A 288,358-nucleotide genomic window follows, 5' to 3' on the forward strand; every position below is an offset into this window, starting at 1 on the left:
CATTCTATGGAGAGAACTGGTGAAGCTGAGATTTGCTTGCATTTTGCTAAAGACCACGCATCAGTGGCAGAGACTTATCTTGATAATGACCCCATATCAGGGGTAGAGAGTCATTTTGTTAAGAACCCAGAGCCAGGGGCAGTGACAATGGCCAGAGCAGGCCATGTCCCATGGGAGGGACCCAATCACTTCATTACAGACCCTGAGCCAGGGTCAGTGATTATCTTTATTAAAACTATGACTGGAGCAGGCTGTGTCCTGAGGGAGGGACCCTGTATCACTATGGCTGAAGCAGGCCGTGTCCTGTGGAAGAGACACAGTATTCACAGAAGCTGTAACTGTGGAGAGGAACCCACAACAAAGCAGTTCATTAAAATTATGCCCAGAAGACGCCATGTCCCGAGGGAGGGACCCTGTAACTGCAGAAACTGCAACCATGGCCGAGAATCCATGCCAGAGATGTTCATTAAGGACTATGTCCTGAGGGATCCCGTATTGGAGTAGAGGAAGAATGCCAGGAGTCGTCCTCATCTGAGAGAAGTGGCAGAGCCCATCTGTGAGAGACTGACCACATCCCCCATTACCTGTCCCGCTGAGCCATTGTGGGGGGAGGAGGTAGAGATATTGGGAACAGTGAGCTGGACCCAGGAAGAAAGGAAGGATGAGGGAGGGAGAACTTAAAGTGCTGGTTGTAATTTTCTCATCATCCTACTCCCTTTTTGCTTTTACTCCATTCTGCTTCTTGTAGAATAAACTTTCCTATTTTCCTTGCTAAGTCAAGTACTGGAGTCTGTTTTGCCCAGAACCGTAATTGGGAGTGAGCCCTCCCTGCCCCTGTCTCAATCCATAACGACCTTACTTATCCCATCTACTCCCATTTCGCTGGGGCCTCTGCCATCCTAACGAGGGTAGGGGTGAATGGGGGCACCATATGAGAGACTGTTGTGGGTCTTTGTTGCTAGAAGGATCAAACCATGACAGTAGCAGCATTTTTTCTCAAGGATATCTTTAAATGCTGCATGTATCCCCTTATTAAAGAGGACTGAATTTAAAAGAATGGAAAAATTCCAACGTATTTAGACCAGTTGTTTAAGCTATGCTTCTCCAAAAACAGTGAAAAAAAGATCTCCCTGAAGCCTTCTCTTCTCCAGGCTGAATAAAGCCAACTCTCTGCCTGTCTTCACAGGAGAGGTGTTCTACCCTTCTAATCAGTTTTTGTGCCTCCCTTCTTGACCTGATCTAACACATACATGTCTTTCCTGTGCTGATCAACCCAGTGCTGGATGCAATACTCCAGGTGGAGGCTCAACAAATCAGAATAGAGGAACAGAACCACATCTCAGCTTGCTGGTCAAGGTTTTTTTAGATGCATCCTAGTATATTGTTGGCTTTCAGGGCTACAAAAGCACATTGCTGGTTCATGTCCAGCTTTTCGTTTGCCAATACCTCAAGTCCTTCTCCACAGGGATATCCTCAATTCACTCAATTCCTGCCATGTGCTGATATAAGGGATTGCCCCTACCCAGTTGCATCACCCTGCACTTGGCCTTTTTGAATCTCATGAAGTTCACATGGACCCGCTTCTTGATGTTTTCCAAATCCCTCTGGATCACATCCCATCCCTCAAGTGTGTCAACCACATCACTCAGCTTGGTGTTGCCTGCAAACTTGCTGAGGGTGCACTCAATTGCAATGTCTATGTCATTAATGAAGACATTAAACAGTACCTGTCCCAGTAGGGATCCCTGAGGGACATCATTAGCACAAAATAAACATTGAAGGAAATATTTGTTTGGGTTTTTTTCACAATTAGAGATCATTTTAATAGGGTACTTATTCAGGTAACTTTTTTTTTTTAACTTGTTCTCTCAGCTAATTTTTAGAAGCTAATTTTGAGATGTTATTTAAAAGCTGATACAGAATTTTGAAATTTAGTTTTAAAAATACAATGTGAAAATTAGCAATTCAAGCATAAATTAAAAGAGATAGTGTTTAAAGACTTAATTTCAAAAAATATCTATAAACAAGGTGTCCAAAGGTAAAACTAAATCCAAGTCAGAATATTTTAAACATACACTCAAGGGGTAGTTAAAATATAATTAAGTTAGGTAAATTACAGTAAAATGAACTTTTCTGTATTAGGCCTAAGTACTTTGATAAGTATAATACAATATTATATGCAATCCCTTTCAAGAAAGTAAGATAATTTGATAGATCTGATATTGAATTCCAGCAAAATGTATGTTTCTATGTTCTTCATAGGATAAATAGAGTAAGAAGAAAAACAGAAAATAGCCTCTCTACAAAAAAAACTCCAACTTTGAAGAACAGAGTGATGATACTTTTAAGTTATTCAAAAAATGATCTTACAGGAAACCGTTTCTCAATTTTATTTCAAAAAAAAGAAAAGTTATTATATAATAACCTTTCATTGTATTATTTCTTTTCAATTCTTTGAACTTCAGTCTCCAGAGTTAAATAGTATGCATTAAATGGAGATATGCTATTCTACCCAAGTAATAGTACCAAAATTATAAGGAATGTATTTCCTTTTGATATACAGCTCTAATATACACTCCTTTCTGAAAAGGATAAGGTCACCTGTCATGAAATTGTATTTGCTGTCCAAAAATTGATACATAAGTGTTGAAAATTGTGAAAAAGTTTAAAACTTAAGATACCTGGTAGAGCTGTTGACCTTTTCTTCAGCAGAGGTAATACAGATATCATCATCAATGTGTTTGTTATTTTGTCAAAAGGTGTGTAACATCTCTATTTGTGAAAAGGTGTGTATCATCTCTATCAATGATAGATTTTTGTCAAGGTAGGTATACTTTTGATTCTTTTTTTGTTTTGTTTTAATTTGGGCTTTCCTTTATCTTCATATATAGTGTAAATATTAAATATGCACAGCCCATTGTGATACTACTATTTTTCACAGTTAAACTGGAAATTGGAACACAACGACTCTGCAAGTTGGAAAACGTAAAGAAAATTTACATATTTTCATAGAAAGAAGAGACAGCTGAAAGTACTAAAATACAAGTTTAATTTTATAAAAAGACAAGTTTAATTTTTGAGCTTTCTACTTCAAGTTGTCATTGAATTTATTGAAATTAAAAGAAAAAACAGAAAACTCAGATACAGAAAATCAGATAATCCATAATCTACATTAGAATTAAAAATTCTAGAATGAATAGAAACTCCTACTCTAGGGCTTGATGTAGAATTTGAGTGCTAGTAAATAATTCATGTAAATATAATTTTCCCTGTATTTTTTACTTGTGAGGTTTCTTTTACTTTTACTATTAACATACACTAGGAAATTAATTGCAGATTAAAAGAACCTCTTTTGCAATCCTCTGTATGATGACGGATCATAATGCCTGATTTCTTTTTTTGTACAGCTGAAAAAAGGAAATTTTATCATTGGCTTTATTTGAAGTAGGACAGAATTTCAAGTAAACATACAGAAGAGCTTTGATCTACATCTAAGGACTGTATCTTCTCACCAGATCCCCCCACATATAGGTCAAATTGCAAGAATCAAAATGTTACTCTGCAATAGAAACTGAAAAGTCTTCAGAATGTCTTCAACAGACTTATATTGTATGATGTCTTATTGCTTGGAGCTTTGTTTTAGCTTGCTTACTTTAACAGCAATTACTTTAGAGGGTTTAGTTTTGGTTAGCTTTGCCTAGCTCTAAACTAGAACATCTACTGTGGAAAATTTGAACATAGACATGAATAACAAGTAATCATGCAGCACAGAGTAAACTGTCTATGGCCCCAAAATAATGATGCTGCATGAAGGAAGAGTAAGAGACTAGGATATTACTTTGAAGGATAGTTCTGGACTAGAGTATCACCTTAAAGGAGGATACTGAAATCCTCAGTAACAATTAATGAATGATTCAAAAGTTTACAGCTTCTCTTGGCAATGGGGACTTTGGAGCTACGCAAAAGTGATTTTCGTAGTAATGGAAAAGACAAAGAAGCATCATCCTACTTAAGCACAAAAAAAGTGTAGCAGAGTAAATTCAGATGTAACACAGAGTTCCAGATCAATATAGAAAAAACAAGGGGAAAAGTATGCTATAGAATATGCTTTTGATAAATATCTCCCTAAACGTACCCAAAACTGCAGAGAAATAAATTGTTGACATCACTATCAGGGGCCTCCCAGCAAAGAGAAGGAAGAAGAACATAATTTAAACATCCTTCTGATGAAGGATTTAGGATACTGCGCTCCTTCTCCAGCCTTGACTGAAACTTTTGAGTTTGAAATCCAGAGGAGCAGCAGAACAAGAGGTGTAGCAGAGAAGTAGATACCAAGACACTTTTTTTTTTTCTGTATAGCAGTTTCTAATTTAAATATTGTTAATGAGATTTTTTTCATATTAATTAGATGTTGTAGACTGCAATTCTGCTAGTATCATTTTAACTGGACTAATAATCAAGATTTAATTACACTAATGGTAAAATTTTGGCTTCATATATAAGATGTATTTGCCTTTTTGCCCATACGAAGATTATGAATATACCAACAGGGATCAAAAAGTGGCAGGTCTGAAGGAGCATTGCTACTACATTTAACATTAGGACAGTATTTGGATAAAGAACAAAAACAATACTAGGAAGAGGGACCACAGACCTACATCACAGACCACATGAATGCATATGGAATTAATTGCCATCCTGGAGTGTCAACTTTTTTTTAAAATTTCCCTGAGATCTGGTGGTTTGGATAACACAGGACTCTGAGATGGTAAATACATGAATATCCATCAGAAGACAACAATATTTATCTGTCTAAATTTAAACACATGCTCACAATTATGTTGCTAGAAAAGCTTTGATGATATCTAGAGGACTGAAAGATACTTGATTCATACTTATTTTTCTGGCTTTGTTACATGGATATGCTGTTATGAAAATGTCGATGTTATCAAAGAATCCTTGTAGAGCATACAACCCTGTGCAAGAAAGAGTCACAGACACTGTCAGCAGTTGTGATAGGAGAAACTTGAAGAGCTTAGAAACACAGACCTGAAGGGTGTCTGGCATCTCAAATACTTAAAAAGATACAACTTTGAAGAGATATCCTTTAAGCCTGATAGATTTCTTCAGAAATATTCATGACTTCATGCTTTCAAATGCCTTTATTTGGGCATATTTCAGTTGCTCTGTTGTTCTCATGTTCTTCTGCTTTCTATCACCTTCTCAATAGTTTTTCACACTGTGGAAATAAAAATTCAAACAACCAAGTAAAGAAACAATGCAAATAATTTCAAGCTTTATCTGTATAAATTCTAGATATTCCTGTACAACATAGTTGCCTGTGCCTGAGGATGTACATATTGTTTTCCTATGTAACTTGTGTGATTAAACCTATTTACGTCTGATGAGCAATCCTCAGATCTGATTCCTTCTAGCTCTGCCTTTGATATCTTCAATCGTAGCTCTGAGAATACAGGTATACCTCAGATATCTTTACTATACTTCATGCTTTAGAAGGGTTACAAAAAGGAGCAGCAGGTGTGAGATAGAGGGGGGGATGGTATTTAACTTGTTGAACTTTGTGATGCTACAAATATTTTTTCAGTCTCCACTGCTTCACATCTATAATTAGGCTACAGATATGAAACAAAAAGGTGGAGCTAAACAGCAACAGTAATGTAAAAAGTAATTGAAAACAGCTGATTAATGTCACAAAGAATGCCAGGTAACAACTGAAGGAAAATAATTCAAATAAAGGCCAGTAAAAGTTCCAGTAGTTCTAGGCATTTGTAGATATCCAATATATTTTTACATAAAAGTTTATAGTTGTATTAAACTCCAGCAGTGAATGAATTTAGCTCCTTTATGGCACAGTAGCAACATTTATCTGAAAACCAATGAATGTACTGTAGAATGGAATCTTGCCTGACTGAGGTTTTTCTTTTATTTTTATTGGTTACATTGCAAACTTGTGTTTGACTTCAATTTATGTCCATGAGGTTTCCATTATGTGTCCCTTTTTTTTTTTCTTTTTCCCCCAAAACCATGTTTATCTAAAAAAAGAAAATTGGAAACTGCTACACTTGAAGTATCATTGATTTGTATTTTTAATGGATTATTGGATACTAGCAACAGTTCATTCTTTATTAAAATTATTGATAAGTTATATTAAATATTCTCTTGTATTTTAGAACACAACAGGAGTAACAAAAGGATGCTTTTGATTGACAGGGCTTTGAAGATAAAAATGTTTATGAAACATTCCATCAGCAAAGGCTAGAGATCTAAATGAAATATAAACTGCAAAGAGATCAACCCTAATGAACATTACCATATCCAGATATCTTTATCTTTTTATGGAAACAGACTCATTGTTGCCAGCTACCCCAGCACGTCAGCCAAAACTGTTCCAGTGATGATTATTACTTCTCCTGCAGCATTCACTAGGTTTAAAAAAATAATTGCAATGAAAAGTTTTGTTTCATAATTCCATCTGGTTTAAATGTGTGGTTTTAGTTACACACAGAATCAAAAAGCTGCCAAAACTCCAGCTATGACCCCTATTACAATATCTACAAAATTAATGACTTTGGCTTATTGTTTGAGCAAACACTTTACTTGAGCTTTTTCCTTTATTAATTCCAAAGCTGCCAGAATGTGAACCATGATGACAGATTTTTAATTCTAGCCTCCAATAAGATTATGATGGCAACAGGTCTCAGCCTTACTGGCTAAGCACACTGTTTTATAAATTATGAACTATACAGATGCTAAGAAAGAAGAGAGTTACAAATGTGTCAGAATGATTCCTTAAATGAGCCACTGTGTTGACACAATATTAAGCATGTAACACTTTAAGATTCTTTAAAAAGTAGAGATCGGGATTAATTTTTCATTACATTTAAACCACATTAGGACAGGACTCAAGAATCTTTAATAAAAAATAGGGATAAATGAATGATATTGTTAGATAAAGATGTTATGAGAAAATCTCCTACCCTGTTACAGCCCTCAGATTATTGATTTTTCCAGTAGGCAGCAGTGAAGTTGCAATAGGAAGTCTGAGGGAAATCAAACGAGACTTGAGGGCCTCCAAACAACTGGCTAAAGGATTAGGAGCACAAGTAATGTTCTCCTTTATACTCCCCATTGCAGGGAATGACGAAAGAGGAAATAGGAAGAGCCCTCAAATCAGCACCTGAATCTAATCCTGGTGTAACCAACAGAATTTTGTATATTTCTGATCATGAGTTGGTTTATATGACATAAAGCCTGTTGCCAACAGATAGAGTAAACTTTGTCAAAGGCAAAAGAGGATCTTTGCATAGGAAGTTAAGAAGGCTCATTGAAAGAATTCTGAACTAGATTTGAAGGGAGAAAGGAATAAAATCAGGCTCACCAGAGACAAGCCTGGGAGTGAATTGCTCAAGAATGACATGCTAGCCAAGTCTACAGGTCTTCTGTATCAGTGGAGATAGGAAATGGAGAGCCATGCAGCAGCAAAGGTGCAAGGGTTAATGTGTCAGAAACTGCAGAAATGCCTGCAAATTAGGAATTCAAGCTTGTGTCTCCAAGAAGGTGATAGAATGAATAATCATCTGAAAGGCATCTACACCAATGCACACACCATGAATAACAAACTGGAAGAGCTGGAAGCCATTGTGCAGCAGGAATACTATGATATAGTTGCCATCACAGAAATATGATGGGATGACTTGCACAACTGGAGTGTTGCAATGGATGGCTATAAGCTCTTCAGACAGGACAGGCAACAAAGGAGAGGCAGTGGATAGACCTGTATGTTAGGAAGTGTTTTGACATCTAGAACTTGAGGAGGAGGATGGTAGGATTGAGAATTTGTGAGTAAGAAAGAAGGGAAAGGTCAACAAGGCAGATATCTTGGTGGGAAACTGTTACAGATGACCCAACCAGGATAAAGAGGGAGGCAAAATATTCTATGAGCAGTTGGGAGAAGTCTCACATCTTTAAATCCTTGTTTTGGAGGGGTCATATATCTGTTGGAAATACAATACAGTGGAGAGGAAAGAGTCTAGGAGGTTTTTGGTTCCTTGAGCTGGAATGCAGGAATGGGGAGCAGAATGGAAGCCCAGAATTTAAGGAGAAGTGGTATGCAACATACTGCTCCACTTAGCCACACAGAGTTCTCTATACATTTTCAGCAACAACAAGTTGCCAGGTTGTGTTGATCTGCTTAAGGCTAGAAAGGTTCTAAAGAGATATCTGGATATGCTGAATCAACGGGCTAAGCTAAATCGGGTGAAGTTTAATGAGACCAAGTGCTGAGTTTAATGAGACCAAGTGCTGAGTCCTGTACTTGACTCACAATAACCCCATAAAATCATACAGGCTTAGGACAGAGTGACTGGAAAGCTGTCAGACAGAAAAAGATTTGGAGATCTTAATCAAGAGCTATCTGAACATGAGCCAGCAGTGTGCCCAGGTGGCCAAGAAGGCCAATGGCATCCTGCCTTGTATTAGAAATAGTGTGGCCAACAGGACCAATAAAGTGATTGTCACCCTGTACTCGGCACTAGTGAGGCTGCACCTTGAATACTGTGTTTAGTTTTGGGCCACTCACTACAAGAAGGACATTGAGGTGCTGGAGCATGTCCAGAGACAGGCAACGAAGCTGGTGAAGCATCTGGAGAATGAGTCTGATGAGGAACGGTTGAGGGAGCTGAGATTGTTTAAGCTGGAGAAGAGGAGGCTGAGACAAGATGTGATCACTCTCTACATCTACTTGAATGGGAGTTGCAGTGAGGTGGGGGTGCATCTCTTCTCCCAAGTAACAGGTGATAGAGCAAGAGGAAATGGTCTCAAGCTGTGCCAGGGAAGGTTTTGATTGTATATCAGGAAAAAAATTCTTCACTGAAAGGGTTTTCAAGCATTGGAACAGACTGTCCAGCAAAGTGGTTGAGTCACCATCCCTGGAGGTATTTAAAGATGTGTAGCTGAAGTGCTTAGAGACACGTTTTATTGGTAGAGTTGGTGGGTTTAGGTTAACAATTGGACTTCAAGGTTCTTTTCAATCTAACAGATTGTATAATTGTACTATTCTATGATTCTATGAAGTGATGAACTTGTAGTTTGCTTCAATAGTAACAGAAAGATACAAAATCATGAGGTCAGTTATAGCATGGAAATTATTCTGAAATATTCACAGTTAACTCTAATGATTATAAATTATATCTCTAAATGTTGTTTTGTGTTGAAGCTAAAATGTGTATTTCATAATGAGGAGACTGACGTCTGACAGAGATTGAAGCTGCTGGTTCTAAGGATTACAGTGGAAAGTATAATCAAAATTCAGATCACTTCTGCTGACAAAGCTAAAACCCCTTTTTCTCTTGGATCAAGGTCTGAGATATTTTATAGCTGCTAACATTAACCTTGAAGTTTCTAATATTATATCACACACATGTAAATCCATCTTGTGTCTGGTTAACTTATCATAGCTGAATTTGCAAGATTTTGTTCTGACTGCCTAAAAGCAATTTAAATGTATACAGTTAAAATGCTGCATCTGAACAGAAAATAACTTTGTATAAATGTCTCCAGTTTGGTAGTCTTTAGTTATTTTTAATTAGTACACTGCTACATTGCTTTTCCAAGACTTTTTGTTTTTTTTTTCCTTCTGTGTGCCTCCTAGCAGTAGCATATCTAATTAAATTATCCTTCCTTTATGTGCGTTTCAAAGCATTCCTTAGTATATCAATAGGAGGGGGTGGATTTCCTGTTCACCACAAGAAAAATTCTGAATCTGTTTTAATATTTTCTGGAAACTCCACATCTTTCCATATGCCATATTTTTAACACAAATAACTTAATTATCTCTGCTATGTTATCTAAGCACATATCAACAAAACTATTTTTAATTTTTGACTGCTGCTATAATAGACGCTACAGTGTGGCAGTACTTCAGACCACAAAAGATGCGATTTTCATTGCTAGAATTATGTTCCTACCATCTTTCTGCCTATCATAAAGACTCAGCTCAGAGCTTTGTGTGATATCTAGGATCCATACAAAAACCTATTAATAAGGTTCAATGTCCCCTGGCTGACCCACTCCTTCCCTTGAACTCAGTGTTCTTCCCCAGACATTGTGCAGTGACATTTTTTTAACCAACAGAAAAGCAATTGGAAGATGGGAAGAACAGTGGGTTTTAAAAGATGAAAATGAAGAGATGCTCTCTACCATGTGTACTTTGCTAAGAATAGCTGGTCTTTCAAATACACAAACAATAGGACTGTCTGAGAAGTTCAAAAATACTTCCTTTTCAGTGGAAAATTAGAATTTTTCACAATAAGACTCTTAAATTAAAAATAATCAATTAAAACAGAATTTGTAAAAATTACTTTAAAACCCCTGAAACTCAAAGCCACAAAGTATTGCTGTCTCTAAATTTAGATTTTAATTTAAAACAATGAGGATTTTGTTAATAAAATAATTCAAAGAAATGCAAAAAGAAATCTTATTCACTGTAACAGATAAATGTGTGTATCTATACACATACATAAAAGTCCTATATTAACATTTGAAAACCATAAAATTCTTTCACAAATCTTTCATTAAGTGAAATTTAAGATAAGGAAAGATTATACATGCATAATGCTAATAACTGATTCTCTACTTTCCAGTCATAGAACCACAGAATCATAGAATGATAGGGGTTGGAAGGGATCTTGAAATCATCCACATGAAGTCCAAGTGTGACAGAATGTTCATAAACAGCTAATGTTGATAAACATTGGATACCAGGAAAACTTTCAGTTTCAAGACCTGATATTTTCAGATCACAGGCTTGATAATATTTTATATTTTTTTATATAACTGTTGTTACATGTGGCCTGTTGAACAGAGGACAAAGTTAAAAATAACTTGATATCAGAAGTTTTCTGATTAAATGCTACTTTTTAAAAAAAAAGACCTAGACACTAAATATTATTGAATAACCCAAACCTAGAGATAAACCTATTTGAGTTTTTTGTTCATTTGTCTTTCTCTTTACTCTTTCTATTTTTTCTTTTTATCTTGAGAACAGGGCAAAGTCCGACAAGCTGTATGAAGAATAGTGTTACATTACAAATAGTCATCATTATGATTTTCTTCATTCAGAGCTAAAAAAAAAGATTATTTTTAGTTCCTTTTTAAAAAAAAAAATCATTTATAGATGAACTATCAATGTTGCAGTAGAAATCTACAACATTTCCTTGAAGCACTGACATTTGTTTTTAATATGAACATATCATTAGAATGTCAATCTGACTACAGAACTTGTTTCCTGTAGGGAGTATATGTGGCAGCACTTGGACTGGAAAATATTTTTCAACAGTTTCTTTGTGTGTCTGATTTTTAATTACAGAATTAGCTAGAGTATGGGATGACTGTTGTGCAGTAGAATAAAATGATTTGCTAGTCAGGGTATATTGTGTAGCAAAATTGTTTCCCAGTTTTTGTATTAATTTACTTCAGAGTAGAAATTAGAATCTAGGAAGAAATTTTACATTTCCATTAGCACTATTTGACTCCCACACTTATCCTGGAGAAGTATATAAACTATGTAAATGTGTCAGTTCAAATACTTTCATAGCTTTCACTGAATTGTCCTGACCTACTGTTTTCATTATATTTGCCAAAGGCTTAGTATATAGAGATTGCTGAATTCAAATGGTCCTCTTCTTTATTGAAATGTTTACACTATTTTCTTTATAAAGAGAATAGAAATTTATCTGAGTTCATACTTTTATAAAGCATTGTAGAGAAGGAGATTTGAAAAGTCGAATTCTAAGAGTCTTCCTCTGGTAAAGAGCATCTTAAATTGAATTACTTTGTAATGGAAATGGGTTATTATACCAAATAATGTCAGAAGTGCAACATTTCTGTGTAAAGTAAAAAGTGCTGCAGTAGTTTGCAAGTCTTATGTTTGCTTCTCTATGAAATATGCCTATAATAGATTGGGTGATAGATAAAATCCATTAAAGATGTCACATAAAGAGGAATTTAGGATACAGTGAGGTTCGATTAACTTTCTGAAGATCAATTTGGCATATTCCAGGAAATTTTTAAGGGATTGTTTGAAATGGCATTTAAATGCCACTGAAGTTAGGTAGTAACTGAATTGATTCATTCTTTAAGTCATGTTTTGTAGTTTATATATATATTCATATATACACAAATGAAGGAACAGGATAGATCATAGAATCATAGAATGGTAGGGGTTGGAAGGGACCTTTAGAGATATCTAATCCAACCCCCCTGCAGAAGCAGGGTCACCTAGATCAGGTCATACAGGAACAAGTCCAGGAAGGTCTTGAAGACCTCCAAGGAAGGAGACTCCACAACCCCTCTGGGCAGCCTGTTTCACTACTCCATCATCCTCACAGGAAAATAGTTTTCTGTGTAGCTATCAACAGGGCAAGGGGTAATGGGATGAAGCTGAAACATTTTATGTGCTCTTATCTGGTATACTCTATATAGCTCTGATTGCTCATGTTATTGGAGAGAAATCTTATTGACAAGAAATGTAAAGTAATTAGAGATTCTTTTCTTCTTTTGAGTGATGACACAAGGCAGTTTGTATTCAAAAAAAAAAAAAAAAAAAACCAAAAACCAAAAACCCAAAGAACAAATATAATTGAAAATGGAGGAGAAACATTAAGTTTGAGGTTTACTGTGAAACAGGGTAAGATTTAAGAGATATATGATTTGGAAATTAGAAAGATAGCTTCACATACTGTACACAGGCCTTAGTTCAGGAACAACCTCCAGTGGTAGTAATGAGCAAAACTAATGAACAGAAGTAACTTGATCTTCTACAGCTATAGCTTCATCTTTTCATGGGAGGTATATTTTCATGCAATTTAAACTTCCTCATTAACCTGAAGGCAAACTGACACACAGATGGATGTGAGGACAGAGAAGTCCTCTTCCAGCCCTATGAAACTATAAAGTGTATATACGAGACAATATAAGTAGTACAAGGCAAAGAGGGGTGTATAAAATGTTAGGATTCTTGCATTATTCATGTGGTTTAGATTTTTTTTTTATAATTACAAAGCATTTATCTATGCTTGCACTCAAAAATGATCATTCACATTAATTCCTTTAATATCATTTTTCTTTTAAAACAAAAATTCTTTGTAAAATCATGGCTAATTAAATACCTTTGGATCTGTTATTTTAAAGGAATTTCTTATGTTAGAGTGGCTAAATTTTATCTAATATGATCTAGACATTTAATCTGATTTTGAACATAATTTTCAAATGTAGAGAATTATGTTTTATATAACTTCTCAAGAATCCAATTGGAAGACTGCAGTAAAATTCTTGACTGGTATAAGAAGTCTAGATTAATTAAATTATCCTCTAATAATGTCATAACCATTATCAGATAATTAAAAAAAAAAAAAAACCCTTCTCTTTTTGTTACAGATTTAAATTCTTAAATGTATAAAGCTCAAAATAAATGTTGATGAGGAACTGGAAAGAACACAATACATAGTACACTATCCCAGAAAACTAACTTGTTAATAAAACATCTGATCTTAGAAAAGCTTCAGAAAAATTAAAGCACTACCTCAAAACCATCCAAGTGCAAGGATGATCTTGTATTCTATAGACATCATACATCAATCAAATAATGACTGAAAGTTCAAGAATGCTTCCCAGGTTGGTAAACTCCTACATCTTTAGTATGTTCTCTGATACAATTTTTACTCCTATCTGTTTTGAAGGCAGGACTAAATATTTTCTGAATATACTTTGGAAATCATTCCCAAAAGCCAGGTTGTTGACAGTCATGTCGTTTAGCTCTTGCAGACTTTATCAAATTATTCCTGTGACTGAAAGATGTTGCTGTTGTTCTAGACCCATATCATTAAACAATAGGAAAAAAATAAAGAAAAAATAGATATTAATCACCTATAGAACTATATATAAGATACAGTCCTGAGGCAATAATAGTAATTTACATGCTGAATCATGACATACTACTTACTGAATAGTTAATATATCATATGTACATATCTACAAAATCAGTATATAAGTGAGACAAAAAACCCAGATATGCAAAGTACAAAAAAAAAAATTCAGTAGATAAAATGTATGAAAGTATACATGTAACTTATTTATGTCACTTTTATGTGATGAATCATGTAGAAGACATTCATAGATTTCAATCTTTTGTCATTTTAGTTTTTAAGTAACTTGCACTTTGAAGGTTACACGTTTGTTTTGTTTTAGTTTTAAAGCTGTGAAAGGAACTCACATAATATGACTGGGTATCAGGAGATTGATTTCAGTAGAGATTAATTATGAGATCTTTTCATGAACATTTCTGTGCTGTTTCAGCTTCAAACATTGAATCGCCTCTTAAGGACACTAATTTAATCATCATGAATTCATGTCAATGTATTTCCTTTGTACAGATGAAATAATTAGAACATAATCAGTTCAAGTAGGTGATTTTGTAAATATAACAGTTCAAGCATCTGTTGAAGAATGAAGATAGGAAATTAATTTTTTTTGTTGGTTTTTTTGTCAATGTATTTTGAAACGAGATGTATAGAATGGAACTTATCTGACCAAATGGTGACATCAGCAGGATTGGAGATGCATACATGGTAGTCGCTGCTGTAATAGAATGGCAAAAAATTATAAACATTTTTAGAAGACAATTTATTTCAAATAGGTGCCTAATGTATGTCAGATGAATTGTGTTATAAATTGTATTTGTTATGTGGGGATTCTAAGGTGTCAGATTTAGACAATCAGATTTAGTTTCATGAGTCTGCTGAACTGCTTTTCAAACGATACAGTAATTTGACCATGAAATTTGGTCACTCTCTCCAGTACTTAAGAAATAAGAATTTAGAAGCAAATGAAAAATAAACAAATATTTAAACAGATACTCTGAACAAAAAACCCCACAGCAGAGAATTAGCTCTAACCTATGTTTTCATCTGTCTTGCAGAAACAAGCAAGTGAAATGCAGAAACATTGCCAAAGATTACTAATTATGAATTCTAGAAAACCTAGCTTAATGGAGCAAAATTAATGAAGTGGTGACTAACTAGAAAGCCATAATGAGTTTTACTACATTTCCTTACCACAGCATATTTACCCTCAGCATGGACTTTCAAATATTATGGCCCAAAGTAGTAAATGAATCCAGAATTCATGATAACAACATATCCACAAATAATAGAAGTCTTCATTATCTTTGCACTGAAGTTATCCCAGTCTAAAAGACTGACAAATAACAAAATATCAGTCATCATAAATTCAAATAAAGCTTTACACTTTAAAGTAAGCACAGTCCTTGGGAAATTCCATCCTACACAGCAATAATGTACAGATTGAGTGAATAGCCCAAGTTTTTTTAGAGAGAAATAAATCTTGGAAACTAGGAGTTGATAGTTAAAAAAATTACTTAAGTCTAAAACTATGCAACTGCCCATCAAAGGAATAAGGCATCTGATGCCAAAACTGGAAACACTCTGAACTTTACATTCTTTCAAACAGACTCCTGAAGTAAAATTAGCTGTTTAGTCTCATTTTCAAATTTGATTTATTAATATCACTGAAGTCAAGCGAAAATGACAGATACGGTCAAACCCAGGCATATTATAAATTGCCTTTCAGTAAAATCAGCAGTTTTAGCAGTTAAGTTTTCATCATTTTAGAAGAGAGCAGTATAGATGACCCCAGAATATAGCATATTGGGTAAAATGCACAAGAGATAGTAATTTAGATCAGTGAAGTGGGTAGAAGGACACCTGGATTCATTCTGTACTCTGTCATTATCTTTGCATGTGGCCTTGGGAAACCAGTGCCGCTCTCCCTTCTCCAACTTCTACGTGCAAATAGGAACAGTAATACTTTCCTGATACCACATTCTGTCATCTCCCAAGTTCTTGTTTCCACAAAAATAAAATAACTTTAGCTATGCTGACAGAGTTAAAACAGCAAAATCGCTCTCATATGGATGGAGTTTATTGTCAAATGAGTTTTTTATGCAGTTATAATCTACTATGTTCAAGAGGGGTAGCACATTATGCAGTTCTAAAATACCTTCTTGTAAATATAACTGCATATATCCCACAGGTGTTTATCAGTGTTTTTCTATATCCTTTTGTTAAGTGTGGCCCCAAGGGTGCTTCAAAGCCCTGAAAGATGCCTGTGTTGCAAGCGGGTGAGTCATCCTGGTGAGTGGCTCTGACTAGTGATATTCCCAGCGAGGAACAGTGGGACAATAATCCAACAGTGCTCATCACTCTGCTGTACTGGCATATTTTAAAATTACTTCAACTGTGTGATCATGTCATTTCTAGCTATTATCACCTTTTTGTGTCATATGACTTCAAGAGGAAGTATTATCTGTAGTTTTCCCTCGCAGGATTTCTGGGATTTTTCTGTCTGAGCTTTGACATCAAACTATGTAAAAGGCAGATGGGATTTGTATACAGCTCAAATGTAGTATGACACTCACAGATTTCAGGCCTCTGGAGACTGCAGTTCTGCACACACACCTCAGCCCCCTACAAATCCAGTCTACTGATGGACAATGTGACCTTTTGTTGTTCAAATATGCCCCACATCTTCCAAATGAAAACAATACATATATTACACACATATTTAAATAGCCTGGCTTTGACTTGTCAGGATTTCAGAGTTTGAGAGCTGTAGAGATGTATGACTCCCAGCAATCTGAATTTCCTCATTAGCTCTCCTTTTCACTTTTTTTTAACTTTTTATTTTTTTTCTGGAGCCATTGTTGTCATTTAAATAAATCACAGACTCACTCTTCTTGCTTATAGGAATTAGTCTGTGTAGTATAAAGAAAGGTGATATAGTATAATCAAAATAGATGGAGTAATGATAATATACAAGGCTTTGTGTAGCTGATGTTGACAGCAATTAAGCATAATTCCCTTGTCAAAACTTTAAGCTAAATGTAAATGTTAGAAGGGGCAATACCTTTGTATCCATAGCAATATATACCTTTGCTGTTAAGATAATAAAAACAGAGAAAAGAGAACAATTAGATGGGTAAATTATACTAAGACTGTATTATTAGAGTTTTCTACAATATTGGCTCAGTCAGCCAGACATAGCTTCATTTGTGTTATCTTTTTTTTCTATTGTCTGCAAGCATGTGTATATGTGTTTAAAAGCAAGAATGAAAGAAAGGAAACACTGACACACCCATTCTACAGAGGAATATAATTGTTAACTAATGACTAAATTTATAGTTTTTGAGGGAATCTACTGAGCTTTTTTTCCTGGTAGCTTTTTTTTGTTGTTATTGTTTTTTGGGGTTTTTTTTCCCCCTTTTTTAATACATATCCTTCAATAATTGTTAATTTGTTTCTTAATATTTTTTGGACTATTTGAAATACATTTAAAAATTATTTTTGCCTAGAGTTCAGGCTGAATTCTCATCCTCAGTGTTTCTTGCCAGCATCCTTTTGATAAGTCCTATCTGGTTTGACATAACACACAGCATTTGACATAACACACAGCATATAAGTGCACCCAGAGAAAGCATTTCTGTGGCTTTCTCTGGGTGCACTTATAACATTTTAACTCGAAACAGGAATGAGTCTTTGACATACAGCCAAAATAGAACTACTCTGAAACAAATCCCATTGAAAAGTTTGTGAGTTTAGCTATGAGATCTTCAGCAGTAAGATTTGCTCTACAAAGCCATTCCTGTTTTGCCATGTTACTCACCAAAGGGAAGGGTCTCTGTAATGCAAATACAGCATAAACATAATCCCTCTTCCATGTATAAGAATGATTCTTTTTCTTTTCTCTTTTTTTTTTTTTTTTTTTAATGCTGACTGCAGTCAGGTTTTGGCTAGGTCCTTAATGTCTTCCCTGTAAGAGGCCCTTGCTGTTTTACCTTGCTTTGCTAGCTCAAAGGCCAGGGTCACCTCTACAAAAACATTTGTCTTCTCTTCAGGCTTTATACATCGTCAGTCCCGTTTTCTTTCTTTTTGTTTCCTTTTCCTACAAATGCCTAAAAGCATTTTTTCCTTGTATTCCATCAGTCTGGATCTCATGACCATGCACCTGCTTCTCAGAGCTCAGTTCCTGCTTTCCATTCAGCTTTTACCCAAGGTCCCTTCAGAAATGTCAACCTAGTGCTCTGCAGTGAGGACTTTTCCTGCACTTACAGGGAGTTACAAAAGAAAAGCAAATTACAGTCAAAATCAGAAAGTAAATTGAATGCAGAAAAAGGTTATTTGAAAAAGGGAGAAAGAGTCAACATGTAACTGAAGTAATTGAATTTTATACATCTCCTTTTGTTATAATTCCTATGTCTCAGATATTAGTGTACTATGGGAAAAAACCCAATTGAGTGATTACATCATTAAATTAAACTTTTTTTACCTTATGTTAATTTTCCTAAACTGAATGCTACCCACATTAATAACATGACTGTTGTATATGTGTTTGTTTTAAGAAATGTAGTATTTTTTTACTTGTTTATATAAACATGCAGGCATTTCACCAAGCTATTTCCTTTACATAAATGTCATATATTCAATAAATGGAAGTGCAGTGGAAAGTTATGGTATAGACAATCCTGAGTGCCATTCTGAGGCACATGCAGGATAACCAGGGGTTCAGGTCTGGCTTTATGAATGGCAGATCCTGTTTGACCAATCTGATCTTTTTATGACAAGATGATCTGCTTAGTGGATGAGAGAAAGGCTGTGGATGTGATCTTCCTGGACTTTAGTAAGGCCTTTGAAACATCATCCTCCTGGAGAAACTGGCTGCCCATGGCTTGGATGGACCTGCTCTGAGATGCTTGAAAAACTGGCTGGATGGCCAGACTCAGACAGTCATAGTGAATGGAGTTAAAACCAATTGGGGCCATTCACAAAGGGTGTTCCCCAGGTGTCAGTGCTGGGGCCTGTTTTGTTTAACATCTTCATCAATGACCTCATTGAGAGGACTGAGTGCACCCTTAGTAAATTTGCTGATGACACCAAGCTGAATGGGTGCGTAGACCTGCTTGAAGGCAGGAAAGGTTCTCGGGGCGACCTGGACGATGGGCAAAGGCCAGTCGTATGAGGTACAGCAAGGCCAAGTGCCAGGTTCTGCACTCAGGCCACAGCAACTCCATGCAATGCTATGGGCTTGGGACAGAGTGGCTTGAGACCTGTCTTGCAGAAAAGATCTTGGGAATGTTAATTGACAGCCAATTGAACATGAGCTAGCAATGTGCCCAGGTGGCCAAGAAAGCCAATGGCATCCTGATACATTTCCTTGTATCAGAAATAGTGTGACCAACAGGACCAAGGAAGTGATTGTTCCCTTGTACTTAGTGTTAGTGAAGCTGTATCTCAAATACTCTGTCCAGTTCTGGGCCCCTCACTATAAGAAGGACATTGAGGTGCAGGAGTGTGTCTAGAGATGGGCAACAAAGCTGGTGAAGAATGGTGAAGCTGGTCTGGAGAATAAGTGTCACGAGGAGCAGATGAGGGAGCTGGGGACTTTTAGCATAGAGAAGAGGAGGTTGAAGGGAGATATGGTCACTCTCTATAACTCCCTGAAGGGTAGTTGTAGAGAGGTGGGGATCGATCTCTTTAAAGTGATGAATGATAGAACACAAGCAAATGGATTCAAGTTGCACCAGTGAAGGTTTAGATCAGCCATTAGGAAGAACTTTTTCATCAAGAGGGTTGTTAAGTATTGGAATGAGCTGCCCAGGGAGATGGTGGAGTCAGCATCCCTAGAGATATTCCAAAGATGCATAGATGATGTACTGAGGGATATGGTTTAGTTTAGTGATGGGCTTGGTAGTGTGAGGTTAGTGATTGGACTCAATGATCTTAAAGGCCTTTTCCAACCGTGATGATTCTATGATTCTACAATCAAATAATATAACTGTATTATAATGTAATGTAATATAAAGAAATTTAGAAATAACTCTCTGTTAATTACAAAAGTGCATAATTTTAGGACACCAACATGGGTTTTTTTAAGTTGAAAGTTTAATCAAATAATGACAATTAAAGATTTAATAACAACAACAACAAAAAAATCCGAAAGCCTTAACTTCAATGTGAATAACATATAGGCATTTTCACTTTCTCTTACTGATACAATAAACTTATTGCCACACAAGTCCTATAGAAATATACTGTATTTTTCTACACTTTGCGAGAAGGTAATGGTAAATTTATCACTTTTCTAGACTCATTAATAAATAATTGAAATTTGGAATAAACAACTGTCAAAGTCCAATAGTCCTATGTTTCTGTCTTTACTGCCAGGTCATTTTACTATTTACTTCAGTTAAAGTGAAAATCCACAGCCTGTGCAAATGATATGTGTAAGTCTGGACTCTTGATACATATTCTCTGATTACTCTCAAAAGAACAAAACAAAACAGGACTTGTGCATACCTCCATGGAATGGACTTGAAAATACATGACTCCCAGCTTGAATAAATAAATTTTAATCTTATCTTCAGTGAAACCACAGTTAAAGTCCTTTCTTAGGCAAAACTGTCATGAAGTCAGTGAAATTAATTTTATTTCAGAAGTGAACAGATCTGTGTGTTTTGCCAGAGAAAGTTGGTATTGTAATACTTGTTTATTTTAAGTTAATATTCTATTTTGTATCAAAGCAAATTATATTGTTGCATTTATATTACACAGAATTATGAGACAATGTTTCAAAAATCTTTCATAGGAAACAACTTATTATTAAAGAATTTATATTGCAAACTATGTGCAAGGATACCTAGGCTAAAATTTTGAATTAATATAAGACTCTGTTCAACTGATATATTTCAATTGTTAATTTGAAAGTATTAGCTATTTGGATGTTTACCAAATAAGAACAATCCAAAGACTCATTTTAAAGGGTACTGTAATTTGGTTAATTTAATGGACAATACTTTTTCTTCCCTAATACAGAGTATGTTCCTCTGTATTGATTTTTAAAATGGTTAAAAATTAATCTTATGTTTGAAAATGTATCTTATGAAGAGTACTTTTATATTTTATTCTAATTTTCAGAAATAAAAATTAAAATTATTTTATTACTGATATCCTGTTTTGTTAATTCAGCACCAAATATAGACAAAGTTGGAATGCTACAAATGTCACCTGCTCAACTCAAGCCGTGAGGAAAATGTATAACAAACATGCATTGCTTTTCTCTAATTATTATGGTGTTAGATTATGTCTAATCTGAAGTTGGTGAGATATTTTTGTCAAATGTACCACTTACAGATTGGAGATGTTCCATTAAAAACATTTTGGGTTCAGTTTGATTTTGTTAAAAACAGTACAGAAGTTGATCAGGATCCTTCATGGGTTCCTCTTAGGGTTGCCCTGTTTCAAAATCTCTGGAAGCAGATGTGGCCCAGAAGGCTCAGTGAGACCACAGAACCCTCAGAACATCTTCCAGTCTCACTGTTGACACCTCAGTCCCAAGATCACCTCTCAGTCATCATATTTATATTCATCTCCGGATTCATCTAAGTGCCCCAATGACTACTTAGTTACACAGCCACCTCATCCCTGTTTTACAATGACTTTTCCATCACAGGAATTAAGAGTAAGCACTGAGTAACGCCTGTGGCATACCAGAAAGCTTTGTGACCTGAATATTTGGTCTCTTGACTCAGTCACCCTTGTGACTTGAGACAGATAAAAAGTTTTAAAAATGTTTTTAGGAAGATCTGTTAGGATTGACAGGCACTTGGAACAAGTAAATATCATATTTATATGTAGAACAAATCTTTAAAGTGCCAGTATATCCAGGTGATACAGGAAAATAGCACATTGTCATGGCACGGGGATGCTGCTTCATTATTTTTCTAGTGGAGTGGGAGAGAGAATCTGAAGGGTAAAAGTGAGAAAACTCATGAGCTGAGATAAAAACCATTTAATATGTAAAGCAAAAACTGTGCATGCAAGTAAAGCAAAACAAGGAATTTGACTCCCCCTTTCCGGGCAGACAGGTGTTCAGCTATCCCCAGGAAAACAGGGCTCCATTACACATAACAGTTACTTAGGAAGACACTCTAAATGTCCCCTCTTCTTTCTTCTTGTTCCCCCAGTTTTGTATTACTGAGCATGAGATCAAATGTTATGGGATATGCTTTTGGTCAGTTGGGGTCAGCTGTTCTGGCTGTATCCTCTTCCCAGCTTCTTGTGCACCACCAGGGTACTTGCTGGTGGGATGGAGTGAGAAGCAGAAAAGGTCCTGACTCTATGTAAGCACTGCTCAACAGTAACCAGAACATTCCTCTATTATCAACACTGTTTTCATTAAAAATCCAAAACATATCCCCATACTAACTACTATGAAGAAAATTAAGTCTATCCTAGCTAAACCCACACATACAAGCTTGAATCTTTGCCCTGATCATTACTCATGATGTAGTAAAGGAAGATGATTACATAAATCTAGTTATAGTTAGTGTAATAACTGCAGTAAAAGTTTACAGGTGTAAAAATAAGAATAATGAAAAGCCTACCAGCCACATTACTGCAACCAGAATTAAGGAAAGGTAAGCAAATATTTTAAAACAAGTCCGAACCACAACCAGAATGTGTTAGTATCCAAATACCTCATATATTCAATTATCAGTTATTCATATTCATTGTCTCTTGCTAGTAATACTACAGATCTGGAAAGGCCAAATCTTTGAAACTATTGCATCATACATAATTTTCATGTCTAGAGATACTTTTTTAGAAGTATTTTGGACTGATGTACAAGTATTTGTATTTACGTAACTAATAAAAGAGCTTCTGGGTTATGAGACATCATTTAAAACTGATACCACAATCTAAAGTAAGTTTATGTGCTTAAATATTTTAATTTCTATGGAAAAGACCCAAATTAAAAGAAAGGTTAGAAAGATTACCAAGCTCATATAGTTTTACAACTGCACTGCTTGAACAAGTTCCAGTAAGCCTAATGAAAATTGTCTGTCTTGTAATCCTGACTACATTGCTATAAAAACCCCCCAAAACATGCTAAATTTTGACCAATGTAGATCTCACCAAAGAGAGCTTTTAACACAATATAGCTTACATGAATACATGAATAAGATAATCTTGCTCAGTACACAGGACTGTTTTCCTTACCTTATTCAAATCACATGCACATAGGGAAATAGATTCATAACTTTGCATAATATTGTGGCAAAAAATGTCCTGTAAATGCAGCTGTAAGTACAACTCTGATTATGATTAAAGTTTATCTTATTATACTGTAGCTAAGAGGATCATTATATTATATACTATGCCATGATTAAACTGCTTTTTCTTAAAGTACTTTGAATTTATGTTCACACAGCTTTTATATGCATAATCTCACCACACTACTCCACATATCCCCAGAGAGCAGCCCAGGAAAGACTAATCAAAATACTGGCACTTATTTTACCATAACGTGCATTACTCTTGGTACTGTAGTAACTCTAAGTCAAATCCACATAAGCCTCTCTGTATAATATGTTCAGTTTCATCTGTGATCTGGATTAACCTTTAAAGTAGAAAGAAAAGTTCTACTGCACAAATGTATTAGGGCTGTGGCCAGTTGTGCCATATATTGGTCGCAGTCATGTTATCTGAAGGCAATAGAGATTTCAATTGAGCCATGAGTAAGACTGTCCGTAAAATGGTGACCAGAGGGGGAAAAAAGTATCATCTCAGTCTCGGCTTTTCTTTTCTTTTTTTTTTTTTTTTTTTTTAATGCTAAGACTAAAATGAATTCTATAGTCAATCTCCTGGCTTCAGACATAATACTACTGTTTGATGTTACAAATAGCAAGGATAGCCCTGTACTATGTGTGGATTTGTATATATTCAAACATTCAATATTTGTTCCTAGCTGAAACTAATAGAACAGGTTTCCAAGGCAAGCCTTCCATCTTAGCAATTTGAATAAATTGCTAACAGCAAAGCTTTTGGTGACATGGGTAAAATCTTGAAAGGTTCAATAGCCATTTGAGATGTGTTTAGATCCTGTAATGGAGCACAGATAAAGAGCTGACCTGAGATCATACTTCCACTTGATGCACAACAAATTGGTGTGAAGAGTGCAGTTTCTTAAGAATGGCTCTGTATCTACACTAATAAACTTTGCCTCACAGATGTTTTCTGAGCAGTGCTTTTAAGGATGTGAATATTATACCATATACATCTCACAATGGCAGAGACAAAGCACTTTTTCTAGGCTTAAAATGAATACAGTAACCTTTGCACATTGAGGTGAAGTCTAAAACACTCTAACAAAAGCAATCATGTTATTTTCAGTCTTGATTATTTCCTTATACTTCTTCAGCCACTAGCTGTATTTCTCATGAGACTTAATCTTTATGGCAGAAATTCCAATGCTCAGCACATTATATAGGTGTAAAGTGGAACATCCTGTGTTCCAGCTTGTGCCCATTATCCCTTGTCCTGTCACTGGGTGCCTCAGAAAATAGACTCACATCATCCTCTTGACATCTACCCTTTAAGTATAAGTAAGTGTTGATAAGGTCCCCTTTTAATTTTCTACAGGCTAAACAGCCCCAGATCTCACAGTCTTTATGTGTAAGACAGATATTCTAGTCTCCTGATCATCTTGGTAGCCCTGCATTGGACTCTTACCAGAAGTTCTCTAGCACTTTCAACTGACGAGCCCAGACCTGGACACAGTACTGTCGATGAGGCCTCAACAGGGCAGAGTAGAGGGGGAAAAGAACGTCTCTCGACATGCTGATGACACTCCTCTTGTTGCATCCCAAATGCCATTGGCATCCCAGATCTGTCTCTGCAGAGCTGCTCTCCAGCAGGTTAAGTCTCAGCCTGTACTGGTGCATGGAGTTATTCCTTCTCAGATGCAGGACTCTGCACTTGTCCTTGTTGAATCTCATGAGGTTCCTCTTTGCCCAACTCTCAAGCCTGTCCAGATTGCAATGAATGGCAGCACAGTATTCTGAGGTGCCATGATCCCCTGTAGGGTCACACTAAATTTGGCAGGAGTCAAACCCCTTGCTTTCCAACCAACCTCAGACAATTCCAGGTGGCTGGAGGCGACTGGGCGGAACTCCTGTGTCCAATCAAACAGGTTATCATGATTAGGTTTTGTGTATTCTCAGGAACAGAATTAAGACTCAAATGGAGTCAAGTGCTAAACTACTTTATTTGACAAGGCAACAGTCAACAATGTGAGGAGTAGAAGGGGAAAGGAGAGAAAAGAGTGAGAGAGAGAGATAAAAGAGAGAGATGGAGAGATTACAATAGTCACCACCAATGTGAGCCCACCACATCCCAGCAGTCCATTGATCTTCTATGACAATGTTTCCTCTGATATTTCCTTGAGTCTGGTGGTGTCAATGGTGTTCTGTTGTTGCCACTGTCACCGCCACCACCGCCATGGGGACCTCCCAATTTTTACTGGTCTTATTCTTTATAACATTGTTTCATTGCATAGTCAATGAATTCCTAGAACTGTTTGGCATATCCATGCCTCCTGCCTCTCTGATGTGATGCATGCTGAGTCCCATCGATGGAAAATTCTGGAGGATTCGAGCCCCCTCTCTCCTCCAAGTCTTAGCAGACTCAGGACCCTGGGCACATGTGCAGAGACAATGTTTTTCAAGACAGCAAAACCTCATTCTGAGTCCCGAGGATGTACAGGCACCTCTAACAGAAGGCATGTGGGAAAGGCGTATGGGCATTGTTGTTTTAGCTGTCAGCAATGTTGAGACATATTTTGTGGAACCTCACATGGGAAATCAGTCAGTCCTCCCAGTTTGGTGTCATAAGCAAACTTGTTGGGGCTACATTTCATCCCTTCATCCAGATTGTTGATGAAGACATTGAATAAGACTGATCCCAGAATTGACTCCTGTGGAACTCCACTGGCCACAGGCCTCCAGCTGGACTTGGTGTAGCTGATCACCACCCTCTGGGCTTTGTCATTCAACTAGTCAAAAGTCTTGCTTAAGTTAAGGTAGATGACATCCACTGCTCTCTCCTCATCTAACCAGCCAGTTATACCATTAGAGAAGGCTATCAAGTTGGTCAAACAGGATTTTCCCTTGTTGAATCCTTGTTGACTCACCCTTATAATCATCTTTTCTTCAGTGTGTTTAGAAATAATATCCAGCATTAGTAACTCCATCACTTTTCCAGGGATGGAGATGTTGAATGGCATACAGTTTCCCAGGTCTTCCTTCTTACCCTCTTTGAAGATTGGAGTGATATTGCCCTTTCTCCAGCCCTCAGGAATCTCATCTGTGCCTTACAATCATTTAGAGATGAAGGAGAGAGTCTTAGCAACATCATTAGTCATCTCCCTCAGCACTCTTGGATACATCGAATGAGGATCTGTGGATTAGTGAGTGTCCAGCTTGCCTCTTTAACCAAAGAACATTCCTCCTTTCTCCAAACTTCCTCTCTAGCCCTCAGGGGCTGGATTTCCTGAGAGCCAGTATTAGGAGTAAAGACTGAAGCAAAGAAGGCATTCATTAGTTCCACCTTCTCTATATCCTTTATCACCAGGGCATCTACCTCATTCAGCAGTGGGCTCACATTCTCCCTGGTCTTCCTTTCAGTGGAAGGGACACGAAGAGCAAAGTACATTAAGAGCAAAAAGTGACCACGGAAAACATGGACCAGCTGCTGAGCGGTACAGGGAATCTGGTGAAAAAAGACACAGAAAAGTCTGAAGTACTCAGATTTCTTTGCCTCACTCTTTACTGGTAATACCAACTTCCAAGAATCCCAAGCCCCTAGGATCAGAGAAAAAGTCTGTAACAAAGAAGACATTCTCTTAGTGGAGAAGGACTAGACTAGGGACCACTTTAACAAAATGGAACAAAAGGCCAGTCATCCTTACATCAGAATCTGGGAAAGTGATGGAGAAAATGCTCTTGTAAACCATTTCAAAACACATGAAGGACAAGAAGATGACTGTAAACAATCATTATGGATTTGGAAAGGAGAAATAATGCTCAATCAACCTGATAGTTTTCTATGATGAGGTGACTAGCTTGGTAGAGGAGGGAAGAGCAGTTAATAGTGTTTATCTCAACTTTAGTAAGGATTTTGATACTGTTTCCTGTAACATCATCGTGGACAAGCTGTCAAATTATGGGTTAGATAGTGGAGAGCAAGGTGGATTGAAACTTGATTGAATGATTGGACTCAAAGGTTTATGATCAGCAGCACAAAGGTCAGTTGGAGGCCAGTCACTAGAGATGTACCCCAGAGGCTGATACTGCAGTCAATACTGTTTAACATCTTCATTAACTACTTGGATAGTGGGACAGAGAACATCTTCAGCAAATTTGCAAATGATACAAAACTGTGAGTAGTGACTGGTATACCAGATGGTTGTTCCACCATTCAGAAAGCCTTTCAAATGATGAAGAAATGATCTGATAAAACTTCCTGAATTTCAGCTAAAGTAAATGCAAATTATTGCACCTAGCGAAATAGTACTGGCTGGGGCCAGACCACCTGGAAACCAACTCTGCAGAGAAGGAAAAGGACATTCTATTGGACAACAAGCTGACCATAAGCCAGAAATGTATCCTCAAGTCAAAGAAAGTCAACGGCATCCTGGGCTGCATTAGGTAGAGTGTTGCCAGTAAGCTGAGAGAGGTGATATTTTTTGCTCTAACCAGCAGTGATGACATGCACCCGTAGTGCTGGGTCTAGATCTGGGTTCCCTAGTGCAAGATAGATATGAATATACTAGATAAAGTCCGGCAAAGGGCTGCAAAGGTAACGAAGGCACTGAAGAGGAGGAGAAGCTGAGAGGGCTGAAGCTGTTTATTATGGGGAATCCTGCCAGTGTATCAGTACCAGAATCTGATGGCAAAAAACATAGAGCCAGGCCCTTCTCTGGTGCCTACCGAAAGTAAAGGAGACAATGGACACAAAATAAAATACAAGAAATTACATTTAAAGAAACTGGAAAATAAGAATTCTTTTTTCAACCGTCAAGGTGGTTGAACACTATAATATGTTACCTAGAGAGTCTGTGAGGTTTCCATCTTTGGAGATAGTCAAAGCATGACTGAACATGGTTCTGCTCTTCGTGACACTGCTTGAGCAATGGAGTTGGACTACATGTCCTTCAGAGGTCATTTGTAATCTAAACAGTTCTATGATTGTGTGACTACTCTTACTCATCTTCCCCATAGCACATGTGCTCAAGCATACACACAGATATCTTTACATATACACATATCATACATCATACATCATCTATATTTGTTTCATATGTATATTTGTTTCTAATAATTTTTACTAATGTAAATGTGATTATCTCACTACTGGTTAACATTAGTCAAATAAGCAAACAGTGACAGTGCTATAAACAAGTTGACATGAAAAATGGTTTATTAAATAACAATGTTTACTTTTATGATTTAAAAGAAAGTATCAGATAGTTTTAGCCAAACTAGTGACTATTTTTTACAGTAGATTTTATTCCCATTCTTTGTTTCTGTGTTTACATATATAAATATTCAATGTTTTCATTTACTTGGCAAGGTAATGGTCATAGAACCAAGGTTTTGGAAAGCAAATTAAGAGGTCATCCACTTGTTCTTGAACAAAATATTTAAGTAGCTAAGAATTCTTATACAAGATGAGTATGTTTTTGATAGTTCATCTCTGAAATAACTTTTTCACTGTTTCAGAAAACACACACATAATGGAAATTTTAGTGACATAAAAAATGGAAGCATTCAGGAACAAAGCAAATGTTGAAAAATGCTATCTATTTGATTACACAGTCCTCATGAAGAGCACGCTGTCTACAAACACAGTTGCAACTGACATCAGATTTGACTGTGGTATGCAGTTTTACTAATATGTGGCTCTTTTACTCAGACTACTGCTGAACTGGTTTGACTGTAAAGTTAATGTAGTTTAATACAGTAATTAAATTGCACAGTCCATGATTTATTACTTTGCAGAACAAACAATTCAGTGCAACTCTAAATATTACAGACTAAAAATACATTGATATTTCAAATTGTCTTGCTTGCCCGAGCTTTTTATAATATACATCATTTTTCTCTACTGCTTCTTCTTTTAAAATGAGGACGTGAGCAGCTGTCATAACCTGTCACTCTATTACATTCCATTTTTTTTATTTGTTTTTCATAAGTCCTTGGTTATTCCAAGTGATGAAAACTATTGTTTTGTCACTTGTGATTTAATAAGAGGTGTATTTTTCACCTTGGAAAAGTTTATTTTTGTCATGAATGTTAAAGTTCATTAATAGGAACAGACAGTTAAAATTAATCAAATTCAGATCTCTAGTAGTTATAGCACTTCAACATCAAAGTTATACCGTATAATTTTTAAAGCTGAGTACCAAAGACCCTTTCATGATGAACCTTCCATTGAGCTGGGCATGGACAGTCCATGATGCTCTCCTCAGAAGATGTTGCTTGTGACCAATCTGATGAGAAAGAAATTTCTTTCCCTATTACATCAGATAGACCATTATTCTGTTGTTGAAGATAAAATATCAGACCAGTTGTGTTTCAGGCTTTGAATGTTCTGAAGAGGTGAAGAAAATTTGGATAGACCTAGTGCCAAAATATTTGAAAGTGCCTCTTCAAGATCTAAGTGAGTTAGTTGATTTTCACTGCAATGGATGATTCAATATTGCTGAAGTTTCTATTTCCCATATTAACCAAATTCCCAAATGAACTCTGGTAGAAAAGTTTCATATTGCACTCCAATCTGAAGTTGACTAATCTCTCTATTGTTGGATTTCTATTATATTGTCATGAAAATCTTTCTGTTGGAACAGGTTAAATGCACCTATACTAGATCACTAATTTCACTAGAGGTTAGCATTATTTAGATGTTCTTTTTGTGACATTTGCCTTTTACATATTTTTTTTTGTTCTAAATAATAATGATCTATTATATCATCCTATTATTACCCTAAAATGTCCTTTGCATCTGCACCATCAATGTTTCAGTTTTGTATTTTCAATGTGCACTATTCATGTATTAAAAATCAACTGAAGGCAGATGTTGACTCTAAACTTGTAACCTGGGGATGTAGAGAGGAGAAGGAAAATTTCCTAAGTAATAATTTACAATATATGACTTCTGCAGAAGAATGAGAATAAATTATGATTCTGTGCACATCTTTCACTTATAATCACAAAGTACATACAATACTAAGTAAATTAGAAATAAACTCAGCACAAATTAGTAACTATGTGACAACTGTATGTATCTTCCTAGATTTAAAAATTTGTTTTTTCACAGGTCTGTTGTCTAGAGTATTGAGTTTAGGTTATTATTAGACTGCGTTTGAACTATTATTCATGTGTCAACACCATTGCATATATAGCTACAACATCTGACTCATCTGGAAGATGAATTATAAGCACCAATACTAAGTTCTTAGTCTTTTGAAATTTAAAAATGAAATGACTGCCATTTATAATAGTGCCTGTTCTTTTAATGACAACATTCATATACCAGATTAAAAATATTGCAGTAGCACAAGTACATCAGATTTGCCATGAGCTTGCCCATACATATGACAGGGAAAGAAAAATAGCACACATTAAAAAAAAAAATGATACTAGAAAGTTTAGTATTTAGAATTTCTTAAAAGTTCTTTCTCTTGTCAGAGAAACAGAAAATGTCCCTCCAATTATTAGTCCGGTTCTAGGATTCCAATGTCAGAACCATCTTCCTCAAAATAACATGTTGCAATTGCTATATATACTTCAACATAGCTACTATATATCCATATAGTCAATATGAATAAAAATATTTCATAAGAAGGAATATTGCAAATATATGCATTTTGTAGTGTTTATTTATTGATCTATTAACAAAGACAGGTAAAATAAAATTAAAATTTCTGCAGGCCTGAACTAGACACTGCATTTATCCATTTCATGAATACATAGATGGAAATAAAAAATCCTATTAATAGGATAGTATCAGTTTTCAAAATAAAGCATGGAGGTCTAACTATGTGAATTCTAGTAATGTCAAAACGAGTAACAAATCTGTAAATATGGAAATGTATTGTTTTGTGTCAGAGGAAAAGTTCCATGACAAACACAAAATGATCTAAAAGTCATTAAGGTAAACATATTTGAAAGAAAAATTTTAACAGAATAATTCCACTGAGATACATAACTTTATGAAAGTGATGTGAATCAATTTCTTGGAGCATATGGTATCAAAATGAAAGTTTGAGACAGTATTGCAATGTATTATGTAATGGAGCATCTTCCTTATGAGGAAAAGCTGCACGAAATGCGACTGTTTAGTCTACAGAAGAGCATATTTTAGGGGGATCTCATTAATATTTACAAATATTTACAAATCTAAATGGTATATGTCAGGAGGTTGGGACATCCCTTTTTTCCATTGTATCCAGTGATGGGACAAGGAGTAATGGAAAGAAACTGGAACATAAAAAGTTCCATTTAAACATAAGGAAAAACTATGTTAATGTGAAGGTAACAGAGCCCCGACAGAGGCTGCCCAGGGAGGGTATGGAGTCTCCTTCTCTGGCGATCTTCAAAACCCCCTGGATATGTTCCTGTGCTACCTGATCTAGGTCGACTTGCTTCTGCAGGGGGCTTGGACTAGATGATCTCTAAAGGTCCCTTCCAATCCCTGCCATTCTATGATTCTGTGATTATGAATTCTATTCTTAGTTTCCTGAGTATATTTTCTTTATACTTTTTTTCTAAGTTGGAATCACCATCCATAGAGATTTTCAAAAGACATATAGATGAAGTACTGAGAGATGTGATTTAATGATGGACTTGGCAGTGTTAGGCAACTGGTTGGACTGGATGATCTTAAAGATCTTTTCTATCTGTAACAATTCTATGATTCTTTTCTATGACAATAAAGAATAATTATACTTTGTACAGTTTTTGTTTTAGCCATCCTTACTATATATATTAAATATTTCAATTTAATTGTGTCTGCCGATTAGAGATCAACATATGCACTGTTGGAATCAATGAAAATTAAAATTTCAAATTCAGTTAAACATATATCAATTAACTGTCCTTTTAACAATCACCATGGTTGGGTCCTGTTATCAAAGAAGTAACAAGACAGTCTCTCGCTTGGTGCCCTCATTCACCCCCACCCTCATCAGGATGGCAGAGGCCCCAGAGAAATGGGAGTAAAAAGATAAGCAAGGTTGTTGTGGATTAAGACAAGGGCAGGGAGGGCTTGCTGGCAATTACGGTTTCATGCAAAACAGACTCCAGTACTCGACTTAGAGAGGAAAGTAGGAAAGTTTATTCTACAAGAAACAGAATGTAAAAAAAAGCAAAAAGGGAGTAGGATGATGAGAAAACGACAACGACACTTTAAGATCTCCATCCCCCATAACTCCTTTCTTCCTGGGCCCAGCTCACTGCTCCCAATATTTCTACTTTCTCCCCCCTCAACAACTCAAGGGGGCAGGGAATGGGGGATGTGGTCCATCTCTCACAGATGAGCTCTGCCGCTTCTCTCTTCTCAGATGACTCCTTGCATTCTTCCGCTGCTCCAATGAGGTCTCCCTCCCGGGACACAGTCCTTAATGAACTCCTCTGATGTGGGTTCTTCCCAGTAGCTATGACTTCTGCCAATACAGGATCCTTACACAGGACACAGTCCCTAGTGAATATCTCTGGCATGGGTTCCTCTCCACAGTTACAACTTCTGTGAATACTGGGTCCCTTCCACGGGACATGGCTTACTCCAGCCATAGTGATACAGGGTCCCTCGCTTGAGACACAGACTGCTCTGGCCATAGTTATTGCCCCTGCCTTGGGATTCTTAGCAAAATGAGTCTCTGCTCCTGACACGGAGTCATTATCAAAATAAGTGTCTACTGCTGATGCGTGGTCTTTAAAGAAATGATAAAAGTTACTGCTTCACCAGTTCTCTCCATAGAATGAAGGGGAGTCTCTGCTCCAGTACAGCTCCTCGTCTCTTTCCTCACTGACCTTGGAGTCCGCATAGTTGTTTATCTCACTCTTCCTGCTCCTTGCACCACCACCAGCTGGAGAAGAAGAAGGGACAGAAAAAGGATGAAATGGGAAGAAAGAGGAAGAAACTTCCTCTTCTGACTTCTTCTTAAAAAGTGATCATGGAAGCTTCTAATTGACTCAACCCCAGAAGTGAGTCTGCCTCAGAGCTGGGGAGAGTTTAAAGCAACTTCTTACAGGAGCTATCTTTACAGCCCCTTCCACCTTACCAGAAAAGGCTGTCATGTCAAACCAAGACGACAATAAATTACTTTCTTAATCAGAGATAGGCTAAGAGGCCATTAGTTATAGCTAGATATACACATAAGAAATATCAACCATTTATAAAGCATAAAAATTGTTTAAATTATCTTCATCTTTTCTATCTTTTGTATTATGGGTTCATTTAGAATGAAGTCCAAAAGTTTAGATGGTATGAGGTAAAAACATCTATCTCATGCTCTTGATTGTAGATAGGATTTAAATAATGTATTAGTTAGACTAGATTTAGGTTTTTGGAAACTATATTGGATAACACGCAAAACACTTGTCTTGGGAATGGAAGAAGTAATGAAGTGGATAAGTAACATTAATTCTATGTTAAAGTGATTTATGCACTGCTAGGAGACAGGAAGGTGAAAATAATTTCAGAAGAGGAAAAGAGCCATATTGATTTTATTTCTCTAGATAATAAAATTTCATAGCTATATGGTGTCCCCCAAAAGAGTTTTCAGGGGAAGATTTGCAGATTAAAGATGCTTATGTATGTACCCATGTACAGATTAAATTATTCTCTAATGACACAAAACTAAATTCCAAATAACTTCATATTTGCATTCAAAAGGGAAGATATCAATGCAATGGCTATCTCAATTTAGTGATTATCAATCTTTCTTCTGAGTCTTAGGATGGGAATAGGAAATACGCATGGGAAAACAGCTAACCTTCTAGAGTCATGTGAATGACATTTCTGGAGCAGAATTTGGCTTGAACATCACTGAAGTAATTCTGCTTTCTCATGGCAGACTTCCATGAGTGTGACTAGATGTCATGAAAACTCATCTGAAGCTGTAATTGGCCCAATACTGAAAGTGAGTATAAGACACATGGCAATTGTATCTCTGATGTCTCTTTGGCAAGCCTGTACATGTTCACATGCAGATCAATTAAAAATTGCTCAATACAGACCACTTCTGATGGGATTTTTGCATCTGTTAATATCGAGGCATTTATAGATGTCTCTACTTTTTTTACTACCTCCAAAAAAGTTTTTAACTCGAAAAATGAAATTTATGGGTGCACTGAATCTTTACACTGAATTTTCAGTTCCTAGAAATATTAATAGAAGCCACATATGCACAGATTGAAGCATTATTTGAGCTTCAGAAATTAAATGCATGAACAAATTGACTATGAAGAAAAAAATAACAATTTCTGTAGTTGCTCTGGAAAGTCTCATTTCTATTAATTTTTACAGTTAAAACTTGAGAAGCCATTCTACTTATATTCATGTGTGAGCTCATCCCCATTCCTTTTGCTGAAAAGTATGCCAGATATTTTCTGTACAGGAAACCCATAAATCTCTGTCCTGATGTGTTTAACCACGTCATGTGCAGTGAGTCAATGCCTAAGAAGATACTGTTTGTTTCAAATGTACAGTACATTAGGGGAAGTAGGAGAAGATATTCTATGCTCTCATTCTTCTTCTCAATCTGGAGTAAAACAGCATTTTGCCCTTGTGGCAAAGAGTGCTAGTGATATCCAGGGCCACGTTACCAGAAGGATTGCCAGCAGATTAAGGGAGGTGACAAGTGAGGCCACACTAGGAGTGCCTGGGGGAGTTCTAGCCTCCCAGTAAAAGGGAGACAGATACTGGGGAAACTCCAGCAAATGGACAGTAAGATGTGGAAGGGACTGGGACATCTCTTCCATGGGGAGCAGCTGAGAGAGAAGGGACTTTTCTGCCTGGAGAAGAGAAGGCTAGGGGAATTTCTTAGCAATGTATATAAATATCTGAATGGAAGATGTAAGAAGGACAAAGTAAGGTTCTGCTCAGTGGTGTCTGGTGAAAGGACCAGAGGCAATGGGCACAAACTTAAATACAAGAGGTTCTGTCTGAACATTAGCAAACAGTATTTTTACTGAAAGGGTGACTGAGCACTGTCACAGGTTGCCAATGGAGGTTGTGGAGTCTGTATGTTTGGAAATATTTAAAAGCTGCCTGGACATGTCCCTGGGCAACATACTTTAGGTGGCACCGTGCAGGGGATTTGGATCATATAAACTCCAGAGGTCTCTTTCAACCTCAACCATTCCATGATTCCTTGATTTTGTGAAATGCCACCAGATGATGATTGTATCTAAAACTCCAATAGTGAATATGCTAGTTATGGTTTTTCTAGGAGATGTGAGTAGGTCTCTTAATAGTGTTTCAGATATTTTTTGTCAATACAAATACATTTTTCATGTAAGCAATTTCTTTTGGAATCAGGAACACTTAGTTGGCTGGTTCATCATAAAAGCTGATGTTTTACTCTGACAGGAGGAAGTCCAGAGAGGTATCAGGACTCTATTTTTACTCCCTTTAATGGAAGCTGTGCCTTCTTAATGTTCCCTAAAAAGCAATCAATATCATATAAAAATTGAGCCTATATATAATTTGGGTGCAGTTTAATTTATTGGATGAGAGAATTAGACAATAGACATCTTGAATTCAATTTCTTTATCAATATTAAATAACTTCATCCCTCCATAATCCAGGTGAGTTTTTTTTTACACACTTCCAACTAATGATCTGATTTATCAATAAAGTTAAATTTTGGCACCTTTTTACTTAGTGGAAATTTTGTCACCATTTCAGTGGAAGTGGGATTTTTTATTGCTCCTGGTCAAATGCTGTTTTATGTAATAACTGCTTCCTTTGGTGCTGCTATTTTATATTGTGTTCTTTTAATTCTTCGTGGAAAATAACTTTCTATTTCCAGTATTGTTATTTGTTCATGGAATCATTATCGTTAGAAAAGACCTTTAGAGTTCAAATCCTAACCTAACATTGCCAAGCTAAAACATATTCCTCAGCACCTTATCTATTCATCTTTCAAATATCTCTAGGGATGGTGACTCCACCACCTCCCTGGGCAGCCCGTTCCAATGCTTAATAACTATCTTGTTGACAAAATTCTTCCTAATGCTCAATCTAAACCTCCCCTGGTGAAACTTGAAACCACTTCTTCGTGTCCTATCATTAATTACTGGAGATATGAGATTGACCTCACCTCACTACAACTCCCCTTCAGGTAGTTGTAGAGAGTGACCATATCTCCCTTCAGCCTCCTCCTCTCTAGGCTAAATATCTCCCGCTCCCTCAGCTTCTTCTCATAAGACTTGTTCTCCAGCTTTGTTGCCCATCTCAGGACATATTCCAGCACCTCAATGTCCTTCTTGTGGTGGGGAGCACAAAACTGAACACAGTATTCAAGGTATGGCCTCATCAGCACCAAATACAGGGAGACAATCACTTCCTTGAGCCTGCAGACCACACTATTTCTGATACAAGGCAGGATGCCATTGGCCTTCTTGGCAACCTGGGCACACAGCTGGCTCATATTCAGCTGGCTGTCAATTGTCTAGACTTTTTTGAAATTTGAATCTTGAATAAACTTTTGAATTTTTTTTTTCATGGTCAAACACTGTTGTAACACTGTTCTTACACCCCTTAAAATTCATCGTGCTTTTTTCTCCAGAAACTTGGGATTTTCTCATAGAAAACAAGCCATAAACTTTTATCTGAAATCCTGAAAGAACAGAAGGACTTGTGTACAGTTCCTTAAACTTAATTTCTTATATATCTTTCTTCTTGTTTCAAAGCATTCTTAAAATATATTAAAACATTTTTTTCTTGTTTTGAAGAAGAAATTAGGGCAAACTGCATTGAACCATTTATGAAATCTAAATCATTTATAACAGAAAATGCCTGCAATCTATCCAAATGTAGAGAAAGACTTTCTCAAGAGTATAGCCAGCTCATAAGATTTTTTTCTGTTTACATTCAGGCAAGAGAAGCTGTTATTGTGTAGGGTGTTTCATCTGCTCAGTGTAGCATTAAATAAATATCTCTGCAGGTTATCACTATGCCAGCAGGGAGGTGAGATACATATGTGCGCAAGTTCTCAGCATATAAAAAAATGAAGAAAACTATGTTTGGATATAGAGTTAAACAGATAATGCAAAGAAATAGGGGAGAAATCTATTACTGCTGTATGTAATATACTTTTGTGTGTCATATATTGTACATCTTAAATTTATGTGATAGACTGAGGTTTATATTCACACAAAAAAGAGTTAAAGACATACAGAAAGCACTCATGCTGGGAAGTCTTAACATGTCAAGTTTCCATCAAAACTAGCCAATATGTGCACCTGGTGTGATTGGAGAATCCATTTTAATTCTAAATTACACTTTTTTTGATTGTCAGTACTAACTTCTTACTTTTAATTAAAGAATGTTTCTATCATTTTCATAAGAATAATCGTGTGTTTTTCTATTACTACATGACTACATGGTGAGAAACTTTATATGGACCATTATTTTATAACTGTTTACTGTGTAAAATAGAAACTTCTAGCTCTTATACTTCTCACTGATCTACTCCAGTGTCCATATTTTAGAGGAGGAAGCAAGACAACATTTCAGTGATTGGAGATATGAAGAATAGAGATTTAAGTGGAGGATAGACCTAGATATCACTCACTCATAACTTCTATAACATAAATTCCTAAAAAGCAGGTTTGGGATAAATTTATTAACAGTGTAATCTGAGGTCCTGCCTCTAAACCTGCATTAAATCTACAGATTGTTCAATTCAGCCTTCTCTCAATGAAAACAAAGGTTTAATATGCCTAAAGGGAGACTCCAGAGAAGAAGACTCCACATCCTCAGTGCTCAACCTGTGCCAGGGCTCCCTCACCTTCACAGTAAAGAAGTCTTTCCTTCAGTTTAAGTGGAACCTTTTGTGTTCCAGTTTATGTCCATTACCTCTAATCTTATCACTGGACACTACAGGAAAAAAAGTATTGCTCCATCAACTTGACATTCACCTTTCAAAAAATTTAAAATATGAATGAAGTACCCCCTCAGACTCCTACTCTCCAAGCTGAACAGTCTGAGATTCTGCAGCCTTTCCTCATAAAAAAGATGCTCCAGTCCCCTTGGTGCTCCTGTACCTCTGATCATCTTGGTGGCCTTGAGCTCAGAAGCCCAGAACTGGACACAGTACTCCAGATGAGGCCTCACCAGGGCAGAGCAGAGGGGGGAGTAGAACCTCCCTTGATCTACTGGCCACACTCTTCTTGATGCATCCCAGGATGCCATTGTCTGTCTTGGCCACGAGGGCACATTGCTAGCTCATGTTTATCAACCAGGAATCATAGGTCTCTCTCCACAGAGCTGCTCTCCAGCAGGTCAATCCCAAGCCTATACTAGTGCATGGGGTTGTTCCTTCCCAGATGCAGGACTCTGCACTTGTTGAACCTCATGAGGTTCCTCTCTGCCCAAGTCTCAAGCCAGTTGAGATCCCGCTGAATGGCAGCACAGCCTTCTGGTGAATAAAACAGTCCTCCTAGTTTGGTGTCATCAGCAGACTTGCTGAGGGTATGCTCTGTCCCTCATCCAGGTTACTGAAGATGTTGAATAAGATAGGTCCCAGAACAAACTCCTGTGGAACTCCATTCGCCATAGGCCTTCAACTTGATTTGGTTCCATTCATCAACACCCTCTGTGCTCTGTCATTCAGATAGTTCTCGATCCACCTCATCATCCACTCATCCAACTTACACTGCTTGAGCTTTCTGATGAGAATGTAATGGGAGATGGCATCAAAAACCTTGCTGAAGTCGAGATAAATGATGTCCACTGCTCTCACCTCATCTAGTCAGCCAGTTACATCATCAGTTACATCATTGCCTCCAACCTCCACATCCCCAAGCAAACCTTTATATGTTAGTATAAGGTTCAGCAACACACCTGTCCTTGTTGGTTCCTTGATCACCTGTGACAAGAAGTTGTCATCAATATTCTGTAGGAACCTCCTAGAGTGTGTGCTTGTATGAGTGGCTTTGCTAGCAAAATCAGGGTGGTTGAAGTGTCCTATGAGGACCAGGGATTGTGATTGTGAGGCAGCTCTCAGCTGTTTGTGGAAGGCCTCATGCACTTATTCTTCCTGATCAGGTAGCCTGTAGCAAACTCCCACAATATTATCACTCACACTACCTTGCCCTTTATTTGTCACTCATAAACACTCAACTCCCCACCATCCCCATCCAGGGACAGCTCAATGCCCTCTAATTTCTCTCTCACATAGAGAGCAACTCTATGCCATCACCTCATTTGCCCATCTTTTCTAAATAACACATAGCCATTCCTGGCTGTCCTCCAGTCATGGATGCTGTCCCATCATGTGTCCATGACTGCAATGAGGTCATGGCCCTGCATCCTCACCCACATCTCCAGTTCCTCCTGCTTATTGCCCAGGCTCCGCGCATTGATGTACAGTCAGCACAAGGGATTACTCAAGCAGATACGTTTCCCCAATCAGGTGCAAGAGGAAAAACTGCAACTTATCATTTACTAGTAGCATTATGTTCAAAGTGCTTACTCAAGTCACTCACATTTTCAGCATTTTCAGCTATATGATGATGCTTTCCAACCAAACTTTTAGGGACACTTTGTTGGGTAAAGTTGTCAGTCAAGAAGACTAAAACTAGTACTGAATTCATGTTTCTTTCTTCTTTACTTCACATTGCTCTGTTAATCAGATTCTAAAAAAGGGACTTTTGCATACTGTTTTTTTAAAGAAAATTTTGAGTTACTATGCAGTGCTAGTTTATATTTCTATCCTCCAAAAGGAATTTCAGGCTCAGATATACCATAACGGTATTTCTGAACCAGCTATGTCTCTTTTTCCAGCTTTCAAGAAGGTAAGAAAATTTAGGCCTTTAGTAATATGCTGAAGAAAATTTAGGCCTTTAGTAATATGCTGCATAAATTCCTTATTTGTAGCCACATCTACAACATATATTACTCTTTTTAGATCATTACTTTCCATAACATAAAAGCTTAATATACCACAATTTCTAATATCTACATCTACCAAAGATATGATCTAGAATTGGTTTCAGAGGATAAATATTTGTTAAACAACTTCACATGCCTACAGATACAAATAAATCATTCTAATTAAAAAAGGGCAGAAGGAATAGATCTAAATTTGGAAGAATATACCAATACACTGCAGATATATATATTAAAAAAGCTATATGAAACAAAATTAAAATAAGAACATCTAAAATGAGGAGAAAAAAACTCCACTAGATTTTGAAACAAGAGGATAAGATAAAAGTTAAAGTATCTGAATAGCTATGTGATTCTTTTTGTTTGTTTCAAGAAAATTTAATTAAAATAATGGACTTAATGATGACAGAAGTAAAACCATTGCTATACTCCTTTATAGCATTTTATAAAGCATCTTTTACCTACCTAAAACAAAAACTATTAAAACCAAATAACTAGTTAGACAGGTACCTAACATATTGTATTTTCACTCTTGCATCACGTTCGTGTCAAGAATTTTGAGTTTGATTCAGTAGATTTTGAGACTTTAAGAACAGCTTTTTCAAGTTCGAAGGGACCATTGGGAGTTAGTATATTATTGGCCTTGTAGACATTCAGTAGTTTGCATTCAGTTACAACATGTATTTGAAATTATTCAATCTGGAACTAACGATTTCAGGAAACGAAGAATCCATCACTAGTGCTGAAATTTTATTGCACAACTTGTAAATTTGATTATTCTTAAGTTTCTATTATCTAATATTTTCTGCTGGTATATGTTCTCAGGCACTAATTAAATCACCTATCTGTCTTTGTTTTGTTAAGTTAAATGTATTAAGCTTATTAAATATTTGACTGAAAAACATTTTTTTCCTCTCTGGAATAATTTTCTTAATCTTTATTTTTTTTTTCCACTCTTGTAAGCTTTTCAGTATCCTTTTAAGAATACTTATAACACTAACTTCCATAGCCTGATATCTATTTCAGCAGTACTTAATTCTTCTCTTACTTACACAGAAAACACATACCAAACCTATTTGTCACAACTTTATCTTGGGAGCTCAGCTTGATTTTCTGTGTACTGGATCTCCCTCAGAATTATTTTTCTTCATAAATCATTCTAAAAAGCTAAACTTAAGCATTTTGGTCTGTTAAAGCTATTTGTTCAAATAGGTCAATGTTATGAAGTACTTTCAATAACTCTATATAACTGCTTTGTCTTGCTCATCAATTTACAATACTGCCAATATTTGTGCCATCGCAAAATTTTATCAAGAGTGATTTTTTAAATTTGTTTCCAGAGAACTGAAGGGAATTGGCTACTACTCATCCTTGTGAAATCCTACATAAAATAACCATGTTCAGTTTTGGGATGTTATATTTTTCTTTCATAATAGAGTGGAAAGTGCCTCATCATTCTTAGAGAAAAGTACATCAACCTGCTTCTTTCTAAACACAGGGTAGAAACTGTTCTTGAACACTGCATGCATTTTTCTGTAGATACAAAGTAAGCATAATACCTAGACATGCTCCCCTAAATATTGCCATTTTCCTGTTGCAGTATTATCAGTAGTTTCTTTATGTTTTCCTGACCTTACATATTAGATGTAGGGTACTGGAGACACAACACTGTGAAACAGGTAGAAAGATTATGCGTCTTTCTTACAGACTGTTTTCCTAAGAAAACACACCCTTACTGAGGATATTTGTTTCATCACGATGTTCATTATCTTTTCTTCACGTATCTGAATTTACACATATATTTGTGTTTATACAGGATTAGACTGGATATCAACTCTTTAAAAATTATGCTTTTGCAAGATAGGTTAATTTTTAATTTCTTTTAAGTTAACTACTCATAGTGTCATTATATATCAGAGGAGTGTTTGCAGAAGAGATGACAGAGAACACAATTCCTAAGAACATAGAAAACAAAATATAGATATCCTTTGCTGAATACCCAAGGCTAAGCACTTCTGATTTTATGACCTGTATGTTGGAAAGAGCAAGGTTGAACTGTTGACAATTTTATCATCAGCTTTGATTCACCAAGCTCATACCCATAGTGAATATTTTCTAGTCGATTGATTGTATTTAGGAGTTACACTATAATTCCATGACTTATTTATGTTTAGCACATGGAAGCTGCACACTGACAATATTTTACCAATAGATCTTCTGTGGTTACCAGCAATAACTAATACATGTGACTACTGTGCAGATAATGGGAATAACATTTTCTGCTATAATGAGTGCAACCACTGACATGCTTTTTAAGAGTGAATTCTAATAATCTACATCTCTTAGTATCCAAAATAAAATAGATATTGTAGGTCAGGTCTTCAGGTAATATAAATCAGCATAGGTATATAAACCTTGAAAGAGATATGTGCATTCAAATTAACTAGTGACTCACCACAAATAAAATGTGAGCACATCAGTGTGTATATTCATGGTTCTGTAACTGTTGGTCTAGTCATCAAAACATATTTATGAATGTGATATTTAACTACATTCAGAAATCAGACATGGGTCGGATTTATCCTCAAGACTAAGACTTTACTTTGTGTTCATTATAAGTGGAGTTTTCCAAAGTGTGATCACTCAACATTGTGAAGTTTCCCTCTGTTTTTTTAATTGTACTATGACTCAAACCTTGCTTTTTCCTCACAAAACAAAAGTAAAATGAAGGATTCAATTTCTTCTAGATATGTTTCATATCTCAGTCAATTGTATTCTGTTTTTTTTTTTTTTTTTTGTAAATATACTTTGCATATATCTCTGTTACTGTCTGCTAGTATAATTTTTACATTATTCCATATCCATGTGGTGATTATGTGATAAAAAGAAAAGAGACTGATTCTTCCCAAGGATTTTTTCAAGAGATTGCTCCCAGAGTTATCCTTTGAACTCAGTATCAATGAAGCAGGTGCAAATATCAGTATTTAACCAATAGCCAAATATAAAATGCTAAAGCTAATTGGAACAATTTTATTTTAACACAAAAGATGTTAGGGTAAAGAATTAAACATAGAAAAAAATAAAGAAAACCTCCACTGATATTTCTAGAAGAAGGACTGGATGAAGGCAGAGAAAATATGAGTATAATGGGAAAATAAAACTTCAGACAAACAATTGTGACTGTATTTTTTACTTCTGGTAATATTCCTTGACATATGAAGTCCCCTTTACGAGCTAAAGACAGTTCCTCTAAATTTTTCTTTAATTTTTCTTCATCCTCATTGCTTTTAACAAGTCAAAATGCTTTGGGATAGACTTTTCTGTGCTAATAAGGGCAATAAATTAGTGCTGAAACTTTGCAAAAACATGAACACTTGGAAGAGTGAAAAAATGAATATAGTATCAAGAAAAAATGAAAGCGCAGTAAAATGAAAGAAAAAAATCAAGCTAGCTATGCTGAGTTTTAAGAGGAAAGTGTTTTGCACTAGCATAAATCTGATTGTTTCCATATAGAGTATTGTAGCCATAAGTCTCTTAAGGGTAAAGTAGATGTGTCAGCATAAACTATTTTTTTCATAACTAGAAGAAAATGGAGGTGAGAAATGTTTTTACAGATAGACTACATTGTGATAATAATAATAAAAAAATTGTTTGATGCACTAATTATCATTCACAAGAGTAAATTCTTCATTTTCTTTCAGATAGCAAAGGTCAATTTTATTTGAAGCAGTATTGAAAAGCCTAAGACAAAAAAACCCCAACATCACTGCACAGAGATAATTTTAAAAAAAAAAAACAGCTGCATAGGTATATATAACATTATACCACGTCTGTGCTAAGTTTGCTTCATCATTCTTTTGGAAGTAAAACAGAGAGAGAGAATACAAATCAGATACCTACAATCTGAGAAACAGAGGCTTGAAGTTAGCAGAAGGATGGCACAAAGAAGCATGCCAGAAGCATCAAAGAAAGACAATCTACCTTCCAAGACTGATGATGTTAAATTGAACTATGACATAGCTAAGGAATATAGTAAGAAACTTTGTTTTTCATAAGAAAGGAAAAATATAATACCTGGAAGAGTGAATGGATATGAGCTACCATATATTAGAAGAGACTATTTCTTTATATTACTAGTTTAACAGTTTCAGAAAAGAAAAAAGTAAATATATGAAACATTGAAATCTATGAAAATCAGGTAAGAAGTGCTCTGTCATTTTTCTCTTACAATTAAATGTAAAATTTTTTTTGCCTGTTTCCTTATGAATAAATTTGCTAGAAAAAAAATGCTGAAGGAATTACTAAAAATGTCTGCAAGGGAAAACAAATAAAAAAACTGAGAAAATAGTCTCTGGTAGTGGTTGCATCTTAGCCAACAGAGTAGACACTGAAGCACACTTTACACAGTGATACTCTAGTCAACATCCTTGAATGTCTAGTATCACCCACAGCATATTAGGATTGCATTCTCTGTCCTGCATCAGACTATATTCTGATCTTAAAGTAGACAGTCAAACTTCCCAAGAAAAATAGTTTTTTCCTCTGTTGATTGTTGATACCTTCTGTCTCTGTTTAAATGATTAAGCATTTCACTGAGTGCTAGAACACAAATGTCACATCAAGACTCATTAAGTACAAGGTTAGGAAGTCACCTGTTTCCTCTACTTTAGTTTATGTCTTTGAGAATATATTTTTAAAATGCTACAAACTAGCTCCAAGAGGAAAAAAGTCAGAACACATTGGAATTTGGTAGCCAAGGTAACTTCTAGGAAAATGTAAAATGTGAATCAGAAGAGGTCATTTAGTCACAGGGAAAAAAAATCCAATACTCTAGTGTTGTAGAACCTAAAGCAAATCTATAATCTTTCTAAATTTAGGCTTTCATACACTTTGGTATAGATTATCTTTTTCAATGAGGGAAAATAATGTGTTTTAGTTTTGGCTAAACAAAATATTGATCATTTTCTTTAATGAAGGAAGCAAATAATTTAATAGAGTTCAAGTAGAAGTATTTGAAATATTTTTTGCTTATCTGATAAACCAATGAGTCTCTCAAATATAGTTTCAATATGAAGTAACAAGAAAGAAGTAGCTCAATGAATATGGATTTGCTTGAATCACTATAAAGCCAAACTGAGAAACTGTCAATCAGTCATGTCAGAAAATTCCAAGACCTCTAAGAAATCTCAAAAAATCACAAGACCATGGTTAAACTTTATCAGCTCAATCAGATTGATATAGCTATGAGTCTTCAAAACAGCTTCAGGACTTTACTATAGAAGCAAAATCTTTGTTCTCACTCATATGTAACATAGGCCTGATTGGCTCAACTGTCTTCATTTTTGTTGCTCTGAAGTAGGAAAATCAACTGTCTTATATCTTCAGAGGGAGCTCCGTTGCCCAAGATCTGCTGTGGTAACAAGTACAATGAGAAAAAGACATGGGAGGTTGTGTTTTTTCTAGCTGTTTTTGAAGTAAGTGAAAGTTCAAGTCCTTCTTCCAGTTATTTGATTTTCCCCACAATTCATTCCAACTGAAAGAAGCTTTTTAGTTTTTCTCCTGTTGTAGGAGTTGTATTTGACCCAGAGAAGGCAGCACTATGTCTGAGGTTCTGTTTCTTTGATGCATAACTCTTATTTAAATGAAAGTTTATGTTTGACATTCTCCAGTGCAAACTCAAGGCCTTAAAGTTAGGATTCTTTTACCTACCTTTTTGTTGTTTTTAGTTCTTTGATTTTTTTTCCTTAATCCACTTGTATGATGGTGTATTCCTGTTGGAAAATAATGAACTAAATACATGCCTGTATATTTGAGATGATTTGAAATTTTATAACATTATAAAAGCAACAAAAAATCATCTTCATGTATTTACTATTATTTGTGTTTTTGAAGTGACCTAAAGATTCCAGAGCAAAATAGAAAATTGAACTCACTATTTTCAGAATATTTTCAGACCCCAGTTAATGTGAAAGCACTTTTACAATGGAATCTAATTCATCTATATTTTAATATATCTTTCCCTTTATTTTATTCCTATTCCTGTGCCTGTTTCAAATCACATTACCTTAACAACTGATACTGTCTGAATCCTGTAGAGACTCCAATGCCTATGAAATTAAATGTAATTATTTAAAGTGATGCTTTGAAGAAGAAACAAGCCTGAAGTGATTCTAAAATGAATCTCATAGTAAGAAGAATCTGAAAGAAAGATACTGGCTGCTTTAGATCTAAGAATTTCTTAGAATGATACTTTTGGCCATGAACAAAAATCTGAGATTTTTATCCGCAACAGTTTAGAGAATTTCCAGAAAAGGAATTAATGAAATAGAAACTAAGAAGTACCTATTTCTAACTGAAACTTTCAACACCAATAGTTATCACAGAATCATAGTATATTTGAGTTGGAAGTAGTCTTCAAAAATCATCTAGCCCAACTACCCTGCCATTGACAGGGACATCTTTCACTACATCAAGGTGCTTGAAGACCTTGAACACTGCCAATAATGGGCCATCCACAACTTCTCTGGGCAACCTGTACCAATGCCTCACCACTGTAATCTGAAAAAATGTCTTCCTCATGTCAAATTTAAATTTAACGTCTTTCAGTTTAAAATGCTTGCCCCTTGTCACTATAGGATTGGAAAAACGTCTCTCTCTGCCTTTGTTGTAACTCCCATTGCAGTCTGAAGGCCCCTCTAAAGCCTTTTTTCCTCCAGACTGAACAAACTGCCTTGGTATTTCTTTGTAGGAGAAATGTTCTAGTCCTCTGATCATTTTCATGGTACTCACTTAGACCTGTTCTTACAGGTCTTGTGCTGTGGACCCCAGAGGTGGACACAGGACCACTGATGGGGACTCAGAAGAGCAGAGTAGAGGGGAAGAATCACCTTCCCTGACCTGTTGGCCATACTTCCTATTATGCAGCTCAGGATACTACTGGTTTTGTGGGCTGTAAGTACACGTTGTTGGTTCATGTCCAATTTTCATTTACAAGTGTTCCCAAGTCTTTCTCCACAGGACACCTGTCAAAAATTTTGTATGTATACAGTCTGTACTGATATTGGATACTGCTCAAACCCAGTTGTAGGCTCTTGCACTTGGCTTTGTTCAATTTCATGAGGTTATCATGGGCCTACTGCTGAAGCCTGTCAAGATCTGTCTTGATGGACCTGCTTCCCTCTAGCAAATTGACTGCTTCATGCAGCTTGTTGTCATCTGCAAACTTGCAGATGTTGCACTCAATCCCATTGTCCATGCTATTGATGTAGATGTTAAGTAGTATTAGTCCCAGTATAGACCCCTGAGAGACACAACTCATCACTAGTTTACATTTTGATCTTGAGACATGAACTGTAACACCTTGGACATGACCGTTCAACTATTTCCTCATTCATCTAACAGTCCATAAATCAAACTCTCATCTCTCTAATTTAAAGTTAAGAAAGTTGTGTGGGACTATATCAAAGGACTTACAGAATTCCAGGTAGATGACATCCATAGGTCTTCTTTTGCCCACTTATGCAGCTATTCCTTCAGAGAAGGCCATTTGATTAGTCATGCATGATTTGCATTTGCTGAAGCCATGCTGACTGTCTCTAAACATATCCCTGTCTTCCACATATTTTGACATACCTTCCAGAATGGTCTGTTCCATGATCTTCTCAGGAACTGGGGTGATACTGACTGGTTCCTAGGGTCTCTGCTTTTATCCTTTTTAAAAATGGATATGGTGTTTGTCTTTTCTGCAGTCACTGTGATCTTTGTCTGACTTCCATAACTTCAAATACATGAAAGGGGCTTGGCAACTACATCTGCCAATTTCCTCAGGACCCTGGGATTAATCTTATCAGGAGTCATGCCACAGAAGTCTACAGGATTTATGAAATTGGGATTTTTCTTCTTTTCTCCCCTTCTTTTTCTTGTTTTTCTTGTTTGCTTTTTTTCCTTATTTGTTTGTTTTTTTTTTTTTTTTTAATAAGTGCACTGACAAGTGTGGGATCATAGATTTACAATTTTTACAGTCCTTGTTAAAATATCTGCCTTCCACTTTCTGTTGCTATTTCAAGTTCTTTCTCTTACTATGTGTATGTTCTCCTGTTAAGACTACTTTGATTGTTTCTTTTCCATTTCAGATAATTGATATATTTCGTGACTTGGAGAGATGTCTCTGTGACCATCTCAAGTTAAATGGGTATTGCTTCCCTTTGAATGGGTCTAGTACTGTCTTTCTATTTTGCTGTCTTTTTTTTAATCTGACTGAATTGTCTCTACGGATTGAGGCAACTCATTCTTTGTGAAAAGAAGGTGAATGTCAAGGCCATGACTTGCCTCATGAAAACCAGAATTTGCAGTGTAAATATCTATGCCTTAGCAAGTCACCTACAGTCTTAGTAGTTATATGTAGAAAAACATGGTACTCATAGGATAAGACTCTACTCATTCTAAAGTACATATCTAAAGTGACTGATACATCCTGCATCAGTCCTTGTCTCTCCACTTACTAGAGACAACCATGAAAAGCTCAGATGTAGACAGCTGCATTTCAGAAATCTGAAGTGAGCTGAACATGCAAACATCTCCAAGTTGATGTTTGATTTTATCCAGCTAAGTGGAAAGGAAAAAATGAAGAGCAAGTGTATAGTATGAGCACTGATTTAACTAGTTATTGTTATATCACTATTGCTGGTCAATTACTTGGTCTTTTTGATAGCAAAACCTTTTTTGTCCTGCTTTGTGTTTTATGCAAATCCACAAAATCATCTTGCTTTCTTTTATATTTTAATACTACTACTTACAGTATGTTTAAAAATCCCACCAGAAAAGGCCCTTCACATTCTATCATCTTCAACATCTGTGAGAAATAAAAATAAAACACAACAATTAGGCCCTGCTAAAGAACCTGGCTCTGCAGGGAGGATTTTACTAGCATATGAATAAATAAAACCATTTGTCCTTATGGACTCATGCTGACTATGCACAGAGGAGACTAGGGTTTCTTCCCACCCCCATTCAAGATGTTGCTGTTAGAATACAGTTATATGTTCACTAGCTTGCATTTGTTTCTTTCAGATAATGACATAACAACATTATAAAAATAAGTCAATAGAAGCAAATGAGAAAGCAATTCAAAAAGGACACATATTTATAAATTTGTCTTAAATAAAACATCAGATGTTCTTACCATATATTTTCTCTAGAAATATTTTAATTTTCATAGAAAAGCCATCACTGCCTCTTTTTTCAGATTTCTAACAGATTTTTCATCCTACATGTGATTTATTATATGATTTACTATTAAATTTGTCAGACACTTTCTTTTTAAAACAATATTATTAGTTACATGTAACTTCGTGTGACTTTAACTGTGTATGCCCAGTTTCCATGCTGACAACCTGCTTCATAAAGTTTCAGTTTTTTAATGGAGGGTTCTTTTGAGTCTATTTTTATTTAAACAAATGGTTTGACTTGCTCTTCACTTTTAACTTGCCTCACTCCATTCAGGTCAGTCTCTTCTCACTTTCTTAGTGACGTGGTTTCAGAGGAAAGCCTTGTCTAAATATCCTATGAGGAATTTTCAGTCTATCTTTGATCTAACGTTTTTAGTTTGTGTAGAAAAAACAGGAACAGTGAAATGAAACCAAGTTGGCATGGGAAACTTTCCTTAATCATTTAAAAATACTGCTTGAAATATTTTTCCTATGTTTTGTATTTTTTGAATATTAAAAGGCATAGACTTGTGGAAATCCATCCAATCTAGATCGGACGATTGGAAAGCTACTCTTTGTACATACACTGAGCATGGAATTTGATTTTTAGCAATTAAATATTCTCCGAGTTTTTCTCCACTGAGCATGTCTCTCTTTCTTGTAGATTTTATTGCCGGTTTAATAATGTAAGCAAAATCTCTGCAAACTTGCACAACTTGGTGAAAGGATTATTAGATGAAATTGCCTAATGAGTAGTATTTCTAAGAGGAATTCTGTTCCAAAGGAATAGAATAAAGTTCATTAACAAAAAACACAGAATTCCTTAGTCTTTTGATTTTAAAAATTCCTTTTTTTTCTAATTTTCTGCTGTTGAAAAGAAAGTATAAAATAAAGGAGAAAACACACACAAAACCCCAAAGCAATTCCATTGACATTAAGCTATGACAGTATCTGCTTTGCCATCTATCAAGTTTGATTTGAACCTCAGAGATTTCAGTGAATATTTTTTGTTTTTACTTGAGTTTCTCCTTTTCAGACTCTTCTACCATTCTCATAACTTTGTTAAGTGCTTAATTTTAGTGATTATACAGAATTTGTCTGAACTTACAAAATGGGTTGTGTTCTGTCATAAGCTTCATATAAGCTTCAGCATGCATTCTATAGAGTTGTACCTTTTAGTGTTTTTTCCTCTTTTTCCTTTTGGAAAAAGTACTATTTTTTTTTTTTCTTTTGTGGTAGTCACATTCCTCTGTACAGGTTATAGGTACATGTATGGCTTTCACAGATGCAAGGGTAGATGTTATTGGTTGGTTTTCCTGAAGTATTTTCAGGAAACTAAGACGTTTCAAAACACAGTTCTTTTTATATGAAAGGTTGTTGTTCTTTTTCATCAGTAGAGAGAAAACATAACAATTTACATATTTTAAAAAGAAAAAGCCTACTAAATAAAGATGGTTCTTTCATATGTTAAGAAGATCAGTCCATTTTTACAATATTTTTGGTTCCAGAAAATCACAGCATTTCTTTGAGGAATTCTTTGCAAGTGAGGACACATGAATAACAAGAGCCCCCTCCACAGCTGCTGCTTGTCAATAACATTGCTGTATCAGCAACATGCTTAAGCAATCTGGGATGACAGGAATGTTATTTCCTTTTTCTTTCCAGGTGGGAGCCACTCCCCACTCTTTCTGTGATTAAAGAGAGTGACCCCAATGTCAAGTGGGTTAGGTTTGTTTGCTTACTTTTTTTTTTTTGGAGGGGAGGTGGAGATAGAGGCAGGGTGAGCTGGTTTGTATGACTGGTATGTTCATTGGGATAACTCTTACCTTGTTTTTAACTGAGAAAGAATACATAGGGATGTCCTAGCTCAGTTATAAACTATATTCACAAAGGACTTCTCAAGTGCTTTTCACCAGTGGTACCTTCGCTCACATCACACAGGCCACACATGTGGCTGCTCAGTAGTACTCTTTCAAATAAAGTATTCTATCTCCTAATTCAGAAGACATATATTAGGTAAAGAGCAATCTTACAAAACAATCAAAAAATTCCAAACAAACTTATATGGCATAATCAAGGAAATCATACCAACTTCATTCTTTTGACTTACTGATGAGAAGGAAGCCCCATGGGGATGACACAAAGCTGTAGGCTGATCTGCGTTTTGCCACAAGCATACTGTCTCTGCTCACCAAAAATTCTCAACTCTTGATACGCAATGACTTAGAAACACTAAGTTTCATCTCCATATGTTGCATCATTTGTATTACTTGTTTCCAAAGAAAATTTTATGTGTACTAAATATGACATTTACTTCTTAGATACTCTTAAATCAGTGGGAGAGATGGCTGCATTATATTTATGCTAACAAATAATGCAAGTTGCTAAGAGCAGACACACAGTGCAGAAGAATGATCTCGTTTGGTTGTGTAGCCTCAATGTTCATTAGCTGTTAGGGACAAAAGAGAGACATCAATCATCTGACTAAGGTGTCTGATAATGTATGAGTTCAAGACTTCCCTCCAAAAACCTTCAAAACATCTATCTCTCACAGGCTCTGCAGTTTAGATGCAAGACTTTCTGACTATACAAATCAAAAAGCTTTCTTTAGAAGGATTGTTTTACTAAGCTCTTCAAGATGAAATTCATATGCAAAGATTGTTTGAGCTGGATTTTATGTTGAAAGCAATGTGAAAAGATCTTGCAGATGTAGTAAGAAATGTTGCCTAAAAGTCTTAGTGTTTTTTGGTTTATGAATTTCATGTTCTCATTTGGAAAAAGCTAAGGGTGTAAAAGGTAGAGAGAATGTTAAGTATATATGAAAAATAAACTATAGATAACTTCAGAAAAGATATGTAAAATATTTGCAAAAGCCACATAGAATTTAGCAAGTCGATAGAAAGGTACTCACTGATCAGCAAAATAAAATATTTCGTATTCCTGAAGAAAAAGAAATGTTCTGCTTGAGGAATAGATACAAATACTTAATTTTATCTCTTCTCAATGACAAACAAATTACCTCTATACTATGCATGTAGAAATAGGGAAAAAAACCCCATTGTTTAGATTACTAGTCTTATAAACACTTAGTAATATCTCAGATATTTCTCTTCTGTATGGAAACAAATTTTTTGAAGATTAGAAATAAGAATAATAATAATGTGAGACATTGGATTTGATAAATGTAACTAATCTGCTATATAGTACTTGCTGAACATTATTCTGTCACTGAGTGCTTTCCCAGAACAGTAATGTTAGAAAACTGAAAGTGTTTTTACAGACCAATTTAAACGGACCAAAGCAAGAATCAACAATTTTTCTGAAGCTGATCTTCACAAACAAATTCCACATGGAATACCTCGAAGAGCAAATGAAAAAAATCATCTCAGTTCCTAAACTATTGTAATTTCATTACAATATCGTTGGTCTAGGTTCAGACTATACCAAGTGATACATGCCTGTTACAGAAGTTTGACTAGTAGCCTCATTCTTGCAGCAGCAGGAGGAAGAGTTGCCATGAAACTAGTAACAGCTATCAACAGTGGTTCTGTTTTAAATGGTCTATGAATTAGTTTCCTAGAAGTATACATAAGTGAATTTACCATTAACAATAAACAGCTCTGTGAAAAGAAGGCAGTATAAATTTATTTAGTCCATCCTGGGACTAGGCAGACAGCTCTAGTTTTATTTGGCCTCTGAAGTAAATTTCAGAGGAAAACTTAAGAGACTTTTCCCCAGTGAAGTGAATTTTGCCAAATACTTGATGCCTTATTACAATACAGACCATATTCCAATTCCAATTACACTAATGCAAGCTGTGAGTAACTTCATTGTGCTTGCTGAAATTACTTTAGATTTACAACAGTGTTATCTGAGATTTACACCTCTATAAATTAATCTGAAATATGGCCACAAAGTCTAGCTGGTTGTTAGCTTAATAGGAAAAATATAGTTGCAGAAATAGCTGGTGTCTTTCAGACTAATTTGGGACCTCCTCTCAGCTGCTTACTTACCCATTAATATTCATTTACTACATCGGTAACATGTCCAATTAGTAGGAGAGGCAATTCGCTCACTGCTCATGATTATAATAACTTTTTTTGCTTTATGTTACACCCATCCCTACATAATATTTATCTCGCTCCAATGTTTAGTACTATTTTTAACACCTTAAAGATGGTGAAGATTTGTTGTATTATGGCATCTTGTTTCTAATGGTGCTAAAGTAAAGAGTTTTTTTCATACCGGTAAGCAAACAAGTAACAGCTATGGGTTGTAACTTACCAGTGAAACAAAAAATTACATGTATTAACAAAACATGCATAATTGAAAAAGGAATCTAATATTAATTAAAATTGTCACACTGGATATAGGTTTCTCACACACTTTAGATTCCTATAAAAATCTCTTTACTGTTTGGAAACTGGAATTTTTGCAGCTGTAGTTACAACTAAGACAAATCACATTTTCTTTTATATAACATGTAATGCTTCTAAAACTCAAAGGAAATTAGATATGCCCTTTATCTCCCTTCTTGCACCCCCCATTGATTTTTTACAAGCTTTTTTCATAAGAGAATTTCATGTAACAGAAGTAACAGAAGAAAAAGAATGCAAATTATGATTACACTAAATTAAGCTGTTCTCAGCTCCATTAGTGAGCTGAGGCCAGGTTGAGTTGCCTCCCAGAGGCCTCATTGTTCACTCTTCTAGGCAATAAAATAGTTACTCCAAAGTCATTACTGTATATGAGACAAGTTATTGCAGCTCCTCAAATTGAGGAACCTGACCCAAGGACTTTATAACAACACATCATCCAGTTTCTACACAGATACTTTAACTCCTGCTCCTGAGTCCAACAGAGCAAAACAATTGTGATGCTACTGTAGGCAAGGGCTTTGCTGGCCTACATGTGGGAAAAATGTCCTTTCTTAGAGATGACCATCATGTCACCATATGAGAGTAATAGCATGTCAAACAATCCACTCTTTTTTGCAATCATTTTAGCCACATACTCCAAATTAAAGAAGCAATGTGCATCAAACACCAAATCTGCCTTGGGAAAGAAAAATATAAAAATTCCAGATTCCAAAAGAAATGTGTAACAGGAAACACACGTGACTTGTCATCACCTTGAGAAGTGTATAATTGCTTATACAGGTACAAAGCTGAGGTCTTATGTTAACACTTTGTAGGAATACAGTACTTTGTGTTCTCATAGAATAAATGTAGTGTAAAGCAAGAGGAGAAAATATTCAGAAGCTATACATTCCTGAAATTTTGAATTTTTAAATTCTTTATTATTTCTTTCAGAGTGAATGAAATTGGAGAAATAGAGTGGAGTAAGAAAAGTTCTTTGCTACTTCAAATGATATTATGATACATATTTCATTTTCTGTTCCCTAGAGATCAGTAAATATGTTTGGATACTACACATCTCTTTTGTCTTACTGACAGTGGGTCAATGAAACAAAAAAATATTGTTTTTTCTTTTTCTTACATATACATGTGTAAAAGCACAAATATACCCTAGTTTGGCAACTTAAATTCTTAATCTTTTGTACTGCCACTGAGGTAAGAAGTCATGAAGACAGAATGGAAGAAATTTTTTTCATATTTTCCTTTTATACTTACTGAGGAAAAATACATAGGGAGAGTTTAAGGATGGAAAAGCATCTTTGAGTTATGCAGTATTGCTACATAGTGTTTTGATCTCTCTCAGTACAACTATTTTCATCATTATTGTTGTTGTTAATATTATTACAGTTATTTGCATTATTAATATTGTTATTGTTTTTATTTAGTTTCCAAGGTCAGCTTTACATATATGTCTCTCTCTCTAAAGTACTGGGGTGGGGGGTGGTATCTGTTTTTTACATTGTTTCCAAAACTCCTAAGATGGTTAAATTCAAATTTCTCCGGAAATCAAGAGTTAGCAAGCAGCTAACCAATGTACTGTATCCAAATGCTTCATTTGTTTACATAATGTAAAGCTTCTGCCCAATTTCCAGAACACAGATGAAGTAAAGCATTAGTACTGGCTATCCATTGGAAAAGTGACAACTCCTGAAGGAAAAATTGTAATTAAACAAATGAGGCAAACAAAAGCAACTGCAAAAATCACCAAGGGCCACATAGACAATCAGAAGATAGCTCTGGGATGTTGCAATTATGAATAAATCAGTACTAAATCACCTCATGAAAATAAATAAAACACTTTGGCTCTTGTACCTCAATCAGGTCCTTTGTACTAGAGAAGTGAAAAAAAAACATTGGCCCATTAAATTATAATGGTATATTCTTCTAGTTTAGATGTCATTCCTCAGGTAGCAACAGCTTCATTTGCCTGCATAGCTTACGTTGGTCTAGTAGAATAAACAGTGCTAGGGAAAAAAACTCAAAAATGTTTTGTCTTTATTTAGTTGGTATAAAAATTTTTTACAAGAAAAAAAAACATAAGAAAGAGTTTGTGGTATAGGTGTAGTCAAAATTCTTGTAAAGAGCTTGAAAACAACTAACAAAATAAATTTCAAACATAATAATTCTTATTTTGTTATTTAAACTGCAATATTCAATACCCTTTATGACCCCAGCCTTCTATTAGAGATATTCATTGTATTGAGATATTAATCTCTATTATATTATTGTACTTGTAAAATTGCTTTCTCCCCACATCTATGACTGTGTTAACTGAATATACCATAAATGAGAAAGTGTAGTTAATACATGTAGCTTTTGTGTAACGAGCAGAGACTCAGAGAATATGATGGGTGGGTTTTTCCTGTATCTTAGGGATATGCCAAGGTCTTGGTAACAGGCCTCAGACAATATCTGTCCTCTAGCCAGACCCTGCCAAAATTGCACTTGCTGATGGTAACATCTTTTTAGCTGCTGTCAGTGGATAGGGACTGGATGAGAAGCCACAGAGACCAAAAACCCTTGGGTTCCTCTCTAAGTCCTGCCCAGACTTAGGTGGAATCCAGTTTGGAGGATGATACATCACATGTTTCCACATCAAGAAAATGTAAGTCATCCTGACTTTCTGGGTTTTAACTCTAAAGCTGGACCCCTAAGCAACAAATCTATGGGTGGATACAACACATAAGACTCCCCAGTTGTCAGGAAAAGCTCTCCAAACCCTCACTTCACCCAGCACTCCCCAGCAACTGCAAGGCTGGATGGTGGTAACATATCACTAGGGCAATTGATGATCTATCTTAATCACTATAGCTATTCTCTTGTAGTAATTATTAGGTGCATTACCTTGCTTATGCTCTTTGCTGCTTAGAAATAAAAGTGTCATAACTTATTTTTTCAAATGAATTCTTTATTTTCTGTAACGTTTTTAAAGTAGACAGCAAAGTAAGATTAATGTTTTTATTGGGGTCTGTGGGCAATACACACAGATATCTGATCATGAAACAGTACAAACTTGAAATGATCAGAATACAAGCATGGTTGCTACATACTTAAGGAACTTAAGACTTCAATATTAAAATTTTCCAGTCATCCAAAAAATGCATTTCTTGACATCCTCAGAAGTCTTGATAATGCTTAAAAACTTGATATATTACTTTATGCTAAGGGTTTCTACAAAACTAGATATCTATCTCCCTGTCTCATCAATGGAATTACTGTAGTATATATTCCCAGAACAAGCTTTCTAAGCTACATCATGTGCAAAAAACAGCTGCCAGCTGTGATGCCACCACAATTGTCTAGTAAGGTAGTAAGAGCAAAAATGTCATTCATATTTAAGAAATTCTGTTTAATTTCTTCTTCTCACTGACATATGCAATAGCATAAAATTTTTGGTAAGTTAAGATGGGATATTTTGTCCTTTTGTATCTAATTTAATTTATAAAGAATAGAAAGAATAAAAGTAGCAAGTTAAGACATGAATACAGGAGTGAGTGCAAACAAGCTTCATCACAGATTGGTTTGATAGCATGGGTATGCTGCAGTACTTTATCCCAGTAAACAACAGATTCAAGCTCATATCTGTCAGCTATCAGCTACAGCTCTATAAACTGCTGATTATTATACTTGCTAGAGGAGCTATCCTGCTTTGTAGTGTTTCCTTAATGGAGCATATATATTTTGAGAATTAAAGAATAAATTTGAATCTGTTGATTACAGACTACTAAATGACTGGGTATGACTGTCTGAATGAAGTTTATTCTTTGTTTTTCTGTTTGTATATGGGGCAGAAAGACAGATACTATGAATTCTGACTAGATGAATTCTATTTTCTTTAGAGTAACAAAAATGTCAAAGCCGATATGTTTGGATACCAACTAAACAAGTATGGGTGTCAAAAAGGGGAAAAAAAAATCACAAGAGCAGGAGTTACTGTAAAAATCAGTGTTTAGCCATGAGTGGGTCAACTACTTACTATAACAATTATTAAAAAAAATCTATATTTATCTACTTAAAAACAACAAAAAACTCCACCAAAAAACAAACCAGGCAGGGGAGTTGGAACTAGATGATCTCTAACGTCCCTTTTAACCCAAATAATTCTATAATATATATTTACATGTGAAGCCTCTGTTCAAAACTTCCAGCTTGGTAAGAGGCCAAGAGTGGGATTTTTTTTTTTTCCCAATGCATTTTCTTTTACAGTTTACAGGGATGATTGCTGAAATTAAGATGTCAGGCATGCTGCAGAAAAAGAATTCGTTGCAAATTGTGATCTTTCTGACATCTTTCAGGTCTCAGCTTGTGCCAAGTGCTTTCCTGGTACACACTAAGACTCAGGTTCTAGCGTACTTTCATCAGAGAGAGAAAAAAAAAAAAAAGACGGCATATCAATGACCCACTTTTTGGAACTCAGGAAAACGGTCACTAAGAACTTGAGTAAACTGATCCAGCTGACCATCTCTACATATAATTGTCCTTCAGAACTGATAGCTAAAGCTCTAATTCCAGTGGGGAAAGAACTCACTTGAAAACCTAGACATGGGCTTTTAAAACGTCAAAATGTAAAGCTGAAAACAAAAAAGCCAAAGAAAAAGAAGTGAACTTGTGAATGCTATTTTTGCTGACAGCTTTAAAGAAGAATAACACTCCTTTTGACCTTGACAATTATCAGTTCCCTATCTGACTTCTCCTTTTTTTATGTGTTTTGCTAGATTTTACAAAGTTTCAACACTAAAGAAGACAAATGACAATACACAGTATCAGGTGTCCTTCAGTATTTTATGCAGTGCCCAAGGGTTCCACTTGTTTTTAGTACACTCAGCACAGAGATGGGCTGTACTAAGCACTTTATCGAATTTGTAGTCAAGGTGTCAGTGCAATAACAATCTTCTGTGTAACTTCCCTTCTGGAATGAAATTTGTCAGCCAAATATCCTCTCTTCTTGATACTTTCTTCGTAAAGTTGAGCAGCTCTGAGTAAAACTGAAAACTTGAGCAAAATGATTACTGAATTTCTATTGTCTTTATTTAAATGTAAAAATATCTTAGAGCAGTTCTTAGGAAGAAGAACCAAAGAGAATCTTTCTCTTTTAGTAATCTTGTCTGAGGAAAAAATACCCCACAGAAATATTAAACCTAGAAAAATAATAAACTGGAAAAGGTATTAACTTAATGAGAGATGACTGTACATGTCAGTCAATAATTCACTCGAGACATTTTGCTGATGTCATAAACTGTGAAAAAAAAATTGAAAATATAAAAAAACCCAAAGAAATAAATATAAAACAATCTTCTATTGGGAATGTGAAAGATCTTTAATGTCACAGGCACAAATCATCCCATGCAGGGTATATCACCATATTGCAGAGCATATGTGCATTTTTAGATCACTTCCATCCCTGTGTTTTCTCAAATGTCTTTCGGTCCTACCAGAGAAAGCTTTGACCTCCATTTTAATCCAGAGATTCTCTCCTGACATTCTTCACTGCACGCAATATGTAAGCAGTGTTTCATGGTGTACAGTTATCACTCTGGTCAGCTGTATTACAGCCTTAAATTATTTCAGACATTTTGAATTGAAAAAATTGAATATACAAAATCTCTACTTATTATTATAATATTGTTTGCATGCCACATATATGATTCAGAGAAGAAGTAAATCCAATGGCTGTATAGCATGGACATAGCTAATGCTTCCTGCAGGGAGTTAGGAGAATGGGTGTAAACCTGTATAAATAATTTTCCAGGATCACTCCTTCAAATAGATTAATTTAGCAGTGTACATGTAAATGTTTATCTCTTAAAGTCCTTTCTCTTGTGTGTATATATATATATATATATATATGTCATTTGGTGTTTACCTCAACTTATCTGAGATGAAAAACTCAGAATCCTCAGAAAATCCTCAGAAAGCATTACATTCATTCTTTCAAAAAAAAGGTTGAGGATTTTCTGTTAAAAAATAAATTGTGCTTATGTTTTATATCAGTATATTTGATTCAGAAGTGGACAATAAGGATTAACTGCTTCCCTGAAACCATTGGAAATCTCCAACAGAGCTACTTTATCAAACCAAATGTCTGATAGGTCTGAAGGTCGAATTACTTCCATTCCTCTTATACTATGGATGAAAAAATTATAGATTTAGTTGGTCAGAAAACCAGTACAACAACTGGCTGGAGGAACAGAGAATGTGAAGAAATTTTTTTCTTCCAACTGAAGTGCTAAAATCAGTACTCAGAAATGTAATGAGGGGAGTGGGAAATATGATGCTCCTCCACCCACATTCCCTCCCCACTTTGAAAAAAGTTACCATCCACACATTTTATTGGTTGGCAAAGCCTGTCAGTATGAATCCCAGGTCAGAATGGGCTTTGCAATAGTGCTAAGGCTATTCTCTGTGTAGGCCAGAGATAATCACTGAGTTTCTCAAATGAGGGAAGCTTTTACAGACACAAAAACTGAAAGTTGTTGGGAAATTCTGAAGGTAACATGGGAGATGATAGCTGCAGTTGCGAGTGCCTTAGTTCTGTATTAGTTTCATTAAATCTTTTAGTGTTTTCTGGAACATCAGAGGTTTATGTGTCAGTATGCGTTATTTATTTGATTACAAGAAGTTAAAGCCACAGTCAGTTTCATCTTTCACAGCATAAAATTCACATTCCTTCTTTCATAGACATGAGCTAAGTTCACCTCTCACTGAGATCACAATTATATGAGCTCTGAGACACATTATGCAACAAAATTATTATTCAAGTCAGTAGACCTGGGATTCATCTCACCTAACTTCTGAAATAAGATAAATCTGTCCTGGTTTGGATATTGACTTTAGGATGACATGAATTATCTTGTAGAAGTATCTATTTTTCTTCACTGACTGCAAAAAATTTTAAATATGCCTTAGATGCAGATTTCTACTGTGTGAATGTGTAAATTTAGGTGAGATTAAAACCCATTTGAGTGTTTTGTTTGTTTCAGTAAAAGCTACAGTCAAACAAAGTACGTCCAGCAGAGGTCATGAAGCCTGTCATTTTGCTTACTCGGTACTCAGTGAGGTCCAGGTTTCATCAATACATCTTCTAGCTAGATTTTTTTAAAGAAGCATTGCAAATCTCCTTTCTAGAAAAAGCACTGTGTGGTTTTTTTTCCAGAAAGTTATCTGCCTGAAGTAACTGTCAGCAAGAGCTTAGAGTTCCAAAGGAGGATCAAAGAGAGTTGATATAATGCATAAAATGTGTATATTTCTAACATATCACAAACATTCATGTTGTACTGACTACAACACATTTAGTGCCTTACCATGATATGTAATAGGCATTAAGTTAGACCATTTGGTTTTGTTTTGGGGTTTTGATTTAGAACATTCCAATTTGGGTATTGCCATGCTGAACATTGGTTTCTAATCTAGTTGAATCATGTTTTTCATCACACAATAATTCTGGTTTTCCTACTGTATTTTGACCTACAGTGAGACTTTACTGAAAGAATAAAACTTGAAAGGATTGAAGAATTCTCAATCAATTGACAGATTGCCATTAGCTTCACAGTAATTTTCAATTCTTATGCATGAACATCATGGCAGTCTATAAATATAGTTATCATAAAAAATGTAATACATATTTATTGATAGCAGAATACATATATAATGTTTTTGGAATTTTGAAATCTATAAAACCTGTTACTTAGAGGAAAATACTTTGCATATAGTGCATGTAGATATGCATATTGACACCTATAAACACAAAGACATACATGCATAAATATGTTTATATGGCTGAATGATAGGGGGAATACAGATATTTCTTCAGAATTACAAATGAAAGTTTAATCTTGGTAAGACTTTATTTATTCAAGACTCAAATCCCTTCTCTTGTTCCTTAAAAAGCCAATTATCAAAAAGATTCTCTTTCACTACTGTCATTAACAGATAGACATTGATGACAGTTTAACTTGGTTTCAACATAGCTCTTGGGCCACAGCTGCTTACCAGGCAATCTAAGTACCACTCCAACGCTCAGTTGCAGATTGACCTTGTGGTAATTGAGGTTATGAAAAGGCTTTTGTTCTCTAAAATCTCAAATGAACACCGCTCCCTCTGGGAGACAGCAGGATATTCAGCAATCGCAGCCCTGCTGAACCTGTAAGATTCTTTCTGCCGCTCTGGTCTGTGCCGAGGTCAGGATAAGAAACAAATGTCTATGATGGGATATGAGAAATGTAATAGAGTAGCAAGTTAAGATGAAATTATCTGGACTGCAATTATTTTCCCTTAATCGTGCCCTATTCTGTCATCCCCAAAAAGACCTGCTAAGGATTTGAAAACATGTTTTTTGCACTTTTCTTACTTGTATCAAAAAGAGTACTTTGTATTCTTATTCTTGATTTTGTTGTTATTGTTTTCTTAAAAAAACCCAGAAACAAGAAGAAAGGAAATATTCTCAGGTTAAGATCTCATTTCTTTGAAGTGCAGAACCATCTGCCGAAGTTATCAATGACTATGCTTAGCAGCAAAAGCCAGCATTTGAATATCTCGGCCCCTGCCAATAATTAACATTACAGTCAATGGGAATTAACGTTGAGGCTTTCAGAGGAAATGGGGGTAATTAAACTAATCACAAGGAGTACACAACAATTATTGTTATAATTTCAAATCTCAAGTTAATTAGCTATGCTAGCCATTCTCTTTGGAAAAAGCTCACTACCTATGGCAGCTAAATATAAGATTAAAATTGGTGATGGTAGAACTCAACTTAGGCCAGGACTTACAGTATTATTTTGCTTCAAATGTCATATAGAAAACTAAGACAAGATTGTTCAGAAGAAGAACCATTTTTTAACAGTCTATTAGTAGTTATTTGGCCTGAATGCCCTTATAGAGATATAAAAAGGGGTTCACTCCAAAGAAGTTGAGAAATGGCACAGATGCTCAACATGAAAATGATTATATTTATGAGCACCATGAATTTTTCAGGCTGGTGTATCTGAACATTTTGATCCACATAATAAATATATAAATATACATTAATTGTACTTATTCAGTTAAAGATAATTACTATCTTGTACAACTAAAGGTTTATTTGAAGTAAGCTATTTTTTAAAATTGTGTGTCAAAATTTTGTTGTGATTCGTTGATTTCATTATTTGGTATGTCCTCTAGCTTATGTTTGCAGCTAGTCTTATTCCAGAGCTTTAACAAATATTTGTTTGGAAATATGGGTTATTATTGAGCTTAAAACAAAACAGTATAAATTAATTAAGACAACAAGAATGTAAAGATCATGGAGGCTGGATATTGTGGTGTCTAGGATACAAAGAAAATAGTTGTCTTTCCATCTACTACAGCTAACTGCTATTTAGCTAAGGTATTTTATCCACGAAACATTGCATCACTAACTTTGAATCTATATAACAAGAAGTGACATCCTGAACTACATCAGACTTTGGAGGATGTAACTTCCATGGCCTTCCAAGCTCAATAGAAAGTTGATGGCAGAAACACCTTTTTCTCTCATTCCTCTGACTGTCTCCCTTCATATTGTTAAGTTTTCATGAGAGTTGCTCTGGACAGGTGTTTCTCTAAAAGTACTTCCCTTGCATGTCTGTATGTCTGTGTGTACATATGGACTTCTAAAAAGTTTCAAGATAACAGTCTCTTTTTTCAGTTTTCTTGCAGGAACAAAATATTTTTGACTGCTGTATTATACTCTATGCTGACAAAAAATTGTCTATAAAGTCAATACCGCTATTAAAATTAATTCCAGGTCCACTGAATAGAACAAATGTCATTCGTTTTTCTGGAGATGTGGTGAGATAAGAGGTTTTAATTCTTTACACTAACAGAAGCATAAGTAGGTTGATAGCACCTTGATGTCAGATATAAAGGTAAAATGTTGGTTTTGTCAGTAAAAATATTTTCTTTTTTTTTTTTTTTTTAGTGAAAGGGATTCTTATTGAAAAGGATTTTTTTTGTGAAAATGCACATTTGAAATAATTTTTTTAAAATATTTCTTTTGAAAAGTTATCCATTTCTTTTTTTTATTGAATAGTTTTCAAAATACTTTTATTCATTTCCTGCTTAAAAACTGACATATTATGACATATTTCATGTGTTAGATTTTATCCTCCTGCACTAGAGCTTCCCATGATCTTAGAAAAGTTCTAAAACTACGTTTCTAAGAAACTGATTGTTAATTTTTCCAAAATAGATTTTATTTTTTCTTTGAGAATTTTATTCATTTTGTGTGAGATTTCACATTTTGGTGAAATACAGCAAGAAGAATACATGTTTTAGTTCTTTTCTAAATTACAGTCAGACAGCTATTTTCTATGTAGTGCAAAATCTACAGTTTATTGTACTGATCAGACTTCAGCCTTCATTTCTTACATATGAAATCCGTCTTCCTCCAAAATGTACCTTTCGAGATAAGCATTCTCTTGTTCTTTTTTGCTTGTTCTACATCAGGCTATGAAAGGGTCAATAACATTTAGCTCAGAAGCGAAGAAGAAAAATAGTTTTGTTCATTTTTATAAAAAATAGTAAAAGATTCCCCTACCACATGGTCTTGTTATCAGTTTACACACTGAAGCATGTTGCAGGAAATTATGAATGAAAAGATAATAAAATGGCTTTTGACTGTCTTAGTAAAACATGCATGCTGCCAACATTTTTGTCATCAATAATTCTCTCATAAGCATGAGTATCTTCTTTCATTATACAGTCTGTCGTGCTTTATTGAACCAAATAATTTAACCTAATTAAAATAAGCAGCGTGTAGTTTCTTCCCTCTTCTGGTTTGTTTTTTTTTTTAGCTGGACAAATGCCAGTAATGTTGTTTAGAGTATCCTAAGTGGACATTCTATTAAATATTCATCCTTATGCTCCCCTTTGCAGTCAAAAGTACAGCGATTCCCACTGATTAGAGTGAATGCCAAGATTCACTCTGTTTATCTGATGATTTATTATGTAGCAAAGAGTCTAGGAGTTGCAGTTAAGGACGACAGAAGAGGTTTATGTTTGTTAAAATGGATAAAGAGATAAGAGACTGTGTAAAATAGTTGACTGATATCAAGCCAGCAACATAAACAGTTAAGTCTCTCATATGTAATTATGCTACATAATCGCTCATCTGCTACTGCAGCAGGTTTTTATTTGGGCAACTTGTCTCAGAAAAAAAATTATGTTTTTTCTTTGAATAAAAGATGGATTCATAATTTCATATATATAAAGAATCAAAACTAGAATCATATTCTGTCTTTTAGCATTTGGAGCAGAAATAATTCTGATGCAATGATGGTGGCAGTCACCAATCTACACTTGGCAATGTAGAAATTGGAGACTGCTTGTGACAGCACATACTTTTTATTTTAGGAGGTGACATTTTCATTTTATCTTATTGAAGTAAAGTGTATTTAAACATAAATATAGGATGGAGATGGTTTCACAAAAAGAAAATCAGAACCAGAGAAATCATTAGTGAAAACACTGTTAAGCTAGTGAATAAAAGGAAAGGATAGTGTAGTGTACATTTTCCAAAAGGACTTGATGTCATGATTAACATTTTCAGCACAAAACTGCTTTGTTTTACACATACTGACATGAAAAAAGGTAGCGATAATGTATGCTAATACTTAATAAGATTCTACTATGAGTCACCTTTCTGAAGCTGACTGGATAAATAATGGCAAAAAACATGCCACATGACATTGATTAGAATCATAAGTTTTCTTCATGTTTAAGTAAAATACTATTGTTCAGGAATGAAAGGAAGCTTAGATTTACCATATTTTCACTTTTTTCCCCCATTTGTTCACATCCATTAACAGCTTTTATCTTGTAACTGAATTTCATTTTGAGAAAGATTAAGACACAGATGGGTAATCAAAAAGAGAAAGTTCAGGAATATCAGAAGAACCACTCTTTAGAATGTCAGCTCTGACATGACTATCAGGAGTCCCAGATTACATGAATTTAGGGAATGCTGAAACAAAAAGATTGAATAGTTTTCATTCAGGTTGGTAAAAAATGTATCTGTTTATATTTTCTATTTATACCAGGAACATCTGTTGAGGTTTAGTCCCATTGGAATTAAAGTACTGGAAATAGTAACTTACGTTACATAGCAGTGATGGGTTTATGCAGATACTTAGAATTAGAAGGTCTAGAAGAATATGTTTGAAATGGGATAGCGATGCCTTTTTTGCATAACCCGTGTTATCATACTGAATATCTTATGATGATTAAAACTTTTCTTCTCATAAAAATTCTATAAATGATACCAGTACTTTCACTACCATTTTAGTGAAAAAATGAAGGACAAAACTAAATTATGCCAAGTGACCTAAGAAATCAGCAAAATTATAGACGTAGTCCTCAGTCTACCATACTATAGGTTACAGGTTTACAAAAGCTTTTCAATTAACTCTGTTTGATTTCTCTAGCTATGTAAGACAAAGTGAAAGAGGAACAGTTATTTATTATGTGTTCTGATACTACCTATAAATTTATACAACACATAAATAATTATAACAAAAATAATTGTAATGTATTTTTTAATGACTGGTTGAACAAGTATCTTTGTTTTTATTCTTTCTACATTTAAAAAATGCACGATCAAAAATCATCATAACTTGCAGTTTAGAAAATCTTTGTGAAAACCGATGGTTCCTACTGAAACATAGATATCGCTTTTTATACATGCAAATTATCTCTCTTTATGCAATAGTACCACATTGATACTTCCAGAACCAAAGAAAGAATAAAGTACAGAATACATTTTAATCATCTCCCAACATTAGCTACTGATAGATGTTTCCTGTTTCAAATGGATAACCTCTCACTAGTTAAAGATTACACAATAGACATATATATCTCCATATATGTATACTTATATATAATTGCTAGACAATTCAATAACAGTGCATTATATTGTTATAATTTCATTAATACTCATTCCATGTTTTTATAACTCAGAAAAACATTATACAATTGAAAGCTTATTTTAAAAAATTATTTAGTTAATATTTAGTAACTGCAGTTTAGTAACTAAAGTTTAATAACTAAAGTTTAGACTTAAGATATGCAAAAAAACCCTGTGCACGGCTGTATTTAAAACGCTCTTATGCTGCCATTTTCCAGCATTACTGATTTTATTTAGTGAACAGAAAATTTAAGTTTCATCTGTCCATAGTACAATGTAGAGCAACTCATTTAAATATTAAAATAATTTAAACAACCCACGTAGGCTTGAAAGTATTATAAGGATACAATCAAACATATGAATCAAAGTCCTATAACAAAAAGAGCCTTGCATTAAGAAAGCTCCATTCCCAAATCTGAAAGACTGAGAGAGTTTAGGTTTTGAGGGTTTATTTGTTTATTCATTTATTTAAACTTGAGGTTTTTTGTTTTGCTTTGTTTTTTATCATAAAGAACTCATTTAAGTAACAAAATAATGAAAAAAAAATGCAAACTTGTTTTTCTGTTTGTACATATAATTCTTCATTGTATCCTGAAAATAAACATAAATTATCTAATTAACTTCATATTATTTACCCTAAATTATAAAGATTCAGAAACATAAAAGACATTTTAACACTCAATAGAGCTTGATCTAATAAAAGAAATACCTTGAAATAAATAAGGAAATCCATAGCAGTAATAATAATACTGAAAATTCAATATTAGTCTTACTTTTCACCAAAAGTGATAACATCACAAAAGCTGTAAGAGAAAATGGAGAGAGAAAAATTGAGCCTTTAACCAACTTTTCTCTGCTTTTCAACTCAACAAATTAATCCTGGTCAGGTAATACCCATGATTCAATTACTATTTTCTTGATCCTCTGCACCCTACTGAAAGGTGGGGTTTTTTTCTTATATTGGTCAGCTTCTTCTTAAGCCTCCTCCATTTTCTATCAGCACTTGATTTAAAAATCATTCTTCAATGGTATTTTTTGTAAGACTCACTCAAAGGATTTTAAACGTGCCTTTTGTGCAAAATATTGCAATAAGAGTAATGATGTCTTATTAAAGTAAGCCTTAAAAAGAACAACTCATCCTTGTCCCGTGGTGCCCTTCAGAAACACAATGTTAATGTAAGAGAGAGACTGTTCCTAGTGTGTGATGTTAACTTCAGTATTCTCAGTGTCAGACAGTTGGACTAGATGATCCCTGTAGGTCTCTTACAACTGAAATACTATCCTATTCTTCTATTCCAATTAAATAATTAATTAAGTGTACTAAGATTACAAAAAATGTGTCATAGAATCATAGATTCATAAAATGGTAGGGGGTGGAAGGGACCTTTAGAGATCATGTGGTCCACTCCCCTGCTAAAGCAGGTACACCTGCATGTCGCACAGGAACACATCCTTGCGGGTTTTAAATACCTTCAGAGAAGACACCACAACCTCCCTGAGCAGTGTATGCCAGGGGTCCCTCACTCTTACAATAAAATAGTTTTTCCATATGTTTAAAAGGAACTTTTTGTGTTGCAGCTTTTTTCCATTACCCCTTATCCTGTTGCTAGATACCATGGAAAAAAAAGTGATGCCCCAACCTCCTGACATCCACCATTTATAAATATTAATGAGATCCTCCTTCACTCTCCTCTTATCTAGGTTTTGTTTTGCTACAAAATTTCTTTAAATATTATTAAAGAAAAAAGGTAAACGATTTCATGTCTTTTCCTTTAGGAGTTGCTGAGTCAGTATTTTGAAGGGAGTTCTGAATACTGAATGAAAAAAAATTCTATTCAACTCCATAACTGCTGCCTTGAGATGGAGAGGAACAGAATTTCCTATGTAGCTCTGTGGTAAACACCTTGCAAAGGTTAAAAAAATGCACTGAAACTGTGGCTGATGTTGTAGATTTTCTGTTTGAAATACCTGACAATCTAATTGTCTCTAGGCTTTATATAAGGAATACAGATACCTAAAGGAACTTTTGATGCCACTAAAAGAGGTTTAGATTCCACTATGACTTTAGGTAACAAAAATCTCAGCCTGGATTATAGGAGGTATTTCATTACTGAAAGGGTTGTCAGGCATTTGAACAGCCTGACCAGGGATGTGGTGGAATCTCTGTCCCTGGAAGTGTTAAAGAGACAGGTGGATGTTGCAGTTAGGAAAATAGCCTAGTGATTAATAGAGCTAGGACAAAAGTTCGAATTCATCTTAAAGGTCTCTTCCAGCTGAAACAATTCTATGAGTCTTTGACATTTTATATTACATGGCTACTTGGACCTGAATCCTCTAAATTCTTGAAAAGAGTGCAAATTCTGAAGATGCAGAATCACATAATGGTAGGGTTTAGAACAGACCTCCAGAGATCTAGTCCAGCTCCCTGATAAAACAGGTTCATCTAGAGAAGGTCATACAGGAACATTTACAGGTGGGTTTTGAAAACCTCCAGAGGAGACTCCACAAGCTCCCTGGGCAGCCTGTGTCAGGGCTTCCTCATCCTCACAGGAAGGTTCTCCTCATGTTCAACTGGAACTTCCTGTGTTCCAGTTTGCATTCTATTACCCCTTAGCCTTTCACTGGGCACTACAGAAGAAGAGTTGCCCCATCCTCTTGACATCTGTCCTCTAGGTATTTATAAGCATTGATAAGGTCCTCCCTCAGTCTTTTCCTCTCCTCTTGAGGCTAAACATCCTCAGGTATCTCAACCTTTCTTCTTAAGAGACATTCCAGTCCTCTAATCATCCTAGTAGTGCTCCATTGGATTCTCTCTAGAATTTCCCCATCTCTCTTGAGCTGTGGAGCTGAGAACTGAGCACAGTACTCCAGCTCTGGCTTTACCAGGGCAGAGTAGAACAGGAGAAGAATCTCCCTCAACCTGCTGACCATATTCTTCTTAATGCATCCCAGGGTGTCATTGGCATTCTTGGCAAAAAGGGCAGTTCTCAGCCCACTTCATGGTCCACTCATCCAATCCACACTTCCTGAGCTTTTCTATGAGCATGTTGTGAGATGTGGTGTCAATTAGATTTTGCATAAGACTAACTTTGGAACCAATCCCTATGGTACTGCATTGGCCATAGGCCTCCAACTTGACTCAGCTCTGTTGATCACCACCCACTGGGCTTTGTTATTCAGTCATTTCTCAATCCAATTGATGGTCTGTATTCATCAGCTTTATAATGCCAAGCAATTATTTTCAAATGTTAGTAAACTGAAGAAAAATTTTTATATCTGTTGAAAATGTTAGTACCTTTAAGAAATTTCACTTCAGAGCTTCAACTCTAGATCTGAAGAACAAATCACTGTTAGAAGAAAATGGAGAACACTGGTCCTTACTGAACAAGGATCATAATAGTCCAGATGCTTCACATATTTCCAGTCTGCAACTGCTCCCTTCATGTCATGACTTGCAATGACTTCTTACATTGAAATCTCTCCCAATATTCCTCAATTATGATGGGAAAATTTTATCCTTAAGTTCATTTAATGTATATTTTGAAACTGTGTATTAAGTGTGATATTACTGTGCAATTGAAATTAATATATCTGGAACTAATTTTTTCTACTTTTTTTTCTGAATTATTAAATAAAAAAATATTTTTTTTTTTAAATAAAACCCTCCTTTTTTAAATTCTTCATAAAGAGAAATATTACCATGAGTCACATGAACATTTTCATTAAATTCAGGTGTTTTCTATGTCTGATGCAAGATATGTCCTTACAGTACTTTGTTGAGTTGTTTTTTTGCATGTGTATGCATTATAAATGAGTCTATGTTACTGTTATGGATTTAAAAATTTCACAAGCAATCCTGAGTGATCTTCATCATCCTGTCCAAAGCCCACTGGCTAGGTCATATTTCCTGATCCATTTACCCTTACTAAGTGTTTTATCACAAGTGACTGCCTAGACATTTGTTGAAAAGAAATCAATAGAAATAAAGCCAGTGTTGGTGTTAGAAGCAGCTTTTACATTAATATTTTCTCCACTTGGAAAGAAAAGTTAAAATAAAAGAACTTCATTACAGGGAGAGAGTGATATTTGTAGAAGAGTTCTAGCTTTCAAAAAACAGAGCCGTTTCAATAGCTATTTAAGCTTGTTCACTTCCAGAAATTCAACATCATGCCAGTATGACACTATCAGGCTAAATAGTAACAAATAGACCTTCTAATAGACTTGAACTCCAAGCTTACAGTTCAATGGAGAATGGAAGGGTCCTAGGGGTTAGAAATTCATTATATGACTAGGAAACATCAAAGCAAAAAAAGTTAGTACTACATTAGTGGCTAGAGCCTTAATCCAACAAAATCCCTAAGTGCTGCTATAACATTATGGCTGTGAAGTGAGCCATTTAGTGTTAAAAAATAAGTATGCACTTTGGTGATTTCCCTAACCACAGAGAAAAGTTAAAAACAAAGTCCATGTTCTCATGGTTAAAACATAATAGCAAATTAAGCTTGGAACAGAGTTGATTAGGAGAATTTCTGTCTTTCATTCCTTTGATACAGGTGCTAAGTGAAATTTTCTCTTATGGCAGAATCAAGACAAAAGTAGCCTTTTTGAAATTGTCACAGATGGAATGTGTCCGTTCTCTGTTTTTTTTCACATTAATTCTATTTGCATTTGTTTCATAACATTATAGTTCACCAGCTCTCACCAGTAAGCTTAGACAGCTGCAGCCTTCTTGTGCTGTCAATGGAGAACAGAGCTTTTTATTTTAATTCTGTGAAACACCACTATTATATACTAGGTAACCAAAATCCAGTATAATTATCCCCATTCTTTCTGTGGAAGAGATATTTCACTTCACATTCTTGCCTTTTCTTCCATAATACATATAAAAACATTAAATTAAAACAACAAAAAAATCATGTTAAAAATAACAGGTACAAATTAAAAAAATGAGGTATGTTTTTATATTGTGTAGTTAATTTATCAGGCTACTTATCACAGAATGCTTTGGATAGGGAAAGTCTTAATATTTCAAGTACAAAGACAGTGGTTTTGATTTAAGAAGTGATAATAGAAAAATTGCTCAAAACTACAGGAATATTCTGGGAAAACATTAGTCTCACACTCTTCCTTCTATATTCATAAATGATAGTGGTCAGATAAATAGGCCTAGGATAGAAGGTGCTTTGGTCAAAATCACTGTAGTCAGTTTACATTATATTCTTTACCTAAGTTAGTCACTATATGCAGCTAAATTTACAGAATATATATAACTGATTAACCATTTTACGGTAAATCTAATTGTAGAATTCCATAATTTTGAATAATTTACTTTGCAATCCTAATAATCTGTATTTCATATTTTATTTTGTTTTCAGTGGAGTGTTTTTAATATGTCTGAGCATAAAATGCAGAAGTAGAAAGAAAAAAATGAAAAAGGGATTGTAGCAGTCCCGTCATATTTCCCACGGTAGCAATTTGTATAAGAGTGTTCCTCTGAAATGCAAAGCCAAGGTAAAATAAGATTTTCAGATTGTCCTATAGATGTGGGAAGAACAAGGACAGTTTCTATTTTTGGGAGTGTACTCTAAATTAATGTTCTGAAATGTGTAATGACATTGATTAGAAAAAGTATTTAGTTACTTTTGTGTTTATTGAGCTATTGCATCAATTTAGGTTATGTAGAAATATATTTACAACATTCAAACCTCATCTCTGTCAATTTTCCTTCTATTTTTTGACAGAAGTACAGTTAAAATGTACTTCAAAATGTACTTTATCCCTGTTAAAATATGCTTTGTGTAAGCTATGTGTGTCAAACACTGTTATGGTGAATCTAACGAACTTTAAATCCATCATATAGTTTAAAATGTAACATCTCATTTTACTTGTTTCAGCTCTCTGTAACCAGGAAGCTACCTGAGAGTCTTCAGTATTCTAAGAATTGAGATATAAATGGTTTTGCAACATGGTAATGTTATAATCAATAGAGATTTCTCAGACCTCAATTTCAGCTGATATTTGCTGGCATTGAGACAACAGAGTTGCTCCTAATAAAGTAGCAAGCAACATTTAGGTTTTAAAAAGTGTTGAGAGAGTGAAATTACAAGCTAATAAAGGTTCATTCATTCTCCTCCTGTGTTTTATTGCTAGTAACATCAATGCCATCATGCTGTCCCTTAAGACATGACATTCTATTTGTAACCAAAGCATGTAAACTACAAGCTACATATGCAGTATATCTTATTAATGTGTATACTATGTCTGTTTCTGAGAAAGAACATTTGCAAATTGTATAGCTGGGCATATGTGACTAAGCCTCCACAGTTGTAATTGTCTGATAATAAAAAAAGGATGAACTTTTAAAAACTTTTTTATTATCTTCTTTTATAGGCGTACGACATTTTATGATGCTTCTTCCCTCTTCATACATTTTCAAGAAGGATATTTGGTAGAAACCCTTCTTATAAGTGCATAAAGAGCTCTCTTAATAAAGCTGTGTATTTGTTATTGTCTAGAGAGGAATTAACACAGCCTCTGATCGTATGTGGAATTAAAAAATCTTCAAAAGTATACGAAATATATTATCAACTGTCCAAGACTATCAACCAGAACATTTGGGAAATTCCTATTGTGCAAAAGCCTACTCCTTCAACAGTTTCATGACAGTGGTGGTCACATCTTCATGCAATAAATCCTTCTGGACACCTGCCCCACTGAGTGTGCAAATAAAGATACAGGAGGTTTTACTGTTAGAGAAGTTCTGACAAAGTCCTAGGCTTTTCAAGAATTTAAGATAAATTTAGGTTTAGGTTTTTTTATTTCATTGACTGTATGTAAGATTGAAATAATTATCTCTGTTCAAAACAACATGCAGAATGCACTAGTTTGCATTGTCCCATATAAACCCAAAAGAAAATTTCTGTCACTGACTGTAATTTCCTTTCCAAAATCCTTCACATCTTTCCTCCATTTTAGATACTTTTCCCCATTCAGAAGCCTTGAAGTCCACAAAATGTAAATCAAACCAAATAAGTGGAAGAATATAACTAGGACTGTTCAGATAAATATAGCTTTGTTTCCTTTTCTTAAAAAAAAAAAAAAAAAAAAAAAAAAGCGCTTATTTACATTTTAAAGAGAGTCTCTCTTATATACTTAACTTTAATCCTGTATGGACTGAAAGTTTCCAATGATTGGGCAAAAGGCAAAAAGTACATAACACATTTTATTTGATTTGAGTATAAAAATATGCTAACCAAACACCAAAATACACTTAACAAACCTAAGATAACCAAAGCCTACATTTAGAGAAAAAATAAGAAATCTAAACATTCATAAATGAAAACAATAGTGTTGGAATTTAGTATTCTTTGTGTAATGGTCATTATTTCTGTTAGCTAAGAATAACATTTATTTCAGTAGCAACACTTAGCTTGTACTATAAGATCACAATACCTGATCCTGTAATATGATCCTCATGGGAAAGGAGGAAAGCAACAAAAACCAGAAATGTGATTTTTCTTCTCCACTGAATCTGACTGAAGACAATAATTTGACATGAATGCAAAGGTAGCTCTAAAGAGATAAGAAATATACAACTGTATGTCAAAAATCCAACTGAAATAAAGAAACTGAATATAAGAAATGATAGTGTCCTGCAGGAAATCATCAATTGTTTCAGTCGTAAGCCAAAACATTTAAGTTCCTTCTAATTTTTCTATTTTCAAAGAACAGCAGAGAACTAGTTGGGTTTCTTTTCTCTTAAATTATGGCATTTTGTACTACTGGTTACACAGAATATATTTCATATAAGATATACTAATATATTAATGTACTAAAACATGAATGATTTTTTGTTGTGTTTCATATTTAAACATTTTTAAGTGCACAAGTAATTTCTTAAAATGTTCTTTATTCTCTCTCCTTATGTATTCCTGTACTTTCCTCTTTCTCATGTATTTGTTTTTGGTTATGCAAAAGATCATATTTCTTAGTGATTATTATTAATAAATTATTCTCTAATGACTATGAAAATATTTTTAGGTTTCAAGAACCTTATGTATGTATAATGTAGAGTGTAAAACCAGTTTTAAGATAGTAATGTGAGTGGAAGTGTTATATGCTTAGTATTTTTGTGGATTCACACTTAATATCCCACTATTTTATTCTTCGTCATCCTGTCTGTTTGTATCACATCTCAATTTAACATAATTTGTTAGCTTCATTAATGTGATATTTGAACTCCTTTCTAAATTATTAATGAAGATATCAGATAAAGAAGGAGGCTTCTACACTACTATGCCCCTAGACTTCGCTCCGTATGTGATAATTTATCGTTCATTATTAAGCACTGCTTATGGCTATTGAGCTATTTTTCATGCTTTATCATACGGTTCGTATCCAAGGAAATTTGATTTTTCAGAGTAGTATTTCACTAGACTTTGTACCAAATGCTTTACTAAGGTGCAGATTTGTTGTTTGCAGAACTGCATTCTATTCAGTCACCCATTATGTTACTTCACAAAAAAACCCACCATTCATATTTTGCCTGTGAAATAAAAATATTAATGATTATTAGAAAGCATTGACTTTTTTTTGTTCTTTCATTACTCTAATTTACTCCTGTATGGAAATGTTTGTAATAGTAATAATCCTAAAAGATCTCATGCCTATAATTCACTTTTTACTTGTTTAATAGTTCTTTAAAATATATTTTTTCTCTGGGTCTAACTGAAGATATTCATCTACTTAAAACTAAATTGGTTTGATTTATTTATAGGACATCAGCTATCCTTTCTAGTACTCAATGTCAGAAGATACTTGCATTTATAAAGCTATTTATTTCTATATAAGCTATACAGGTAACTTTAGACCACTGTCACATTTCTTTATATGTAATTAAACTGCAGTTAAATAGATGATCATGTGGATTACCATCTGACCTTCTGTATTTCAATTTATGTCCATCTTGAATGATCTTTCAAGATAATAATTAGTTTTGTTTATATTATACAAAAATCAGTACTAATTTGTTTTCTAGAAAGTAAAACCAGTTTCAAGCCCATAACACTCTTAAAGCTGAATGCAGAGTAAGCTTTGGCATACAGTGGTAACATCTACATATGCTTGTGGGTTTTTTTTTTAATAACAGTGAACATTGTTTCATTTTATTCTATTACATTTTTTTTTGTTTTGTGACATCCACAAAAAGAAATAGTATATATCATAAAAATAAATGTATATTAAAAAATAATAAAGATAATACAATTTTATTAATTTATTGCAACAGTAGTAGTGCTACTTGCCTTTTCAAACATGATATAATAGAAACATGAGTATCAAATTATTCCTACTCATCTGTAGACTTAATGTCTAAATTAGGACCCTAGTCAGCTTAAATTCTTACTAGATTAGCCTGTGGAAATAGGTAGAGAGGACCTTGCAGTATAGTCCTTTTATTTCATATGTAATCTGAACTGCTTCTTCACTATGCTTATCTCTCCCCACTGATGTGAAAGGGAACATAAGATGACTAGGCTGCATGGTTAGCTTTTGCAATCTGTCAGGAGTATTTTGTGATCTGTAATTTCTTTAATGCATCATCAGGTTTTTAAAAGAGATGTCTGGAGTCTATGCACAGTAGCAGCACCCAAAAACTGTAGCACAGTGATTCTGAGTGCTGACCTTCTCTTTTGCTTCTGGCTCTGGTCTGCTCGGGACTTCAAAACATCTTTGATTTGGGCTGATAGCTAACTATTCTCTAGCAACTGCTCTACTTTGCCTCTCAAGCTGTTTCTATCTTTTCTCTAATTCTAGTTCTTCCACATGTCTAGTAGTCAGATGACAATATTTTTCTGGTCCCTGTGCCATCTGAGGATCTCTTCAGCTCATTATCAGTTCCTCACGAAGAGATGTCAAGGCTTATGATAAGAAACTGTAATTTATTAACAGGAACATGTGTAATGCTCAATTATCCATAGTCGTGAGGACTTTTGCAACTATACTTCATTGTTTCCTTTGCCCTATGGTTTCCCCATCTCTGTGAAATAACCTCTTTTCTTTGGCATGTTATGTGGTGGCAGGAAAGTTATAGCTGAGAAGAAAAGTAAAGCATGGGCACCGCTGCATTCAAAAGTGCTTTTTAAATGAGTGCATAGCAGCTGAACCTCACAGCTTGTTGGTTTTGGATAACTCGTTTAGGGGGCTACTGTGGATAAAAAAAGCAACATATAGAGTGTGGAAATGGCAATAACAGTAGTTTCTCTTCTCGTTTCCAGTAGTGGGGATGCACTTATGACAATTATCAGCAAAGTGGAAAACCCAGCTGGAATTCTGACTAACTTCTTTTTTCTGTACTTTATTAAATTGTTATATTTACACCAGGTTTTTGCTGGCATTAGGTATAACAAGAAAGAGTAAAAAGGACAGAAGTGAAAATTGTCGCAGTGAGATGCATGAAATGGCATTCCTTTATCTTCATCTAGGTACCCAAGTAAAAGCAGAGCAATTTTGAAAAGTGTTAAGCTCTGTTGTCTGCTATAAATTTAATAGATCAGAAGCACCTCTGAAAGTCAGAATGTTAGGTTTATGGCATTGTTGCTTCCAATACATAGATTTATACAATTGTGGTCAGTTTCATTTGATTCCTTCTATTTAGCCTGAATTTTACTTAATTTTCTTAACATCGATTTTTTACTACAATAATAAAAACTCAAGCAGAATATAAATGGTAGGTAGTGAATTTGCTTGTTGTAATTACTACTGAGGCAAAGGTAAGAATATATTAACTAATGCAAATGCTTAGACTGTTATCAGAACAAAGGTCAACAACACAACATTGTGCATAATGATTGTTTTTAAAGGGTTTTATCTAGATTGTCAAAAAGTGTACTTTTCACTATTAGAACTAGTGTTTTTAAACATGATTGGTATCCACTTAAAAAGTGACAACCTGTTTTTTGGTGTTGATACTGTTAAGTTGCCTAAACACTACTGTAATGAGGCTGCACTAGTCATAATTACTTAATGAAGCTAGGCACATGTTTTTTCTTCTGTCCCATAACTTTTCTTTAGGGTTAATTGCATGGTTACAAACACCTTTTCAAAGATCTTGATATACCCTTGACACCAAAACTGGAAAAATAATGCTTCTTAAAATATCTGGAGAATCTTACCCTTAATGAATTCTACATTATGGATTCATAGAAAGCAGACATTTAGCTGTACCTCTAAAACTATTCATAACTGCGTTATTGAAATAAAAGCATTTTCAGTGACTTGTAGTCCTTCATGGTTGTATTTTTATTCAGTCCCAGAAGTACAAAAGCAGTGTACAAAACAGAAGAATATTTCATGAAGGCCAGTTAACAGGCTGCTTAGATTAAATTTTATTTGCAGCAACTGCTAAAAAAGAGAGCCTAGAATCCATTCACCAGATTGTCTGGTAGCTTGATGTTCCAACAGAAAGTGATGTTCAGAGACATTTTTCTCCATTCATTTTCTCTGTCAAGTGAAGAATCCTACAAGTGTCTCCTATGACATGGTTTAGAATGAGCTCTGAAACCTCCAGACTGTGCTGCAATTCAGGCAAGATAAACTGAGTAGGAGAGAAGAATCTTTCTTTGCTGCTAATTTATTAGGATTATAAGACATGACTTATTTTTCCACAATCTAAATTAATAGAAAAACTCATCACAGAAAAAAAGTACCACCACACTCTCTTATTTTGTGTTAAGTCATTTTTCTGCTGGATGTCATGTTACTGCTACACACTTTCTGTGTTTAACAGATAGATTTGTCAAAGAACCTGAAAAATAGGGTAACTTTTTTTTGTGTGTGATTTTAGGGAAAGAGGAATAAACTGTTTCCCTTCCAATGGACTAGAATAAAAAGGTAAAATATTGCTTTTCCCTTGTATTCTCAATTTAAAAATAGCGATTGAAGGTCCTCTTAAGGTAGTAGGAAAAATACATCCACATTTACTAAGAGTGTATCTAATATCCAGTATTTCTCTTTAAAACAGATTCTCTTTATATAATAGATGATACATCTTGAAAAAAGTTATCTTAAGAATGGATAATTATTATTTGATAACAAGGTGAGAAGGGGGAGTTGCTCTCTATGTGAGGGAGCAGTTAATGTGCATTGAACTCTGCCTGCTTTGGCAGAAGGGTTGGACTAGGTGATCTGTGAAGGTCCCTTCCAACCCCTACTATTCTATGATTCTATGATTTACTTTTTTAATATAGTAAGTCAGGAATTATTTCTTACTAAAAGTTCAACAAATAACTTTGAATTCAAAATACGCAAATTAAAATATCTGTAGACACCTTTCTAAACCTCTTATTCATTTGTCTTTCAGATAGAGAAATGTAATAGCAGTTTTCCCATCAAGTAACCATTTCTATTTAATATTCACGTAGAAAAGCAAACTTTATGACATGTTATGTTATGACATAACAGTTGTGAATCAAAATAATGATTAATAGTACAACCCAAGACTTCTCAGGTGTTATGAAATTCTTTATTTACAAAAAGAGTTCAATTTTCTTTTTCACAGTCCATTTCTATAGAAAAATATGAGAGAGATATAAGAAGAAATAAGGATTTTCAAACATTTTGAAGGCTACTTAAACTGGAGTATAACTTCCACAACTAGTGCTCAGACTTTTAATGATATGTCAAGTACATCATTACTCCATTATTGAGTCATGTCAGAATGACCGAGTTAATCAGCAGCTATTTTTCACAGCTCAGAACTCCCGAGGTGAGATTTGCTATTTTGGGCAAATCTATATATGTTTTAAGAATTTTATTATTTTAATAAAAATTCAATTTAAACAAAATTGAATCAAAAAAGCTGTATCACATAACCACAATGAATAAATTATTGGGGTAATATGTCACTCCTCTCCAGATTACGTTTTAATGATGTTCATTATAAAATTCAAAACATGACATCAGAAAAACCTAGATGCTGTTAGTGAGAGAGGATTCATCCATTGAAACAAAAAAAATACCAACTGGCTGAAAATAGTTCTCCAGTAAGATAAGTATTAATCTTTCAAAGAGACAAAAATAAAGACATCATGTTTGAATGTGAGCCCAGAAACAAGAGGACATATTATCTGGAAATATTTATCTACAGATGATACATGAAATAAAGCTGTTTAACTGGTATTGAAACATGAGTAACTTAGGTGCTTAATTTTGCCATGAGATCTGAGAAGAAAGGAAAACTTCTGAAAGGATAACAACATTGTTTGATTAACGTTACTCACTTCGAGTGATTTAGTCCATCCTGCCAGAAATCTTGTGATCATCAGCTGGATCTATGTGTCTGCTCAGTTGGCTCCAACAGGAGCTATATGTTACATGTAGACCTAGATTTGGATGTCTTCCATCTCAGCCACTCTAATCCTTAAGAAGTAATATAGAAGATCCTTGGAAAACTCCGTGGCCCCAGATTAAGTGGACTGGCTTTCGTTCCTTATTTGTGAGCATCTTAAGTTTTGATGCTATGTGTTACTGTTGCTTTTCTATTGGGCTTTGGGGTGTTTTGTTTGCTTGTTTGAATGATCAGACTAAAAAAAATACATATGGATTTTGATCGGCTCAAAAATACTACTTGCTTCAGAATACAGAGACAATCTGCTACAATCACTTTCTATATAGTTGAATGAATATGTGCATTGTCTACATTGACCCTATTTTCCTTGCAGACCACCTTTCCTGTCTTCAAGCCTCAAGTCTCTGAGTCCATAATTCAGAAGTGTCAAGCTACACATGAAGGATGATGGTTTATTAAATTTTCAAAATTCATTCCATATGTAACAGATCTGCTAGAAATAGTGAGAGCAGTTATTTGAGGTAAGGATCTTGCTTGTCCTGTTCAATCATAACTGCAATAGCTGCAGGCAATTGCTTTGCCTTTTGGTCAGTCTGAATTATTGACTGGATTAGTAGATCATGTGCAAGTTAAGGAACTCTTTTCTTTCAATGTTTCTGTAAAATGGCAAGTGCAATTCTCCACTGTGGCTGTGGTCAATCCAACAAAATAAAATTAGGATTGTTCAGACCCTGAACAGAAAAGACCAATGAAATTCACAGCTGGTCTAGCTGCTTCATTTAGTCCATGCTACAAATGGAGAAAAATGAACTAATGGTAGAGTTACAACCTTATGTCAGATTTAAGTCTCTTACACTTTGTCAATTTAGAATTAGAAGACTTTTATATTGCTTTAGTGTATATTTTTTATTTGTCAGTAAACTGAATGTCGTTGTTTCAGGATTTCTTTTTTCTCTGTCCTGGAAGGCATGAAAGCAGGAACATTCATATTATTTGGCTGTTTCCTAAACTTACACTCTAACATCATTCTTGACACTGGAATCAACTCATGCTATTTAAAGTTTTTGGGTTGATTTGGTTTCCAGTTAAAAGATATTTAAAACAGAAATTAAGTCACTGCAGTTTCTTAGTTCAATATTAAAAATATATTAAAAAACCCAAGCAACTTAAAACTAGTTCAGAATTTACTTGATAGGTAAAACTTGACAAGAATATATTCAGTTACAAAGCTCATTGCATTTGCCACATAAAAGAAAAAGCAGAAGTAAAAGAATTATTCATGATGTTATAGCAGCTCTATTTATGCTCACCATTAAAACTTATCATATTCACCACAGTTTGTACCATGGTAGCTGAGTTACTGCAGTTATCTACTCATTACTTAAAAGAAAGTAGACACGTGCAATCTTATATTTCATTATAGCTGCTGATTCATATTGATTGCTTAATGGTGACTGCCATGCCAAAATTAGTTGCTCAGGATTTTTTGCAGCTAAAATGAAGATTGTGAGCATTCTGCAAATCAGTTATAAAAATAGTTGAAAGAGGTACTAAAACTGAGTTTATGTTTGCTTGTGTCTATAGAGCCACACAAAACAGGCAGGGTACAGTAGTAAATATGAACTTTGATTTTCATAATCTATTTTAGATGTTCATATTTTTTCCTATCCTGAATGTATGACCACCTTCTGTATCATGTGGATGGTAACATCCTATCCCATACCCTTTGCATACAAGACACTTAAGACTCATTTTTATTTCCATATTTTTCTCCTTTGCCTTTGCCTTCGGAAGGTTGTACTATCATACATTATTGTAAGGCTTGTTTAGAAAATACAAAGAAAATACATTCTAGATGTTTGTGATGTATGATCGGAAGAACATTTTATTAGATTAAATGGGCTAATAATGAAAGACATAAAACTTAAAAACAACAGAAAGATAATAAAAAAGAAAATAAAGATATTTTTATAGAATAAAGATGTTCTTTATAATACATATTGTACTTAGAAAACATCATGAATAAGTGTTTGGTAGTTTGATTATGAATGGATGTCAGGTGCCCCTTACACCACTTTATCATCCTCCTACTCAGTAAGCCAAAGAGGGGAGAAAATAAGATAGGAGTCTTGTGGATTGAGATAAAAGCAGGTCAATAAGGAAATAGCAAAGTCATGTGCTTGAGAATCATAGAATGGCAGGGATTAGAAGGGATCTTGATCATCCTCCTCTGGACACACATGAACAGTCTGATGTCCTTCTTTTATTGAGACACCCAAAAGTTCACACAGTACTGCAGGTGGGGCTCCACCAGCACAGTGCAGGGGGGGACAATCACTTCCCTTGACCAGCTAGAAATGCTGTGTTTGATGCACCCCAGGATGCAGTTGGCCCTTTTGGCTGCCAGAGCACATTATTGACTCATATTCATCTTGTTATCAACTGCTCTTTCAGATTTCTTTCTACAGGAGCTATTTAAATTGTACCATGTCAATCACAGAAACACAGAATGGTAGGGGTTGGAAGGGATCTTTAGAGATCATCTAGTCCAAACCCCCTGCAGAAGCAGGTCCACCTAGATCAGGTTGCAAAGGAACATGTCCAGGCGGGTCTTGAAGACCTCCAAGGAAGGAGACTCCACAACCCCTCTGGGCAGCCTGTGCCAGGGCTCCCTCACCTGAACAGTGAAATAGTTTTTTCTTATGTTTAAGTGGAACTTTTTGTGTTCCAGTTTCATCTCATTACCCCTTGTCCTGTTGCTAGCTACAATAGAAACAAGAGATGCCCCAACCTCCTGACATCTACAATTTAGATATTTGTAAATGTTAATAAGATCTCCCCTCAATCTCCTCTTCTCCAGACTAAACAGCCCCAGTTCCCGCAGCCTTTCCTCATAAGAAAGATGTTCCATTCCCCTGGTCATCTTGGTGACCCTGCACTGGACTCTCTCCAGAAGTTCTCTGTCCCTCTTGAGCTGAGGAGCCCAGAACTGGACACAGTACTCCAGATGAGGCCTCATCAGGACAGAGTAGAGTGGGAGAAGAATCTCCCTTGACCTGCTGGCCACACTCTTCTTGATGCATCCCAGGATACCATTGGCTGTCTTGTCCAGGAGGACACATTGCTGGCTCATATTTAGTTTATTATCAACCAGGACTCCCAGATCTCTCTCTGCAGAGCTACTCTTCAGCAGTTCGATTCCCAGCTTGTACTGGTGCATAGGGTTGTTCCTTCCCAGATGAACGACTCTGCACTTCTCCTTCTTGAACCTCATGAGGTTCCTCTCTGCCCAACTCACAAGCTGGTCGAGATCCTGCTGAATGGCAGCACAGTCTTCTGGGGAATCAGCCAGTTTGGTGTCATCAGTCAACTTGCTGAGAGTACACTCTGTCCCCTCATCCAGATTGTTGATGAAGATGTTAAACAACACTGGCCCCAAAACCAATCTCTGTGGAATTCCACTGGCCACAGGACTCCAACTCAATTCTGTGCCATTGATCACCACCCTCTGGGCTCTGTCATTCAGCCAGTTCTCGATCCACCTCACTGTATCAATATCCTCACCTCACAATATAATATAATCTAGTTACTGTTATGAAAACTTTATTAATTTTAAACAACAAAGAGAACTCAACTCATTCTTGCTACGTGTGATTATTTACTTGATTTGCTAGTTCAGCAGTGCTTAGGAGAGCACTCATCAGTCCCTAAATATATCCAGGTTGGGGTCCAGTAAGTAGATGTGAGCTGAAGCTGCTGCTGAAAAAAAAGTGTCAAGAGGAGAAATAAACAGACGAATAATTAACTGGAGATCATGAAGGGGATTGCTTTTGAGCTGGCACATACTTGTAAGCCTGTAAAAGGTCATCACTTTAAACTCTTATACACATGAAGAGTTGTACTGACAGACAAATAGTTGCTTTTTTAATAGATTTGGAGACTTAAAATGAAGTTAAATGGCCAAATCATGCTTTTCTAATTCTAATTCTATGAACTCTTTCACAGAAGGGACCTAAGAGTTTTGTTTGTTTTTTTCTGCTTCTCCCTTTCTGATAGTATATATGTTCCTATGGTTAAGCATACTCCTACCATGCCTTGTAAGATTGAAAAAGCATACTTATTTTAGAACTCTTGTGGACAGATTCTGAAGGCCTCCAGTTGCCAATTTTACCACTAAATACTAGTTACAGCTTGCCAGGCAAAATCATATAAACTTAAAGTGGTCACATTTTATTATACATTGCAATATTGAATAATTTTCTTTGCCTCATGGAAAAGTAGGTAATATAATACTTTAAGTACTGGAACATAAAAGACATCAAAGAATGAGATCTGGTTCAAAATAATGTAAAATATTATATTCACTATAAATTTCCATTTCCAGGATCAACGTTCAATGGAATAGTCTTCAAAGAGATTCTCTAGTTTCCTTTCTTTCCTAATCTCTTCTTTTTATTTTCCTCTCTATTAAAATAGTTCCTTGGCTGAATCAGATCTTTTCAGTTAGTTGCCTGCTATTTATTCACTTGGGAAGATTTAGTTGGGTGAGCACATTGTTATGTCCTACTTCTGAGTTACAAGATTGGGTATAGCAGGTCTGTTCTCTATCTCCAAGTTCCCAGCTTCCAGGTTTCTTGAAGTTGGAACTAACTTAAATGTTTTCTGCCTTGACATATACACATTTATCACAACTAACAGCTAAAGAAGAATGGGGCAAAAGGTGATTGGATATAATCAATGGGCAGAATAGCTTGAGCTGAAGGTGAGTTGCCATCAGTTTTAGGGCTCAAAGTCAGTGCATTCTTGCTGCTCCTAACTGCTTTCTGGGAGGAAACAATTAAAGGTAGAGCTCCCATCTCATTTCCTGACAGGCAACACATACTATTCTGCCTCACCATCACAATTCATTAGGTCAGCCTGCATTTTCCATTTTTAAGCCTTGGTGTTATTTCTCCTTTTTTATTTAACATCAGTGAAGAACAAGAGCAAAAACAACAACAAAACCTCCCAGAAAACAGCCCTGGAAACAAATAGAGCAAAACATGATTCAAGTACTTGTAGACATAAAGAAATCATTGGTTTCCTTAGTAACTGAATGCAGCTCTATATTAAGAACAAGAAAGTAATTAACCCTCTAATGTGAGATAATGCTGGAAACACACGTTTAAGTCTGTATGATTTTTTGCTTATTGCTCTAGCTTATTAAAATTTTAAATGAAAAGGCTAATCTCTGGTTAGCTATCCTATTAAAACAACTAGGAAATTCCCTGGAACATTGGTATATGCCATAAATGGAAATTATCCAGACTTCAGGTTTTAATTTCTGGTCCTGATAGAAGCAGCTGTGTGGTCCTCTGATTTGATTACACTGTAAGATGGCTTTCCTCTTCTACATGCAGCTATGATTTAATAGCTGTTTGGAGTGACATATTTTTATAGATATTCTGTTTCAGACTCTGCTAATAGTTTTTCTTCATTCTTCACTACGAAGTTAGGAGAATCATGCATTCAGATATGTATTTGAGTGTGAATATACTTTTGTGAAATTAAAGTCTTTACAACATGGATTGAGAAATACATGCTTTGATATGTATAGGGTAGTTCAGTGGAATATTTAAATATCCAACAAACTTCAAAAAACTGCAGAATCAATTTCTGTTTTACTGCCTATGAAGTTGCAAGGATTGTCTAACCATCAAAGTACAGAATTCTGAAGACTTAGAGGCTGTTGTGCTATAATCATCTAATTTCAGAATAAGTCCTATTTACAAAGGTCTTTGAATGTGATGCAAAATTTGAACATTAGATACCATATTGAAAATTGTTAACTGTTATTTATATATGACTGTAGTATGTACAAAACTCTTTGGAGGATCTCATTCTATTCCACTGCAAGCATATAAATTAAGGCTTGGTGTCTGCTAATCACAGAATCACAGAATCTTAATGTTTGGAAGGGACCTTGGAAGATCACCTAGTCCAACCTCCCTGCCAGAGCAGGACCACCTAGAGTAGGTCACACAGGAACTCATCCAAATGGGTTTTGAATGTCTCCACAGAAGGAGACTCCAAAACCCACCTGGGCAGTCCATTCCAGTGTACCAGCATCCTCACAGTGAAGAAGTTTTTCCTTATGTTTCTTTGGAACATCTTATGTTCCAACTTGTACCTGTTGCCCCTTGTCCTATCATTGAACATCATTATTAAAAAAACTGAAATAAGACAGGATCATTTCAGTTAATTTTTACTGAAATAATGGTTACTTCTGATATCTAAAAACCAAAACTGAATTTTATTTGGCAGTTTTTTCTTGCACCATGTTAATGAACTTCTTGCTTTCTTGTTCTTTATTTTTCTAATATTTTTGGGTAAAATATGAAACAGGGAAAACCAAGTCTACTTCAGTAGTATCTGACTTCTATAGGATTTTCTCAGCATTAACAGAGGATTGGATTTCACTTTCTAGCTAAATGTCTTCATGGTATATCCTTCCTGTCTTCACAACGATTTTATATAAAAAATACAGATGGCCCCTGCTCCTTTCTTAGTGATGTGCCAAGTCTTATTAGAAGAGAAGTCAGATTGTTTCTAAAGCAATGATAGGAGATATAGCATTTCAATGTACTTTTCACTGTGAGGGTCTTTCAAAAAAATTTTTATCAGGTTGATTCAAAGTAACTATGTACTTCTGTTTCCAAACTCTATTTATCTGTCAAGATAGCTGAGATTACATATTAGATATGGTCATGCTTCTGCTGCGACTGGCTGATCATATCTTATTAAAGTGAGGCTATGCAATTTCTCTATTTTTTTTCTTTCTTTTTATTGCAAGAGAGAAAGTGTTCAGGTTATACTTTGTAACGATTTGTAAATAAAAAAATAGAATTCTGTATTTTTCTACATAGTCATAGATAGGATTAACCCCAGAAAGAGGCTATAAAACACTTTGATGTGGATTTTGTCGTGATACCTATCATTTACAGTTTTCACATGTTGTGAGACATGTATGAATATGTAAGTGAGAATAAGTATATGCATATAGGGGTTTTTTGTTTGTTTTCTTCTGGAAAGCAATCATTTATCACTAATAAAAAGCAATCCATTTTGGATTTCTAATTCTTCAATCTTTTCTGTCAGACTGAAACAAGTGTAAAAATCTCTTCATTTAAATTTTGAAAAGTTTTTAGTCATCTCTCTTTTATCACTTATTTTCTTTTGTGTAGATATGACTTAAAGATGAAAATCTTCACTGTGTACTCTAGTATAGAAGACTGTGACTGTTATCAACCATCTGAATAACAGACAAGACAACTGTTCTCTACAGTAAGCATTGCACACTGGAGTGACTTTAAGATCACCAAAATTCCATGGAATGTGATGTTCTTCTATGCTGTCATTGGATGTCTCAGTGTTGTGGCTTTGTGTGCAGATGTTTCTGGTAAAAAAACTGGAGTTGTTAAAATGGCTCCTGTAAGAAGTTGCTCAAATCTTTTCCTGGCTCTGAGTCAGACCCATTTCTGGGGCTTATCCAGTTGGGAACCTCAAAGATCATTGTTTAAGAAGAAGTCAGAACTGGAGCGTTCTTCCTGTTCTTCCTTCTTTTCTGGCTGGTGATGGTGGAAGGAGTTGAAGGCGAGAGAAGCGACCATGCAGACCCCAAGGTCAGCAAGGAAAGGGAGGAGGTGTGCTGCAGCTGTATCCCATGGGGAAATGACAGCTGTCCCCCTGATACCTGTGGAGAGGAGTGGTGAAGCAGAGATTTGTTGAGGACTCCACACCAGGGCTAGTGACTGTGTCAGGACGAAGACATAGAGACAGACAATCTGTGAGGGATTGACCACATCCCACTTTCCCTACTCCCCTGCACCTTTGAGGAAGTAGAGATATTGGGAGCAGGGAGCTGAGTCTGGGAAGAAGGGAGAGGTGAGATAAGGAGATCTCAAAGTGCTGGTTGTATTTTTCTCATCATTCTGCCCTGGTTTTGCTCTTCTGTTTTGTTTCTTGTAGGTAGTAGTATAAACTTTTACTTCCCTAAGTCAAGTATTGGAATCTCTTCTTCCCAGAACTTTTATTGGCAGTGAGCCCTCCCTGCCCTCGTCTCAATCTACAAGATCCTTGCTTAATTTTTTTCCTCCCTTTTTCTATGGAGGCCTCTAACATCCTAAGAAGGCTGTGGGTGGATGGTGAGGGCAATGAGTAAGAGACTGTCATGGTGCTTTGTTTCTGGTTGGGCTTAAGCTGAGACAGTTATAGAATCATAAAATCACAGAATGGCAGGATTTGGAAGCGACTTCTAAAGATCATCAAGTCCAACCCCTCTGCCAAAGTAGATGACCTAGGTCAGGTCATTCAGGAACGTGTCCATGTGGTTTTTGAAAAGCTGCAGAGAATGAGATTCCACAATCTCACATTAAAAAAGCTTTTCCTTATGTTTAAGTGGAACTTCTTGTGTTCCAGCTTTTGTCCTTTTTATAACTTATCCTGTCACTAGATACTACAGAATAAAGTATTTCCTCATCCTCTTGACATACATCTTTTAAATACTTCTTAGTATTAATGTGATCCCCCCTCAGTCTTCTCTTCTCCAGGCTGAACAGTCTCAGATCCCACAACCTTTCCTTATAAGAATGATGCTCCAGTCCCCTGACCATCTTGGTAGACCTGCGCTGGACTATCTCCAAAAGTTTCCTGTTTGTTTTGAGCTGGGGAGCCCAGAACTGGACACAGGACCCCAGATAAGGCCTCACTAGGGCAGAGTAGAGAGGGAGAACAACCTCTCTTGACCTGCTGGCCACACTCTTCTTGATGTATCCCAGAATGCCATTGGCATCTGCTCTCATAAGACTCCATCTGAAGTCTTGTGTTTAACTCTGGGGTCTCTGATAAAGAAGGACATGGAATTGTTGGAGGAGGACCACAGGAAAGCTACAAAAATTATCACAGAGGTGGAGCATATCTTCTATGAGGAAAATCTGGGAGTATTGTGTTTGTTCAGTCAGAAGAAAAGAAGGCTTGGGGAAGACCTTGTTGCCATCTTTCAATATTTAAATAGGTGTTATAAGAAAGATGGAGACAGACTATTTCCTAAGGCCAATAATGACAGGACAAGGGGCAACAGATTTAAACTCAAAGATGGTATGTTTAGGTTAAACATAAGGAGGATTTTTTTTATGATGAGTGTAGTGACACAAAGGAACAGGTTGTTCAAAGAAATTGTGGTTGTCACATCATTGGAAGTGTTCAAAGTCAGATAGGACATGGTTTTGAGTACCCTTAACTAATTTAAGATAATCTTGTCTGTGCTAGGTTGCTTGGACTAGATGATCTTGAAAGTTTTTTTCCAGTTCAAAGCATTCTCCCTGCATGGACTGCTGCGACGTACGTTCATCCCAAAGGCTGCAACTCCTCTCTGCCTCTTGTGTGGGTCTGCTCTGTGGCCTGCAGGCTTTCCAGCACGGCCTGCGCCATGGCTGACTGCTCACACAGGCTATTGCTGCTGGTGGCTCTCAGTCCAGGCACTGCCCTCCATGGGTTGCAGGGGTACAGCCTGCATCCTCACCATAGGCTGTAGAGAGGTCTCTGGTCTGGTGCTCCTCCTTCCTTCCTCCTTCTCCTACTGCGGGGTCCATGTGGTCACCTCCATCTTGTACCACTCTTACACCTACTCCCAAGCACTTAAAATTCCCGTCCTTAAATAGTGATCACAGAGGCATCAGATTGGCCCAGTCGGGCTGGAGGTGGGTCTGAACCCAAGAGTTGGGGGAAAGTCCAAGAACTCTTTACCGGGTCTTCACTGCAACCCGCTCCCCCTGTTACCAAGCAAAAGCTGCTCTTTGCTAAACCATGACAGGCTTTAATTCCAAAAAAAATGACAGTATATAACTCTCAACTAAAATGTTACTATCCAAGTCTTTCATATCCTTTTCATGTTGAAAATAAATGTAGCTTGATGTAGAGTTAGCTTTTCATGTTCAGCACACAGTCAGTCAGTGGAACGTTATATCAACACATGGCATCTTAAAGCCCACTTTCACTAGTACAGTGCCAAGATTACTTTACATCTATAATGTCTTATTCCAGATGTGAGACATGACAGAAATTTCATAAACGGTAAAAACAGTACATGTGTACCAAATACACCTGTGTTATAAGTCAAAATAGAGCTTTTTCACCTGTCCCAACTAAGAAACACAAACAGAACATTCAAAAGCTATTAAAGATATTAAAATCACGTGGCACTTGCTGTTTAACATTTTAACGTTATTAGAAGCTTAATATCAGTTCTTATCAGTGTATCCATATGTCGTGGTTTTGTCCAGCTGGGGAAAAAGAGTCACAAGTGTGCTCGCTCACTCCTCCCCATCCTGGTTGAACAAGGAGGGGAAACAGAGAAAAGGGGAAAACCCAGTGGGTTGAAATAAGAACAGTTTAACAGAACAACAATAAGAAGAAACAAGTTCAGGAAAAACAGTTATATGAGTAAATGAGGGGATATACAAAAGGAACGGTGCGTGCCACAGTTGCTCACCACCTGGGACCCGACACGACTGCTACCAACTGGCAGTTGAACCTTGGTTCCTCAGTGCCCCTCCTGACCAACTCACTGCCTATGTGTACTGGGCATGACGTCAGTATGGTATCAAATACCTATTGGCCAGCCTGCGTCAGCTGCCTGTGCTGTACTCCTTCCTACTTCCTCATTAAATTTAACCCTATCCTAGCCCAAACCAGGACACCATAGGTCATTATTTCAGTGCAGTTTCTTTCCACATACGTGCTAAAATTATAAATCTGTAATGTTTCTAATGAAATAATTTTCAGTGATAATATTAAATATATTCAATAAATAATTAAATATTTGAATAAAATGTCAAACTGTTGTTTAGATGACCAAATTTTTATGCACTGTACTTCTTCAAATAAATTATTTTTTTAGGGTTTTTTTAATTAAATTGATTTTCTGAGATGATTTGAGATTATCTAGTGTTGTAGAAAATAAGAACATCAAAAGTAGATAAAACAAGACAGACTTATCATGAGACACTGAAAATCATATTACAGTGAGGAACATGTTATTTCAGTCAATCACCGTTGTCTATATTAAACATTCTTAATTGTACTTCATCAAATTTTAAACCAGCCATCAAGAAAAGGGAAAGCCAAAAAAACCCCAAACCCTAAAACTCTCGAGAGGAAAGAATATATTAACTTCAACTGAAACTGACAGTCTACATGTAAATTGAACATTGAAAAAAATAAAATTGATATTTGACTGCTAGTGGATGACCACTGAATATCATGAAAAGTTTCTCTTTGAGCAGCCTATAATAAGCTAAAAAATGTTTGAAGCGTTATGTATGACACATAACAAAAAAAACCCTTTTCTGTTTTTTTCTTTTTATTTCCTCAGACATAAATATCATCTCCCACCTCTTGAAAACATTTGACAGTGTTATTTAAAACAGCAAAAAAGAAATGAGTTCTGTCTTTCTCCAGAGAATAATACATTCTTTGCAACTTTGGCAGTTCAAACTCAACATGCTATCTTCTTGCCAGCTGTTTATGGGAAATTAAGTGCCATCATGTTTTGGACTGTCTCATAAAAGTTGTCATAAAGACACTGGTGATAATAAGCTATCAATGCCATTATCGTCTTCTCAACAGTATATTAAATATACAGATTAAGTCATCCTTTCTTTAGAATTTTTCATAAGCATCTTGATTACGAAAAAGATCATTCATAAAAAGTATTGTAAGAGAAGTAGGCAAAAAATATGCAGTTAACATAAATGATGAAAATGCTGAAAAACACCTACCGAGAGACCTGAAAACAGCAGGAACATTTGAGGGAATATGTGAAAGTTTTGGGGAATACTGATAAGAGAGTATGAGAAAAAAGAAATTAACATAATAAAGACTTGTCTTAGTTCTCTTGTCAGTCCTCAAATTGTTGCTTTGTTTCCAGTGACTTAACTTGTGCATAACAACTCAAAGAGAGAGGAATATAATCACAAAACAACAGAAAGTGGGTAGCACTGCTACCCAGACTCAGACCTTGACTGGCTTCCCCAGGCTGAGGTGAAATTGTATTCCTGAGCTGTGGACAGAGGTCCCAGATTAGGCGTGCTGAGGCCACCATGGCTCATTGGTGTACTCAAGGCCCTCCAACCAATACTCACAGTAGGTATGAATCTCATTCCTAGTAAATGTATGATGTAGTCATATGATCTTAGAGACACAATAAAACACCGCAAATCAAACCACAGTCCTCCTCTCTTTGTGCCACTCAAGTCACTGAAGATATATCCATATTCTGTAGTAGGAATCATTGCAGGGACTGATGATTTATTTTCTAAATGCCATACAAAGACCTAAAAAGTCTAAGAAAGAGTTAGAGTTAATTATGAACATACAATAAATTTGAATTAATACTTTTGTTAAATACTCACATTCAAATACTATTCCGTTAAGTCAGTCAATATTTTATGTAGTCTTATAAGGATTCTTAGAGTATTATATTAGATTAAGAGCAAAGTAAACCAGAGTTTTAAAAGGACACATTTACAAAAAAAATCCATTTTTATTAGCTCTATCATATCTATGAAATTGTATAAAATTATAACTATAAAACAAATATATAATGGAAAAAAGTTTACTTTTGTGAACTTAGTTTTGTTTTGCTTTGCTTTGTACAGTCAAATAGTGAGACACTAGAGAAAAGATTGATGGTTACTGACACTCTAAATTGAATGCCACTACATGATTAATAGCATAGGTCTTTTATAAATTCAAAGATTGCATTATCTATCTGTAGCTCTGAGAGAATAATTTAGTCATAGAGAGTTAGCCCTAATTCAGGCACAGTTTCAGCTAATGTAACAAGCCTTGCTTTCAATGTCCAGAATTTTCTTGAACAATTTCCTTTGACATTAAATATCATTCCTCTTTCTTCACCATAGATAAATTTCATTACAAAAAAAAAGGAGAAATTAAATCTTTTTTGAATCTCTCTCTTTTCATCTGATATAAATTTATTTGATATTTCCAACTGCTTTACATAGTCTTTTGTGAGTGAGAAGTAGCTTGTTTAAAGACACTGCGATAAAGGACTCTGGGAAACCTAAGCTTGCCAAGAGAAGGTAGAACTTGTTGTCATAAGAACATTCAGACAAAGTGGCAGCTTGTGACTGATTTTTTTAATGGGAATTCCACAATTTTAAGAGAAAACTGAAAGTTTTCCAGAGATGATAGATACATGGACTCAGCAGCACTGGAAGTTTTTGGATTTTTTTTACACATTAGGTAAATAGCATTACCATGATGGCCATGACGATTTCAGTTAGATTAGACATCATATCTTCTTGTTTGTCGTCTGTCACCTGAACTATAGTCAGTAGAATGCATAATAGTACTATCTAGAAGTCAAACGCATAATAGAGAAGTCATCAAAGTACTCTGTGTTTTACATTGTTCATAAACTGCAGGAGCCTGTCCACTATGAAAGTTTGCAGAAGTAATATTCGTTTCAGAGGATTCTTAATTTCAGAGGACATTCAAAGAGGTTGATTGGGGTTCCAGAGGATGTATCTGACATAAATGAAAAAACTTCTTCAATAACAGCCTACATCACTCCCCTTCATGAACTATTGTTGTCAGGTATAGAACCTCCTCTTGATCATCACATGCAGACAAAAGATTTTGTCTCATCTTGAAATGAAGGTCAAATCCTTCATACATGTCACATCCTTCTTACATGTGTACAATTTGCATAGTGAAATCATGGTACTTGAGAAACAACAGGGCTTTATCAACAGTATTAGATGAGTTTAAGTATAGTCATGTTTCATAGCACTGTGAGAGAAGCTGCTTTTAGTTCTGGAGCCATCTGGAACATCTCCAAACCCATTCAGATTAAAAGAATATCAGAAGCCTTCTTCAGGCTGTAGTTTTGGGGCAGATTCCTCAAAGACAGGCAACATAGCTATGAGTGATACTGTGGTTTTGAATTTAAAAGCTGAGAAATCAAAAGTACTTCAACAGGTATGCCTAGACCAACAAGAAATAAAACAAGGTCACTGTGACCTCTCCCAGTTTGAAAGCTACTGTAGAAATTAAATGGAAGGTGGTATTGCATATCTACAAGATTTGTACTTCTCCACAGGATGAGAATAGTCTCACAGTGCTTAAATTTATACAGATTTGTGGAATAAATATCTGTGAGCATAACTGACCTCATAACTCTCAAATTGCTGAATATTTACCAAAAAAGAGTCCAACCAAAACTTAACAAGTGACTTAAATCTGTTTACCAGCTTTCAAGTACTCCAGAGATGGATTCATCTGATAGTGCATTTGCTGAAGGATTTGGGAGAAGGAAGGACACAAAGACAATTTGACTTTGTCTCTTGCTTGCTGGTTAGCTGATAGAATTTCAGACAGTGTTTGAATAATAATTCTGGACAATTAAAGTCCTAAGGACTGCATAGAAAGTGCTTAAGAGACAAGAACACCGAAATACTCTTGCCACATTGTCAAAGGACAGAGCAGTAGAGTGTTCCTCCTGATTTTCTGAAATCATTTCTGAGTACATTGCATCTCAAAATTTTGTAAGATATAGGTCATCTATCAAGAGTCTGTACGTTCCTATGTGACCTGATCTAGGTGAACCTGCTTCTGCAGGGAAGTTGGACTAGATGATCTCTAAAGGTCTCCTCCAACTCCTACCATTCTATGATTTGTATCAACTATATAATTGCTTTTTACGTATAAATTAAGTCTTGCCGTATTTATACAGTCTGATTTCCTAGCATAATTCTCCTAAAGCTAATAGAGTTAAATCAACAAGAAACATGACATATCCTTTGTGTTATGTATTTACTGATGAAATCACAGGTCTTTATTCACTTGGAGTAGTCGGTCTGCACTTCAACACACTTGTTCAAAAATATATGTCAAAAGAGGCAAAGATATTAAATACTTTAAAAAGTAATTTGTAATAGTGGAGCACTACAGATATGAACACTTTTTAGCATAATTTGTCAATATTTTCAGAACATGTATTTTGCCATTACAGTTATGGAATACCTGAAGAACAGGACTATGACAGTTTAATGCAAAAGCAATTATGCTCTGTGCTAGAAGTACTAATATTGTTTTCCAGTGGACAAGGAAATAGTAAAAATCTGACAAATTTAATAAATATATTACATTTTTTCCTTCAATTTTCAATATCACCTATCAATAAACATGCAAGAATTGACCATATCATTCAATTGCTTGTAAAACATAATACTATTATGTATAATTTCAGCTTATAAATCCCTTATTTCTCTTACTACAACAATGTAGATTCTAAAAGTAACTTGAAGTCTGTAACAATAGATTTGGTTCTAGCTACTTGTCTCTCATAGACCTTTTACAAAGTACCTTGCAGACTCTGAACACAGTTTGTAGAGTAGCATATTTTCTGCACTCGTAATTCAGTTTTCATTCATTTTTTTCACTCATTCTACAAAGTTTATTCTATTTGATACCAGTTCATTTATTATCTGATCTCCCAATCTCAAATATAACCATGTTAATTTCCTGTAGTCCAACACTTAAACACCAAAAATATGTTTAAGTAACCTTAAAGACCAAGCTTTATTTCACTTTTATATAGACAAAATTGGTTAAACTTTTACTAACCAAAATAGACAAAGGAAATTCAAAGTGCCATTAAGCACGTAAACATAAGCATAATAAACATAATTTTACCTGAATGCAAAATGCATTTTTTTTCCCACATTCTTTAGCTCACCCACACAAAGTAATTAGATACAGCCTTTTCACTTCTGAAGTTTCAGTGGCATTGTGCTTTAGCACACGTATTAAAAAACATAAGTTTTTTTCATTCATTGATTGTTTTTTTACTCTTTCTCTGACAGTTTAATCTCTGTTCTCTCATTGTTAAGGGAGTATCTGCAAGCTAAGAGTCATGAGCAAGAACAGATGCAACAACCTCAGTTACACTAACAGACTTCTGAGGATGAAATTTCTTTATCAGAATATGATAAGAGTATATCTGCTTTACTTTAACATATTTATCTGCTTTCACCCTGGCTTTCTGTAAAATAAAGCTTCATGATAAGTGAATTACACTAATTGTTACCATTTAAATATTGGAATGCTATTTTCAACCATAACCTCAGTCTCCTGTAAAATTACCACCATTAAGGAAAGACAGAAATAATATTTAGATTGTATAATAGAGGTAACTCTCTCTTTTTACCTCATGATTATCAAATATATTGACATATATAGAAAACTCTGAATTATATGTTTGTTCTGTCCTAACAAAGTCTGACAAGATTTCTGATGTTATTGCTCATCTTGTGATGGACAAGATATCACAAGCTATTACCTTAATACCTACACAGTCTCTATGTCTAGATGGTTTTCAAATATAAGTGACTTTTAAGCTGTAATAAGATAAATTGAATTCAAGTACTTCAATTAAGTTCCTTCATAGATATTTCAACACAGGAAAAAAGAGCAGCAAACATTTCATTGTATTCAATTGCACTATTTTTTTCATTAATATTTAAATTCTTTTTTTTCATAACATTCTTATTTTATTTTGCAATTTTGTATGAGCTCACAGGAATTTGAACATAAGAACATAAACTTTGTACATAAACTGCTCTCCTAAGAACCAACTATCTAGAAAACAAAACCAAAAAGTTAGGTAATATTTTGCACTTCATGTTCATTAGCTTGAACAGGAGAAGACAAAAACAGCTTTATTTGTCAAGGACCAAACACATTGGTACAGAGGAAGACTTAAAACAGTCAAAGTAACTCTTCACTGCCCAGGGAAAAAAACAATTCCTTGAAGAGAAATTATAGAGATTTTATTTTTACAAACAAAAATGTCAAGACTTTTAAGTATTGTAAGTTTTCCTCAATGTCTTTGGATACAAAGCAATGAGTGGACTTTAAACCAGCAATTGTACTAAATACTTGTCAAGTACTGAGGAATGAAACCTTTCTTTGCTCTTTATGATCCATTCAGTTTAACTCTTTACATTCCAAGAAGTTGACTTTACTATGGGCTCTACTACCTTGTCAGCATTTCTGAAAGAAGCTATTCTGGGACAGGTAGTATCATAAAGAGCTTTCATTCTTCTCATGTGACAAAGAATTGTGAATTCCTTGGGTTTTCAAAAGACACTTTTAAGTGATTTCCACTGCCTCAAAAAGCAAATGGCTTTAAAATGTCTGAAGCTGCACATAACATAACAAGTACAAAAATCACTAGCCATTGAAAAATGCAGATAAAGGTTATAATGGGCAGTTTGGACTCTCAAGAATATCTTAGAGTTATAACATTTATTTATTTACTAAACATAACATCTCCCTTAACCTTTTTCTACATCCCAGAATGAAAACAAAACAAATAAAGTACAGTGAGATACTGTGGTTATAATAAACATAACTCACATTCTTTAGCAAGAGCCTGTCATTCTTTCCCTAAGTAGCTTTTTACTACAGTTCTAGTGAGTCATTTGCCCCTGTGGGCTTGTGATATTTAGGTCCCAGGCTAACTGCTGTTCTCCTATTAGGCTTTCAATAGAGACAGAACCTGAAAAAAAAAACCTGCTAAAAGGCATCACTGAGCTACAAGGAAATTCAAACTTCTCTGCATGCTGGAGCTAACAGAGCAGCTAAAATCAAGAAATAAAGTTCAAAATGAGATCATTTCAGTGTAGTCTCCTTCAGAATGTGCTTTATTCTGTTTTGCTTTATGATGATTTGTTGTCTGATATTTTTCCTAAAATGAATTGCTATCAATGTGAAAAAAATTTGCGAAAATCTCACACTTTTGTGATAAAGTAACAACTTCAGTAAAAAAAAAAAAAATTGGAAAGAATACTTTCCAGATATGTTACTTTACATCATGAGATCTCAAAGTGCATTACTAGGATTTATGTATAGATGATTCTTACAGTAATCTTGATAAGCAGGCACCATCTTATTTTATATACAAGGGCATAAAACCCAAATTCATATATAAACCACTCTTAAATTGTGTCTTCTGCAGTCACATTCTTCTATCATCTTTACCTAGCAACACTATTCCCTTATGTCTCCACCAGAAGCATATCAGATATTAAACGAGCTGGTTCAGAGAGATACATAGACAAAACCAATCATATATTTGTAGACTCACTTTACAGACAAATTGTTTCATCCAGGTCAGACATTGCAGGTTTCAACTCATTGTCAAACCATGGTTAATATAAAAAAGGAGACTAGGACAGGGGGTTTAGAGAAGTGCATTGACCTTGTCTTGTCTCACTTTAAGCTGTCTTAGGAGTCTGCCCCCAGGCACCAAGGACTATATCCCAGAATAATTAACAGACCTGTTCCATCTATAGCTGGGCGGAGAGATTGCATGAATTGCCCAAATTCAAGCTAAAAAACTGTGGTAAGCCTTGGAAATGTGGTAAGCCATGTCTGTACACTTTCAGTACTTGAGAGAATATTGGTCTCCAAAACAGTAGTTTCAGCCTCGTGGGTTTTTTGTTGGTTTTTTTTTTTTTTCCCACTGTCATTTTTAAAGACTCTTGGAAGACAGGATTCAAGTCAACTGAAAACTGATTGTAAAGAAAGGCATATGAGATCTTGATCAGTAAGCAAGGGGAAGGCTCATCCATTTTTCTTCATGGTTGTTTTTGAGGGGAAAAAGTTTTAGTTGTTGTTGACATCCACATTTAAAGTGACATAAACCAGCTCAAGTGCCAGGACAAGGACTTTCAGTTTTACTTCTGAATTGAGACTGAGGGTACAATGGACAATTAAATATAGTTTTTAGTCTTTAAGCTTTAAATAATGACATTTATCTGTCATGAAGGATATTCATCTCATTTATGGTGTTAGAATTTTCCAGTACTTTCATGCCTAAGTATAGAACATCAGTTTGGATTGCGGCTGATTAGTAGTCAAATTTCCTCCACATGACTACAGACTATTACCACGTGCCAGGGACGCTCTATCAGCCCTTACACTCTTCCATCCTAACAGTCCAGTATCCTCCAATTCAGCAAAAGTTGAATAAAGGAAATGCTTGTCTTGGGATCAGTATGAAACACTCATTAGAAATTAATCTAGTAATAATTTTTCTCCCTTTATTTTCAGTAATGAGGATGAATCCCCATACTACTGAAGTTTAGAAGGATGATGATTTTAATATGGATGTCTTTTCTGGAGCATAAATGAATCTAGGGAAAAAAGAGAGGATAAATATGAAGGCAAGTATTGCTTAGTAACACTAATGTTTAGATGATCCTAAGAAGCACTAACATGCATCTAAACAGTTATAATACTAATGGGACAACTTATGAAAAAGTATTGATTTGAGGTAAGTGTAAATCATCACTATAATTTGAAACATTTAAACCTACTGAAAATCCTCTTTTTTGTTTTCTCCAGTATTTTCAATTTTACATACAAATTCTCTCATTCTACCATTCTATCTTTTTACTTTTCTAACCACTTCTCTCCAGTTCCTCCTTTTATTTCTATACACAAGTGTGTTGATGGTTTTGAATGTGACAGAAGTTCTGTCAAGCTGATGCTGTTTGTAATAAATGTTAACAAATACTATGAAGGTTCAATTTTCAGTCCAATAAAGGGAAAACATAATAACAGAAGAAGTGTTTGTGTTGCTCAGGCTGAAGGTTTGGTCTTAAAATCATTTCAGTTACTATATTTAGTCTAAAAGAAAGAAGGATAAATGCATGATTGTTACATTTTCAACCATTTTCATACATTTTTCTTATTTTTTCCTAAAGAAAGAAAAGTCTTGGAAAGACAGAAAAGAAACAAAAATAAAAATATTTTCCTTTTAAAGCTCTGATCTCTGAGGTGTCTCACTGGCAACACTGTTGCAAGATCCTTCTACACTGCTTTCAGCCTCTGGTAACTGTCACTGTTGCTCTGGTCTAGGCTGACAGGCAAGTAAGGAACAGTGTTGCCTGCAGCATTTCTTGCTTCCCATTATTGTCTACATTGCCACTGAGAACTGAAAATCACAATTCCAGCAAAATAAAGATGTGAGTTTGCTCCTCAACTATATGAAATACTTGGTTCAGAAGCTAATAATTTTTGCTGAATCCAATTAATATTAGTATCCAATGCATGTGTGATTCATGGAAGAGATTATTATTAAAAAATGACATCACATGGTTTTAGAAACTTGGAATACCACATTAGTCAAGAAGATTCTAAATTGAAATCAAATAAATTAAAGATCATTAGATAATTCCACTTGCTAAAGAACATTTTATCAAGAATAGATTCAGAATTAAAACAAAACAAACAAGCAAACCAAAAAACAAAACATTTTATTTCTACACACAAAAATGCTATTATAGTTAAAGATTCATTGAAAGGGAAAAAAGAGATTATGGTTATCAAATTGGTATTCTTCAAAAACAATCATTTTTCCTTTCACATCTTTGTTGGAAATCTAGTTTCCTATAAGGCTTTTATGTGACAATGATGTTATTATGTTCTTTTGCATTGTAACGATGATATGTTGTAATGAATTTTGATGTCATTACAGCAAGAGAACAGATGCTGCAATTAAGACCACTAAATGGAATTCAGTTCTTAAAGATTCATAGATGTTATGAAAAAAATTTAATACCATGTGTATGACTTATGATATCATTGGTCAGAAGAGGATTCAATAATAAAATTTGGACTACTGTTTTTGTCCAAGGTACAAATTGTTAGAGAAATTGATGCAGTCTTTTCTCAGATTGTAAAGAAAATAGATCTGATTTCCCTTTGCCCTCAAATCTGTGCAATGAAAAGTGGAACCGCAGCTAAATCAGACCCTTAGAATTTTTCACTCTCACTTTTCAGGTGCCAGTCACAAGGTAGGGAGAGTAGAAAACCAGATATGTTAATTAAAATTATATTCATGACACTTGTATATATACTAAAGAAGAGTTTTTTCCTTTCTAAAACAAAGGAATAGTGCTCACATAACTATTTGAATGCTATCAATGTAAACCACTTTTTTTTGTTTGTTTTTAAACAGTAATATATTACTGTATACTCTATTTGCTGGAATAACTCAATTTATCACTTTTCGTTTTTAATACGTGAATTAGCTAACTTTCTGACTAAACAAAATCAAAGTACACTGAAATTCTTTCCCTAGTGTTTGACCTTAACAGAGTTCTTTATACTTCTGCTTGTGATGATCTAACTTTGTCTTTGATCTCATAAAAGTTGTATTCATTAACAAATAGTGACATTGTAGGAGTAAAGCTCAAGGTAGACTCATTTACTGTTGTGATCATATCTAAGTTTTACATTTAGTTTCAAAGATAAAATAGAATTATTTAAGAATGAATCATTGAATATTTCAGCATATTTTGTAGATTATTATTGTAGAAAATGTGTAGAGTGTGGCAATATTTGCAAGATTTTAAAGTTGTATGACACTTGGAAGTTTTTATTAAATAGCAATGCAAGGCACAAAGATTATTTTGATTTCTTTTTATTAACTCCCACCACTACCAGTAAGCTTTCTGTTTAGACAATTACTGCTGTGAGACAAAATTGTCAATTTATCTTGAGTGAATTAAGGCTTAATTAACCTTACTTTCCCTCAAGGCCATTGATCTGGAAACAGTAAGTCAGTAATTGAATGTTGTAGCTACCACAATTCCCAGTTTCTTAAAATATGTGATTCATTTTCCCTGACTACCATGAAATCAAGTGCTCTGGCTCTTAAGAAGTCTTTTACTGTAGCTTTCAATCCATCAATAAAATTCAAATTTGTGATGATTCTATTTTTCATGCTTGGAAGATCTTCTTCCTCTTTTAATTCCTATCTCAGTTTAGGAATCCCTATTTTGTTAACAGTGATTCCCTGAAACTAGAAGCTCCTAGGAAACTCCTGAAGCTAGACATAAAGAGAGACCGTGGCTATGTCTGTATCATTATCAGGACTGAACTCTGCCCTCAAGGCCAGATATGGACTGTTCCATACTCTGCTGGATTGCTCAATCTTCCTCCAAAACAGAGCTCCTTGATATAAACTGGATCTTAACAGTAGGATTTATCCTACAATGACTCTTGAGCTAAGCTCCGGTATTGTTTGGGATCACGTTTATTTTGAAGGACAAAAATTGCCCTTGGGTTGTGTTAATTGTGTAACATTAGAAACAATAAACACCGGTACTTGGGAAGCTTCCTGACACTGTCTAATTTACTGCTGTAGATGTCACCTGTACTTAACCTCAGCTGAATGACTGGATGACGCATCTTTTGCCTCTGTCAACCTTCTACTCCTATGATCTGGATGGCCTGATCAGACTTGCTAGGCTGTGGTATACCAGGATTTGTGTTAGGGAAATAAGCATTTTTAGACTGACGTTTTTATAGGTTTGCCATTGAACTAAAACAACAGAAAAACACTTTCATATCTCTTGTGTTGAAACAACAGCAAAAATATTCTTTGTAGCCTTGTAGAGGAATAACGACATGACAACTTTTGATTTGGCAAACTTTGATTCCCAACTTTTCAATTTGGCAGATTGGTAAGTGAAGAGATTCTAAAGGTGAGATTGAGATTTTGTCAGTCTGTAAAATGCTTATCAGTCTATTTAATGTATTCCTGTTTTCATTTGTTTGTGGTTTTTTTTTTTTTTTTCCCAAGGTAGGAATTATTAAGCACTATTATAAGCCATAGAGACTGACTACATATAGAAAATGATTTTTTAAGCTGTATTCTAATATTTCCTTCTTTGTGAACAGTGTCAAAAAAGCATATTCGAAAAAGTAAGAATTTTCAAACCACTGTATGGATCTGAGAAATGATAGCACTTTTTGTATGTAAGATATACTAGCTAAAAATATAGATATCATAAATCCATTGAAAATTTAATGAGAAATCCAAGAAACTATTTTATACAGACCAGATCACAGACTGAGAAGTTATAAATAAATAGTTTCAACAGTACTGAAGCTCCAGGCAAAAGCTATAGTATTATGTGAACACAAAACTTTAGTGGAATAGAACATCAAGATGAAGAAATCCAAAGTGCAGCAGTAGGACAGTGAGATGTCACACTGACTTCTTAAATAGTACGATTGAATAAAGACAACTCTATTCTCTGAACATAGAGATTTTCTCTTATCATCTTTCTTTCATGACAGTTTTAACATGCACACTGATGTTACAATTCTGTAGTTGACATCAGATTGAATTTAATCTTCAAAGCTGACAGTGCTTTCTATTTTGATTTGAGACCTAAATAGATAAACACAGTGCAAAATTCAACAGCTAGATCTTCTACCAATATTGTGACTTGTTTTGTTAGGGTCAGATGTTTTTTATCTTAAAATGTCTCACCACTGTGGTTCAAAATGAACCCGAATTAATCTGCACAACCGTATTTGTATTCTTATTTAAAGACAGATCTGTTTCCAGATCAGTCTTACATTTCTCTCCATTACTTTTACTACCCACAGTATGAATGTGACATTTCAAGATTCATGGATTTCAGCGGCATATGGAATCAATCCACTCTCTTCCAGCCTTTATAGGTGGCATAGCAAAGTGTGATGTAGCAACCTCTCTCTCTTTCAAACATATACAAACCTATAAAACTGAAATATTTTCAGTAGTTTGGATTTATAGGTTCTTGTCATCCACTCTTACTGAATGGCTGCTAGGAAATCATTCCAAAATGTAAGCTGTTTTACAAAGCTTATGTAACTGAGCTAAAATTATTTTGCCCTGGTCTTCATTTTCTGATAGCAAACTCTGTTGCCCTTATTGGACATATTGCAGCTCACCAGCAATGAATGATTAGCATTTAGTCCACAAAAAGTTATAGATGATGGTCCTCCCTGTAAGGAAAGTAGATGAAAATGCTTACTAATCAATTTTGCGTTTTATCTGAGAAAGTAATTACTTTAGCCATTGGCCTTTTATTTCTGCCAGAGCCAGCTGATGATTTGGCAGAACATTGTGATGCATGGCACTGAAGAGTCCTCACAAATCCAATGACATTGGCCTGAAAGTCTGCCTTCTATATACAGGCAAAAGAAGAAAATGAATAGTAGTAAATGTTCATCAAGGAACATTTGTGTAAAAAATTACTTCAAATGGTGTGCATGTCAAAATAAAAACTTCTCTACATGGCAAACTCCCATCTCCTTCAAAGCCAGTTTCTAGTCTCAAACTTTGCATGCATATTCTCAGATTCTTTATCTAGCAGGTGGCTGACTGATGAAAAGACATTTACAGCAGATGCAGACCAGCACTTACAGATGCAGACTGTAGTACTGGAAAAATCTTCATAAACAGATTCAACTTTCTACTTTGCATCTCTCCACATTACATGTAGTTGTTTTCTGGCTGTCATAGGCATAAGGTATGAATGGCCTTAGACTTTTTGCATATGAATGTGTGGACATTGGAAAGCTGTTTCAGCAGATCATTATAGAGACACCTGTCAACTAGGTTGAAGTTTAATTTTTTCATTTCTCTCTTATTTCTGAAGTTGCTTGGGGTTTAATAATTAAACATCAAAGAAAGGTTGCTCTTCTAGCTTTCCGAGAAAACATAAGAAAATGAACACACTAGCAACTTGGTTGAAAATTCTCTTTCTTCTGCCATATTGCTCTGCATGGGAACTGAGCTCTAAATTATGTCTTCTCATAACCATTTAATTAAGACTGTTAATCAAAAGCAAAAAGAATAGTGTTTAGTGCTACTTTACCTCCCAAAAATGAAAACAAAACAAAGCAAACCTAAATGGATTAAAAAAACACATTTAAGGAATTTAAACACACTAAGTTTGTAACACTTGCTGCTAATACATATAGGTCCAGTGAGATATGTCTGGAAAATTTTTGTATTATTTTAAAAGCTTTGGCTAAAGTTGTACTACTTTGGGGTTCATATTAAGTTACAGCTGTTTGTTGAAGACTTTTCAAGGGCACTGTCAAATACACTTCTGTTGTGTACAGTATGAAAAATAAGACAAAGTTTAAATTGTATAATGAAAAGGGAAGGGAAGGGAAGGGAAGGGAAGGGAAGGGAAGGGAAGGGAAGGGAAGGGAAGGGAAGGGAAGGGAAGGGAAGGGAAATGAGGTGTTTTCCCCTTGTTTTTATTGCAATAACTATAAAGATGCATAAGAAATTAGCATGTATTTTTTTCTAATTATATAAGACTTACTGAGCTTACAATACTTGTAGACACATATTCATTTGAACAGAGACCTTCTAGTTCATTTCTCAGTTCCAAATACTAAATGTTACCAGGGGACTGACAAGTTATTCAAAGGAAGATCAATTACTCAGCATTGCACAGATAGATCCTGGATTAAGTACAGTGCTAGAATAACAAGTGGATAGAGACCACAAAATGAAACAGAGATTAGCCTAGAAAAGAAGAATGATGTCTGGGAAAAGATAAATGTAAACATAAGGAGAGAAATCCAGACATGAAAAGCAAATCAAAGCCCTTCCTGAGAGTTCTTAGATAAGAATAACATTTGTATATGTACTTTTTTTTCTATTTGTTCATAAATTATAAATATTCTAGTTGAAGAGAAATGTCTCTGCAAAGATTAGATGTGTATGCTGGTTGCCTCTGTTAAGCTTTGATCAGAAAAAAGTGAACATTTCAAGGTTCTTTGGGTCACTGAGAATTTCACAGTGAAATGTTCTCTAATGTTAGTTGTCTATGCTTACATTAACTCCAATGACACTTACAGTTGTGATCAGTAGAACCATGTGTAGATTTGATTCAATGCCAATCTTGGCAATTTCTTCTTTTCTCTGCACAGATTTTGAATCATGCACAGACTGTTTTCTGGTTTTCTTTTATTTTCTATTTATCTTCTTTTGTTCTAATAGATTTGTGGCATGATTCATCTTCCCTGTTTTCACATGTATCACTTTTACATCTTTTATTTTACTTTAAATAGTTTTTTAATTGTTATCACAGTCTAAGCAACTGTGTGGAGAGGAAATGCAGACTCAGATACCAAAACACTTGAAGCACAGATACATATAATTTTAGCAATCACACAAATTTGCTGTTCTGTGAGAGATATGTTCCAGTCCAAAAGAAGAGTCAAGCAAGAAAGCTTAGTCATATTCAATCTAAACTGTACAATGCAATGCTTTGGTGTGATAGCCCTGAGACATCTCTAAATGGATTACTCAATCTTCATGGCAGAAAGCAGTGTAAAATGAGGCTGACACAGGTCCCAGTGAAGGACATGAGATCCTTATGGTTTCCTCTTCCATATTGGTACTGCCTTTGGCTAAACAGTGGCAAAGGCCATCACAGTTTGAGAGTTTGATATTTCTGCTGGGAAATTGAAATGTAAAGTTGCCAGAGAAGACATTCGTAGTAACTGTTCATGGAAAGGTAATTCATGAGGTATATAACCAGAATAATTGATGTCTCATCAGGGAATTAAAGGTAGAAATCACACAGTCATCTAAAAACATCTAAAAAATCTATGATTATGTAGCAGATAATGAGATAAATCCATCAATTTGGTCAGATTTTCTTTACATCAGCCTATCTGTTGATATTAGTTTTGTTTTTTCACTTGTTTGCAATAAATTTGAAGTCAAGTTGGAATGTCTTAGTTGCTACATAATATTTCTTCTCAAGGAATTGTTCAGAAATTCCATCAACACTTAAGGAAGCATATTCAAAGGAGATTCAACAAACCTATCTAGTTTCTAGACAACTTCATTTAAATCTCAACTGCACTTTGTGGCATAGGCAGATTCTGATTTTTTTTTTTCTTGGAAACTGAACTGGAAATTGCTGAAGTTGCTGGACTGAGGTATTGATTGTGTGTTGTTTGGGAACTATTGGTCCACTTCACCGGTACACTTATATAAGTAAAGCAGTATACACTTTGAATATTTCATTATATTTGATTTCCTTCCATTAGGCAGTTCTATGAGACCCTATCAGAAGACTGCAGTTATGTATGTCATTTAAGTTTTGTTTTAGTTTTTTTTGGGGGGGGCATGGGGTAAGAGAGGGGCTGTTACAATGTAGTGTATCACTGTAAACAACTAACTGGATGGTATTTCAACAGACAAGAGTTAGTGAAGGGACAGCGCTGAGTAAAACTAGGACAAGAGCTTAATAGCTATATTTCTGACAAAAACACTTTTGCAAACAGAAAAGAATTTATAATAAAGATGTGTAACTATATACACAAAATTGGAGTGTTTAAGTCCAACAAATATTGGAAAGAGGGCAAAATATGAGCCAGATATTTTACACCTTAGTTTTACATCTTCTTGAACTCTTAAAAGAATGAATCTGGGCAATTTACATATTTTTTCAGAGAAATATAACAATTTACAAGATAACTGACCTATTTTTAACCTGGAAAAGTGTGTTTTCTTTCTTCAGTTACATGCACACATGCTTCTCATGTCAATGAAGGCAATGGAAATGGTCATATAAAGCTAAATCGTATTTTTCCACTCAAAAATCTGATTACAAAATCAAGTGGTAAGTAATAGTAAGTGATATTCTGTTCAGGGGAGTGGAATCATCCTGTTCTTAACACAAGTACATCTTAACAGAACGTCTTTGCCACAGCAGATACCTTACTTATGTCACAGTGTCCTCTTGATGTGATGCAACTGTTATAGCCGTGGAACTCCACTAATTTGTCAGACACAAAAACTCACTGTACACCTAGTTGAAAACAAAACTTCAAATTGGCACACATCCATGTCTTGAATCTCACTTAGCATCATTCATTTGACAGAGTTAGCTTGTTAGTTAAACTACACAGAACTTTACACCAAAGTTGAATATACGAAGCTTTTAGTGTACCCTATGATTTAAGTCAGAATTTACTGGCAAGGCACAGTAACACATACTTATTTAACACTGAGACAATACATCTGCCATTGAAAAGCTTTCTTTTTCATCACTTCTCCTTACCTGCTAAAACAAGTACTTGTTTACTCTTATCAAAGGGTGTAAGGACAAGAAAAAAAACAAAACAAAACAATATTGAATGCTAGGGTATCATTCAAGGCACCAGAAGTTCTGAGGTATTAAAATCCAAACTGCATATACATATAACTTCAGAAGAAATTGCCATCCAGGGACTGGTGAAAAGGAAGAGAAAGTTCGTATCTTGCCTGCAAAGAAGTGAAATAACCCAGACAACCGTGACTAATGTTGAGATAAAACAGTCATTCAATTAAAAGATTTAAGGAAGGAAAACTCCTTCATATCCTGTACCTGGTCCAAATATTTTCTCTGTCTCTCATGCTCCCCTTGAGATTTCCCTTGTCTAGGAGACCCTCCAAAGCAGTCTAACCCTTGTTAAAATACAAAAACATGGTATTCCCAAAGCAACAGAGAGAATCTTTCTGCATTCCTAGCATGGTTAATAAGCAACGTAACCCAGCAACCAGAGTCAAATTGTACTGGAGATCATGCAAGTCTAATAGAAAGCAAATAAATAAAAATGTGAGTAGTATAGCAGAAGTCAGTAATTTGAGCATAAAAGTAACTTAGATAGTGCTCTATTACGTATGCTCTGTACAGTTTCAAGCAATCAGACCACCATCACAAAGCTGTTCTTTCAAATAACAGGTACATTTGTTTTTCTACAACCACAGGGAAAGATTTATCAGTTAATATTTCTACTTGTGACTACTACTGGAAAAAAAAATGCAAGGAAAATATGAAAGAGTGTGTTATTAAATTCCTTTTTATTTTTATTAACCATGTTAAATGTTTTAAATCTTTAAATGATTTCATTGTACATATGCAAAAACAATGTAAAAAATACAGTAATGAAATAACAGTTCAAAGGGGTCAGACATCACACTGTACATCACATTGTAGATATCACTTTCTTCAAGTGATATCAGCAGCTAGTTGTACAAACTTGGATGTGTCTGGGGAGATTATATAAACAGATGCCAAGCCCCAAAGTCTCTGACTGACATTTTGTCAGTTACCAGTAGATGGCTGCAATTTCTAGTTGCTGAAATGGCTCACTCAAAACTATTCTGTTCCAAACAGCTGCTGGAAATTAACCAATCATTAACTGTATCTTGAAGACTATTGCTGCTGGGCTTACCTTGCATATGGAACAGAAAAATAAGTACCTGAAAAAAATAGTTTATAGACTGCATTCATGTTGTTCAGTACTTGTAGGATTCAGTAGATATTTATAGCCTCTTACTCTCAAAGACCAATCTTATTATCCTCTTATTTTAATAATAAAGTCCATTAGGCACATACAAAGTTAAAACATCTATGGGACACCCTCAACCCATGTCCTCCCTCTGCACTCAAACAATCCAATATGCATCTTTCTTCTCTCTGAAAAAAATATGTGCAAAAATTGATATTGCAGGAAAAATAATATTTTACATTATTTAATTTTATCAGAAGTAGTATTTTTTTAAAAATAATTACTCTCACCTCCTGATGTGCTTTATATTTAGTTTTTGAAACACCTTTTGGTCAAGAGACTTTTCTTCATTTTTGTCTGGTTCTGAAATTTATGAGGGTTGCTTTATTTTAACAACACAAATATTTAACAGCATGAATATATATAGCTTTATTTTGGCACAACACATTTTTACTATATTTTATTTATATCAATGCCTTAGTATCACTTAATCTGCTGAAAATATGTGAATAATGTTTGTGCGACACATCAAAGAGCAAAATGTGTAACTGAAGAGAACTAATAAAAAGATGGAGGAAAGTTACATATCACAAAAAATACAATAAACACTGTTCCAGTAGGCAATGAGACGGATACCTGTTATTTGCTGAATTTTTAAATGGAGAGCTAAAAAACCCACAGTGACATAGTGCCTCAAGGCCAAAGAGATATCACATGACATCCAAAGCAGATCTTGGCTAACTCCTATGGGATGTAGATGCAATGACAAGGTAGGCACCATGGGCATGTGTTAGGCAACACAGCTGTACCACATTGGAGCTAGTAGTGAGCAGTCGAACTCCTAGGAACAGAGTGAGCCAAAGACATTGCAGGGCTTGTGAGTGTATAAAAGATTCTGAAAACTTATTTAATGAACTAAAAGTTCCTTTCCCTCTTCTCTAACAAACTAATAATCATTTCCGTCTGATTTTCAAAAGACATTTTAGAAACACAGTCTTGATTACAATGATCTCACATCTATATGTGCTAAAGCAAAGGATGTGTTGTACTATCTTCCTGCTTTTCCTGGCAGCAACATGTCAAAACAGCATCGTATTTTGATGATTTATGTAATTTAGTGAGAATCTTGGGAGACAGTCAACAAGTATATGGCTGTCTCCATATTTTGTGGAACATCAAGAGAAGAGCTTGCTTTCTTTGAATACTTGACATTTCACAGCTCCTGTTCAGTGTTGTTCTGGTAATCAACACTAGTAGGAGGACTCAACAGGTTACAAATTCTTCAGTTTTCTGCAAGGACCACTAAAGATCAATAATAGTAAATAGAATCAGTCCAACACATTTCAGTTCTTCACCAACATACTCTTGAAATAGGTTTCAAAAAGAAATAAAAAACAAAACCATACATTTTCTCTGCAAAACATGGAACATTTTTCAAATTACTCTTGCTCTGTGTGATCACTACCTTTTTTGTCATATAATTGCTGTCAGAATGCCATATATGCATTGAGACATTTCTTTTTCTGATTATTACATGTGTTCTGTGCTACTTTCTCCCTACCAGTGAAGTCAGCTCGTGTATACTCAGATGACTGGTATGGACACACATATCTCTGTATCAGAACTGCAGTATCATACAAAGTGTTGCTTCCATGCTGTAAGGATAGCTGTACTCACTAGGTATTCTCTGTCAAAGCTATAAAAATAGAACAGAATAAGTAATGTAATAGAAGCGGATTAAAATAACAATCATGTGTGTGTATATGTCTCAAAAGGGGGTAGATTTTCTCCTGCCTCACTAGTTCAGTTGAAATGCTTTGAAGAAACAGTTATGACGCTACTGAAATGCTTTTCTTAGCTTAGATTGAATGTAGATTGAGAGTAACATTGCCAAATGCAGTTCTTAACAGTTTAATATAATTCAGAGTATTGATTTTTATTATTCAACTGTATTGAATATTGTCATAGGTAGAAACAAGTATCTGCAGTATGCACTGCATTACAAAGATTTCAAAATAACATAGTGCCACTAACCATCATAAATTTAAGGTGGGAGTTATTATTAAATGTGAAATAAAAAAAATACAGGCAAAACTCCTCCCTGTAATAAATCTTACTGTTCATTGATAATTTTTAATGTTGAAAGATAACAAGATATAAGGATAAATAATCCTTACAGATGAAAAATAGGATGATTCTCTTCAAAGCCCCTAGCAGGAAAAAGCTCTTGAAAATAAAAACCTAGTAGGACCAAGGAAGTAATTTACTTATAACATTGAATCTCAGCATATTTGCAGCCTCATTTTCTATAGGTTTAAAGGTTAAACTTCTAAACCTGCAGTTTCTTGTTACTTACAATATCATCTTCAAATGAAAGTCAGATTAGAAAAAAACTCTTGTAGAAAAGTTTATTCTCCCAATTTTGAAATTATGCAGGAAAGTCTACAAGAGGAATGGAGTAAGTTTTTGTATTCTTTTGTGTATCACGTAGTACAATGGTGTCAGTCCTTTGACTATAAGCTGCAGATGATGCCATAATACAAATAAATGCCACTGCAGTTTTTGATCAAATTAAAAAATCAAGTAACTAAATCTGACTTTAGAAGTTCTCTTTGGTAGGGAACTATTCTCTGTCTGGTCTGTAATTCTGCTACTGAAATCAGACAAACAGGTCAGATTGGGACTTCTGTGATTTAAAGAGACAGTATTATCCATAGAAAGTTCTTAGTGAAAGTTCTCATATGAAAGACTCAGTGCTTGGAATATGCTGAACCTTCAGTTTTGACCTTGGAAGTTCATTTATGAGGAATCTTGAAAAAAAAGAGGGGGATTAACTGTCACATTCAAAACACAACAGAGGATTCAGTTTTACTGACTATAATATATGGGGAAGAGGATGAATATGGTGAGGCAGGAGTTAAAATGTGATTTAGCTTTCTCTTACTCCTAAAACCTGTGCCAAAGACACCTGTAGATTTTCAAAGTCTTTTTTTTACCCGCTCTCTTTTCTTTTCCTCTCTCCATTCCCCCCCTTCAGTATTTACATGAGTAAAATAATTAAGAATACAGAAGTAATTATAGAATCAGTAGATAGTAGCTGGTACATGGATAGCAAATTAAAATACAAGGATACCTTGTGAAAGAAAAGAAAAAAACAAACCACAACCCAAACACTCATGCTCGGTTTTATGTAGAATACCACTGGCAGACATAAACTAATGACAATATTTTCACATTTCCAAAAAGAGTGCAGAGTAAGAACCCTTTAGTGCTTTTTAATTCTAATCAGATGGTAATAAATAATCTGTGAAATTACATGAAGTTTTCATTAATTCTGTTCAAGTTTGTTTTTCTTCTAATGGAATTACTGAGCAAGAAAGGTGATGCTTGTTTTTACCCATTCCCCACAATCCCCTGATCAGTTTTCAAAACATGCATGTCAATTATTGTACTAAGTGTGGAAAAAGTAGTCTGAAATATTGTGAAATGAACTATAAGAAGCCTTGAGGAGACACAGTAGGTGGCTGAAGTGAGAATTAAAAATGCCATGTTCCTGAAGCTCACACATTTTTAATATTATCCTTCAAAGCTAACAATGATGGCAAGATCATTCCAGCCTCATGATATAATTAATTGCTGTAATTTCAGATATTTCAAAAGTGAACAAGACCTTCATACTATGTTAATGAGAAGGCGTCTAATGGGACTAAATATTTATTTTCATACAGGTTTGAAAAATATTGTTAGTGATGAGGGTTCAGGTTGACTTTATTTTAGATTTTTAACATAGAGAACAACTTTTGACTGCTGCTTACAATTAAGCAATCACATTGACTTCAACACTATTGATTATTTCAAATGGTTCTCACATTGTTCATCCTATCCAGCTGAACTACTCTAATTTAGAAGTTTCATGGATCTGTTTCTCTTCAATCTGCCTACAGAAAAAAGTTCTACCAAAGACAATTTGTTTTGTCTGTTCACTCTCACACACTAAGTAAATTCAGTCTCTCCTCTGCTCACTGAAAGACTTCAAGCATGCCATAACTGTTCTGAATTTCTTCACTCTACAACTTTCTCAAGTTTTCTTGGGAAAATATTGATCACAAAGGACTTAATACTCTTAGTTTGAATGAAAACATCATTTTGGTAAGTGTTATAGGATCATTTGGTAAATGTTGTGATGTACTTCCCATTCTTTGGTTGGAAGAGCAAGTTTATAATTAAGAACCTTCAAAGAAGTTACAGATGCTTCAAAACACCAAAAGGGAAAAAGAGTAGTTTAAGACTTGTGGAAGATTAGTGACTTTTGGAACATTTTAAGAATTTTTCTTTCTGAGCAAGTCATGTCTTGGGTGAGGTGTTATTGCTAGAGAACACAGGCTACTTGCAAGATTTACTGGCTGGGTGAACAGTTAAAACTTTATTTTCTCTTGTCACAATCATACAAGGTAATTGTAGAGGTAATAGTGGCTTTGAAAAGGTGAGGTCAGATTCTCATCTGGCCCATGTATTTGCCTCTGTGCCAGAAGTTTGGGGAATGTCATGTCAAGTAGTATCCCATTCCAAGTAAAATATACCAAGAGCACTGCATTTACTACTCTGTAACTTTCTGTCATCACTGCAGTCATTAACACAAAGTAACACTTGTTTATACATGGCCCTGTTCTGAAGGCCTTAGTCATGTACTTTGATATATTTGCTTGCATCTGTGCCAAGGTTTGCAGGAGATGTGGTATTAGGAATTTGCTCCTTGCACACACTTTATTATCACTAAAATGATAGTTGACTCCAACTGCCTGTGGGCCTGGTGGATGGACCTGGTGATTGCCATAATAATGAAAAGTCAAGCTGAAAGGACAAAAGAGTTAGCTGTTTCTCAAGCCAATATTAGCATCCTGGTATCAACATTTTAAATATAAAGCATTATTCCTTTCTATGGCCCTAATGATATCTTTAATGATGTTCAGGTTCTTGACAAATAATCTTATATTAAATATGAGTCTGCACATGTCCTTGTGCATGTATAACTTGAAAGAGATTGAAGAGAGCAAACTGATGGAAAACAGGAATAGTAGGCCTATCTCTGATTTGAAAGATGGCCAGCAAAATCCTCTCTGAGAATCACTATGCAGGCACTGTGTTGCCCTGTTCCCCTCTGCTGTGGTACAGGGCATGGTGTTCACATGGTCTGCCTTCCTTCAGCAGCTTTCATTTGTTGATACCGCTGTGCATTATGCCAATTTCACAGTGTAAGTAAACATAATAAACCCCTAGTTATTCTGCAGCCTTTCTCAACATTAATACAGAGTATTTGGCTAAACAAGGCTGTGATGATGATGTCTAGCCTGCTTGTCATTAAGTCTAAGTGGGGGATGTCTCCCCTGAGGTTAATCTACACTTATCTAAAACACAAGTTTCTCTTGCAAACGTATCAGGCAGGTCTTTATACTGTGCTGATAGCTCGGCATGTATAGATTCCATTTCAAAGAACCCCCTTATCTCTAATTTATGATTTTGAGTTCTAATAAACTTATCTTTGGAGGTAACATGTCTTTGGTTTCTTTTGGCATGTCAGTTAGCCCAAACTCACAGCTTAGGTCAATAAGAAGGAACCTAGCAGATTTGAAAAAAAAAAAAGAAAAAATTAAAAACATGAACAATCTGCTTCACAGAAACAATAATTTGATTTAAATTTGATGTAGTAATTTTAAATTGTTTAAGTCCAAATAGTCCTGGATGTTTTAGGTATCTTGGTCAGGAAAGGAAATGTTTCTTCTAAGATGTCAGAAAGCTTCAACATTTATTCTTAATGGATTCTGTCTCTTGTGTTTGTATCTGAAATTAACTCCATCTGTAGTTGAAGAAAGTTACAAAACCATCAGTTTACATCTAGTAAATACTAGCTCATTACAGAAACATTTTGGACTTCTCTTTTGTTCCCAGATGTAATTCAGAGTGCACAGGTTGACTTCTGACTCCAAAAGCCTCAATATTTCTGATAGATATCCTTTCAGAAATAGAACATCTTGTAACATTTTCTGTAGGACACTGGATGAATTTTCATCAAAATCAGATTCAGAATATATCAAGATGATATTGGGATAAGATTTTTAAATTTCAGATCAGCTTTAGATTCTACTGGTGGATTTCTTCATTTGCAATGTCATATTATGCATAATGCTTGAGTTTATACTAAAGTTAGAGAACATCCTTATTATTTCTCAAAAACACAAGAATGTGCTGTAAAATATAAATAAATGTTTCTAAATACAGTAAAAATTAAAATGAAGGAAGGGAACAATTTATTTTCAAACCACAAAATTTAAAAAAATAAAAGAAAAAAAGACTTACAATTATCCAGTAGGCTGGATATTAGAGTTTTATTTAAAATAAACCAAACAAACAAACTTCCTAAAACAGGAAAAAAAAAATCAAACCCCCTAAAATCAGTTTCTACATCAAACAGTGCTATCAGAATTGATGACTGAAACCTCTATGAGAAAGTATGAATATAATTTTTGTCCATCTTTGATAGTTTAAAAGTTATTTAGTAAGTCAAATAAATAACTATCAGGTTGGTTTTGGGTTTTTTTTCCTAATATTAAACAAACGAAAGAACATACCCAACACTTTCAGGGTGAAGGTGAATGAAAATGTGGGAAGTAGTCAATATGAAATGTTCAGCATATGGCTTGATCATATTAGATGTGATTCTATATTTTTATGCAATACAGAAATCTTAAGGACAGTAGTTCCTCAGCTGTGATCTATAAATTAGTAACTCTTTTGGCAAGTCTGCATGGTCACAGACTTCTAACACATCATAAAATCCTGCATACCTGCACTAGAGATGAGATTTATCTAAGTTTTGACAGCAACTAGCTCTCTAACTTCTCTGACTAATAAGTGAAAAAAATACTGGGAAATCCAGATGCATCTCTCTAGTTTTCATGTACCTTTTACTATGTGAAAAAGACTCTGTAAGAAGAAGATATAAAAGAGTAGCCAGGAACAATGTATTGGCTAATACACATGGTAGACATATTAGACGGTTATGCTACTTAGATAATCAGGCTAGGAGTATCAGTAGAGACTCCCTGTGAGTTTTTACTTTGCAGACAGTTATCAGTCAAGTAGATAATATTTTCCTCCAGCACTTTTTGAAAAGATCTGGTCTGATTCTTGTTGATACTGAATTACTGCCTTCTGACTACTTCTTTTTCCTAGACTTTTACAGTCTTTCATATTAAAATTTTCTTTTAAGTCCTTAAATGCTAGTAGTCTCAACAGTTTCACTTCTGCCTACGCTTTTACCTACTTTATCTTGAAAGGTCTCCACTTGAATAGTTTTTTACATGTCAACATTTTTTCTCACTAATGCCAGGCCAAGGCCAAACAACTGAGCTGCTTACTTTAAGATGCCATGAGGCATTTTGGCCTGTTCAGGAACTAGGACATTCATAGAAAATGCATGTAAAGTAAAAGAAAATAGTCTTTAAAACCCTGCATTTGATATTAACTTTATTGGTCTCATGAATATAGAATACAAAAAATCCAGTTTTGTAAAAAATTTACATTATGATTTCTAAAGGTATTATAATTTTTTTGGAAGTAATCTGCTATATCATTTGGGAAAACAGCTAAGACTTTCCAAATCCTTGTTCAAAGCTCCTTGAATAGACAGCAGGGTAGAGCTTAATTGAAAGGTCAGGTAGGATACTAGCAGATACATACCTAACAGAATCTATCAAAAGATTTTAGTTTGCTTTCTTTCTGACAATTAGCAGAAGCAGAACATTTATTGTGGGGGGTTTTTTTAATGTTATATCTTTAAGATAATAATATTATATTATTTTGGTAATGAATTGGTAAAAGAAATGTTTTAGACAAAAAGACTCTTCTCATCAAATTTTATTTTTAAAAACATTATAGCTTTAATATGTCCTTGTTGTGTAAGCTGTGCTTGTGTTCTTTCAGTTTTCCATAAAACTTTGAAAACTGAGATAATCCTTTAGATATTCTGAAATACTCATACTTTATACACTGTCTCAATGACACTATGCACCTAAAATTTAGATGCCTGCATTATATGGTCTGGACCATACTTTGTGTTATCTTTAGGATCCAAAAATCTGCTGATTGACCCAGACTTAGCCCTTCTCAGTTACATGTCTTACCAGAAGTTGTTAACAGTCGTGTTACTAGTGTGGTAGTCCCTTGCTTTTTATTCAGATATAGTGGATAAAATGACTGGAGGTTATAATAGCTGGGAGATTTTTAATTTCTTTTAATTAAAAATGGCATACAGTGAAAAACTTGGGTGGCAGGGTGCAAAATGGCAATGCTGGTGTCATTGCATCCAACTGGGAAATATGTCAGAGCAATAAAAGCAGCAATGAATGCTGCTCAGCTGCATGCCAAGATGAGGGTCGGAAGACTGACAGCCTCAAAGGAGTACATAACTGTGGAGGATCTTGCACCCATCCAGGGAAATCTGCAGACTCGAGTAAGCACCTACATTCCCTGTATACCTACTCACACAGTCTGGGTAATAGTAGGAGGAACTGAAATTGTGGATAAGGATGCAGGGCCATGATCTCATTGCAATTACAGAGACATAGTGGGACAGCTCACATGACTGGAGTACAACCATAAGTGGCTATGTGCTTTTTAGAAAAGACAGGCCAACAAGGTTGAGTGGTAGAGATGCTCTTTATGAGAGAGAGAGATAATATGTAGTTATATAAAACATAGACAACTACATTCTAGATAGTTCTATCTGTATCTCTTCATCATCAATGGAAAGTTACAAACATCTCAACATCAAGGGGGTCAGCAGTTAGCTTTAGCTTTAGCTTTAGATAACTCAGTTGAGTGGATCAGCTGGTGATTTAAATGTGTCTCTCTGACTTTTTTCAAAGAATGTGAATGTCTCCCTGAGTTAGACAGGTCAGTATAGGCAGAGTGAGTACATGGTCAATCCAACACAGAGGGTGACAATTAAGCAACTACCAAAAATAATTTAAAGACAGCAATGGATTTGAACTGGCTTGAACACACATATTACTTCCTGGAAATTTTGGATTTCCAGCATCATGATGATAAACATATCATAGAGACCAGTAATGGGAATCAGGTTGCAACTGAACTATGTTGCTATATTTTGTTAAATGTTTGTACTGTATTTTCAGTATACTTTGTATCACTCTGCTAAATGAGAAATCCTGTGAAACATCAAATATTTTCAAGTAAGGAAATATGATATTAAATGTTACACATTCTTCATGTGGAATATTTAAAAGATAGTCAGATAGTTTGGGGCTCTGATACAGTCCCAAAGAAATATTGAAGGCAAATATTTCTGATGGTTGAGGTTTAATAAGTGCAATGTTCATGAAGGTCTGTAACGTTATTAACTTTCAGGTAATGTCTTAACTTAATTAATTAAATTAACTTAATGTCTTTGTAATAAACATTATTCTTAGTGCTAGTAAATAGAACCATACCTAATTAATCAACTTTATATATATAGAAAGGGAAAGAAATTAGATTTATATCTACACATTTGAACACTCTCTCAGTACCTCTTTGTATTTAACTACTGAATTCCTTAATTTGTTAGTTCTTTCCTGCCATTCCTACTCAAAAGGGTATACATAAACATGTATATAGGACAAAAAAAAACTGATAAAACCCCTAAGATATCCTTTGCCACTTACCGTTTCAGCTAAGCTTCTAGGTGATGTTCTTTTGTTCTTGTGGGATCAGTTCTATGAATTACTGTCTTCCTTCATAATGCCATCTTTTAACACTGAACTGCAGTTATACTCAGTGGTTTTTCTTGTTGGAACAATCTTTCTTGCTTTGTTATATACTTCACTTTGTGGAAATCTTCATGGAAGATGTATTGTTCAGTTTTACACTGCAAAGAAGATAGGTAGCAACAAACATTACTTGGTTCAGGCATCAATTTGTTTAACATTTAGACAAAACTATATTTGCTCAGTCTTGTAATTTGAATTGGGAGCCATTAAAAAGAAAATTATTTCTGATCCCCACTTATGGTAGCATAAGTTAATCTATCTCGATGAATAATAAGGCAAAGAATTCATACAGCAGTGTACTCCATCTTGTTTCTTTCTTAAAGATAGGAGTCTGAATTATCAGTCTTCTTACACAGTTGAGAGTACTGCAAATTTGTGACAGAACTAAGAATAAAAAGAAATGAAAGTGTTTCAAATCATAGCATGGTTATGATGCAGCACAGTATATGTTTATCTCTGCAGTTACTAAATTCAAACTTGAAACATTAACATAAATCGTTTTAATGTTTATGAATAAAACTTTTGAAGTGCTATGACTTCCTAGCATTTCACTGGTTGTATTACTATTAAACATGACATTAAAAATGTGATAGAATAACAGACTTCTCAGATTTTTACAATCTTTTTCAGAGCTCTCAAGGAAGAAAGAAAAATCCCATACATTTAAAAGACCTGTGAAATCTCCCACAGAAATATAAGCATACATATATAGGCTTTAAGTATAAGGTTTTATATCTGTAAAACTTATTAACTGTTTAGTTGGTAATCTTAGACAAATTTAATAACAAAGTGTTTTGAAGAAATTGTGGACATTTGACAGATGTTTCTAAAAAAGTGAGGGAAAGGAAAGGAAAGGGAAAGCGGGATAAGAGGATTTTTCCCTAGAGTTAGAGTACATGATGTTATCATCATCAGGCTTGTGGTTTCTAACAATAAACTTTTAAGTCTATCAATGGTTTCATGCAGATATTCTCTTCTCAACCACTCATGCAACACTTATGCAAACAAATAAGATGTTCTACATAGCCAAATAGGCCCAAAACCTCGAAGAATCTGGATCCTTATGTTCACAGTAGTCCTAAGTCTTGTTCAACAATGTCAGACTATTTAATCAATTAATTAAACATATATTATTTTAGGTACTTAATAAACTCTAAATAAGCACTATGTCATCTTATGATTGTTAGAATCACTATTTTTCCAATATGATAAGCAAAGTATGAGCATATAGGTATATATGAACATCTTTTTTTTTAAAATTTAAGTTCTCTTAGTTTTCCAAGACTATTCATATGAAGGAAGTTTATTTTGCCTCTTTACAGTTAAGTGTTCTAGAATTAAAACTTATTTTCCCTTTAAGATACGGGAGTATAAAAATCATACAGGAAAGTTCAAAAAAATTGTGCCAGTGAATGCATGTCATGCTGTCTTTTTTTTTTTCAGGAGATGCTATCATTCCTCTGTGGGCTTGGCTTTACTTCAAAATCAGTGCCCTGAGTAGTGAGTGACAAGGGTATTATAATCATTCAAAAGGTGCTACTGAAAATTTTAATAAGTCAGGCCAGCAAAAGACAGAGACCAACCTTAAATGGCTTATTGTATATCTTATCACATAACATGAAAGCATGTTCTGTGCCTGATCATAGTCACATTTTATTCTGCAGGATATGCCAATGGATCAGGCAGAAAATACTGTTAAAACTGTCTCTATCCCCTATAAAACTCTGTCTTCCTCCAAACACAGTCATAGGGGCAATGGCATATTCCTCTGAGTACAAAGCAGAAGATGGTACAAGGGTCAGCTGAAGGAATGCCCAAATGTAGATTTTGGGGAAGATGACAATGATGAGATGCTACAAGACTATAGCATTTCCGTAGTTGCCATTTGGAATCCCTGTTTCACCAGTCCTCTTCACAAGATTCAGGGGAGTCTCTGCTGCAGTACACCTGGAGCATGGTTACTTCTCTCTCTTCCAACTCCTTGCATCATCACCAGCTGGAAAAGAAGGAAGGTTGGAACAAGAAAGAACAGGAAGAATCCTCCTCTTCTGGTTTCTTCTTAAAAAGTGATCGTGGAGGCGTCTAATTGGCTCAGCCCTGGAAATGGGTCTGGCTCAGAGCTGGAGAGAGTTTCGAGAAACTTCTTACAAGATCCATGTTTACAGCCCCTTCCCCATTACCAGAAATGGCTCTCAGCTTACTAAGTGTGGCACTGTATTGTGGATTTAAACCACACAGATGAGTTTTTTCACAGATCAGGTACATTACAGTAGAGTATCAATTGTGATACTCACATATACCGCATACAACTAAATGTTGGTACTCAATAAAAATGGAGATTTTTGTCTTTTTTTTTTTTTTCTGATTGGATATGTTTATGGGATATTTTATTTCACTGTCAGAGTTAGGGAGATGCTGTTTGGTTGCTTGCTTACAATATTAAAGATTTCCTCCAGCTGAAATGATTCTATGATTCTATGTCTATAGGAATCTTTCACTATTAGTCTGGTGGCCACAACAATTGAAAGTGGATTTTTTGTAGTTTGTAGGAAAGTTTTCCTAAACAACTGATCTAGGCTGGGCTGCAGGGGAAGAAAATAAGTTATTGGCTGGCTTGCAGGCTGCTGTGAAATATAGTTTTAAGTGCTTGATTTTCTATATACATTTTATGCTTTCAGTACCTCAAGTAACTAAGCTTACTTAGCACAGCATTCCTGTGTGTTTTACAGATGGCTTAGCACCTGAACATTATATACTTCAGTGCTCAAGTCCTTTTGCAAATGATCCTAATTGATTACTTCCTATTAAACTATCAAGCTATCTAAATAGTCACCTTTTAACTTAATGTGCTTGAATGTATTTATAAAGTTATTTTGCAAAATGTTATAAAATTCAATGAAATAAAATTTGTCAGAAGGTTTCTTGTAACATGTATAAATAAGCAAGAACCAGATTTTTCTGCAGCCTTCTTCTACTGTAAAATGACTACTAATGTGATTGTTTTAATAACAAATCTATAAAATTTACCAATACTTTCATATGTAACTGCATGATATATGCATCCTACTTTTTTCAGTACTTTTTTTCTCATTCCTAGGAAATATTTATATTGACTAACTTTGAGATTAAAATGTGAGGAGCTGCAGTAATCTGCACCTTAATTTGTCAATAAAATATCCATAGGGTTACATTAAATCACAAATAATTTATTTTAACATGAACACAAGTACTTCCTTTTCTTAAGCAAGTATATTTTGTTCTGCCAGAAAAAGAATTTCTCTGACACTTTTATTATGCTACTTATTTTAATAGGGAAATAACAATTTCCCTTCTACTTAGGGTCATTATTAGTACTTCACTTTACAAGCCTTTTTTTGGATAAATATAAGTTCAGTCATAACTGAAGAGATTAGGATGCAGGGAAAGAAATATATATATTGATTTGCCTTATTTACATTTTTATTCTCTGTAAACATTATGCTTACATTTTGAAGTTTATACTTAAAAAAAAATATTCCTAAAATATTAGATTTATCTATGTTTTTCTGAGATTATACAGCTCTGTCTTTTTTTTGTTTCTATCATATATGGTGCTTTGCTTCTATAAAATAAAAGCCACCAACTTCTCATTTGTAAATCCATTAACAAACCACAACAAATACGAGGGAGGAAAATACAGGAAAAACTATTTCTGTTTCAGTTTTCTGGGAAGGATATTTTCAATGTAATTTATTTATGCATTAAATACAGTCTCTCTGGAATGAGAATGGTGTTTTTGGGTTGATCTTGGATGGGTGCCAGGTACCCATCAAGCTACTCTATCACTCACCTTCTTCAATGGAACAAGAGAAGAAAATATGATGAAAAGCTCATGGGTTGAGATAAAGACAGGGATATCACTTACCAACCACCATCATGGGCAAAACAGACTCAGCTTGGGGAAATTAATTTAATTTATTGCCAGTTAATAGCAGATGGAGATAGTGAAAAATAAGAACAGATTTTAAAACACCTTCCTCCAACCCCTCACTTCTTCTTGGGCTCAACTGCATTCTCTTTTACATCCTCCTCTGAGTGACACAAGGGTATAGGGAATGGAGGTTATGGTCAGTTCATAATGTTTCGTGTCTGCTGCTCCTTCTTCCTCCCACTCTTCCCTTTTTCCAGCAAGGGATTCCTCCTACAGGATACATCTTTTATGAATTTCTCCAACATGGGCCCTTCCCCGAGGATACAGTCCTTTACAATCCACCCCAATATGTATCTTTTCAACAGAGCAGTCCTTCAGGAACAGATTACTCTAGTATGGGTTCTCCATGGGGTCACAAGTCCTGCTAACAAACCTGATCCAGGATCAGCTTCTGTCCACAGGGGTTACAGGTCCTGCCAAGAGCCTGATGGTTCATGGGTTTTCCATGGGACCAAAGACTCCTTTGGGTTCATCCACCTGCCCTAATATAGGGTCCTCCATGGGCTGCAGGGGAATCTCTGCCCTGGCTTTTGGAGCAACTCCTCTCCCTCCTTCTTCACTGACCTTGGTATCCAAAGAGCTATTTCTCTCTCATTGTCTCTTCTCTCCCAGATACTGTGCAGCAGTTTTTACCGTTTCTGAAATATCACAGTGGTACTACCAACTGGTCCATCTTTGGCCAACAGTGAGTTCATCTTGGACTTGGTTAAAACTGACCCCTTTCGACATGGGGATAGCTTTTTCTCACAGAAACCATCCCGGCTGCCCTTCTGCTACCAAAACCTTGCCACATAAACCTGATACAAATAGTCAGGATGTAGTTATGACTGAAAGAGTTTGTCTTGTTCTACCTCTGAAGCAAAAAGAAAACAGTTTGATTCTGTCATTACCCAAGATATTCCCGTTTCTGTTTTCCTGCTGAGGTGCCTTGGAGAAGGAAAGATAGGTGTAGCCTACAAAGATTCTTCAAATTTCCCACTTAAACAATCAGATTAGAAAATAAATGGTGGGGACAGGGATGTTGTTTGTGTGGGGGTTTTTTGTAGAGGATATCAATGTGATTTTTGTTAGACTGTGGAGTTTTTTTCCCCCACTCTTCATAGTGTATGTAAAACACTCATTTTTCAATAATGCAATCTCAGCCAACATTCACTCTGTGGTAGGTCTACACTAAGTATGTGATCATGCTGTGAGCTTGTGTCTCCTGGCTGAGGACTGTTGCAGGATGTGTCTTGGTGTGGACAAAACGGCAGCAGTTCTATGAGTTCACCAGGTTAAAGCTCAGAGTTCAAATTCTGGACAAACACTCAGTAAAAAGGTTTCTTCTTTTATTCTTTTGTCAAACAAGCAAGGGAACTGTGGGAATTAAAAAATACAGAAAGAGTAATCTGATAAAGCCAAAATGAGAACTGTAATAAGGATTTGGGTGTAGCAACCAGATGCTGAAGAGCAACATTGCCAAGAGTCAACAAATAAATAAAATACAATTGCAATACTTCTAGCAAAACTGTTCTGTCTACTTTATCACTTCTTTAAAACAGTGTCCTATTAAACTCTTCTTCAGATACAAAACATTCCTTATATTCTGACTGCAATAAATCATTGCAGATATAATTAAGAATTGTCTTTTCAAAATGTAATAAAGAAAAAATATGCAAATTTTAAAAACAAGAAAGAAAATAAAATACTACAGTGAAATAATTATTAGAATGAGTATCAGAATAACTGAAATTGAACATACACACAAGTGTCATGCTGTAAAAGTATAACTTTCTAATGAAAATGAAAAAAAATATTGCAAGAACAAATAAAACTAGGTTTCTGAGTTCTATGTGACCTTTAATGTAAAATGATGATCTGCTGAATTTATTTGATTCATTTACCTGTGCTTTAATAGCTATTGCAGGTGAGAAGTTATGGTTTCACTAACTCATACTATTCAAGTTCAACTTGCTATAATTAGTGTTTATTTTCAGAAGCAATAATTCATATAGATTTTGCAAAAATCAGAAAGTAAAAGACATTAATGACGAAGAAGGAAAAAAAAAAAAGAAAGAAGAAGGAAAAAGTAATTAAAAGCCCAGAGAAACAGCAGTGGCTTTATTCATAGCTTTCTCAATGAGCAGGACTGAGCTAATTTCCAAGTTTAGGACACAGGTAGTCATTCATTTGTTCTGTTCACTTTTTGTCCTCAGAGAGAAAGGCAAGGCAGATAACAAGATATCCACAACAGAAAGTGAGGAGATGGAATTCAAGGCTGACTTAATTCCTTCATTTGTAATCTAAGTTTTGCTGTACATAATGAAATGTGATTCTTCTGACTGAGTAGGTCCAGCTGTGTCCTACTAGTCAAATTTGGGGGAATGCACACTGACCTAGAGAGCAGGACTGTGAGACCTCAGCTCTTCATTGCAGAATCCATGCAATTCATGGGACTGGGTACCCCAGATTTCTCAGAGTCACAGTATGTGAGAAAACTCCCTGTAGCTGCCTTTGGTATATGGAACCATAACCATTGAAAGGATATCCGTGAATTTAAAATCAATACTTTAATAGAGATATACAACATTAACTCTACTAATGCAAGTATTACATAGTGCTTTTAATACTGTTAGATCTTTGTTAGACAGTAGATGCTTTTCTTTAAGGAGTTTAAGGATTTGAGGAGTATTTGGAAGAACTAATTACTATTTCTTAAGAGAAAACATGGCGTATTAGAAGAAAAAGATATGTCTGTAAATTCTGCTTTAAGGAATATCTGAATAAATATTAAATGAAATTTTAAAACAAAAAAGATAAAGGAAAAGAATTATTTCTGATATCTTGAATCATCTTAGCAACCAGTTCCCAAATTAGCATGTGGTTCTTATTTATCTAGTCTATCAAATGAAATGGTTGTGAATGAACATATTCCTGTCATAGTTTAAGCTCAGTCAGCAATGAAGAACCACACAGCTGCTTGGTCATCTCTCCACACACCCCTAGCTCCCATAGAATGGTGGAGGCCTCAGTGAGATGGGAGGAGAAAAGATAACCAAGGGCCCTGTGGATCCAGACAAGGGCAGGGAGGGCTCATCATCAGTTATGGTTCCAGGTAAAAGAGACTCCCTAGTCCTTACACCTCTCCATCCCTCAAAAGTGCAGGGGGGCAGGGAATGGAAGTTGTGGTCAGTCCTTCAGATTGTCCCTGCTACTCCTTCCTTCTCCTCCTCAGACTACTCACATTCTCCCCCAGCTCCAATGTGAGGTCCCTCCTTTGAGATACAGCCCTAATGAACCTCCAGTGCGAGGCTCCTTTGCAGCAGAACTCCAGGCACATTCCAATGTTATTTCCAAGTCACAGTCACTCCAGGCACAGCCACTCCCTCTGCCATGGACTCCTCATCAAGCTGCCAGCAGATCTCAATTCCACTTTTGCCCTCCATGGGTGTCAGGAGAACAGCTGCTGTCTCACCATAGGATGCATCGAGGTCTCTGCTTTGACACACCTCCTCCTCTCTTCACTCACTGACATTTGAGGGTCACTTCCCTCTCACCCCACTCCTTCCACTGCCTTTGAACCCTTCTCTTCTGGGTTTTTCTCCTCAAAAAGAGATTAGAGTCACACAATTGGCTCAGCCCCAGATGTGGGTCTGACTTAGAGCCAGATAAAGTTTTGAGCAACTTCTTACACTACTACAGCCCCTCTCTTGTTACCAGAAATGGTTCTGCACAAATCCAACACAATTCCACTGTAAATCAGACTGTAGGATAGCTATATATATTCTGAAAACCTGGTGTTGATGTTTTTTTCAATCTACTCTTTACAGAGGAACTTGAATTTATTTTTCTATTCAGCTTTCAAAACCTAATTTTGGTTGCCAGTGGTATAGAAAACCAACTCATTGTTACTATTGAAGTGAACTAAATATCAAAAAATATGAAGTTAGATAGAGTGAACTCATGTTACAAATTCAGTAAAGTTATACACTTTGACATAAGAACAAGTATTCCAACCTTTTGACGTTTTTGTTAAGAAAGTTAATTCAATGTTTCTCAATAAATTTTTAGAAAAGTAAATTAGAAATCTATTTTTTTTTTCCAAAAGGCTTTGATCCAGAAAATTTTTGACCAAGCAGTAATTTTTATATTTTTTAAATTCTGAATAGATGTGATAATTTTAAAATTTTGGGAAAAAAAAATGTTTTTCTAATAGTTCCAGATAGTGAGTTCTTAGAATAACTAAGATGAGTAGAAAATTTGGTAAGAAGAAACATACGTGTGTCCAGATTTATCTTTTACTACAAGTCTCTCCTAATCAGTTCCAGAATTTGTATCAATTTTTTGTACCTGACCAGTTGCTACTCCATAGGAAAGGCACGAAAGACATTTCATGGTAATTGCTGACTGATACAACCTGCACACCTTTCAGTAACCCAATATTCTTTAAAGCTTTGAAGTTCACGTTTTTTAACTTTTAAACTGTTTTACTATTTGCTATTTAATATTTTAAACTCAAAAGACTCATAGCTCTCAGATGTTGTGTACTATTTTGAGAAGGAAATGAACATTCTCACATAATTCTTTTCTTCTGCAAAAGACCACACTGTGTAATTTGTTTCTGTAGCAAGGTTTTGGTAGCTGAGAGGCTACAGAGGTAGCTTCTGTGAGAAGCTCCTAGAACTTATATCTGAGTCAATGCCAGCCAGTTCCAAGATGGATACACTCCTGACTGAGGCTGAACCAGTTAGCATTGGTGGTGATTAACACATTTGAGAAAGGGAAAAAATGTTACTGTGCAGGAGTAAACTGCAGTGGGAGTAGGGAGGAGCAAAAATGCGAGAGCAATAACTCTACAGACAAGATCAGGGAAGAAGGAGAGGGATGAGGTGCTCCAGGCACCAGAGCAGAGATCCTCCTGTAGCCTGTAATTCAGTCCATGGTGAGGCAGGCCCTATCTCTTCAGCCAGAGAGGCCACAGTAGAGCAGAGATCCACCTGCATCTCAGGAAGGACTCCACACCAGAGCAGAGGGATGCCCAAAGAAGATTGTGACCCTGTGGGAGGCTTGCACTGGAGCAGTCTCATGGCAGGATCTGTGGACCTGTGAGTAGAAAGGAAGCTCACTTTGGAGCATGCTTACTGTCAGGACTTGTGACCCCATGGGGGACTCTTGCTGGAATAGTTCATGAAGAACTGTAGACAGTGGGAAGGAGTCACATTGAAGACATACACTGTAGAAGAGGAAGTGTTAAGAGTCCTCCCTGAGAGGAAATAATGGCAAAAACATCTATGATGAGCTGATTATAACCTCCATTCCTTAGGCCCCTGTGTCACTGGGGGAGAAGAGGTAGGCACCTATGAAGAAGGATAGGATATGGGGAAGTTTTTTTTAGATTTAGCTTTTACTTCTCATTGCCATTTTCTGTTCTGATTAGTAATAAACTAATTCTCCCCAAGCTGAGTCTGTTTTCCTTTGATGGCAAACGCTGAATGATCTCCCCGTACTTATCTTAAACAGTGAGCCTTTTTTAACATTTTCTCTGTCCTGTCCAGCTTACTAGGGAAGTGATAGAGCAGCTGTGGTGGTCACCTGGCATCCAACCATGGTCAGCCAACCATGCACTGATATATATATGTGATTTCCAGGAAGGAAAATCATAATATTATAAAATCAACCTCTAAATCAACTTTTTGTCTTTAACAGCCAATGTGCTGGATTCTTTCTAAGTTTTGTTAATCTTTTTCTGACATGAGTCAGCTGAAATTCACAGCCAATGTGTATAAATTCTTCTTTTACATAGTTTAAATTATAGAGTTTTCTCTAAGAAATACTTGCAGATGTTAAAGTTTCCAAGAATGCCCATAAATCTTTCAGCTATAAAGCAAGGAACTTTCCTTCACAATGAGTACAACCTACTATTCTAATATTATCACTTCATATCTGACCTAATTAAATTCCAACATAGAATACTTAAGTTATAGCTGCATAACCCCTAATGTAGAGTGCTAACAAAATCTATTGTATGAAGTTATGATATTCACTATTACAGTTGGCTAGAAAGTTAAACAGAATATACTTCAAACAATAATGCTTCAACACCATGGGAACAATTTTAGTGTTGATTCTGTTGACTATTGCAATGCAGTGGTTTCTTAGTCCTGAGGAATGACAGAATAGGTGTCCAACATATCTGATCATGGACATGAGAAGAGGAGAATGAGAAAAAAGATAGGGAAAATAAGACTGAAATAAATCGTTTTCTCTTACAAGTGGAAAAAAATGACCTTTCAGTACTATTTCGCTTTACAAAAGTCTGTAAAAGATTTTGTCTTAATTTGAAAAAAGAACAAAAATGTCAAAACCATGAAAGCTCTTGACTTTCTGTCATCTCAATTCACAGGTCCTGTGCAACAAATATGATTAGTAAGGTCTGGACTTAACATTTTTCTATTATACACGATAACTGATTAAAACTGGAGGATATTTGAGAGCCATGTCAGATACTGAAGTTCATTAAATCTTCCATCATAAACTTTGTAAATCTTCAGATTTTCCTGCCAGCCTGACTGAAAATGGTGAGATCTCCAGAATACAACTGAACTGAAGCATTCTTGTTTACCAGAGACATTGGTGCTTTGAAATTTTTGGACAGCTCTACTCTTCTGAGGACTGTAAAAATACTGCTCCACCAGAAATCAGCCAATCCTAGAAGTCCTAGGCTGAGTGTGAAGGTGTTCAAGCTTCTCAATTGTTTTCCACGAATTTTAGTATCATAAAAGAAGAATTCTTGCATCTAATCAACCTTAACCTCGATGGTCGAACAGTAGTTTTTGAGCAAATTGAAGGTAAGTAATGTACCATATAAAGTCTTGTATGCTACATGGCATCTTTTCTAACTGTCTATGACTTTGTATACTTAGTACCAATAGGACAGAATTTGTACAGTGAAACAATTATTGCCGAGGATCCTATACCATATTATATTAGAATCAGAGGCAACCATACTTCTAGTATGGCCTTGTGGGCTGAATATTTTAAAAGGACTGATGTACATAGATACGTTCCTGGAATGAATCTTCTGGCTTTGTTCTCTTCATAAGCAATTTAGTTTATGCACTCTGAGACATTTCCATCATACGAATCAAAGATTGCTATGAATCACATATGACCTGGCAATTCAGTTTAAAAATGTATTTCGAGCCTAAATAAAAACCTATTAGAGATGTACACTGGTTACCACAGCTCTTAAAGAAGTCAACTCCATTTGAAAGTTTGAGGAAATCATATTTATCACTTTATTAAAAGCAGATTTATATCTAAAATAAAACCAAAATAGTAGCATTTAATGATACACATATATCTGCACTGACGAAGACCTGGAGACATTACATAGCACTAAATTACTGAATTATTTTACAAGAATTACCCAGTTTAAGTAATTTACTTTCAAACTCAGATCCTGATTTACAAAGCATTTTTCTGTGATACATAGGGTAAACCAGTAAAATATACATTGTGAGGCTACTCCAACTTTTCATTCAATAGAATGCTTGACTATTTCCCCAAATAGTCAGATCTGTTACAGGTAATGTAGGGAAAACAGGTAAGCAAGTCTGTTAATGTGCCACTTCATAGAGCACCATCTCACTACTACGTCTTTCTGGATGTTTTGAGATGAAACTATCAGTAATCTCACCAATAGAAATGTTGAGAATTAACATAATTATCATGAGATAATCCTTCTCTGGTGTTATAACTTCCCTTTCTTGCATTGCTGTTTTCAGAAATTAAGAGAAAACTTGATAGAATTCTATTTCGATTGGAATGACAAGATTTTTTGCAATATCTTTTGTTAACATATCATATGTAAACCAAGTTCTTAAAAAACTTTATCTCAAAAACAGTTATTGAATAAGATTCCCTATAAATCAGATTAATTTTTAGTCTAATTTGTTTCTATCTATTTTGTTTGCTACTTTGAGTATGTATTTTAAGATATTGAGCTTCAATGTTTCTGAGAATATATATTTGCTGACTTTTTTTTTTCCCTCTTTATTAATTACTAGTTCATGATTTCTTACTTTAATATCTGGGAAAGTAAGGGAATTAGTCCTCTTATAAACCATTTCTAGCCAAACGAAGAAGGTGACTGGGAAAAGCCAGCATGAGTTTACCAAAGGCAAATCATGTCAGACTACTCTAATCACCTTCTACAACAAAATAAGATCTTCTATTGACATGAAGAAAGTTATTTACATGCATTTCGGCAAAACATTTGACAATTTCCTGCAGTCTTCTGCTGGACTGGCAAGATGTAGATTGAATGGATGGTCTGTGAGATGAGTGGATGTTGGCTAACAGGTCACGCTCAGATGGTGATGGTCAATGGTTTTTACTCAGGCTGGAAGCTTGTCTCAAGCAGTATCCCCCCTGGGGTCAATAGCAGGCCTCACATTGTTCAGCATCTTCATAAATGATCTGGATGATGGGATTGAAAGTACCCTCATCAAGTTTGCTGATAACATCAAACTGGGTGCTTGAAGTGAGACTTGAAAGGATGGAAGAGTGGGCTAGCAAGAGCAGCACAAAGTTTAACAAAAAGACAAGGGCAAAGTGCCACACTTTCTTCAAAATAACTAAAAAGTGCAGGGTAGGCTAGGATCTGTGGGGCTGGGGAGAAGTCTTGCTGAAAGGAACCTGGGAATCTCAATGGACAATAAAATGAAAAAGAGTTAACTAGCACTACTGCAGCAACAAAGGCAAATCTGGAGACATTACCAGCAGAGATAGAGCTATAATCATCTCATTCTACTCAGTGCTTGTCAGACTGTACTTGGAGTATGGTGCACAGTTCTGGGCCGCACAATTGAACTTGCCTTGTTGCTAACGAATATCTTTTCCCCTTCTGTATGAACTGACAAAATGTGACATCTTGTCTTCAATACACACCAATGATACCAAAGAATCTCATTATTTACTCCCTCGATTGTATCATTTCCTACTCTCTGATTTAAAGACTTTTATTTATTCTTTTCTGCAATAATGATCATGGAAAACCGAAACTATGAAACCAGGGAAGAATAAAATCCTGGCATGATTAGCCCACTCAAACTTCAGTCTAAGAGAAGTTTGGTCAATCTCTATAAGTGCATTAGGAAATTAAAAGATAGATTTTCTAGGTGAAGAATGATCTATGAACAGGAATAGCTGGAAAAGTAAAAAAGTTTCTAACCATCACACTTTTTGAAAGGATCTTCCAACCAGAGCAGATGTAAATAACAGAAAAACACTCCAGGCTAAAACTTCACCTTTTAAAATAAAAGTTAATAGATTGCAAAGGGGATAGTATGATGTGGTGCTAAAGTAAGAAAGTCAAAATGTTCTAGCTCTACATTGTAGTCATTGAAATAACTCTATTTGGGGACTATTTAGCTGTGTTAAATTGATATGATCTGCATTAATAATATTGTTATTACTGTTGCTACAAATAATCTGCTGTAGTTTGCTTCACTAAAAATTCATGATCCCTAAAACTACTGGAAGATGGAGACATTTGTAGAGATATTCAAATCGCCATTGTCTAGAAAAGAATTCCTCTGCAAACAAATGGAAGATATCACCTTTCAGGTATATCAATTTGGTTTCTCTTATAAAGGTTAGATGGAAATAAAGAGAAAGAAAAATACTCCATTAAATAAAATAAAGTGGTATAATGTGTTCTTGAGTTTTATGTAATAAATAAAAAGGATAAAAAAGTACTTAAATTCTGTATTTTGTTTTCTTCAATATCCTCAGATTTAGTTCAAACATACTCTTTAATGGTTTTTAGGGGAGGAAAAATCAATTCAGCTTTATAGCCTTCATTGCCAACTTTGAGCCTGAAGGAAATTTTTACAGCTGAGTTATAAACTCCTAAATATCGGCATTTATAATGGCAAGGTTGACAGGCCTTTAATTTCAACATTAACCAGTGTCAGTATAATGATTTGAAAAAGATAATAATTTCAATGAGGTCAAGTCCAAGTTAAAAAAGTGTACCTGGATCTTACTAATCCACAAGTACACATATATCCTTAATTGCACCCTCACCTAATTTAAGACTGTCTAAAGAAGTATAATGTTTTGATTTTTTTAACTGTATCATTATTTCCAAATATTTCCATGTCCTGACATTTTCTGGCTTGACTATAGTCAAAATCTTGAATGTGTTTTTTATGTAATCTTGACTGCTTGGTTTTGGATCTCCAACTATTTTTTTCTTCTGCTTCCTCTCTGAATAAATAGAGCATATGGTAATTTATTGAGTAATTAAGAGTTATAAAACCTGTAAGTCACACACACATTTAGTCATAAAAACACCCTCTTCTTTACTACATCATGCGGCATATTCTTATTGATGTTATTGCCATTTTTCTTCCCACAGTTCCCACACAACTTTCTTGTATCCCCCTCATTTCATCACCTTCAGGGTAACTAGCCTCAAACTATTTTGGGTGAGGCCCTGTCTAGATTTTGGAGAACTGTAATGCCCCTCTGAATACTGGCAGAAATACAAAAAATAATTCTTACTAAAAACCTCTAGACCTTTGAGATCCAGACATGTCTCCCTTCTCACAAGATCCAGATAAACTTTGTTAGTTGTTCCTAACCATAGGAAACCTTCTTCTCTGCCTACAAAATCAACTCTCAGACTTATTTTTCTGTCTTTGAGTGTCTCTGTGCATTGATCCAGAGAACAGATTACTTTTTATGGAATCCTAGTTTACCCCTAAGGAGTGACGCATCTTTGATTATGGACTGCATTGATGCTATGACTCAGCTATGACTAGGTAAAATGCAGAGAAATGTTTTTATCATAAATATCCCAAACACACAAAAAAACGGAATATATTTATGAAAGACATGCATAAGTAAATAAAATGTAACCTCATATAATCTGCTTATACAAAGATCTTATCTAAATGCTACTTTCCCCTACATGCAGTCTTTCCACAGAATCACAGACTCACAGAATGTTAGGAATTGGAAGAGACCTCTAGACATCATTTTAACCAACTGACTGCTCATTCAGGTCACAAAAGAAAGCATCTAAGTGGATTTTAAAAACATGCAGAGAAAGAGACTTTACAATGTCTCTGTGGAGCCTGTGCCAGGGCTCTCTCATCCTAAAAGGAAAGAATTTATCTGACTGAACACAACTTCCTGGTCACTATAGTTAAGGACTCTTCCTCTGTCTCGTTCCATATGTCAAGTTGTATTCATCAAAGCATATTCACAACATTAACATCAAAGTAGGCTTAAGAATGAATTTTATCACCTGACGTAAATAATCTGTATTGTTTGCCTTGTAGTTTAAATACTTCATCCATTTGCTTTGCAGTGTGGACCTGCCAGCATCATATGGTCTCACTTTCCTAAGGATCCCTCTCTCCCCTCCTTTTTTATATACATAGACATAGGTGAAGATAATCATATCAGCCATGGCCAATCTCTGTTTTAAGCTCCTTTGTGAGTTTCCATTTACTTACTGTGTTGTTCCTTCAAACCCAACCCAACTTTCACCACTTCAAGTGAGACCATTAATTATATTTCAACTAAGTTATGGCATAGGTCCTCACTGAAGATGTGCATATTGCTTTCTAAGTACAGGTGTGACATCCTATGCACAGTAGATCTGTTAAAGGTTCCTTGACTCAATGAGTTAAAATGCACAATTTTGTGTCAAATGTCCTTAATTACTGGATATTACGGTTTTTATATATAAATAAATGAGAAATTAATGTGTACACAATAGCTCCTGATTTAAATCAGACACAAACATAAAAATTTCTTTTTATATCTAACATCATTATGTGACTGATATCCAAACCTTTTCTTAATACAAACTGAAAAAAGCAATTGTAAACTGCAAATAGGAATACAGACCAAACCATACTAACTTGAAAATCAATGACAAAATTTATTTTGATTGTGCTAAAAAATTAACTAAACTTGAGGAAAAACTTCTTTCCTGTAAGAGTGGGGGAGTCCTGGCACAAGTTTCCCAGGGAATGGGTGGAGTCTCCTCTGGAGGTTTTCAAAACCCGTCTGGACGTGTTCCTGTGTGACTTGATCTGCTTTAGCAAGACCTGCTTTAGCATGGGGTTGGACCAGATGACCTCTAAAATTCCTTTCCAAACCCTACCATTCTTTGATTCCGTGGTTCTGTGTAACCATTGTACTTTTTCAATATAAAAATATTATCTTTATTGTGTTTTATAGGCAAAGTCATTATGAAAGTTAAAACTTTCATTGCTCATGTTCACTTTGACCCATGAAATCACTTGCATTCAATCAGCCAACAGAAACAGCATTGTAGACCATTAAAATAGATCTTGAAAAAGATATTTGAAGCACATAAAAAAGCAGAAGCTGAAATTTAAAGATGGATACTGTTTAGCTCAAAAACCAGTGACCCTCTGATACATGGACATGGTAAAATCTCTGTGCTCAAACATCTAAGAACCTTTAGTCACAGGCAAACTTGAAAAATGAATAGTTCATAATCTGAAGAACTAAACCCAATGCAAACATCTGTAATTACAGTCCATATTTTAATCTCCTTTTCATTTCTTTTTTTGTTTAGATTTTCTTGTGCTATATGCTAAACAGGGTTTTTTACTGTGGGAGGGAGGGGTGTATTGATTTTCTTTTTTCCTTTCCTTTTCTTTTCCTAGAAGGTTTTTCCTAATTCAAAGAATAAGGAAGAAAATATCAAATATAATCATAGAATCATAGAATCATAGAATGGTAGGGGTTGGAAGGGACATTTAGAGATCATCCAGTCCAACCCCCCTGCAGAAGCAGGTTCACCACCCTCTGGGCTCTGTCGTTCAGCCAGCTCTTGATCCACAACCCCCCTACAGAAGCAGGTTCACTACTGTTCCGGTTTAGCAAGGAGCAGCTTTTGGCTTAGTAACAGGGGGAGCGGGTTGCAGTGAAGACCCGGTAAAGAGTTTACGGACTCTCCCCAGGCTCCTGGGTTCAGACCCACCTCCGGCCCGGCTGGGCCAATCTGGCGCCTCTGCGATCACTATTTAGGGGACGGGAATTTGAAATGAGAGGCAGGAGGTGTAAGAGTGATACAAGATGGAGGCGACCACGCGGAGCCTTCAGCCAGAGAAGGAGGAAGGAAGGAGAAGCAATAGACCAGAGACTCCTCTGCAAGCCATGGAGAGAATGCAAGCTGTGCCCCTGCAACCTATGGAGATCCGTGGCAGGACTGAGAGTTACCAGCAGCTCCATGTGAGTGAGCCCAGATGGGCGAGGGACTGTGTGGGGAGATGGCCATGGCCCAGGCCTTGTTGGAGAGCCTGCGCGCCGCAGAGCAGCCCCACACGAGAGGCAGAGAGGAGCTGCAGCCTTTGGAATAAATGCGCATTGGAGCAGCCCGTGCAGGGCTGCCATGCGTGTGAGTTACCCCACGGACTTGCAGGGAGGACTGGTGTGGAGTTCACCCGTCCTGAGGAGGGACAAACGGCAGAGGCTATCGGGAACAGACTAACTGAAACCCCCACTGCCTGCCCCCGTGTTCAGAGGGGGACAGGGTAAAAACACCGGGATCAGGGCTCTGAGCCCGGGAAGAGGGGAGGGGTGGCAAGAAGGTGTTCTTAAAAAGCCTGGTTGGACTCTTCATTGATGTATTACTCTGTGTTGTTTCAATTTGGTTATGTTTTGGGTTTTTTTGGGGTATGTTTTAGTTGATGTTGCATTAATTTTTTTTTTTTTCCTGTTTTCTTCCCCAAACCGAGTGGCCTGGTCTGTTTTGTCCTGATCCTTAAGTGGCAATTAAGCTCTCCCTGTCCTTGAGCAATTCTCAGCCTCTTCCGTACTCGAGGCTAATTGTGGTCTTTGTTCCCTGATGGGCCTAAACCACGACAACTACCCTCTGGGCTCTGTCATTCAGCCAGCTCTCGATCCACCTCACTGTCCACTCATCCAAGCCACACTGCCTGAGCTTTCTGATGAGGATGCTGTGGGAGACAGTGTCAAAAGCCTTGCTGAAATCAAGGTAGATGACATTCACTGCTCTCCCCTCATCTAGCCAGAGATTTATGCACTCATAGAAGGATATCAGGTCAGTCAAACAGGATTTCCCCTTGATGAAGCCATGTTGACTCCCCCTGATAACCATCTTATCCTTCATATGTTCAGTGATAACATTCAGGATGAGTTGTTCCATCACTTTTCCAGGGATGGAGGTGAGTCTGATTGGCCTGTAGTTTCCTGGGTCGTCCTTCCTGCCCTTTTTGAAGACTGACATGACATTGGCCTTTCTCCAGTCCCCAGGCACTTCGTCTGTCCTCCATGATTGTTCAAAAATGATAGAGGCTTAGCAATCACATCAGCCAGTTCTCTCAGCACTCTAGGATACATCCCATCAGGACCCATTGACTTATGAGCCTTAACCTTGGCCAACAAGCCTTTAACCTTTTCCTTTTCCATCCAGGGCAAGTCCTCTGCTGTCCTGGCCATTGGGTTATCCTTGCTGGACTGGGCTTCCCAAGGGTCAGCCTTGGCCGTAAAGACTGAAGCAAAGAAGGCATTCAGTACTTCAGCCTTCTCTACATCCTCAGACACCAGAGCACCCTCAGCATTTAGCAGTGGGCCCACATTACCCCTCACCATCCTTCTGCTGCTGATGTACTTGAAAAATGCCTTATTGCTGTCCTTAACATCCCTGGCTAAATTTAATTCTTGAAATAGTAACACTGGGGTAAGTGGAAGTTAATTATTTCTCTTTTTAAAACCTTTTCAGTATTCAAAGAATAGATCAGAAGACTCTAAAGTTGCCAGGACTACTGTTGTGGTTTGGCCCAGCTAGCAATACAGCACCATGGACAGTCTCTTGCTCGGTGTCCCCCATCCCAACCTTGTTAGGATAGCAGAGACCCCAGCAAAATGGGAGTAAAAAGATAAGTAACGTTGTTGCGGATTGAGACAAAGGCAGGGAGGGCTCACTGCCAATTACAGTTCTGGGCAAAATATACTCCTGTACTTGACTTTGAAAGTAGGAAAGTTTATTCTACAAGAAACAGAACGGAATAAAAGCAAAAAGAGATTAGAATGATTAGAAAATTACAACCACCACTTTAAGATCTCCCTTCCCCATCCCTCCTTTCTTCCCGGGCCCAGCTCACTGCTCCCAATATCTCTACCTCCTCCCTCCTCATCAAATCAGGGGGGCAAGAAATGGGGGATAAGGTCAATCTCTCATAGATGGACTCTGCTGCTTTTCTCTTCTCCGATGAAGATGACTCCTTGCATTCTTCCCCTGCTCCAACATGAGGTCCCTTCCATGGGACACAGTCCTTAACGAATTTCTCTGCTGTGAGTTATTCCCAGCAGCTGCGGCTTCTGCCAATACAGGGTCCTTCACACAGGACACAGTCCTTAGTGAACTTCTCTGATGTGGGTTCTTCTCCACGGTTGCAGTTTCTGCAGATAGAGGGTCCCTCCCTCGGGACAAGGCCTCTTCTGGGCATAAATTTAATGAGCTGCTTTGTCATGGGTTCCTTCCCACAGTTACAGCTGTGAATATTGGGTCCCTTCCTCAGGACACAGACTGCTCCGGCCATAGTTTCAATGAAGAGAATAACTGCCCCTGGATCGAGGCCTTTGATAAAGTGATTGAATCCCTCCCACAGGACACAGCCTCCTCTGGCCATAGTTACTGTCACTGGCTTGGGGCCTTTTAATAAAGTGAATCGCTGCCCCTGGTCTGGGGTCAGCTTTAGCAAAATGAGTCTCTGCCCCTGATACGGGGTCATTATCAAAATGAGTCTCTACTGCTGATGCGGGGTCTTTAAAGAAATGAAAATAAATCTCAGCTTTACTAGTTCTCTCCATAGGATGCAGAAGACTCTGTTCCAGCACACCTTCTCCTCTCTTTCATCACTGACCTTGGAGTCCACATGGTTGTTTCTATTACTCTTTCTGCTCCTTTCACCACCACCAGCCAGAAGAAGGAGGGACAGAAGAAGGAAGAAACAGGAAGAAGAAGGAGGAAGACACCTCTTCTTCCAGCTTCTTCTTAAAAAATTGTCATGGAGATGTCTAATTGGCTCAGCCCCAGAAGTGGATCTGGCTCAGAGCTGGGGAGAATTGTGAGCAACTACTTACAGGATCCATCTTTACAGCCTCTTCCCTCTTTCCAGAAAAGGCTGTTGTGTCAAACCATGACAACTACCTGCTTTTATAACATTTCTTAATCATTCTGGTTTGATGCTTGAGTGAAAGTATCTGGTTTGAAAAGGCTGGGTGTACTTATTGATAATAGTTAAAGTGGTGAGCAGATTGTTAATATTTTAGTGATTTTTTTAAGTTGAAATATATATGACAAGGAAATTAAAGTTCTTCACTAAGACAGTTTAGACAGTTTAGAACAGACCAAATCAGATGGAAACTAGAGATAATATATTAGTATTTGCTTATTTGGGGTTGAACTAGTAGTAAGACAATCAGACAGCAAAATAAGAACTTAGACTAAAGCAAAACTTGAGAATTAGTCTGTGTACGTCCCAGAATATTTTCACCTACGTGGCTGGCAAATGAAAGGTTAGATTTGTTTGTTTGAGACAACCACCTTGAACATCCGAATAAATTAGATGGTTTAAGAATTGGAACAAATTCTTCATTGGTACAAACCAGAACAGCTGAAATTCGTGGATATACATAAGCTTAAGATGTTATAGAATTTGATTCATAAAGGCATTCTTTTTAGTATTAATTGTAGTTCTACTCATTCAATCATTTATTATTAAGAATTTTTTAAAAATCTATAATATTAAAATAAAATAATTGAATCTCCCAAACTTCAAGCTTAATTTTTTTCCCTCTTATTCTTTTGGATAATTTAAAAATATTATAGTCTATAAATATAAATTAAACATCAAATTAAATTATGAAATAGCAATGATAAAGTTATTGACTAAAGAATTGTTTTCTCAAACATAACACTCTTCTTAATAAGCAGGTTAGGGAAATTGGATATGGATGCCTTTGCCTTAGATTCAGGGACACTTAAAAATACAGTCATTTAAGTTTCAGCACTTTTATTTTTGTAACAGGGATATCTTTAGCATGAGAAAAAAAGAAGAGAAAATATCCTCTGAAAGGTTTTAGGAAGCTTTTGTGCCACTATGAACTTATATGTAGTGTATGCTCTATTTACAGAACAGATATGCCCACTCAAACAATGCATACTTTTAAGATAAAACAAATGTCAGTAGATACAAGAATGCAGTTAATGAACAAATTATTCTTTGAAATAAACAGCAAGCCAATTTTATTTTACCTTTCTAGGTAATATGTTCTTGTTTAGAGAAGATATATGATTCATTTTTTTCTTGCCTTTGCTTCTATCCCTTGCCCACATCGCACCGCATTTGAACAACATGAACAAAAAAAAACTAATCCAAAATCAAAAAACTCCCCAAAATACTTAAAAGAAACAGATCATAAATATCTGTGCTTTCTCATTTGGACTGATTTGTCTATTAGTTTAATACAATTTCTAGCTAAGAGCTTATTTATCTAGAAGAATGGAACATGTGAGCTACATTCTTCCTTATCAAGGTCAATGTTTTCATTACAACTTTATTGGAAGTAAAAAAAGAGTAAAATAAACTTAATATATATCTTGCAATCACTTGTGTTTATTTTTAACTTTAGCTGATTCCAGTAAGATTGTTCCATCTCTCAAATATCTCGCAGGGAATGTACTGAAGATGCCATTGGCAAGAATAAGCATGAGGAGACAGTAGTCACTGCTGCTGTCAAAGAAGAGCATTCTTACATTCTTAGTTAATACTGAACAATTTCTATTGCTGTCAATCAGCTTTCAAACATACGTTTCATAGAATTATAGAATGGTAGTGCATTTAGTAATGAAAAAAATATTTAGAAAATTCCTGCCAAAAAATGTCAACTGCATTAAGCGAAAACTTCCATGACCTTTGTCAATGTTTTCCACAGTACAAGTTTTTCTTCACACTAAGAGAAACACATAATTTAATCCAAAATACTTCAAAAGCCTTGTTGATTTTTATTGTCTCCATACTAGCTGTTCATAACTAACTAACTTCTTAAATAAAGTGTAACGTTTCAGCTTTTATATGGTCCTCAATTTTAATCTGAAAATTTTATATTTTCATGATATTTTAATACAGTCCTTTTGTGATACAGAATATTGCATTGGATTAAAGTAACTTAAAATTAAAAGGAATATTTATGATTTTTTTGTCCTTTTTTTATAAACAGAATATGACATATAGATTTGGAAGTACAAAGATGTCTCAGATCCAATTTCAGAAAAACTTTATGTACTTAAAGCATAGTAGTTTCTGTAGTCAATGGCATATCAAAGAATAACATTGAGAGCTTTGGGCTCCATCCGCCTTGATTATCCAGAGTAAATGATGAAATAACATTTGACAGCTTACTTGGTCAGAATGATCATTTGTATTTCTGGTCCTGACTGATAGCAAGACTGTTTATGTTCTGTGGCAGTGCTGACAGCCCTACGTCCATGCATTTTGAATAGAAAGGTGAGATCTAGAACTGAAGGTACAAAATGAACAGCCAGAGTGAGAAGTTAGTATGAGACTAGCATTATTTACTATTCAGTGTTTTTAAATTTTGTGTTTATAGTTGTAAGCTGTGATAAAGGCTTCAGATGCATGCCCTAGGGAAAAATATCTTTCACATGTCTAAACATTTTCTGATCATCTTCTACCAAAAAAAATAAAAAAGGACCTTGATGTTTCCAGAAAACACTTCTGTTATATTCCTTTCATATACAAAGTCCATAACAGTTTTAGATTTATTGTTATTACATTTTAAATTGAGTGCAGCTTTCATGTATGAGGTAGTAGGAAAAACACCTAATCTCAACTAAAACTAGAGTCTAATGGGAACTTCTTTTTCTCTTTTTATTCTTGGAAAACAGACTCAGAGAAGAACTGTGTAGAAGCAATTAATCATGAAGAGTGTGCTGGGAAGTCTTCCAGAAAACTTTCTGGCTGTGACCTGTCTCTTATTCAAACTACATAAGAATTGACAGGGAATGACCTGAGTTATCCTGGACTGTTAAGGATCCTCAAGAACTCTGAGGATATATAAGAGGACACTTAATCTTGAGGGACTTCAAATCTCACCACCCAAAAAGCAGTACGTGGGTCTCCATCGCATTTCTGCAGCCCAAAGTATATTCCACCTTTTCTAAGCTGCATTCTATGAAAAGCAAATTGAAAATTTCTTATGTTTCCTTTTGTTCCCAGTAAAAAGGTGAAAACAAAAACAGAGATCCTTCTTTTTTATTATTCTGAGGCAAAATAAATTACATTGTAATTAGAAGAAAAATCAAAGGATTTTATTTCATTAAATTTCTTGCCAATACTTTTATTATATTTCAACATATTTTAAAACAAATAAATAACAAGAAAAAATTCACTATTGAGCTGTACCATTATAGATCCACCTCTAAATGTTACTATTATCCTTTTACAAGTACTAAGGTTAGAAATTTAGAAATTTTCAGTTAAGTCAGTTTTGAATAATTGCAACTGTCAGCTACAAGCATATCTTCAGAGTACTTTCTCAATACTGCTAGAGATTTAGTAACTGGCAATTGTGGAACATCTTAGTGCCAAAAAAATTGAGAGACTTATCTTCGACAAAATAAATCAGAAAGAATCATGCCTTCCATTTTTATAAATCGTAGCTCTGTTAAATTCAATGGATCTTAAGTATATTACACAAGTGCGGGATTTCATCCAGTTTGCTCATTTCTTTGACAAAGAAATCCAAAAGGAAATTCAAAGTAAAGCCAAGGAAACTTGTAATGAATTGATGAAAAAAACCACCAAACATCAAACAGCAAAAATCAAACTTACATAATATATTGCTGAGGCCAAAGTACCTTTAAAGATTACTGTATGTTTGATAGCAAATTGAACAAAAAAAATATGCATGAACTTTGCTTTAAAGCAGGCATATGACTTCTCCATTTAATTATAACTAAAGGAATCCTTGTCTCTAAATTTTACAGGTATGGATTTGACAGATGGACAGAGGATAAAGAATTGACTTGATGGACATAAGGAACTGCAGTCAATGGCTTGATGTCCAAGTGGAGACTGATGACAAGTGATATTCCTCAGTGTTTGGTATTGGGACTGGCACTATTTAACATCTTTGTTGGTGATGTGGACAGTGAGATTGAGCGGACCCTCAGTAAGTTTCCTGATGACACCAAATTGTGTGATGCAGTCAATACATGGAAGGGAAAGGATCCCATCTAGAGGGACCTGGATAGGCTTAAGAGTTGACCCATGCAAACCTCATGAAGTTCAACAAGGTCAAATGCAAAGTCTTGCACATAGGTCACAGTGATCCCAAGCACAAATGCAGACTAGGCAATGAGTAACTTGAAAGCAACTCTGATGATAAGGACTTAAGAGTGTTGGTTGATGAGAAAGTCAGCATGACCCAACAGTGTGTTTTCAGCCCAAAAATCCAACCATATCTTGGGCTGCATCAAAAGAAACATGGCGAGTAGTTCAAGGGAGGTGATTCTGACTCATCAATTGGGTGTCCTGATATTATCACACCTGGAGTGCTGCATCCAGCTCTAGGGCACTCAACATAAGAAGGACTTGGACATGATAAAGTGAGTCTAGAGGAGGGCCATGAAGACGATCAGGGGGCTCACGCATTTCTCCTTCAAAGACAAGCTGAGAGAATTACAGAATCACAGAATCTTAAGGGTTGGAAGCAAACTCAAAAGATCTAGTCCAGGTCCCCTGCTAGAGTAGGACCACCTGGAGTAGGTCACACAGGATCTCATCCAGGTGGATTTTGAATGTTGCCACAGAAGGACACTCCATAAGCCATCTGGGCAGCCTATTCCAATGCTCCATCACCCCCACAATGAAGAAGTTTTTCCTTGTATTTCTTTGGAACCTCTTCTATTCCCGCTTGTACCCACTGCTCCTTGTCCTATCATCGGACATCACGGAGAACAGCCTAGCTCCATCCTCCTTACACATGCCCATTACACACTTGTAAACATTGATGAGATCATCCCTCATTCTCCTCCAAGCTAGAGCGTCAACTTTTGCTCGTAAGGGAGATGCTCCACTCCATCATCTTTGTGGCCTTGTGCTGAACTCGCTTCAGCAGCTCCCTGTTCTTCTTGAACAGGCACTTCTCCTGTTCTCCACGACTTACTAAAGATGATGGAGAGTGGTTTAGCAATGATTTCCATTAGCTCTTGTCAGGGCCCATGGATTTATGCACATCCAGATTGCTCAACTGATCCTTAACCCAGTCCTCATCAACCAAGCAAAGATCCTCCTTTAACCTGACTTCTTCTGGAGTGTGGGGCTCTCAAGGACAGCCTCCAGTAGTACAGACAGAGGGAAAGAAGGTATTCAGTAACTCTGCCTTCTCTGTATCTTGTCAACAGGGCATCTGCCTTATTCAACAGCTGGCCTACATTATCTCTAGTCTTTTGTCTGCAATGTATGTGAAGAAGCCCTTCTTGTTGTCCTTGACCTCCCTTGCAAGGTGTAACTTCAAAAAGGCTTTAGCTTTCCTTGTTGCCTCCTTACAGCCTCTGACAACAGTTTTATATTCACCTCAAATGACCATCCCTTCCTTCCATGATTTATAGACTCTATTCTTGAACTTCATTTTGTCCAACAGTTTCTTAATTAACCATGTGAGTCTCCTAGCTCCCTGTTTTGATTTCCCACTGGGGTGTTTTGGAGTTGTTAGCCTGGAGAAGGCTCTGGAGAGTTCTTATAGCAGCCTTTCAGTGCCTAAAGGAGCCTACAGGAAAGCTGGAGAAAGATGTTTTACAAGGATATGTAGTGATAGGACAGGGAGTAATGGCTTTAAAGTGAAAAAGGGTAGATTTAGATCAGATATAAGGAAGAAATTCTTCACTATGACGACAGTGAGGCATTGAAACAGGTATCCCGGAGAAGCTGTGGATGACCTATCCCTGGAAGTGTTCAGTGCCAGGTTGGATGGGGCTTTGAGCACTGCCGTCTAGTGGAAGGTCCTTCTGCCTATGGCAGGGGGCTTGGAATTAGATGATCTTTGAGGTCTCTTTCAATCCAAACCATTCTATGATTCTATGAATGAAGTTCCTATTCCAAGCAAGGATATGAATATTGTTGTCTAACATATATAATAAATTTTATAGATTATACTTTTCAGACCCAGTAGGATTTCTGTTTTAAATAACAGGATTTATCTTTTTCTTGCTTTTCCATGAAAGTGAAGTAGATATCGTGGTCAAAGGAATGTTTCCGATTTAGGCATTCAGAATCAGTTCTTAGTTGATGAATCCAATTTGAGCACATAGTCTGGTACTAAAATCCTCATTACACTTAGTTATAATTACTTACATGTTACTGCCTGGTCACTTATATTTGTGGTTGATCGAACATTTGATTCATTAGTCTGAGAATGTATTTGCACACCAAATGTCAGCCAAACAAATGGAAGACTTGGGCCAATAGGTAATTAACTGATAATGAATGTAAAAGAAAACAGACTTTTTTATCTATGACTGGGACTGCATCAGATGGATTCCTTCTTGAGATTATTCCTATTTATTAGAGTTTGTAAAACCTCATGAGATTTGAGAAGCCCAATGTATTCACTTCCCCCCATCCCCATCTTGCACACTATTGTTTATTTAAAATAATTAATATAATAGATTACAATAAATGTAGCAACATATATTTATATAAAATCAGGTTTAATGATAATTTTATCAAGATTATGGTAAAGCAGTAAAAAAGATATTAAAAAATATTAACTTGTCTAATATATGGTGGAAATTTATGCAGCCACAAGCTGTCTGTAATAAATTTTAATTGATTACAATTTATATTTTTGGTCTTCTTCCCAGAGACACCAAGCTATTAATCTGACTTGAACACAGCCAGAATACTGTAACAATTCTTAGTCACTAAAAGCCTTAAGGGAAATTCAAATCTCTTAAAATGAATGTGATAGTTTTATTCACCTTAAAGCAGGGAGTAAGGCAGAGAGGGAAAAGAAATAAAACAATGCAAAACATTTCCAAAAATGTATTGTTTATACTTACTGAATTTTAATAAAAATCTGTTTTGCTTAAATTTTATGCATATATATCTTCATCTTTTTTAAGCGATTGGAATTTATGTTGTTTACTATGCTGCTAAAGCAGAGTTTGATGCAACACTTTATAAATTGCTTCCAATTTTTATTATTGTAATTTATATTATACAAAGTATATATATACAACATTACAGATATTTTTAAACTTTACTGAGCCAGTGTCAAAAGCCAAAACATCCTCCTTGGTTGGCAGCTCTTTGTACCTCAAGTAGGCTGGAGAGATTTGAAATAATGAACTACCTAGTTCTGATCTCACACACTGTAGAAGACAATCAATGACAATGGAATCACCTATATAAGAATCTCATAGACTTCTTGCTTTTCAGTAATAATTTACTCTTTCCCCTTTAATGACTTTCAACTTATGCTATGGATTTTACAGTATTTTTGTCTAATGCCTCAAGGCTCTCTTTCTACTCTAAAAAGGCAACTCAATTATTAACACAATATTTTTCAGTTTATATAAAGATTTGGGATTTGGTTTTGGGTTTCTTTCTTTTTTAAATAAGATTTCAATTAAGGTTTCCATTCTAAAACAACATGATTTTGGACCCTGTTGGAATTCACTCACGGTTGCTGAAGGAGCTAGCAGAAGTCACTGCTAAACCACTCCTCATCATATTCAGTACATCATGGAGAACAAGAGAGGTGCCTGAGGACTGGAGGAAAGCAAATGTCACTCCAGTCTTCAAAAAGGGCAAGGACGAGGAGTTGGCTAACTACAGATCAGTCAGTCTCACCTACATTCTGGGAAAGAATAACTCCATGTACCAGTACAGGTTGGGGAATGAACTGTTAGAGAGTGTAGAGGAACGAGATTTAGAGGTCTTGATATACAGCAGGATAAGTATGAGCCAGCAATGTATCCTCATGGCCAAGAAGGCCAATGGCATCCTGGGGTGTGTTAGAAGGTCTGTCGTTAGTAGGTTGAGAGAAGTTCTCCTCCCCTTCTACTCTGCCATCGTGAGACTGCATCTGGAATACTGTGTCCAGTTCTGGGCCCCTCAGCTCAAGAAGGCCAGGGAGCTGCTTGAGAGAGCTCAGTGAGGGACCACCAAGATGATGACGGGAGTGGAGCATCCCCCTTATGATGAAAGACTGAGGGAGCTGGGGATCTTTAGCTTGGAGGAGACTGAGGAGTGACCTCATTAATGTTTAGAAGTACATAAAGGGCAGGTGTCAGGAGGATGGAGCCAGGCTGTTCTCAGTGATGTTCAATGATACGACAAAGAGCAACGGGTACAAACTGGAACATAAAAGGTTCCAAAGAAATACAAGGAAGAATTTCTTAACTGTGAGGGTGACAGAGCACTGGAACAGGCTGCCCAGATGGATTGTAGAGTCTGCTTCTGTGGAGACATTCAAAACCCACCTGGATGAGTTCCTGTGTGACCTACTCTATGAGGTCCTGCTCTGCCAGGACGGTTGGACTGAATGTTCTTTTGAGGTCACTTTCAACCCTTAAGATTCTGTGATTCTGTGCTAATCAATTTTATCTACTGTACCGTGAAACTAAAAGTTAACTTTATCTTTTGTCATTTTATAACTATAGATTTATTGAAAGCAGCTAGCATTTAATCTATATCACAATTTTCTATTATGTTTATATTTTTTAAAAAACATAACTGAAAATTGCAATACCTCCTTGCACATATAGCAGCCTGGTCTCTACTTCTTTTTTTTTTTTTTTAACAGACATTTAAAAGGTGAGTTCAGACCTGTACTTGATAACAACACTCAGCAGAAGTCTACTTTTCATTAACTATACAAAGAAGAATGAGGGGAAGACAGTTTCTTCATTAAAACCTGATTGAACAATACAGATGAAAGAGCACAGGTCTTACAAAGTGTTGAAGATTCCCAGAGGAAATAATGACATGCAAGAGACATCCCTGTGTGTTCTCTTTGGGGTACTGAGAGACGTGTGCTCCCATCATACCAGCCAGGTAACTAACTTCTTCCCGCCATGTGCAAAGTGGCCACAACACCTCCAGAGAGAGATCTGAAGGAAATGGATGGTTTTATCATAGGAAACAGCTGAAAAACAGAGGCCTACATGAAATACATGATATGATGCTATAAGCATTAACTTCACTCATTTTTTTGGGGGGGAAATCTTACTATTTATGTGGTTTAAGTTTACCCCATGCAGCAATGAGAAAGCCCTCTTGAGATCTCATGCCTATCTGTGGTGTTCCCGTTCCCCCCACTTGTGGCAGGACTACCTATATAAGGGCTTTTGTGCCAGGTTAGGATGGCTGACTACAATGCCTCTACCTGAGACTACACATTTTCCCTTGATAGTCACCGTAAGAAAACTTCATCACCTTATCATAAGAGAATATCCTCTCAGAATGGACAGGTTTGAGTGTTGTGCTCATGCTCAGTGCTTAAGCTCTCATCTGTTGTTGCTCAAGTCATGTTACTAAAAAGAAGCCATGTAAATTCCTTAATATTTAAAAACTAATGTAAATTTCATTTATTCCTTCACAATTAAGCAAAGAAACAAGAAGATTGTCTTCTGTTCCCAACAGTCAGACCACTTTGGTAGGAAAGTGATCCTAGGTCATTTCCTTTCTTACTCTGACAATTTCCACATCCATCTCTTTTACCTCAGGAAAGAATGAGTTAATCTGCTCCAAATGTGATCTTTGGGGTGTATAGGGCAGGTTGAAAGCCAAATTCATGGTACTGTCCATCACAACTGGCCCCTGGATAGCAGAAGTGACCAACAACAGCATATATAATCAATAGCTACTTGAGCTCTCCTGGAAGCTTCGGGAGATGTTCTGGGAAAGGTGGGATGCCTTCTAGGTCTTCTGCGGTGTACTATAGGTGTGTAATGAGTAATTTATCTATAGAAAGTCTAAATTATGAAATTTATCAATTATAAAATATTGAAATTTCAACTTAATGCAGTCTTCAAGAAGTACATCACTCAAGCTAAAGAGAAATGTTGAAAGCAGAGATGTTGATAGAGAGATTTTGAAAAGTGTAAATTTGAAACAAATTCCAGCGTATGAACATATGAACTTTACCTGAGTAGAATAACTTCAGGTTTTTATAAACAGGAATTCTTTTATCTGTTTGAATTGCAAGCTGAATTCTAGGTTTTGTCTCACACACTGCAGATCTGCTGTTTCTGATGTGTGAATGAACTAACTTTGCTTCTATCATGCAGTGTCCTACTATTGGAGATTATATACATCTATGTTTTTCTAAAGAAAAAAGGTAAATTGTGACACTTTTTTGCCAACTTTCTTGAGATCCAGTCTAGTAATTAATTATAAAAGCTCATGTTCAACATAGCTATGCATATTAAAGACAATGACAATTGTTTTAAAGAATCTCGAAAAATATATGACGGGGACGATGCCTGCAGAATCACAGAATCACAGAGAATCATTAAACATGAATCATCCTTGGGTGCCTTCTCAAATATAATTAGTGGAATATAATTAACATCTAATTATTATGTCCCATATGAAAAATCTTGGCTGTATTTTGGCATATTCTAGCCAAAATGTAGCAGGAAGTACCCTAAATCTTACACCAAACTTGTTTTGGCCAAAGAAAGCACATCCCAGACTTCAAAAATAAGCTTACTTGCTTGTATTTAAAACTTACTGATTTCTTATTATTTTCAGAGGAATCAATTGGTGAGAGCAAGAATCTGAAATGGTTAAAGAATTACAAGAACAGGGCAGTAAGCATAACCTTGGCAATGAGTGACATGAAATCAACCGGTGGAGTGGAGACCCCCCTGCAGGTGTGGCTGTGGAGTCAGATCAGTGTTAGATGCCTGCCAGGCTAAGGGAAGTCCTTTCTGTGAGGTAACTTACTACTTAAAATATGCAAAGAATATGGGTGATTTAGTGAGTGCCGAACTGTTTAAAATATACATATGATTCTTCTCTGGATTTAGGTAATTTTATCTAATAAACCAGCCATACTGTTGATTTCTCACCTTGCTGAGGCAGGTTTAAGAATTATTTGAACAATTGGAAGGTAGATTAGAAGAAATTAAAAAGGCAAGCAAATAAACAAAGACATGGTGGATAACAATGGGAAAAGGGAAAATACATAAAAAAATAAACTTGATTATTTCCATTAAAGTGAAGTCTTAAAGAACACAGTTTAACAAATGCTTTCTACATTATATATAGGAAAACAAAGCACACTCTGCTAAACTGAAAACATTATATTCTCAGGTAATGAGGAACAGCAATTCTGTTACAATGAAAATGAAAATACATTCCCACAAACTTGTATTTAATTGCATGAATATCTAGCTCCACATTCCTAACACATGGCTTAGGGTTTTGGTGATGAGTTCTCTCTGCTGCTCAGCTGAGGACTTTGTTCCTTTGCTTGTTTTTTGGGGGAGAGTGAGCAGATAGTAGATTTCATTTGATACAAATAACAGCACTGGAAAAATGTGGGATTACAATAACAATATTTATGTTTAAATTATACAATTACCATGAAGGCTATATCATAAATACCCTGTATTTTATACATTAATACATTAAACTGTGTAATTTGGAAAAAAGATATTTTTATTAAAAGCTTATGAACCAGCATGAAACTAGAGTTTTACACTAACAGCTTAAGTTTCCTTTTTTTTAATTAATGAAACTTCTTGTCTTACAGAACAGTTAGCAGAATTAGTATCAAATCTCATTTAGTGTTTGTTAGACTAAAATCATTATATCAATATATATCATGATATCATGATATATATTTTTATACCATCTTCCTTCTTTTGATTTGCTTATAAATTTTAGAATGTTACTAAGCAATTTTGTGTAGCATTATAAAAATGGATATTTTTTATAATGTCTATTTTCAAAAGATAAAGACAATTATTACAAATATACCGCAATGGTGATTTTTTTGTTATATTTAAAATCAATTGTATTTAACTACATTTGATTTGAATAGCTAATTTTTTTTGCTTATTACAATAGTGAATAACAGGAGACTGTTTAACATACGTCGATTATATCATGTACAGGTAATTAAATCAACTCTGAGCATTTAAATTCAGATGGAAGCTATTTGTTTTCAAAAGTAATAGTTAATCTATCTGTTTTATAGTAAACTTTGCAACCCTATGTGTTTTTGAAAATGTTATTTTCTGAATTGTTTTTGAAATACCTTGTTTTCAGATTACTGTTTTTTTTTCTGTAGCTAGTCTCTCCTTAAATTAGCAAGAAGACACAAATAAATATGCATGTATGCATCTTTAAGAATATTAGGCATGAGCAACTGTTCTATATTCTCAATGCACACTCAAATGCAAACTTAAGAACTATCACAAACAGCATTAGAAAAAGTATTATGCTGTTATAGATACAGTATGGATACCATTCATTCAATATAAACTATTATTATGTATGTGGATAGTTTTAAATGTTTTATTTCAGAAAACTGTTATGTAATACACAGAGAATGAAGGAAAATACTTTAATTCACTGTCATTTTTGAGTATGAAAGATTTATTTCTTTTGCTTTGTTCATTGAAGCTTTTATTCAAATATAGTAACAGTCATGGTCTTTGTGGACTAAAAAGCTCTACTACCAAAATAGTGAAAGCAGAATTTTAATGTCATTTTAAGCAGAATTTTTTATAGGAAATCTCATGTTATTTATTTTACTGACAAGCCAGTGAGAAAAATTGCTCTTTCCTTAGTCCTCCGTCCAGTGCTTGAATTTCATATCTGAGTTTGCCAGACTGCAAAGTCTTTTTGGACATGCTTTAATGACTTTATGAAAATTGTGTTATAACTTCTTCATGCATGGTCAAATTAAGTTTGTGGTGGTTCTTCTGTAAAGGTGCATACAGGGTCAAGTCTGATGGTTACTGATGCTGAGAGAAGATCGCTGTGGTCTGAGTCCTGAACAACTACATAGTCATCCAGCTACTGCCAAGTGTCCTCCGCTGAGGCCCATCTATTTCTCTATATGTGTAGTGGAAGGGGATGATAGTGGTACTAAGGAAAACAAAGCATACTTCTCCTACTGCCAACTACCCCTGGAAGACTCAGAGAGAAGAAAAATTAAAAGAGTCCATGGCTAAACAGAGAGCTTATATCCTAGCAGCTAAGACAGCACATCACAGACCTGGTTGTTTTCTATTATGAAGATTTTAAGCATTTTTTGGAAATGATAATATAAAGACTTCTTCTGAACAGATATAATATTTTCCATTACTAGTTTTTGTAACTTCTTCATATGTGAGTTCAAATAGCTCAGAAAATTTCTTCCTTTGATTTGGTAAAGACTGCATATGTATAGTTTGTTTCTTCTGTGGTGAACCTGAATTAATATTGTAGATTTTTTAAAAATTTTTGTTCTTAGGGTTTGATGCAAATGATAAACAAATAGCAGATTTCCAACTGCACACATTAGATATGCTCTCACATAATAGAATTAGCCTGGAAAATAACGTTATTAGTATTACATAATGTCACTACATTCAAGGAGTGTGGCTCCAAGCTTCTGTGATTTTTCATTATTAATGTTCTGCTAAAATAATTGTGTCTAGCAGCAAATACTTCTCCATTCAGCAAATGTTTCTCTACATTGGCTGAAATGAACAGCTCATAAATAGAACGGCACATTACTGTGAACCAGCTATAACACAAGTTGCTGTGAGCTGTTTGTTAATGCTACAGTGCCTGCAGGAGAATTAAGAGCCTCTGACAAGATTCTGCTTTGAAGACTTAAATACCAATTTTTCTCACAGAATGCCACTGGAACCTGGTAGAGACTGTCATTCAATTCCTTGACCCCTTTGGAGAGTTAAGTCGGGAGATAAATTTCAATGATGCCGCCACCTCTACCTTCTTGCAAACACTGAAAATCACCTCAGCTCTGAAATCCAAACTACTGTCAAAAGAGAGGAAGATACTCAACTTTGCCCTTGAGCAAGTGTAAATTCTTGCAGCTACGGTACCAACCATGCTGCATTTTCTGAGAATGGTGCTACAGATTTGCTGTACTTGTTATTCAATTTTATCTGTATCTCGAGTCCTGTGGCACACCATACACTCAAATCACTTGCACACTCATCAACTTGCCACAGAACTTTGAACAAAAGAAACCAACAAAACAAAAAGGTCTCTGAGTATTAAAGTAATCTTTCAAGATGAGTTTATGACCTAGTTCTCCCTTGAAAATCTTGCTTCAGGAGTGACAGAGTGAAAACATGACTCTGCTCAGTTCTGGAGAGATGAAAAAAATAGACTAGACTTACTCACAACTGAGGTTCCTGAAAGCCAATGCATTCTTCACTGAACTTTTCTGAGAATTACAAGAAGACAATGATAACTTAGCATTTAATTTTCTATTAGAAACTACTGCTCTGGACTAAATATCTATAATTTTATTTTCATATTATTAACATCAATCTTCAAAAGATTCAGATTTTTTTCCCCAAATTGTTAGTTACACTGTCTTCATACACCATACTGAATGTCTGAAAGAGAGAAGTTTCATGAAAATCAGCAGTGAGAACAGATTTATATTGAAAAGATTTTCATACAAAAAGAAAACAAGGAAGCATAATATTAATAATTCAAAGGTTTAAAACAAAGAATAAAACCAGAATGAGTACCGAACAGAAAAAATTTCAAAATGTGATTTTGATTTCTGGTAAGTCCTTATTTCTTATTTCCCATTTAATCTCTTTATTTTAATTAGCTTGCTTTTAAGATCCAAGGTTTTGTCACAGATTTTTTGAAGATGTATCACAACCTTTGAAATTTATATGGATACTAAAAAAAGACCGATACACAGATAATATTTTTTGTCAGAAAAAGAAATTTCAATGAGTGTTTCAGAAACAGAATAATAAAATGATAGCCACCGAGTGGTAGCCATCGAGTGAATTTCCTAACCACTATGATTATAAACCACATGATATAAGACTACTCCATTTAAGCAAGTTATAAAAAACTCTATGACTTTCTGTTGTTAAACTAAAATGAAATGCGGGGAAAAAAAAGATCATGTAAAACATGACATGAACTTATCTCTCTCTTACTCCAGATTATATATTGTTGTACCAGATGAAATGAATAGATCCATTAATCACATTTCATCCATCTCCTGCATCTTAAGCATGATTACTTACTGTTGCTTTGATTGTTTGAAAGGAGAATATTTGTTTACTATCCCTAAAGTAGGCTGCTTGCTCCCAATTCAGTTGATGCAATGTCTTGCTAGAAGTATTCTTTCCATTTAATGACAATCATTGACATATATAGCTTATCAGAGTTTTGGAACAACAGCCATTATTTTTCATTTTTATATAAGGCGCTCCTAATCATCCATATGATATCTGAAGATGCACACCACTCACCAAAGATCAGTACGCTGCACTTAAAATCCAAAAGGTTTTTTGATACCACAAAACTTGATCTCTTGCAAATAGTGTTTGCTTCTATTTCTTGCACAATCCTAAAATTTCAGTCCTAAGTATATGTAGGCAGAAGAATTATGTAACTCAGCTTCAAACTTCCCAAATGAAGAAAGTTTGTTTTGATAGATATTCCACTATATCTGCTAAAAACAATAGGCATTTCTAGAAAAAATAAGTTGTCTCATAATATCTAAACATATTCAATGCAGGTTGGAATGACAGTCAGTTAAAACAATGAAGACAGACTCACTAACAGTTGGGTTTGTAAGACAAAATGGTGACAAATACATCAATCTATATGAAATCTGGATCTATATTTAAATAAAGATATGTTTGATTGTTAAAGGCTTGTAATCAGAAAATAGATAACTATTGTCTTTATCTCACTCTAATGTTTTTTTTTCTTATCTCAAATCAGACTTTGTAATATATTTTAAAGAAGATTTTCAGTCCTTTCAGAACAGAAAACCACCTTTCAGCCAAAAAAGACAGTACCTGACTATACTGGAGTTTAACGAGAACATGGGTTTTTAGAAAAAAATAGTCTAAAAAGAAGCCATTAAATGTAGTCAAGCATTTTTTTTAAAAGTAATATTTGTGTTTAGGGTAGAGGTAGATAGAAACATGTTGTTATCTGTAATTAAAATGGCTATCTGTATTGAAAAACTGTAACTATGTTATCATACTAAAAGGGCTTGAAATGGCAGAACATATTCTGTACTATCAGGAAAAAAAACAGCAAACAACAATTAAAAAAACATCTTTCCAGTAGTCCAGTCTAAAAACTGACATAGATTTTATAAATCAGAATATAGAAGGCTGAAATTCAAACTAGGAAAATAACTTTCATCAAAGAAAATAGTTTAGAAAGAATAATTTGAAAAGGGAATATTTGAGATTGTTTTCCTAATTATCCATTTAGTAATGCCTGCAAACAATTTCTGGTATAATTTTTTTTTCTTCATTAAAATTAGCTGATAGTCAGAATCCAAAATATGCTAGTTAATTTTGATTTATAAGTAGGAATGTTGGTGCTTACAGGACTTGACAATGTCCTTGTTTATCTATATCTCTGTTGAAAGGGATAGAACATGGCACTGTTCTAATTTTCCACTAGAAAAATATAATGAAAGTTCTTATGAAAGTCAGAATAAGGTCATAATAAGCTGCCTATAATGATGAAAAAATAAAAAATATTTTAGATCTTTCTTTAAAGAGAGTTAAAATTAACTCAATAAGTTACTCTGATTCATTTCAGCAAAATGTTTTGAGACTATGAAGGAATTGTTATGTTAATTCCTTCACCTTTCATCTAGCTAGAGTCTTATGAATGTGTTTGGAATGGAGCTTGGAAGGCTGAATCTGAGTACATTTCAGGTATACTCAAAAATCTGAGATATACACCCTTCAGGAAATGTGTAGCAGTGACTTCTGAGTGATTGTAAGACACGTTACCTATGAAGAGTGGGAGAGCTTCAAGGAAGAATGGAAATCTTTCCCACCTTCTGTCTCACTCCTTACATATCTTCAGATGGCTAGGGAAATCACCAAGATATTTTGATTTTTGAATTTAAATTAACCATGAGTCTTTCAAATGGTTGAGTACTTCCACAAGTACTTAAGTAGTGGAGTCTTTAAAAGGAGATAGCTACTCCTTTGCTTTGGAACCCATTGACTGCGATTCTTCCTTAACTAGTTCCTGACTAACCTCTAGGCACTGCTGAGAAAACCTTATTGTGTCACCCTTGCAGCTTTGGATCTGCAGATATGTCTGTGAGTTCTGCATTACAGTTTGTAAACACTAGTGATGTAGTTTAGACCAGGTGTATGCTTAGGTAGCAAACCGCCTGATCACCTCTACTTGATGTGTTTTCTTTACATCACGGAGAGGTCTTGGAGCTCATGAACTAGATTTTTTTAAGAATTCAACTGAAAAATGCATTCCAAGAGTGCATTTAATCTACTCTAGGCAGAAATGGATGTGCATTCTGTGGGACTTCTGGACTAGAGTTGCTCTGGAGAAAAAAAAACCTGAAATAGTGAGTGCGATGGGGATTTTGGGTCCTCAGTATCAAGTATTTTGCTCTGTAGATCCTCTATGGTTGTTTAGAATTCCTTTCTATAATAGCAATCATTTGTAGCATCTGCATGGATCTAGATGGCTTCTTTTTTTTTTTTTCCATTTTCTATTTTTAAATGTAATGTGACCAGAGGCGGACCTTTTGGCCTGCTTTAACTCACTCTTAGTCCAAAGTCACAACTATTTACAGAAGAAGTAGTGAATCTTTGCTGTATGTTTCCCTGTATCTGCATCAGAACTTCAGAATTCGCTTCTCTCATTAGACAAGGGGGGTTATTTGTCTTTTAGTTCATGAAACTCAAAGAAAAATTACCAAAGTGAATCTGTTTGGAGCTTAGTAGAGTGCATCTTGGGCTTTCTGAACCTCACTGGAATTGGTCTCTATCTTCTCATAAACCAAAGTCAAGTAATAATGAATTGAATAATTCTAATGTTGACATTTCATAAGCAGTGTTGTCTTTTTTTTTACAGTGTGTTATTAAAGAAAAAAGTGACTTTTTCCCAGCATCAATATACCTTTGAACAAAGCTCAAAAGAAACAAGTATTTTAGTCAAATTCAATAGAGAAACAAAAATAGGAGAGTGACATGTCAGCATACTTGTACTCAGAAGAAGAGATGAAGTGTTGCATAGATCTAATAGCAATTTGAACTCAAATTGTAAATTTTTGCGAGATTATTTAGTTCTATGTCAATGTTTTCTAGATTCAAAGCAATATTTTAAGGCAGAGCAGAGTTAGTGGACGTTGCCCAGAGAAACCAATGACAAAAATAAAGGGAGATGTGTAGGAGTGTTCACAGAAAGTTTAGCTATATCTGTGTTCATTCTTGTGTGTTTCTTTATTTCAAAACAATAGAGAAAACTGGTTTAGTATATTGAGTATATTCTGCTAGGTTTCATGCTAGGTGGGTAGTCATCTCCTACTTGATCCATCTCTGCTAAGGTTTTTACTTCAGTGTAATAAAGCTTTGGACAACAAAAGTACTAATCCTGACCCCAGTCACATTACTATCAGAAGGTTATTTTCCCAGTGCAGAGTAAGGTCAAGACCTATGAATTCTTGCAGCTACTCTTGCATTTCTAAGAAAATTAAATTTAAAATCTCTTCTATATTTTCCAGTGAACTATGTTTGTACAACTTTGAGTTAAAAGAAGTAGGTGAAAGTTAGTAGTAGCTGGATAAATTTAAACCTAAAGCCAACAAAAACAAACAAACAAACAAGCCCCTAACAAACCAAAAAAATTCACTGATGTAAAGCTGTATGAGCCAAAGAGAAATAATTCTATTAAATCTCATGAGTCTGTATGAAAACTTGGTGAATACAAGCAGCTCTTAACACTCCCCACAACTTGCCTATGCCTAAAAAGTCTCCCATCTCTTCCTGTTTTTTGGCAAAAAATTAACTTCACAGCTGTTGTCAATTACCTTAGAGACAATGCTAACAGTTGGGGTACAATAAACCTCTGATGATAAAGGTTGTAAGTGTTATCACATTTAACTATAAAAGTGTGAATGGTCCAACTATAACAGAGCAAATGACCTGACAGCTCCTGCCCAGGGAGTCTTACCTCCCATCACCACTTCACTAGCAGTAGACTGAGGGATAAGAAAATTCTCATTCTGCATACAGTGCCCCTTGGGAAAAGCACAGTCCTATTAATTTACTCATGGCAGTGAGAGAACAGTTGTCAAAGTGCCTGGAAGCAGACCAGCAGACTGTTGACTTAATTATGCCAGACAACAGAGCCAACATTTTAAAGCTGTGAAAGATGGCAATTTTTCACACTTCACCTTCCCCCATCTTTTTCCTGATAGCCAGACTTAACCAATTCAAGTCATTCAAAATATTAAATACAGAAATTATTCTTGTACCTTTTTGAAATGCAAAACAAAATAAACCCTGACAGCTAGAATAAAGTCATTCAATAGTGAGTTTTGTGTTAAGGTTCAGTGTGAAGATATAATGCTACTGTTCAAGTGATTATGTTATAGTAAGTTTAAAGAAACAATGTACAACATAGTCTATTTTTTTACAACCCACCTTTTGAATGTTAAAGGAATCTAGTAATAGGCCAAGGGGTATTGGGATGAAGCTGGAACACAAAAAGTTCCATTTAAACATCAGGAACAACTATTTTTCCCTGGTACAGGCTGCCCAGAGAGGGTGTGGAGTCTCCTTCCCCGGAACTGACCTGAACTAAGTGGACCTGCTTCTGCAGACATGATGGACTAGATGATCTCTAAAGGTTGCTTCCAACCCCTATCATTCTATGATTCCATGATTCCACGATTCTATGATTCTATGATTCTATGATTCTATGATTCTATGATTCTATGATTCTATGAATGCAGATGCAGACTGATATATGCTAAATACAAAGTAAAATGCTCACACATTCTGATCTTATGCATCTGTATTGTCCAGACCTTTTGATGCACTTACATAAATTTTCAATAATGATTTTTAATATGTGCTTTGAAGTCTGCATGTAAGGGCTGAGAGGTTCATCTTTTACTTTGTAACTGGGCCAAATAAGTCTTCATTGAGATTTTGAGTACCTTCTGCTCAAAGGTTTATCCTATCAGACCATACTTCAGATCTGTCCATAATTGTCTTGAGATTCTTTTTCTGTGTAATGACTGTTTTCAGTATTATGTTTGCATGACTAAAGCATTTATAAAACCCATCAATTGAGCTATAGTATACATTTACATCATACTTTCCAATACATATCTCGTGGGGTTTTTTTTACAAAAATATATATCAGTATTTTACTGCAGTAGATGGAAAAATAAAATCTGCTACATACTTGTGACTTATTCTGGTCCCATAAATCTATAATAACCTGTGTATAAAATATTCTACAAGCTGTTCTGGCGTAATATTTTGTTCATAGAAGCTAAAAGGTCACTGTTTAAGCCATTTAAACTGTTTCATAATATATGTATCACTTTTTTGAAGTCTATTTTCAGATCAGATTTGTGATTTAAACAATCAAAGTAGTGACCTGTTTTTCCCCATTGATGAAAGAAACTTTTGTTTAATTTTAACTATTTTAAAGAATTTTCACTAGATTAAAGCTGTTGGCTTGTATTCAGCACACTTCCAAAACAAACTCAACAAATCAGACAAATATTAGCTTATTTTTCAGGACTCCTTCGGCTACAATCAGTATTCTAATACAAAGGAATTTAAAATATGTGTTTAATGATTTTACACCTAAGTAGGGAAACAGTGAAGGACTACGGGGTCAAAGTGGGAGGTGCTGATTGCCACTTGCACTAATATGTTTTTGGTGATTTCAGATTAAGCTGGAAAGCTGGTTTCATTTTAAAGGGTATATTTCTTCCTCTCTATAGGAACATTACCAGGGCATACAGAGGTGCAACCAAGAAGGCTAGAGCACTTCTACAATTAAATTTAGCCAGGGATGTTAAGGACGGTAATAAGGCATTTTAAATACATCAGCAGCAGAAGGATGGTGAGGGGTAATGAGGGCCCGCTGATAAATGCTGAGGGTGCCCTGGTGTCTGAGGATGTAGAGAAGGCCGAAGTACTGAATGCCTTCTTTGCTTCAGTCTTTACGGCCAAGGCTGACCCTTGGGAAGCCCAGTCCAGCAAGGATAACCCAGTGGCCAGGACAGCAGAGGACTTGCCCTGGATGGAAAAGGAAGAGGTTAAAGGCTTGTTGGCCAAGGTTAAGGCTCATAAGTCAATGGGTCCTTATGGGATGTATCCTAGAGTGCTGAGAGAGCTGGCTGATGTGATTGCTAATCCTCTCTCTATCATTTTTGAACAATCATGAAGGACAGGCGAGGTGCCTGAGGACTGGAGAAAGGCCAATGTCATGTCAGTCTTCAAAAAGGGCAGGAAGGACGACCCAGGAAACTACAGGCTGGTCAGACTCACCTCCGCCCCTGGAAACGTGATGGAACAACTCACCTTGAATGTTATCACTGAACATATGAAGGATAAGATGGTTATCAGAGGGAGTCAACATGGCTTCACCAAGGGGAAATCCTGTTTGACTAACCTGACAGCCTTCTATGAGTGCATAACCGGCTGGCTAGATGAGGGGAGAGTAGCGGATGTCATCTACCTTGACTTCAGCAAGGCTTTTGACACTGTCTCCCACAGCATCCTCATCAGAAAGCTCAGGCAGCGTGGCTTGGATGAGTGGACAGTGAGGTGGATCGAGAGTTGGCTGAATGACAGAGCCCAGAGGGTGATGATCAATGCACAGAGTCGAGTTGGAGGCCTGTGGCCAGTGGAGTTTCACAGGGATCGATTCTGGGCCCAGTCTTGTTCAACATCTTCATCAACGACCTGGATGAGGGAATAGAGTGTACTCTCAGCAAGTTGGTTGATGACACCAAACTGGGAGGACTGGCTGATTCCCCAGAAGGCTGTGCTGCCATTCAGCGGGATCTCGACTGGCTTGAGAATTGGGCGGAGAGGAGCCTCATGAAGTTCAACAAGAACAAGTGCAGAGTCCTGCATCTGGGAAGGAACAACCTCACACACCAGTACAGGCTGGGGGGTCGAACTGCTGAAGAGCAGCTCTGCAGAGAGAGACCGGGGAGTGCTGATTGATAATAAACTAACCATCAGCCAGCAATGTGCCCTTGTGGCCAAGAAGGCCAATGGCATTCTGGGATGCATCAAGAAGAGTGTGGCCAGCAGGTCGAGGATGATTCTTCTTCCCTTCTGCTCTACCCTGGTGAGGCCTCATCTGGAGTTCTGTGTCCAGTTCTGGGCTCCTCAGCAAAAGAGGGACAGGGAAGTGCTGGAGAGGGTCCAGCGCAGGGCCATCAAGATGATCAAGGGTATAGAACATCTTTCATATGAGGAAAGGCTGCGGGAACTGGGGCTGTTTAGTCTGGAGAAGAGGAGATTGAGGGGAGATCTTATTAACATTTATAAATATCTAAAGGGTGGATGTCAGCAGGTTGGGACATCCCTTTTTTCAATAGTAGATAGTAACAGGACAAGGGGTAATGGGATGAAACTGGAACACAAAAAGTTCCACTTAAACATAAGAAAAAAACTATTTCACCATGAGAGTGACAGAGCAGTGGAACAGGCTGCCCAGGGGGGTTGTGGAGTCTCCTTCCTTGGAGGTCTTCAAGACCCGCCAGGACATGTTCCTATGTGACATGATCTAGGTGAACCTGCTTCTGCAGTGGGATTGGACTAGGTGGTCTCTAAAGGTCCCTTCCAACCCCTACCATTCTATGATTCTATGATTCTATGATTCTTTCCCCTTTGAAACAAGAAACAACTGGTTCATCAGTGGACAGCCTTATGTTGACTTATACTTATAAATAACCTGTTTCAGGCAACTCTTAAATCTTTGTTCTTTTTTCTATATTAATGATATTTCATTAATCTTACCTCAGAGTGGCACACAAAACCACAACACAGTCAAAGCACTGATGTCTGTATAAAAGTACGGTGAAAAGGATTTGTTCATGTCTAATTCTTCTAAGCAGTGATGTTTTGATGGGGTTTATAGAGAGAGGAATAAGACTTAGAAATCAATAGAATTTGGATTTACATCAGTTAGTATGTATTGTTCATCTAAACCTGAGACAACCAGGTCATGTCTATTATGTGGTTGAAAGATAACAATTTAGTGATCATTAGCATTGCTTCCTGAATATCCACTGTCTCCTCCCAGTCTAACAGTTACTTTAGAAAAGATATGTTCAAATTGTTGTCGATCCTTGATATCCTGCTCTAAACATATTTATTTAAAAATGGATAAGAAACATGTTATAAAACATTTTACATATTTTAAGAATTTTACTGAGCTTTAGAGGGATCTATAACAGGTATTTAACTCTGCATATCACCTCACATCCGGATTATTACATTGTCATTTTGTTACCCTGGTTTAACATGGGGCTGTATGTAAATATCAGGCAATATTTTCCATGATGGAACACTTTCCTGCATACAGGTCTGACATGGAGATTAGGCAGCACCTAAATTTCTTTAACTGTATTATGAGGAATTGGAGAGGTTTTACATGTTTTATAAAGATGATACTTGCTGTCTGCACAGAAGGAATTTCACAAAGAAAATATCTGACATCTGTGCTCCAGAAATTACAGTGGATCACTCAGGAAACTACGTTTGCTCTGTAATGCAAGTTATTTTTATTTGCTAAAAATTTTCAAGTGTCTTTTTCCTGTTACCTGTACTCAAACCCTCAGAATCAGGATGTATTCTGACAGTACCTGATATAGTCTATAGGACACAGGAAATAATGACTGTTCATATGGTTTTAGGAACACACTTTCATAAGAAGAGTGCAGCATAAGGTTACGGGATAAAGAGAAAGCTAAGGGATTATAGATCAGTAAGGAACAGCACTCCCAAGCTGGGGGACTTCTCAGACCAGACACATAACCTTAGTTTAATCTGATTTTAAGCTCCTTTTTCATAGGCTAATCATTGTATGTGAGGATGAGTATTTATTTTTTAGGAACTGCAGTGGCATACCTTCAAAAACCTAGGTATATTTCCTAATTCTTTCAGAGGCATGAACAATAGGAAGCAAATTTGAGTCTGCACAGTCTAGTCAACTTATTTAGAAGTGATTCCATCTATTTTCATTGCAACATTAAAAACACACACTAAGGATTGTCATAAAACTAAAAAGACTAATATTTTTAATTCCAAATATTCTGGTACCAGAATACAATGTAATTGCATAATTGTATAGTCTTCATAAATGTTATTTCTTGTTTTTCTTTCTGTAGCAAGTCCTGAGGTTTTATGTTATTCTTTTTTCATTAATTTAACAGAAATTCTTGATAGTTGTCAGATAAACAGCAAAAAGTTTACTGTTGTGCTGTTACAGTAGATTTATGTCTTATTAACTATGAGAAAACACACAGTTTTTGATAAAGGTAAAATGTTTGCAATTACAACTGTTAAATAGAAGACCTGAATCGGGTATATCATCTCGTTAAATGTTAATTTTCCTAGTTTATTTTTCCTTTCTGATCCTGACAGCTTTAGAATATTAATGTAGCAAGAGCTAAATAGATAAATATATATAAACTAGGAAAATTAACCATTAACATAACATAAATATGGCTGAATGTACTCGCAAAGGAATTTTGCTGCATTTCACAATACTGGAAATTGTAAAAAAGGGTTAAAAAGCTAGAGGAAATTTCATGGATATTATATGGATAGTGAGGTCCAAAGTAAGATCCATTATTACGAAGGTAAAGCCTCTAAGGCAGTTCTAAAGCAGTATTTTCCCACATGATTCCTTTCACTGAAATTCAAATGACTCTGCCTGAATGTCCTGTGGGGCCAACAAGACCATGCAGACAGACTTGTCATTTATTTTGATTAACAGTCATTTTTATTAATGTTTATAGGAAAAAAAATAAACAAAGTACTACACCAGGTCTCACAGTCTTTTTCCCAGTTTCATGATATGTGATGTTTTCTAATAGGTCTAGTTCCTAGAGTCATGTGACTACACTAGACTTTGTTTTCATTAAAAATAAATACATTTCTATTCCACATTGTTGCTGAGAATGTTTTAAAATATTACTCTTAAAGGATTAACAGAAAAAAGACAACTATTTCAAACATAGGTTTTTTTGGAAAAAAAATCACCTTATAATTCTAGGTCATGATTCATTAATGCTTAGGATTGGTAATTTTTCTTTATTAAAAATAAACAGAGATAACACATGAAATAAGTTTAAGTGAGCAGTGGAAGTATAGAAAAGTATCTACCACTCCCCTCATTGCTGAGGCTTCAGCTGGTGTAATAGTTCTGTAGTTGCCCAGCTTATTCTCCTGATGATCTGTGACTTCCGCTCAATTTTTTCAAATTCTTGTACCCACTTCCTAACTGTAATTTGCCACACTGTTTACTCTCAAATAGATACGAATTGCTCTCCTCCAAACGTTATTATTTGTATTCTCCTACTTCTTCCCTTCATTGAAATTCTTCCTTTCATTCATCTGGTACTATTTTAAAGAACTTATTGAATCCAAATTGGCACTGAATTTAGAAGCAAATCCACTTATATACTTCAAGTACCATCTTACCTAAAACTTTCAGCTAACAGTAAAAAAAACCATTATTTTAAAGAGATTTTTACAGTCTACATGTATTGTTGATTGGTTCATCTACAAGAAGGGACAGAAGGAAGACCCTGGGATCTTACAGGTCTGTCTGCCTGACCTTGATGCCAGGAAAGGTTATGGAACAGATTGTCTTGAGTGCCGTTCTGAGGTATATACAGGATAAACAAGGGTTCAGGTCTAGCCAACATAGCTTTATGAACAGCAGGTCCTGGATGTCTGGATACAGAGAGTTGTTGTGAACGGAGTTAAATCCAGCTGGCAGTCAGTTACCAGTGACATTCACCAAGAGCGTTTTTAAGCATTGGAACAGGCTGCCCTGGGAGGTGGTGGAGTCACCATCCCTGGAGATACTCAAAAGATACATAGATGAGGTGTTGGAATTGTTTTAGTGTAGTAATGGGCCTGGCAGTGGTAGGTTAGTGGTTGGGCTTGATGATCTTAAAGATCTTTTCCAACCTTAATGATTCTGTGATTCTATTTTTCATTTTCTGCAGAGCCTTACAATCTGTTCAAGGTAGTAAAATATTAGAGATTGATCAACATGTATAGATAAGAGGTTACTGCACATTAGATAAAATACTCATGATAGAGACTATCTGGAGATATCTTGCAATTTTAGAAAAAGCAGCCTCTCAGTGTTGAGACTTTATGTAGACCTCGACAGAGAAATGAATTTGAAGCTCAGTCTCTCATAGCTTGTCCTTCTACCCTTGAGAAGAAGTTGTGGTAAGTATATACACAAAAATAACCTTTAAATCTTGAAGTGTTTGTTTCCTGATACAAGAGATACTTGTTATTTAAAAGCATCACAGATATTTAGCTTGGTTGATGCAGAATTAAGATAATTTGTGTTAATTTTTAATGACCTTACATGTACCTTATCTATCAGCATTGTTGATGACTAAGCAAATAATAAAAGCAAAATAATTCATGAATAATTTAATCTGTGGAGAGAATAATTGAAGGTGTGGCATATTGAGATATATTAAGTCTCCTGTGTCATGCATTTGTTGCAACTGTGTGACACTGACAGCAGACATATCTCAAATATAACTGTAGTTGTTAGTTTCTTGCTGTAAAGAGCCAATATATCCAAACCTTTTAGTTAATTTTACTGCTATATGCAATTTGTTTATATAGAAATATTGCTGAGACTACAGCGACTAAGTTGAGAATGAGTTGGACTTTCTAGATCCCAAAAGAGGACCTATTAAGTAAGCTTAATCTAGATTCAGTGCTTCATATCAGAAATAAAGCATACTAGGCTGACAAACGTTTTTCAAGACTACTTTGTAGTCAAGACTGTCAGGAAACCAGCATGTGATTTCACAATCATGTGTTACACAGTAAAATAGTTTGCATATTTTAAATCTTCACAAGTCCTTTTCTCCTTAGAGATGATTGTTACTTTCCAAAACTGAGAAGATACTTATACTTCTTAAGGTGGTATTTCAAAATTGAGTCCACAAAAATGAGTTATCCTGGCAAGTGAAGGTGGTACAGTAGGACATAAAATCACTAATTTCACCTAGACTAGTAGCTACATAAAGGAATTACTCTATTAAATCTCTCATGCTTTCCACATGAGAAGAAAAGTTTGATGAATAACAAAAGAAAAGAAAAATCATCCACACGACTGGAAATTTGTTTTCCCCTTTTTACTGTTTGTTAAGAGAACTCACACAAATTATAAGACACATAATGGGAGGACACTCCTGTAAAAATAGAGATAGAATTTCAGAAAATGTGGCCAGTAATCAGGACTGGTAAATGGCACAAAATCTCAGACACTAACTATAGATTTCAACATTGTAAGAACAGAAGCATAGTGAGATATGTGATTTTTACAAGATGCTTTCCGGAGTAACAGTTAAAGGCCAGGAGAGAGTAGGACAGCTGAATTAGTACTACAAATGTGTGGGTGACTGAATCAAGCCTGATCTGATATAGACACGCTAACCTTACAGAGACCTAAACCTAGGGCTCTGAATCTGATTCTAAATCCAACTCTGTGTTGCTAAAACTGCAGCCAATATACACAGTGTGATCCAGTATGGAGACTGAAGAAACAGACTCATTTTCCAAGGGTAAAATCTGTGACCAGCATGATACATTGGTACTCAAAATAAATACCTAGTTCATTGCTTATGGTAAATTATTCTGAAGACTATTGCAATGGGAATAACATATGTCTAAGTGTTTGAAACATTTGTTGAGTTATAAAAGATGATATTCATCACATTCAGCTCTACTCTGTAAAACAAGCAATGAAAGAGTTCTCATGAAAATAGTGTAATTTGTTACTCGGGCTAAAAGTCACCAAAGGATCATCTGATTTAATATAGAGAGAAAGAGAAAACCCAGAAAGATCTATGAGGTGGAACAGAGAATGGCATCATCATGAAAAAAAATTGAGAGACAAAGATACTCCTTCAGAATTCAGTTCAGTTCTTGATGACTTTGAAGCTAGTAGCCAATAATATTGTGAAATAATGAACTATTGCTTGCTTTGTGGTAAAAATATTAAATATATGCAAGAAGTACATAGAATTGAATTACAGGACATTATGACAGATGATCTTATAGATTCCATTAAACATACAGCCTACTGGAACAGATTTTAGAACTGTAGTGTGCTTGCCAAGATCATGGCAAGATCTTCAGGTGAGTGAATATAAATTGATATAGGTTCTGACAGCTGACAGGAACTAACAGCTGCTCTGAAGCCTGACAAATTGGCAACTTCAAAATGTTTTAGTATCAGAGATCTTCTACAGAGTTCTTCTAGCAGGCTGAAGTGTCATCTGGAAAACTCAAAATCAGCATCAGGGGTGACAGAATTTGAGTGGAAAGTGAAGAAAATCATGGAAAATAATTTAAGAACTAAGCCTGTGGCTTTAAATCCTACTCTCTGAAATTAACAAACCAAAAAAGATGTCAATGTAAAATGTCAAATGGAAAACGGTCAACCGTGACTTAGTATAGAACTAAATTATTCTGATTCTTACTGATACAGAAAACAACTGATTTTAAATCATCTCAAAAACCTGATTCAAAATAGTGCTCATCTCTCTCTGACACTCAGCCAAAGAAATATGGACTATTTATATATTCATTTGCAAGGGTTCCTGCTGAAGACAGATAAAAACTATCCTGAAGCACTGAAAGATTCAAAAATATCAAGGTATGAGCTGTACCAATTGGCTCCAGTTATCTTGTCCATGCCAGCAACTCCAAGGAGTGTTGAATTGGCATTTTCAGGTTTTCTTACTGCAAAGATTTGCTATGAAGGACATAATCTTGAATTATATACTGTTAGTGAAACTGAAGAATTTTAGAAATTTGTAATATTGTCAGTTAAACATAATGTAAAACCATTACCATAAGCATTCATTTCTACTCCTACTATACAAAATACATTCTTATAATTCTTATTAGATATCTTTTTATTAAGAAAAATATAAACACTGAATAAACATGATGTGTTACTTCTCATACTAACATGAGCCATGAGTGTTCAGTTTCTTTTCTGGTTTTATCAGTGGTGTGATTTCCTTTTTCACTTATTACTTCTTATTCATGATGTGATTTCTGATGATCTTATGTAATAAAAATACTATTGTTCTAATATTGTTGTAACAAACAAGATACATTCCAGTCCCTTAAATGATCATTCTCTTATTTCAGTTTCAACATTATGATAACAGAGCGGTGTCAAAATATATGATTTGTGATACTTATTCTCAGTCATCACCACTGTCTCATATTAAATGGTACAAATTAATGAATCTACATTTCTCTTCTAAGTGCTAGTGGTAGAAGTCTTTTTGACACAACTTAAGCCATTACCGGTGTCTCAGATGTCTAGATGATATCTAAACGTCCCTTCCAACCCTACCATTCTATGATTCTATGATTTCTGTCAGAGCTAACCAGTTAGATAAAAATGGTGAGAATAAACTCACAGTTATTGAACATTTTTAATGTTTCTTAATCTAATACAGCAAGGCTTTAGTTACAGCTGAATGGAAATTGAACTCGTTTTAAACAGAAACAAAGCAAAAAAAACCCTACTTTTTTCAATTTTTCCTTAATAAGTTTATAATCATTTATTCTAACTATGTGTATGTGTGTCCATAGTAACAATATAGAAAATATCACAATTAAACAGCACACATTAGAGATTGAGTTTGAAAATTGCACATATGTATACACAGGGATTGTATTTCACTGTTGGGTTAATTTTTTTTTCCATGTCTATTTGCTTAGATGGCAATTTCACAGGACTGAATATATATCCCTTTGAGTAGCTTTGCCCCTAGACTTGTTTATCAAGAGCAAGATTGTTTACCAGTAACTTCATTTATTTTAAGCAAACATCATTTCTATGTTTATGTTGCTTGTTTTCATGAGTTTAGATGGCTTACCTTATGTAATTCGCATTATACCTACTATCTTTCTGCAATAATGTGATGCTTAGGAAAAAAGATTTGCTACAAATGTTTGAAATCTGTATCTTTGTCTTACAGTAATTTTATATTACAATAATTTTCACATTAAAAATGTAGATAAAAGCAACTACATACCTTGATATAGAAAGAGCACCAAAGGAAAATCAAACAGATATGCATGCAGAAACACACACAACTTAATGGCTATATTGCAGGTAACATTTTCTGTTTTGCAGTATTTTCAGTAAATGCAAAAACCTCCTTAACTATTGCATTAATTGCTTACCAGCTATTGGCATAAAGAAAGGAGTCTATATAAAAAACCAAACAAACTAACAAACAAACAAAAACAACCCCAAAAAATCTTAAAAATTAAATTCACTAATTGGAATTGAAGGTCAAATGTGATATTACCTTTAAAATATCCCATAAGTGATAGGAGACCCCTTCCCATGCTGTTCTGTCAGCATCTACTTTATCATCATTTACAAGGAGAATTTCAAATGTCTCCATTATTTGGATAAATGAGTGTATTTAATGGCTGGCCTTATCCCCTAGATAATGACAAAGAAAGCAGACAGGTTCTCTTCTCCAGTATAACTGTTACTTGCACAGACACACCAGATGTGGGGGAGAACAGAAGTTCAGGTTTGAGAACAATCTCTTAAGGAAATAGTTTGCTATTACACCATTGAATTATAGGCTTTTTTAAATTTTATTTTAACTTTTTAAATACCCACGAGTCAATTTTGATTTTTTTTCATGAGTTCACTATTTTAAAACACAAAATGATTGATATGAGTGAATATGTGTCAGGAAACAAACAGCCAAGCAAGAAGGTATGAGCAATCTCCTGTACACAGTAAGTTGATCACAAGCTTTTGTGATGTGCGAAGTAATTATTAGCTAAAAGTGAAAGAAAGATCAGTTACACACTTTATTTTCATGTTGGAGATCTCAGTAACCCTATGGCTTCCCATTTGTTAAAGAAAGCTGATTCTTATTGTCTTTGATACAGGACACTGAAATATTGAAAAAAGAACTGGCATTTCTTCTAAAGCATACTGAGCTCATTCACTCCTTTCCTTTCTATAAACACATCTATACACCCACTGGTTCTGGGAAATATTCCAGCTACAGTGAATTCAAAGTGAGGAATATGCACAGTTGGGTGGCTTGTAAGGTGCTTGGCTAAAGATTTAGCAGAGAAAGAAATAAAAGGAAAGGCAAAGGAAGGCAAAACAAGCAAAGGAATCCTCAAAAAGGATGGGCGTGATGTTTAAAGGTAAAGATGACAGTAAACACTTGCTGACAGAAGGGACAGCATAAAAATGAAACAAAAAGAAACAAAACCAAAATAAATATGGAACATGGTGAATATAGGTGAAAATTGTTCCTTCAATCCTGTTTCTCTCTATTAATGTGTTTGGTTTTTTTTTTTTTTCAGTTACCCTGTTTTGCTATCTTGCATCTGAGTCTTCTATGATTATTCCTAGGAATGTTACAGACTTCACAACTGTGACTCAGAACATCATCTGCAAGTTCACTTTGAATCATTCTTCCCTTGAGCATAAACACTCTTCTCTATGCATCTTTATGGAAAGTTTTTGACTCTAGTGTCACATTTTCCCCACTTCCCCATAATTTTTAAACCTCCAAAACTAAAGAATATAGACTAGAATATAGAATATAGAATAATATAGATATATATACATACACTTAATAAAACGTTGTCAAATTTTCATAAGAATTTATGAGATTTCTTAAGATTCTAAAATTGGTAAGATGGTTAAAATGTTAGTCAAAGCAGATAGAAAAACTAGATAGGATTTCTACATGTTAAAAAATGCAGATGAAATTTTGACTTACAGAGATCTGTGATATTGTATCTATTTCAAACGCCTTGGTACACGAGAGTCACACACTGAGAGTCACACTCAGTCTTGCAAGAACAGTGAAGAAATAAAGTATCATGCTGGATATTTTAGGATGTCTGTTTTATATGAAGAGCAAACACTTCAATCAGAAAAACACTTCATAGGATCATCCCATCTCAACAGCTTTGTGAAAAAAAAAAAAAAAAAAAGACAGAAATTTACTACTTAGCAGGTGAAGTAAAGAGGAAACATCCAAGAAGAAGCCATATCTAGCCAGAGCTGGTTGTTCCAGGCAACACTTTTTTGGTCTATTTGTAGGTATGTGTTTCAGTTGAATGCTGTCATGTGCCACACAAGTGACGCTATCATTATGGAAAAGCTGATGCATCTGTTCTGTCAGGATTCAACACCATTTACTGCATTCACCTAGCCCGTATCAACTGCCTGGTAGGTGGGAGCTTAGAAATCCCTTCGAAAAATGAAAAGATTTAGCTTGGACGTTTTTTCAGTTATTTTTCAGTGCTAGGGATAGAAAAGTTAGCTACTGAGAATATCTGAAGCAACCTGGCATATGATCCAGTGGAAAAATTACTGTGTTGCTTTTAAGATTTAGGTAGAGGAAGTAATGGCAGCACTAGCAAATTAAACCCTGACCTGACTGTTAACCAAATCACGAAAGGCAGATGCTGATACTTTTCATGCCAGTGTAACACAAGTTTGAAGATAGGGTGTGTGCATATATATAAAACATAGCATACTTTCAAAGACAGAAGTCATGCACAAAATTATATGTCTGGAGAAGATGAAATAAATATGACTGTAAATCCACCCTTAATTTCAGGTAGAAGCTCTTAGAAATTTTCTTCATATTGCGTGACTGGCAATGTGTTGTTACAGTATAACAAAAGTCTGCTTAGGTTTCTCAAAAAGAATATGAGAAATTTATAGGAAAAGCTTAAAAAATATCTAATTCTGGTAAAAAAATGGTTATGTAGTTAGAGATTTTGATTATGTGACAAATTTTCTAGATTAAGATAGTATCGGTCAATAAAAGCAATCCAAGATGGTGCACATTCAAGAGCTACCCTTGCCTTACTGTTAATGTTTGTTCTGCCAAAGCTCACTAATCTTCTTACTCTAGATGCTAGTTGTAGTGATGTGTAAAAGGAAACAATTATGCACTTTTCTGGCTTGGAACTTGGAGAGAAAAAAATCAGAAAAATCAATTTCAATCAGAAAAATAAGATAAGGACACAGTTCCTGTATGAAACAGGCAAAAAGTTTAAGGCTAAGCATAAGTAAATTCATTAGGCTTACCTGAATGCATGAATTGTGATATTAGACCTTTCCTTCATGCTGAAGACGTGTTGTCTTTAATACAGAGAGATCCTGAATTCTACTGTGGAATCCTATTTTGACACAGCTCATACTGAGTTAGTGTGCCTCTTCGCAAAGATTCTCCTCACATAGAAACGTACATACAGGATAAAAATTAATGCACACTGTGATGACATGTCTTCTATATGTACTCTGGAGACATGCAAAATATATCAAACAGAGCATAAAGTCACTTTATTGCCCTAAGCCACAAGAGTCATGTATACTGATTGCTGCTTTTGCTTATAGTGTTGGTCTAACAGATTAAGAAAAAAAAAAAGCTATAGCTAGAAATGTGATGAAGACAATTTTTATTTTGTGTTGTTTGCTGATATGACTTCCACACAGCTATCTACAAGATGTTTTATTCTACTTAACTGTAAATAAGTAAATGTAGGAATCCCTATTTTTACTAATTTTTACTATGTTTATTAGTCTCCTGCACCTTTTTTGTTACCTAAATTATTCAAGATAGGATATTTATTATCTATGTCTTCTAATTTATGATTCTTGATTTACAATTGGATGACTTTTCTGCTCTCTTGACTGCTGCTGCTTTACTAAATCCATGCGGATTGAAAAGCTAGACATTCAGTTAGTACTCTACCACTATTCAAATACATGACTCCGCTTCCATGGAAGGGACCTTTAGAGATCATGTAGTCTTCCTGTCCTGCCAAAGCAGGTTCACTTAGAGTAGGTTACACATGAACACATCCAGGAGGGTCTTGAAGACCCAAGGAAGGAGACTCCACACCCTCCCTGGGCAGCTTGTGCCAGGGCTCCCCCACCTGAACAGTAAAATAGTTTTTCTTACATTTAAATGGAACTTTTTGTGCTCGAGCTTCATCCCATTACCTCTTGTCCTGTTGCTAGGTACTGTAGAAAAAAGGAATGCCCCACCTTCCTGACATACATCATTTAGATTTTTGTAAATATTATTAAGAACCCCCCTCAGTCTCCTCTTCTCTAGACCAATCAGTCCCAGTTCACATAGTCTTTTCTCATAAGGAAGATGTTCCAGTCCCCTGTTCATCTTGGTGGCCCTGCGCTGGACTCTCTCCAGAATTTCTGTGACCCTCTTGAGTTGGGGAGCCCAGAACTGGACATAGTACTCCAGATGAGACCTCACCAGGGAAGAGTAGAGGGGAAGGAGAACCTCCCTCAACCTCAACAAAGTAATTTGAGAAAGTTGGGTACTGGCTGTTAGTCTTAGAAGTCTGTTGTCTGAAGTAACATAAACACAAATATTTCTGCATCCTAGAAACTGATAGCTAGTCATCACTGCTTTTCCAAACTGGATATGTGTATTTCAAATGTCTGTTTTTGTATAAAATGTAAGTACCTTTCCTGTGCAGAACTGGGTTGCAAAAGAACGATACTATATGCTTGTGTGTTATTTGCATGTATATAACCTGTGGCCAACTGTGTATTTTTAATTCTGATACCTAAAATGTGTTAAAATAAAAATTGAATTTATTGAAAAAAAGTATGTTAAACAACTAAACCTTATTCTTCAACTTGGTACATATTATCAAAAGTATTTATCTATGTTGTAGGGCATAGATATATGAACAACAAACATATATAGATATAATTGTCATATTAACTTCTCACATACCTCCATGGAAATTGTTTTTACCAGTTTCTATTTGATGAAAAAGGACAAAAACATAACAGGTCAAAGCCAATACCTAGATAGGTGGCTGTCACAAATCATGAATGACTCAGAACTGATGTGCAATCTATCAGCACATCTGAGAGAAATTAAGACCATTATCAACTGAAAAATCTGATAAAGTGGTTTAGGATGTTTGATAGTTAAGAATTAATACTGTAAGAGGCTAAGGAGCTCCAGTAACTACTAGTTTTTAATTTCACAAGCTCAGCACTATATTATTATTGGCTTTTATTTTTTCATTTAGCTAGCAATAACAAAATTATTTATAATAGCACAAAGGAATTTGGAAAAACATGTAATAAGTTTATACATATCAGGAGGCAGACATATATATTATACACACCCTGAATAGCACTTCTCCGTCTTTCAACATCTGGGAAATTTTGACCTATCTACTTTTTCAAAACACAAGTAATTGGAGCTTAATAATATTGAATAAAAGCTTTAGTTAAGTGTGATTATTTGCTTTATGGCACTTCTGAAAGAGTTCTTTGTTTCTGTCCTTTCACTAATAACTTTAAGTAGAAAATATCTAGGTATGTACACAATTTATTTTGACTGAATGACATATAACTATGGGTGACATTCTTGTGATACCTGTCTGTATTTTGTGCTATTTTAAAAATAAAGCTGAAAAGACTGTAATTTTGCTTGAGAAGAAGAAAATTAAAGATGTGAGAGATTAAACTAGAAGGTAGAAAGGTATACCTTTTATTATACCACATTGTAAGTCTTTGTTGTATAGTGCAAGTCAAAATGAGTTCAGATGTTCTTGTAAATTTGAAAGAACAGTTCTGTTCTTGATATTATTGGAATATATGACCAAGATATCTTTCCTTTATATATTTCTAAATTTCAGCTAATCTGTGTATGTGTGTGTGCAGGTGTAATTTTACACATAAAAGTAAATATTTCTGCCCCCTCTCTTGTACCTTTTCTGTTCCAATATGTTATAAAGTCTTAGACCATATCATGTTCAGAGCTTCTTTTTGGTGTCCCATATCTCTCCTCACCTCCTGAATAAACATTGGGAGGCTAAGCCATAAAATAGAGGATGCTAGTATTATGGTAAAGCTCAAGACCTGGACATAGCGTGTTTGGTGACAGGTAGGTGGTGCAATTATGCATATCATTGGAGGATCTACTTTACAGGGATTACCTTGCAAGACTTGGGGTTAGCCTGTACCAGATTTATGTCCTACTTCATGACCAAGCTTAAAGGAAGAGTTCATCAAAAGATCAGGCAGTTTTTGTTCCTGTAGATATAGAGGAGTTTGATACTAGACAAATATCGATAATACTGGTTTGCTTATATCCCATGAAACATTGTTGGCTTCAGCATGATCATACAGTATGTGACTTTAAATAGATTTAAACAGTTTCTATCGTATTCTGTCCTTTACTTACCAGAACATGGTCTAGGTGGTATGTGTTTCCTATAATCACTAAATATAAATGAAAATTAGCTGTAAAAATTATTGATCTGATCTTACTAAAAAGTGTCACCTCATTCCATATGCGGGACATAATTTTCTGAGAAAATGAAGTAATTTTATTTCATTTTGATTATTCATTAAAGGAGACATGTATTTATTGAGAAACTTGGGGTATGGAGGACAGTCCTCCTTCTGTAATGTGTAACAGCTGAACAAAAACTTGAACTCGGATATCATAAACTTTCAGAGCAAGGCAAGGAAAGGGAACATTCTAAACCTCCTAGACCTTCTAAAGTAATATGATAGAGATCTCAAATTTTCAACAACTTAATAAGATTGCTCATAAAGTCAAGAAACAGACTGTCAGGGCTAGGTTTGAGAGCAGGATAAACAAGATTTTTATGTCTTTACATAAGATAAACTATAATATAGTGTGTTTAAAAAAAACCACAAAATGTGAATTTAACTGTTGATATCTAATTGAATGACCAGTGCTTCCATTTTATCCCAGTAAATCTGTAAAACAGTAAAAAGACCAGGTAATACCAGTTTGCCTGCTGTAAAGCACTCAATAGCCACCAATTGTTTCAACATTTCCTGCTAAGTCGTGTAATGAATAAAACATTAGTTGGAGCTTTAGTTATGTGAATGCCACACAGGCTCAGAATGCATTAAATTTTTAAAATCTCTTTTAACCAGTCATGTACAAAAAGTGTTTTAGAACTTCAGTGGAAAGTGAATATACAACATAGAGTTTATAGATCACTAAGATATTTGTTCTCATAGAAATGTTTAACAAGTGAAATTAATATTAAATACCCATGAGTTTAAATAAAATATTTTTCACATTTTGAACTTTGCAATTAAAATTAATTGATAAATAGAATATTCTGCTATAGATAATTTCATCTTAACATTAAATATCTTCTTTTTTCTCTTGGAAAAGATAAAGAAGATGTGAAAGACAAGAAGAAAGAAAAAAATTTTTTTTTTTTTTAAATAGATAAAATGCATTCCTTATTCAGATAAATCCTTTTTTTCATCATTGTAAAAGAATTAAATTGTACTCTGTGACTGATAGATTTATACGTTTCCATTTAAAAAGAAGAAATAGGTCAAAATATTCCTATTATTTTTAGGAATGATGGTGTGGTGTTGAAACAGATGTATTGGTAACTGTTTATTAGAGTGATAACAATTCACTTGTTTTCGTTTCAGTCATTTTTGTTAGTTTCTGTCATAAAGAAATGTGAAAATCAGTACAATTAGTCATTTTTCCCCTATTAAAGTCAGAATTATCTACACAGTGAAATATTGGCCAGGTTTTAATAAAAACATTCTACAGTTATCATGTCTATCAGATGTGCTCATAATTCCAAATTCCAATTTGTAATGTATTGAAATTTCTAACTATAATTGTTTTACTAGTTATTCTCTGCAGAGTCATGTAAAGTGAATTAAAATGTTTTCACAAACTTAAATAATCTTTTGAGTTTAATTCATTAAGTCTTTCTTTTCCCCTTTCTCTCTTGTGTCTCTGCCCTTTGTCAGTGTTATTGTTGAAAAAATAGCTAACAGAAAAGACACTAAGACAATATAATGAATGATTTTGACTTGAGAACAGCAAGACTTCCCTCAGGCTATATGTAGCTATCCACAGGCACAGAAAACATTCAATTTTCCAGTTCAGAGTGTTTTTCAGTATAGTGTCATTCAATAGATTAGGTCCTTCTGTGGCCATCTTTATGATAATGAACATAAAATAACCAGGTATATGGTGTAATGCTGATAGGATTATCTCACATCATAATTCCTCATCCTCTTCCTCATTCTATAAATCTAAAAACTGCAAAATTGTCTTTTCCCAATTTTCACTGATTCTTAATGAAATAGTATTAATCAGTAATAAAAGGTTTCTGAGTAAGTTTTGCAGAGGGCAATATTACAGAATAAAACGCAACAGTTCTAAGAATTAATCTTAAAATTTACACAGAAAAACTTTCCATGATGTTATCATCATAAATCAGACTACCCATATTTTTTCTCTGCTTGGTATTGTTCAAGGCATTTTACACAGAAAAACAAAATGGAAAGGTAAAGATACATAGTAGCTACTGTGTGGACAAAGAGAATTTATGGAGGAAAGGAAAAGTAACAGAGAACGAAGAACCTCATGAGAACAGTGTTGAAAGAATTTTTTGGGAAAGTTATCACTGTGACAGGGGGAGTGAACAGGGAAGTTGAGTGGTCTGTTCGGTGATCTCCATGATGAAATCACTTGTTTAGTGAATTATTTCTAACCACAGCTCTAACTTTGTCCAGATTATAAAAATCTTCTCAATATTTACTCTGTCAAACTATCAAATTCAAATATGCCTGCTATGGCTGTATAGTAAATTGAAAAAAAAAATAGAGATTTGACATAACAAGCTGGAGATATTTACCTACAGAAACATGAGTCATACAGTAGGATATCAGGTATCCTAACTCTTTTTCTTGCTTCTGAAATTCTGCTACAAGCAAGATAATCTGGACATGTACACATTTTAAAATCAATAATCTCTTTTGTGTGTATCAATATAGTCAGTTTTGTATTCTATCTACATTTACTATATCCTACTAAATTTGTAATTTTCAAGTAATGACTATTCCCTTTATTAATAATGTAGGACCAAAACCTTAGCATCGATAGTGAGTTTGCTTATGTGAGTTTCCTAACACTTGGTAAATTGTCATATATAATGAAACCTTGATTTACAATTTTCTTCCTTTATAGTATCTCTATGGAGAAGGCTACACCCAAGTAAGATACACTAAATGAAATTTTGTGTTTAGAAATGTCCTATTTTTTTCCAAAGGGATTTTTGTAAAGTACTCGGAAGATTGAATATTCAGAGACAGACCAAAGGGTTGACGTGAGTGTCTGAGAGCCACTTACCTATTTATGCAGTTCTGGTTTTTTTTTTTCAATTTCATAACTTAAATTAGCACATTTAAGGGATAGATATATTTATGAATTATATGAGAATATATACAATACATAAATACATATAACATAATTTAAAATATTTTATAATGGTTTATGTTTATAGTTTACATGTGAAAAAGTTGAATCGGAAATTAATATTTCTCAACATCAGCAGAAAAGCCTTCTTCTGTGAACCTTAAAAGGCACAAACAAGATTTCTTTCCTCCAGGTTTTATTAAACATTGTAGCGGGCTTGTGTGGCCAGGTGCTACAGGGATGGCTTCTGTGAAAAGCTGCTGGAAGCTTCCTTTCTATCTGATAGAGCCAATGCCAGAAGGTCCTAAGATGAACCCACTGCTGACCAAGGCAAAGCCAGCTAGTAATGGAGGTAACACCTCTGTGAATAATATATTTTTTGAAACAGAAGATGTGACTGTGCAGGTGCTAAAATTGCATCAGAAGAGAGGAGAATGTGAGAACATCTTCACAGACACCAAAATCAGTGAAGGAGGAGGAGCAGGTCCTTGAGGTGCTGAAAGAAAGATTCTCCTGCAGCCTGTCTTGGAGCCAATGATGAGGTAGACCTTTCCCTGCAGCCATGGAGGCAGCAATAGGGCAGAGATCAACCTGCAGCCCAGGGAGGACCCCATACAGGAGTGAGTGGATGTCCAAGGTAGGCTGTGATTCAGTGGGAAACTCATGCTGGAGCAGGTTCCTGACAGCACTTGAGAAATTGTGGACAGAGATGAGTCCATGCTGGACCAGGTATACTGGTAGAGCTTAGGACTCTGTGAGAGACTCACACTGGAGCAATCTGTTCCTGAAGAACTCTTTCTCCCATGGATGAGACCCATACTGGAACAGTTTATTAGGAACTGTAGCCGACGGAAAGCACTGGCATTGGAGAAGTTCATGGAGGAGACTGTGTCCCATAGGAGGGACTCTACACTGTAGCAGGAGAAGAAAAAAAGAAGGCCTCTTAATTAGGGAAGCAGTGACAAAGACCATCTGTGATGAACTGACCATAACCCTCATTCCCCATCCCCCTGCACTCCTGAGTAGGGACAAAGTAGAAACTCAGAAAAAAGGGAAGGGTAGGGGGAAGTGGTTTAAGATTCAGGGGTTTATTTCTCATTTTCTTACTCTGTTTTGGTTGTTAATAAACCAAAACAGTTCTCCCAAGTTAAATCTGTTTGCCGGTGGTAATTGCTGAGTGATCTCTCTGACCTTATATCAACTTGCAAACCTTTTGTTATATTTCTCTCTCTCTTGTCCAGTTTAGGAGGGGGAGTGATAAAACAACTTGGTGGGCACCTGGTATCCAGCCAGGGTTAAACAACCAGTCTTTTTAGCATGAATGCAGTCTCCCATTATCAAAAATTATGCAGTCAAATTTCCCAAATTTGGGGATATTTCAGGAGTCGACACATCAAGAGTGCAGGAGATGAACCTTGCCCTGTGAAAACCACCTGCCTGATCATGGTGACCCCCCTGCCATATAAAAGCAGTTCTTCTCTTGATAAAATAGACTATTATAGCTGACTACAGCAGCAACACAGTGGGAGATGTTATCACAAGGAAGTCCTGAACTAATGCAGCTTTGCATGCATAGGCTGCTCTTCTTGGCAAATGAGATTTGGCAAATGAAGTCTCCTCAGTAGATGCAAAAACAAGTAAAAGGCCATTCTGGACATCATTTTTTGGAGTTGTTTATAGGAATGGAAAGGTAGATAAAAAGGTGAAAAAAATCAGAGCAATGTAGATACCTTTCTTGTCACTTCTGCTTTGTTCTAACTTTTGCTGATGGCACTACAACCACCATGACATTTCTGCTCTATTGTTCATAATGCTACTTTGAGATTGTTGCAGGCTAAACAGTCTTGAATGATGGAATGGTACCTTATTTAGATTACTTCTAACTAACATAAATATTTCATTAATAACTCAGATATAGAGCAAATAAGATATAAGCAGTTAAACAGATGCAGAAGGAAACTCCTTTCTTCCCTGTTCACCAGACTCAACTTCAGTCTCTGTCCCAGTATGAATTAGTCATGGTATGCAGTCCTTAGGGGTGACCTTGCCCTGTTGTGGGCAATCACTGTTCCTCTTATGACCTGGAGTGCCTCTTTCAACTATTGTGTGTCTCCATCTGTGTCCATAGCAATGTGCCCTTACATGTATCTGATCTTCCTTTTCCTTATTCTAAATCTCCTCATGTATGTCCCAGTCCTCACAGCTGCTGCTCTTAAACATGTCTAAGCTGGAGCACCAAGTGGATTCTTGTCATGCTGAAGTTTTGACATTTCAACAGCCTGCTGACACCTGTGTCAGACTGGGCTGGGACCATCTGTGAATGGAATAGGCGATTTCTTGGCCTCCTCAACATGAATCATTCCCAAAGTACCCTATCCCCTGAACTCCTGTCACTCATGCCCAAACCAAGGATTTGTCATTTCTTCATTCTCTTACCCCTACTTTTTCATTTATTCACTCCTGTGGGCAATCAGACTCTTCCTAGTGCAAGGAGTGGAATTTTTGTCAACTTATCACAAGGTGATAAGAGAGGGGAAGGACAGAGGAGTGTAGGAATACTCTTTTAACTAAGATAATCATTAAAAAAAAAAAATTGTCCTTCTTAGGATAAGACATAGTAAGTTAATAGACAGGAAGGCAGTGTCTCTTTAAACATATTTTCTTTCATAAAAACATAAACCTAAGACAATATAGAAAACAAAATAATATGACCAAATGAAAAAATTAAAAAAACCAGTCTCGAATTAACTAATAGAACAATAAAATACTAAACAGAGGAATGATGATTGTAAAGGGATCATGTTGGCAAATAAATATGTACAATCATTTTCTTTCTCTTGCTTCAGGGTTGTTGTCATATAAAATCAATAAACAAAACCCACCAAATATTTGCTTTCTATAGTACATTAAAAGGTGTTTAAACTCATGTGTAGAACACTTCCATTTGTAGTCATAAATCTAAAAAAAAACCCAATGTAACAAAATTTTTATGCCACTATTCATCTGAGTTTTTGGTTTTTTTTCTTTTACTATGGAAAAGGCTTTTCTAAAAACTAAAATTCCTTTTACATAGCCTAAATTTTTGTAAAATATTTAGTCTCATTCCTTCTCTGTAGAAGGCACATACAGAAATATATTTCATGTGGGTGTATGGAGAGTTACACAAAGTGCTCTCATTAACACTAATGGAAACATAAATAGCTGTGTGCCAACTCTCTCTCAACATATTTCAAACCAATGCAGAATAAACATCCACGTCAAACACTGAGGAGGATGCATCTAGATTCAATAAAAAGGAAAGTAAATGTTTTCCACGACCATACTTTGATTTAGATTAAAGTGAAAAACGGGATCAAAAAATGCCGCCCAAGTTTGAGCTCAGCTTATCATTTCAAGGGAAAAATACCCTCAATGTAAGCAAAGCTTATCATTCCAAGTAATAACTGCAGCAGTTCTTATATCATGTGCTTTGTAGAGGTTTGTTGGTAGTGCTTTTTTTCCTTGTTTGCTTGATAAGTCAGATGGACCTTTATATCCATGTGTATACACACACATGCATGCATTTAACTCAGAATTAAGTTTAGTCTTTATATTGAACTAGATAGATTCACTTAGTGCAGAGTCAATTAAAAGACTGAAAAATTGTAAGGATACATCTGTTTTTGTGAGGCAGAAGACTTCAGACTTCTAGTGTCTGAGAATCAGTGTCACCTCCAATAAAATAAAATGATTGATGCTGCCAAGAGGGGAACAGGGATTGCAAGAATTGCCAAAGCCAGCTTTGCAGTTCCAGAAAATGAGAGCTCTCCCCTTCCACTTGACACTTCCCATCCTGTAAGTATTGTTTCACTAAAGGAGAAACAGATTAAATTCCAGCTGCTGTCATTTCTTAGCCAGGTCTGTTGAAGAATGTGGCTTTTGAAAAGTTGTATCAATACTTCCCTTTCATTATTACTAAAGCAGGCTTAACTGTCTTTGATGTCTTCCTACCAGCATCATTACAGTTTTCTAGAATCAGTGAATAGTGGGCTTTATTTAAGGTCACGTTGAAATTCTGGGTTGGAATTGCAATGCATTGGGGGACTGGATTGTTCATTGTTTATAATACCTTCCTTTTTATAGTCTGTATCAAAACCAAGTGAAAGAATGGCTTCAATTTTCTTCCACAAACATAGACCAAGTTATTAACCTGGTCCATTAGATTTCATAGGGTGAAAGTCAGCTCAAACATCTGTGTAATGCTTGTCTGAAGGCTTAGATTTGTTTGGGAGAAAAAGCAAAAACCAAAGAAAAAAAAAAGTAAAGAAAAAGCTGTTGAATCCGCTGTACACATGATGCTTTGTTAGATAGTGTACTACATCTAAAACATTTTATCTGTGATTTTTTGCCATACCCTATTGGTCAATGTATCACATATTTTGTGTGTTCAATATCTAATAAAAACTGGGTAAGGTGGAAAATTTCTCTCTAAATGTTATGTATACATACACAGGAGTATTGCTCTCCAGTTTGTGCACACTCTTTTGGGAAATCAATCTAACAAAGAGAGTATATTTAGTCATCCACTTTTGTGGTATTTGTACAGTATTGCTGTTCAGTTATAAGTCAAGTATATAACTTTTGCTGTTTTAACAATGTTAACAAACTAACAAATAAATAACCACAGCAAATAGCAAAGCCTGCAGAGTAATAACAATGAAATTGTTAGTGTAAGTTGTTTTCAGTGTTTCTCGACATATGGCCAGAATAGCTTGGAAAAATTGTCTGCATAACACATGAAATCTTGCCTTTTGTAAACTCTATGTGGATTCTAACCCATGTTGCAAATTCAAGCAAACATTTGCCGATAAGTACATATATGTCACATCCTATGTCAAAGCACAGCTACAGGGCAATGAAAAAATTACTGAGAATTTACTGACCGCCTTAAATAATTTGTGCTCTGAAAAGATCTGTAACAAACAAAATTAAAAAACTTACCTAAAGAGGGTAGCACATATTAGTCACAGAAAGGAGCAAAACAGAATTCATGATTTTAGAAAATATGCATTCTGGTAGTTTTAGATAACCTATTGACACTAGATCTGAACTCTCAATGAGGTTCCCTTGTTAGGAAAGAAATTATAAATTCTCTTTAGATGAATCTCAAGGCTCCAAAACCAATGATAAAGAAAAAAATACTGAGCATATGTGGACAGAAAAACAACTTGAATATGGCATTTGTGCAAGTGATTTATCTTGTGAGGGTGTTAATCAGCACATCTTTAGAATTCCTTGGGAAAACAAAACAAGATCCTGTCTAGATCATTTGTATTCTACTTAAAACGAAAAGTAGCACCAAAGCCCAGGCAATGCAATGTCTTCTTTCTCAGCACTATTTCTGTTAGCAGAAACTTAGTGGATGTGTTCTCAGTTTCAAATTTTTCATATTGCTTATAATAGCTGTTTCTCAGAGTTAATCAGGTCACAGAATAGTATGTGGTTTGGAGGGATCTGCCTCTATCAGTGTGCTGGGAAGATTGATATATGCATTCAGCATTTGTTTAGGCATCTGTGGCCTGTGGGTTGTGAATCACCACTGTACTTTTTTTATTGCCTAAAAAGACTGAGAAAAGTGCCTGTCTACTGTTGAACTTACTTAGATTAGTAACATGTAAAATTCAGAGTCTGAAGTAAAGTAGAAAACTGCTGGGGAAGTGTCATTGATTTTGTGTTATTTATTTACAGCTTATAAGTATTATAAATTATCTTACTGAATTTCATCCTTGTGCTGTTTCATTGTTTAAGAGTTCTGAACTTGATTTCCTCTAAGTTGTTATTTAAATTATATTCGTATTATTTTACAAAGCTTTGAACAAATAGGATTGTGTACAAAAAGGCACTTAGGAAAAGACAGAAAAAGATCACACTTAAAGGACAACTAAAAGGAATAATGTCTGCTCATACTAATTCTGACCAATCTTACCCACTTACTGGAAACTTAAAATCCCCCCAATATTTTAAGGACATAAATAAATCTGTACTTATATATAATATCTTTGTTTAAAAATTTGCTGATTTTTGGAATTTACTTTCAACATAATTCGTTATATACCTGACTCTGGAACATCCTCCTTATTTTCAGTAATGGCTGACAACTGACTCATCACTATTGGTAAGACAACAAAAAAAGAGCTGATACAAAGAAAACAGAGGATGGAAAGCAACCTTCAGCACTGCCAAGCTTTTCACCATGTTCTTCATGAGATGTTTGTAAAAGTGAATTTTAAAGCTTGTGTTTGTGGACCTGAAATCATTTACTCTATATCTATCCAATTTTCTTCAGCAATTTTAAAAACTTCATAAGATTGTTAGTGATTTTATTTTTTTTTCCTGTTGACCATTTGATTATTCATTTCTGTTACCTTGTATAGCTTGGACTTGGTCTAAACAAAATACTATCATAAGCACAGCTAAGTCATTTCACTGAAAAAGACAACAGGATTACCGAATCACAGAATCATTTAAGTTGGAAAAGACTTTCAAAAGTATTGAGTCCAGAATCCAACTTTTAACCCCGTACTGCCTGATGCGTCCATCAGTAGACCATATGCGTAAACATCACGTCTATATATCCAAAGATATTTTCAGGGATAGTAACTCAACCACTCTCCTGGACAACCTGTTCCAATGCTTTACTGTCCTTTTGATGACATTCTTCTCCCTAATATCTAATTTAAACCTCCTCTGGTTCAACTTAAGACTGTTTGTTCTTGTTCTGTCACTTGTAACTTGAGAGAAGAGGCTGACACCCACCTTGTCACAACCTGACATATGCATATAAGATTTTTGTCACACTGCTCTTGTATGTATTAACTCAATTAAGTAATTTGTGTAGTTTTATGAAATCTAAAGGTCCATCATGGTTTTTTTTTCCTTTACTGGTTCATTAGCAATGTTACAAAACGCTGTACTGAAAATTAATGATCTCACAATGACCTTACTTAAATCAACACTTTTTCTTTTTTGAAAAATATCCCAATAAAAATGAAAAGTAAAAGGTGTTCTAAAGTGGTTTTTTACCTTTTTTTTTCTGGCAGTTTTTGTTCTACCTTTCTTATGGAACTTTTAAAAGAAGTATCTCGTAAATATTTTGAGACAGAATAAATGATTGCAAACATTTCATAAAGATAGAGGTCAATTTATAGTAAAGGGAAGGTTAACTGTTACTTTAAGGCTATTCCGCAAGGACTTTTCCAGTATGAAGTTTCAAAATATAATGGAAATGATACACTAAGATATAGGAATCATTATGCAATGTCACACATTTACAACATTATTATTATTGTTATATTATTATTATTATCTTCAAAGTACTCTTTTGTACTTAACTTTAACCAGAAGAAAACAAGAGTCCTGAAGCATTTTTGCAAAATAAAAAGTAATTTTAGGAACAGTAATATAGACACGCTAACTAGGTAATATCTCTTGTGTACTTAAGAATTTTTATATTCAATTAATCTGAAAATACAATAAATTTTGTTTTGAGACAACATTTGGACTTGGAGTTACACACTACAATTTTGAACAGTTGAGAGATGAGTAATTAATAAATATTTCTCTTATAAGGCCTGTTTGCTCACTGCTGCAATACTTGACTTGAACTACAAATGAAAAACATAAAAGTATTTGATTTTTATTAAGTAATATAGCTTATTAATAAAATCATTGACATAGAATTTTTTTTATCTTTGAGTTGGTTTTTTTTGTTTTCTTGGGGTTTTTTTTGCTCTACATTTTGAAAAGAAAGTACAAACAATAATTGGTACCATCTAAGTTCAAGAATTAAATAATAAAAAATAGAGTCTACTAGAAGTTTGGAAGATTAATCAAATAATTTCCAGCTTCATAAAGTATAATATGACTACAGGATTTAAATGTAATCTTACCACATTGATAGAATTGTAAAGAGAAAGAATTGTAACAAATTTACAGTAGTGTTTCTGGAAAACAGGGATTTTAGAATTATTATCATCTCAGGAATGTAATACTTTTCAAATTGCTAATTACAAAAGAGCTGTATCCTATTCTATGACACAAAACTATGATAGCACACAGTATTTTTCAAGCTAGGTGAAATCCTAGGTCAAGAATGCTTGCTGTGCATTCATTCTTATTTTATCCATTAAAGGGCAGAGAGTAAGAGTGTGTGTTTATGGTGACTTTGTGAAGGTGATGAAGCTACAGCCACAGACAACCTGAAGGAGTTCTACATTTCTTTATTTAAGCTTGATGTAAAAATCATTCATCTCTTTTCTCCAGGCAGCATTGGTTCAATATTGCAGAGTAAAGACATTATGTTTCACAACCTTTAGCTGGTTTCTCATTGATCAATGACATTAATATATCTCTATATACGACATACACATCAAATTAATACCAATTTTAACTTGAACACATTTGTTGAGTGTGGTGCGTGAATATCCGTGTTATAAAGTAAAGCTGATTGAGATTTCTGCAACTTACTTTTCTTAAAATTTATTTTTACCTTGCCCATCTCCCTTTTTGTTTTGTAAAGTGGTTTTGTGCACAACAAGTTATTTTTAGTATAGTATATCTTAGAAAGAAATGTACAAGTTAAAGTGAAATATGAGAGTATTGTAGGAAACTTTCAATAATTAGTTTTGTTTTCTTTAATCATTATTGAAGACAGAAAGGTAACAGCAAAAATAGACAGAAGTTTGAAAAGCAAATATATATTGGGTTTTGTTGTCTGTTTCTCTTTTGCAGTGGATGTAGTTCCTACTATTCTATCATTAATGTTTAACATTATTTTATATATATATATATTTTATTTTTCAGTTGGAAAGTAGCTTTCTCCCCATTTTACTCCTTTGTAACTAAGATAACTCTCCTAGGACTTCACAAAGTTTTAGAGTTTTAGTAGCTAAGTATAAGATTAAAGGTGCTAGAAATGAAGAGTTTAAAGTAAGAACAATCTTTCCCGGAGCTCAAAAGTTTTATATTTCCTTGACTTCACAGCACTATGATTTTGCAGAATATGCCTACTAAATGAGTTGGAAATAAAGGACCGGGATGTTTTGTTAGCAGTGTTTCCAAAGAGTAAAGTTATCTTAAAGCCTTTATGAACCTTAATGAGATGAATGACTTCAGTTACAAAACACGGTTTTAGACAGTCTCAGGAGTCATATTACTAAATTATGTAGTCTGATATTGAAGGCAAATAAAAAGACTGGGTAAACAGGGCAACCAAAAATATGATGAAAGAACAAGTAGATCAAGATTGACTGAGTGTGGTGGTTTTGTCTGGGTCACATTTTGGAAGTAAGAGGCTTCTTTAAACAACGAGATGCCAGGAGCTTCCCCTGTAGCTGATAGGACCAGTGCCAGTCAGCTTTAAGATATACCCACCACTAACGAAGGTCTGGACAATTAGCGACTGAGGTAACACCTCTGTGAATAATGTATTGGAGAAGGGGAAGAAGTTGCTGCACAGTTGCTAAACTGCAGCAGCAGTAGAAGGGAGCAAGAAAATGAGAACAACATCTCACATCTGACACCAAGGTCAGTGGAGAAAGATGAGGAGGATATGCTCAGGCACTGGAAGAAATACTCCTCTGTGAACTGTGGTGCAGCCCATGGTGAGGCAGCTATGCCTCTGCAGTCCATAGAGGTCCACAGTGGAAGCAGAGATCCACCTGCAGCCTGTGAAGGACCCCATGCCATAATGGATGAACGTCCAAAGGAGACTATGACTCTGTGGGAAGTCCACAATGGAGCAAGTTCCTGGAAGGAACTGGAAATCCATGGAGAGAGGAGCCCACACCAGAGAGCAGGTTTGCTGTCAGACTTGTGATCCTGTGGGGGACTCTGAAGTCTGAAGGACTGTTCTGTTGGATGACCCACTTAGGCGTAGTGTGTGAAGAGCTGCACCCCATGGGGAGGATTCATGTCAGACCAGTTCATGAAGAACTGTAGCCCATGGGAAAGACCCCACACTGTAGCAGTGGAAAGTGTTAGGAAGCCTGCCCCTGAGTAGAAGCAGCTGCAAAGTCCATCTGTAATGAAGTGACTGTAACCCCCATCCACCATCCCCTGTGCCACTTTGGGAAGGGAGGAGGGAGAGTCCCAGGAAGAAAGGGGGATTGGCAGAAGTGTTTTAAGATTAGGTTTTATTTCTCATTTTCCCTACTCTGTTCTGATTAGTCATTAATAAATCAAACTATTTCTCCCCAAGTTGAGCCTGATTGCTGAGTAATCTCCCTATCCTTATGTCGAGTCACAAACCTCTTGTTATATTTCTCTCTCTCCCTGTCCAGTTTAGGAGGGAGAGTGATAGAACAACTTGGTGGGTATCTGGTGCTCAGCCAGCGTTAAACCATCACACTGAGAGAAGTAACATAGATTGTTAGTTAATAAGAAAACCAATTTTTGTCAAAAGTAGCAGTGAAATGTAACTGTCAGTCAAATATAATATCTCTATTAATGTCAACACACTGTAGTGAAGCAAATGAGTTAAAAGAACTGTGAAGACTGGAAGGCAGAGTGCTCTGACAGGCATTTGTTCAAAGAGTGATAAAACCTGGCAGAAGAGACAGAAGAAATTCAAGCCATTAAAGTGTGCCAGTTCCAGCTATGACCACAAAGTACATGAAGCGATGAATACACACCACTCAAACACCATCCATTGGAGATCTGGAAACAGCTTTTGCACTGTTCTTAGGATGGGTTGATTTTTTTTATGGTGTACACAGACAGTAGTTCGGACACAAGAACTAGAAATTGTGACACATAACAATCTAGGTTTCCCATGGGACAGAACAATAAAACCATAGGCTCAAGGCAGTCTCTTGGTATTTGGTTTCCTACAGAGTTTAGAGGAAAAGAATAGTTGTAATAACAATGAAATGTGAGTGTTGTATCATTTGTTTTGCCTTATGTATTTTAAAGATAACCATCCTGAAGCCATCTTCTGTCATTTTTAAGAGCTTATTCTTGTTTTTAATAACCCAAAGGATGGAAAGATAAAGCTGAAATCTCTTACCTTTAAGGGTTTGTGCATTTCTAAGACATCCCAGCATTTTCAAGATGCAAAGGAAAAAAGGACATATTAAGCTGTATATGATACCAGATTTATCACAAAGAGGTTTCAAAAGGACTCTTGTCAGATTTGCCCCAGAGGTGCATTACTCAGACAATAAAAAACAAGTTGAAAGGAATACAGGGAGTACAAAGGAGGTGGCGAATAAATGGAAACTGACTGATAGCAACTGATTTTCACTACCAAGAGTCCACCATGATTAGGAGTTTCTACCAAATTCCACCCTCAAAATAATTGCACTCTCTTCTCCAATTTGATAAAGCCAGTGGCATTTTTCTGCTTCTTACTTAACATCTCACCTCTTGCTCTCCTGATAATATGCTATGCAAGAGCTCTGCCTGATGGGTGCCTATAGCAATGTGTTCTGGATCTAAATTGCTTTCATAAATCTTTTTACAAAAATAACTGCAGGATGCTTGTCATTTCAGTTGTAACAGAATAAATATTTTATTCTCTGTTCTCCAAAAGTGCATCTGTAACTCTATAGGTTTACAGAACAATTTAAAGCTTAAAAGCATTTAATTCACTTTAACTTTGATTACATTGCATGGTCTATTTTATTGAAACTTTGAAGTATTTTGTGACTGGAGCTTACTTAAAGTCTTGCATTATTTCAGGTTGATTTTTATTAACTTTCCTCAGATAAACTGCGACCTTTTTTCTAATGGGTACACAAAGTGTACATAAGAAAAATGAGACTATCTTTGAAAGAATTTCCATTAAAAGAAGATTTATAGTTTTGTAAGGAGGGTGGGGATTTTTTTTCCCTTTTTCTTAGAACCTCTTGAAAGCATCAAAATTCAGTATGCAAGTGATAAAACATTAATGAAAAGGCAAGCTGGAGCATTTGAAGTGGGGAAAACAATCACTTCACTCCTCATCAAACATGCAGAGAGTTTAATCTGATAAAGATTAATAAAGATAGGCAGGAATTTTATCTAATTATGATGTCCCTCCCAAGTCATTAGTGAATCACTCAGTGAAGGTCAAGATTCAAGGAGCAGAGCTTCAGGCCACATCTGTTGCTGACCTTGAATGCTGCAGGGAATCAAGAGCACTACTGCTTCACAGGATTTTGATTTGCAGTGTTTTATTCCCAGTAGTACCAGTTTGTGCCAAGAAAAAACACATGACCCACTGAAGATTGGTAGTATTAATAAGCAAAATGAAGTGTCGGTATGATGAGGACAAATATGAAAATAAAGAAGAGAAAGATGGCTTGTTTTATCCTGTATCTAATGGTGACATTTATCAGAGACAGACAACTGAAATCACAGAGAGAAAGGAGGAATTTTATTTTGTAATAACTCTTCACACATTTTTTCCTTCACTCAAGGAGGGAAATAAATAAATAAATAGGGGGATTTTTTGTTGGTTTTTAATTGAAGGTGGTTGCTTTGTGCCTTGTACAAGTCTGCAATTTCTCAAATAACACTCATGCTTAATAGTGTCTTGCTAAAAATGCAAGTTTTAATAAATGACAAAAAGGAGATTTGAAACAAGAACCTTACATATACAGACAGATGAGAAACACTCAGAGCCCTCTAATTATGAAACATTGATACCATTAAATATATCCTGATATTCAAATTTCTTAAAGTCATTTCAAGATTGTCTCTTCCTCAGTTCTGTTTTCCTTGTCTCACCTTGCCTTGCCTTGCCTTACCTCACTTTGTCTTGCCTTGTTGCCTTCTATCTTGCTAGTGTCTAATAGCACTGACATTTGTTATCTGTAAAATCTCATCTGTTCAAGTGGCTAGTGTTCATCCTTCCTGATCATGTGATTCCTCAGTTCTTTGCACAGATGTGTCTTTGCTGCTTACTTTACTACCTCTTCCTGTAGGAAAATTCATGCCAGGTATGCTTGACATAAAGCACTACAATTTAAGTGTACAGGTGACAGATGAGATGGAAGGCCAAATGCTATCCTCATTTATGATTCTGAGAACAGAATCAATCTCTCTAATTCCAGTGTGGGATACACAAAATCCCTACAAATAATCTTAACATAGAATACAGTAACAAAATCTGTAAGATGATATATTATTGTCCTTGTTATTATACTTTAATTTCACAAGGGAAAAGGGACATATCTGATAGTGAAAGAATAATATATGAATTCTATTCATATCTTAATATTGGCTTTCAGTTTATTTTTCTATAGAATCATGGAATCATAGAATACTAGGGGTTGGAAGGGACCTTTAGAGATCATCTAGTCCAACTCCTCTGCCAAAGCAGACTCCCCCTTTATCTCTAGTGAACAGGATAAAGGAGAAAATAACCTGAGCCCCTCTACCTTTTACCTGCTCACTCAAGGTTTTAAAATCCTTCTGGATACTGGAGATGTTATGCCTCGTGACATCATTCATACCAACATGGAACACATGTTTCAAAACACCTAGATTGAAATCTAGAAAAGGCTCTATTTCTTGTTTTGCATCATGTAGCATTTCTGTTTAAATTCTGCAATGTATGTATGTATATTATAGCTTCTGTTCTTTGGCTGTCAAAGTAACCACACTGTTGGTGTTTTGTCTTTTTCCTTTTTTCCTTTTTTCCTTTTTTCCTTTCTTCCTTCCTTCCTTCCTTCCTTCCTTCCTTCCTTCCTTCCTTCCTTCCTTCCTTCCTTCCTTCTCCCTTTCTTTTCTGTTTTGTTTGCTTGCTTCTCAGGAAAACCTCATTGGCGTCTTCTGTCAAGTGCAAGAGAAGATTGGTTTGGTCTCAGTTCCCTCTTTAGGGTTATATAATGAACCCACAGGTTCTATCTGAGGTGAACCATTTTAGCTGAAGAAATCCATTACAAACTGTTGCTAATTGCCATGTTAGATTTCAAAAGTTTGACTCAAATTGCTCAGTCGCAAAAGAGAAGTACAGAAGTTCATAAGATCCTATAAACTTTGCCAAATTGCAGTGCTTTATATCTACAGCGAGACATCTGGAAGGATGACTATTTTCATTTGCCATTTGCAGTGTGGAAGGAAAATTTCATTTCCCTCCACAAATACTTTGGCAATTGAACTACATTAAAACTATATTCACTTACCAAAATTTTTATTCCTGAATCATATAAATTGATGGAAACTACTCTACTTGATTTGGAATTGATCTAAAAATTACTCATTCGATTGCTTGCACTCGAACACAACAAAGTTACTGTTCACAGAGAATCAGGTCAGGTAGAGCTAAATAAAATAAATTACTGTAATAATTAAGTGCAACCATGCTGAAATGACATATTTCTGGTATTTAAGGTCTTCAACTTCTTAAAATTACAAAGTCTCCAAATGAAAGACAGAGTTTTGGTAAGACAGGAGACAAATATGTAATGGAAAAGGGCAAATATACTTATGAAATAAAAGATTGAATGTATATCAGTTAAAACCACTGTATAAACATATAACATGAATTTGCACTCTAAAATGAGCTAAATGGACCTATATTACCATTTTTACTTGAAGATGTGAAACTAAGGCAAAGAGAGATTTTGCCTCCAAGTTGGAAAAACATTTGAAACCATTCTTAAATTAAATATGTAAATATGCTAGATAAGATCAGATCAAACACTGTAAAGCTTAGAAACATTCTTTCAGCACAGAACATTCTTGAAGTCTCTTGGAAGAGGAATATTTATCTAGATCTTGTTCTTGGCACCCAGTTCACTTAAACATCATTTTCCTGTACATCAGAATAGCCTTGAAGAGGTTAACAAACAGAGGTCCTTCATGTCAAGTCTTTAAATTCCTACAGATATTTAAGAGTTCTTAGAGTATGCTCAAAAATATTTCTAGTAATTCAGCTTCTCTTCACTTAATCTGCACCATCTTCCCATAAAAAAAACAAAGCCTTGCTTTTGTTCCCTAATACTTCCTGAATAAGTTCCCTCAGAAACCTCTATGGGTTTAAAGTTCAATTTTAACAACTATATGTGTGAAACATCAAGAGTATATGATAGAAGTTTGCAATCCAGGTCTTCTCTCATGCAGATGTTTGTTATCTGTCAATGGACATTTAATTATTTGCTCCATAATGGAACACTTCCAAGACCACTCACTGTTACAGGAAAGGTTCTAGGCTCGTGAAAAAAAAAATTCTTCAAGCAGAGGAATCTGAACCCTACATACTCAGAATGAACTAAAAGGCATTGATAGAAGCAGCAGCAGTCTACGCTGTAGTTAATTTTGCAAAGAAAGTGTAAGTGCTACTTAACTACACACACTGTTAAATAACTGTCCAACACTGCACTCAGTGCTATGAATCCAAGTGAGGAAAGACCTTCATGTCACTCAAAGAAAGGTGTTTAACACTCTACAGTATTTCTTTCCTCTTTATCTACTTTATGTGGTAATGCACTGATTGTTAGAATAGAATGTGGCTGGAGTGCAGCCCCAGGTAAAAGTTCATGTCAGAGAGGTTCTTTAGGGACTGTATCCCATGGGCAGGACCCACAATGGAGTAGGGAGAGAATGTAAGAAGTCCTCCTCCTCTGAGGAAGGTGCAGCAGAAATCATCTGCAAGAGACTGACTGAAACCTCCATTCCCTGGCCCTTGCACAGCTGAGTGGGGAGGAGTCAGATATATGGGGAGCAGGGAGCTGAGCCTGGGAAGAAGGAAGGAGGCCTTAAAGGGTTGGTTGTATTTTTCTCACCATTCTGTTTTGATTTTGCTTTCTGTCAGTTCTGTTTCTAGTTGGTACTGGATTAAACTGGTCTTGTTTTCTTCCCTACTTGAGGAGCTGGGTCTGTTTTGCCTGGAATCATAATAGATGAGTGAACTCTCCCTTTCCTTCCCCACAAGGCCCTTGGTTATCTTTTCTCCTTCCATCTTACTGAGACTGCCATTCTACAAGAGGAGGGGAATATGTTGCAGCTGTGTGGTGCTTCATTGTTGGCTGCTCTTAAACCACAACATATGCCAACTTAATGATCTATACAGGCATTTTGGGATTGCTCTTCATATACCGTGTTATCATACATATCTAATATCTCCAGATAGGCTAATTTCTATTAGCTTTCTGACACAACTACTAAATTAGTTACACAGCTACTATTTTACATGCTTTTAGGAAAAGAAAATTTAGTACTACACATCAGTTTCCTTGAAAAATTTGTACCTATCTATGCACATTGTATTCACGTGCAAACAGTTTGATTAAGGGAAACATTGCTTACATGAGTCATACAAATTAAAATTTAGCATAACTTAATATAATCAAAGTCCAAGAGAATCTTTTTGTTCTTTACATGTAAGTTGACATCCATAAATCTGCATTCATTACCAAAGCTGATCATCCATCTTAAAGTGTGGCTGTTTGATATGTTTCCATTGTGTTGCTTTTATTTGTTTTCTAGTAGCTTTTTCTGGGTAATAGCTTTTATGGAAGTTAGCCCAGAGTTAGAGTCACATTCTGATGAGAATATCAGTATGCCTCTGATTTGATTAGCTTAAAGACTTTTTTTCCCCCATTTTTTTGCAAGAAGCTGAAATTGTGTTTTCTGCTTCTAGAAGTGCAACTAATTTTTTAATGGTATGAATAAGGGTCTTTCCAAGTTACAAAGCCAAACCACACACAGACTGGTACAATTGTTGAGTCTGTATTTTCAGGCACAAAAAAGGAATCTGCTTCATTAGGGTGTTGATAAATCAAAGATTTGTTTCTATCTCAGTCTATTGTTTGGCATATACAATAGGCAGAATAGAATGAATTAAATATATGATGTTTTTATTTGTTTGCCATTGTAGCATGCAGAACACTTATAATGAGCTCTTTGGGACTCCTTGTAATGTCAGGAAAACAATATGTTTTGGGAATTAATTTGTTGAATAGGAAGTGTTTCCAGTTTGTCTTCCAAACTATAATGATGTGACTGAATTCAAAAGTGCCCTTGAAAATGTGAAATTTAGAACGGTATATACACAACACATTTAATCTATACAATGCCAAGGAAGTTATTGACAAAAAAAAAATGCATGATGTTTTTCTTAATGTAATAACTGGTACTGATTTTTATTTCATTTTCTCATTTTATTTCTCCTCTGATATACTGTTTACAGTAACTCACTGAGGTCTTAAGTCACCACAGAATTTAAGCATGTCCTGACTTTTTAACACAATGAGTACAACTCTGTCTGTTTAGGCTGATGCTGCTCTAAGGTTCTACTCGGTGTTATGCTTTGCAGTTCCCATGCAGACATTGAATCTTCTGATTCTTTAAATCAGTCTATTAATTCTGCTTTCTGAGAGCTCAAGTCATATCTCATGGAGTATTAGTGACTGATGATAAAGAAAATCTAGTCATTCCCCTTTACCTCTCTCACCTGCTGCATTAATGAGCCCAATTAATGGTTTGAAGTAGAAAATAAAATAACACTTTCTATTTTTGTAGGGATCTGCTGTATACTTTAGGTCTCTGAACATCTAATCTACACAGACCTTGTTAAGTACTAAGTATCAATGCTAAGTGTAATAGTTGTAGGTCTCTCAGTATATTATCAGTATTAATGATCTGTTTGTATCTTTTCAGCAGAAGATAACACATCTTCTGCTTTGAATTGTAAAAAGACAGACTTTCCTCTTTAGCAAAAAAGAAAAAAGAAGTGGCAAATGATCTTATCATTGATCCAAATTGAAGAAATATAGGAAAGTAGTGACACAATTTAAGTTACTTCTTCAAAATCTACTGTGTAGATTTTGTAATCTACGAAATCAAGGTCTTTAGTGAGCTAAAATTTGTAGAAAAACTCAATAAATCAAAAGACAATCTGACAGACGAGTTAAAAAAAAAAAAGCCATCATAAAGGAAACAAAAGATTTAATGGTATCATAAGGTATGAAACAGACAAAAATTAATAACTTCAACAATTACAAAATAGAAGTTTCATTCACAAATATTCACTTATCTACAGGTCTTACTCTTGTCATAAACATTTCTATCCACAAGGAAAACAATACTGTTTCTGCAGAAGAACATGTGTAATACTTCAAATTCACCACACTTAATTTGAAGATGTGGAAAATAAGACATTTTCTATTAAATCACCTAATTAATAGTACTACTTCTAGTAGTTCAGAGAGAGATATGTGGACATTTTGCAGACGCTTGATCCTGTTGTAAGAGGATTCCTGAATTCCCACTGACATGGTCATTTTCTTTCAGGAGCATTGAAAGTCTCATTGAGCACAGCAGGCTTCATGTGATACCTGCCACTATTATGCTGTAGTGCATTTCAAGTTTCAGATGTCTGGATTTTCATATTAGTAGTTTTGCATATAGAAGGCATGTTACTGTATGTGTTAGGCTACAGGCTAGCAACCCCCTAAGGTTCATTCCAAGGGGGAAGAACTTGGCTATGCTCTGATGTTTATATCAAAAGGATGCTGACACATAACGAGTAAAAGGCAATAAATTTACCAACAAACAGCTGCTTTCAAAGTAGATTGTTTTGTATCCTGATGTCTTTGTTCTGCTTTGTTCAACAAGCTGGCAACTTGACACTGGGGGTGTTGACTGCCACATTTTGTTCTTGGTACTTGTACACAGAAGAGGACAGTAACTTGTCTGTTTTTGACTACAACTATATCTCTACTGACAGTTTCAGACATATTGCAAGCATTATTTTGTACTAGTAACAATTTAATTCCAAAATACTTTCTCAAAAATTCCTATTAGTCTGGTCTTTTAAAGTGTTACCAAGTTTATCCAAATTACAAGAAAATAAAAACATAAACACAGCACTTTTTCAATCACACTTGCAATTATACTTACCCCTCTCCCATCTTCAGCTTTTCAGTATTTAGTCATCAATTTAAAAGCAAAATAAACACATACAATTTCTGCATGTAGAATATTTTGCATATTATAAATAGCATATTTTAAATGAATCAAAATATAAATTTAAGTTTGAGCTTGATGTTACTTACATTTTTACAGGAACATTTCTTTTTGTTTAGTCTAACCTCCTGGAACTTTGTGTTGAGAAAATATTAAACTGATACATTCCTGGGAAGCTGATGTTCTTGCATGTTGGGTGTTTGCTAATATCTGCCAGTACAATACCTATTAGCATTCAAAAAGGTTTCAGATAAGCAATAATTGCTGAACTTATTGTGGACAACATACAGAGGTAGGAACATGAAAGATGTTTATTTCCGAGACAAGAATAAATTGCTTTAGATTTATCTCAGCTCACCTGTGTAGAGAAATAGGCATGGGTTTACTCTCATTGTTTCCTTTAGGAAAATCTAGAATTGATCATAAAGTTAGTCTTTACCCACATTGTTATTTCTCATTTCTCTTTCCAATTCAGTACTGAAATAATTTACAAGAAGCAAGCTATCCAGTGGAAAAGGATGTGGGGATGGTGATCGACAGACAGTTGAACATGAGGCAGCAGTGTGCCCAGGTGGCCAAGAAGGCCAATGGTATCCTGGGTTATATCAGAAATAGTGTGCCCAGCAGGACCAGGGAAGTGATTTTCTCTCTGTACTTGGCACTGGTACAGCCACATCTCAAACTGTGTTTTGTTTTGAGCCCCTCCCTATAAGAAAGATATTGAAGTATTGGAGAATGTCTAGAGATGGGCAACAAAGATGACAAAGGGACTGGATCAGAGGAACAGCTGAGGGAATTGGGGATGTTTAGTCTGAAGAAAAGGAAGCTGAGGGGGTACATGATCACTCCACAATTAGCTGAAAGGAAGTTGTAGTGAAGTCAGTCTCTTCTCCCAAGTGACAAGTGATAGGATAAAGAGAAATTAATTTAATTTGCACCAGGAGAGGTTTAGATTGTGTATTAGGAGGAACTTTTTCACTGAGAGGGTTCTTACACCCTGCAACAGGCTGCCTAGGAAAATGCTGGAGTTATCACCACTGGAGATATTTTAAAGCCACGTAGACGAAGTGCTTCAGTTTAGTGTTGGGCTTGGCAGTGGCTGGACTTGATGATCCTAAAGATCTTTCTAATCAAAATGATTCTATGATTCTATGATTAGATAAAATGTTTATTTCTAAATATTTTTTTCCACTCACAGTGTCAGAGTCAATTGATTTCCCCAGAGAGGTTGTGGACTCTCACAATCCATATCACTGGAGTCTCTCTAAATATAATTTAACAAGATTCTAAGAGATCCAGTATTGGTTAACCCTGCTTTCAATAGACTTTTGGACTAAGTGGCCCTTAAAGGACCCTTCCAACTGTTTGCTCTGTGATTGTACATCTTTGACATTACAAGAGTAAGAAGTATCTAATAAGTATGGGGTTCCCACTGAGAAAGTTTGTTTGTTTTTTTTTAATCACACAAACGCGGGTTTCTAAGAGCTTTTACACTGAAAAAGAATTAATCATAAATGTGAGGGCTAGTCTGTAGCAATCTAAAACTGGACTGATGGAAAAGGTTCTTTGTAAATCATATCAAATTAGCTAGACCAAAACACGCATACTTTATATATTCTTGGTTAGAACAAAAATTGAACAGGTGTCTAACTGAGGGCTTTTGGGGGGAGGAGGAGAAGGGGGAGAAGGGAAGAACAGATCACAGTACCGACATTCCAAAAATTCATCTGTTTATGAATATGAAGAAATATAGTCACAGAAAATGTATCAAGAACATAATTCTTGTTCATTAGTTGAGCAAGAGTAGAACTAAAGCTGTCTGCCCCATTACTACCTTTGTTCTGATGAAGTCAGATGAAAAAAGCACTAAAATTAGGAACTATGACTATGATTATGTAAAAGTATTTAATCTTTTCTGTTGAAATGAAGAAACATAATAATACATTTCCTAACTATGTTTTAAACTTGTACAGTGACCACTCTTTTAATTAAATTAAATTTTAAAAAAATAAATTATATTAAAGTTCAACAAACCAATAAGAAGATTCAATAACAGGTATGTAAACCTCTTTGTGTGTTAAAATGTTGTCTTATTTTTATATTTTTAAAGTACTTTTTTGGACAATAAATTCTTAAGGTCAGAATTAGCAAACTGAATATGTACATGTGTAACTACTAGTGTTGGAATGATTTTCCTTTCCTGTACGACACAAATTCCAATAATATTTTTTTTCTGAATTATGAGCAGTACTGATTATAATTAACATTCTTCAGCCAAAGAAATCCCTCCAACTGGTAGAATTCACAACAGAGGCTTTTAAGTTTCTCAGAAGATGAAGTTTAAGAATTCATCAAAACTACTTCAAAGAAGAAATTCTTTCTAAACCTTGGACTGGAAACTACTTTCATGGATTCACATTAATGAGCTCTTTCTCCAGAAGCTAGTCATGACTCTTGTCTTTAAATGAGGTTCTAATCGTTGCTTCAATATGTAGAAAAGGTTCTTGTGAGTTTTTCACTATCCAATGATGGTGAGCACAAAAGGATGGTACTCCTGAATCCATCTTGGGGTTTGACACAATTCAGCTGTGGTAAATTATCAGAGACAAAAACATTAAGACTTTTGAGACTTTGCTAGAAGAAATTCAAGGCCACAAATATTTAGAATATCTGTTTTAGGCTAAAAAAGTAGTTGATATTCTGTGCTACTTGTAATTCTACTCCTGAATATTCCTTACAGTCACATAGTTTCAACAGAATACGATTCTGTGTAGACATTTCCTTGGGATTATCATGAGAACAGTTATTAGTTAAGCACTGTCCCTGAATATCAATGGTTCCTTGCTGCCAACCTCCATTGTATCAATTATCTGGATTTCATTCGCATGGAGAACAAAACAGGTTAGATGTCTATAGCATTAAAAATTCAACTCACTGAAATTTCAAAGGCAGTGCTGAATGAGACTGAAGGGAATAATTGATTTTGTGATCCAAATTCAGGACCATGTTTAAGGGTTAGGCATGGATTTTCCCACATGAGAACACAAAAGGTAAAAGTACAATAAGCTGTTTCTGCTTTCCTCATGTCATTCTGAACTTAGTGCTGTGTGGGCATTCTAGGTGATTTACATTTTGCCCAGCGTAAACTAAAATACAGTTTAATATTTCCCTACACTCAGGAGTTTTTGAGACATTGTTTTGCTCTGGGTTTCTACTTAGGCAACACAGTGATACTTCTTTGTTCTGGATATAATAGAACCACCTATCTAAAATAATGATCCCATGTCTGACAGCATCTTCAGTTGTTAAACTTTTGAGCTTTTGCAGAGTACCAAAGTATTCTGAAAGTTTGGTAAATTTGCACACATATTTGGACTCTTACGTATTCTTATGTAGAATAATGTGCTACCTCAGTTCTTAAAAGAACACCAAAGAGAAGAAAACAGAAAAAGTTTTTAGAGCAAAATAAGTCTTCATACTTTCATATTGGTACTTACAATCTCTTCAGTATTGTCCTTTAATTTTTACTAACAATGGATTTTTATTGGATTTTTATTCCATTAACAATGAAATTTTAAGCTTAGACATCTCATGTAAAATATTTTGTCTTACACTTGTGCTGATGTACTACTTATATTTGTCCCATTCTCTTGCTCAGATAACTCTGTCTCGTTCCTTATTGTCTCCTGATCTTGATGTAGCTCCAACCTATAAAGCAATACCCAATTTGATTTAACTTTATATTCTTAAATAACCAAATGTAAATCAGAAATAATTCCCTGATAGATAATATCATAAACATGAATATAATTTTCTAGATGAGCAAATGCTAACCTATAATACCAGAGGGACTTCCAGAAATATGTTGGGATGAATTATGATTTTCCTATTAATTTTCTTTTCCCACATTTTCATCTCTGAAAAAATACAATGCAGTAATGCCTGCATGGTGAATAGATTTCAGACTTTCTTTTGAGTCCTTTTTATATTTTCTGCCTCTATTACTACTACAAATTAGGTCCATGATTTGGTTAATTTTCTCACAGTGTAAAACCATCATTTTATGACATAGTCATGGAGTTCAAACTTTTTTCTATTGTCAACAGGAATTGCTGTGCTTTGTCATTTTCATTCCATCTTCCTTCCCGAAAACATAAGAATTGATCTACTAGTTCACGATAAAGGTTCATTTCATCCAATTAATTCTTTCTTGATTGCAATCTGAAGCAGAATCTAAAGAAAAATACATTAAGAAACAAGGCAAACACAGAAGTATAAATTGCAGGCTTACTCAATCACTGATGTAATCACATATTTTTGACTGATAAATTCTTTCAGTTATGACAATGTTTAAAATACTCTTGAAATAGAGATTATGCCTAACCTCATTTTAAAATAGATAACAATGACTTATTTTCTGTTAAATTCCCTAGTCATTTCAAAAATCTATTTGCAGTTCTATTGTCTGTAGCATTTGGCATTCATAAGCTTCACTGTATAATTATACATCATACTCAAGTTAACCATTTTTGTTTGCTCTAATTTTATTGCTTGATAATTTCAGCAATTCTTTTTGTTGTTGTTTCTTTTATGAAAGATACATAATAATTTTTTATGCAGTTTCCACAGTTTTTTCACAGAATTTGTATTCCTCACTATTTCTTTTCCCACGAAATCCAAACTAAATCTGTGCCCTGTTCCATGTCATTGTTTATCCTTTCTGCTTGTCTGCTCCACACCAAAGTATTTATTAACATCAAATTTCTTCTTTTGTTTATCATTCAGTGTTATGAAATATTCTGTCACTTTAGCAACTAGATTTAAAACTGGTGATCATAAAGTTACACGAAATTGTAATCTATATGCAAACTTTATCTCACTGTTTTCTATTTTCTTGTATCTACTATGAATATACTAATCATGAGTCTCAGTAGATATTCTTTTGCATTTCCAATATTGATAAACTACACTGAAAATTGATCTCTTATATTCTTGTTTGTTTGGGTTCTTTTTCCTTTATGCTTTGCTTCCCGATGCACAGAAGGACCAGTTCTCTTAGCTCATGTACCATTTTTGGTTGAGGACAGTGTTAGTTTTCTTCATAGATGTACATGTTTACACAGTATCAAATGTCAAGAGCTTCTCACATTGCCCCGACAGCTAGTAGGCTGGGGGTGCACAAGAAATTGTGAGGGAACAAAACTGGGACAGCTGACCTAAATTGACCAAATATATCACATAACATATGGTGTCATGCTCAGCAGTAAAAGCTACGGGGAGTAAAGAGGAAGAAGGGGATGTTTGGAGTTAATGCATTTGTCTTCTGAAGTAACTATTAAAAATGATGGAGTCCTGCATTCCTGAGCATAACTGAACATCTGTCTGATAATGGGAAGTAATGAATGAATTCCTTATTTTGATTTGTTTGCATGTACAGCTTTTGCTTTACTTACTAAACTCTTTTTACTTCAACCTCCAAGTTTTCTCACTTTTAGTCTTCTGTTTCTCTCTCTTATCCCACTGTGGGAGGGTCAGCTAGTGACTGTGTAGGGCTGAGATGCTGGCTGGCATCGAAACACAACAGGTGTTGAAATTTTATTTTTTAGGAACAATTGACATGAAATCCTCCTGAATGATTTTTGAAAGCACCTTTATCCACTGGCTCAGTGATTATTTAGGATTAATGAATCTATGAGGCATGCATAAAAATGGCATGGGTTCTTCTATATATCAGGTTTATTCTTCTTTTCACTGTTTGCACCAACACATGACAGTGGTCTACAATGTCCTTTTTAATAATATGTCATAAAATTCACCTTCTCTTTCTTTGGTATTGTGGTTTTGCAAAGCCAGCAATGAAGCACCACGACAGTCTCTCATTCAGTGCCCCTCATCCACCTCCACTCTCCTTAGGATGGCAGAGTCCTCAGTGAAATGGGAGGAAAAAAAGATAACCAAGGATGTTATGGATTGAGACAAGGGCAGGGAGGGCTCACTGCTAATTATGATACCTGGCAAAACAGACTCCAGTACTCAACTTAGAGAGGAAAGTAGGAAAGTTTATTCTACTACCAACAAGAAACAGAACAGAACAAAAAGCAAAAACGGAGTAGGATGATGAGAAAATGATAACCAGCACTTTAAGATCTCCCTCCCATATCCCTCCTTTCTTCCCAGGCCCATCTTATTGCTCCCAATATCTCTACCTTCTCTGCCATCAATGGCTCAGGGGGGCAGGGGATGGGGGATGTGGTCATTCTCTCAGAGATGGGCTCTGCTGCTTCTCTCTTCTCAGAGGAGGATGACCCCTTGCATTTTGATACAGGGTCTCCTATAGCCATAGTCACTGCCCCTGGCATGGGGTCTTTAATGAAGGGAGTCATTGCCCCTGATGTGGGGTCTTTAACAAAATGCAAAGAAATCTCTGCTTCAAAAGTCCTCTCCACGGTATGCAGGGGAGTCTCTGCTCCAGCACATCTCCTCCTCTCTTTCCTCACTGACCTTGGAGTCTGCATGGTTGTTTCTATCATTCTTCCTGCTTCTTGTACCACCACCAGCCAAAGAAGAAGCAGAAGAAAGAAGAACCCTCCTATTCCAGCTTCTTCTTAAAAAGTGATCTTGGAGGTGTCTAATTGTCTCAGCCTCAGATGTGGGTCTGGCTTAGAGCTGGGGAGAGTTTTGAGCAACTTTTTACAGGAGCCATCTTTACAGCCCCTTCCCCGTTACCAGAAATGGCTGTCATGCTAAACCATGACAGGTATCAAGGATGATTCAAACCATAGGTTACTTTAACATAATAATTGAGGGACTAGAGATTAATATCTGAGATTCATATCAATTGAGAGATTTCATATCTGAGATTTTGAGATTCATAATTGAGTCTTTGATGATTCTATGGATATGATCTATAACATATTCAGAGATTTAATATCTGAGTTTCTTAGAGTGCCTTTAGAACTTATTGAGCACCAGCCAGATTGAGCTGGGTCGCAGGGTCCTAGCTTCACAAGACTTTTTCTACTGTGGCACTGCTGTTTTGCATTATTCATGAACTTTTCTTTATGTTTGAACTACCTTCTTATCTAACAGTCTTTCATGAATTATACCCTCAAACACCTTGTTATAAGCTACAATACTATCTAAAACACCTGCAAAAAAAAAGTTTACTCTGACAAGAAAAATATCTTTTTTAACATAAAATATCAACAGACAAAATATAGGAAACCATGGAGAATATAGAATAATTCTTGCTTTTATAATTTTTGAAATCCATTTTTGCTATTCATTCTTCACCTGCAGCTTATTAGACAGAATATATTGTAATTAAATATATACGATGGATAATTTTTGATAATGTTTGAAATATGAGGGAATAAACTGTCCACTGATGGAGTTATGACAATCCAACCTGGCCTCATCCATGCAGACTCATTTCCATTTGTGACAGATGAAAGTCTTTGTAAGCATGGAAACTTCAAAGACGATAACACCAAAATGCACAGCATTATGGATGCATAGATTCAAGAAAGGCTGTTTTATCAAAGCTGGGGGGTAATTAATGCAAATCCCTAGACTTTCAAGCAGGTAAATAAGCATGAAAGCTTCACCCATTTCTGGGAAACTGCACACATCTTTGGTTCAAGAAGCTGATGAGGAAGACTAAAAATATGGTCAGTGTCAGGAATAAGACACAGGTACATTTTCTAGGATGTGAACTAGATTGTAGGCGTTATATAAATATCAATATTAATTACAGTGAAGTCAGAAAGAAGTCTGAAGCTTAAGAATTTGCTTTGAGAGAATGAAACATGGTGTCATGAATGTCTAATCAATAGGTAGAATGCAAGAGACTTGAAACATTAATGCAATATTTCGCTAAAGTCAAAACTGTGACTCATTATTAATCAAATGGTGGAACAATGAATAAATTATCAGAAAATGGATTTATATTTTTTTAATATATCTATTATACTTATCATTTTGCCTATAAGCATAAGAAAGTAAAATCACAAACATTTTCAGAAGAAAGAATTTCCAAAAGGAAATCAATATTAATTGTGGCACATGTGGAAAAGGAGTAGTGCATCCCTATAGTTATTGACAATTTTACATTTTTCCATCTGGGAACAGTCACATTACTCCAGAAATTCCCAGGTAGGAAGATGAACATTTATTTGTTGGAAGTTTTTTGTATGTTTGATTTCACCTCATTTTTAATACAGAACCAGAGGCAGAGAGTTGGGATATAAACATTACAGACTCTGACAGACCTTCTTGGAAGACATGTCACTTCTTGTGAAAGGAAGGAGCCAAGGAACTATAATTTAAAGAAAAGTGAGTATATTTCAGGAAAAATGCCAAGTATATGTTTTTAAAAAAGGTAACTCCAATACTAATATTCAGTTTTGTGTCTAAAAGGTTTAAATGTTTTTTTAGTTGGAGTCACTGCAAAAAATACATTACTGAATTATTCAAAATGTTATAGCCCTTACACGTATGGGATAATAACTGAAAAATAAGTCAAAAAACCCTTCTGACTTTAGTAAACATCTAAGGATTGCAGAAGGGTTCTTTTACATATTTTGTTTTATGTTGATCATGAAAATTACTTTTTCACCCCCCCTTGTTAATTCTATCATCACAGCATTTAATAGATTGTGAGAGTGTCTTATCTTACGTAAGAGGTGGGTAGCTATCTGACAAGTTAGATTAGTTCTTGCAAAGCTTAATTTTATAATTTTAATTTTATCTCCTTTTTTGTCATATACTAATGAAGTTTTCAGTGTCCTGTTAAAGGAATAACAGGAATTACACACATTTATGCCAAAATTCCAAGAGAAATCTTAATTTTCACAAAAAGGTTTCTATGGTGATATATTTTACAAATCTTTTCATAAACCTTACTCTATCCTTTATCTTCTTAATCTTAAAATATATTTAAATAAAGTTCCATAATAACTGTGTTTGGAGTTTGGCCAAAGCCCTCATTTTTTGTTTGATTGCTTTTTTTTTCTTCATCTCTAGACCCATATATTTCACAATTTGATTTTGTTAACTCAGTTTGTTAATATATTATCTTCTCTAAGTAATACTTTATGCATAAATTAGTTTCCTAATTTCTTGTCCATCTTTTGGTCATTTACATTTCTAATAACTAGTAGCATTTTGTCAATTTGACTTATTTCAGATAACACATATTTCAGTTATAAATAGGTTTGTTAGTAGAACAATACCTAAAAGTTTATATATTTATAAACTTAATATAATCACATAGATTCACAGAATCTTAAGAGTTGGAAGGGACTTTAAAAGACCATCTAGTCCACCCCTCTGCCATAGCACAGAAATTGAGATATTTTTACCTGTTTTCTCTGTTTGCAGGTTTTTTACATATACAGCAATGATATGTTTAAAACATAATAGTATGTATGCTTATTGAAAAAAATCTCAGAAAATTTTTTCCCTATCATCAGAAGACAGATGTTTGAAGTCTTTAAGGTCGTGGATTTGCTCATGTATCAGAAATCAAAAATGACAAATCAAGGATCATGAATAGAGATTAAGTCATGATCAGAATAAGACTGAAAAGAAGGCATTAAGAATATAATTTATTGATGTTTCTCTATAATGGCTAGAAATTATTACAGATTTCAGAATTATCCTCCCAACAGCTGGTAGCTTCCTTATTTAAATTAAAGCTGTAATTGGAAAGTTGCTGGATCGTGAAATTTTGTGGTATAGCAATAGGAGGTGAGAAGAGTTGAGTCTAGGCAGAGATCAAAGTGAGCTTCTGCTGTAGTCATAGTTCTTTCAACATTATCCCAGTCTCTGCACACTTAGACAACTATTCAGTAACCAACATGTTATGCCTCCAAAAAAAGTGCTGAAATTCAGATTAATGGTGACTCCTTTTCTGTCACTGTAAGGTTTCCAAATAAAAAGTATTAATAAACTCATGTCTTCCATGTGAGAGAAAATAACATTTTTGATCTTCCGTTCCTCATTGTAGAGAAATCCTTTGGTAAGTTTCAGTGTACATGGAATTTCTGAAGGTGATCTCATGATCATATGACGGCTTCATAATGTAGATGGACTTTCCAATACTCTCTTGGACTCTGTGTCAGGACTGACAAATAATATAGCTTTTGAGCAGGAAGCGGGAGGAACAGCAGGGTAGCCTCTGCCTTTCCCTGGAAGATGCAATGTCATTTCTTTGGTCACTGGTACAAATTTTTCAGAGTCACAATGTTCTGATACTGTCCTATCTGCCTATCTGTGCACAATTCCAAATGAAAAAAAAATAGGACTCTGACACTATGAATTTTTTAAAAATATTACTTGCTCAGGTTTCAGTTTAGTGGCAGTGACTATCATTTCATGTGTGGCTGGGATTCATCTTCCCAGGTTTAGTCCTCTGAAAAGTAGGGCTTGATTCTAAAAGAAGTGAGTGAAGTCAAGACACACTTGAGAGGTAGGTATTTCCAGAGATTAATTCACTTGACTGTAATATACAAAGGGTGAATTTATCTTCCTCACTCCTTGGAATATTAGATAATGACCTGAGACTACATTGTAGGCACAGATGTAGCTTGGACCAGCCAGCTTGAGTAAAGATGGTAGGGATAAGTTAATGCAGCTGGCATGCTACTTCAGAAACAGGTGCTGCAAGTTAATCAATTGGGCCCTGGGTGATCTCATGGGCAGAAGCAGCATATAAGGAGGCAGCCAGCAAAGGAAGGGTGGCTTTGAGTCAACTCTGGTGGTTGTACTACGTTGCCCCTGTATGTCTCTGCATGTGTATTACTTAGACTCTCTACGTCTTTGAGTGAATATTGCCTGCACTACTACAACACTACATGCTTAATTCTAGCCATTTAATAGGTGAGATTCATATGCTTATCTTCATATCTTACATATTCATCAGGGGATGGGAATATTGTCTTCTTATGACTTACAGGAAACTCAAAAACTGCATCTAAAAAGTTACTGTAGTTAATTTATTAAAGGCAGATTTCTTATACTACTGCTCAGCAACCTGTTTATGACAGTGTTCTTTACCTGATCACAAACAGGTATTATAAACTATTTAGATAAAGCAAATTTTGTTTTGTGTTTAACTGTTCCCTACTTTCTGTCACTTTTTTTTTAGCTGTTAAAACATATAGATGTTTTAAACTGTACCATAATCCATACAGCTTTTTGGAAATTATTACTTCTTTTATTCTATCATCAGAAATTAGTTTTATGTTATGCATTACTTTTAATAAGTTGATTCATGCCAAGTGCCACTTTTTCTCATCTTCTTTTAAGAAATCAAATGGCAAAGAAAGTTAATGATGAAAAACTGCACCATTGGGAGGTCAAAAGGTTCTTTTTCTGACACAGACTCATTAAATGATGCAGCACACACCAAGGGTGACATTGATTACTATAGCCTCTATACTCTTAAAGGTTAATGATCAGGATAATTAGCCGACCTATTGAAACCAGATAACTTTCAATTGAGATAAGTGACAGGTGACTATAATTGTTAAAATACACCAGAAACAGACACTCTGACAGTGACACTTATTAAACATTGTCTGTAGAAGAAACTGTGTAAAACATCAGCTGATTCATAGGAAGGTCTAGTTTAACACTTCCTATTCCGTCTATATTGTCACTACCTTATTGCCCCAAATAACTTTTTTTAAAAAAGATTTGAGAGATAGGAGTTTAGGAACAGATGCTCTGATAGGCATTTTAAATGTAGTTGGTCACATATTTCAAACTATAACAGGGGAATTTAAAAGCAATCCATATGTTTATTTTGATAGCATTATTCTACAACCACAGTAAGAGTTTATAGCAGCAGCTGCATGAGAAAAATACATTTTTTTTAATATATTTTTGTTTTACTTAAGTGTAGTGTTACTGGGGATAAAAAAAAAAAAAATCTCAGCTTGGGAGGATCCCTGCACCACTATTTGTTTTTGCTTGTTTAGATCTTGCTTCTGCACTGAGTTCGTATAGACAGCATGAGAAGTAACATCTGCATAAGTCAGTTCTTTTACCGATCTACCTGATGTAAATGGAAAATTGAAGACAGACATAAAATACTATCTTTACTTGTAAAACAGTATATCAGTAGATATTTCATAAAGTCTTATCATATTCCTAAAATAAGCAGCACATGTAGAGATACAGAGCTAGGAGGGATAACCAGGACAATCTATGAGACAGAACTTCAGAAGATTCCACAAGGGCACATATTCTTGTCCTGTTCATTAAATGGAGAGTTATAAAATACTCTCTTCATAGTACTTAAATCTTTAGTACATGAAAGCCAAGAATCTAGGAAAAACAGATAACGCTAAAGATTAGATCAAGAACAATAGTTTTGGCCTATGAAATTGAAAATTCCGAGTGAAAAAAAAGTAGGGAATTCAGGAGCTAAAGTTGTCTCTGCTTCATCTTAACAGAAGGAAGAACAGATCCTATGAATATAAATAAGGAAAAAATTGTTCCCTGGTATAAAATCAAATGACTCTCTAGTCCTCAGAGTATGTGAAAAAGACATCCAAGACTTTTCTTTTTCATTAACAGTACAGCCACAGCACAGTAATCAACATTTCCTTTCTAACTACAGATGCTAACTACAGAGGAACATCAAAGAAGCCCTGTAAGCCAAGAAAGGGAAACTCTTGGCCTAAGCAGATTCTCATTCACTAGCATTTTGATAATTAAGTCAATACAAGCCAAAAGGATATCTACAATTTCTTAGGGATTTCAAGAAGTAATTAGCATGGCTGTGTTAGGCTAACACTTTCACTCAGATTAAAGTTTTACTGGTTAGTTTTCTTGATTTATGCAGTGATGTTATGTGTTCATACATTTTTACAAGGTGTGTTTTACATTTACATTAAGAAACAATTGTTTCTTAAGGACAAACAAAGCTTACACAAGTAAATTTAGCAGTGATAGGGAACGTTCCTGGTTACTGGAACCTGATCATCTGAGCTGATGGAGCTCTCATGGCACAATTGTGGCCAGTGCTAATTATCACTTCTCTAAAACATTTCTGAGCATGTTGTAACAACTAACACAGGTCAGGGACCATTTCCAAAAGTCAGTTTTCATGGGACCACATAAAAAATTTCATTATTGTTATATATAACATGTAACCTCAGTGCTACAGAACAGTTCAAGATGTTCTAGATTTGCTAAGAACTCTGGCTTTAGTGAAATACTGAAATTAGATCCTGAACTCAACAGATCTCCTATGAAAGAGAGATTGTTTTCATCAAGAACACTTTGTTTCTAATTCCGGCATGTTTTATCAGGGGTATAGTAATGTTTCTGACAACTGTAATGATAAAATCCATAGAAGCAAGAATTATCTGAGATTTCGATATCTGGCCAATAAGGAAAGATTGAAAGAACTGCGTTGCTTCTCTTTGCTTAAGAAGAACTCTTACCTATAAACTCATAAATCTGTATGTTAAAGAGAGAGGAAATGCATTCTTCAGGGACAATAAGGTTAGAACAAGAAGTAACAGGTATATACAAGAATAAAGGAGATTTAAACTAGGTATGTAAGGGGGTTGGACTAGATGATCTCTGTACATCCCTTCCAACCCTACCATTCTGTGATTCTATGACTACAAAAAGTGAAGTGGAAGGATTTTAGTGGCACTAAAATATATCACTCAGATTGAGGAATGTTTTTTCCTAGAAGTTTTTTTAAGAAAAACTGCAGAAAACATTTAGAATTATTTAATTGATAAAATGTTAGACAAACAATGCAGACGGCACTGAAAGCATTTTCTTACCCAATTTCACTAGAATTTTCTGATCGTGTTAATGGAATGCAACAAAAAAAGGAATCATGAAATTTTTGACAGTCAGAGAATTTTATTGAAATTGTTACTATTTATTGACAGCAATTATTTTTTTATTTCAATATTTTCATGGCTGACAAGAGAGGTAAAAAGAGTAAAAATTAATTATTTAAATTAAATTACATTAAATTAAATGTACACTTCTTTCATGTATCCTAAATGTAAGCATTCATGATGATATTTTTCCAAGTAGAGTAATAAAGATAGGATTTTTTCCCCTTCTGCTTAATACTAAGTGTAAATGTGTTCTGTCATCATTGTTCTAATCACTTTCAAATCACTTCCGTTTCTACATCTTAATAGTCTCGGAAAACATCTATTGTTTCATTAGTATACTTTCTTGCTCAGTTTCTTTGGTTATGCTGACTGCTTCAGAATGAGAAGCTAGAAATTTCACAGTTTCTAGCTTCTAATTTCTGTAATTTCACATTTCGTTAAAGGTATCATTTTGCCACATAATGTCTGTTGTAATAGAGGAGCAGCCTTATTTCGCCCCTTCTCTCTGTCTAGATTTTATTTCATTGCACTAAATCTGGCATGGTTGTTTATAACAGCTGTTCCACTTTTCCTTTCTTCAAGTACTGCAAGCTATAAAGCTTCATTCTGTGCTCTTAATGCAGTCAATCATTTACCTAGTAAAATAAAGAAGACTAATGAATCTTCCTCATATAAAGGTTCATTTAGCTGGGCTTCACAATACAGCAGTATTGCTCAAAGATATGTGAACAAGCAACTAGGATAACTGGAGCCATATACATTTATGTAGCTCACACAGTAGAACATGTATAGGAAAAGGATTACAGCAGTAAAGGAAAGAGGTTTTGCCTCAGGCTACCTCTGGGGCATTTAAAGCAATGTTGTAATTCTACCAGGACCAGCACGCTGAAGCATATATTGAAGCATAAGCTGCTCATAAAGTAGTTGTAGAGATTAAATGTCTTCTAAATGCTTAATTTTAATTGGAATATGATTAGCCTGAAGGCATAAAAATATGTGTAATATATTTTTTCCTTTAAGAGTTTAATAAATAGTTACAGAAAATACTTAATGAGAATCTCGTAACTTAAAAAAACATTTCATGTTCTTAGTTTTCTCATGTAATAAAAAAGTTACAGAAAGTTTTAAACTAGTATAGAAAATTGTTTTTGACTCACTATCTCACAATTGAAGCTGAACACTGAAGATAGTGATTCAATTAAATATTTTGTTATATATGCAGAATCTTTACAAAACAAACCAGTTGGAACATATATATCTAAAATAGAATTATCTTTTTAATGTAATAGCTATGTACTTTTTATTTTCAGAAGACACTGTTCATCTGAATAATGCCTTGAAAAAAAATTCATTGTAACTATTTAGAAAAAAAGAACTGTCCCCTTCCTTCCTTCCTTCCTTCCTTCCTTCCTTCCTTCCTTCCTTCCTTCCTTCCTTCCTTCCTTCCTTGTTTTTACCCCAAAATCAGTTTAATTCTCTAAATCTTTTCTCTGAGAGGAAAAAATAGTTAGAAAATTACTTTTGGCTCCCCAGGAATGAATAAGCTATAGTGATCTTTGTACCAGGGTAAATTATATAGCTCAGTAGTCCTTTTTTGGTTTCCTTCTTTGTTTTACATAAACCCTGCAAATTACGTGTCATTTTAAAAAATTAAGAATCAAGAAGTAATTTAAGTAATTAAAACATAACATTTTCTATGTCAAGCTTAATATCAATCCTTTAGGAATTTATCTGGCATGTATCTATGAGACTCTGATATGTGTGAAGGGTCTATTTTTCTGATTTTTTTTCTATTATAATCTTAAACATTAGGATCTCAAGTTTTGTGGAACTAGGGGAACCTTTCCACACAACAGGGAAACACTAGATCTCTAGGAAGCTGTGTTCAGTTGTTATTGCCATAGATCTAATCCATGAATTCCTGGGAGTGATAAAAATGGTCATTTTCCTTTTTTTTTTTTTTTCAAATTCAGTTTCTGTACTTCCAAACAGATTATAGCTGTTAGGACAACTTCTGTCTTATCAAGAGAAAGAAAGAACAGAGAACAATTCACTCCTAGTTCTTGTTATAGATCAGTAATCATCACTATGAAACTATATCACTCTCCTTTTCTGAAGGAAGGGGCTTGATATCTGAAATATCAGCATACCTGAGACCAAGTTTCCTTGACAGTCTTCACCTCTCATTTTATTTATGCTGTGTCAAACCTGTTTCCTGAAGGGCACTGCCTCATTCAGACAATCTGAAATCCAGTTCAAGGTCATAAAAGATTTCCTCCAGCGTGGAGTTATTGATAAATTCCTCCTGGACTTTGTCTTGGTTATTTGTTTGAAGTTCTTTTTGTGAATGTGTGTTTGACTCTAGTTCTAGACCTTCTCAAATACACTGTCATATTTTAAGGCAAGCATAAACTGTATATTTTCAGCATAGCTCTCTCGTAAATTCACTTAACTTCCATTCACACCTGTGCTATCACTAATTGCTAGTTTACCTCACTGGTTATAAACATTTATAGTCTACAATTACTCTGTGCACTAATTATCTTGAATAGCTGGTTTGGGGCAAGAGAAGGAGTCAATGAGAAAATGCATATCCTTGTATTCTAGCACTGGAAATACACAGTCTTCTTGTGCTATTAAGACTATTTGTCCATTCTGTTTTTCTGAAATTAATAATCAGAGATTCTTTTGTTGTTGGATTTTGGTATCTTTTTTTTTTTTTTAAACTAGTCCTGTAAGATAGAGATACCCATGAGAGACATGATGTTTGCAATTTGCATAGTCTACAACAGTGAAAGCTTTCTTGAAAGTGGCAAACTGGGAGAACAGATTTCAACTATGAAGGTTAATTAGGTTATGAGGAGTTTTCAAAATTCTTGCTTCATTAACAATTTAAAAATACAAACACCTTTGAGCAAATGCAATTGGCACAAAGTGTGAGATATACTCTTAGGATTCTTGAGACCTTCTCTGCCTTTCAATCCGTGAAAAAAGGATATTTAAGCTTTTATCATGAAGAAACTTTAACTTGAACTCATTCACCTTGGTTTAATTTTGTCACTTCAGTCTCCCTAGACAGTTGCAGCTCCTGTTCAGATTGCATGGGTGATGCTGTTTTGCTGAGATGCCTGTAGCAGAACCTGAATGTACTGCCCTGAATTATCTATCACATGCTCCATACTGTAGGGATTAAATTTACATCTGCCTTATAGCTTTTTCAGACTACTGGTCTGGGTTAATAAACTGTTGAGATTATGTAAATCAATCTGATTGTGAGGAATGTTAAGGAACATTATGATAAAGCAACCTTTGACAAAGCCTTTTCCAATTTTCCTCTTCTCCATGCTTTTTATCCTTTGTTCTTATTTGCCTTCTTTCCCAAGTAGTAACAGAATGTAAAGTTTATTTAATAGTTTTGGAAATTTTTAATCAAGGAAAACTTTAGGTTATTTGCTAAATAAAGGTAATGAAAACTAAAGCAGCTGCTCTCTAGATTTCATGGGAATTCCTATTATAATTTGGAAGTTATACAGGTATATTTGCAAGCAAGAAAGCATAATCTTCTTGTTATTCTCAATTTTCCTCCTAACATTTGTTCTTCTTCACCTTATCTTTAGTGTGTCTTCATGATATCTTTTTTCAGGGTTCTTTGGTGATTCCATCTCCATGAACTCATAGAATCCATCCTTCTGGTGTACAGTGCCATAAGACACCTATTGGTAGGGAAAATCTTGAAACTTTATTTCTGAAACATCAGTATCTGGTTCTGTCTACCTGGTGTCCAACAATATTTTTTGTATTGTTACTCTGAGAATTTCTATTTTTTCATCTATTTATAGGTCATTATGTATTTGTTAGCTCCTTAATAATGTAACTAATTTTTTTTGTTTTATTCAAATCATGTTCAATGCATTTTACTGAATTAATTTTTCCACAACTCATTAGGTGCCTTATTCTTCTATTATGTAGTACCACCTGAATAGTTCTTCTTTGACATTTCCTTTTATTTTTCGTTTATGAAGTGTGCCTTTTACGCGTTTTGGAACAGATCTGTGGGAACTTTCAGAAGGAGATGAGGTCCAAACAAGGTTATAATTCCAAAATGAAATTTCCTGACACTCATTCCTGTTATTTTCTGTCTTCCTCTACATACATGTTGGTGTAGTGACCTCCTGCTTGTAATGCAATTTTGTGCTTCATTTTCTTCCTTTGTTATAATAATTTATTTCACATAATTCTTTGGATGTGAAACTTGTTCCCTTTGGGAGGACTTAATCAGTATTTTCTCTGTAGATGTAATGAAATCTGATAAATCTTTTTCCTGACAGAGAGCACACAGTAAATTAGTGTGATACTGACCAAAAGTTAGTTCATGCATATTTGGAAAAACAGGAGCTCAGTTATTAATTATGCTCATTAAAACACAAATCCACATTTACTGGAAACAGTAACAAACATAAATCAGATTAAAACCCTTTGCAAAATAATAAAACATTAAATATTCTCTTTTTCTATTTCTGTAGCTTTCACTTCTCACAAGTATATTTCTCTCCATCCTTCAAACTTTTTCAGGACAAAACATCTCTGTTTTGCTTGACTTCTTTATTGTAGGAAAGATTTTCAAACTGGTTCACATGATAAAACAAATATGACTGGCAGTTCCACTTCACCAGACATCAACACATTTACATTTTCCTTGGATAACCAAGTCAGCCACTAAGGAATTTAAAATATCTGAATCCATAGCTTACTGGAGTCTTTCACTATCAGAGAATAATTCCATAGAATTACTACCTACTTAGATAAAGTATTCTATTGCAATTAGTTACAAAACACATACAAATAAAGTGTTGTCGTGATTCATATTATCTTGCATTTGTTGGAAGATGAAAGGCTGGGACATAATAGAGTGTTTAATGGGGTTGAATCATATTAATTTTGCTTATTGTTATTTAACTGCAGACAAAGAAAATATGGTCATTGTTTAAAGAAATAACGATGATTATTTTTTTTAGGATTATAGTGATTTTCATAAATTTTAGTATGACACTTTAGTTTCATTAATATGAAGGAGAAAATGGGATGAGACTTCTGAAAAAAATCATCAATTATGTAAAAAATATTAGTGTACTGCTGATATATAATCCTGCATCGTACAGGTTAGGTTGATTAAGTGACTAAAAGGGATAATTCATGTAAATCAACTTTTTAACCTACCTTTTTTTTACTCAGTATAAAATTGCAATGAAAGAGGTTGTATACGTCTCAGGAAATATTGTTTCTCTTTTGGCAAATAAGAAATTATCATGAAAAACACTACTGTTATATGAACTACATAAAAAAAAAAGGAATCATGATCCCATACAATATTCTTGACATGTCACTGAAGACATATGATTTTTACAGGCGGGGTGTTAAATGCATAAGGAATTGGCTGGATCACTATGTCCAAAGAGTTATTGTTAAAATGGAAACCAGTAACAAGTGGTATCCCTTGAGAGTCCGTACAGGAGGCAATACTATTTAATATCACCATCAGCGACATAGTGGAATTGAGTGCAGCCTCAACAAGTTTGTAGACAACATCAAGCTGAGTGGTACTGTTAATTCAATAGAGGGAAGATGTCTTTCAGAGGGACCTTGACAGGCTTGAGGAATGAGCCTGTGTGAACCTCATGAAGTTCAACATGTCCAAGGTCCCATACCTGATGAAGAACTTGGGAATATTGGTGGATGAAAACTGGACATGAGCCGGCACAGTATTCTTGCAGGTCAGAAAGCCAGTCAGACTCTCAGCTGCAGAAAAAGAAGCATGGCAAACAGATTGAGGGACTTTCACAAGACCCTACTTGGAATCCTATATCCAGTTGTGGGACCTTCAGTACCAGGGAGACATGGACCTATTGGTGGGGGTCCAGAATAGGTCTATGAAAACAATCAGAGGGCCTGGCCATCTCTCCTATGAAGAAAAGCTGAGACAGTTGGGATTGCTCAACCTGGAGAAGACAAGGCTCTGGGGAGACTTTTATTTCAGTACTTAAAGGGGACTTAAAAGAAAGATATAGAGGTCTGTAGTGACAGAACAAAGAGAAGCAGTTCTAGACTAAAAGAGGGTAGATTTTGATGTGACAGAAAGAAGAAATTGTTTATAATGAGATTGATGAGACACTGAAACACGTTTTTGGGGAAATCGTGGATGCCCCATCGTTGGAAGTGTTCAAGATCAGGCTGAATGTGGCTTTGCTTTGAACAGCCTCATCTACTGAAAGATATCCTTGCCCATGTCTAGAATGATTGGACTAGATGATCATAGAATTATCAAATCATAGAATGTTTTGAGTTGGAAAGGATCTTTAAAAATGGTCCTTTCCAACCTAAATCATTCCATGATGTCATGATTCTATGATTGAGGAATGATTAGGAAATTCTAGAGGAAATGGATAAATTAGAATCTGCATATTGAGCTACAACACACAAGTGTTGTTTTATTTAGGATCATCTCTGATACCGGCGTAAAGTTTTGAACCAAAACTGTAGCAATGACAATTGTTTAGGAAATTTAGTATCAATTTTTGTATTAACTAGACAAACATTTGGTATAATCTAGAACAGTAATATGTACGATTGGTAGGTACCAATATTTCTTATGGTTTATTAAGTTTTATGGAATTGTATTTATATATCTCTCTCCAAGAGCTAGAAAAAAACTAATAAAAATAGTGCTGAGTTTCACCAGCACCCTGGACACATCTTTGTGACCACTGAAAAGGTAAAATTGATACTAGAGGTCCATCAATCTTGGTAGCATTTTTACTGTGGTTGCCTAATTTATTGGCATTCTCTCTGCTTTGTTGGAAATATCTGCAATGCAGATTATAGATTTCAATATTTTTCAGAAAAAAATGTATATTTATATATAATATACACATTACCATTGGAATCCTTTTAAGTCTTTTACACTTCCTAAGAAGTCCCAGATTTTGTGCTAATCAAATCACCAGTGTAGTACTTATCAAAAACAAACAAATTACTGAATGTGAAGTCCATCTGTCTAACTGTGCATCAGAGAAAGAAACTCAAAAACTTGCATATATCCTGTACTACATAACATTCATGTAGAACTGGACATGTCAATTATTGCTTTGAATAGATAGTACTTCTGCTCTTTTAAGCTCATCAGATGTGGTAATGTTGATAAAATTGTCACACAATATGTTTTAAATTTAAGATACAAGGATAAAATTGAGAATGCTAGTATTGTTAATTAACAAAAATGCTCCCAGGGCCAAAGAAATGGATAATAACTGTGAGCATTTATCAAGAAACCTAAACTCTGATAATTCAAGGCCATGAAAGTTTATTCCAGTATGTATGAAAATGATACTTATTTTACAAATAATTGGAAAAAGCACTCAATTTATTTATATACAAATCAGACAGTTTTAATTTATTATTCAACAGTGGTTTGGAATGAAATGTTCTCATTTTCCATGTTCTGTTTTCCAGAAATGGCTGCAGATGATTATGTCTAAAATTTATAACATTGCTGAGTATATTTGGTGCATCAAAAGGAAGAGAAACTGAGTAATTGATCAATTTATTAAACCAAGACCAAAAATGCGAATATGCTGTTTTGTCAGTGGATGAAGCAGCATAGGATATATAAATCTATGGCAGAAGGCACAGAGTTCTGTTGTTATTATATCACTGCTGTTATTTCTTTTGCTGCTCTTTTACTTGCATCATTCCCCTTGGGTCCCAGAGCTTTCACGGTTCATTTTCTGCTGATTCTCAGTACTACTTCTAGGAATTGGAAAGATCAAGAAATATTCAGAAGTGAGCAACAAGCAGTCAGAGCAAGTAAATTCTTTATGATATAAGTAACTTGAAAAGATTTATGGCAATGTGCTTTATATTATATTAGAATTCTTCACTTAGGTCTGTGTTGGGTTCCATTTCATATATTTTACAAGGCTTGCAGTTTATCTGTTAATATCAGTAGACCTTTTTGATTTAATTTTCTCAGGCACTTTGACATTTAATAGGACTGAATAATGAGAGCTTCCCACAATGGATATCCTGTGGTTATTTATGTTCTCCATAATCATACATTTTAAGCTGTTAAAGTATTCTTTGAAGTACCCTCAAAGTGCTTGACAGACATCCACAGTTACGGGTTTTTTCCCTAAATCTTGAGGGAACTGCTCTTCTCATAAGAATGGACAAAACCCATGCCAAGATTTTCAGGAACTGCAATGCAACACTAACAATTTTCTTTACTAACTTTAATCAATTTTAAATGTGTAAAGGTCTCATGAAATTGTCATTGACATAAAAAAGCCCTTTCCACTACTGGTTTTCTCAAAGCAGTGTTCCACACAGCTAGTAAATAGCCAATGAGAACAAATATCTGCAGTGACCCAAACAACATCTGTAACAGCAAATCAATACCACTTTCAATTTAGTTTTATTTGGAACAGTAGGACCTTCATTTAGCAGTAATAATTTAGAACAGAATCTATACAGTAACAAATGTTCTCAAATGTTGTGTATACATCTAGATATACACATATATCTACATGTATATATACAGATATTTACTTTTTATATAAAAAACAAATCAAAAGCCTTAGCATTCAAAATAATTGGATAAAGTTTTAGTCAGTTAAACTCATCTGACAGTGCCCCAAAAGAGAGCTAAGCACATCCATCTTGGAGGCATTAACGTATCCTAGTAAACAGTGTCTAAACAATGTTATATCAAAATTTCAGGTATAATCAGTTCACAAATTATTTAGTAATGTGAGATCTGTGTTGTAGCCTACCAGAGAGTATTTTTACAGCATAAGTGGTATATGAGAATGCATAACAGAATAAAATAAGTGGGATAACTTTAATGTTAAGCAAGAAAGGAAGTAAGCCCAGCACAGTGTAATCTGTATTTCCTATTAAGAGTGAGTTGTAAAGACCATTTTTGCCAGAACTTAATCTAGGATTCATTTTAGAGGAATGAGTTGCTTTACTTCAGGAAACACAGAAAATGTGCTAAAACTTATCTGGTGTAGATGATCATGTGGTCAGGATAAAGAAATTGTGTGGAAGATAAATTGTTGGTGTTTAAGCCCAGACAGCAATGAAGCACCACGCAGCCACTTGTTCACCCCACACACTGCCAGCCTCTATGGCGAAAAGTTGGAGGTCTCAGTGAGGTGGAAGGAGAAAAGATAACCAAGGGCCTTGTGGATCAAGACAAGGACAGGGAGGGCTTACTTGTCAATGATGGTTTCTGGCCAAACAAATTCAACTACTTCCCTCATTCCTTCCCTCTTCACAGGCTCAGCTCCCTGCTCCTGAAATCTTTATCTCCTCTACATCAGTGGTGCAGGGAACGAGAGTTGTGGTCAGTCCATCAGAGATGATATCCGCGACTGCTTCCTCCTCAGAGGACAGCTCCTCACATTCTTCCTCTGCTCCAACATGAGGTCCTTCTCATGGGATACAGTCCCTAACAAACCTCTCTGATGTGAGTCCTTCCCCAGGGCTGCAGCTCCTCACAAACTCCTCCAGTGCACGTCTCCTCCATGGCGGCATAACTTCAGGCATATTCTACTCCAATGCCACCTCCCCACAGAGTCACAACCCCTCTGGGCATAGCCACCCCCTCTGCCTTGGGGTCCTTCATGATCTGCCAGCAGATCTCAGTTCCACTGTTGCCCTCTATGGGTGTTGAGGACAGCTCAACAATGTTTCACCATGGGACACGGGGATCTCTACTCCAGCACACCTCCTCCTCTCTTCCCTCACTGACCTTGGGGTCTGCATGGTTACTTCTCTCTCATCTCATTGCCACCACCTTCGACTCCTCCTCTTCTGGATCCGTCTTCTCAAAAAGTGATTGCAGAGGTGACCAGTTGACTCAGCTCCAGGGGTGAATCTGACTTACAGAAAGTTTCAAGCAACTTATAGGGGCCACCACTGCAACCCCTTTCCAATTACCAGAAATGATTCCACTCAAAGCCATCAGTGTTGTGTAAGAATACAGAAAGATTCTGTCTCAGAGAAAAAAACCCCAAAAAATAGCACAACTTAAAAAAAAAAAGATAAGAGATCTGAACTGCTCTGATTATTTCCACTAACGTTTTGCAAATGACTTATTCTCCTAGAAGCATTTTCAAAGTTGGAAAGGATTTATGTGATGCAAAATGGAAGAGCTACATTAGCCCAAGTAGAGAAAGAAAGAAAAGAAGAAAAACAACAAGCATCTGTCAGAGGAAGGCTTATTCTTCTGCATGACAGCACTCTTCTAGTCTTTTTGCCTCTTGAATTTAAGGCTTCTCATGTTATCAAGAATTTTTGAGAAGTACTACACTTCATGTAAAAACATTTATTTTGTCCTCTGTCCGGGTACTTTGCAATAAGTCTATCATTTTCCACAATTCAATTTTTAATGAATAACATCTGAACATAAAATTTTAGAGTATTGAGTGATCTTTTACAGAGTAAAAATTGTTCACAACTACCCATAAGAAGTGGCAATTCTGCTAGACAAACACTTAGAAAACTTGTTGGCTAACTCAAAGCATTTCTCCTCCTTGATAGAAATAGTAGCACTCTGGTCAAGTGTGCTGAGATTTCCAGAGGAAATTGAGGTTGTATCAGGGACAAATCTTTCAAATAGCAGCCTTTAAATGAAAGAATTAGCCATCAATCCCCATTCCTAATCATCAAAGACAGACAATGTGATATCCTTGTGTCAAATTACATGTTTTGCAGACTAATATTAAATCTGTTTACTAATTGATGGGACTTTTTTTTTTTGGCGATAATATAACCAATTGTTTTTTATTATTTCTATTTCTTATTTCTACAATTTCAGTGAGGATTAAGTTTCACTATTCATACATTATTTCATCCTTTTCTCACTGTGTTTTCACAGAGGAAGATGTTATTTATGATATGTGAGGATAATAGAATCTACACTTATGCCAGATAAAAATTAATCAACATGAGAGGTTAAGTTTCTGAACTTATTTAATGCTGTTTACTTGGTATCTACTTCTCCAAAATCATCTAGTACTTTGTAAAGTTTCTCTTTGAGATTTTAGATTTAATTGTGTGTGTATTCAAAAGGTAATTATATGTAGCTACCTGATTAAATGTTCATTCATGTAATGATTAAAAGTACCTTATGATGACAGTTGTAGCATGTCAGGTTCAGAACTCAGTGATTATCACCTACTGATTGTAGAAGTGAATGTCTATAATGGGAGTAATTTTATAGCAGCATTTATTATAAATTAATACTGATCATATATTATGGTGATTATTTTGTTGTGTCAGATACCTATTTGAAGAGAAAAAATTACTTCGAGTCTTCATTTATCTATTGACAGACATAGTATTAGAAGGTAAAAATTCAGAGTATTTTATGCAGATTAAATACTATGTTTCCACAGGGATATAGTCAAACTAAGCACTCTTAGAGACAGATCAGGAGAATCATTAAAAGAATATTCTTTTTGTTTATTTTGAGAACAGAGAGGAAGGAAATTGTATAAAATGGTATAGCTAATTCTATTATAACATTACTATATTTAAAAAATGAAAAGTTTCCAATATCAGTAAAATATATTAAGAATATTTAACCTGTTATCATTTTTGATAAAAAATATTTCTCATTTCTTTACATGATTGAGAGCATCTGTGTCTTTTAAGGTTTTTGTAAGTGGGGGGAATAGCTTACTTCTGTTCGTTCCCACAGTTATCTGTAAAAAAATTCAAGATTGTTAAAAATTTTGAATACATTCAAATGCCATTATTTTCAGCTGAAAAAAAAAAAAAAGAGAACAATGTGCTAAAAGGACAAAAAGATTCAGAAATGGGTTTCGATCCAATAAAATATATATTAAGACATCCATTAATGATATCTGATTTAGTATCCAAAATCCTTTCAATATAAGGAGATAAAAATATATTTCCATTGCTGTTTTTCATTCCAGAAGAGCAGAGAGATTTTCAACAATCCCATAAATCATTACATTGTTAGCAGTCTCACATTGCAAGAACACAGAAAGCCTAATCGATAGCTAGTCAATATAAAATTGCCCTTTGCTGGAAGTTGTAAAACAATTCCGCTGTTGAAAGTTAGAACTTCTTAGTGCTGAAGCTACTTAATTATTACAGATCATTGTAATTTGACCTTGACTGAACTAGTATAAAATGGAAATTGAACTCAAATTTCTTGCACTGCTTATTCTGTTTTATTTTACTGTTTCTTTATAGCCAAAAGAAGAGGATGGTTTTAAGACATTTTGCAACTGAATAGCACAAACTTATCCTTCTTAGTTCTAAATCTTAATTAATTTGTACCTTCTTAAATCAGAAATATTTCTATAGAAATCAATTTCTTTCTAAAATATTTCTGAAACTGACAAAATCTATCAAGAAAGAATATTTAGTTTTGTTTCAGTTTGGTCTGGTTTTATGTGTGAACATAGCAGCTGTTTTGGTAGATATTGTCATATGAGCTTTCCCTGTTTTTTGGGGTTGCCTCTTTTTTCATTCCTGTGACTTCTCTGAATGGCCTTAGATAGCTAAATGTATTAGCCTGTTTAAGGTATTTTCCCATATTTCTGTAGCTGGTGATTTACTCTGAGTGAAACAGGGACAGTGTCAAGGAAGAGGAATGGAAGTCCTAGTAATTTCATTCACTGTGAGCACTTCTTTTTCCAAAATAATGTAGTTATCAAACCTTATCTATTCTGTCACATGGTTTAACCTTTATTGAACTAATTAGAATGAAGCTTAAAACTACTTGCTGACTTGCTTGATGAAACAGATGCATTTCTTTTCCCTTTAAAGAAGTGGCTAGGGAAATGTGGACAACTCTTGAGTTTAGCAGTTATTATCAATAGCACATAAGTCAAACAGAAATTATAAAAGGATCAGCTATTGAGGTGACCTACATATAAGAACTTGTGTTTTCAGAAAAGGATAAGCACATATATAACATAGTTAATATTGTATCACTGAGAAACAGAGAAAAAGTTGGTTTTAACTCTTTGTTTTGATGTCCCAGTATTTTTACAGTATTTATCCTGTGAGATTAACAAAAATTTTAATTAAGAATATAATATGATAACATATACTCCCTTCTCATGGCTGCTATGAAAGTCTAATGCACCTCACTTTATTCCTGAACAATTCTGCTCACACTAGAACAAATTACCTAATACATAGACATCTTGTCTAACATGTTATTGCAAATAAGTAATTGTCAGGAAGTGAACTCCAAAAAATACTTAATGAAAGCATATGACAGAACAGTTGATACTTTTTGTCTAAAAAAACATGCTGGCAGTATGTCTGAACATATTGACTCTCATATTAGGCTAAGCTGTTTGAACACAGACTGATCAAACTTTATTAAGACAGCCTTTCTGGTTTATTCCATAGTGGTGATCAACACTCACACTTAGTCAATATTTTTAAGCTGATTAGAAGATCAGTACTACTGTTTTACTGCTCTGACAGTACTCAGCTATGACTCATAATTTTAAGATTTTACTATTACCAAACAGCCAAAGCCAATTCTATCTGAAACCATTATTTTGTAAAAACTAGCATTTTCAGAATACTGCCAACAAGTAAGAAGAGGAAAGAATCACCTTTAAAGTGCTAATATTTCTTACCAATGTATTTCATGGTCTATAGTCTCCTAGGTAGGCAGATCATGCACATCCAGGCCAGTAAATGCTTCACATTTACATAGCTGGTGAATTTATTTAGAAAGTAACATACATCCTTCCAATCCTGCTAGCAAGCTATGTAGCAGTGTTCTTCCTCTCCATAGATTACCAGCTCTGCCAAGAGCCTCCTGAAGCAAGACATTATTAAAGTCAGCTACGTGTATCTCCTTTTCTATGAGAAACATAGGTGATTACACTGATTTAACCTAAAATGGAAAAAAAAACCCGAAAAAGCTCAAAGGACAATTAAAAAATATTTTTGTATTCACATGTATCCAAGCAAATCAGTAAGATAGTAATGTCTTCCTCTCAACTGAAATTAAAGAATTTTACTCTACAGTTTTTCCTTATTTAAAACAGATAAAGATCACAAAACTTCGAAAAATATACAAAAAAGTTCCTATTTAAGCTTTAGTACTATAGATGTGGTATGTGAAGTTCTTATGCTACAAAGTAGAAAGAATTTTTTTTAAAATTCCTTCTCTAAAATCACTAGGTTTTTCTCTTTTTAAACATTAGTTTGCCTTCCAGTCTTGTTAAATGTTCAGAGCTAATTAAGATGCCTTTAAAAAAAAGATCTTTAGATGTTAGTCAGTTGACAAAAGACATATGTAACCCAGAAAATAATTATAATTACATATTTTTTTAATCTAATAATTAAGCACTGTAAGAAAAAAGATAATATATTTTGCTTTGTTTGAGGAATTGCACTTCATACCAAATGATGTGTAACATTTTCAAACTTCCTTTGAGGAAAAATTTAACCAGTTTTAGAAGCCATTTACTGTAAACCAAGTATGCTGGATCATTCTTCCTTCTTTAATGTATTGGAATGCTATATTATATAGACTTAAAAATGGATTAAATGGTTCCTAATAGTTTGAATAGTGCTTAATTAACACAAATTTTCTCTGAATTGCAATTAACCATACATTCCTGAAAGAAATGATGTATCCTGTTTTCTAGTTACAGAGGAACAAAAGCTTTGCAAATGTGTTCAACTTATGGTTTAATCCGCTGCTTGTTGTTACAAGATACAAGAAACTCTGAGATTGTTTCCATTAATGATTCATCTGGCATTAGAAAGTCAGAGTCATTTCCTACTGGAACTCAAAAGAAGTATTTGATTGAATGCCTTTGAGATAGCTGTGAGAGAATAACTGTTGACTGAAAAAAATATTTTAAAGAGGAAAAAATCCTATAGGAACACAAGCTGAAGACTTTGGTTTAAATAGAGGCTCTATACTGTAATACCATGCACAGTCAGAAGGGTTTTGTTTTTCTGTGGAATATGCAGTTTTATATGCAAAAGGAGAGGTCTATAGAGAAAAAAAAGATGTGCAATAAGAGTGTTCAGTACACTAGATATGAGACTCCGTAAAGTACTATAGAGTCACATCATTCTGTCTTAATGTTGCTGTAATAGTTCCTTGCACAAAGCCCAGATGAAACAGGAGGATGTCGTGATCAAGCTAGATGTCTAGCAGTCACTAGTGAAAGCTATTGGGAGGTGACAGCTGAAAGTTTATAGCTGATAGGTTCAGATGAGTGATTAAAGAGAACAGCATTGGGACACTGATTTGGAGAATAAGAAAATGGAAGACTGATGTGCTTTATACATAGACAGGAGTGAAAGGAATAATAGCTTTGTGAAAAACTGGCAGAATATATTGTAATGTGGAAACTAGAGGGAGCAGGAAACTCACTAGACACACAAGGAATGAAATGAGATATGAAGGAAGAATAAGAGCACTGGAAGAGTATCACAAAGAACAGAGATAGCACAGGGATGAGTGATGATGGTAACACTGAAAAAAAAATCAGAGAAAAATCCCAGAAATATAGAAGGAAGCAAAGAAAGATTACTAGAATGAAGGAAATGAGAGAATAAATTATTTTTTCATATGTACAGAAAAGAATATGCATTACTTAATGTAATGGTTTTGGCCCAGCGAGGAACAAAGAACAATGAGCAGCTGCTTGCTAACTATTTCTGCTCCTGGCAACACAGGTAGAAAAAGGAAAATGAGGGCCCTTGGAATCTCCTAAAGACAGGGAAAGCTCACTTGCCACTTATGGTCCCAGGCAAAACAGGCAGGACTACTCAACTTGGTGGGAAAAAAGAAAAAAAAAAAAAAAGAAACCTCATTTAATCTGCTACCAACCAAAACCACAAAAAACAGAAAACACCTAAGGGATACAATGATGAAGAGAATGATCAGCCTTTTAAGATCACCTTCCTCTCACCCCTTCCCCCTTCTTAGGCTCAGGCACCTGATGCCAGTCTTTTTATCTCTTCTTCACCTGAGCAGCACAAGGTGGCAGGTAATGGGGGTTTCAGTCCTATTTCAACGGCTCCAGCTGCTTGTCTCATATCAGGCAAAAAGAACTCCTCCCTGCTCCAGTGTAGGGTGCCTCACAGGCTGGGCAGACCTGCACGTACCGCTCAGATGTGCATTTATCCCTAGGGCTATAGCTCCTCTCCAGCTCCTGTGTGGGTCTCTGGGGCCCACAGGCTCTCCAGCATAGCCTGGGCCATGGCCTCTTCCTCACATAAGTCTCCTGCCCGTCCAGGCACACTCATACCCTCTCCTGTGCGGTCCTTATTTGCAATCAGCCTATTTGGCACTGGGTCTTCAGTGAGCTCAATCACCTCCCTTGCCGTGGGGTTCTTCTAGAGCTGCAGTGACTATCAGTCCTGTCATTGCCCTCCATTGAGTTGCAAGGGCACAGCTTGTGCTCTCGCTGTTGGCTGCAGAAAGGTCTCTGATCTGGTGCTGCTCCTTCCTTCACTAACTGTGTGGACTACTCCTCTTACACACTATAGATTTCCCTTCTTAAATAGTGATCACAGAAGTGCCAAACTGGCCCAGTGGGGCCACAGGTGAGTCCAATGCAGAGCCACGAGAAGTTCTGAGAACTGCTTACGGAGGCCAGTATTGCAGCCCTTCCCCTCAACAGAGGGAGGGGCTCCACAGAAACACAACATGCCTAGTTACAACCAAATTAATTATTTTATCTAAATAATACAGAAATAAAGATATAGGAAACATTTTAGAAAACAATTTCAATGCAATAGGTGTTGTTCAGTATACCAGAAAAATAAGAGAGGGTATTTTTTTGTCAAACAACAATAAATATGAAACAAATGTAGGACAATTAACACTGTTAATTTAAAATGTAAATTACAAGAAGAGGATCAAAAGAGGAAAGCTCTCTTCATTTAGTATGCTACTTCTCTTTCTGGAAAACTGGTAACCAATTATCACAAAAATTCTTCAGAGGCATGTTTAGAGCTAAGAATAATTATTTTTATGTTACAAAGTATTGTGCTGTACTAAACTATTTTAAAATGTTAACATAATAGAGAAAATATTTGGAAGGCTCTCACAAATTTCTTACCACCACTCTTCACATCACCCCTCCCTCTGCATTCCCTCTCTAACAATTATATCTTCTTACATGTTAAAAAAATTGTTCCAGCTTTTTTGATATTGTAAATCAGATTTTAGGTGACTTGAAACTGGAAAACTTCAGTTATTATATAAGCTATACATATAATTTGTGGCATGAATCTAGATATCTCCTTCCTACACCAAGAAAGGTGGCAAATTATACAAGAAATATGGGAAAAATATGTTGGGAACTTTTTTAATGCAGAAGATATTGAGCACTACCAGGAAATACTAGCATCTGATAACTTTTAGGTTGCAGGTTGTTTTCTCTAAAAGAAGAAGCCACAAGTAAAAATCACAAGCGCTATCTTCAATAAACACATTTTATTTTTTCTAGTATCACTAGATCCACTGCTAAACCAATTTAGCCATATGAAAACATTTCTATTGTGTAGACAAGGCCCATGCTTTAATCTACCTTGTTCCCCACAGTAACTGAAATATGTTTTGATGACTCCCGATTAGCTTTGAAGTCATTTCTTATTTTGCAGACATCTGTTAATTATTGCAGTTGCTTACCAGTGGAACATCTTTTCTATCAGATTTGTCCCCAAAAGCTTTGTGTCTCAACTGAGAAATTTATTTCTTTCCTTGAAGAGAGCTTAGTCAAAGCCTCTTTTTATAGATTGGACTGCCTTTTGTGTCATTTTCATTTCTGTCACTCTTCCCTGGGCTCTTAACTGAAACATCTGGCTGAGAAGTGGAGCCATGATATTCTCTTTATAGGCAAGGATCATCCAGAGCAATTGACTCAGCCCAGCCTCTGAGAACTGCAGATATATCACTTTTCTAAAAGAGGAGCTCAGTTCAGTTAGGCTTCTAACTCAAATTCCAATCTGAGAAAATTAATCTGATGCCATTGTCCTAGGGAGACATTTGTAGGCAACAAAGAAAGCTGAAGCAGATCACTGTTTTATAGAATTCTAACAAATCTTGAGAGACAAAGTCACACTCACTGCACAAATGAAAATCACTCTTTTTTAAAAATAAGTAACATGGTGCCAACTATTTTTGCTGTGCTCTTGGAGCTTTTCTGTGTTCTGTCCTCTGAAATTACATTACCTGTAACATGTTTCATAATGGTTATCTCTCTTCACTAGCAAATACAGCTAAGCCTCATATAAACTGTATATGGTGTTAACATAGCAAAAAAAAACAAAACTAAAAAAACCAAATCAAAACAATTCCACACATAAAACTCCAAAATGAAACCAAAAAAACCAAATGCTCTCATAGTCATTAGTTTCTTAAAGATGATCATAAACATGGATTCATGGGTTTACACTTAGGCAATTAAATAAGTGACACGGTGTTAGTGCAAGCTACTGTATTCTTATGCTTTCTACATTTTTTTGTTGTCACCTTCTCTCTAGTTAAGTCACTTTCACCTTAGGTACCTTCTTCTAGGAAACTTGCCATATATGCTTTAATTCTTCCATGACCTTTCAGGCTATGAACAGTGGCTGCAGTTTCATGACTAAAATATTTTTTTTTCCAAAAGGACTTGAGCTTCTAAATTCTTGAAAGGATGTACTGTCTTTCTTAAGGGTTTTAAGCAAGATAAATGGAAGAAGATTTACTTGATTTCAGTCAAATTAAGAATTACACCACTGTGCAATAAAAATTAACCTATGTGATGCATAAAGAGGAATCAAGAAAGTAGAAGGAACTGGAAAAGAAATATGGGGGCAGAGGAAAATAGTCTTCTCATTCTATCACTGTGCTGACTGGGAGATGAATGTATGCTGGTGTCCTGAAATTCATATTTCAAGGTCATCAAGAAGCTTGGTTAAGTAGAAATTTTCAAATTATTAACAATAATTTTCCTAGGCAGAAGGAAAGGAATTAGAGATAAAGCAATACTTGACCAAACAAACCACAAAGTGATACTAACAAACTGCAGTGATCAACTTTAGGAGTTTACAGCAAAGGCAATTGAGAGAAAACATTGTATACTGTCTGAAGAATTTCTCCTGTAGTTCAAAGTTTTATATTTTTTCTAGACTTTTCAGACTTGTCTTAACAACCAGTTAGGATCTTACACAAAACATTATCTTCTTAGAGTCTGTATTGTCTCTATCCCATTTGTACAACATAGCATGAAAAAGAGCCTCACTGTCACCCCCCATCCTTGCCTCACAGTGAAGAGCAACTCTCAACTAGTGCACTAAAACTTCTGAAGCATCGGATTTTGATGGTAACTGTTAGTCTAAACTCTCAATTAGCAAACGACCTAAGGGTTATTTTTTGTTATCAGATACTGTGAGTTTTTGGAAGCTTTTATTCCAAAATAAATGGTAACACATTTTCTCCTTAGATAGAAAAGTGAACTATGGCTATGATATAATTTTCAACCTCTGTACTTTCTTCCAGGCAAATAGTGATGTTGATTTAGCTAATACAGAAAAAAAACATGCTGTTCTTTTCCTCTTTTAGTGTTTCTTTAAGTCATTCTAGAAAAAAAAAAAAATTATGTGTCTTGGATGATTTGAAAAAACTATTTGTATGATTACTTAAAAGGTGGAAACATCCACTGATAAAGGAAAAATAAAATTACTATAGAAATGTTTTAAAACATTATTTTTTCAGTTGAATATAAATTAATTGTATTACTTATAGCTCACTATAGTCAAAATACTAAGTCCAAAACTTCTGACCTTAAAAATGCACCCTACAGTCAGTTACTAAATGATGTGTGTCTATAGAGCAATGTAGTAACACATGCATAATTATGCATTCAAATCCCTGCACAACTATCTTTTTTCTGGTTCCTGTTACACCATGGTATCGTCACTTTAGAAATAAGATTTTAAGTCACATTTGTTTCAGTTTGTTGTATTTATGTCTTCCTGTAGTATAAACCAAATAAATACACACAAATTCAAAGACAGAAATATATCTATGACTACATTAATGCATTCTGTTGCTGATGGCACTGATTGTGTTTAAAAGTTTATTGTTTTTGTTCAAGAGCTATAAAACAGTGATCCAGGATGCTGGTCTGATACAGGAGAACATCCTTATATCTCCTTGTGTGTGTAAAATATTGGATTCTTTAATGTAAAAAGGATCCAAAGACACATTTTGTATGTCTTTACACACTTTTTAGAATACAACTTTATACTAATGTCAAAGAAAAGCAGGACAAATTGGGAAATTATTATCTCTATTCTACTTTGGGCAGCTCTGTATAACTCTACACCAAAGTAATTCTTGTAACAAAAGTGAAATATGAATTGATTTTACTTCAGACCAATCAGAAGATTAAATTGTTCTCTAGGAACAGTAGTAATCAGCATTCCACAAAAAACACATGAAATGGTCCAGTTCTGTTATTTAAAGACATTCTGATCATGCAGAAAATCTGAGCAGAGACACAGTACATTGTCCTTCTTGCCAAAAAGTCATTGTGCTTCATGAACCTGAAAAAAGGATTGTTCTTTGTGCACTTAAAACATCAATAATACTGATAGATGCTTGGATATGGTTTTGACCAATTAAAGGATAAAAATTATATTGTATATGACTGCACTTAGAAACATTGTTTACCTGCAAAAGTCACATAAATAAACAAATGAGGTAGCTCTTGTTAGTCTTATTAGCAAGAAAAGCTTTCTTACTAAAAAATTTAAAACCTTACTAAACCTATAAAGACTAGCTTGAAAGATGAACAATAAACCAGTCTGCTGCTTTCCAGACAGCTGAGAATAAAACCACAAGACACTAACATAACAGTGAAAAAAATACAACAAAACACAAGACAAATGCCAGCCGCCTTCCCTCTCCCAATTAATTTCTGTTGCACACATAATTATTTATACAGACCATTAGACCATTACTATGGCATTATATTTTCCTTGTAATTGAACCATATCCCAGTTTGGATGCTACCTAGACAGAATTTGTCACGAGTCTGCAAGGGATAGACCTTGTTTGACCATTTGTAGACATCAGTAATGCAGACTACTCCAAAGGTTTTCATTCTAGGCTCCCTTCATAATCAATAGAAATAAATTAGCAGTTCAAGATGCATCTACCAGCTAGGGTAAACATAGAGATTAAAGTATAGACATAAAATATCTATTTCCTTAAGCTGGCTTTTCTAATTTTTCTCCAAAAAGCCATAATGACTTGATGATAAAGTGATAACTCCTAATTTTTTCAGTCACTCAGTGTCTGTCCATGATACAGATAGGATAACGTTATGAATGTAGCTACATTCTTCAAGCACTCATCTGACATGTTCAAAGCTAATATGATTCAGCTTATCCAGAGAGCAGCATTTATTTTTTTTCCTGGCAGAACCATGTGTTAACCAGGTTGGCCTGTCAACACCTAGTATGCTAGAGGACTGGTTTTGTTCCAAAGCATTCTGGTATAACCTGGGCAGCTTTCCCAAGCTGCCAGGTGGAAGAGATGGAGAAATGTGGGTGTCGGAAGAGTACAAGCCAAATCTTGTCAACTATTTCTTACTCTATTTTTTTCAACTGGGGAAACTCTAAATTTGAAATGGAACTTTCTTGATTTAAAAATAAATAAATAGATACTGAATACTTTTTTTTTTCCCTCAGAATATATGTGTAAAAAAATTCCAACCTAACATACTTCCTGTGGGGAAATGTGGAACAGATATAGTGGTTTCCAGTGCTTAAAGTATTGGAGTTTGGATGTTTTTCAATGATTTTTAATGATGAATAGTGAAATCCTAATGTGTCTCCTGCCTCCATTGAATTCCTAGTTGTCACAGGTAACAGCTTTAGCTCACCTATATTGCTTTCCTCTATATTATTTTTGTATCTGATTTTCAAAATGGAAAACTTGAGATTTTTATAATAATACTTCTGTGCTAACTTTATTTGTACAATTGTACAATCATTCTAAATTCCAAGCAAAGAGAAGTAGATATTTCAGGGTGATATGCATAAAGTTATCAGGCTCTTTGTAATTCCAATTAACTCCCTAGACCATTTATCTACAGCTGCGTTAAACTTCCGGACTGATTCTACTAATTTTGTAGTTTCATATTCATTAAATAAACCCCAAAAAACCTGCTGAGTAATTTTTACAGAGTAATTAACAAAGTGGAAGATATATAGCAAGCAGATAAATGATAATGTAATATGCCAATTATCTCTTTAATCTAATATTGCACTGTGCTATTACATAAGAAAAAAAAGATCATGCATTTATTCAAATAATAGCACAAAATAATAGCAAAATAAAAACCAAAATAAGATTAACTAATGCAACATAATAAAATAAACTTCATCCTCTGGTCCCTAGATAGAGAGCTAAAACAGACAGTACAAAGAATAGCTGAGAGCCAGTCTCTCTATCAAATTATATGTATCCTGAGGTATACATTTTCTCATTTGTAATTCTTCTTTACAACAAATGTAGAAAAGATTTTAAAAGAAAAAAAAACAAATAGAACCTCAAAACAATATAAAAAACCCCTCCAGAAACGCTTATAATGGAAAAAAAATGTTGAATGATTAAGCAACAAGAGCATTAATAGTAAAATCGAATTCTGATTAGATAGAATGACTCAAATGTTCATAAACATCCTTATTGTGGACTTGTTTTGTTAAACATCTTTATCAATGACCTCAATAAAGTGATTGAGTGTATCCTCAGTAAATTTTCTGATGACATCAAGATGGGCAGGTGTGTAGACCTGTTAGAGAACAGGAAGACTCTTCAGAGGGATCTGGACAGATTGGATTGATGGGCCAAGGCCAATCACATGAAATTCATTAAGACCAATTGCCAAATCCACTTTAAGCTGACAATATAGACATAACAAAAACAAATTCAATGTCTGTAAATGCAGTTTCTGATGTTTCTCTAATTCTTAATTTAATCCTACTTTTCTTGATATGAATAGTTACCCACATTGCTATTTAATGTTACTCACTAATTCTCTGATTTAAAGACAATCGAAGTCTGGGAACATGATTCCCTTGACTTGAGATATTTTGTATTAAGCCTAAGAATATTTGCACTTTTTAAAATGTTTAAATCCCAAAAGGAAGCCTTAACATAAATATAAAAGGGCATCTTTAATTCCTAATTTCTAGAGTAACATTAATTATTGCTGTTGAAACATTTACACTAAATTCCACTACTACAGTGAGATTTCCTGTCTTTAATAATTAATTCAAGCAGTATAATCATATTTAAGTTTCAGTTTAGTACAAAGTATAATCCATTTATAGTAATACAATAACTGCTTATTCATACTTTTATGAGAGTATCTAATGACATACTGTAAACTTTGTTATGCAAATAGGGCTTTTATATAGTGATTTACGGCTTTTTTACCTTTCTAAAAATCTACATGAACAAACTACATTTTGCATAGGGTCTCCATAAATGTACCTCAACCTGATTAGTAGAGTGAAATGATGAGTATACATATCTGTACTTATCATCAATTATTTATGTTTTATTGTTTTAATTATAAGAAGTCTTTGCAGTGACTACAATACAATATTCATATGTAGAGCACAGTTAAAAGAATTAATGTACTTTTAAATTAGACTGCAAATAAAAATATATTTATCTGGCATTAAATATCACTTAGGGGAGCCAAGATGTAAACCAGAGTAAACCAGAAAGTAAAAGTTACATTTCACTGTTAACCAACTGTTACATGACAAGTAAACAAGTTTAATCGTGTTATTCACCTCATTGACTTTAACGATTCAATATTAGATGTAATAGGCACCTCAGGACCAGATGGCTTAGGGGAAAAAAAAAGTCCCCCTGAACTACCACTTTTTCCTCTCAAGTATCTGATAAATATGTTAACTCCCTGCACTGTGATGGCAGACAGAATTTCTCACCAGCTGGCCAGTTGCTCTGCACAGTGGGTACTATCATCCTCAGCCGAGTGTTGAATTCTCAAGTCTGTAGTAAGGTCAGGACTTGTGAGCAGTTTTTTATAAAACACGGTTTTTATTGATTTCACAAAAACATTATAATAATAGACAAAAGGACAAGTGGCTAATGTCTTAAAACGAGTGGATCATGAGTTAGGGTTGAATTCAACGTGAGCTCTACTTGTAACAATGTTCATCAACCACATCCATTAACAATATAGATTGCCTGTGTAAAGAGAAAGTGGGGCTACAGCTACCTCTCATCAAGTTTTTTTACTACCCCAACCTTTTTGCTCAGTATCATACTACCTCAAGCAAAGCCTACATATGATCATGGCTGGCAGATATTTCAATTACGAAAACACTGATTATTTTTAGCTGTCATTTGTGCTGCTCCAAAAAGAATTCTGAAGAATCCTCCCTTCCCCAGAAATGTCAATGTAGTGGACCGGTTGGTTATCTACAGCCTGTATCAGCCAACACTGTTCAGATGTGAAGCAGTACACAGTCTTCCACTATTGCTGGATTTTGGCCATGTTTCTTTTTTAGCACTCATTACCGTCTTAGGTAGCACATCTGTTTCTGCCTCTGACTGTCCAAATTTCAACCATGGTAAAGTCTAACAAGACGTGTGTGTGTCTTCATAGAGCATTATTTCCTATTTGTTATCTGACTTCTGACTTATCTTGGTAAATTAAACTATACTTAGTCCAGCATCATCAAAAATTTTGTCCAGGGTTTTGAAAGGAAAACTCAAAGACATATAAGCAAAAGAGAAAGGAGAAAAAGAAACCAAAAGTACATTAACCATCTCACAAGTTAAGTCATTCTGAAGCAACAGACAACTCTGAAAGCCTGTGATAAACCATGTCTTTAGCCAAAGCCCACTTTTAAAACAAATTGGAATTTTTCAGAAACTTATGTGCAATATTAAAATGCTAGAAAATCAGGTGTCAGTAGCATCACATAACACCATAAAACTTAATTTTTCTCTATTAATGCCTGTATTTGTTACATGCTATTTTTCTCACTAAAATGCATAAATTTTTCAGATATGATAATGACGAAGTCTCTTATTATAATAATATATATCTTCCTATGACTTTATATAAAGCAATTTATTTATATTAATTCATTGATTCACAAAACAGCACTTTATAAGAGGTTACTACTATATCTTTGTAAGAAAAATCACAGAATCACAGAGTCTTAAGGGTTGGAAGGGACCTCGAAAGATCATCTAGTTCAAGCCTCCTGCCAGAGCAGGACCACTTAGAGAAGGTCACACAGGAGCTCACCCAGGGGGGTTTTGAATGTCTCCAGAGAAGGAGACTCTACAAGCTATCTGGGCAGCCTGTTCCAGTGCTCTGTCACCCTCACAGTGAAGAAATTCTTTGTATTTCTTTGGAATCTGTTCTGTTCCAGCTTGTACCCATTGCTCCTTGTCCCTGAAAGACATTGACAGCAGTCTCTAATCATAAGTTTCTTCACATACCTTTCTATGAGATATGCAATAGAATAAACAATACATCTGAAAAGAAAATTGTTTCCTACCAAAAATAAAGGAAGTATGAGCAAGCAAAAAAAGACCCCACACGAAACTGAAAGTCACTATAATGTAATATTAAAGAACAAAGAAATTTATATTCTCAACACAGTAAAAATCAATACAAAGATCCAACTATAACAAGTGAAGTGCAGAAATAAAAACACAACAAAGAGGGAAGTGGGAATAAGTAGAAAAGTAATTTAAGAACAACAGAAACAAAAATAAAATTTTCAATTATTTTTACCAAAATTTCTGGGAGAGAATTGATGGATTGCCTATTTACTTGGATATCAGAGTTTGAAATAGCCAGTTAAAAAAATCAAAATAAAGGTATTTTTTGCATCATCCTTCACAAAGGAACAAAAACAAAACTCTGTTCAGGTACATGAACTAAGGTAAAACATGTATAAAAATTACAATAGAACTACTTTATGAACTGATACTAGACCATGCTGAGAATTTACTCTTTAGCACATTACAGCTGCATGCCAGGCACACAAACTGTTTAGAACAGTCCACTTCTCCAGAGAGAATTGATATTTTCTACAACAAATAGCACAGAACACTGCCATTTCTTCATTAGCATGTTGTGTTTCTGTGACAACGTGGGTTTTTTCATTTCAAAGTGTCTGATAGTAGGCAAAATCTCTTCAAACCATATGGTTGCATAAACATCAGAGTGAAGATTCTAGTGAATGAAATGATTATATATATTTTATGCTTGGGAAGCATTTTTGGAGTGCTTAGAGATGCAGACCCTTCTGGGAAGATATTGGAAAATTGTATGTAACATATATAAAAATCTCATTTGATTTTTTTTTCCTATGACCTTTCAAGACAGCCCCTTAGAAAGAATAAGCTGGAGAATCATGTCTAGGCTTTGCTTTGCAGGAGCTAGTTGGTTCACTCCATAAAGTGAATTATATGTGAATTAACACACATGATTTAGGAGTAAATTAGTCATCTACGTAATCTGTCAATAGTAATAGTAATAACCACGTTTTCAGATTGTGTACATATTTTGCAAGCAAAGGATTAATCCAAAGAGCTGTCAGGAGGGAACTTTTCATAATAGTAAATCACAAAAATATGCTAGTATTGAATTTGAGTCAATTTGACAGGGGAAGGATTTGGGGATTAATAGCCAGTAAGAATTAATCCAGACAAAGTCTAAACAAAAATGAGACAGGATCAGAAGTACTCTTTGGTTAGGAACTCAGTAGTTTTAATTCCTCTCCAAAATGGCAAACTGACAAATATAATCTCTTCTGAAGTTTCTGATCTCTCCCACAACTTCTTTTATGCTAGAATACAGTGTGTTCTGTGATAGGATTCAGCTTCATTTATACTGAAATACAAAGCTACTTCATGGTGTGCCCTACATGTCAGTCTTTCAAGCATTTGGATCAGTCATTGGACAGAAAAACATTGTAACTCTCTTCTGAAAGACATCTGTTTTCAAATCTTTTCTAAAGCACATCTGGAACTTGCTTTACAGAGAAAGTGATGTGCAGGTTGCAGAAAGAAAGAGGAAGTAAATATCCATGTTTTACTCTTATTCTGATACAGACTCAGACTGTATCTGGGAAACATCGATTCTGAAATGCGCTTACGTACCTTGTTAAACACAGAATCACAAAATCACAGAAAATCTTCAATATATCATGGCTAATGGCCTTCCTCTTACCTCAGTTGTTCGGACCTCAACTCCTTCCTTCTTTCTGAGGCTTCTTGTGATTACAGGGTGAAATGTTTTGGCAAACTAGTTTAAGAGTGTGCTTTGATCTAAGTGATCATGAAGGTACAGTCACGGGTTGCAGCCATATAGTTCAAGCCCTTTCTGTTGTAGAAACTTAATTATTTATACAAATTGCAGAAGTAAACGTTTAGTTTAATGCTTATTATACAGAATTCAAAGCTTTTTAATAATATGTTGTCATGGGTTTGTGCAGAGCACATTCTGGTAACAGGAAGGGGCTATAATGATGGCTCATGTAAGAAATTACTTGGACTTTCCTGCTTCTAAGTCAGGCTCACCTCCAGGGCTGAGTTAATTGAGTACTTCCAAGATTGCTTTTTAAAGAAGCCAGAAGAGGATAATTGCTGTTCTCTGGGAGGTGGTAGAAGGAGTTGGATGAGGGAGAAGCAACCATGCAGGCCTCAAGGACAGTGAAGCAAGAGACGGAGAGATGTGCTGGAGTAGAGACTTCTCCCACATCCCACGGTGAGACAGCAGCTGTCTACCTGACACCCATGGAGAGCAATGGTGGAGTTGAGATCTGCCAGCAGCTTGTGGAAGACCCCACAGCGGAGGAAGTGGCTGTGCCCAGAGTGGCCATAACTCTGTGGGAGGTGGTAGCATGGAACATAATTGGAGCAGAATGTGCCTGGAGTTGTGCTGCCATGGAGGAGACCCAGGCCGGAGGAGTTTGTGAGGAGTTGCAGCCCCATGGAAGGACTCACATCAGAGAGGTTTGTTAGGGACTGCATCCCATAGAAGGGACTCACATTGGAACAGGGGAAGAGTGTGAGGAGTCCTCCTCTGAGGAGGAAGGAGCACCAGAGATCATCTATGTTAGACTGACCACAACCCCCATTCTCTATCCCCTGCACGGCTGAGGGAGAGGAGGTAGAGGTATCAGGAGCAAGGAGCTGAGCACAGGAAGAGGGGAAGGGTGAAGGGAAGGACATCTTAAAGTGCTGGTTGTATTTTTCTCATTGTAGTCTGTTTTTATTTTCTATCCTACTTCTAGTTGGTAGTGGATTAAACTGTCTTTATTTTCTTCTCCATGATGAGTAGCTCACTCTAATTTGTCCAGAAGTATAACTGGCAAGCAAGCCCTCCCTATCCTTGTCTTGATCCACAAGACCCTGGGTTATCTTTTCTCTTGACATCTTGCTGGGGCCTCTACCATCCTACAGAAGGTGAGAATGTCTGTTGAGGATGAGTAAGTGTTGCATTGTGCTTCATTGTTCCATAAGCTTAAGCCAAGATATGTATGTCATGGATAAATATTTTAAAATAATAATTCTGTAATTTTTATTTCACTCTAGTTCTTGTTTTGTTCCTTTTCAGATGTCTAACATGAAATATTCTGTTTCAAGTATTCTAATGTCATATTTTGAGGGGGGTGGTGTTATTTCTTTTCTATGAAGAGTAAAATCAGTCAATGTGAACACATCTTCCTCAGGGACTGCATAAAAAATAAAAATCATTCTTGATAAGTAAGGATAACCGTACGTAGATGAATAACTAATGAAATATTACATATGAGAAGGATAGATAAATTATCATACTACACTTAAAGTGTGGAAGCTTGCCTTGTCCAGCCTCTTTTAGTTTTATCTTTTTTTGTCTCCTGTCTACTCAAATACTGATTGTGTATTTCTTTAATGGTCAGCTGGGTTTTCTTGGTAATTAGCCTTAAAGACAAAGGCTAATTGCTTAACTGTCTTTCGAGAGTCTGATGGGAGAAGCTAGGGGCAAACCAAAAACTGAAAAAAGACAGCTCTCCAGAGTTAATAAAGGAAGCTTGTATTACTGTTTTTTAACTTTCATTTGACAGTGTATACAATTTCTCCGTCTAAAAGCAAGTGTCTCAAAAGCCAAGTTGTTACATTAGATATTGTAAGTTTACATTAATATGTAACATATCTGGGTATTTATGAGATAAGTTTTTAACTATTTCTTATCATGGTGTTTATATTTAAAAGAAGAGTTTGTTTAAATTCTAGTGAAGATATCATTGTGATTTCCAGTGGGAGATTTAAAATTTTATTTTAGTGATGCAAAGGCTTTATAAAAATACATAATTTTGTGTGATCAAATGTACTCAGTAGTGGTACTATTACTAATGTAACAGAAAACTGAACAAATTTAACAAATTATATCCAGAAAACCAGATAATAGACTACTTTCTAACCTGGTAGCATTGTGTTTTCTATGAGGCAACAGAGAGGCCTAAGTAACATGAACAGAAAACAGATGAATCTTTTATTCCAAGTGTACTTTTCCTGCCAGATAGGATTAAATTTAGAAGTGTACTTTGGTCTCACTTATAAGGTGTTCGTGGTCCTCTTAATGTCTACATTCAGACCAGAAATATCCTGGAAGTATTTATTTCATCTACTTTTAAGCACTAACTCTCTTTATGACGTGTTATTCAAACAACAGTTTCCACAAGTGACAAAATTTATGTCAAATTCCTTTTCATAAAAGAATGGAAAAGTAGCTAAACTGCTTTAAAGATCCCAACATAATTAGTTTTAGTATCTGTTGTAATGTTACCATTTTTAACACTGCTTGTATTTTCCCTAACCAATTTTCCATCTAGAGTTTTCACTGTCACACTTATCTGTATCATGGTTCTGAGAAATCCCTACAGTATACAGAATTTAATACTGTGATTGGCCAATCACAAAAAAGTAATACATAGTGAACATTTGACAGAAAACCCCTAATAGAAAAAAATACACACACAAAAAAAGATGGTGTAAGATTAGGAAAAATGAATTAGAAATATTGTTGTCTTACAGTATTCTCAGTTATGAAGCAATGAATGCAAATAACTGTGTACTAACTATAATTGTTTATCTTTTACTTGTGTGGACCTTACTCGTATTGCACAGTACATACTCAAATTCCCCATTTAAGTTCACAGAGTGAGATATTCACTGGAGAAGATGTAAAATCCTTACTTTATTGGGTCAGATACTACCACTTTAATGGAAGTTATTAAATTTATGGATGTAAATATAGACATTCAACTATTGCTGCTACCGAATGAGACCAGCAAGATTTCTACTTTTATTAGGAGTATTTTTTAATTTAATATATAGTAGAAAGAAATAACTGTAGTAATATAAATGTATGCATGTGTGTTGGGTTTGTGTGAAGCCGCTTTTTGCTTTGTAACAGAGGGAGAGAGCTGTAGTCGTAGTGCCTGTAAGCAATTCTCAAAACTTCCCCTAGCTCTGAGTTTGGACGCACTGCTGGCCCAGCTGGGCTGCTTTTGCACCTATCCCATCACTATTTAAGAACAGAAATTCATTTTATGTAGGAGGAGGTGGAAAGAGTGGGACAAGATGGAGCCGACCATGAAGATTCCACAGTCAGCAAAGGAGAAAGGGAGGAGCACTGGACAGAATACCTCTCTGCAGCCCACGTCAAGAATACAGGCTGTGCCCCTCCAACCTAAGGAGGACAATGATGGGACAGAAATTTCCCAGTAGCTCCAAGAGGAACCCATGCCACAGGGCATGAGTACTAAGGACCCCATGCTAGGTGAGGTTATTGTGACCAGTCAGACAGGAGATGGGATGAGAGGGCAGACATGGCAGAGGCCATGCTGCAGTGCCTGTGGGTCACAAAGACCCACACAGGAGAGCAGAGAGGAGCTGCAGCCCTCAGGATGAACGCACATTGAAGTGGTCCATGCAGGGCTTCCTGGTGTGTGAGGGACTATGCGCTGCAGAAGGGAGAAGTGGCAAGGAGGTGCCACTTGTCTGCCTTGAGGTGAGACAAGTGGCAGCAGCCATCAGAACAGGACTGACTGGATGCGCTATTGCCTGCCTCTCTGCACCACTCAGGGAGGATGAGGTAAAGACACCAGGATCAGGTGCCTGAGCCTGGGAAGAGGGGAAGAGCGAGAGGAAGTTGATCTTAAAGAGCTGTTTGTGCTTTTCATCATTATACTACTCTGTGTTGATTTCTGTTTCTTATATTTTTGGTTGATGATGTATTAAATTAATTTTTGTTTTCTTCCCCAAGTTGAGTAGTCCTGTCTGTCTGGGATTGAAAGTGGCGATTGAGCTTTTCCTGTCCTTAGGGAGTTCCCTGAGACTTTGTTACTTTTCTCTTCCCTGTCCCACTGGGATGGGGAGGAGTAAGTGAACAGCTGCATGGTTCTCTGTTCCTGACTGAGTCAAAATCATGAGAGCATGTGCTCTATATCTTTAGGTATATAAAGATAGGTATATTATGCAAGCATAAGTGACTAATTTTTTTTTCATTGTTGAGAATACAATATTGTTGATAGAAACAGAGACTATAAAATATCCTGTGATAAAGCTCAATAACTAAATTCCATTAGAATTAGATTTAAGTGGCAGTTTAAACAATATTGCAGGACGTAAAATCACTTTTTATCCACAAATTGTACATGATTATTACTTTCTAGACTGCAGATAGTTAGTACGATCTTTTTGACAGGGAAACATAGTCTTTTATGAGGGTTTGCAAATTGGCATTTCTCCACCAGATATACAGCAAATTTTAAATTTCTACTTGGGGAACAGGTGTGGTGAACGTTTCTAGAGAAACTTAAAAACGTCTGAGAGTTTGTTCTCTTACTGCAAAATGTCATGAAATCCAAACAAACATTCAGTAGCAGAGAGTTGCTATTTCTCAGAAATAACAAGAGCAAGGGTTTATTAAATTTATAATATAATATATTGGATTCAGTTTGTACAACTTCTAAAGAAGAAATACCATAAAGAAAGAGAAGGTATTGTGGTGGTGTTATTCAATCTTATATTACTGTAAGACAGTGAAGTGTGTGTAAAGTATTATTTTTATAAATTTATTTTCCACAAATGAAAAGAATTAGTTTAATGCTTGACTTTAAATGAATATCAGAATTTAAACTTTCATATAAATCAAACATTTTCTATCTTTGTTTTTACTGCATTTTATGGAGTAATCCATCACCATAAGATAACCTATGTACAACATTAAATGCTGAAAATTGTTTTAAAATGAAGCAACATATCACAATATGTTGCTGGAACTGTAAATCATTGATATTTCCTAGTTCCCAGACATATTTTTCTTGAGCTCTTGATGTCAGAAGTAATGCTTTTCTAATTCACGTACCTCACCTTAAATTATCCTATTATCAAAAACAAGCAGCTATACATGAGTATACACACACATATATACATTAGAATATATATGTGAGCTATCGTTTCTGAATTCAATGAAAAAGGGTTTTGAACTGGTAGAAGTAAATCAAGAAGCATATGTCATTCTTTACATAAATTGATCTACAAATATAGGTCATAGCTTAAACTAATGAAGAAGAACCTATGAGTAGTTTTGATAGGCTTTAAATAATGATCTTATGCTATATCATTAGGTTGAGCTTATATTATTACCCTCTCTATTATAACATCATTATATAAGATTTAAGCATTTTTCCAAGGATGTCAGAATTGTCAAACTTTTCTAAAATTTCTTTTTCTGTGCCACTAGATTAAAACTAAAGTTATAACTGGGTTTTTTCCCTGGTTTTGCTTGTAATTTATCACTGAAAAAAACAGTTTGACATTCTAAAATCCTTTTTAAAAAAGTTGCTTGTGGGTTAAATTGATCTAGGCATATTTCCCTATCTTCAGAGAGCCAATGCTGTTGACTTTAAGTCTGTTTGAGCTATACACTGGTGTAGTCAGGAGCCGACAGCTCTGCAAACAGGCAGAGGCTCCATGCAGAGCTGCTAATCAACTCTGTTCAACAACCGATATTAGTTAGGGAACTAGTGGATTAGAACAATGTATTTGCAAAATGTCAGAACTATTTGTTTTGAGGTAGAAAGAGCTACTTCTGGGGGAGATTAAATATCAGCTGTAGTCCTGTGAGGGAAAAGAAACAGATCATTCAATGAGGTCTCTGCATTAGAAACACAAAGTAAAATATAATACAATCAGCACCATCTAAAATAAACTCAATTCAAGACAAAAAATCCCCAAACCTGTGCTTTCAAGAGAGCAAGGAATACACCACATTGGAGAGTACTGGGAAGGGATTTAAACCACAAAGTCTCAGTGTTTATGTGAAGTACAAAATGGATTTAATCTCGCTTTATAAACAGACTTCGGATTTTATTATCTTAGTAGAGGCAAACAAGGCACTTGCACTTATCACAGAGTACGTTTAGCCTATATTTTAGAGTAAAAAACATTTGTATATATACACAAACCAGATTAACTCTCTGGTAATTGTTTGAAAGGCCAGGAAGATAAATGACTAAACTTTTACAGCACTAATATATATTTTACGCCATATATTAAGTTGAAATCTGTGACATAGCTACTAATTATACATATGAAGTAGCTATGTTTAATCCACAGGGTCCTGGAGCAGCAAAAGGCAGTGATGTGTCCTTGGCAGTTGACTAATGAAAGATGAGTCAGAGTCACTCACTTCTATACCTGTAGCTCCTGCTCAACACACCGGGCACCAGCCTAAAGGAAAGAGAGATTTCCTAGGGTAGAGCTGGAATATAATGAAACAGAATTAGATTCTCAGACCAAAAGCAGTTCTTTAGGCTTGAACAGGAAATAATTCAGCCCTTTCACATGGTCTCCTGCTGACCTAATCTGCAGATGAAATGCTACCTGTAGAACAGCTGTTTGCTCCTCAGCCTGCAGACATAATCTTAATAGCAAGGCATTTGATTTTTAAAGACTGATGAATCCGGTCCTTAGTGTTCGTCTCCTGGTTTCATGGGTACCATATGACTAATTGCCACTCCCAGTATATATATTGTATCTATCTTACTCTTGGAAGAATGTACCAGAGTGTATTAATACCAGCATAAATTAGACATTTCATCAGATCATTCTTGTTTATTCAACATATGTGAGGTCTCAGTTGAGTAATTTGCCTGATTTTGGACTTCACATTTAAACAAAGATGTGTTAGACAGTCTAGAAGAGAGTTACAGCAATGACCAGAAAGAAGGAAAACAACTGCCTGGGAAAGTCTTGAGGAGTTCATGTAGGTAAATCCAAGAAACTGAAAACTAAGTGGAGACAAAATAACAGCCTTCAAATCTATGGAAGATTATGACAGAAAAGTATAGATGAACTGTTCTTCAAGGGTAGAACTAAAAATAAATATGTTAAGTTTCATTGAAGGAGATCTACCTCAAACACTAGGAAAATCTTTCTAGTCATGCATATTCTTAGGCAACATAACCGATTGTTCTCACAGGATGTGGAATCTCTATCTTTAGATGCTTTTAAGAACAGGTTAGATAAACATCTGTCAGGAACAGTTTAGACTTAGTGACCCTCTCTTTAGGAGGCAGTTTCCACAGATGAATTCCTGAAGTGTTTGGGCAGTTTTTCTGCCACATTTTCTATGACTTTAAAACATCTCAAAAAATGTTTGTTTAATGAGCTTATGAATTAAATTTTAAAAAGTACACATGGATCTATCATCCAGTCATTAAAGTTGCATTTTTGCAACATTATTTTTTCCTCTATGTTCTGGATTTTGTGACAAATAACACTTCTATTGCTTAAAAACTATCAACCTTAAAAGGTGCATAGCACAGCAGCACATATCTGTAAGACAGAGCAGGGCTCTGCTATTATTATTTATGAACAATAGTACTTAATGTATTACACAGTTGTTTCACATTGGCAGAGGTAAAGGATTCCATTTACAACATAAAATTAGCACTGATCCAATAAACAGAGTAGCTGAAATTTCAACAATATACAGACTTTTAAGATTGAGATATTTGTAATTTTTGTAGTTGTAATCCTACTTGTTCCAGGTTTATTTCTGTAAGAAAATCTTGGAATACCTGCCTTATAAATGTATTCTAGTTAATTTATATTCTGTTTAAATGCAGGATTAATCTAGAAGGTTGGATTAAGAAAGCATATTTTCCTTCTATGATTAATGTTAACTTAGAACACACACAAAGCCATTCATCAACAGATGCATTTTGACACCTGATAAAGTCTATTCATCCACATATTTTTTTCCTAAAGCATACTTCTATAAACATTCTCTAATGTATAAAATATGGCAATTCCACATAGCTTTGAAAGTGAAAAAAAGCATTTTATTCGGCAGATGAGAAATGTTTTATTTTCACAAAAGAGTATAGCTATGTAATTTATGTTATTTGTAAAGAACAATTTTGCAGCATCATGTTCCAGTATTCAGAGGGAAAAAAAAAAAAGACAGAGATATATTTTTGATGCCCAACAGTGTTTACAGTATATGTATATAATTATATAAATACATAACATTTAAACACAGCTTTGTCAGTAAGTTGTTCTCTTAAAAGTACGCTACGAAAAAAATTATCACCAGTGAAGGAAGGCAAAAGACAAACTTATCCTTCATACAGTAGCAGATCTATTACCCTCTTTACAATAAATATTCCATATGGTAAATCCCATAGATTTTTTTCTTGAATGCTGCTGTATAAATCACTTAAAATAAAGCAGTCAGACTGATTTCAAAATGGTCTATGGGTCTAAAACAGTGCTGGAGGACAGATGTTTATGATCACCAGTGCCTCTTATTAATTTTTCCAAATATTTCTTTAAAGTGAGCACCTAAGACTTTTTGTTTGGTTTTAGTTAAGGGAAATTCAAGCCTGAATGATGTTCCAGATTTTATAAAACACTTCTACTAGAAGGCACTGTTGACAGAAAGTTTGTCAGGTCTGGCAAAAAAGGGCAGCTCTGTATAGAAAACAGCAACATTCAACAGACACAATGGCAGTTAAATTAGGGTTGGGTAATGTTTCCTTTTGAAAATGACAAGATGTTGAGGAGTAGCTTGTGCCAGGTATGTATAAGAATACTAATAGCAGTGACTACGTGCTACTAGTGCTAAAGTGCTTAAAGTTTGTTACAACTTTCCAAGATTATTGTATTCATAAGCACTTGTCTCCTGATTTTCCATACACTTCTCCTTGCCTGGACTTTGAGAACTTTAAAAAAAAAAAAAAATCCTTAAGTTTTGTCTGTAAAAAGGAAAGTAATGAAAACTTTAAGAGTTCCACTGAAATAAATTGAGATATCACAATGAAGATTTTTATGACAGTTATTTAGATTTAATGTTAATTGTGATTCTTGAAAAAGAGAAAACCATTATTGTGTGTGAATATCATAACTTTGACTTTTTTCCTAGATGAAAAAAAATCCAAGCTTTCCCACTTAAAACTAAAGTGAATTGAAATTAATTAAAAAAGTTAAGATTATAAAAGTCTTAGCAATTATTTTTTTTATTTCTGAAGAAAATACAGAATGAAGAAACTATGCCAGAACTAGCTACAATGCAATTTTTATATTAATAGCTGAAATTTAATTAGTAACTCATGAAAAATAGTATTTGAGGAAGTAAAACCAATGATGGCTTCATTATATAGAATTTACAGTAGTACAGTATCATCCAGTGAAAAAAATATATTTCAAAAATCCCCACAAACCAGAATAAAATGGATGCACTTTGTTCAGATAAGATAAAATATAAATTTAAGAGGTGTGAATGATCAATGGTTACTAAAGCCATCCTACTTAATGCAGTAGAGTGCAATGAAATGACTTTAATGATGCAGATGACAGATGCACGTTAGATATTCCTGTGAGGGATATTTCTGATAGAAGACACAATCAGGTGGGTCCCTGGTGCTGAGGGCTAGCTTCCTTTTGTCAGGCCGTTTCAGGCCTAAGTGTTTGTTATCTGTTATTTGCAACATCCATCTGCAGTAAGTTTCATTGGCAAAATGTGTTTGTGTACCTCAACCACTGTGTTTTCAAACTCTGGAGTAGAAGTGGAAGTTTATATTAATCTACAGTTTGTATGATTACATGTACCATCATCCACAATAATTGAATTACTATCCTAATGTAGTAAAGACTAATTGCATGTAAAGGATTGTAAGTGACAATTCACAGAAATTTTTCAATTACTTTTTGGTGCTTGCCAGAACTTCTTAGCTCACTACACACTATTATTATTAGTGAACACTTAGACGAATAACCTCATAAATGAGTCAGGTTGTATGGTGAGCAAGTGCTACTGCAAGACATGTAACAGTTATTCTAACACATCATCAGCCAACATGAAACTCCAGTATGTTTAATTATAAGAGAGAGAAAAGTAAAAATGTTTTGCAAAAATTATTTAAAACTTTTTAATATAAAAATATGAATATATGATTTTCTTGATAATAATTTAAATGTATCCAAGCATCAAAGATTTTTAAAATGTTGTTCCTCTTTATTAAAACTTAATTCATAGAATCACAGAATGGTAGGGGTTGGAAAGGACCTTTAGAGATCATCCCCCTGCAGAAGCAGGTTCACCTAGATCAGGTCACATAGGAACATGTCCAGGTGGGTCTTGAAGACCTCCAAGGAAGGAGACTCCATAACCCCTCTGAGCAGTCTGTGCCACTGCTCCGTCACCTTTATAGTGAAATAGTTTTTCCTTATTAGTTTAAGTGGAACTTTTTGTGTTCCAGCTTCATCCCATTACCCCTTGTCCTGTTGCTAGCTACTACAGAAAAAAGGGATGTCCCAACCTCCTGACACCCACCCTTTAGATATTTGTAAATGTTAATAAGATCTCCCCTCAGTCTCCTCTTCTCCAGACTAAACAGCTCGAGTTCCTACAGCTTTTCTTCATATGAAAGATGTTCCGGTCCCCTGATCATCTCGGTGGCCCTGCGCTGGACTCTCTCCAGAAGTTCCCTGTTCCTCTTGACCTGAGGAGCCCAGAACTGGACACAGGACTCCAGATGAGGCCTCACCAGGGCAGAGTAGAGAGGGAGAAGAACCTCCCTTGACCTGCTGGCCACACTCTTCTTGATGCATCCCAGGATGCCATTGGCCTTCTTGGCCACAGGAGGCACATTACTGGCTCATATTCAGCTTATTATCAGTCAGGACTCCCAGGTCTCTCTCCTCTGCAGAGCTGCTCTTCAGCAGTTTGACCCCCAGCCTGTACTGGTGCACGGGGTTGTTCCTTCCCAGATGCAGGACTATGCACTTGTCCTTGTTGAACCTCATGAGGTTCCTCTCTGCCCAACTTTCAAGCTGGTCAAGATCCCACTGAATGGCAGCACAGCCTTCTGGGGAATCAGCCAGTCCTCCCGGTTTGGTGTCATCAGGGAACTTGCTGAGGGTACACTCTGTCCCTTCCAGGTCATTGATGAAAATGTTGAACAAGACTGGCCCCAGAACCAATCCCTGTGGAACTCCACTGGCCACAGGCCTCCAACTTGATTCTGTGCCATTGATCACCACCCTCTGGGCTCTATCATTCAGCCAGCTCTCGATCCACCTCACTGTCCACTCATCCAAGCTACACTGCTTGAGCTTTCTGATGAGGATGTTGTGGGAAACAGTGCCAAAAGCCTTGCTGAAGGCGGATGACATCCACTGCTCTCCCCTCATCAAGCCAGCTGATTATGTCCTTATAGAAGGCTATCAGATTGGTCAAACAGGATTTCCCCTTGGTGAAGCCATGTTGACTCCCCCTGATAAGCATGTTTTCCTTCATATGTTCAGTGACAACATTCAGGATGAGTTGTTCCATCACTTTTCCAGGGATGGAGGTGAGGCTGACCGACCTGTAGTTTCCTGGGTCATTCTTCTTGCCCTTTTTAGAAGACTGGAGTGACATTGAGCTCAGTGCATTCTAACACATAGAGAGCAACTCCACCCCTTCGCCTCTTTTGCCTGTCTTTCCTAGATAGCACATAGACAATCATGGCTGTGCTCCAGCCATGTGAGCTGTCCCACCTTGTCTCTGTAACTATGAGATTGTGGCCCTGCATCCTCACCCACATTTCCAGCTCCTGCTGCTTATTCCCCAGACTGTGTGCATTGGTGTACAGGCAATGCTTACTCAAGTGTACAGATTTCCCTGGATGGGTGCAAGAAGATCCTCCCTTGTTTGACACTCCCTCAAGATGGTCAGCCTTCTGCTTCTCATCATGGTGTGGGTCTGAGGAGCACTCATCATTGCATTTCCTGTCCTGACCTGTCTCCTTGTTGGATGGAATGGCACATACTTTGTCATTTCACACTCCACCCAAAAACGCTTTAGTTTAAAGCCCTCTTAATCAAGTAGGCCACCCTATTCTGAAAGATTCCAGTGACCATCTTTTAAGACTTAGAAGCTGCTTCTGCTATTTCTATTTTCACATTAAAAGTATGCTTCTACTTGTCACTAGTCTAGGAAAAAAAAACACGTATGAAAAAACAAATCAAAATCTTAGTTGCCTTGCTTATTCAAAATAATGCAAAAACGAGTCAAATATAGTTTTGAGTGTTTTTCCAGGTTTGTGTTTTTTTCCACACTTATAGTTAAACAATACTATGTATTTCTTACATAGTAGATAAGCTAGTGACATTAAGAAAGTAAGATATATCTGTGTTGAAATCGGTCCAAAATATCCGCTAAAAATATTTTTACTGTATACTAGAGTTCAGCTGCCCCCCTCCTCAATAGCTCAAGTGTCTCTGGAGAGATTTAAATGTTAACTCTGTTAAAGATGGAAACTTCCTATTTTAAAAAGGCAAATTTCCATCTAAAAAAATCTGGATATTTCATCAATACTCTAACTTAGTATTACTATAACACCGTAAAGATGAAAAAGCAGTACTTTTTACAGTGGTGGATTTTATCTGCTGGAATGTAATAGCAATCTGTTTATTTAATCATCATTCTTATTGTGGTACTTGAACCACATGTGTCCTAATTCGAAATAAAAATATCAGGATATTCATATGAACTTATTCTAAACTAGTTAACTCAATGCATTCCAAGCATGTAAGATACAACATGTGGATTTCTGTTCCCTAACCTTATGAACATTTGCACATGTTCAGGAAAGCCCACTGGATAAAATTTATGTATTGCTAATGATTTTTATTGGCCCCATGGCCCAAGATGGTGGCAAAATGCCCAGGAATTTGAAAGAATCATGTTTTACTTAATAGTCAGAATGCAGAGAACCATAAAAATAGAAAGGGTTTGATGGAAGTCTGAATGCCTTCTAACTGGCAGAAGTGATGCTGGTTGTGCTGTGCAGTCTATTTTTTGATAATATTTCTAAAGCATTTGGAGGGGTGGGGACAAATATCCTAGCTCAATGTATATTGCAGCATTCATTCTTACTACACTGCCATTGAAATTGGTAGAGAATGGCCACAAAAATTGAGGGGCTGTTACACTCCTATACGTTCCATGAATCCATGTGCCTTTTCCAAGGGATTCATATTGTGGTATCAAAAGCAATCTAATTTAAAAAAAGTAAGGAAAAGAAACACTTATACAAATTTTATTTCAAATGTTCTTGAAATTCAAATTGTAAGGAAAGTTGATGATAATATCTCTGATGCTAATACCTCTGCCTTTGAAAATTTTGGTAGAGACAGAATGGTTGTCTGTATTGATTGTCTTGTTTTAGACTGTCAACATAGGCTATGCTTCATTCATATTACATTTTTGTTAGCTCCCTAAAATAATCTGAAAAGTCAATAGACTTAAGCTTATCTACATATCCTTAAACTGTGATTCAATTTGAATACTGACAGGTAGGTCAAAATTTGTATCAAATTCATACTCTTGATGCAAACATTATTGCTCTTCTTTTGAGGAAACATGAACTCCACACTGTAAAGTGGTTCCAAGGAACCTCCATTCAGAATGTAGTTTAGGAAAAAAAACTCTGAATGTCTAGAATGCAATTTATAATTATCATTTATTTGCTATAGATCTATTTTTCACTACATTAAGCAAACCACTAGTACAACTGAAAAAAATATATAATTTGGAGCTCTTGTTTTTGAAAATATGACATAATTGTGTCTCCTCCTCAACTAGACTCTAGACTTTCAGAAAACAAAATATTCTCTTTTATTAGACAATTATACCATTCGTTGAGACTAAATATGTAGAACACTTCATAATATATTTTGTGAAAAGTAACTGGAAAAGATTTGGAGATTTTAAGAAGATGTTACCTAGTTCTTCTGAATCTGCACCATTTCTGAGTAGAATTAATGAATTAAGAGTAACAGGATGTAAGGGCATGATTATCCCTTATAAAATTATCAATTTTATTACTATAATCAAAATTACTACTTTAATTACAAGCAAATAATTTGCAAATATATGCAAGAGTTTTTTATTTAATCGTATCTCAAAAAAACTGGACCAAGTTCAGAGTCGGGCCACCAAGATGATCAGGGGACTGGAACATCTTTCTTATGAGGAAAGGCTGAAGGATCTGGGGCTGTTTAGCCTGGAGGAGACTGAGGGAAGGCCTCACTAATACTTAAAAGTATTGAAGTTTTTTTTCTGTAGTGTCCAGTGACAGGACAAAGGGTAATGGAAAAAAGCTGGAACACAAAAAGTTCCACTTAAATATAAGGAAAAACTTATTTCCTGTGAGAGTGAGGGAGCCCTGGCACAGACTGCCCAGGGAGAGTGTGGAGTCTCATTCTGGAGATTTTCAAAATCTGCCTGGATGTGCTCCTGTGAAACGTGATCTAGGTGGACCTGCTTTAGCTGGAGGGTTGGACCACACAAACTTAAGATGTCCCTTCCAGCAACCCCTACCATTCTGTGATTCTGTATATGTATTGGTGGCCAGCATCAGTGGAAGCATGTTATCTGTTAACTTGTTATACATGATGAATGTCCTTGTAAGTCAACTTTAACCTGCCAATATTATTAATATTTTGGATAACAGAATGTGAAATCTGGTTTTGGTACTTCTAATTATATCTGTATTTGCTTACAGATATATTCTATAAATATCACATCTGTTAAAGTGTGAGCCCTGATAAAATTGCTGACTCTATCACTATACACTCTCTTTAACTACGTGCAGCAGAACATCTTAAATGTTGTACAGAATTTTGACCAAGTGACATCAAATACTAAGACGATGACCAGACATGGAAGCAACAATTTGCTAGTACTTCCTAGCATTTTTTGCCTAGGATACATACAGAATAGACTTGAGCTGTTAAGTAAGAAGTTATCAAAGAAGAGAAAACTAAATCACACTAAGATATTTCATTTAAAAAAGAGAAGACGATACATCATTCACTTTAATGAAGATCTTCCTGGGATCAATGGTTTGACATGCTTTTCTTTAAGAGGTCACCTTTTCAGGCTGTATTCTACGTTCTCTAAAAGCTGTACTCCTGATGCAACACAAGCATGCTGTTGACCAACCATGGTGACATAAAAGGAAGCCCTGCTCACAAAAAATCACATATTGATGTAATATGGTCTTAAAGAAAGGTGGTTTTAATAAAGAATTCTCTTTATACTGGAGGCATTTTTTTAGATTTATATCCTGTAGACTATGATGACAACTCAATAATGACTGTGCCAGACCCCTATATTAATAAGATTTAATATGGTAAAGTTTCCAGAAATGTGTTTTTTGAAATATTATGAGTCAAACACTGTTCCTCTGAAGCTGAACCTCATCAACAGTTTTTTATGAGTTTGAATTAGAATAATTATATATAATATATAAAAAAAGAAAGAATGAAAATAAGAAAGCAGGGAAATTAGTTAACCAGTGCTTACATAGAGCAAGTATATGGTTACTATGCCATACTACTGCAGAAGCAGATTACTGTAACATACTTCTTTTTTAAACCTTTTGAAGTTTTTGGTTTTGGTCATAAGACAGGAACGAAATTTCTTTTAACGGCATGTGTACTAAGTTGCAAATGTCAGAGGCTTTACCTTGAATATCAGCTCTGTTAAAATTATTAAAGAGTTATCATTTTCTACACTGATATTTATGTCTTTACAAAGGTGAAAGACTATGCGTTCTCAAATATTGAGAATTTAGTAATTAATTTATAACTTATTAAATTACTCCTTAATTTCTTCCCAAAATCAATAGGCTTAATTTTTCTAAGAGGTAGTATATATTTTTAAGATCTAAGAAAATGCATTTACAATAGAATAATTAAATTCGTGTCCTAAGTACAATTTGCATGTGAATAGTCTCGTTCCACAAAATACTTCACATGCCACTAAAGCTTTAATTGTAGACTCATGCTTTTGGTATATATTTTTATGTATTTATTTTATTCCAGTGTGTGTCAGAGTACTTTGTATCTCAGCTTGCAGCTGTACAAGGTCAATCACTAAAGTCTGTATGACTGTTTATATGAGTATAACCTGGATAGTTAACCTGTTGGTTTTTTTTTTTATTTAATTATATAAAAATCTTACATTCATAATTCCTGTAAGTCTTTAAGTATCTATCCCAGGATGATCTTTGACTTTCTTGCATAAAATATGCATATGTAGATGTACCTGTGTACTGTGATTTCAGTTTATATATCTTGAAAAAAATCTACATCTGCACATAGATGAAAATGCGGAATATATTTATAGTTCAGAACAACAGTACAAAAAATTTTGAAGAGTGTAATCTCAAGATAAATACATCAAAATAAGGATATTTGGTGCCTAAATATACAAATAACACATTAATCTGGTTTAAGAGTTGTCTAAGTGTTTAAGACTCTTCAGTCTCTTGCCAGTCTTCTGTGACTGTGCTTTTATCTGAATTTAGTATTATATGTAGCATTAGTAGTAACCAAGTGTAGATAGTAAAAGGGTAGATAGCTGTCTGATGCTGAAAGGAGTGAAACAGGTTAGGGGGACACTCATCAGGAGCAGTGGAATACAACTGAAGTTAAGAGATGCTCGTGTCACTGAGCAAGATTCAGTAGGTTCTGTGGAAGGAAAGAGGTTTACTAGTGATAGGATGTTACAGAATTCTGAATAACTATACACAGCTTCAGTCAGTTGTGACTCAGACAGAATCCTTTTTTGAGAACTCATGTTCCAATAGAAAGCTACAATTTAGTCCTCATACCTCGTGGAAGGGAATTACTCTAGCTATTATTGCTTAAGCAATGACAAATCTTACTGTGTTTGGGGATGCCAAAAAAGCTATAACAATCTATAGGATTTTGAGCAATTTTCAAGTTTATATCTGCGTATTCTGCATTTGACATGAGCCTCTGGCAAAAGAATTGGGAAGTGAAAGTTATATGAGGCAGGTAATGAGTGATCTTTCCACTGAAGTCTTCCCACTGCTGCTTTTGCTTAGCCAGAGGAAAAGTGCATGCAACTTGGCAATACAGTGTGTCTAAACATTTTAAGAGGCTATATTTCATAATAGCAATGTCAAAAATATGAAGGAAATGTAAAGTGTTTTGACTTGTATGTTTTCTTTGGCTGTCATTGAAAAAAATGCATAAAATACATCATTTCATTCATATTTCAGCTGAAGACAGCGAACACAATGGATGAAAACAACATGATGATGATTCACAACATCTTTCCTGATGCATTTCACACCTGCTAACCAAGGTCAGTAATAAATTACAATAACTCAGCATCAGATAGTTGGCAAGCAAACAGTTTTGCAAGCCTTATCCAAGTTTAGATTTATAAGTTCTCTGGGACTGACATTACCAGTTACTGGTCCTTGTACACATGGACAAACACATACATACAAATATATGTAATGTATGTGTGTAAATGCATGCATACATAACCTTTTCTACTTCAGTGAGTAACACTACTCAAAGAAAAAAAATCTGAGGTACAATTAACTACTTGAGTCAGGTTCTGAGGAAGAGCAGTAAGGGAAATTTGGTTAAAAAAATTGAAAAAAATATATTTTTATAGTTAGCTTTTGAATAGCGAAAAATCTGAGCAAAACTAGCAAAAATCTCTTTTAATGATTTAATCTTCATTTTCCAAAATTAAGGGAAAAATGGAAATACTTCTGTTTTTACTCAATTTTAGTCTATATCTCTTCGTAAAAACAAACAAACAAACAAAAAAACCCCACAAAAACAAAGCCAAAATAAAGAGCCAGTCCTTCAAAAAAATAATTAGCAGATTGTGGACATTAAAACATTTTATTAACCTCTTTCTAAAAATGTATGTGACTAAAATTCTGTTTTTCTTGAGAAATGTGTTCTGTGTATTAGTTCTTTCCCTCTATATTCAGTGATAAGGATCTGTGAACAGAATTGCATAGAAAGAGTATTGGTGTTACCTGTCCTCTTTATTGTGGCAGACTTTTCTAATCTCAGGTTAATGATTTTGCAAGATTTCTTTCGGTTTTATTCAGCAGGTAATGTTAATTCTGTGTAATTGTAAACTAAACTCATTTTAGCTTCTCTAATACCCATTCTAGTGTTGTTAACAAAAAAAAGTTCATTATAATTTAAAGTCTTTCAAAGTGTAAAATGAAATTCATTTGTGATGGGAAGAATAGAGACAGAATTAACTATTTTTACATAACGTCTATCATAAAACTTCCAAGATTGTTTGAACATTATAGATAGCAAACACAAAAAATCTGTGTTGGACCTTTTCTATGGACAATGCAATCATAAAAAATTAAAATAGAATGATCTGAGATCCTTTTGGTTAGGCTGATGTAACAAAGATGCATTTGAAAACCAAGTTATTTTTATTTCCCTGAAGATTTATTTCACATAGTATAATAAAAAGTATTTTTTATGTTTTATTACATTCATATATATGTTAAATTAGTTTCTTAGACATATGATTTATAAAATATTCTTCTGGATTTTTTTAATGATACCATTATATACCAAAGTGAGAGGTAATTTATAAAGACACAAATATTCTTCTGCTAATGCAAGCCAGCTACTTCACCCATAACTTCTCTGTGTCAATCTTTAACTGGAAACATACAAAATGTTTGAAAAACAGGCCTGGAAATTAAATTCAGAGTTCAATTAGATAGTTAGGCTTTCACAGGACAGAACAGTTTTAACAATTTGGTTTTTTTATTTCCGCAACCATCTTCATCAGAAACATATCCTACAGGAGATAATACAACCATCTGTACTTTTGCCAAGACTTCATTCTGCTCCATAGATACTATTCTCTGACTTATTGAATTAACTGACATAATTTGATTAAATTTGGAACCATTGATCTTAACTTGCTTTTATCCAGTAAGTTTTCAAACCTTTTTCAGATGTGATAAAATGCCCTCAAAATAGTCTGTTTTTCTAGTAACATCAGGTTTTCTAATAAGAGATACTAATATCTCTTTCATTTCACTTAGAGCACAAATAGAGCTGTAAACACCATTAATTTCCCTAAAAAAATACCAGCTTTGGAACAATGATAAAAACCTTTTGAAAAAAAAAAAAACCAAATCAACCAGAAAAGATTCAGTTGGCACTCCAATTTAAAATCTGAAAGAATGTTCTTCAAAGTGTGAACATAGATAGATGTGCATGTTCATATCTTTCATATTTCTCAAGTCCTTGAATCTCAAGGCAGAGGCTGGAGAAATGAAGTCTCACCCATTGTAGACGAAGATTAGGTTCTAGATCATCTGAGGAACCTAAACATAGACAAGTTCATGGAATCTGATAGGATGGCCCCTAGGGTCCCAAGGGAACTGACAGATGTGGTCACTAAGCCTGTCTGCTCTTCAGTATATTTGAAAAGTCATAGCAGTCAGACAAAGTCCCAGAGACTGGAAAAGGGAAAACATCACGTCCACTCTAAAAAAAAAAAAAAAAAAGGTAAAAAGGAAGACCTTGGGAAAATCACTGGCAAGACAGATCCTGGAAATCCCTGGCAAGACTACTTCATCTCAATTCCCAGTAAGAACTTGGAAAGACACTCCTGGAAGGTTTGTCAAGGTATATGGATGACAATGAGATGACTGAAGAAGAGCAAATGATGTCATCTATCTTAGCTTCTACAAGGTCTTTGACACAGTGTAACACATGCTCGTCTCTAAATTTGAGAGACAGAGATTTGATGGATGGACTGTTCAACAGATAAGGAGCTGTCTGTCTGTCAGTAGAACAGTAGTCAACAGCTCAGAGTCCATATGGAGATCAGTAACAACTGTTGTCCTTCAGCAGCCCATATTTGGACTGATACTGTTCAATATCTTTATTAATGTCATAGGCTATGGGACTGAGTATACCTTCAGCAAGTTTGCAGACGATGCCAAGCTGAGTAGTGCAGCTGATATGTTAGAGGAAAAGGGTGCCATTCAGGTGGACCTTGAAGCTTGAAGAGTAGGTTAATATGAACCTCAAGAAGCAGCACCTAGTTTCCTTAGTATTAGTGTCATAATACAAAATACTTCATGATCTTGGGAAAACGCTCATATGTACTCTTCCCTTCTTCACCTTTCCTTTTAAGGATCTACTGTATTTAGTGGATTTACATTTCTTGATATTTTAACCCTTTCAAATTATAAATATCAGATTGCAAAAAAAAAAAAAAAAATTAAAAATCAAAATAAACCTCAAGAACTACTTGGAAAAAAAACAAAAACAAAAAACAAAAAACAACCTGAAGATATTGGTAGATGAAATGTTAGATATGAGCTAGTAGTACCCACTTACATTCCAGGAAGAAAATCATATTCTGTGATGCATAAAAAGGAAGCTTGTTCAACAGGTCAAAGGAGATGATTTTTCCTCCTCTCCTCTACTCTCATGAGACACCACCTGGAGTACTGTGTCCAGATCTGGAATCCACAGTACAAGACAGATGTGGACTCATGAAAATGGTCAGAAGACTAGAACATTACTCCTGTGAGGAAAAGCTGAGACAGCTGGGGTTGCTTAGCCTGGAGAATAAAAGGCTTTCAATTTTAAAAGGGAGCAGAAAGATAAATTTTTATCAGGGCCTATAATGATAGGACAAGAGGTAGTGGTTTTAAACTGAAAGAAGGTATATTTAAATATGACAGGAAATTGTTTATGATGAAAATGGCAAGACACTGGAACAGGTTTTCCAGATGGAGTTGTGGATGTCCTATCATTGGAAGTGTTCAAGGTCAAATTAGATGGCTCTTTGAGCAATGTGGTATGGTGAAAGCTGTCTCTGTCTGTGCAAGGAGGTTGGACTTGATATTTGAAAGTACCTTGCAACCTAAAGCATTCTAGGATTTTATGATTCTAAATGTCTTTGTGTCTCTACAAAAAGATGCCTGGTTTTATTAATACAAGAGTTTATAAAAAATGTATTAAAAAAAATTAATTATGAAAATTCTTTCTTACAGAAAGTCAGTACATTAATATTAGGTGTTTTTAAATTAGTGTTAAATTCTACTTAAGCTCTTTATATCTATTAATTTTATTTCCAGCTTTTATTTCTTTTGTTTTTAAATATACTTCTGATTACATTGAAATGGTTTTCTGCTCTGTGCCTTATGCTCGTGTCTCCCTTCCCATAATACTCTATGGCTTCACATGTAGAAGGTAACTCTGATGTCACTTTACCTTATAGAAGATTATAATACCATATATTTTGTCTTTTAAAATTCACAAATTACATCAAAGCTCTCAAAGAAACCTTTTGTGCTTTCAGAATTTCAGTACAAAGTTCTTGGAAAATTTTACGGAAGGAGCTTTATTGAGAACTATTGGAAACAAATTATATCTTGAAGAAAAGCCTTCCTATGAATGCAAAGAGGCCTTTAATTAATGAAATTACTTTTAATAATTTAAATTTTGCTGCTAGTGAGTTTCAGTCTATAAAACTGGCATCCATCTGTTCTCTCTTCTCCAGCTTAAAAACTCTGACATTGTCACTGATCAAAATACTGTGTTTGATTTCTACTAATAGCAGACAGTGATTCTTCTCCATCTCCATTTTTCTTCTCTGCAATGCATCATTCCACTTCTCATTCTCATCTAGAGAAAACAGAAACATCTCATTTGAAAATCCTCTAAGTTGTGCATAACTGTTAACTTATGTTATGGGATTTTGTAGAGTATGTTAGTGTTGTAACTTCACTGCTCTCCCAGGTAAATTTTGTAAATAGTGTAGAGTTTAGAGAGTAAGAAGCTGACAGCTTTTTAATATAGCTGAAATCTCTGGCAAACACATTTGCTGAACTTTCAGTTTTCAGCTAAATGCTTTGTCATCCCATAATAAGGACAAATTTAGTCTCATTTTCAAACTTGTCTCTTCAGGAGCTCTTTAAGATTTCTGCTGTGTGGTTAACTGTGAATTTTTATCTAGAATTATTGCTACAGGAGTCAGAAGAATGAGTACACTAATGCTGAGCTATTCCCTTATTTATTTCAAGTGCATGTTAAAAGGGACAATCACAGAAAGGTATGAAAAGGGATGTGTATGCTCTAAGGCTTATCAATGTCACCATTACACAATATAAATTTAGTAGATTTAATGAATTTATGATATGTATGTCTACAAACTGAGAGGTCTATAGGATCATTCAGCATTTCTTTCACCAGTCTAAGGCAGATACAGGAGTAAGTGTGTGATTGACGAAGCAGAATTAAACATTGATTCATATGACTTCAATAGTGCACTCTATTTTCTTCAGTAACTGTGTAGGTGTTTTAATAATAATTTTTATTTCAAATAGCTAGGACACACCTTGCCCAGTAATGCATGAGTTCTTTTATAATGTTTACATCTAATGGATTTTTTTAAATTTACAGTTAAAGTTTTCCCAACAAAAAAATTAGTATAAACAAGAAAAGTAATGAAAAATGTTTTGATACTGATATCAGTGATACTGGAAATATTTTTTTTTGCATTAAACCAATTTTTCCTGTGATTTCTTTTAACTTTTTTACTTTACCTTTTATATATAGGTAATAAATAGTGTAATTTTTAAAAATATGTTATTTTTATCAGATACAAATAAACATTCACAGCATTCTGCTCTTTGTACATCCTCTTTAGTTATTTGTATACTATGGAATAATAGGAGATTTTTTTACAGCTTTTGCTGCTGAGGTGACTAATGTATTATAGCCCTTGTATATATGTTGCTAGACATGGGAACAAGCTAAAATACCTCATGATTAGAGAAACTTTTCTTTCCTGTAATTCATTGAATGTTCCTTCCTTATGACAAACAATACGCCTGTGAAGACTCCTATTCTACACCACCATCCTGAAATACTCCTGGTTTGCTTAATGCATTATGAGATTAATTTAGATTCTGTTTTTGAACGTGTTCCTCTGCATATAGTTGTGCATCATCACATCCAATCTTGTTTGTATTACTTCTGTCAACAAAGCGGTTCTCAAAAAGTTCAAGTCCTTTTAATGCCTCTGTGCTTCCTGTGCTATATAGTTACTCAATTCAGCTAAAGTAACATCAGATGTTAAATGTATGCATTTCCCATTAACAAAAGGAAGTATGATTTTTTAATGCTATATAGAAGTGATCTTAATATGCATTGTATTTTTATTTATTTATTTATTTATCTGGTATCTAGAAAATCAGCTTAAAGATGTTCAATTGGAACAGGCTGCTCAGGTAGGGTGTGGAGTCTCCTTTTCTGGAGATTTTCAAAACCCACCTGGACACGTTCCTGTGTGACCTGATCTAGGTGGTCCTGCTTTAGTAGGTAGGTTGGACTAGATGATCTTTAGAAGTCCTTTACAACCTCTACTATTCTATGATTCTGTGATTCAGTTAATAGTTTCACCAGAATAAAAAATGCACAATCCTGCTGCTTTGTAAAATATTTACAGTAAAAAAACACACCCTAGTTTTCTCCTGTAATTGTAAATATTCAATTGAGAAGTCAGTCTCCAATGTCTTCTTTGCAAAGAACTCTACCATTTCAGGTCATGGTACATAATTTTCTCCAAAGCTCTAATGTCTGTCTCTATAAGAGCTATAATTAGCATTCTAATAATGGAAGGAAAATATGAGCCCTATTTGACAGTAGCTCAGTTATAATATTTAGATCCAAGGTGACAAATCCTTAGGATTAGTCATGAATGAGACTGTCTTACACTGAAACAAACTGGTAAACAAGATTATCTGGTGATGAGATAAACCACTGAAGAATACAAGTTATGATAACAGAGTCAAGTTGTGATCTAGATACAAGAAGTGCTGCGTTGTTAATGTATTACATTGCACATACATATGTGTGGTTATGTCTTGTAATTTACAGGTAAGAAAAAAATGTTGATATAGATTACTTGCAATGCAGAGGTGTGAGGGTTTGTTAATAGATATGAAATGTTTGAGGTCTACAGATAGTAGTTACTCCCAATGTGCAAAATATTATCATTATTTTATATGTAGAAGACTATTACTCAATCTGATTACGTGCATATGCTACAACTTTATGATTTGGTATTCAAGTACTTCTTGAACTGAAAAGATTTGCAATGCATCTGTTAATATATTGCGACCTACCGGGCTTGTAAGTTGTATATAAACACTTATGCATTATTCAGAGTTTTTATTAAAATTGCTAGGCAACACAAGTGCTTAGTGTAAACTCTAACAAAAATATGGATGGCAATGTAAACAACAAATAATGCACTCCATAGTTAGAATCAATGAAAGTAAGTAGATTTTTATTAGTGTTTTCATCTCATAAGATTACTTGCACACTCCTAAGAAAAACTGGCTTAGTTTGCTAGCTTAATGTAAGCCCAAGCAAGGATCACAGTAGAAAAGGCCATTGGTATTTCTGCATTATATCATCACAAATACCAGTTTTCATTAAAGATAAAGGAAACTAAACTTTGTTGACCTGGGCTTGTGGATTCCTCTTGACGGACTTAAATTCCCGAAAGTTAGAAACCTAATCATACGTGGAGAGAAAGAGTCTAATCTCTGAAGAACTGTTATTCTCCCTATTGATTAGAGAGGAAATGTTTATAGTATATTAAAGTGTGTTTCACAACATACTTTTCACATGAAAAGTCAATTGAAGGGAGTGCTTTCATTTTTCCAGTACAAACTTCAGTTCTGTACTTTGTCATTTATTTAACATTGTGGGATGTTAATGGACATTTCACCTATCAGTTTTAAAAGTCCTGATACACAGTGCAACTGAATTTTTAGAGGGTTTTGTCACAGTGTATGTCCTCTTGCCAGAGGATTTACATTATGTGATGCTCTGTTCAGTTTCTCCAGCTCTGTTGCAGGATTCATGTTTGAAAAATCTTCTAATAGAGGATGTGACATCTGCACTTCTATATATGAAGAACAATTATAAGGCTAGCACCATTTTGCTTATTTTAATGAATTCATTATTCAGTATTGGAAGACATTCCTTTTTTTTTTTTAACATTCTAATATGAAAAAAATGCCACATCTAAAATTGCCTAATTTCTAACTCAGGCTAAATAAATAATAAAATGAATGCCAAATTCAGACTGTTTTCAACCTCACACAGTTGAGCATGCCTGAAATAAATGTTTACCATTTTACACATTCTAAAAGAATCTTAATACTAAAAGCCACAGCAAATCAAACAATTAATTTATATAATGGAGAGCAAACCTGAAATAATTATAAATGTTAATAGAAATAAGCAGAAATTTGCCATGCTTTATCTTAAAATAGCTTCATTAAAGAAGTTACTGTCACATGGAGTTCCCCAGGAAAAAGTGTGAAAAGGTGCAATAGTCGTAAATAAGGAAATGGAGAGATATAATTAGAATACTGGTGGAGAAAACACCTAAGATATCATTCAACGTAGATGATTCTTATTATAGTAAGGAACAGAAAATATCTAGATGTTCTCTGCTATTTGCTGAACACCCTTCTTGAATGTGTTTATTGATTTTCTTCTTTCTCCCACACTCTTTCTTGACATTCCTTAAATACTGTTCATATGCTCATATCCTTTTTCCACAAGGAATACTTCAGGAATGGATTTCTATTTGTTTCCTCTTATAAGAATGCACACACCTTAGGTTACTGAGGAGGATTTAGGGGGACAATATTAAGGGAGAGAATGAAGAGTACGTCCTCACTACTCATAGTTAAGGACCGATGAACATTTCCACTATTAATAATATAGCTATTGTTCTCTAGAAGCAGCATAGAATTCCAGTAAAATATAGCTGCTGAGTTATGAAATACCTTGCAATGTGGTTATTTTTTTTCTGATAACTCCAAAGAAAATTCAACACTTCATTTTACGTGACTCAATGTGACCAAAAAGCAGTCTAACAATGTAAATAGTACCATTATTGTCAATTATATGATATCAATTAAAAAAAAAAAAATTAAAAAAAGTATATATCTGAAGTTATCTACATATGTGTACAACCTCAGGCAATGATATCCCAGATATCTAAACAAGGACCAGACCACATTTGCACAGATTTCTTTTAAATCTAGGGTATATCTACACTGGGAAATAGAAGCGGAGATTTCACAGTGAGATCATGTCAGAATAATATAGACATACAATAATACCTCAGAGATGAAAAGTCCTGCTCCACCCTTGAAGACACACTTTTAAGCTATTATTACTCTACGTTTACCTTTTACTAGGACTTTCTCCTTACAGTTTTGGATGATGGAATTCTAAGTCTCTCATCAAATGGTTTAGGAAGGAGTCAAAAAGAAGAGAGGGACAGGAAGGAAAAAGTGCTTGAATTTATTTTCCAAACTGTAATTCAAATTTCTTAGGAGGGTAGAGAACACATTTCTACACAGCAGAAAACAGGATTCTCATTAACCTAAGAATTAGAAAGGTCCATAGAGGCAATGCAGCATATCACAACTCCAGAGTAATGGTGCACAGAGATTTTAAGTAGCTTTCCACACCTGGAAATGGAGATAGAAGTTACTACATAATTATAACTTGGAATTTCAAGTATAAACTTTTGTAATGTATGTATGTCATGGGTTTGATTGGAGCTGCTTTTTGCTTGGTAATGGAGAGGGGGCTGCAGTGCTGTCCCAGGAAGCAGTTCTAGAAACATCCTCTGTCTCTGAGGTGGACCAACGTCCATCCTCACCAGGCTAATCTGACACCCCTGCCATCACTATTCAAAAGAAATCTGAGAGGGAAGAGGAGGTGGAGAAGTGGTACAAGGTGGAGGCAACCATGTGGACCCTACAATCAGAGAAGGAGAAAGGAAGGAGGAGCGCTGGACCGAAGACCCCTCTGCAACCCGTGGCCAGAACATAGACTGTCCCGATAATTGATGGAACTAAGAACCACCATCAGCTCAGAGTGAGTGCATCCAGATGGGCAGGAGACTGTGTGAGGAGGCAGCCACGGTGCATGCCATGCTGAAGAGCCTGTGGGCCACAGAGACCCACATGAGAGGCAGAGAGGAGCTGCAGGCCTTGGGATGCACACACGTCTGAGAGGCCTGTGCGGGGCTGCCCAGACTGTGAGGGACCCTGCTCTGGAGCAGGGAAAGCCAGTGAGGAGTCCATCTGCCTTGAGGAGAGACAAGTGGCAGAAGCCATCAGGAAAAAGACTGACTGAAACCCCCTATTCCCTGCCCCCTGAGCCATTAAAGGGGGAAGGAGGTAAAGACACTGGGATCAGGGCTATGAGCCCTGATAGGAGATAGGAGGGGTGGAGAGAAGGTGGGAGAAAAGGGCTTGTTATGCTTTTTGTCACTGAACCACTATGTACTGTTTTCTGTTTGTTACATTTTGGGGGTTTATGATATTCATTGGTGGTGGATTAAATTAATTTGTTTTCTTCCCCAAGTTTAATAGCCTTGTCTGTTTTGCCTGGGACCATAAATGACAATTGAGTCCTCCCTGTCCTTAGGGTGTTCCAAAGGCCCTCAGGTACTTGTGGCTAATCCTGGTCCTTTGTTCCCAGATAGTCCTAAATCAGAATAATACATTTCCTGCTCTTCATTGAAATATTTTGTTAATGAACAGAAAACTCTATGTCAAAAAGAGATTAAATTAGATTATGTTTCAAGATCACCTGCAATGCTGCTAAATACATTGGATATTTAGGCTTGACTATTTTCTCTACAGGTTACAAACATTCCATTTCCCTTGACTGACAGTTTATTTGGCTTCAAATGTTAGAGGAGAGTAACTGAGGAAAGTAACACTAGAATTAAAGTCTCAGTCCCATTGAAATAAAAATTTCAAACAATTATTCAGTTTAGAGTTTCTGATATTTAGAAATGGAAGGGAAAAATATTATGAGCTTCAATGTGATTTTCCAGGATTATATTAAATTTATTTACTGATTTCTACTATTTAACTAGCTGGTCTTTTGTGTTTCAACAATTCAGAACTTTTCATTGCTAACAACCTACTTTAAGAAAATGGTTGCAAGTAACTGTAACAGAAAGTCTTGGCCAGATTTAGGACAATGTTAATCATAGGATTAATTATCTTCTTTTTTTACTATTGTAAACCAGAAGTGAATATTGATTTTTATGGATTTCCACTAATATAAATAGAGTAATTTAAATCCTATAATGTCATCATAAGAATAAGTTGTTTCATTGTCTCACATGGAACAGCGTTAACAAGAACAAGGAAAAAATAATCTAAATTGTTTAATTACAAGAATAAAACCTCATAGCAGCACGAGCCCATGTTATTAAGAAACAGGCCAACTTTAAAGAAAATCTTGAAGTTCTAGGTCTACTCTGCCTCATACAAATTATGTATTCAGAATGTATATTTTAAATTTAATTTAGCAGGAATTGTTATGAACAAGAGCTATACTGTATTTGGATTTTGAAACTGCTGAGTGCCCTCTTTTTCTACACTGAACTTGAAAATCACCCTTGATAGTCTCTGTTTTAAAACTCCCTTTACAAGAAGAGATTAAAATAGGCAAATATGGCAAAGATTTAAAGAAGATGTAAGTGTAGGTTGTGAATTCCATTAGCTATCCCAAAACCTTAGAATATGTAAACAATAAAACACATTATCTAATCTTCCTCTCTGTACACTGGTAAACTCAGTCATCTATATGACAACTATTTATAATAGCATTGAGTCTTAGCATCTTATTATCATCAATTATTATGAATATATTTTTATCTTGTTATTTGTCTCTGCTCTGTAAAGAGAGGATCGATGCTTCTAAAAAATTGTCTATTGCTCTTTTTACAGATTCGTGTACCTAAGTTTATTCATAAATAACTGACAAAAGGAATACTAGGATCTATATGTTAATTTTTTTAGGTAATTTAAGAATACAGGAATGCTGAAAGGAGTTTGTAAGTCTCATACATAAACACATGTATATACATATACACACACAACTCCACCATCATCCCATAAAACAGATATATTTCACTGTTTTCTTCTTCTGATTACAATCATATGATTTTAGAGGTACATACTTCTCAACTATCTAATTCAGGGGAAACTTTATCATAGAATCACAGAAGCATAGAATGTTAGGGCTTGCAATGGACCTTTAGAGATCATCTAGTCCAATCGCCCTGCAGAAGCAGGTCAACCTAGATCAGGTTGCACGGGATTGTGTCCAGGTGGATTTTGAAGAACTCTGAGGAAGGAGACTCCACAATCTCCCTGGGCAGTCTGTGCCAGGGCTCCTCCACCCTCAGAGTAAAACAGGTTTTTTCTTATGTTTAAGAGGAACTTTTTGTGTTCCAACTTCATCCCATTACCCCTTGTCCTGTCATTAGATACAGCAGAAAAAAAGGATGTCCCAGTCTCCTGACAAGCATAATTTATGTACTTATACATATTAATGAGATTCCCCCTCAGTCTCCTCTTTTCTAGACTAAATAACTCCATTTCCCCAAGCCTTTCCTCATAAGGAACCTGCTTCAATCTCCCAATCATCTTGGTAGCCCTGTTCTAGACTCTCTTGAGAAGCTCCCTGTGTCTCTTGTGTTGGGGAGCCCCAAACTGGACACAGTACTCCAGATGAGGCCTCACCAGGACAGAGTAGAGGGGGAGCAGAACCTTCCTCAACCTGCTGGCCACAATCTTCTCGATGCATCCCAGGGTGCCATTGGCCTTCTTGGCCACGAGGGTACATTGCTGGGTTGTGTTTAGTTTATTATCAACCAGGACTCCCAGGTCTCCCTCTGCAGAACTGTTCTCCAGCAGGTCAATCCCCAGCCTGTACTGGTGCATGTGGTTGTTCCTCCCCAGGTGCAGGACTGTACTTGTCCTTGTTGAACCTCATGAGGTTCCTCTTTGTGCATCCCTCAAGTCAGTCGATATCCTGCTGAATGGCAGCACAGCCTTCTGGTGAATCAGCCAGTCCTCTAGGTGTAAAAATCACAAACGGTGAATGAGTTTACAAACTCACAAAATTATCCCTCCATTGAGGCATCAGTATTTCATGAAGATAGGAATAGGCTAGACAGAAGTCAAGAAACACTAGGAAAGGAGATGGACAAGATAATAATTGGATAAATGGTATTGCACTGGTGAGAGAGAAGCAGTATGGACAAAGATTAGTGGGTATGATTTAGAAGAAAAATTAATTTGGGAGAAGCAAGATAAAATTGTAGTAACTTTCTGGGTTGTTTTACAGAAATTGTTCTAAATATTACTAGAAGATATAAATAACTGATAAATGTTTATAATTTTGGATTGAATATATCATAAAACCTCTTTCTCAGTTTCTAAAAACAATACAATTAAAAAGAAAAAAAAAAAGACTATAAAAACGATACTATGGATATGTGAGAATCACAGAAGGTACAATATCTATGGTCCAAATGAAAGAAATAACTATTATTGGCTCGACTGTAAGAGCAAAACTTAGAGGGGTTTCTGGTGGCTTCTCATTTAGATGCAAGTTAAATGAAGGGTGTCTCAGGAAAATGAAGAAGTGCTTATGTGACTATATGAATATTTCTAGTATTAATTTATTTCCCCCAATATAAAGTTAAAGGGTTTTTAATGAAGATTTGTAAGTAGCCTCCTTTACTGTCATTTTAAGTACAATTTTATATTTTAAAGATACTCTCAAGAAAAATTTCCTCAAAGAAAGTAACATCTACAAATGTATTGTTCACAACTGGTTTTTTTACCCAAAGACTCAGAGACAACTAATCAGAGAGAAACCCAGAATTTTTCAGTCTCATCAGATGAAGACACCATTAATTCAAGGCATATCAAAACAACAATATGCAGAATTATCAACTTTCTTTGGAATAGGGGAGTGTGTAGACAGAACGATTCTATTTTGCCAAGATGTGTAGGAAGGTATACATTGTAATTGATTATTTTCTTCAAAACCTATATGGAATTTTAAAGGTTTTTTTTATTTTTCTTAGATGGAAGTGTTTGAGAGACTGAGAACTAAAAAAATGTGCTACAGTTAAAGATTTCTCTGCATCTAGTTAAGGAAGGCTACTCTTAAGAAATGTGTCAAGTTAGACTTGCCTAATTTCACTTAATTTATTGCCAGTTAACACAAACTTTATATTACTGACTCAGATATTGAGGGAAAAAAAAACCCTTTTAAAGAAACATCTAGACAAATGCTTTTCCTATCCCCACCCCTCCCCTCCAAACTCTACTTCAGTCAAACACATCTCTTCCATTTTGTAGTCCCAAATTCCCTTCATCTTGCCACATGTTATAATCAATCTTTTCCAAACCCTATGGTGAGACAACAGATGATGCAGGAGGCTGAGGTTTGCATTTAGTGGGTTTTTTTGATTCTTTTTTCTTCTTATTTACTTTTACTGCTCCTTAATACTACCCTGCCCTGGCTTGATTTGCTGCAGTTGCCCTCCTGCCAGTATCCCTGCTCCAGCATAATTCTCCCCTGACTGCAAACCCTTAGGGGTGATCCCTGCTTTGGCAGTTGTTACCCATGGCCACAATTCCCGTGAAAATATATACTTTATCATGAAGAATCTCTTTCCAAAGTGTCGGCTGTACCTGTGCCTTCTGTCCCCCACAGCTGCTGCTCTTGCTTAAATATGTTTGAGTAGAGCCACCATAACCTCCTTTGCCTGGTTAAAGTTTTGTCATTCAATAATCTGTTTTAATCTGTTTCAGTCTTATGGGATCATTTGAGACTGGCACAGGGCAGTTCACTGCCGTTTCCCCACAGCCTGCGGTGCCCTGCTACCAGAACTCTGCCATTTGTGTCTCATATAAGAAGACAAGACATAAGTATAGTGATGGAGTAAATATCCAGATCCAGAATGGAACGTTATGCTTTTCAATGTAGGCTTGGTGAATTAGTGAAAGAACATGAACGGTGACAAAATGTTTTGGATTTGGTCTCTATTGAGACCCTGAGGTTGTGAACAGGCAGCCTATTCATGAAATAAACAGATTGTGTTTGTTTGCAGTTTCCAGAGTCTGATGGGCTCAGGAAATATGGACTATGTCTACTAGACAGTCACTTTGAGCTTTTCCATTACAGATTCAGGTAATCTTTGAAAATCAGTAACACCTCTAACCCATACTTGCACCTCAGAAAAGGATTTGTGCTTATTCAAGCTTTCCAAAGTACATTCTTAAATGCTTTTTCACTCAGATGATTTTTTTCCAGTGATAAATTCCTGCCAAGCTAAATATTTCTGTTCTATATAGTGGGATGGGGGTTCAGAGCTAATTCCTAATCTGATCATTTCCAGTTTCTCAATTAAATGTGATTTATCTATGTGAAAGATGCAGTATGGTTGTTATCAGCCACCACTAATGAATGTATGAAAATGACACAGTATGTACTTCTACTGACCAGTCATGTAGTCTAAATATAATCATATAAAACACTGTTACAGTTCTGGTATTCCTTGTGCCGTGATGAAATGAAAAGTTGCTAACAGATATGAGTGTGCAGATTTAGTATAAAAGAATGTCTGTAAGGCAGCTGGCCTAATGTTTATGCACTGTAAAGAGGTCAAAGACCTTGTATGGTCTTAATAAATGGAATCAACTGACTTCATATGTATTTTGGCACTAATATGTGGCCTATGGCATCATTTCCTGAGGTTTAGTACAATATTAATAAAAAGGCTATTCCAGATTAGGTCCAAATCAGTGTTATGGTGAAGAACAGTTTTTCTCTTTGCTCAGTCAGAAAAAAATAAATTAAATGGAATAAGGCACAGCTGCTTATGGCATTACTTTGAAATACCCACACAAACACAAATCCTCAAGTTAAGTTGAACTTTGCTTCATTTTATTTATTTCTCATTAGTTTGCCTTAAATCATTGACTTCTTCAGGAAGGAAAAAAAAGAAAAGAAAAAAAGAAACAAGTCCTACCCAGGCCAGAGAGATGAATAAAGCACATGCCAACAATAAATCCAGGTTTAGCCTTTGGCTTTGAACCACCCTGAATTCATTACATTTGTTTGTGCAGCCACTGTTAATCTGTTGTGACAACAAATTAAAGTCTGATTTAAATTAAAGCAAATCACAAAATAATTAGAAGCTTCTTGTCTCTCATACCACTTTCCAGCTCTTCGTCCATTACTGGTCCAGGTTAGGAATTCACCACCTGCCATCTGATGCTTCAGAAGATTTGTCTGTTAGGCTTTCCCTTTGCCTTCTCTTAAGTATCCATTTTTTTCACAGTATGATGTGAGGGATTTACACATTAACCTCTGTTTGACCTGCTTTCTTTCAGACTCTTACTTTAGATCTCAGAGGAAAAATTCTCTCTTGACTTCTTCTTTAGTAATCCTAAGTGCTTGCTCCACACCCACATTAACTGTTTTTATGATTTTTTTTATGAGAGTTTCTCTGAGAGATATCATTTCAAACAATTCTTTTTCCACTGTAATGCATTATATACAGTAATGACCTGTGCTATGACTCAGCAAGCAGCACCCATGCCCATAGATATGTTCCTTACTTAAGAGAGTCAATATTCCTATCCTAGCTATAATTTTATTTTACTTTTTCTCCTTGATAAATGTCAAAGTCAACTTTGTATTTAAATACAGAAGAATGAATACAGAAGTGAATATGGGAAGAGTATGCACAGAATTCCACAAAGGCAGAGGTTGTAAGGGACCTGTAGAGATCATCTAGTCCAATTCTCCTGCTAAAGCAGGCCCACCTCGAGCAGGTCACACAGGAATGTGTCCAGTTGGTTTTTGAAAACCCCCGGAAAAAAAGACTGCACACCCTCCATGGGCAGCCTGTGCCAGGGCTTCCTCATCCTCATGGGAAAGAAGTTTTTTCATGTTCAACTTAAAATTCTACATCCAGGAGAGTGTCATTCATTAGTCAATAAAATATGCACTTCCTCTATATCTGAAGTATAAAAGGTATCTATATTTAAATTAATGGTAAGATTGCATCTTTCCAAAGACATTTTTTGCTGTAGAGTGAGTGTGCATGTATGTAATTCTGTCTATGTGTGTATGAATTTGTGACAGCTGACAGGAAAGGCAAAGAAGTTGAAATTTCAACATTGACAGCTGAATACTCTATTTCTCTTCATTTAATGTAACAAAATATCTTACATTCAATGTTTTTCACTTTTTCTTTCTTTTTCCTCTTTTTTTTTTTTTCATAAGAAATAAATAAGCTCGTATTAAAAGGATGGGGTTCTAATTTCCTAAACTTGATTGACTAGTGCTTTTTTATATATTACGTACAATAATGTATCATGTTTTGCCTCCAGCTGCAAATTAACTCTGGCACATTTTTAAAAACTTTTTGAAGTGAGAAGGAAATGATGTTACTAGTGTTAAAAAATATTAGTTTTGAATTTGCAGTGTCTGTATGGTGAGCTGGTATCATTAACACATATGACAGTTCTGGAATGATGTAACTTTCAAAATTTTGTTTTCTATCTATTTGCTATATTAAGGTATGACTTGTTCTGACTTCCAGATGAAGCTTACAAAAATTTTAAAATATACAGAAAAAATAGTAAACTGCAGTAATCTTATGAATGATACTTTTCAAATCATAAAAACTGTTGAAACAGATGCAACACATTTTTAATTCCCCAGATTATGGTCAGACTTGAGGTCATACAAAATTATGATATCTTCAGCAACCCCACTTAATCACTGGAGTTACAGTAAGGATTTATAGAATGAACTCTTCTAAGACTTAAGCCTTGTCATGTAATTCAGACTGTGAAAATGGTAATAGAAAGACATTTGTTACAGACTTGATTGCAGATTTCTTGAAGAAATATGAAATACTGTGCAAGTTACTTAATATAAATATCTTGTGCACCTACAGTGCTACCCATTCTTGACTTTTTCTTCAAAACTTAGGGAAAAAATATTCTTTTAAATCTACCTGCAATTAAATATTTCAGTCAAATTCACATAATTTGATACTAGCTTCTGCAGTAGCGTATTTCTAGAAATTACTCACTTCTTGGAGAAAGTGGTTTTAGAGATACTGGCTAATAAGTAATGGGGTGAATAATAGGTTTCTCATCACTCTAAAGGAATGCACTTCTCAAGATTAATTAACAAATTGGTTCATCAGTACTTACACGGCTATAAAATTGCTTCACAAAAGAATTTTTATAGGGAAAAAAAATGCAATGAAAAGAAGTCAACACTGTATTTTCAGTCACACACAATAAGGGAATTAAGGATTAGGAATAAATTGCTCACATACATGCATTTCAAATGTTTGAGTGAGCCACGTCAGGATGCTCTGATCAAATTAAGTATACAATTCTAGTTTTAAATTCTTAACTAGATAAATAGTTTTCACTCTCTAGTATTCTTAATGATGCTATCCACCAATGATCCTAATTATGCTATTCCTAATGATGATATCCACTTGATAGCATTACTAACCAAACAAAACAGGTTATTCCAAGAAACAGGACAAATTGAAAGCTTTCCCAGCCAGAAATCTTGTAACTCTCCTGTAACTTCTCCCACCTGTTTTCCACTTGATATGCCATTTTAAGATGCTTCATATTTTCCAGTAATTTACTAAAAACAATAATTATTTTCAAAGGAGAATACAAATGGTTTCTAGTTTAACTAGTTTCACATCTGACTCGAGGGAAACAAACAGAAACCTTGATGCTCTTTGAGAAATTTCAGTGAAGTGTTATGAATTGGGTATTCCCATGACATATAAGGGATAAGAAGAGCTTCACTAGCAGTTTGTGATACTAGCCCCATTTAAAATTAATTTGGGTTACTTTCTCATAGATGAAGAGAAATGATAAAGAGGAGAGAAATGTATCAAGTTACACTTTAGTAGATGGTCTTTTAAGCACTGTACATCTCATTCTCTTTTAAGTCACAGATTATGTTGATGTGAGTGGAGAAAAGTAATTCAGAAGGTAAAGAGAAGCCTGATTTCCTTTTTTTTTTTGAATCTATTGATTTTTGTGTGTAGTCCCAGTAGGTAGAGGTGGAATCAAATAGGTTGCCAGAATGTTCACTGTCAGAGAAATTATGTTCTCTTATGGTTTTGTTTATAAATAGAAATGGTTCTGACTAGGTTTACAAGAAGCAGTAAACAAGATGAATTTTAAACAGCAATACTGAAAACGTTTTTAATCATCAAATTACTGGAATTTAGAAGTGTTATTGGAGAACATACTATATTTGTCTCATTGATCAGTGATTTACTACTGGCAAAAGATGAAGTTCTAGGGTGCATAAAAAAAAAAGAAAATGCTTCTTTATACGAAGCACATGCCCATAGAAATTAACAGAACTCTATTCAGTGAAATTAGTTTTCTTAATGTAAAAATGAAGCATTTATTTCACATGCCCATCTTGCATACTTTAATTGTCACAATATTCAAAATATATTTCATGTAGAAAACAGATAAAATGGCATTTAAGTGCCTTGATGCACTCTTTTCAGAGCTCATAGAATGCTACTAGGAAATTTCTCAGCTTACCTTCATGTGAAGTACGACATAGCTATACAATATTAGTCTTTATTCAAATATGTCTGAAGTCATTACAGGCAATCTGTAAAATAGAACGAATTAGAAGAACTTCAGTGTACTGAAACTCTCTGTGATGTTTCTAGTACTTTCTGAAGTTCCTTTTACTCTGTATTGAACAATACCATTGAATAACCAGTTATGTGAGAATAATATCTTGTTTAATAAGATAATGTCATAATAAAAGTTATATGCAGGGGAGTCCAAAGAATATAGATATCAAATAAGATACTCTTTTCTTTTTTAATATGGTAACTGATGAAATAACATTAAACATTGAAATACAAATTTTTTATTCATTTTATATCTTTCTTTTCTGTAAAATGAGATGATGTTCTGACTTTGAAGAAAGAAGCCATTAGCTTACTAGGTGTATTACTTTTCCACAATTATATATGAGAATGTCCTTCATATCTATTTACTCTTTTTTTATGTGAGTGAAATTATAACACAAAGCACAGATGACTGTTTGAAAAGCACTTCTTATGGATAGGATATTTAATTTCTATGATGGAAACACTTCCACGTATTTTTTTCAGGCCATTTTTCACACTCAAAATTTTGATTATTTCAGTTCTACCTTGAATATTGACTTTTTTTCTTTCATGGAAAAAGAAAGAAATGTGCTTGAGAGTCAAAAAGAAGCAGCATGTTGTAGGAAAATATATTGATCTGACAGGAGCGCAACTACTAGGTTGGGCAAACATGGCAGCAGTTGGCTGGCAGGGTGAGCAGGAAGGATGGGCAGGGAGCAACTCACTACCTGCACAGAGAGCAACAATCCAGAGAAGTACTCTGGTCTCCTGCTGACAAGATGGTGGGTACCTGCAAGATAAAGCCAGGGCTCAGAAAGAGAATGCCCTGCAGAAGATTGATGAATCCACTAAGACAGAGTTGGGCAGCAAGGATGTTTCAGTGCAGGTAGGCTGCAGGGGGGTGTTTAGGTACATCTCCTGCTAAGATAAGTATGTGTGGTAGGTGCCATCAAGTCCAAAAGCTGCAGTATCAGGTTAAAATTCTGGAAGACACTATTAGTAGGCTCTGAAGTATTAGAGGAGTGGAGCTAGAGACTGACAGATGGTTTCAAAAACAGACACCAGCCTCCACTGAAAATGAAATGTCTTGGATCCTGGTGACACAAAAAACAGGGCTCTGCTTCACAGTCTTCCCTCAAGAGTCCCAATCAAAAACAAACTTGAAGCATTAACAGTGGAGGGCACGGATGAGTAAGGTCCAGGTGGGGAAACTTCAACAACCAATCTCCCATCAATCGCTCCATTGACAACAGGCAACAGACACTGTAAAAAGAAGCGATAGGCAATGGGTGTGGTTGACTCACTGCTAAAAGGCTCTGAGAGACTCATCTGTCCATCAGACAAGGAGTCACTAGAGGTGTGCTGTCTGCTGGGAGCTGTGATCCCAAACATAGCTGAGAGGGTGCCACATCTTATCAGGGATGTGGACTACTATCCCCTACTCCTCTTCCATGTGAGTATGAATGATGTAATGAGTCACGACATTACCACAATTGTCATGGTTTAGCAAGGAGCAGCTTTTGCTTGGTAACAGGGGGAGCGGGTTGCAGTGAAGACCCAGTAAACAATTTTTGGACTCTCCCCCAGCTGGGCCAATCTGGCACCTCTGCGATCACGATTTAGGGACGGGAATTTGAAGTGCTGGCAGGAGGTGTAAGAGTGATACAAGATGGAGGTGACCACACAGACCCCACAGTCAGAGAAGGAGGAAGGAAGTAGGAGCACCAGACCAGAGACCGTTCTGGAAACTGGCAAGAATGCAGGCTGTATCCCTGCAACCCATGCAGGGCCATGGCAGGACTGAGAGCCAACAATAGCTCTGTGTGAGTGCACCCAGATGGGCAAGAGATTGTGTGAGGAGATGGCCATGGCACAGGTCGTGCTGGAGAGCCTGTGCTCCACAAAGCAGACCCACACGACAGGTAGAAAGGAGCTGCAGCCTTTGGGATAAATGCACATCAGAGCAGTCCATGCAGGGCTGCCGTTTGTGTGAGGTACCCCACGGACTTGCAGGGAGAAGTGATGCGGAGCCCATCTACCCTGAGGAGGGACAAACAGCAGAAGATATCAGGAATAGACTGACTGAAACCCCCAATCCTTGCCCCCCTGGGCCGTTCAGCGGGGCAAGAGGTAAAAACCCTGGGATCAGGGCTCTGAGCCTGGGAAGAGAGGAGGAATGGGGAGAAGCTGGTCTTAATGGTCTGGTCGGACTCTTCATTGTTGTACCACTCTGTGTTGTTTTATTTTGGTTATGTTTTTGGGTTTTATGGTTATGCTTTAGTTGGTGTTGGATTAAATTATTTTCTGTTTTCTTCCCCAAGCTGAGTAGCCTGGTCTGCTTTGTCCTGAACCTTAAGCAGCAATTAAGCTCTCCAGGGCCCTTTGGCAATCCTTGAATCTTTGGTACTTGAGGCTAATCGTTGTCTTTTGTTCCCCCATGGGCCTAAACCATGATAACAATCAAGGAGGATTATAAAACCCTGAGGATGCAGGTAAAGGGTAGGGGAACTTAAGGTATCTTCTCATCTAACTTGCCTACCAGAGAAAAGAGGGTAGTCAATAATAGAAAAATCATGCAAGTTAGCTCCTGGCTTAGGGGTTGGTGCCGATGAGAAGGTTTTGGTTTTTATGACCATGGGATTTTCTTCAATGACTCTAATTTGATAGGGCAGGATGGAATACATCTGTCTTACAAGGGCACTGGAATCTTTGGGAATAGACTGGCAACTTGATCAAGAGGGCTTTAAACTGAAGAACTTGGGGAGTGGAGTGTGAAATGGCAGTGTGGGCCATCCATCCTACAGGGAAATGGGTCAGAGCAGGAAATACAATGCCTCACACCAAGATGAAAAGCAGAAGGCTGACTTCCCTGATGGAGTGTCAAATGAGGGAGGATCCTCTTGCACCTAGGAAACCTATCTGCTTGAGTAAGCCACTGTGTTGCCTGTATATCAACACATGCAGCATGAGGAATAAACAGAGGAACTGGAGGTGTGGATGAGGATGCAGGGCCATGACTTCATTGCAACTACAGAGAAATGATGGGACACATTCCATGACTGGAGCACAGCCATGTGTTATTTAGGAGAAACAGGCAAATGAGATGAGAGGGTGAAGTTGCTTTCTACATGAGAGAGAAATTAGAGAGCATTGAGCTCTGCCTGGGCAGAAAGGAGAGGTGAGTTGAGCATATACGGGTGAGAATTAAGGGACAAGGTAGTGGGTCTGTGGGAGTTGTGGGACTTTACTACTAGTCATCTGATCAGGAAGAAGAAGTAGAAGAAGGCCTTCTACAAACAGCTGAGATCTACCTCACAATCCCTGTCCTCAAGAGGGACTTTAATCATCCTGATATTTGCTGGCAAAGCTACTCGACCAAGCACACACAGTTCAGGAGGTTCCCACAGAATGTTGATGACAACTTCCTGTCACAAGTGGTCAAGGAACCAACATAGAGGGGTGTACTACTGGACTTTGTTCTGACAAATACGGAGGGTCTGGTTGGGAATGTAAAGGTTGGAGGCAACCTCAGCTGTCACAACCATCAGATGGTAAAGATCAAGATCCTCTGTGGAAGAAGCAGGACACCAAACCGGGTTGCTACCCTTGACATCAGGAAAGCTGATTTTAGCCTCTTCAAAGATCTGCTTGAAGGAATCTCTTGGGATAGGGTTCTAGATGGAGTGCCCAGAAAGCTGATTGATCTTCAATTACCATTTCCTTCAAGCTCAAGATTGGTATATCCCCTCACGTACAAAATCTGGAAGAGGCAAGAGGCCTACATGGATAAAAAACAACTACTGGAACTACTCAAGAAAAAAGAAATCTATGTGAGGTGGAAAAAAAGCTTAGTTGCTTGGGAAGAGTATAGGAACATTGTGAGATTATGCAGGGACGAAAGCAGGAAGGCCAAAGCCCCTTTGGAACTAAATCTGGCAAAGGAAGTAAAGGAAAACAAGAAGGACTTTTTCAAATACATCAACAGCAAAAGGAAGGAGACTGTGAACCCATTGATGAAGAAGGAAAGTGCCATGGTGGCAGAAGATGCAGAGAAAGTGGAACTACTGAAAGTCTTCTTTGCCTCAATTTTCTCGGCCAAGGCCAACCTTTGGGAAGCCTAGTCCCTGGAGGATAGTAGGATAGTCTGAAGAATGGAAGACTTTTGGTGGATGATGATTAGAGACTTGTTGGGAAAACTCAACACCCATAAATCTATGGGACCTGATGAGATGCACTAATGACTGCTGAGGGAGTTGGTTAATGTTGTTTCTAAGTCACTCTCCATCATTTTCAATCAGTGGTGGAGGACTGATGTTGTGCCTGAGGACTGGAAAAACCCCAATGTGACTCCAGTCTTCAAAAAAGGCAAGAAGGATGATCCAGAAAACTAGATGCTGGTCAGCCTCACCTCCATCCCTGAAAGGTGATGGAACAACTCATCCTGAATGCTATCATTGACACACTGGAGACCAGCTCTGTAGAGGAGAGAGACCTGGGAGTCCTGGTTGATAATAAACTAAACATGAAACAGCAATGTGTCCTCACGGTCAAGAAGGCCAATGGCACCCTGGGATTCATCAAGAAGAGTGTGGCCAGCAGGTCAAGGGAGGTTCTCCTCTCCCTCTACTCTGCCCTGGTGAGGCCTCATTTGAAGTACTGTGTCCAGTTCTGGGCTCCCCAGCTCAAGAGGGTTAGGGAACGTCTGAAGAGAGTCCAGTGCAGGGCCATCAAGATGATCAGGAGACTGGAGCATCTTCCTTATGAGGAAAAGCTGCAGGACCTGGGACTGTTCAGCCTGGAGAAGAGGAGACTGAGGGGGGACCTCATTAATACTTACAAGTATTTAAAAGGTGGATGTCAAGAGGATGTGGCAACATGGAGAAAAGCTGGAATACAAAAAGTTCCACTTAAATATAAGGAAAAAACTTCTTTCCTGTAGGGGTGAGGGAGCCTACATCTATGTTTAAAAAAAAAAATCAAACCACCATATTGTAGTATTATATATAAAATCAAACCACCGTATTATAGTATACTATAGTATAGTATTTATGTGGCAAAAAATTCCCTTAGCATTGTTTTTATTCTTCAGTTAGCTTATTGATTTAACCATCCTTCAGGGGGAGTTCAAGGGTTTGTTTAGTTACAGGTGTGTTTTTAGCAGATGATGGCCAGTCATGCAAAATTCGTGATAAGTCAGATAAGTTATTTTCCCAACAATTATGACTCCAGCACTATTAATTACATTAAGAGTACATTTAGTGATGGAAAATAGAAAACTCAAGACTTCTGCATTGCTTTTTCCTCAGAAAAAACTCAGAGCACATCACTAACTTTGAATCACTTTATCCAGTTCTGAAATTTATTGCTGCTTGGTAGCCTCTACAGCTCATGGAAACCTCAAAGAGAGGTTCAGTCAGCTATCACAGTGACCAAGGAATTTCCCCAAATTAACCAACACAAAACATTAGCTCCACCCCATAGCTCATAACACTGAAAACTTAGTGAGGAAATGATGTTTTCCCTTTGGGATTTTGTCTGGAGCCCTGTATGTTTTAATTTTTTTCTAGTTTTGTCTCAAATGTACCAGTGATGTTTGCTAGTCTTTTCATGAGAAGTCTGTAGCTACAACATTTGTTCACAAATGTTCAATCCAAGACCAATGCCATTACTCCATTGCTCTCATTTTCAGATCACTGCATTAACCAGAAGTCTATAAGGTATCAGCAGGAGCTAACTGAGAGTTGTAGATATCTAGATATCTGTGGTGATTTAGCCCTGTCTAGATGCCAGATGCCCACCAAGTCATTCTATCACTCCCTCTCCTAAACTGGACAGGGAAGAGAGAAATATTATGAGAGGTTCGTGAGTCAAGATAAGGACAGGGAGATCACTCAGCAATTACCATCACAGGCAAAACAGACTGAATATGGGGAGAAATAGTTTGATTTATTAATGAACAATCAAAACAGAGTAGGAAAATGAGAAATAAAACTGAATCTTTTATAGGTGGTATCATTTGTCTTTTGGATTTTTGGTTTTGTTGCTTTTTTAAATTAATTTTATTTTCTTCAGAATAAGAGGTAGAAAAAAGGTCTGTTGAGACTCTTGGACTGCACCAAGCACATTTCTGTCTTCATTAATTTACTGCCTGTAAAATAAAATATTTCTAGCCGTGATTACTTCCTTGTGAGTTTCAAAATTCCTTTTTATTAACATTGAAGATCAGGTAGTCTCTATAGTGTCTAATATGTATTTCCCTCTAAATTTCTTCTCATGGCTTCTTATATTCATATTGATAAGTATTTATATATCATATATCTCACAGGGAAAAGAAGGATACAGGCTTAGAAATGGCTCAGTTCATTACTTTGTTCATTTAAGCCCTTTAAAGATGGAAGCATTGGTCTGGAGAAGGTCTTCTGGGTCTTGGCTAAACTTTGGTCTGGCTAAACGAAACAGCTGGAGAAGTAGTCATGAGCTTGTGCTTGCATGCAAATTTGGTGTGGTAGCTGAGTGGCAGACAGGCCCTTCAAAGAGCACACTGGAGTATTGTTAAGTGAATACTGATAAGACAAATGCAGTTAGCATGTTAGAAGAAGAAAGAATAACATTTAAGTTCAAAACTGCTTTTAGTTTAAGTTCACTTAAACTAAGTTACTTTACTCCTGTGAAAGCACAGTTGATGCAAGTGGTGAAAGGTAGAGATGAATAAAGGTCAGTGTATACAATCTACTAGCTTGAATGAGCTGAAACTTGATCCCAGACTCCACATATCCCACTCTGTGCTGCATCCTCACAGATTTTATCACTACCAAGTGATATGTATAGTTAATCCTACATCTTCTCTGACAAGTCTCAAAACGTTGGAGGCAGAAAGATTATTTTTTACTATGAAAATAATCCCTTGAAAAAAAAATTGAAAACATAGTTCATTGTTATTTAACAAAAGAAAGGAGCGATTTATGCTTAACTGGTATAGCTAAATTTCAGTAGTTTGATAGCTAACACTAAAGTATTTACAAATATGTCTTTCATTTTACATGATAATTTTACAGAGAAAATATTCTTCATTAGCCACATATAATAGCCTTGTAACTGTCTAAACAAGAAATTGTTTTGAATAGAACAGTAATGAAAATTAATTAATATTTTGCATGGTGCAGAATCATATTATATATACTGATTTATTCCAAACATGCTCAAAATTATGACATCTTTACTATTGGTCACTTATTGTTGTGGTTTTGAGTTTCTTTTTTGTAAAACAACAAAAGAAATGTGTTTCAAATTAGTATAATTAAACAAGGAAAGTAAATGAGTGGAAAAAGATTAAGATTATCTTTTAATGCACACATTATTTCTAATGAAATTTACAGTACTATTTGTCTTACTTTATCAAGTCAGAGTATTATTATTTCTCAGTTCAACCTTCTGGTAGGAAACCAGCTGTACATGTTACAGTGGGAGATAACACAGACTATTTTACAAATCCGTTTGTAAGAAGTAATAAAAACAGCAAAAGTTTCAAAAGAAAAATTGTGGTGTTTTGGTGGATTTTTTGTTTGGTTGGTTTTTTTTGTGAGGGTTGTCTTATTTTAAATCACCTTTGTAGCTAATAAATTCTTCTCACTTGCAGGTTTTTCTTTCTAATTTTGAAGGCTTAAAATAATATACCTAAAGGCTCTTATTTCTAATGTATCCATGTAGAGTTATGTGCATAAATATGGAACAATATAGGCAAACTTAGCCCAAACCTATTTTTCATTTTCAATTGTACTTGACAGTCCCAGTCCCGATGTTAAGAAATAACCATAAGGGTTTTTGTTTAACTGCTTTTTCAATGTACGTCAACAATTCTGTGCAAGTAGTCTAAGTACATACATCCCATGCAAATTATCTTCCTGTGTTAGTAGCAGCTTTTGTTGAATTAATATGTAGAAGCTTTGTTTCTTATAGCCATAACTCTTATATAACTCTTATTTTTCTTAAGTACTCTTCTTCAAATATTGCTTTCTGACAGAAGCAATAACAGCATAAGTTAAATTTTGGAAACTGAAATTGTTGATGCAGACTTGACGCTTTTTTCTTCTGTTGGCTATATTAGGTGATAAATTATTGTAATGAAATTACTACTGATCTCTTCACGTGATATGTCATACCAAAATGAGATTGGCAGAGGATATATTCTGTACCATATCTTCCTTGTCTTTCACATATACAAAGACGAGCACAATAAAGATATTCAGATTACTTTTCTGCTGTTCAGCATTTCTCAAAGTTGGAGAAGGAAGGACAGTATATGCATGTATTCACATAGTTTGGGTAATTTTTTAATTCATTATTCAGCTTTCTTCCCTTTGACTAATAAGGAAATTAGGACATACAGAATTACAAACTATCATAAGAAAAAGAGCATTCTTTCCTCTATTTTACTTGTTTCAAATATTAAATGGAAGGGCACTCAACCTACTCCATAAGTCCAAAAAACAAATGGGTTTGGTAAGAATTTAATTCTTGCCCCCTCACCTTGCCCCTAATGGAAGCTATAGCTTTTGCAAAATATCTCTTAATTTACTTTTCTCATAAAAATCAACCTCAGTATAATACTGCTTTCAATCAGGAAAGTGGGAGATACAATAAAAATTGGTTTCATTATATACTTCATCTCTGTATTTCCTGACTGTAAGTAATAAAACTGCAGGAAAAGAAACATAACAACTTGATGGTTCTGGATTTTTTGAGATCAAGAGAGCTGAAGCAATAGCCAAGTTAACTGATACAATTTGATAGACTTTTGTGTTTCCATGATTAGTAGAAAGGATGAGGAGAGCTCTCCTTCTCACTGCAGACAGTGAGATGATCACCTGCATAATTAGCTGAAGGATAATTCCCTCTCAAAAATTTACATGGGCAAACTATTATAAACCTTGAACTTCAGGTAAAAATCCAACAGTTTATTACTTGTTAAGTATTACTGAAACGTATTACAGGTTCTCATCTCTATACATTTTTCATTAAAGTTAATGATCATTTTTCCCCATTTAGTTACCAACATGGATTAGTAAATTATCTCTCTTTTTCCTTTTTAATGCAAATTACTACATTTATAACCTCACCTTCCCAGTGAAAAAAATGAACTCTAGAAACACTATTGTGATGACACTCTGGTTTGAAACTCTGAATCTGGTTTGTCCAGATTGCCTTCATGTGTTTGGAAATATTCTGATGAAGTTTTGGATAACACATTGATTCACGTAGCAGAGGGTGGAGAGTTAAGTACTGCTTTTGCACTTACGAATTGTCTTACAAACAGACTGAACACACTAAACACAAATTTATTTTGATCCTCTAATATACTTAAACATATCATTATACTGAGGTTAATGGAATCATCCACATATGTTAGCTGGATAGAAGTCTAAGAAAAAAAACCAACACCTAATACTTTATCTACAACTAAATAAAAATACTTGCATGTATATCTCAACAACTGTAAATAACTTCACCTTAGAGAGATTAGAGGTCATAAAATCATGATGAAGAATGCTTTTCTGAGAATTATTCCAAAGTGATTTTCTCAGTAAAAAGAAGATCTAAGAAGTATGAAAATATTTCTTGGCAACTGAAAGTTTCTCTTTTCATATACATTTTTTCACAACTACAATCTTACCAAATATCACATCACATCTCCCTTGCCTTCTCAAACAATATTCCATTATATGTTCTACCAGATGCCATATCCAAAGTCAATGAAAAATTTAGTAAAATTATACTTCAGTTCCTAGTCTTTTCAATAATTTTGTACAGATGGATAAAAATTTAGGTACTATTTGGTATATTAAATGAAAAGAAGACTTCTTTGATAAGCTTTTTTAAATATAAAATAAATTATGTATACAGAAGTAGCATCACAAAATAAGGAGAAGATACTACAGATGTCAACAATAAAACTTTAAGGTGTCATTCTCCAAGAGAAAAAAAAAAATTAAAAATTCATTTGTGTAAGAATAATTCACTAGGTCATTCAAAAATTGGTCCAATTTAGTTGATGTTGTAATTTAGAACACAACTTTCAAGTGTAATTCAGACTACATGGTATATTCTGATTATATGCACCTTGATCTTTTAAAGTATTCCATAAATTGCAGTTCTGTGGTGTTTCCTTCCTATCTGTTTTGTTGTAGAGAAAACAGATTATAGATGCTATAAACCAAGAGCGGGAGCAAGAAGAACACTGATTTGGATTAATAAGATTTGAGTACAACCTGATAGTTCAAAATACTAGGTTAACTTATGGACTGACAAACAGTTAATGTAATCTTGGAAATTATCATAAACGGATGACATTGAAAGAGTTATAACATGATTAATGTTGCTTACAAGGTAGTGAAAAGGCAGATTTAGTCTTGGAATGTTTCAGGGAAAATTTTCTAAGGAAACAGAAGAAGTATTACTTTTGGTGCATAAGACACTGCTAGTGTTTCTGTTGGAATTTGATCTGGTTTTTGAGTCACATTCAGAAAGCTAAAAGGTGAATATAATTGACTGAAGACACTAAAGAGGGGATAGAAAAAGTTAATAGTTTAGTTATCCTAAGAAGAAGAATGTCCAGAGAGATTGATAGTAGATAAAAGGTTTTAAAATAAAGAAAATTGGTGATCTAGGAACAGATTGGTATGGACTAATTGTCAACAAATTTAGGCTAGACATTTCCAGTTATTGGAATCATGAGGCTCTGATACTGGTTTTCAGTTGGAGCAGGGGCGTCAAAATGCCCATATTGTTTTAAGATGAGTAGTGATTGTTAGACTTGTGATTGTTAGATTGTTATAAAAGGAATATATATTGTAATTATTCATGAGAGCAGATGGATTCAATAAACTAAGAGTTTTCTTCAAATCATTGCTTTCTAGCTTGAAGTATGACCTAAATTTAAAACAGACTGGTCTTTTAAAACCATCTTCTGATGTCATCTTTATTGCCAAACCTCCTTAATTGCTTTTGCAGGATTATAGTAAGTTATTTCACCTGCAAATGAGATTCAGAATCCCTAAAAAATTGTCAGTACTTGAAATACATATGAAGGACTTCACTGAATAAAAAATAGCATTCAGCATTAAAATTCAGAATCAAGTGACACTTCACACTTTATTCTGTTAATTTTAACAGAGTTACACTGTTATCTTTAAAAGCGAGGAACAGAGAATTTAACATATTCTACAGAAACAAGTATGAGACATCTTAATCAGCTGTAGTAGTCTATGATAATGTATTCCTAATTTTGTTAACACGATACATTGACATAATTAATACTGTCATAGATTATCTACATATACTCCTCACGACAAAACTTATTGATATATCCATCATTCTTTTAAAATCTACTCATTGTGAATATGCTAAACCAACATTGCATTAGCAGGTTTGCTAAATAGAATAGCGTCAGCCAGAGAGTTTGCAGATTTCTCGTCTCTTAAAATATCTAATCAAGAGAACTGCACTCATGCATTTTGGCACTAGAGTTATAAATTATGCATAACACAGCATAACATTAAAGCATTAACATAATTTAACAATACTAATCTATCAGTTCCTAAGTGAAAGAAATAAAGGTGTTGTATCTGAGTGTCTTGACGTGGTTCACCTAGTTTGCACATGTTGAAGATTTATAGTAATAAGAATGATTAATTAAAGGTTTTAAATCTTTGTTAATACGCCTTACTCTGCAATAAATTTTTTACATGCAAGCCTTCCTTTGCCGATTTTTTTTTATTATTTGGTTCAACTGACTAAGTAATGTCCTTTTTTAACATATAGTACGATGCAGTTAGCAAAAACTAGCTGGTTTAAAAAGAGAACAAATCTGTGGATTATGTGGTAATTTCATTCTGATCATTTCCAAAGTATTAAAATATATGTAGCAGCCATCATTATCAAAGATACTTTAACCAATTTAGCTAACATTTAGCAGAAAAAAATAGATAATACTTTTCTTCCTATGTAGTGATTGTTAAACTAACAACATTCCTAGCGGTTTTGAAATCTCACCTGAATGTTTTTCTGCTTCAGGTGTCTAGCTAGGAATACAGAAGATGAGGTGATCTTGTGGATTAGCAACAGGACAAGGGGTAATGGGATGAAGCTGGAACACAGAAAGTTCCACTTAAATATAAGAAAAAACTATTTCACTGTGAGGGTGAGGGAGCCCTGGCACAGGCTGCCCAGAGGGGTTGTGGAGTCCCCTTCCTTGGACGTCTTCAAGACCCACCTGGACATGTTCCTATGCAACTTGATCTAGGTGAACTTGCTTCTGCAGGGGGATTGGACTAGATGATCTCTAAAGGTCCCTTACAACCCCTACCATTCTCTCAAAGGATTATTTTTCAGACTTGGAAACACAGATATTGGATTGACATAAGGATCCCTAAATTTTCATCTGATCTTTAATTTTTTTTTTTCCTTTTATGTTTTGTCCTATTTAGTCAAAAGTTATAAATACACCATTGGGAAAGGCATTTATGTTACACATGCAGACATAATAGCTATGTATAAAATATGTCTGTAACTTATCTCTCAGAGTATGTGACACAACTTTATAGTTCCATGGTCTTAGACAACCAGAGGAACTGCTATGCTAATAAAACCCCACATTTTTTTAACCTTTTTTTCAAAGACAACTAAATAGACTTTACTGAGAAATTTCTTACTCTCTTACAGTTGTTTCTAATGCCACTGTTATGTGGTGATGTTCTGATTCACT

At 35.4% G+C, this 288,358-nt stretch overlaps 1 non-coding gene across 1 annotated transcript; it reads right to left on the reverse strand.

The window, feature by feature from the left end:
- Nucleotides 1-179,990: 179,990 nt before the first annotated feature.
- On the reverse strand, nucleotides 179,991-180,149 carry LOC133624721 (U1 spliceosomal RNA). The gene has a single exon (XR_009818072.1). It is a non-coding gene; the product is annotated as a U1 spliceosomal RNA (small nuclear RNA).
- Nucleotides 180,150-288,358: the final 108,209 nt, after the last annotated feature.

This window comes from Colius striatus, chromosome 1 (assembly GCF_028858725.1).
Source record: "Colius striatus isolate bColStr4 chromosome 1, bColStr4.1.hap1, whole genome shotgun sequence".
Classification (NCBI taxonomy): Eukaryota; Metazoa; Chordata; class Aves; order Coliiformes; family Coliidae; genus Colius; species Colius striatus.